General features: G+C 43.0%; 2 protein-coding genes across 16 annotated transcripts; one reads left to right on the forward strand and one right to left on the reverse strand.

Annotated features, from left to right (window-relative positions):
* Positions 1-25764: 25764 nt before the first annotated feature.
* c2cd5 (C2 calcium dependent domain containing 5) lies at positions 25765-152315 on the reverse strand. Of its 12 annotated transcripts, none has more exons than XM_072562278.1 (28): positions 152035-152315; positions 146905-147006; positions 138800-138886; positions 132427-132598; positions 123938-124033; positions 123194-123349; positions 121601-121802; positions 111588-111712; positions 104421-104506; positions 99743-99851; positions 94052-94117; positions 83934-84048; positions 74223-74318; positions 73186-73377; positions 72897-73083; positions 71541-71705; positions 68032-68172; positions 56762-56825; positions 53971-54032; positions 51134-51235; positions 50351-50440; positions 50162-50249; positions 42720-42821; positions 36440-36490; positions 36184-36285; positions 35372-35562; positions 32232-32378; positions 25765-26997 (listed from the first exon to the last, which is right to left on the reverse strand). In XM_072562278.1, the coding sequence occupies exons 2-28, from the start codon at positions 146992-146994 to the stop codon at positions 26866-26868; spliced, it is 3216 nt and encodes a 1071-aa protein (XP_072418379.1). In that variant the 5' UTR covers positions 146995-147006; positions 152035-152315; the 3' UTR covers positions 25765-26865. The 12 variants fall into 12 exon arrangements, 11 of the variants coding, with proteins under 11 accessions (XP_072418379.1, XP_072418377.1, XP_072418386.1 ...); XM_072562276.1 differs by lacking the exon at positions 111588-111712 and adding an exon at positions 110762-110913 and having other exon boundaries at positions 152035-152314; XM_072562285.1 differs by lacking the exons at positions 94052-94117; positions 111588-111712 and adding exons at positions 107357-107557; positions 110762-110913 and having other exon boundaries at positions 152035-152314.
* Positions 152316-161840: 9525 nt separating this feature from the next.
* etnk1 (ethanolamine kinase 1) lies at positions 161841-216844 on the forward strand. 4 transcript variants are annotated; one of them, XM_072562288.1, is made up of 10 exons: positions 161894-162051; positions 165831-165940; positions 167441-167700; positions 169292-169432; positions 176371-176513; positions 185600-185683; positions 185772-185932; positions 188974-189047; positions 189473-189566; positions 215103-216844. In XM_072562288.1, exons 2-9 carry the CDS (start codon positions 165842-165844, stop codon positions 189564-189566), a joined length of 1056 nt encoding a protein of 351 aa, XP_072418389.1. In that variant the 5' UTR covers positions 161894-162051; positions 165831-165841; the 3' UTR covers positions 215103-216844. The 4 variants fall into 4 exon arrangements, with proteins under 4 accessions (XP_072418387.1, XP_072418388.1, XP_072418389.1 ...); XM_072562289.1 differs by having other exon boundaries at positions 161902-162051; positions 165774-165940; XM_072562286.1 differs by lacking the exon at positions 165831-165940 and having other exon boundaries at positions 161841-162051.
* The last annotated feature ends 71514 nt before the right edge of the window (positions 216845-288358 follow it).

The raw sequence follows: 288358 nt of genomic DNA on the forward strand, positions 1-288358 counted from the left end.
AATATGAAGCTGCATCTGTCAGGGCTCTTCTGTCTGGAAAGATAATCGGATGAAGTTCTTTGAAACTGTGATAGGATTCAATAGGATACATAAGGAGGAACCTTTGCTGTTTGTCAAGGACTGTAAAATGGTGAGAGGATCAATACCAAATAAAAAAGGAGACTGAAGGCAGTACTCCTTATGTCAGGGAGTATCAGTGTAGAACGAAATATGATAAATGTTTCAGGTCAATGACTTTCATCAGCCTATAAATACCAAATTGCCACTTCTACACAGGGAATGTAGGAAAAGTGTTCTCAAACAGGGTGTATGGAGGTGGAACATGCTGATAGGATCAAAGGAGATAGCAGGGTACATGGATAGTAAGCTTGGGGCACAGTTAAGGAATAGCGGAGATATGGACACAGAGTGGAATAAGGTCATTAGAGTTGGGGGACAGCTTGCATGGAGAACGTACACTGACGTAACCCAACCTCCTGAAGAGTCTGGATCAGTGCTGCAGATTCTGCTGCGAGATGATAATATCTGCTGGCAGCTTGCCTTTTCTGAGGTCCTTGAGGGTCACCACCTCTGATCCAGAAGGTCTGGGTGCAAGTCCTGTTCCAGTGCGATTATCGAATCAGTCTGGTAGGGTTGCTTGATGCATGTGGAACTAGATGGGGAATAGATAGCTTGTGGTGTGGAGGCCGAAATAAACTCTGGCCTGAAAAGAATGCGCAAGCAGCATTTAACGGTTGGTCTTTAACATCGAGGATAGTCATGGAAGGAGCATTCATTAGACAGTTAAACTGCAAATCCTTCCAACAGGACTATGGCAGGTGCTGAGAGTAAGAGAGCTTCCTGGTCAGCCATAATTGATATAGGATTACCTCCCTCAGTCTATAGCCTCCAGTTTCACGCAGGCGAACAGTGCAAGGAAAAAGACACGAGCTGTAGAAAACAGACCTAAACATATGCTTCGACAACATCACCCAACAAGGGATATCTTCTAAAGGCTTGGCTTTACCATAGAAATGATGGTTAATATTGTACAAGGCACTTGTGAGACTGGCTCCTGCCAAGGGAACAAATTACAGACAGACAGGAGAACGTGAGTGGCTCTGGATTTGTTGAGGGTGTTAAAAGGAGCTCCCTGATCCATTGTAGGGCACCCAGTCTCCTTTTAACCTTGGAGAGCAATGGAATGACACTGCCCCACAGGAAAGAACTGAAAGACAATTGCTCTGTTGAACAATTAATGTGGTCTGTTTCTCAGAAGGTGCTAGTACTATGGTCAGTACACTCGCAAGGCATCAGGCATTTGATAATACTTGATATTAAGCCAGCTGGTAAGGTATTAGAGACAAACTATTTTCCCTTTAAGCAGGCAGCATGGTGGCATAATGGTTAGCACTGCTGCCTCACAGCGCCAAGGACCCATGTCTCTGTGATGTTTGCACTTTCTCCCCATGTCTGTGTGGGTTTCCTCTGGGTGCTCTGGCTTCCTCTCACAGTCCAAAGATGTGCGGGTTAGGGGGGATTGGCCAGGCTAAATTGTCCATAGAGTCCAGGGATGTACAGACTGGATGGTTTAGCCATGGAGAGATGCAAGGTTACAGGGATAGGGTAGGGGATTTGGGTCTGCTCTTCAGAGGGTCAGTGCAGATTCAATGGGCCAAATGCCCTCTCTCTGTACTGTAATGATTCTATGATCCTATGCAGCTATTCACAACATAATACATGGTGCTAGAGTACTGAGCACGGTTTTGGAATCCACATTATAGGAAGGATGTGGTAGCAGTGGAGAGGGTGCACAGGAGATTTAGCAGGATGATGCCTGAACTGGAGAGTTTCAGTTACAAACAGAGATTGGACAAATTGGGGTTTCCTTAGAACAGAGGGGACTGAGAGAGGACATGCTTGGGATGTATAACGTTACAAGGGGCATAGGTAGGGTGGACAGGAAGAAACCTTTCCCCTTGATGAGGGATCCATGACCGGGGACATAGATTGTAGGCAGAGATTTTAGAGGGGATGTGAGGTGAAACATTTTCACCCAGAGGGTGATGAGAATCTGGAACTCACCTCCTGTAAGGAAGGTAGAGGCAGAAATTCTCAAAACATTTAAGAAGTATTTTGATGTGTACTTGCAGAGCCAAGGCTGTGGGCCAAGTGCTGGAAGATGGGATTCGAATAGTTCGGTTGTTGTTTCTAACTGGCACAGACACAATGGGCCAAAGGACTCTTTGCGGTGCTGTAGATTTCAGTGACACTATCAGACAGGCTGCACAAACCAATGGAAGGTTAGTTGGAATATGCAGCTCAAATATACAAGCTACAAAGCACTGATTATCAACTCGATGCATGTTGAGTACAGGTCTACACCAAGCCCTCACACAGCCTTACTGTTCAGGTTTAGATTACTGTGTGTACTGCACCCGTCAGCCTGGGCACAATGACACCTCACTAAAGGCTGCAATTTGGGCACGGGCTGTGTCACTGATTGTTCTCCGGCACAGGAATTTCATCCCAGGAAACAATGACTGAAATGTTTGGAATGAACCCAGCTATTTCAGTCATGGCTGTCACTGAACAAGCACCAGTTTAGTCGCTAGAATCAACAACAGGTATTATGCTACAAAACAGCAAGGACATGTACCCTGATAACTTATGGATGGTCTTGGTGGCAGTCAGAGGCAAGGAAGCATCAGACTATAATATAGTATTCTGTCCAAAAAAATGAAAAAATAAACAGAACATTACAGTCTATTGCAAACTCTCAAACTCACTGGGTGCAGCTAGTCACAGCATAAGCTTGAAGTATCTCAGCTTTTATTTTAAAGTCAGCTTTCTCTGCAGAGTTTCCATCTGAAGATGCTAGTTAAGAAACAGCAGAGTGAAGAATGCCCACTTACTGAACTTGGTTTAGTGCAGAGAAGCAAGAGTGCTGAAGGTACATTCTGCAAACAGACAAAATGGACAATTGCTGCATCCTATTTAGCCCTTAGATACTCGAAACTAACTACCATGTGTGATAATATGGTCACTTCTAGGCCATTGAGCGAGCAGATTACCTTCCTAAAGGATAAGACACTTGGAGGTTTATGTAAAAATATAAGAATATATCAATTAGGATCAGGAGTAGGAAGCTCAGCCCCTCAAAGTAGTTCCACCATTTAATATGTCAGTAGTTGAACGCATCTTAGCTTCAACACCATTATCTTGTAAGCTTCTAACCCTTTAACGTGTTACCAATTTAAAAATCTGTTCATCTCCTCCTTATGTTTCCACAGATTCATGACTTTGAGAGAAGTAATGTCTCCTCTCCTTGCTTTTAAATCTGCTGCCCCTTATCTTAAAGCTATCTTATCCCATTCTAGATTGCCTCACATGAGGAAACATTTGAATTAGAATTAGCTTTGTTGTCAAATCAATACAGTGAAATGTTTACAGTTGCCACATTACAGCACTACCTTAGGTACAAAGATACCTCGGTACAGATCAAATTCTTAGGAAATAAAAGAAGAATTAGAAAAGTAAAGAAATAAGTAATCCAACGCTATAGGTCAGAGGAATAAATTAGAAAATAAGTAAGAAGTTCAGAATACAGGTCGTTCTGCAAGATGTTTTGTTAACTTGAATTCACTGTAATGTGATTGATGAATTGGGGACACTGTTTCTAAAGCACAAGCCTTTAAAACATGTTTTGGCTGTAACGTGATTACATCGCCAACACTTTAAATGCTGTTTCTAAAGTGCAATTTTTCTACAATGCAGGGTTGCACAAGAACGCAACCATCACATTATAGAAGAACTACCTGTATCAGTTTTCCTGACCCAGTCCATACCAGCACCTAGTCTCACGGGAGACGTCCGCTGCTTCATCGGTGTATTTGTCGGACCCACCAATGTAGGAGTTACCCCACTACCCAGCCATCTCTTCGCCACTGGGCCCACTTTCCTGGCACTGCTGTACCCACACTCGCTGCCCAGGCCAGGCCATCGCCAGACAATGAGTCCCACTTTGGCTGCAGATGTCACCTTGTTGGTGCTGCCATCTTGAAGGGTCCGCTGCTGCAGAGATTGCTGGCAGGGCAACCCTGTTGTTGCTGCTGCTACTGTCAGCCTCAGACACCAGGAGAACACACTCACTGTCACAGGCCCCGCAAGGTGGGAGAACAGCCTCACTACCTCCGATCGCCAGGGGAAGCCACCCCTGCTGCCACTCTGCATGTGGCCCTCCCTTGCTGCTGCCCCAGTGCTGCTGGAGAAGAGAAGAGAAGAAAGATAAAGACCAAAAGGAAAGGAAAATAAAATGAGAGAAAAGAAAAGATCTTGCTTTTTATGTCTACTTTGTCAATCCCCTTCAGCATCGCGTTTAATCTCCTCTCATTCTTCTAAACTCCAGAGAATATCAGCCTCAACTGCTTAATCTCTCTTCATAAAACAAACCCCACCAGCCCCCACCATCCTCCAACCATCTCTGGACTCAATCCAGACAACCTGGTCTGAACTGGCTCACTTGCAACGACCTCCATCTCAAATATATTTAGGCCAGTCCAGCAGCTTCTGTTGTCGTTTTCCAGTATCACCCTGACAGGTACTACATTGATGGAATTAAATTTACTGATTTATCACGGTAACAGATAACCTCACGACCTGCCAATTTCCTAGCCCAACTCTCACTCATGAAGCTCACAGAATGACGATGCAACTTGCTGTTTCCATTGTCATATTGCAGAGACTCCACACAACTGGCGGTGTCATAGAGTCACAGAGACGTACAGCACAGAAACAGACCCTTCGGTCCAACACATCCAAGCTGACCAGATATACTAAATAAATCTAGTCCCATTTACCAGCATTTGGCCCATTTCCTTCTTAACCCTTCCTATTCATATACCCATCCAGATGCCTTTTAAATGTTGCAATTGTACCAGCCTCCACCACTTCCTCTGGCAGCTCATTCCATTCACATACCACTCTCTGCATGAAAAGGTTGCCCCTTATATGCCTTTTAAACCTTTCCCTCTCATCTCAAACCTATGCCCTCTAGTCTTGATTTGCCCTGCCCTGGGGAAAAGGCCTTGGCTACTCACATTATCCATGCCCCCCCATGATTTTATAAAACTCTATAAGGTCACCCCTCAGCCTCCGACACTCCAGGGAAAACATCCCTAGCCTATTCAGCCTCTCCCTAGAGCTCAAATCCTCCAAACCTGGCAACATCCTTGTAAATCTTTTCTAAACCACTTCAAGTTTATGGCAGCACGGTGACTCAGTGGTTAGCACTGCAGCTTCACAGAACCAGGGACCCGGGTTCGATTCCAGCCTTGGGCGACTGTCTATGTGGAGTTTGCACATTCTATCCGTGTCTGCGTGAGTTTCGTCCCACAGTCCAAAGATGTGTAAGTCAAGTGGACTGGCCATACTAAATTGCCCATAGTGTTAGGTGCATTAATCAGAGGGAAATGGATTTGGGTGGGTTACTCTTCGGGTGGTCAGTGTGGACTTGTTGGACCGAAGGGCCGGCTTTCACACTGTAGGGAATTTAATCTAACCTTTCTGAAGCAGAGAGACCAGAATTGCACACAGTATTCCAAAAGTGGCCTAACCAACATCCTGCACAGCTGCAACATGACCTCCCAACTCCTGTCCTCAATACTCTGACCAATAAAGGAAAGAATACCAAACGCCTTCTTCTCTATCCTACCCACCTGGGGCTCCACTTTTAAGGAGCTATGAACCTGCACTCCAAGGTCTCTTTGTCCAGAGTTATGACAGTTACATGACATTACGTTACGTGATGTTCTAGTATTATAGGTTCCACCTCATATTCGGTATGCAATTGTACCATCGTTGTGATTGCAATTACTGTCGCTTTGCTGTCTGTAAGCAGACACTAAGCACTGAAACCAGACTATCTGTAAGTCCGAGATCATTTAACATTCTAAAACGTTAGCACTGTTAACAAGGTTCAAAACATCAGTCTCAACAAGAGTCAGGGCTTTTTGGTATATGGTCAATAGATCAGGAACGTTCAGAGCACATCATCCTTGCAGTGGTGTTCCACCCAAACTGTCTGACTTTGTCCATCCATTAGAGTGATTTATTTCAACTGAACTGAACTAGCTTTATTGTCACATGTACTCACATGAGTACAGTGAAAAGCTTACAAGCCACCACTTAGGTACAAAGGTATCCAGGTACAATCCTTAGTTACAGAATAAAGAAATGAAGAAGACCAAGTTACATTTTAGCTACACACAGAATGACCTGAGGTCACAAAAACAAGAAGCAAAGTTAAAAGGCAGCCATCCTAGTCTCTCTCCGAGGACCTTCCGCAGCAGACTATCAGAGGGGGTATCCACATGTGTCTGCTTGCTGGCTGCCCCCACGCACTGGCCTACTGTCACCATACTCCGCACTGGGCCACTGTCACCACACACCACACTGGGCCATTGACACCACACTTCGCACTGGGCCACTGTCACCATGTTCCACACTGGCCTACTGTCACCATGCTCCACACTGGGCCACTGTCACCACGCTCCACACTGGGCAACTATCGCCACACACCACACTGGGCCATTGACACCACACTCCACACTGGGCCACTGTCACCACACACCACACTGGGCCATTGACACCACACTCCACACTGGGCCACTGTCACCACACACCACACTGGGCAACTATCGCCACGCTCCGCATTGGGCCACTGTCACCACACACCACACTGGGCAACTATCGCCACGCTCCGCACTGGGCCACTGTCACCACGCTCCACATTGGGCAACTATCGCCACGCTCCGCATTGGGCCACTGTCACCACATTCCACTCTGGGCCACTGTCCCCACACTCCACACTGGACCACTGTCGCCACGCTCCCAACTGGGCCACTGTCCCTACCCTCCGCAATGGGCCGTTGCCCCCACGCTTAACACTGGGCCACTGTCGCCACTCTCCACACTGGGCCACTGCTCCCTCTCTCCGCACTGGGCCACTGTCGCCATGCTCCTCACCGGGCCACTGACCCACGCTCCGCACTGGGCCACTGTCACCACGCTCCCAACTGGCCCACTATCACCACACTCAACACTGGGCCACTGCCCCCATGCTCTGCACTGGGTACTGTTGCCACGCTCCACACTGGGCCACTGCCCCCATGCTCTGCACTGGGTACTGTTGCCACACTCCACACTGGGCCAGTGCCCCGATACTCTACACTGGGCCACTGCCCTCACTCTCTACACTGGGCCACTGTCACCACGCTCCGCACTGGGCCACTGCCCCCCACACTCCACACTGGGCCACTGACACCATGCTCCGCACTGGGCCACTGCCCCCACACTCCACACTGGGCCACTGTCACCATGCTGTGCACTGGGCCACTGCCCCCACACTCCACACTGGGCCACTGTCACCATGCTGTGCACTGGGCCACTGCCCCCACACCCCACACTGGGCCACTGTCACCATGCTGTGCACTGGGCCACTGCCCCCACACCCCACACTGGGCCGCTGTCGTCACGCTCCGCACTGGGCCACTCTCGCCATGCTCCGCACTGGACCACTGTCACCATGCTGTGCACTGGGCCACTGACCCCACACTCCACACTGCGCAACTATCGCCACGCTCTGCATTGGGCCACTGTTGCCACGCTCCACACTGGGCCACTGAATCCACGCTCCACACTGGGCCAGTGTCGCCATGCTCCACACTGGGCCACTGCCCTCACACTCCACACCGGGCCACTGTCGCCACACTCCACACTGGGCCACTGCCCTCACGCTCCACACTGGGCCACTGTCGCCATGCTCCGCACAGGGCCACTGTCACCATGCTCCTCCTAGGCCACTGTTGCCACACTCTGCACTGGGCCACAGCCCCCTCGCTCTGCACTGGGCCACTGTCGTCATGCTCCACACTGGACCACTGTTGCCACACTCTGCACTGGGCCACTGCCCTCATGCTCCACACTAGGCCACCATCGCCATGCTCCGCACTGGGCCACTGTTGCCACACTCCACTCTGTGCCACTGTCGCCACGCTCCACACTGGGCAACTGTCGCCATGCTCCGCACTGGGCCAGTGCACCCACGCTCCACACTGGGCCACTGTCCCTACGCTCTGCACTGGGCCACTGTCCCCATGCACCTCACTGGGTCACTGTCGCCACGCTCCACACTGTGCCACTGTCACCACGCTCCACACTGGGCCACTGTCACCATGCAGCACACTGGGCAAGTGCCCCCACGCTCCACACTGGGCCACTGCCACCATGCTCCACACTGGGCCACTGCCCCCTCGCTCCACACTGGGCCACTGCCACCATGCTCCACACTGGGCCACTGCCCCCTCGCTCCACACTGGGCCACTGCCACCATGCTCCACACTGGGCCACTGCCACCTCACTCCACACTGGGCCACTGCCACCATGCTCCACACTGGGCCACTGTCCACACGCACCTCACTGGGCCACTGCCACCTCACTCCACACTGGGCCACTGTCACCACACTCCTCCCTTGGCCACTGTCTCCATGCTCCGCACTGGGCCACTGTCCACACTCACATTACTGGGCCACTGTCACCACGCTCCACACTGGGCCACTGTCATCATGCTCCGCCATGGGCTATTGACCCTATGCTCCTCACTAGGCCACTGTCCCCACACTCGTCACTGGGGCCACTGTCCCCATGCTCCTCACTGGGCAGTGTCACCACGCTCTGTACTGGGCTACTGCCCCCATGCACCACACTGGGCCACTGCACCCACACTCAACACTGGGCCACTGTCCCCACGCTCCACACTGGGCCACTGTCATCACACTCAACACTGGGCCACTGTCACCAAGCTCCTCACTGGGCCACTGTCCCCACGCTCCACACTGGGCCACTGTCATCACACTCTACACTGGGCCTCTGTCACCACGCTTCACACTGGGCCACTGTCGCCACACTCCACACTGGACCACTGCCTCCACGCTCCACACCGGGCCACTGCCCCCATGCACTGCACTGGGCCACTATCCCCATGCTCCACACTGGGCCACTGCCCCCATGCACTGCACTGGGCCACTATCCCCATGCTCCACACTGGGCCACTGTCCCCACGCTCCACACTGGGCCACTGTCCCCACGCTCCACACTGCGTCACTATCCCCATGCTCTGCACTGGGCCGGTGTCACCATGCTCCACTCTGGGACATTAGTGCCACACTCCGCACTGGGCCACTGCCCCCATGCTCTGTACTGGGTCACTATCCCCATGCTCTGCACTGGGCACTGGCACCATGCTCTGCACTGGGCTACTGCCCTCATGCTTCGCACTGGGCCACTGTCCCCACACTCCAAACTGAGCCACTGTCACCACGCTCTGCACTGGGCCACTGCCCCCATGCTCTGCACTGGGCCACTGCCCCCATTCTCTGTACTGGGTCACTATCCCCATGCTCTGCACTGTCCCACAATCCCCACGCTCTGCACTGAGCCCCGGTTCCCATGGTCCTCACTGGGCCACTGCCCCCACACTCCACCCTGGGCCACAGTCACCATGCTCCACACTGCGTCACTGTCCCCATGCTCCACACTGCGTCACTGTCCCCATGCTCCACACTGGGCCACTGTCCCCATGCTCCACCCTGGGCCACAGTCACCATGCTCCACACTGGGCCACTGTCCCCATGCTCCACACTGCGTCACTGTCCCCATGCTCCACACTGGGCCACTGTCCCCATGCTCCACCCTGGGCCACAGTCACCATGCTCCACACTGGGCCACTGTCCCCATGCTCCACACTGGGCCACTGTCCCCATGCTCCACACTGCGTCACTGTCCCCATGCTCCACACTGCGTCACTGTCCCCATGCTCCACACTGCGTCACTGTCCCCATGCTCCACACTGCGTCACTGTCCCCATGCTCCACACTGCGTCACTGTCCCCATGCACCACACTGCGTCACTGCCATCACACTCGCCTCTGGGCCATTGGTTTCTGGTAACCCTGCTTTGGAGGTCAGGAGTCCGAGGCTGGGGCCAGGTGTCTGAGAATACAGAGGAGGAGAAGAAACCACAGAAGGGAGGAAGGAGGGGAAAAAAGAAGTCTGAATGTTTCAAATAGATGCTGTTAGTGAAGTAGAAGATCTCTGATACGCACTGAAGGTGAGTGAGGCCCCCCGCCCCCCCCCATAGTCAGAATTCTTAGATTTATATTTTAGAACTGAAATTCCCTTTTTCTGTGTCAGACTGTGTTGATTTATTTGTTCATTCATTCATTTCAACTCGGGTCACTCTGAGACTCATGTGAATGCATGCTTTTTGTGCTTCAGAGATTTTAGCTTCTATTTAAACAGCAACTTGTTTCGATTACTTGATCCGAGGCATATTGACAGATAATTGTTAGAATCCATGACTGTAGTAAGGATCTCGAACACAGAATTTACAGTTCCTTCTGGTAATGATGTATAAACGTTAACTCCTTTCTCTTACTATTCTCTGGATCAGTAGGAATTTGCATCCCAATTAAGGAAACTTCCATTTGAGGTGACCATGTTGTGTAACTTTCATTTAAAAACTTCACAAAATTATATGAAAAACATCAGCTGGTCTTTAATGTATTTAGAAGCGCTGAAAATTTGGAGATTCGAATCAGGCCCACCATCACAGAAAACATCTTGAACCAAAATATATATTGCAGCTCCTTCTGGACTCCTGTACCCAGCTGACCTGGTTGCCAAGACAACCGGCAAATGCGAAATGATAGATTGAAGCCAAGTTGGGTTTCAGATGGCCTTCAATCATAATCCCCGCATGTTCAATTATCATTGAGGTTGAGGAGAGATCATTAGTTTTCTGCGTTTAATGTTTTCAAAATATAGCGCATTAGCTTTAAGAGTATTTTTATACTTGAGCACATGAATTATGGATTTTTTTTCAGATAGATAGCCTACAATTAAATCTAATTAAAATCTACCATCTGAAGGTTGTTGGACACAGATGGGAGGCAGAGGAAATATCTAAGCTGTGATTTAATAACTTCTGTGTCTTTGGGAAGTATGATTACTAGTCTCGATCAGACTACTCAATGTAGAGAGAGAGAAAATTGCTCAGGAAGGAGTCCCTTCAGTTAATAAGTAATTCCCATAAAACTGTCAAAGACATTTTTGACGTAGATTATGACACACACTTATTAGAAGACAGAAAAGCCAGGAGAGAGGTGAAAATCATAAAGTTGGAATTGTGGTTTTAAAGTTCTGTTGTGTAAGCTTAACATAAACTAGCTAAGTCTTTTGAATTCATCAGATGTGTGTCGAAAATATGAATAGGATCTGTGGGAAAAGGGGTCGCCCCAAATCTTCAGCCAGAGGTGCAGAGGGGATGATCCATCACAGCCTCCTCCAATGGTCCTGAGCATCACGAGTACCATCTTCAGCCAATTCGATTCACTCCATGAGACCTGAAGTTACAGCAAAGACACTGATCACTGCCTAGGGAATGGGCCCTGACAATATACCGACAATAGCACTGCAGACTTGTACAGGTTAGCCACACCCCTCGCTCAGCTTTTCCCAGTTCCAATGTTGGTATCTACCTGACAAAGTGCAGAATTGTACAGCTCGGTCCTGTACAAATCCAACCCGGCCAATCAGCCCACACTCCCTCATCGGTGAGGTGATGGAAGGTGCCAATGGCAGTGCTATCAAGCAGCATCTCCTTAGCAGTAACCTGCTCCCTGATGTACTGTTTGAATTCTCAGCTCCTGACGTCAACACATCCCCAGTCCAAACTCAGATAAACAACATGAAATGAGGGGAAGGGAGAGGAACTTCCCTCGACACAAAAGTGGCATTTGACTGAGTGTGGCTAAACTGAGTCATAGAATCATCGAGCTACATAACACAGAAACAGACTCTCAAATCTAACTTGTCCACTTTGACCAGACATCCCAAGATGACCGAGTCTCATTTTCCAGCACTTGGCACAAATCCCTCTAAACCCTTCCTCTTCATGTCCCCATCCAGATGCCTTTTAAATATTGTCAATTGTACCAGCCTCCACCACTTCCTCTGGCAGCTCATTCCACACACTGACCACCCTCTGTGTGAAAAAGTAGCCCCTTCGGTCCTTTTTAAATTGCTGCCCTAAGGGGCAACTTTTTCACACAGAGGGTGGTGTGTGTATGGAATGAGCTGCCAGAGGAAGTGGTGGAGGCTGGTACAATTGACAATATTTAAAAGGCATCTGGTTGGGGACATGAAGAGGAAGGGTTTAGAGGGATATGGACCAAATGGTGGCAAATGGGACTAGACTAGGTTGGGATATCTGGTCAGCATGGACTGTTTACATGCTGTACCTCTCTATGACTCTGACTCCTTTTGAGCAGTTTGGTAAAACTGAATGGCTTGCTCATCCATTTCAGGGGACAGTTAAGAATTAACAGCATTGTTGTGAGCCCAAGTCACATGGACGCCAGACTGAGTAAGGTTGACAGATTTCCTTCTCTAAACCTGTTGGGTTTTAACAATAATCCCATCGAGGCTCAGTAGTGTGGCACAGTGGCTCAGTGGTTAGCACTGCTGCCTCACAGTGGCAGGGACCTGGGTTTGATTCCAGCCTTGGGTAACTGTCTGTGTGGAGTTTGCACATTCTCCCCTTGTCTGCGTGGGTTTCCTCCGGGTGCTCCGATTTCCTTCCACAGTCCAAAGATGTGCAGGTCAGGTGAATTGGCCATGCTAAATTGCCCCATAGCGTTCAGGGGTGTGTAGGTTAGGTGCATAAATTAGGGGAAATGCAGGGTAATGGGATGGGTTACTCTTCGGTGGGACGGTACGGAACTGTTTGGCCATATGACCTGTTGCCACACACTGTAGGGATTATAGGAATCATGGTCACCATAAACCTAGCTTATTATTCCAATTTTTGTTTGCAAAAATATACTTTGTTCATAAAAAATACATTAGTGCTAAAGCAACTCTGTACTGTCTTTACATATCAAGAAAAACAGCCATTGGATCTTACATTTCCTGCAGCTGCAAACGCAGAAGGCCTTTCATACTCATGTCGGACATATGTTTGAGGCAGTGAGAGGGTCTACCATCTGTATGGGCCCCCACTATATTTTGGCAGAAAGAGTTTAAATTCACATGCTGTCATAGTTGGATTTGGGGTTGTATCTTTTAGGCATTAATGCTGACCCCAGGGATTACTGGTGTCCTGGCTGTTACCACACCACATTGCTGTTCTGTGCAAGAAAGTTGCTTGATTCCAGACTTGCGGATTACACCTCATTATCCCCAGGGATGAATTGAGCAGGAAATTAAAATGCACTCGCAAGAGCCAAATGTTAAATAATGCAAATCGATTCTTTAAAAGTCTTCCAATCACAAGCTGAAGAAGGAAGCATGTTCGCGAATGTGTTTCCCAGCCTTCTGGCACCTTGATGTCAGTTTGTTGCCTATTTGCTGCTTTTTGTACTTTTCCTTTCGTTCAGACATGTTTTCTCAGCCTTTCTCCAGTAAATGACGCCATGTTGATACCCAATCCCAGCTTGCTTTGCCCTTGGCAGAAAAAGAGGGTGTGAGGTGGAAGCTCAGCGTCCGTTGCCTCACCTCCTGGATTTGCATAATCCAATTGACAAGAACTTCTGGCACTTTCCTCTACTCGAAACTGCTCCACATAAATTTGCATGTGAAACACCTCAATCAAGCAGTTTGTTTGCTCATTAATAAAAGGCTGGGATAGCTTATTTCACAAGTTCATTAGCTTTTCCGTTGTGCAATCCTTGGACCCCATTCTAATTTTGCTCTCATTCAGCAAAATACAGATGAATAAACTTGCCTGAATAAACTTGCCACATAGAGGCAATAGAACATAGAACATCACCGCGCAGTACAGGCCCTTCAGCCCTCGATGTTGCATCGCCCGGTGAAACTAATCTGAAGCCCATCTAGCCTACACTATTCCATTTTCATCCTTATGTCTATCCAATGACCATTGAAATGCCCTTAAAGTTGGTGAGTCTACAACTGGTGCAGGCAGTGCATTCCACGCCCCACTACTCCCTGAGTAGAACACCTTCCACAACTTCAAGTTGTTGCAAAGTGTTTTGAAGAAGAAGTATTTTTATAGCAGTAACTGCAAGGTAGGAAATGGAGCAGCCTTGTAGCACATAGAATCATAGAAGCTGGCCATTCGGTCCATCGAGTCCACACCGACTCTCTTTCCCCTCTACCAACCACTGTGGAACTGTCTGCTCTTTCAAATCTGACACACCATTGTTTGAGGAGAAAGTGAGGACTGCAGATGCTGGAGATCAGAGCTTAAAAATGTGTTGCTGGAAAAGCGCAGCAGGTCAGGCAGCATCCAAGGAGCAAGAGAATCGACGTTTCGGGCATGAGCCCTTCCTGAAGCAGGGCTCATGCCCGAAACGTCGATTGTCCTGCTCCTTAGATGCTGCCAGACCTGCTGCGCTTTTCCAGCAACACATTTTTAAGCTCACATTCCAATCTCTTAACCTGAACTATCGACATCTTTACCCCACCAGCACTCTACTCCCCACGAGCCCCACAAACCCATCCAACACTATCATCCATACTTCCCACCTCCACACTTCACACCAGCCCTGAATGAAGAGTCATCTGGGGTTAAGATGTTAGCTTGCTCTCTCTCCATGGATGCTGTCTGACCTGTTGTGATCTCCAGCATTTGTTGTTTTCAGTACCTGCTGTAAATCACTCCTAGATTATGAAACAGCTGCCTTGTGTGCTTTCCAACACCGGTCTATGAAGTGAGGAGTAACATGAACTCCCCTCTGGCATTTGCTGCCTCTTGACAGGAGTGGAATAAACAAGGCTAAAGTAAAAACAAAGACTGATGCAGGGTCATCGCTCTGATACAATTCCGGTTTCTCTCCGCAGATTTCGCACGACCTTTTTCTAGCACTTTCTGCTTTTCATCGGTCCTTTACTTCTGCAACCAAGGATGTGAGGGTGCCTTCAGCCAAAGGTGACAAGTGTAGGACCGTGTTTGTGAGGGAGTGGAGGGATGGGAAGGGGGGGGTACCGTGAGAATGAAAGCAGCGTTCTGCTGCTGTGGGGTACAATGGGGTCAGGCTGCTGACATGATCCAGAGCAAACATGTCAGCAGTGCTGCACAAACTCAGCTGGAGGTCAGGTGACAGTGTGTCACGTTGCAGCAGGGGGGGGGTTTGGGGGGGGGGGTTAGGGGAGCGGGGCGAGTGACCAAGCCACTTCATTTCAGTTGGTAATCACCACCCCCGCCCCCAATCCAATCAAGCATAATAGTGGGAAGTTGTGCATTGAGTTAGAGAAAGTAGGGGAAGTGCTAAATGATGACAGCAAGATCAAAAACTGAGGTACAGGCTAGATGGGATTGAGGTGCTTAAGGAGGAGGTGTTAGCAATTCTGGAAAGTGTGAAAATAGATAAATCCCCTGGTCTGGATGGGATTTATCCTAGGATTCTCTGGGAAGTCAGGGAGGAGATTGCAGAGCCTTTGACTTTGATCTTTATGTCGTCATTGTCTACAGGAATAGTGCCAGAAGACTGGAGGATAGCAAATGTTGTCCCCTTGTTCAAGGAGAGTAGAGACAACCCTCAAAATTATAGACTTTGGTTGTGGGTGAAGTGTTGGAAAGGGTTAAAAGAGATAGGATTTGTAATCATCTGGAAAGAATTAAGTTGATTAGGGATAGTCAACACGATTTTGTGAAAGGTAGGCCGTGCCTCATAAACCTTATTGAGTCCTTTGAGAAGGTGACCAAACAGGTGGATGAGGGTAAAGCGGTTGATGAGGTGTATATGGATTTCAGGAAGGTGTTTGATAATGTTCCACATGGTAGGCTATTGCACAAAATATGGAGGCATGGGATTGAGGGTGATTTAGCGGTCGGGATCAGAAGTTGGCTCGCTGAAAGAAGACAGAGGGTGGTGGTTGATGAGAAATATTCATCCTGGAGTTCAGTTACTAGTGGGATACCGCAAGGATCTATTTTGAGTCCATTGTTGTTTGTCATTTTTATAAATCAACTGGATGAGGGCACAGAAGGGTGGGTTAGTAAATTTGCGGATGACACTAAGGTCGGTGGAGTTGTGGATAGTGATGAAGGATGTTGCAGGTTACAGAGTGACATAGATAAGCTGCAGAGTTGGGCTGAGAGGTGGCAAATGGAGTTTAATGTGGATAAGTGTGAGGTGATTCACTTTGGAAGGAGCAACAGGAATAAAGAGTACTGGGCTAATGGTAAGATTCTTGGCTGTGTAGATGAGCAGAAATCTCGGTGTCCAGGTACATAAATCCCTGAAAGCTGCCACCCAGGTTGATAGGGTTGTTAAGAAGGCAACAGTGTGTTAGCTTTTATTGGTAGGGGGAATTGAGTTTCAGAGACATGAGATCATGCTGCAGTGCTACAAAACTGCAGTGTATTCACATTTAGAGTATTGCGTATAGTTCTGGTCACCACGTTATAGGAAGGATACGGAAGCTTTGGAAAAGGTGCAAAGGAGATTTACTAGGATGTTGCCTGGTATGGAGGGAAGGTCTTACAAGGAAATGCTGAGAGACTTGAGGCTATTTTCATTAGAGAGAAGAAAGTTGAGAGGTGACTTAATTGAGACATATAAGATAATCAGAGGGTTAGATAGGGTGGACAGTGACAGTCTTTTTCCATGGATGGTGATGGTTAGCACGAGGGGACACAGCTTTAAATTGAGGGGTGATAGATATAGGACAGATGTCAAAGGTAGTTTCTTTACTCAGAGAGTAGTAGGGGCGTAGAACGCACTGCCTGCAACAGTAGTAGACTCACCAACTTTAAGGACATTTAAATGGTCATTGGGTAAACATATGGATGAGGATGGAACAGATGGGCTTCAGATTGATTCCATAGGTCGACGCAACTTGGAGGGCCGAAGGGCCTGTACTATGTTCTAGCCCCCACCAAAGGGGAAGGTCTCTGATAAAGGATCTCGTGACTACAATTGAGACAGGGGAGGGGGAAGCTGGGCTGCCTTTGCAATTATACAATGGATTTGGGTTGTTTTCTCATCTTGGTCAGATGAGAGTGGAAGGTATGAGCACCAGGCTCAGGAAACAATTCAAGTGGGACAAGGGAAAAGGAATGTGGTGACCATAAGGGACAGTTTAGTGAGGCGCACTGACACAGTTCACTACTGCAAAGGCAAAGGATCCCAGAGTGGGTGCTCGGGGCTGGAGAAGAAGCTGCAGTGTTGACAGGGAGGATCCAGTTATTCTGGTCCACCTAGGTACCAATAATAAGGACATGCAAAGAGGTTTGGCAGAGTCAGAATGAGTAGCTTGGCACCAAATTAAAAGCAGACCTCAAGTGTAATCAGTCAGCTGCAAATTGGCAAAGAGCAAATTCGAGATACAAATTTATATCTCAATGCAAATTGATTCTGGTCCATGGGTCAATGGCACGAGTACTGGGAAACTGGGGGGCGCTGCACCATAGTGATGGTCTACCCCTGCACCAGGCTGGGGTCAGAGTTCAAATGAACTGCATAAATAGGAAAGTAGAGAGGGACTTAACCTAAATAGAGGGGGCAAAGGATCAAGTATGAGAGGTAGCAAATTAAAGAGCAGAGTCAGGGCATGATAGATGATAGGCAGCTCATGGTAGGAAGGCATAAAGAGTGCAAAGTCTAGATTAGAATGGTGCTGGAAAAGCACAGCAGGTCAGGCAGCATCTGAGGAGCATCTGCAGTCCTTGTTTTTACCATAAAGAGTACAAAGCCAAGAGTAAATCAGCAGAGATTTGAAAAACAATAAAAGGATTAACTATGCAACAATATCCGGTTAGAAACAGAGGTTCGGTTGAGAGGCAAGTATAACTAATCAGGTAGGACACTGACAGATATGAAAGATTTAAAGATTCATGTTAGAGTTAACCATCAAAGACACGAGAAGGAAGAGTTAGGGAGCTCCACTTTGAAACTATGATTTATCTAGAAGGGGACATCGAGACGACACACAAATGCTATTAATTAAATAAATTATTAGTACAAAAGATAATATAATCATTGAAAGAAAGTCCGAGAAAGAAACATGCAACATCACACCTAGACAATAAAGCAACTGTCCAAGTGACAAGATCCTTATCACATGAACACCATTAGAAATCACAATAAGACAACACTCATAAAGACAGAGGAATGAAACCCTTGTTTCCAATTGATTAATGGGCTTTGCAAGTACATTAAAGGCATGGTGAGGGAGAAGAGGGGACTTAATCAAAATGGACCGTTCACTTTTCTAAACTCCAATGGAAACAAGTCCAACCTTTATTGGAGGATTATTTTAAGAATAAAAGAATGACTGTGATATGAAAGGAATATCAATATGGAAGTAGAAAACATCACAAATAAATTAACAAGCTAAAAGCCCACAACTTCATAAAGAAGATCTTCACTGATGAATTAAGGAATAGAAGTTAAATGATACAGCATCACATGAAAACGGGAGAAACTGAAACAAAGGGTAAACCCCGACAATTGCAAAGCTGGAGACATCCAAATGTTATAAAAATAAGTTTCACTTCAAAACTATTTCCCTCTCTGGGGTACCTTACTCACTTGGAGCTTTAAGATTCAAGCTGGCTGTGGAGAGGTAGGCCCCTAAGCCTGGGGCTTGTCCACTCTGTCTGCTTTTCTTCTTGGTGGTTTTGTTTTTGGGTTTTCGCTTCTACTAACATTCTGAGGAGAGCTTGGTCATTAGGAAGGCAAACTCGCCTGGATATGGAGAGGGAGTGACTTTAGCAGCGGCAGCATTTTGGGCCCCGAGTCCTGGCGACAAAGTAGCTACAATGTGGGTCGGCTGGTGAACCAGGAGTGAGATTCTGGCAATTGTATGGTAGAGGCTGGTAAAGTCCAGAGTGGGATTCTGGAGGTGGCATTGATGAGGGGACTATCAACAGCAGTGGAACATTGGGCTGTCTTTAATTTATTTTGTTTTATTTTTAAGTTACTCAAAATTGGGCTGATTATTGGCGACAATTTAAATTTTTCACCATATTAAATACACGTGACAGTAAATGTTCCAATTTCAATGCGTGGAAGACTAATAAAGTTGGAAACGTTACAACTCTGAAAAAGTTTAGTGAGAAAATGTAAAAGCACAAATGTGAGCCTTAGTCCTGTAGTTTGGAGAATTAGTAATGGAACATAAAAGAAATGACATATGAATTGATCAGACTTCAATACAGACAATACAAGCAACATTCCAGAAACAGACGTCAACCGGGAAATGGAAGTGAGGGAGGAAGTTGAGAAAATTACAATCACTGGGCAAGTGGTTTTGAGCAAACAGGACCCCAGATCCTGATGGACATCATCCTAAGGTTTTAAAAGAATGGTTGATATGTTGCTTTTAACTTCTTTAAATTTCCTATATCAGGTGAGGTTCCATTTGATGAGGAATTGCACATAAAAGAAAGGAGATTATACTCCAGTTTGACGTAGCTGCGCAGAGACTGCTTTGAATACTGCGTGCTGTGTTTTTATTTGAAGGACGATATAGATTGGAGGTGCTTTAGAGGAAACTTCAAAGATCGATACCTGAAATAAGTAGGTTGTTGGACAACATTGGACCGGTTGGACTTGTTTCCATTGGAGTTTAGAAAAGTGAATGGCTCATTTTGATTAAGTTCTCTCCTTCTCCCTCACCCTGCCCTTAATTAATTTAAATGCAAAGCCCATTAATCAGTTGGAAACATGGGTGATTTACTGATGGTGGGTAGTAGGTGAAAATTCCCACAGGTGATTGGTAGTGGGAAAAGCTGTATGGTTGTGTGTGTTAACACTTCCGGATATATAGAAAGAAGGTGAGGATAACGCAAGTGAACTGTGTAAGATTCGCAATGATCTTGACAGGGAGGATGTGAAAACAATATTTCCTTTTGTGGGTCAGTCAAGAATAAGATATGTGCTACTGCACAGAACCAAACTGTGTTTGCGACTATATATATTATACTTTTATGAATAAAGCATATTTTGGAGTTTTAAAATGTCAGCACGTGGCGTCCTTGAGACCCTGCAGGGGAAGGTGAGGGTGGATCCTGTTGCGTGGTCCCCTGAGCAGACTATCAAAGTCATTTGGTTAGAGACAAGTAAAATTGCAGATGCTGGAATCCAAGGTAGACAGGCAGGAGGCTGGAAGAACACAGCCAGGCCAGGCAGCAGTAGGAGGTGGAGAAGTCAATGTTTGGGTGTAACCCTTGTTCAGGAGTGGGGGTGGGTGTAGGGAGAGTGACAGATAAAGGGGTGGTGGGGACAGGGTGCTGAAGTGGGGATAGATGAAGACAGGTAGAGGGTACAATCTGTTTGGCAGAATGCCTCATTGCAAGAACTTTCCAACAAACCCCAAAGGCAGCTTGGCTGGTTGTGAGAAGGGTGACTGTGAAATCCTTCATGTATGCCTGGTCGGTCTGCATCACCGCAAGCTGCCCTCGAAGCCATTGTGCTGACGAGGAGACTGTCACATATCTCCCTTGGGAATGTGCCTTTGCAAGGGAAGTCTGGAGGAAGAGGTTTCTGTTGAGGTTCGTCCTGAGCAGCTCCATAATGCAGGGCTCTGTTCTATGGCCAGTTCCCTGGGACACACACCGAGACAAACATCGGCTGTGCCTGGAGGACCATCAGGTCGGTAAAAGACAGTCTTTGGTCTGACCAAAATTTGGTTGGTCTTACAGAACAAGGGGTTGACCCTGACCGAGTTTTGCAGATTGGCACATTCCAAGGTCCAGGACTATGTGCTGAGGGACGCCCTAATGTTTGGGGCAGTGCCACCAAGGCGCAGTGGGGAAAGACCACTGTCTGAGGTCCGTCTGCCAAAGTTAAATGGGGGTCCGTCCAGGTATCAGGCTCTCCTTATGCCTTGAATGTACATAAATACAGTCTTGTACAAGTAAGAGATGTCTTTGGAGTTTGACTGTCCAAAAAACAAACCAAAGTTTGCTCGTTTCCTCATATGTTACTGTACTCGAACAGAATGGCATTTGTGATTATGTGTACATAGATCTTTTCATAAATAAAATATAGTTGCGAAATTAAAAATTGTTTAAAGTAAGAGGCCTCCCTTTCAGATCAGAAATAAGAAGAGATGCTTTCCCTCAAAGAGTTGCATGGCTTTGCAAGTCTCTACCTCAGGAGGCTGTACACACTGCCTCGTGAGTATTTTTAAGACAGAGGTTGGACAGATTCTTGTTAGGAAGGAATGTCAAAGGTTCCTAGAGGTCGAAGGAAACACGGACTTGAAAACACAGAGATCAGCCATGATCTTATTGAATGGTGGAGCAGGCTCGAGGGTAAAAAGGTCTACTACTTCTGCTATTTTATATGTCCACATCTGACCCTTATTGAGCTACCCCATACCTCTCAATTTTGACTGCCCAGTGTACAGCTTCTGAACCTCACAGTCGCAGCCTTCCTCCCACTTGCTACTGGATCTCTATCCTCTGGATTGTCTGTTTATACTAAGGGGAGATACCATATGACCAGCCAAATCACACTCTGTTGATCCCTGGCATTGAAAGGCATCAGACTGCACCCACTGTTACAAGGCTATGGCATTGAGAGGGAGGATCACCAATGGTTATACTAAATGGTGGAGTGAATGAGTCACATGGTCTACTCGTGCTCCCACTTTCTATGTTAGCTTCAGCCTTGATTTAGACACAGATGCAATAGCAGAATACCAGAGGTAGTAAGCGCAGCTGCCCTCAATATCGAAGCCATATCCAAAAGTACAGGACATGAATGAAATGGAGAAAGATGGACATCACTGGGGGCCATGAAGAAAACCCTCCAGTAAATGAAATGAACTTTACACATTGGCAGATAGACATGGTTGACAATATTCAAAAGCACCGATTATAGCCACATGGAGAAAAGAGATCGGAATCAAATATCTTCATCTGGTTCCTCAATGATCTCCAGTCCATCAACATACCAGAAGGGTGGCCATTAGCTGATGGTAAGTACTCAGCAACATTCACACCTCAATGTTCATACCTTTCTCAGAACAGGGTAATACTCAACACAAAAATACAGATAATTGCTACCTCAAATATGAGAGCATATACCCCAATCAGTAATGCCCTTGAAGATGGCACTATAAAGATAGCATATCACCTTAGATTAATGCCTACAGTACCAGAACACATGTCTGCTTCCCTAACTATTGAATCCTCTACCAATTTTTTTTTCTGTTGTCTTTGTGTCTTACTGCATAGATGAGTCACTTGTGGCAGCTTGGTTCTGGTTGCACACTCACTATTCAGGAAGGAATATGGTTTAGAGTCAGAGACAGAAATGTACAGTGGAGACTCTTGTGCTGACTGCCTCCTAGTGTCTGCTGATGGCTGACCAATCCTTCCCTCTATTATCAGCTTATGGAGTGACCACATTTATAAATGCAGCATCCACAAAATGCTCAACGTTGCAGAATATACAAGAGAGAAGCCACCTGCAGCTTAAGCTGTGGCACAGCACCCTGAGGGGGCAGTGGTACGGCTTCCTGGGTGCTATGAGGGAAGGCTTGGTCAAATTTGTAAGGAGATGTCAGTAATTGATAAGAATAAAAGGGTGGTTACGGTAGGAGATTTAAGTTTCCAGACATAGACTGAGACTGCCATAGTGTTAAAGGTTTAGATGGATTGGAATTTGTCAAGTGTGTACAGGAAAATTTTCTGATTCAGTAGGTGGATGTACCTACTAGAGAAGGTGCAAAACTTGACCTACTCTTGGGAAATAAAGCAGGGCAAGTGACTGAGGTGTCAGTGGGGGAGCACTTGGGGGCCAGCGACTGTAATTCTATTAGATTTAAAATAGTGATGGAAAAGGATAGACCAGATTCAAAAGATGACGTTTAAATTGGAGGAAGGCTAATTTTGATGGTATTGGGCAAGAACTTTCAAAAGCTGATTGGGAGCAGATGTTTGCAGGCAAAGGGACGGCTGGAAAATGGGAAGCCGTCAGAAAAGAGAAAACGAGGGTCCAGGGACAGTATATTCCTGTTAGGGTGAAAGGAAAGGCTGGTTAGGTATAGGAAATGCTGGAGGACTAAAGAAGTTGAGGGTTTTCATTAAGAAAAAGAAGGAAGCATATGTCAGGTGTACACAAGATAGATTGAGTGAATCCTTCGAAGAGTATAAAGGCAGTAGGAGTATACTGGAGAGAAATCAGCAGGGCAAAAATGGAGCAAGAGGTCACTTTAGCAAATAGGGTTAAGGAGAATCCAAAAGGTTTTTATAAATACATTAAGGACAAAAGGGTAACTATGGAGAGAATAGGACCCCTCAAAGATCAGCAACTTGTAAAGGTTTATAAAATCATGAGGGGCATGGATAGGATAAATAGACAAAGTCTCTTCCCTGGGATGGGGAAGTCCAGAACTAGAGGGCATAGGTTTAGGGTGAGAGGGGTAAGATATAAAAGGGACCCAAGGGGCACGTTTTTTCACACAGAGGGTGGTACGTGTGTGGAATGAGCTGCCAGAGGAAGTGGTGGAGGCTGGTACAATTGCAACATTTAAAAGGCATCGGGATGGGTATAGGAATAGGAAGGGTTTGGAGGGATATGGGCCGGGTGCTGGCAGGAGGGACGAGATTGGGTTGGGATATCTGGTCGGCATGGACAGGTTGGACCGAAGGGTCTGTTTCCATGCTGTACATCTCTATGAGTTCGTGCATGTGTGGTTAGCTGGAACACCGTCTACACCCTGGAGTTTGACCATGAGTCAGGATGTGCAGTCCAAAAGTCAGAGCTGCTCTTAAATAAAAATTACTGCTTAAGAAAATGACAACTATTCACCTTTAAAGTCATACAGCATGGAAACTGACCATTCAGTTCAACTAGTCTGCAGCAACCATTTCCCAAACTAAACTAGTCCTACCTGCCTGCGCTTGGCTCACATAACTCCAACCCTTTCCTATTCATGTACTTAAAAAAATGTCTTTTAAACGTTGCAACTACACATGCACCCACCATTTCCTCTGGAATATCATTCCACACACAAACCCACCCTCTGTGTGAAAGGTTGCCACTCATCTCTTTCGTTATTACTGAAATATAAGGAAGTGAATTTAAACAAAGACTTCAGTTATAACTCTTACAAAAAGATTAAAAATCTGCTCTTTAGACCAACTCCTTAACTTTGAGAAAAGGAAGCTGAAAATGTGTTGCTGGAAAAGCGCAGCAGGTCAGGCAGCATCCAAGGAACAGGAGAATCGACATTTCGGGCATAAGCCCTTCTTCAGGAAAGCTCTGATCTCCAGCATCTGCAGTCCTCAATTTCTGCTTTGAGAAAAGGAAACCAAGCTACATTATGCATCATCCAATAAACTCTGCCTTTCCCTTCTCTGTCCACTTCAGTGAACCTGAGCCTGCGGCCCAAAGACACCGGCCTGCCCACACTGCTCCCCAGGCCCCAGGCCCCAGGCACGCCCGCCTGCCCCACACCGCTCCCGGGCCCCAGGCACGCCGGCCTGCCCCACACCGCTCCCGGGCCCCAGGCACGCCAGCCCGCCCCACACCGTTCCCGGGCCCATCGACACCGGCCTACCCCACACCGCTCTTGGGCCTCAGGCAAGCCAGCCTATCCCATACCACTCCCGGGCCCAGTGACACCGGCCTGTCCCACACCACCCCCGGGCCCAGCCATACCGGCCTGCCCCACACCACTCCTGGGGAATAGCCACACCGGCCTGCCCCATACCGCTCCTGGGATATAGCAACGCCGGCCTGCCCCACACCGCTCCCGGGCCCCAGGCACACTAGCCTGCCCCACACCGCTCCCTCGGCCCTGGCCACGACGGCCTGCCCCACACCGCTCCCCGGGCCCTGGCCACGACGGCCTGCCCCACACTGCTCCCGGGCCCCAGGCACAGTGATCCTGAAATGCTTCAAATTCCTCCATGGTTGGGGAACAAGGGAAAGATGTTGGATTCCTTTATCAGAATTGTAAATGATTGAAATAAATTGGTCAGTACAGCTGTCGATAATTCAAAATAGTTGTCATTTAACTTCAGTATTTTAAATAGACTAAAGTTCCTGATCCTGATAGAATGATGGCATGAGTGTGCCTTGATGCTTCAAATCCCTGAATTCCTATGAATGGGATGAAATATTCTCCACTTTCCAGATGGGTACCTGCAACAGCAGTCACTATCCTGACATTAGCCCAAACAAATTGGTTAAGTTGACTGGTGCTGTGTCACTGGTGCCAATATCTATTCCATTCTACTTTAAAAAGGGTACTAAAGTTGAACATCAAACTTCAACAGATGCCTACACTGGGAAATTTAGAGAAATCCATACTCATTTATTGCCAATTATCGACAGCTTATTTTTCACTCCAATCAACAGTTACAACATTCTCCACTTGTGGTCAATGTCTGCTCATCACATCATTGGTCACACCGAATTCTGATCCAATAAGAAATAGTAAAACTTCTAACGGGGTGGTTATGACACAGCAGTTCATTTAAAAATCTGAATTTCTGAATGATGGTTGGCATTATATTCACATGCTGAATTGTTTTGGAACCTGACTTTGATTTAAAAACCATACATGCAGGAAATGACTCCATTTCAGGTTCACCTTATTGTCGTAAAGGGACGAGAATTTGGACATTGGATATTCTTTCCTAACCACACGTGATCAATATTTCTCCCAGCACAGTACCCATTCACTATCAGTTTGAAAAAAACAAACTGGACCACTTGTATTGGCAAAAAAGCAGCAATTTATAAATATTCATAAAATATTTATTTCCCCAGAGGAAGTAAGGGAACTATTTTCTTTCATGCTATTACATCTTTGTTACAATCTGCAAAACTACAGCAGAGAATTTAATTTTCATGCACTGAAGTGTGCAAAGCAAGTGAATTGTTGAAACCTTTAAAAATTAAGTGTTCTGTACATTCAAGTTTTCAGTTATGCACTAAATTTGCAAACAAAAACCCCACAATCAAATGCTCCTGTACGCACTCTGGTTCTGCAATATTGCAAGTCACACATTGAGAAGCTTTTTAACAGCTTTCATCCTCTTAAAGCTCCACCTTGAGAATTACAAAAATACCATTTTTCGATATGCAGAAATATACAGCGCCATTTGCTGGGTGTGGCAATTTCAAATTTGATTCCTAAACCTTCCAACATTTTCTAATTTTAACAATCTTTGTGAATCTGACTAGCCTATGTATTTTCTTAATAAAAGAAAACTTACATTTTTGTGGCTTATTACATTAGAACATCACAGAAAGATGTACATAGAGTTTCAGCGTTTCTCTCTCAGACTGGCACTGAAGTTCCAAGTTGATATAACATTTGGATAGTGGCACTTCCAGCTTTCATTTATCATTGCAAAGAGCAGGATTTACAGATAAACATCCAGTTTTACAGGTACAGCATTGGCTTAAAATACAGTTCAGTACCATTTAATACCCTTATATTTGGTCTTGGTGCCAAGTATTAACTCAAAGTTACTGAAAAAGTCTTCAACTATAGAAATGTTGCCAATTCTTAAGAGTATTTTACATATAATCTCCACATTTAGAGCAAACATTCACTTCTCATCTAAAGATCCAGATGATGCAAGGTCAAGAAATTTAAATTCCTGGATAACAGATAATGTGTCAAGATGGCCACTATTTGCTCAGGATAATCACATGTCTACAGATCTAGGACAATACAGGTCATCACATACTGTGTAACACAGCACAGCAGTTACACACAGATACCCATACAGAGAACAATGACCTATGAGGTGGGAAATGTTGATAAATGGTCTTCGATCTGTTCCAGAAACCCAGGCAGCGACAGCAGGAATTATTCTGTACCAGTTTCATGTGACTATGTCCCCACTGCCATTCCCTGTCTGTAAGCCACTTGTTTGAGGCTGAGTTGATGTCAACTCCACATCAGCATCTCTAAAGAAGTTCACAGCATCACCACTTACATTGATAAGGCACTGTGCCTAGAGAAAGAGACAATAGAGTACATAACCATTATGAGCAAAAGATGAAACATTCATGCAGCACAATCAACAAATCAACTCTACCATATGACAGAACTTCAACTTAATCATAGCTTTAAAACAAAATTAATGTAAAAGTTAATGACGGATATCACAAATTGACCAAAAAAGGAACAGTTCTGTGTTTTGTTGTCTTTGAAACTTTCACCTTAAGTCTTATTCTTTCGTCCTCTGATGCTCGTTAAGACCCATCTCTTTGGCCACATAATACCTTTCAGCCCTCGAGTACGTTCCTTAATTCAAACAGATCATGGTTAATCTGCATTTTAAGGCCATCTACTCACCTTGAGTAACCCTCAAAACTCTTGTCAAACAAAAATCTATCAACTCCAGATCTTCAATATTAAACTGACTACTCAACCTCAACAAATATTTGGGTGACAAGTGTTCGCAATGTCCTCTACAGTTTGTGTGAACAGGCTGGCTTGCAATTTTAAGACAATGGCTATTTGTTCTGGACTGACACACCAAAGGACATAGGGCAGACAGAAACTACTGAATCCTTCAACCATCTTACAATTAACCTTCAATTGCCTAAATTCCAGGAAATACAATCCTAGTCAGGCAACCTATCCTCATAACTTAACTGCCTACGCCCAGATATTACTCTGACAAGTCTGTGCTGAACTCCTTCCAAAACCAACATATTCTTTGTGATGTGCAGTGTTTAGTTTGGAATGCTATATAGTCCAGATGGTGTCAGAGATGTGTGCAGTTGTAACATAATTTAAGCCCCCTTCTATTTTCAGCTCTTATGATAAAGGCCCAGTTTCCATTCTCCCTATCCACTACCTTGGAGTGGTTTCTGTATTTGGATTCCCAAATTACTCTGCTCTTCCACAATTGCAAGTTTTAAACAATTTAGATAATACGCAGCTATCTTCCAATTTATCAGGGTGAACCTAAGTAATTGGTCGCCTTTCCTTATATCTCACATGGTACAGTGCCAAACTGATGTTGGACAATGTTCCTGGGAATATGTGCCTACAACAGAGTTATTATACAAGTGCAATTTGTTACTCCTGATAAATTACAGTGAAATGCTGCATAATAATATCTCATATACCATTATAAATCATCCGATCTATAACAACAGAGATGGTGGCAAATTGGTATCACTCCAGAGACCCAGACTAAGGGCCTGGGGATTAAAGGAAATTCTGAAGATGCTGGAAACCTGAAACAAATATAGAATTCTGGAGAAAATCAGTGGTGGCTATCCCTCTACTTTTCTTTCCAGCTGTGCAGCCTTGGATGGCTGTGCAGGACAGCGATTTCTGGAACTGGAACACAGAGAGGGAATGTTGCTCAGCTGTCCCGGCAGCAGCTATGGAGGGAGAAGCAGAGTCCAGTGCGACTTCAGATGGCGGCTCTGAAGAAGATCGTGTCAGACTTGAAACGTTAACTCCGTTTCTTTCCCCATAGATGGCGCCAGATACACTGAGTTTCTCCAGCACTTAGTGTGTTATTTTAGGGCTCTGGGGTCTGATGTTCAAAGCCCATTCTGTCGGCTGGTGGAATTTAAATGGCATTAAAACATGTGGAATATAAAGCTAGCTTTAGTAGTGGCTTAAATGGAATAGTGAGGGCAAGGGACCAAATTTGGGAAAATTTGACAAATATAGAGTACAGCCAAAGGCAAAGGCCAATGTATTAATACATGGTAAATAGACTGTAGGAAGAAGAGATAGCAAGTATGAATCCAAGGGCCAAACAGTAAATGGGATTAGAATTTACAAAGAGAGTGAAAAGACAAAATTAAAGCCTCTGTATCTGAATGGACAGATCATTTAAAACAAAACAGATGACCTGACAGTGAAAATAGGAATAAGTACAATCTGTAACCATTACAGAGACATGGCTTTGGGATTGGGTCTGGATTCTTGAAGGAAAAAGGTGGAGGTTGACTCTGCTAGCTAATGATGATATGAGCACAGCAAAGAGGGATGAGCTAAGTTTAGGAAAGCAAGATGCGGAACAGGTTAGGTAGAAATGAGAAAGGATAAAGCAAGAAGTCCCTTGTGGAAATGGCATACAGATCCACTAACAGTAACAGCACGTCAGAGTGGAGTATAAACAAATAAATAATAAGAGCTGGTCAGAAAAGTACATGATAACTGTGGAAGAATTTAATCTATTATTAATATCAGCTTTAAAGACTGGTGGGCAAAGGTAGCAGAGATATGGAGTTCAGAGCATGTTTACAGGGCTGTTTTCTACCTGGAGCCGGCCAGAAAGAAAGCCACACTAAGTTGGCATTGTACAAGGAGATAGGATTAATTAGCAATCTCAGAGCTAAGGTGCCCCATTATATGATTGAAGTTTACATTCAGTTACAGGGAGAGGTGAGTAGGAGCAAGGCTACTTTTCCAAATTTAAATTAATTATGAGGGCATGAAAGCAGAGTGAATTGGCAAATTATTTCAAATGAAGGGTCAATAGAGCTGCAGTAGCAAATTTATGGGGATATTTCAGAACATACAGAATAAAAATACTCCAATGAATAAGAAGAACTACCAAGTGTTGGACCCACCATTAGTGGTTAAGGTGAAAAGCTAATATCAAACTAAAACAAATTTTGCACTGATAGGTGGCAGGTTAGAAGGCTGGACGAATGAGTAAAACACATCCAGACAGTCAAAAACATTTAAATTAATTGGGAAAAATTAGGTTTTGAGAGAAAGTTGGTCAGAAATATAAAAATAGATAGTAAGAGTTGCTATAAATAATGAAATAATACAAAGTTAAAGTGAGTGTTGGCTCTACATAATGAGACTGGGGAATTAATAATGGTGGACAGAAAAGATTTGCCCCTGGCTGGAGATATCAATGACCAGATGTCATTGATTTAAGGTATGGCATGTGGTTTACACAGAATGTGAAGAACTGTTTTTTAATCAAAGGATGGGAATCTGGAATTCACTGCCTATGATGGCAGAAGCAGAAATCCTCATAATATTCAAGAAATATTCAAATGTACACTTGTAATGCCAAGGTATAGAAGGCAGTGGGCCAAATGCTGGAAAAGAGGATTAGAATAATAGGTGCTTGTTTGATTGGTGCAGACTTGATGGACTTTTTCTATGCTGCAGACCTCTCTGACTATGAGAATAAGACACGAGCTGAAAATGTATTGCTGGAAAAGCGCAGCAGGTCAGGCAGCATCCAAGCGTTTCGGACATAAGCCCTTCTTCAGGCCCGAAATGTCGATTCTCCTGCTCCTTGGATGCTACCTGCCCTGCTGCACTTTTCCAGCAACACATTTTCAGCTCTGATCTCCAGCATCTGCAGTCCTCACTTTCTCCATGAGAATAAGACAGGCTATTTCTACCTCAAAACATCACTTAAGTTGACAGTCTCAGCATATCTATTGCTGAAGTCCTCGTCCTCACCTTGTTGCTTCAAGACTTGATAATTACAGTACACTACTGCCTGGTGCCCTCTGCCTTTAAACTTGAGGCAATCCAAATTTCTACTGCTAATTTCTTGCCTCGCATTAAGGCCAATTCCTCTTTCCAGGTGGCTTGCTGAACCGTAATGACCCACTCTTGAACAAACAACATATAGATGTTAAAAGTCTCACCCTAAGTTTCAATCACTCCATGTTGTTAGCCCCCCCCCCCCCCCGGACTCTGTGTTGGTTGGAGTCATACCTAGCATGATGTGGAGAAACTCATTGATGATCGCACAATATTCACCATCATGCTCAACTTCTTAGTTACTGAAGTAATCAACGTCCAAATTCAGTTAGACTTGGATAGTACACAGCTTTGGTCTCACGTAACATTTGTGCCACACAAATGTCAGCTAATGACCATATCCACTGGCCCACGGCTTTCAATGACATTCTCACTGCTATCAACATCTTGTAAGTTACCACTGACCAGAAACTGAACTGGACAAGCCATTTAAACATTGAAGGTGCAAGATGAGACCAGAGGCTAAGAATTTGCCAGCATGCAACTCAGTGCCTGACTCCCCAAATTCACCCATCATTGAAAGGAATGGAACACAACACTGTTGTCTGATGAGTGTAGCTTCAAAAACACTTAAGCAGCTAGATACCTCCCAGCACAAAGCAGTAGATACATGGGAACATAGTTACCTGCAAGTTTCCCTCCAAGCCATTCTGATTTGAGAACATATCACTGTTTGTTTGGTGTCACTGGGTCAAATTCCTGGATTTGCCTGTCTAAGGGCACGGGTTTACGTACAGCACATAAACTGCAGCAATTGAAGAAGGCATCTCCCCACTCACTGTCTCAAGGATACCTGGGGGGTGGGAAATAAACGCTGCCCAAGCCAGCGAGACCCATTTCACATGACTGGGGAAATAAAAAGCTGCTCCACCTCCACAACTTTCAGAAATACATGAACTCCTTCAGTTGACTTCTTGCGCATCACTAATTTTAACTGCACTGCCATTGATAGCCATGCTTCAGTCGCTTAAGCCCAAACTCGAACAGCTGCCCCCTGCATGTCTGCCCTTCTCTACCTCACTCCCAATCTTTAAGATTCACCTTAAAATTGAAGTGTTTGAGAAAACCTTTGGTGACTGAGCATAATACCTCCTTATGCAATTTGGTGTTATATTCAATTTTATAATGCTCCTCTGAAACACCTTAGACAGTTTCATTACATTAAAAACTGTACATAAATCAGTTGTGCTTGTGGCAAACCAGAAGCCACTGGATTCGTCTATTGTACAGGGCTCTAATTGTATTAAAATAATTTAGCATCAATTCATGCTTTTTTAAAAAAACGTTGGTCGATTATTGCTATTCAAGCAAAACAGGTAGGCCACATTTGCTGATCATTACTTGTCCTCATTCTAAGATTGTTGAGTACAAAAGTTAAAAATGGAACTGGGTTAAAAACCTTTTAAGATAAATTGTTAAGAGGCATTTAAACTCCAGAGTTCAATAGAAATATTTATTAAGCATTTCAAGGACATTTGCTTGACCCCTTTGTTGCTTCACAGATTCTTCCACAGAAAAGGGTGAAGGATTCATCAGTGCTGGTGGGACTGTGGGCTGAGGTAAGCAATACTAGTTTAATCTGAACAAGGTTCACTTCAAACGTGGTTTAGTTTAATGCATTTTACAAGGTATTAGAAGATAACCTTAATACTTCTATAAAACTGATGAGCAATTTTTAAAACTGGAGTAACAGACCTGATTTTTGTTGGGATTTTCCATAAACACACACTGCTTCATGATATAAGACACGACTGCATTCCCTCCCAAGGCAGCGACATGGGCCCGCACCATAGCAAACACTTCAGCAATGAATGCATGAAGAAATCCACTTACTCCGCCTTCCTACACAAAAATAAAGCAGGTTCAAAATTCAAAATCACGTACCTTCCAACCATCTTTGATGGCCTTTTACTTGTTGAAATTTGGCAGTTGATCAGTAAAACTGCCCACTACTCATAAAAATTACCTTGCTCATTCTTCCTTTCCTAATAAGGGAATTGTATAAAAATGGAAGAGATTCTAAGTGAGATTCCAGGATTTAAAAGAAAGTTCAAAATTGCATTCTCAAACATGTTCATTCTTTTAAATGGTAAAACCTCTTCCACTGTTACAATAATGAAATTGCACACATTGGTCTCAATTTGTTTCAAATGTGTATTTTATTTTGGTATTTTTAACTTGAAGCAACAAACCTCCTTTTCTAGGCTTGGTGCAACCCACTTTGATGATCCTCAAATGGTCAGAATTTTCTCTCTCGATAATTTCATGTAATTTTATACACATCCAACTGAAATGTTCTTAGCTGAAGCAACTAGTGGTTTCTTCATTGCTGCTCCAAGATAATAGCTGTGACTGTGTAGAAGCACTGTTGAAGGAGTCAAGACAGGTCTTACTCCAGCCAACTGAGACAGAGATGTAGGCGGACATTTCAATGGATAGTGAAGAAGTGCTGCACTGACAGAGGTATTATCCTTTTGAATGGGACATTAGACACTTTGATTGCTATCTTGGGTGGACGTACAACAATAACTTGCCAATAACACAACACAACAACTCAAGCAACTTCACCCGAGTATTTTAAAAGAGATATTAGGGTAGAAGTCGTCAGTTTTTAAAACTCTTAAAGACTGAGAGAGATATAGATGGAGCTCCAGAATGTAGAATTTTGGAAACTAATGGTTTAGTGACCAATTTAGGTACAAATACAATTGGGGATATTCAAGAAACCAGAATTACAGGAGCACAAACATTTTAAAGGATAGTGGGCTGAAAGTTACTTAAAGAGGGAGAGGCAAGGCTATGGGGATAGTTGACAGCAAGGATGAGAAATTTAAAACTAAGGTAATGCTTAACTTGGAATCAGTAAGTTAAAGTCAGAGGAAATGCTGTGAAGGAAATACTTTTGTGAAGGAATTCTTTTAAAAACAAGGTCAGAGTGTCTTTCTAGAACAGTGACAGACTGCTAAATTGCAGGAGACTATAAACTCCTGCAAATTTAATGGAAAAATGTTTATACTGAAGGATTCACAAGATAAATATTTAAAACCATTTAATAAAAACTGAAATAAGAACAGATGCTGGAAATCAGAAAAAAAAATAGAAAAACCACTGGAAAAGCTCAGCGTGACCCTTCATCTTGAGGAAGGTTTTAAAGACAAAACAAAGACAGAAATTGCTGGAAAAGCTCAGCAGGTCTAGCAGCATCTGTGAAGAGAAATCAGAATTTCGGGTCCTTCCTCACTCATCAAATTGTCTCCCTAATTCAAGGCAAATATAGTGCAACGAGTCAGTTAAAGAAAATTAAACAGATAATCTGTCAAACCAGGTTTCATTCTGGGATCTGATTTGTCCAGTTGTAGCATCAGCTGGAATGACTGCAGACAGCTGTAGTCAATGAAAAATAATTCAAACTGCTTCTAACAGTAAGGGCCAAATGCAGAACAGGGGAATATCATGTATTTGGCATGCATTTGATTAATTACTGCATCTCTTTACAAAGGATGACAGCAATACCACATTTGCAATTGAAAACTATATTGATAAGGAAAACTACTGTGTCTGTATTTGACAACATCTAGCAAAGGTAAGTGCATACATTTAGTAGCTTATTGAGCTTTATACTACAAAAGTGGCACACCATTTCTAGATTACAAGATATCACTGGTTGTAGGCTGTAAGGCAAAAGCAATGCTATCATCTTCCAATAGGAAGATACTATGTATTTTCTTTGACATCAAATGACTGTAGAAAGTATAATATGAAGTTAAAAATCAACTATTTTTTCTTAAACTGCTATCAGCTAAGAATAATGTTCATAGCAGTCTGTAAATTTTTTTTCCTGGCAGCAGGGTTGGAGGGTTTGAGCTATAGGGAGAAGCTGAACAGGCTGGGGCTGTTTTCCCTGGAGCGTCGGAGGCTGAGGGGTGACCTTATATGGGTTTATAAAATCATGACTGGCATGGATAGGATAAATAGACAAAGTCTTTTCTTTGGGGTGGTGGAGTCCAGAACTAGAGGGCATAGGTTTAGGGTGAGAGGGGCAAGATATAAAAGAGACCTAAGAGGCAACTTTTTCACACAGAGGGTGGTACGTGTATGGAATGAGCTGCCAGAGTACGTGGTGGAGGCTGGTACAATTGCAACATTTAAGAGACATTTGGATGGGTATATGAATAGGAAGGGTTTGGAGGGATATGGGCCAGGTGCTGGCAGGTGGGACTAGATTGGGTTGGAATATCTGGTCGGCATGGACAGGTTGGACCGAAGGGTCTGTTTCCTTACTGTACATCTCTATGTCTCTAAAAGAATGAGTGAGAGGGTTTCGTTGGCTTTAAGTGCCTGTCTGGACAAGCAGATTTTAGATTTGCTAATCACTCTGTAGGTGAACAATTTAACTCAATTGGTGTGTACCATATCCAATCTACCTTTCCTGTAGTTCATCCCTACAATTTCAGCCCTTCGAATCCTAGAACCATGTGGGTAAATGGATTGGTTCTGAACCCATTGCATGTATAGAAATCGGTCACTTCACAAGAAGCGACTCTTCTCATAATGTTTTGGTACTACCGTAACATCTGAAAACAAAACAATACAAAAGTATTGCAAAGGATTGTTTTTGGAATTAATTAGATTATTTAGTGTTTAATTATAGTTATTAACTTGCAAGCCATACCCACCACACATCCATGAAATAACAGCAAAAGAAAATTGTCAACATCAACTTTATGGAAAACTGGACAGCACAATTGCAAAACACAGACTAAAGCACATTTTTCACTTATTATGCAATACCACTGAGAGACTAAAGCAGATGTCTTCCCACATTTGCCGCTCACCTCACGCAGAGATGTGGTTTCCCGAATGAAGAACATATTGATGATTCCGAGATATTTAGTTATTTTTGCACCAGGAATGAAGGAGAGGGGGGTCATTTCCACTACAGTGACTGTGGAGGTTGTGCATGATATTGGTGAGCGATGACGTGTATGAGCTTCAGCCAGTGGGCTCGCTTTGTCAAGTGAAGCAACTACAATGGGTGGAAGAGACAGAACAAAGTAGAATGCAATTAGTGGTGAAAGATCAATTTGTTTAGATGCACACGTGCTCTTTGTCATACCTTTTCAGAGCAGATGCAAAGTGATATATTCAGCACATGAAGCTCAGTAATGGAGCAGGCAATGGGCTACATTAAAGAGTGGATGATCATGCAGAACATGCAAATAAAAGGCATAAATAGCTAGAATGGAATCTTTTAAAAAAAAGTGGCATTCCTCCAAAAGGCTCAATTTTCCCCAAAAGGGAGCATTTTAATAGCGATGGCTGCATTGGCGGTATCTCAATACAAAAAGAAATCAAGGGAAACTTTTTTTTTGCTGAAGTGAAGTATTGATCAAGAGTGTGAAAGATGTTACTTTAGCAGAATGCACTATTTTGACATGTTCATCTCCAGGTTAATGCTGTCCAAATGAAAGTTAACGAATTTCTGTTAAACATTCTCTGGACAAAAGGTGCAGCTTTCACACTCAAAATTGCGTGTGCCATTGATTTGCAATGCCATTACTGGGTAGGACAGTCCATCCTTCACCACTGCGGATCATAGGCATGTCTCTGATTATTATCACCATGATAAACTGTAACGTCCGCCTACTTGTTTTAATTGATCCACGCCTTATGGTCTGAGCTTTCTGTTTAATGAACTCTATCCAGCTGCTGCATCTGTCTGCAAAGGAACTGTAATCAACTGAGGTAGCTAAAAACAACACACAGAAAAGAAAAAGAAAAATGGATGACGTCTATTGCCTACTGCAATGCCCCACTGATGAACCAAACATCACCGCATTAAGGGTCTGAAAAGGAGAACGAAGACCCTTTCCTTGGTTGAGTTAACAACCTGGTTTACTCACCTCTTTGTGCTGCTGGAGTGACTTGCTGCAAGTTGCCACTTTCTGTAATCCCTGAAAGAAAGATTTTATGAATATATATTGGAAAATCAATATACAAGAGCACCACAAGGCAACAGCATACCAAGGGATTTGTTCATCACATCTAGAATTATTCATCATTACCTCCGCAAGTCATATTATAATCTTAAATCACAATCTTACAGTTCTGAACTTTACAATGTGACCAAAGAATTACACTAGAGAAAGAAAAAGACTCTAAGGAAGTGCTTCAACAATGAGGCACAGGTAATCAAGAAGCAAATTGTACTCAAACTAATTAAATTATAATCAATCTGCATTTTAAATAAAACTTCTCAAACCAGAAAACAGAAGGGCCTTATTTTTATACTTAATGCAGCATCTTACTCAGTGGTGGTTTTATAACTTAACAAATACATAGCTTGAATCACAGATTCTAAAATGATTGGTTAACATTTGATTAAAATCAACTTATCAATGGATAAGTCACATCCAGTTGCTAATGATATGGAAAGGGAACAAAAGGCAGATATTAGTGATAAATGACACGTACTAATGCCTTCTAGTAAGAGGAGACAGTGGCGTAGTGTTGATGTCACTGGCTAATGCTCTAAGGACATGTGTTTGAATCTCACCATGGCAGGCAGTGAAATTGGAATTAAAATAATAAATCAAGAATCAAAAATGAGTTGAATGGTGACTGAGAATTAATTAGTGATTGGCCTAAAGTCAAACAGTTTTACTAACTTTCTTTAAGAAACGAATACCACAGCTGAGCAGATCAGTGCAAAAGTCAAAGGTGATAAATGTGTCAGTCCGCATGATATCAAGAAATGGCTGAAAGCATTGGATATTACAAAGGTTGTGAGACCAGATGACAATCAGACAACAGTACTGAAGACTTGCGCTCCAGGATAAACATACAAAATAGGAGGAATAGGCTGTTTGGCCTTTCAAACCTGCTCCACCATTCAATATGATCACGGCTGACCATTTCCACTTTCTCCCCATACCTCTGATCCCTTTAACCTTAATGATTACATCAAACTCCTTCTTGAAATCATTCAATGTTTTGGCCTCAACTGCTTTCTATGATTCACCACTGTCTAGATGAAAAATTTCTTATCTACACCCTAAATAGCCAATCCTGTATCCTTGGACAGGCAGCCCTGGTTCTGGATTCCCCAGTCAGTCTTGGGAACATTCTTTTTGGGTTTATCCTGTCTAGTCCTGTTAGAATTTTATAGGTTTCTAGATGATTCCCCCCATCCTATTCTTCTAAACAGTGGTGAATACAGTTCTAACCGATCCAATCTCTCTTCATAAGTCTATTCTGCCATCTCAGGAATCAGTCTGGTATACCTTCACTGCATTGTCTCCACAGCCATCTAAGGAGACCAAAATTGCACATGATATTTTAGGTGTGGTCTCATCAAGGCCCTGTACAAATGCAGCAAGACATTCCTGTTCCTATACCCAAATCCTTTCATTATGAAGGCCGAAAAGCCATTGGTCTTATTTACTGCCTCTTGTTCCTGCATGCTTACTTTCAGCGACTGGTCCACTTTCCCAACCTATTGCCATTCAGATAATTTGCCTGGGAGAAAGTGAGGACTGCAGATGCTGGAGATCAGAGCTGAAAAATATGTTGCTGGAAAAGCGCAGCAGGTCAGGCAGCATCCAAGAAGCAGGAGAATCGACGTTTCGGGATAAGCCCTTCTTCAGGAATTTGCCTTCCTGTTTTTGCTTCCAAAGTGGATAACGCCACATTCATCTGCCAAGTGTTTGCCCACTTACTCAATTTGTCCAAATCACACAGAGGCATTTCTGCATCTTCCTTACAGCTCATTTTCCCACCCAGCTTTGTGTGGTTTCCAAGCTTGGCGATGTTACATTTAGTTCTATCATCTTCATCATTAATATAAACTGTGAATAGCTGGGGATGGAGCACTGATCCATGCACTGCTTGCCACTGGGAAAAATACCAGCTTATTCCTGCTCTATGTATACTTTTCCTGTCCACACAGACATCTATTTCAAACCCATTGACTCCTATAGCTACCTGGACTACACCTCCTCCCACCACATCTCCTGTAAAAACACTAGCCCTTACCCTTATCCAGAGAGGGGTGATGGTGATAGGTCAGGATGGAGAGATGGGAAGGAAGATGGACAGGTAGGACAGTTCAAGAGGCCATTGCCAAGTTGGGGGTGTGTGCGTGTGTGCGTGTGCATGTGTGTGCGCATGCGTGGAAGTTAAGGAAACTGGTGAAATAGACATTCATCCCATGTGGTTGGATGGTCCCAAGGCTGAAGATGAGGTGTTCTTCCTCTAAGCGTTGGGAAGCTAGAATTTGGCAGTGGAGGTGGCCCAGGACTTGCATATCCTTGACAGGGTGGGAGGGGGGAGTTGAAGCATTTGGCCACAGGACAATGGGGATGTTTAGTGAGTGTGTCCCAGAGATGTTCTCCGAAACGTTCCACAGGTTGGCGTCCTGTCTCCCCCAATGTAGAGGAGACTACATAGAGAGCGATAAACACAGTAGATGAGGTGCAAGAAAATCTCTGCCAGATGTGGAAGTTTCCTTTTGTTGGGGCGGGGTGGGGGGGGGGGGGGGGGGGGGGGGGGGGGGGGAAGAAGGCACGGAAAGAGGGGAAAGAGAGGTGTGGACCCAGGTTTTACACCTCTTGCAGTGGCAACAGAAGGTGCCAGGAGTGGAGGGTGGGTTGGTGGGGGGGCATGGACCTAACAAAGGATTTTCAGAGGGAATTGTCTTGCGGAACAGAGATAGGACTGGGGAGGGAAATATCTCTCTGGTGGTGGGGTCTGATTGTAGGTGGCTGAAATAGCAGAGGATGATGCATTATCCAGAGGTTGGTGGAATGAAATGTGAGGACCAGGGATGTTCTGTCCTTGTTGTCATTGGAGGGGTGGGTTCAAAGGGGGAGGTGCAGGAAGTGGAGGAGATGCGCTGGAGGACATTGTTGCCCTCATGGGAGGGGAAATTGCAGTCCTTGAAGTAGGAGGCTATCTGGGATGTCCTGGAGTGGAATTGGTCCTCCTGCGGTGGAGGCGGAAGAGTTGGGAGCAAAGAATAGCATTTTTACAGAAGTGGGGGTGGGAGGTGTAGTCCAGGTAGCTGTGGGAATCGGTGGGTTTGAAGTAGATGTCAGTGTTGAGTTGGTTACCTGAAATGGAGATGGTCCAGGAAGGGGAGGGAAGGCACCAGAGATGGTCCAGGTGAACTTGAGGTCAGGATGGAGGGTGTTTGTGAAGTTGTGAACTATTCAACCTCCTCGTGGGAGCACAAGGTGGCGCCAATACAGTCAGTGATGTAGCAGAGGGAATGGTGCCAGTATAGCTGCAGAAGATGGACTGTTCCACGTCCATCAGTTTCCTCATCTCCCCTCCCCCCACCTTATCCCAGATCCAACCCTCCAATTTGGCACTGCCCTCTTGAACTGTCCTACCTGTCTATCTTCCTTCCCACCTTTCCACTCTGACGTATCACCATCACCCCCCCCACCCCCCACCTTCATCCACTTATCACATTCTCAGCTACCTTTCCCCCAGCCCCACTCCCCTCCTATTTATCTCAGCCCCTTGGCCAACCACGAACCACCCCCCTACCCCGCCCACCCATTCCTGATGAAGAGCTTATGCTCAAAATGTGGATTCCCCTACTCCTCGGATGCTGCCCGACTGGCTGGGCTTTACCAGCACCACGCTTTGAAACTAAACTACTCCCAAACCCTAGGTCAACTGTGTTTTTGACAAATTTGTACACCACTCCTTTGGATCTCATACTATTTCTAAATTTCCATTGATTAAGCTGTGACCATTTGTTCCAGTACAGTTATTTAGTGCTCATTACAATCTTGGTCCAAACATGGACAAAAGAGCTAAACTCCAGAAAGGAAGTGAAGTCGCTATGCTTGACATCAAGACAGAATTTGACTGAAAACAGCCAAGTTACTGGTTGGAGTCTATCTGGTTCCAAGTAAGATGGTTGTCATTGTCTGAGGTCAATCATCACAGCTACAGGACATCACTGCAGTAATTCCTCAGTGGAGTGACCTTGATCCAACCATCTTCAGCTGCTTAGTTATTGGTTTCCTCTCCATAATAAGGTCAGAAATTGAGATGTTCGCTCATTATTGCACAGGTTCAGCATCATTCATGATTTTTCAGATACTGAAACAGTCTGTACTCAAACGCAACAAGATCCGGGAAATGTTCAGGCCTGGCTACTAAGTGGCAAGTAATGACTGTCACCAGCAAGAATGTAATTATCACTCCTTGATCGCCAAAGTTGAATCCCTTACTGTCAATATTCTGAGGTTGCTATTGATGAAAACTGATCTGGATCCCTGTGTAAATACTACAGTTACAAAGTAGGGCTAAGGCTGGGAATTCTGTGGTGAATAACTTATCTACTTGACTCCTCAAAAGCTTGTCCACAATTTACAAGGTAGAAATCAGGAGCATGATGGAGTACCCTACACTTGCTTAGATGCCGACAACCATCAAGCTCGACTCCATCCAAAATAAAAGCAGCCCGGTTGCCTGGCAACTCATGCACCAACTTCACTTCCTCCATCATTGATGCATAGTGGCAGCAGTGTATAGCACCTACATGATGTCCTGCAAGAACTCACCAAGGCTTGTTTGACAGCACGTGCGAAACAAATGAACTCTGCCAGCTAGAATGACAAGGGCAGCAGGCTGCACCCCACCCTGATCAAAATCCTGGAACTCCCTCTAAGCCACATGGACTGGAGTGGCTCAAGAAGCAAGCTCATTACTATAATTTCAAGAATAATTAATAACAATAAATGTCTATCAATCCAGTAATGCCCACATCCCATGACTGAAAGAAGAAAATTAGGTACAACAATTATTCCAAAATCCATTCATTCACATTTTCAAACCACTGTATAGGAGTGCCACCTATTGGTAATCCCTACTGCTTGCTTTTGCATACTATAAGTATTTCCCAAATATTAATCTAAATGCTCCACCACAAGAACAATTCGTGGTATGGTGTGTGCATTTTCAGTGAGAATTAAGGGTCTCTCAAAGTCGCACATGGAGGACTAGGTCATGTAGATTTGGATTCTTATCTCACTTCAGAAGGCTTGGTATTTTCTATAGTGAGCAGACTGTCAAGGCATAACTATTTTCCAACATGCAGAATGGACAAATTAGCTTTTGCCACCAGGTTTCACATGGAACTACTTAATATTTAATGCAGGTGGTTATGCCTGATGAAGGAGCAGCACTCTGAAAGCTAGTGCTTCCAAATAAACCTGTTGGACTATAACCTGATGTTGTGTTGATTTTTAACTCTTTACAGAATAAAAGATTTTCCTCTTTGCCACCAGAACATATGCCTTCTAAAAGAGAAGGTAGGGATAATACAATCATATAGTTGATATCAATTCCATTATAGTGCATGTGAACAATGTGCATTTATCATCATGCAAATACTCTGAGGAAAACCATAGCAACTACAACATGCATCTTCTTTAACACAAAGATTTCTAGGAATTTTGTCAAGAGATTTGAGGATGGAATAAATATTAATACTGTTTTGTTATTTAGATATGTAGATAGCCCTCACTATTGCTATAACTTTCTCTAGTTCTACCAATTCTCCATGAACTCTGTTCCTTTAATTCTGGTCTTTTGAGCAGTCTCCTTCTCTTTGCCCATTCTTGGCTGTGGTGTCTTTAGCCAAAGTTCTGAAGTGGTCTTCCAAAATCTTTCCATCCTTGTTCCCTTGTAAATCCTTCTCTAAGTATTACTTCTTTGTCCATGCTTTTAACCATCCCTTCTTTGGCTTTACAGCCCTTACTTGTCCACCTCAGCAAAGCAGGTTGGGATCTCTATTCTAGATGCAGTCTAAATGCAAAACCTTGCATACAGTCTACAGGCATCCCATGGGTGATATTAATTCCACTGTAGTTCACTTGAACAACATATATTTAACATTATGTATTCAATTGTTCAAACACAACCTGTTTGAACCTTCCACACTGATCTGCAGCGCAAGATCGTGAGCAAATATTTGTGGAGACCTGGGCGCGAACTGAAGACTCTTAACTGGCTTTCACCAATATAGAAATCGGTCACATCGAAGGACATTTTCTAACATCGCTTTGAAGTGAAACGTTACAGGTCTTTAAAATGCATGTAGATAACTAAAAAGATTCAACTTCAATTTATATTAAATCTCCTTTGCCCAGTACACTGCCTTACCTGTAACTTTACTCGGGGAAAAGTGTATAGCAGACTGACTAGACTGCGATTCCATGCAGAGTTCCAAAGTAAACTGCAGTTGGTCTTCATTCTCCACAGAAGCTTTAAGCCAGGGATGAAACAGAAAAAATTAATTAGATTCGGAAAAAGCCATTCAGGAACATAAACCTGTAAGAATAATACGGTCAGCTGAGAGTACTTCCACAACGTTTAGATAAAAAAAATTGCTGAACAGTAAAACACAGAAAGGGGAAATTCAATCCAGATGTCAATGCCAATTTTATTGAAGGATCTATCTAATTACTCCCAGTTCCATGCTTTTTTCTCTGTAGCCCAGCAAGCTCTTTTTTTGACATCTGAAAATGCGTTCAACAGCTTTTCAAGCAGCACATTCCAGATCATAAAAACTGCCAACTTAAAAATGTTTCTCATCTTCTCTCTGGTCCAATTACCAAATGGCCTGCTCTGCATATTCGGTGTCACGGGTTCTAATCAGTGGAAACAATTCCTCTTTATTTACCCTGTCAAAACCTTTCATGATTCTGAAGTCGGAGAAAGTGAGGACTGCAGATGCTGGAGATCAGAGCTGAAAAATGTGTTACTGGAAAAGCGCAGCAGGTCAGGCAGCATCCAAGGAACAGGGGAAATTGACGTTTCGAGCATAAGCCCTTGTTCAGGAATGAGGAGGGACTTGGGGGAGGGGCATTGGGAATAACGATAGATGGAAGGAGGTTAAGGTGAGGGTGATAGGCCAGAGAGGGGGTGATGGCGGAGAGGTCGGGAAGTAGATTGCAGGTCAAGAAGGCGGTGCTGAGTACGAGGGTTGGGACTGAGATAAGGTGGGGGGAGGGGAAATGAGGAAGCTGGAGAAATTTGCATTCATCCCTTGTGGTTGGAGGGTTCCTAGGCGGAAGATGAGGCGCTCTTCCTCCATGCGTCGTGTTGCCATGGTGGTGTCATGGTCAAGGGGGCAGCAGGAGGTGTCTGCGAGCTGGCGTTTAGCCTCAGCAATGTAAAGATCGGTGCGCCAAACTACCACCGTGCCTCCCACCTCCCACCACCAAACCATCATCTCCCAGACCATCCATAATCTCATCACCTCAGGGGATCTCCCATCCACTGCCTCCAACCTCAGTCACAACCCCACACCGCCCGTTTCTACCTCCTGCCCAAAATCCACAAACCTGACTGCCCTGGCCGACCCATTGTCTCAGCCTGCTCCTACCCCACCGCACTCAGCTCTGCATACCGCGACACTGTCCTGTCCCCCTTAGTCCAAGAACTCCCCACCTACGCTCTCCACCTCCTCCATGATTTTTACTTCCTCCTCCCCAACGCCTTATGTTCACCATGGACATCCAGTCTCTGTACACCTCCACCCCCCATCACGAAGGCCTCAAAGCCCTCCGCTTCTTCCTTTCCCACCGTACCAACCAGTACCCTTCCACTGACACCCTCCTTCAACTGACTGAACTGGTCCTCACTCTGAACAACTTCTCTTTCCAATCCTCCCACTTCCTCCAAACCAAAGGAGTAGCCATGGGCAGCCGCATGGGCCCCAGCTACGCCTGCCTCTTCGTCAGATATGTGGAACAGTCCAACTTCCGCAGCTACACTGGCACCACCCCCACCTTTTCCTCCGCGACATCGATGACTGTATCGGCGCTACCTCGTGCTCCCATGAGGAGGGTGAACAGTTCATCCACTTGACCAACACCTTCGACCCCGACCTCAAATTTACCTGGACCGTCTCAGGCTCCTCCCTCCCCTTCCGAGACCTCTCCATTCCTATCTCGGGCGACCAACTCAACACAGACATTTACTATAAACCGACAGACTCCCACAGCTACCTAGATTACACCTGCCCCCTGTAAAAACGACATCCCATATTCCTAATTCCTTCGCCTCCGCCGCATCTGCTCCCAGGAGGACCAATTCCAATACCGAACAACCCAGATGGCCTCCTTCTTCAAAGACCGCAAATTCCCCTCAGACGTGGTTGACGATGCTCTCCACCGCATCTCCTCCACTTCCCGCTCCTCCGCCCTTGAACCCTACCCCTCCAATCGCCATCAGGACAGAACCCCACTGGTCCTCACCTACCACCCCACAAACCTCCAGATACGTCGTTTCATCCTTCGTCATTTCCGCCACCTCCAAACAGACCCCACCACCAAGGATTTATTCCCCTCCCCTCCCCTATCAGCACTCCGGAAAGACCATTCCATCCGCAACTCCCTCATCAGGTCCACAACCCCCACAAACCCAACCTCCACTCCCGGCACCTTCCCCTGCAACCGCAAGAAATGCAAACCTTGCGCCCACACCTCCCCCCTCACTTCCCTCCAAGGCCCCAAGAGATCCTTCCATATCCGTCACAAATTCACCTGCACCTCCACACACATCATTTACTGCATCCGCTGCACCCGATGTGGCCTCCTCTATATTGGGGAGACAGGCCGCCTACTTGCGGAACGTTTCAGAAAACACCTCTGGGACACCCGCACCAACCAACCCAACCGCCCCATGGCTGAACACTTTAACTCCCCCTCCCACTCCACCAAGGACATGCAGGTCCCTGGCCTCCTCCATCGCCAGACCATGGCAACACGACGCCTGGAGGAAGAGCTCCTCATCTTCCGCCTAAGAACCCTCCAACCACATGGGATGAATGCAGATTTCTCCAGCTTCCTCATTTCCCCTCCCCCCACCTTATCTCAGTCCCAACCCTCGGACTCAGCACCGCCTTCTTGACCTGCAATCTTCCTCCTGACCTCTCCGCCCCCACCCCCTCTCTGGCCTATCAGCCTCACTTTAACCTCCTTCCACCTATCGCATTCCCAATGCTCCTCCCTACCTTTTATCTTAGCCTGCTTGACACAGCCTCCTCATTCCTGAAGAAGGGCTTATGCCCGAAACGTCGATTCGCCTGGTCCTTGGATGCTGCCTGACCTGCTGCGCTTTTCCAGCAACACGAGATTCTGAAGTCCTTTATTAAAATTTCCTTGAAACATTCTGGCTTTGCTTCTTTAGTCACTCCAGCCACCTGGCATTTGCATCCTTGGTACCATCTTGTAAATCTCCTCTCAACTAACACACAGGCTCCAAAGAGCTTCTGCTCCCCAGAACTGGATGCAATATTCCAAGCTGAGGTTCCTGCACTTTTGTACCTTATTCCTCTATTTACAAAACCTTGCATTCCACATACATTTCTAACAGCTTTCCCAATTCATCCTGCTACTTTTAAAGATTTGCATATATACTTCCCAGATGTCTGATCTTGCTTTCTTATTTAAACTGTACCATATAGTCTTTATTAACTTTTTCCAAAATGCATCACTTCATGTTTCTCTGTATTAAACCACATCTGACAGGTGTCTGCCCACGTCCTCCTAAGACTGTCGTCAGCCTCATTATTTGCTGTAATTCCAAATTTCATGTCATCTGCAAAGATTTGAAATATAGGGTGACCCCTGTATCCACGGAATCATTTTCCGCGGCCTGAACATATGAAAGGGAGGGGTGCGCTACTGTAGTGCCTTGTATACTGATATCGAGGTCAAAAAGAACAGTGATCACAATAATGATCTGAGGACCAAAACCATGTACTTTGGAAGTTCTTGGAACAAGTCCCTTAATGTCTTCCAACATAAATGCATAAAGCTAATCTGTAGATAATAAATTTTATGTTGCACTCAGAACACAATGAAATGAAATCCTGAATATCACAATGTGAGTGAGTGTGTTACAGTATCTCAAGCAAGACATTACAGAAATTTTAATGAGACACAAAAGGGAAAGATTTTTCTTCCTGCAAAAAATTTGAGTTTTTGAAATAGTTTGTTATGAAAGTGGAAACAAATAGGTAAACTAAGCAAGCTATGATAATTTATAATATACTAACTTTGGAGTCTGAATACCCAGATATTTTAGAAATGGAAACGGATTTTGTCTCTAGTACAAAGTCAGGTTGGATATTTCTGAACCACTGTTCAATGTTTTGAAACACTCACAGGAGTGCCTTTTTCGAGTCTTTACATTGCTCATCGATGTTTTGGACTCTCTAGCATCACCACAGACCAAGGGCCAGGGTGGCACTGGTGATATAGGAGACTTGGGTGGTTTTTCATCAGTTGGGGTCTTCCTTCCTCCATCCTCCATCCATATGGTAGCTTTCCTACACTTTCTGACCTGCCGTGCTAGTGGTGGATTGGCACCCCCTTTTTATTTATTTTTATATCATTTTTTTGGTGGGGGTTAGCCGATCCTTGTCTCGGTGCTGTCACCGTCTTGCGGTTGTTTGCTCACTTGTCGCTGAAGAATTGTGATAATTCGGGTGTCAGCGACAGCATGAGTCTTGATGTCATTTGGGCGAAGGTATCAAATCTCTTGATGCAGAGGAATTTCACGAGGCAGTTATTCAGGCCAAGCCACTTGCCTCGTGCACCTATCATGAAGCCAAAGTGCTTGGGTTCTGACCTCCTGTCAGTTCTTTTATCTCGGCATTCAGGTGTTTGTACTTGTCACTTTTTTTCACGCCATGCCATTTCCAGTGTCTTATTGTCATTCGAGTACCGCGCTGTGACATCTACTACCGCGATCTTTTGATCTTTCCTAAATATAAGATCCGGTTTCCATAGGGAGCCATCTTTTGTGAACAATCTGGGCTCCATGTACGATATCCAGCCATACTTACTGACATGCTTTTGCAACTGGTCAGCGATCTTGCTGTGGCGTTTTATGTGAGTGTTCTTTACAAATGGGCAGCATCCCGAAGTGTGAGAGATTGTCTTGACTGCCGTCTCACATGTTCGGCACAGTTTGCTTCGATTTGGTCTTCCTCTTGATAGTGTAGCTTGTTGGGTATCGATTACACTGCAGGAGCAAGTGGCTTATAAACCCAGAGGATTTTTGCTGCTTTTAACCACGAGTTAGAGATCTTGTCATCTCTAAAGTACTAGATGCCTGCCCCTTGACATTCAAGGTTTTACCACTTTTCGAATGCCCATTCCCTCCAACTTGCATACCTGTTGGGTGGCTTCTGCCGCCCAGCGTATGCCGCCTGGAGTGCTCTACGTGCTGCTCATCGTTTGTCGGCTCCGGTATCGATACCAGTCCTTTTGTCTCTTTTGGCCTGGTCTTTTTGAGGCCTCTTGCGTTTTCTCTGTCCTTTCCTACTATTCATTAGCAGGTCAGTAATGCTTTCCACTAGTCCAACCCTGAGGTCAAGGGCATTTGGGTCATTCCTTGCACTCAAGAGCTCCTCAGCTTGTGTAAGCTGGTCATCTACGTCCCTGTGTTTAGGGATCAAAGCTGGTGTTCTTCTGCCCGCTCTTTGGCACGGGTTTTGATCATTGGGATTTTCCTGGACACACTCTGCCTCTGATTTGTGCTAGTCATTACCTGTCATTGACTCATTTGGGGTTTGGACCTCCGTCAGGGTGTTTGCCAGGAGTCTGCATTTGTCTGAGATTTGTTTCAGGGTTTTTGACTTAAGGATGCTGGCGATAGATTTATTTATGAACTTGCATCCTGCAAATCTCACTTCCAGTTTGCTCAGGAGTGCCACCTCCTCCTGTGACTATATGCGATCACTTCTCCCAGGTTTGCCCTTGACTCTGGGTGCAGGTTTGAGGAGTATTTCATTCCGTAGAATAGGGTGTCTGTGCCTCTTGTGTTGACCAAGGCCCAACTGAGTAGAAAATTGTTGGTCACAGGCACTGCATGCAATATCCCCTGTTGGGGGTTGTTTCTTGCCTTTGCATTTTGGATAGTGGTAGGAGATTGCATGATATTCTCCTGCTTTGTCACAGCGTGAACATTTTGTTCAAATGCTCTTTACTCTGTTCACTTTAGTCAAAAGAGTCTTGAACAGGCTTACCGTGGGGAAGAGGGTGTCACAGTCCTTGCAGAACAGCCCATCGACGGGGTAGTAGATAATTACCTCTGGGACAAATGTTCTGTTGTATACTGGTTCTATAACAACTCCTTCCATGAATGAGACAGCTTCGGTTGCAGTCTTCTTATACTCTGTGCCCTGTACTGAGTTTTGATAACTTCTGTTGTAGAAGGTCTGGAAGTCATACTTACCCCATCCGCAGGGTGGACCGACCTTAGGGACCCTTCTTCAACATTAACTGGGCCATCCGTTACTGGGCGAACTGACTCCCCGACAGGGGTGTCCGGTCTCAGCTCCATGTAAGGCAGGAGATATCGTCTCAAGGTCCTTGTCTCGGTTTGAATCGAAATGGACCTTGTTGTGGGTATTAAACATGTACAACTTAACGACTTATCACAGCTCGCAGACGAGACTATGGGGAGGTTGTTTTTCCGGGGATGCTTCCCAGCCGGACTGCTCCATTGACAATGTAAGACTCATAATAATTTTTTTGAGAACAGGTCTGTGTGGACCACAGCTGTCTCGCACTTTTTCTCAGTCCTTTGGTTGCAGAGCAGCCAGAGCTACTCAGCTTACCAGCGGGGCCAGTGGCGAGGCACGACACAAACTATGCGCCAAAAATATGTCAAAACGTCATAGCTACTCCCGGTTGTACTCCTAAATTTATCAACAAAATCAAAAGTTGACAAACCTAACAACTGGGAGAGAGCCAGCGTTCCCAAAGTTTTAACAGAACTTTAGCTTCATGGCTGTTTGCATGTGAATACCCTTTCAATGCTGATGTGATGTTACGACACTAAGTTTCTCATGACTCCAAGATGGCGTCAGATTAGCAGCGCAGCGTTCGGGCTCCTGAGTCTGGGGCTCGCCTGCTTCCAACTCCTTTTCATTTTCTACATTTGCTCTTCTTTACCTTTTCTTTGAAGCATTTTGTGGCTTGGAATAGTATTGGAGGATTGGAATAGTAGCAACGAGGCAGGGATTGAGTAACGAGTTCAGGAGGCTGGCAGTGGCAGCATCAGTGAGTTTCGGGAGCTGGTGTCGGCAGGATCAGATGAAGCTCCTATTACCGAAGAGCAACTTAGCAATGTCTCATGGCTTAGGAGATGGAGGCCCATTTCACCTTATGGAGATAAGATTTTAAGGTACAGATGTTTCCCTTTCTTCTTGGCTTTATTTCTTGTATTTCTGCCTTTGCTTTTTTAAAAATTATTTTATGTATCTAAAATGATCGTTTCAGTTTTGCATCAAAGATGGCTATTTCTGTTAATCATTTTTTTTTGTAGCTAACATGGTGCCAGAGAAAGATGACTTTGTACACTTTTCACTCTACTCTTGTATCCCTGTGCTTGAGTACAAGTGACGATAAAGCCTAATTCTAATTGGAAAAAGTCAGCTCTCCAAATCATTGTTATGGTGCAGAGAAGCAATATTCAAGTTGTAAGAGTTTCTGGATCATTTCTAGCCATTGTCAGCAATAAGTCTGGATTTTTAAACTGTTATTTACTAATCAATATTATTTCATGACCTTGAAATATCTCACCTTTCAGGAGGGTCCTGTCTGTGTAAGCCTTAGTGATGCACTGGGCTTGGTCCTTGTCATATGTTATTGCAACAGCTGTAACTGCAACCTACAAAAATTAAACAAATGTGAATGAAAACTACAATTTAAATTACATACATTGAATCATTAAGCAATGTAATAAATAATGACAGTATACTGTATACGTACCTGGATTAACTCATCTTCTGGCAATGCGACATTAAAATTCACATGACAAAGGCAGCAAGGTACCATGGAGCGGAGCTTAAAATACAGGGTCTGGAAAATTTCAAAAAATAACTATGGCATCACATACACATAACACCTCCTAGTACCTTAAAGCATTATTCTATTGTTCATAGTGCCACAATTGCACCCTGTAGAAACAGGACAACCCCAATGTTTTTCATTTACTCGTGGGACGTGAGCATTGCTAGCTAGCCAGCATTTATTTCCTGTCCCTACTTGTCCTTGAGGTGGTGATGGTTAGCTGCCTTCCACAGACAGTAGGTAGACGCACAATGCGTTAGGATTTTAACCCAGTGACAGAGAAGGAATGCAATAGATTTCCAAGTCAGGATGGTGAGTGGCTTGGAGGGGAAACATTAAATCCCTTGCTTTGGCCTTAAAAGCATGGGCAAAATGTAGATTTAATGAAGGTCTTTTGAGAGAACAAGGGAGTGAAATGAAGAGATTTTAGAAGAGCATTTCAGAATGTAGGCTGCAGCCACGATCACCACTAAAAGGAAAGGGGACTGTACAAGAGACCAGAATTGAACGAACATAGTTCAGGGGAGAATTGTAGAGTTGGCAGAAGTTAAAGATAGCAAGGGGTACTTACAGGGCTAAATATTAACAAAATAGCACATGTTTTTTTTCCCTCCCATCTATTGACAAATGTCAAAAAAAGTGCATTTTCTTTCAGATTGAAACAATGATGTGGCTTTCCTCACACAATTTCCAGCCTCTTACCTTCAGCAGATTTTCACAAAGATCACTAAAAGCTTTATTAAGTCCATGTGATGTGAGACTAGTAACATTGTTTAACCGGAACACTCTCACTGAAGTGAACATCTAAAAAGCAAAAGGTACATTCAGGTAACAGGTACATTCAGTTGAGAGTTATGAACAAAACACCATAAGTACTAATTGTTCATGGTATGGCTAGTAACATTCTAACGAATGCTGAGTTCATAAATACTGGGCCCTCAAACTTCAGTATTTTAAAATACACTTCCAAAATGGGGTGCATTCATTCTTTAAAGATGCTTGAAAGAAAAATAATCTGTAGAAGTATTTAGCAATTACTATAGTCTGCCACACTTTCCACAACAAGAACAAAAAAAAAGACCATATGAAAAAAAACAAAGTATTGGAACTGCACACGTGGGTTATAGCTGTTATGATAATGTTGCTATATTACAAGAGTTCCAGCACTGCACAGTTTGCAGTTAAATGGTCCAAGTGCTAGATGGTGGGATTAGGTGCTCAGATTGATTGTCAGCTGGCACAGAAAAAATACACCAGTTAGCTATAAACTTTGTCTGATTTTCTATGGCTTCCTTGTGTCTCTTCATAACTTAAATGCACAGCATCGTTTATTTCAAACAATAAGATGTTATTTAAATATAAAGGCAAGAGAAACCTCTTCCAGAGTAGTAGCATCAATACGCTGCATTGTACTTTCCAACAATTCATGACAACTTCAAACTATTACAATGTTAGGTTGAGTAACAATGTATTCACTGGTTTAAAAACATATTTTTATGTTCCTTTTTAAAGAACATAGAATCTAAGAAATTACAGAAAGCTGTAGTAGTAGAAGGGACTGAGGAAAACTACTCAGTCTTTCAAACTGGGATAAGGGCATTTGAATATTTAAAGGCAAGTTTTAAATAGGCAAGGTAAAAATTACTACAATTACAAATTAATTTCAGAAGCCAATCATGGAATGTCACAGATGTTTTGTTAAATTAAAAAAAGGTTTGCTCTAAAAATAAATCCGGTAAAAACAATGACTGCAGATGCTGGAACCCAGATTCTGGATTAGTGGTGCTGGAAGAGCACAGCAGTTCAGGCAGCATCCAAGTAGCTGTGCTCTTCCAGTACCACTAATCCAGAATCTAAAAAAAAATCCATCCACTGCATGGTGTGTGCTGACCATTTGGCTGGATCGAGCAGGTTATCCACCACTCTCACTGCATAAAAACACAAACAGTGTTTCAAGCTAATTTTCTAGCTATGTGTTTGCTTCTATTTACCCCGCTAATACCCTCCGTCAACAGAGCAGAAGACAGTTGGATGGCCAAACATTGTTCAAATGCAAAACCTTTACCGTTCATCTTTCACACCAAAGCAATAGTTTATATGAAAAGCCTTGAGGAACAGTGGCATTTTGGTTTAAGGATAGATAACTAATTGCTACCTTTGTGGTTCCTATAACAAGCTGAATTATCAATATATCTTACAAAGAAGCCATTTTGTCCCAAAACTTCCCTTTGTTTTTGTTTATGTACAGCATAACTGCAATCTCAACATTTAAGATATTCTTCCTATTCTGTATGCTAATACACACTTTGCTATATTTTGAATCTCCAGATGCATGCAAGAATTTTCTTAGATATCTTAACAGGGTCTGTCCTGTGCTCGATTCGTATGAGCAGTCTAATGAGCTTGTTTCCCTTGTGCTCAATGAACAATCTGCCCCCAGGTTCTCTCTTACTGTCTAAGATAGTAGCCTCTCTTTACTGGTCAATAGATACATTGAGATTCTACATGCGAGAAAGGTGGCGTGACTGACAACCTCAGAAAAAGGGCCCAAATCATTTGCTCACTCTCTAAACCTGATATTCAACAGGGTGCATCAAAGCCATGCTGTGAGATAATAGCTACCCTGATCAGAATATTTTTTGCCATTGAGGTCCTGAAAAATGCCCAGTTCACCTCAAAATAGCCTGGAAGGGAAAAGGATAGTGTGGAAAAAAAATGAATATTTACTATTAACCATCTAAATTAAACACCAGAGTCATAATGATTTGTGTCAGAACGTTAGATAGCTTGCAGTCTCAACGCATCTTATTTTCATGTGCATACGAGGACACATTCAACAAGAGAGAGAATTTGGCCCAAAGACTGAAATGCAGACAATAAAACAGAAACTTTTTCCAAGTTAAGAACAAAGAACAATACAGCATTGGAAAAGGCTCTTTGGCCCCAAGCCTGCACTGACACATTTTGCCCTTACTACCAAAACAGTCTTCACTTACAGGATCTGTATCCCTTAACTCCCTTCCTTTCATGTATTTGTCCAGGTATTTCTTGAATGCTGCTATTGCATCTACTTCCACCACCTCCTCTGGCAGTGTGTTCCAGGCACCTTTTGTTTGAAAACCCTGCCTTGCACATCTCTTTTAAACGCCAAACCCCTCCATCCCTCGAACCTGTGTCCTTGTAGTAATTGACCCCTCCCCCGTAACTTGTTGCAGATGCAGAGTTTGCAAGTGGAGGTTGACTTCGCGGAGACAGGTAATCTTTATTTTTGTGCACAACTCTTCTGCCTCCAAATACAAATTAATGGAGCTGAAGCTGCACAGAATATTGGGGTGCAATTTCTCAAGACTAAATGATGATTGCCTGTGTGAAACCCATTAGTAGCTGTTACAGCTAGACAGCAGTGGTTCAGCAAAACAAGCCTGTCACCGTTGACAGTGCAGGGCTGAAGCTATAACACCCATATTATGAGCAGAGTGAGATGGAACACATTTCAATTTCACCCTTTCTTCATTATTTCAAATGCTTTACAGATTTACCTGTAAATCAGATGTCCAATTGTTGATCCCAGGCATAATTTCTGTATTGCAACTGTAAAAGCCTGTCAACATGAAATAAATGACATAAAACACAAGTCAAGAATGTTAAGTACAAATCTAATTAACAGAGGGCTCAGCTGATCAGAGACAGGTAACTTCCATACATATATGTGAAACCTCAGTTGACCTTCAATTTCTGTCCACAATTGTATAAAAATAATTGTTTTTTGTACGGGACTTTAGTATTGCTTGAAAAGGACACATTTTGTCCAAGGTTTTTGTCTTATACACATCAGGACATTCACAACAATGTACAAAGAACAATGTTGTATTCTGAATGAGAAGCAAGCACTGACTGGTTGGCAAATGGATTGGTAGAGGCCCTGCACAACAATAATGTAGCATGGCAGCCCAGATACATAACAGGAATCTGTGTACATTGAACTTATTAATCAATCATCTTGTGCAGCGGAGTACAATTTTTTAACACTATGTACACCCAAATGAGATGGCGTTGCTTTGGAAAGCCTACAGGCCTAGCTCTTGCAATCATTTTTGTTGGGTTCCACAAGAAACATACCTTCAATGGAATTGCACCTGAACTCTTATCCATTGCTCTTTTCAGATAAGTGGATGATATGTTTGCTATATTTGAATCTGTAGCTGCCTGTAAGAATTTTCTTAGATAGCTTAATGGCTCCATCCTGTGCTCAAATTCAGCTTTGAAATTAACCAGTCAAATGAGTTCCTTCTCCTTGCTGTGTTGTCAAATACTCAACCTCAACTACCTAGGACTGTCCACCACAGTAGCCCACCTTTACTGATCAATATGCATTATGGCACTCCTTCAGCACCATGTGTTACAAGATATGGCCTTGTTGGCAACATCAGCAAAAGGACTCAAACCACTGGCCCACCTTGCATACCTGGTGCTCAAAGAGGGTGTACCAAAGCCAGCCTGTGAGATAATAGCTATCCTAGTTTGAATATTTGTTACTGTGTATTACAAAAAAACTCTCTAAACAAGACTAAGGCTGCCACATTAGGTCCTGAAAAATGCCCAGTCTTCCTCAGCTAATTTTATCACAAACAAGTGGTGAATTACAGTGCTGGTGTGATGTTAGTGCTAGAAATCTGGCTGATTTCTAAATGGACCATGAATTTTATGACTGTCCGGGTCATTGTTGTGGGTAATCATACTCATAGATGTATAGTCAGTCATACAAAATGGAAACAGACCTTTTGGTCCAAATGGAAAACGGTCTCATGGAATACAGGGAGAACTAGCCATTTGGATACAGAACTGGCTCAGAGGTAGAACACAGAGGGTGGTGGTGAAGGGTTGCTTTTCAGACTGGAGGCCTGTGACCAGTGGAGTGCCACAAGGATCGGTGCTGGGCCCTCTACTTTTTGTCATTTACATAAATGATTTGGATGCGAGCATAAGAGGTATAGTTAGTAAGTTTGCAGATGACACCAAAATTGGAGGTGTAGTAGACAGCGAAGAGGGTTACCTCAGATTACAACGGGATCTGGACCAGATGGGCCAATGGGCTGAGAAGTGGCAGATGGAGCTTAATTCAGATAAATGGGAGGTGCTGCATTTTGGGAAAGCAAATCTTAGCATGACTTATACACTTAACGGTAAGGTCCTAGGGAGTGTTGCTAAACAAAGGGACCTTGGAGTGCACAGCTCCTTGAGAGTGGAGTCGAACGTAGATAGGATAGTGAAGGCTACGTTTGGTATGCTTTCCTTTATTGGTAAGAGTATTGAGTACAGGAGTTGGGAGGTCATGTTGCAGCTGTTCAGGACATTGGTTAGGCCACTGTTGGAATATTGCGTGCAATTCTGGTCTCCTTCCTATCGGAAAGAGGTTGTGAAGCTTGAAAGGGTTCAGAAAAGATTTACAAGGATGTTGCCAGGGTTGGAGGATCTGAGTTATAGGGAGAGGCTGAACAGGCAGGGGCTGTTTTCCCTGGAGCGTCGGAGGCTGTGGGGTGACCTTATAGAGGTTTACAAAATTATGAGGGGCATGGATAGGATAAATAGACAAAGTCTTTTCCCTGGGGTCGGGGAGTCCAGAACTAGGGAGCATAGGTTTAGGGTGAGAGGGGAAAGATATAAGAGAGACCTAAGGGGCAACTTTTTCACGCAGATGTGGTGGAGGCTGGTACAATTGCAACATTTAAGAGGCATTTGGATGGGTATATGAATAGGAAGAGCTTGGAGGGATATGGGCCGGGTGCTGGCAGGTGGGACTAGATTGGGTTGGGATATCTGATCGGCATGGACAGGTTGGACCGAATGGTCTGTTTCCGTGCTGTACATCGCTACGACTCTAAATGGTACAGGCCGACATTATCCCTAAGCTAAATTAATAGAAGTTACTTATTTTATACACAGGGCCCTGCCCTTTGCAGACAGAAAGAACACACACACTGTCTATAGTTAACAAAATAGGTGTCAGCCATTCTGTTTCAATCCTCAGGGCAATGCTTTGGCCAATCAGTGTCAATCTTCATGGCTTAAATTTGAAGCAAGTTTGGCACACCATGCACCATCACAATACACTTGACTACCATCCAGCATATTCTTCTCTTGTTGTATTGTATAAATTTGTTTTGCCTTTAGACTGGAAATCTTACTTATTGTTCTGAAGAGTGCAAGATGAAAAATTTCAAAATTGCATAAGACTGTTAGGAAACAAAATTGCAGAGAAGTGGAAAATGATAAAGAGAAGCTTTTGTTATTAAAATAATTTGTTATGCTAATATTTTCTTCTTTGCTTACCAGCTGGTATGGGAGCATCTGTCAACAATGAGTGAATGTCTTCAACTGCATCAGCATCATCAATCTGAAATAGAGAGCTAATGATATTATAACCCTGACATGATTTAGTGAACTATAGTGCAATGTTGCTTAAAACTTCATCTAGGTCTTGGGAATATCAACACCACTTCTCTCGGCCCTTTATACTGTCTCCAAAATTATGATTTTGCTTGTTTCACATCTATGTTGGATGAGCATAATTTCCTCTAATTAAATACTAGGGCAACCACAGCCATTGCTTTTGATCCTGCTACAAACTTCACTCCTGAGTCTTGGAAAATATTTGATGCTCAACCAGTTAGTTCACAACCTTGGTGAACTTCTTATTCCCCCCTCTCTAACATTGGGCAACTCCACCTTTGCTTCACAGTTCATCTGCTATTGAATCTTCTTTGATAAACTTTAGAGATGATGATTCAATACAATCCTGGCCAGCATGTGACATTTTACCCTTCAATACCTGAACATATCTAAACCCATACTATGCCTTAATTTGTACCACATTCTGTTCACTTGTCACCCTCTGCTCACTGACTTGCACTGAGTCCTGTTTAAGTCATATCTTGAACTTAAAAATTCAAGTTATTTTCAAATCACTTCACGTTCTCACCCCTCCTTTGTAATCTCTTTCGATCCATCAATCCTTTTTGCTTTAATTTTAAACCAGGCAGATTATTTGTGATTTCTTGAGATTGTCTTGACCAATAAACAAGGTATGACAGTCAAATGTCAGCCATTAGCTGGCTCATTGGTAGAGGTACTGCAATTGTCAATCAGACTCCATTTGCCGACCAATCCGCACTCTCCTCTCTCACAATACACATGATACTCCCTTTAGTTTGATATTTGCCACAATTTGCACTCATCAGGACAAAACAAAAAGCTTTGACAAAATTAATCTATTTTCAGCAACACTCAAATTCTATTCTATGAAATGACAAGACTGCAACTTTATTAAAATAGGAGCTAATTAACAAATGAAATGAATCATTAAGTATAGGTAGATCTAACAAGGTAAGTGCATGCTATATTACTGACAGGTTTGGATTTGGATGAATGCCACAATCTTGTACAACCATGAGTAAAGAAAATGTCTGTAACTTTTGTAATTTCAGCTCAGAGTTTTTGAACTGGAGTCTGAGGCATTGGGAGACAGCAGGGGTAAAGTGCGCTACCTGGACACCGTTTCAAGTAGTAGTCACAGCTTCTATTAAGTAGAATTTTAGAATTGGTTAACACTCAGAGAGCTGGTTGCGTCTGTGAGTCAGACATATGGGGGACACCAAGCTGTTGTAGTGGGGAAGCTTCAGTTCTCAGACTTTAACCAATAGATATGAAATAATTGATACTTTTGTGAATGGGAGCAAGAATTTCAGGGTGGATAAGCAGACTTTCTATGAATGGCTTGCTGCACCAACGAAGTGAGGGGAATTTTTAAAAAAATGTAACAGTGGTAAGGGAAAGTAGAGGCAGCAGGTTAGATTTTGCTGTCTGGTCATTCCAGTCCAACATAATGTCTGTCCTCTTCCAGGGATTAAAAAAATCTCCTTGCGGTTGGATATAAGCTTGGAATAGATGGAGAAGTGTCTGATTAGTCAGATTCATGTATTAACTAGGAATCACATTTTCTTGACAGATTTTGAAGAGTTTGGGTCCAAATTAACACAAAGACGTCAAAGGCAATAATGTCTGGATTGTTACCCAAGTTAGCCTCCACCACTTGATGTAGGGTCAATCGGATCAGAGAATTAAGCAAGTCGAAAGACTGGTGTGGAAGGAAAGGGTGGTGATTCATGGGACAACAGTGTCAAGTGCTTCAGAAAGAGGGAGCTGTTCTGTTGGAATCTGTCCATTGAAACCAGACTGGGATCAGAGCCCTAACAAGTCATATAAAACTAGGCTTGTGGAAAGGGCTTTAAATTAAAGGTGTGGAGAGGTCATGTGAAAGATAAAAACAGAAAGATCAAGATAATAGATTATTGCAATTTGGGACAAAAAGGGATCGAAAATTTAATGGTAATACTGCATCAGTGAATAAAGTCCATGCAAAGAGCATTTTTAAAAAAAATTAAAGACTTTATCTAAATGCACTGAGAATTCAGGAGAAGACTATGAATTAGCAGGACAAATAGATAAGTGTTTCGATCTAATCACCTTGACAGATAAGTTTACAGGATGACCAAAATTGGAAATTAAACTGCTAGGTACACAATATTTCAAAAAGGTAGTCAGAATGGAAAAGCAGAGGTCATTGCGCTGATAATAATGGATGACATAAGGACATCAGTGAGAAAGGCTCTTGGCTCAAAAGATCAAGACACAGAATCAGTATAGGGGGAAATTAGAAATAGAAAGGGTCTGAAAACAATGTTGTGTGTAACTCATAGGGTTCTAACATTTATACTGTTGGAAAGAACATCAACCTAGAAGTTATTAGCACTTGCAACAAAGGTGATACAATTATTGTTTGGTACTTTACTTCGTAGAGTGGTTTCACGATCATTTCCTTGAACAATAGGTTATGGACCCAAATAGGAATAAATAAAACTACTTCAGAGCTAATATTCTGCAGTTAGACAGGGCTAATTCATAGTCACACAAAGTCTGCAGGGAAACAGTGATCATAATACAACTGATGTTTGGAACTGACATATTCCAACTACAAATAAGAACCTTAAACTTAGGGATGATGTAATTGGAGGAGTTGCCTTAAGTTGCCTGCTTATTTACCCAAAAAGGTAGGGTAATAGATAGAATGGGTAACATTAAAATAAAAATAAAAATGTTCAACAAAATACATTCCACTTCAAACAAAAACTCAACAAGCAATGTGCATCCGATTTACAAGAAAGGTAAAGATAGTATAAGTTTTGAAACTAGAGACTTATAATCTTGCAAAGAATAATGTTAAGTCTGAGGAATGCAAGGGTTCTAAAAACTAGCAAAAAGTCACCAAAAGCTTGATAACCAGAAAACTTAGCACACAAGAATAAACTAGTCAGTAACACATACAGAGGTATTGCAAGTAAATGGAAAGGAGAGTGGCAAAACTGCACATTGTGAGAGAATATCAAGTAATCTAAGAAATGAAGAAAGAAGAAATTGTCATGGGGGAATGAAAAATAGCACATATAGATTAGATTAGATTAGATTCTCTACAGTGTGGAAACAAGCCCTTTGGCCCAACAAGTCCACACTGATCCTCTGAAAAGTAACCCACCCAGACCCATTTTCCCTCTAACTAATGCACCTAACACTATGGGTAATTTAACATAGCCAATTCACCTAACCTGCACATCTTTGGATTCTGGGAGGAAACCGGAGCACCCGGAGGAAACCCACACAGACACGGGGAGAATGTGCAAACTCCACACAGTCACCTGAGGCTGGAATCAAACCTTGGTCCCTGTGCTGTGAGTCAGCAGTGCTAACCACTGTGCCACCCCAATGCACAAATATTCCGTGTTCAACTTCAGATAGAAGACACAAGCTATTTCCCTGAAAAAGATAATGAGTGAGATAATTAAAGTAATTGTTATTTACTGAATGAGAGTACCAGAGAAACATAAAGGACTAAAATCTGACAGATCCCCAGACCTGATGTCCTAAGCCGAAGATTTTATGAGAAATAACTGCAGAGATAATTGATACACTGGTTACGATAGTCCATTCCAGAATGACCATAATGAATTGGAAGTTAGCAAATATAACACCACTATTTAAGAAGAGTGAAGAGATAAAACAAACAACTATAAACTCATTAGTCTGACATCATCTGTCAGGAAGGTACTGCATTAAGGAAGTCTTTGTTACCAATACAAAAACAGTGAGGTGTTCGGAGACTGTTGCTTTTAACTGTAAAATGGAGAAATAATGACCTACTTAGAATTTTGCTCAACAATAAACTTGGATGCTGTACAGATAAGAGGGGTTGAAGTCAAAAACTTACAAAGACGATGTAAAATGTTCACACCTAAAGAAATGGCAAGTGTGTCTGTGCTGGCTGTGACTGTCTGTCTGTCCTCAAGTCTCACTGAAAGTTGTTAGGAATGTCAGGTTTTGTAAATGATTATTCTCAACAAGTATATTTAATACAAAAGAAATAAATGGCTGTTGGGTGGCTGGAAAGTAGTTAATTAGACCATGTGGCTACATGCCCCCTGTGATTCACATTGCCATGAGAAGGGAAAAAATTATGGAAAGTCCTTGTATTATCAAATTGTGGGGATTTCCAGATATCATTGAACATGACAGAAACAAGTCAGTGAGAGGGACAGTAGAAGAAAACAGAAACAGCAAGTCCTGGATCGGAGGCAGGGAAAATGCTAATCTTGTGGTTTACCAAGCAGAACATAGTGGAAGTCACATTCAGAATGAAGGGCTCATGTTCGTGACAAGTTTTAAAAAACAAAGACTGAGCGACATGATGAGCTTGAATAAAAGGAAAGAAATCTCCAGCATAATCTTCAGAGTTCTGGAATTATAAATTACTCAGCTAGCAAAGTAAAAGGAAGCAGGCCCATTGGCAATGAAGAAAGCTTTGGACTAGTTCCAAAAGAATGAAGTGTCCTCTTAAGAGACAACATAACTTGCAACTGTGGCAGAAGGTTTTCTGTTGTTTTAGAAGTTAACACAAAAAAAGTATTTCCCAGGTTAAGTACAGCTAGATTACTGTACATTGGTTACTTACATATCATGTTTAACCTGTTTATTACTATAAAAATCTCAAAACTTTAAAGCCTTGTTGTGTGATCCCTCCAGATAGTCACCAGATGTTCAAATGTGTTCTTCAAAGTTAGTGATCTCCATAGGGATAAGGAATCGCACAAAATGCTCATGAAGTTGGAGGTAACATCTTGGTATGGGATAAGAGGCAGAAGGAAGAAAAATGAGGCACTTTCAAGTTAACAAGCAGTAATGAGCAATGGTTCATGAAGATAGGCCCCTAGCCTTTTACAATCTATATTAACGACAAACAGACCAAGAATAATGTCTTTCCATTTGCTGATGATACAAAGCTAGGTGGGAACACAAGCTGAGATAGACACAGAGTGATTCCAAATAGTTACAGACTGGTTAGGAGAGTGGGTAACAAGTGGTAGTTTAGGTCTGGGTTGGACAAGGTCAAAAATCACACAACACCAGGTTACAGTCCAAACAAGCTTTTGCAGCCTTGCTCCTTCTTCAGGTGTTAGAGATGAGTTGGACCGAAGGGTCTGTTTCCATGCTGTACATCTCATAGAAATGTGGAGAAATGAGAGATTACTCACATTTGTTGTAAGAATAGAAATGGTAAGAGGCTAAGCTTTATTATAAGTAACACTTTTTCAATTTGCTGGCTATAAACTCCTCAGTGAACATTTAAAAAGACTAGAAACCATGCACCAGCAATTTGTGATTACATTCTTAGACGGCTCCTTACTTGTATCTAATGCCACTGAAATGAACAACCTGTCTGCAAATGAACACTATGAACAATATACTTGAGAGCATGCATAGGGAAAACTACCAATGCCATTAGCAAAGTAGCTGGGTGAGTCAGACCATTAGACGTAATATTTGAAAAATGGCACTATGGCTATGAAAGGAATGTTCTCAGATATAATTTAAACATTGGTGATAAGTCAAGCAACTGGAATACATCAGGCATGACCATATTTGAATGACTGGTCCGTCGGCAAGAGAAGGTTATACGACACGTCAACAAGCCCAATGTGCATTTAAGCAAATGGGTTCTTTGCAGATTAGGGACAAGCAACTGAGATGCTAAAGGTTGCCTCTCACTCTCCAGCCAACCTGCAAGTTTCAAAGCCTGTCAGCTGATCATGACCAACGAGGTACCAGAGACAGAAATTTTAAAAAGACTACAACTCAACAGGCACAGTACCCAGATCAGATAAAAATGCCGGGCAACATTTTTAAATTGCTTCACACCGCAGGCAACAGGTTTAGCATAAAAGCCAGCCAAGTCACTAACCTGTGCACCCCTTTCAGCTTAATGGACTTTAAATTGCTTAATATATGCAAAATGTTTTCAATGGAGGAAGAAATAAGTTTATTTTAAAAAGAGAAAAGTACTTAGACCTAATTATCCAAATTAAAAGTATCATTTTAAAAAAAGACTCAACAAAAGCTGTCTCTTTTGATCCACATGTAAACAGTTAAATAGCCATTGAATTGGCATGTGCATCTTTGAGGAGGAATGGGAAATGAGTGCAGCCTTGAGACAGTGCCTCATGTGACCTCCGCATCCACGAGATCAACCCAGTAGAAAATTAGATGATCCTTAGTAGTAATTTGCAGTTTCTATACAGGTTTTCTTGTAGTATGTAATGCTTGAGGACTTAAAAAAAGTGTCCATATTTGAAGTCATTAACTTTCTAAAAAGAGAAGGAAATAACTTGGTACAGTTTTAAACGCTTTATCAATGAATGGATTAAGGAATGTAGCTGGACATTTATAAGTATCCAGCTGTCCAAAAGCTAGCAAACCAAACAAAAATCATGAAATGCGTGACCATCCAATTTGCAACTGAATCTGAGGAAAAGGAGAGTGGCATGAAATCTGAAATGGTAGATTGGAATTGTAATTCCAAGCAAAAGAATAAAGGAAGGAGAGAAAGAGAGAGACAGACAGAAAAGGGAAGGAGAGTTCACTGTAAAAGAGAAAGACACATTGGGACAAGAGGAGGAGAAAGAATGAGTGTTCCAGAGGAAAAGCAAAACATGGATTTATGACAGCTTGAACTGATCAGGAATGGTCCATTGTGCTCAGTAAGGATGCTTCTAGTTAGAAAAGCAACCCCATTTAAGGACTACGTGTTGAATTTAGTTATCACAGCAGATACCAAAGTTTGATAAGGGGAACCTAGGGCATTTTGGTTCAATGGCCAAGCAGCCAAAGGAGACAACAGGAATTTGGACCTTTCCATGACAAAGCAGATTAACAGGAAAAGCCCATTAAGTTTATTCCTTATTGTCCATAACAAGTTTGTCAAATTTGGAGACGACTATAAAGGTTATCATGAATTCACACAAGCTGATCAGAGGCTTTCTACCAAAATTCTGAATTACCTGAAAGCTGCCTTAGACCTTATGAATGTGAATGAGTTACCAAAATTCCTTTTGAGTGGTGGATATGGGCATTTGAGAAATATCCCAGCAATGGGAACCTCAGAATGTGAATGTCCTTGAGGAGTTCAAAATCTCTTGATTTTTCCTGAAAATCCCACATGAAGAACAAAGAGTCTCCGAAGTCAGAGTGGCACTCCACCGTAGTAGATATCTATGAATTAGCCCACAGACATGCAACTTCAAAGCAAATTGGGATCTGCTCAATTTCACAGGCTTTTGACAATCAGGAGGTGGTTGAAGAAGTTCAGACAGACTTAAGAAAAAGGGGTGTAATACAGGAAAGACACATCAATCCCCAACTTTTCAAAGATATCAAAAGAGATGAATGAATAGGGGAATGCCCATTGTGTTTTCAGCACAGAAAATTTAGATACATGAGGGAGAGCTGTTGGCATGCCAAAGGATCCACAAGAAAGTTCTGAAGTCAAGATGGTGTTTCTGGTTATGAATGTCATGAGCTTGTACTTCAACATAGTCAAGGATCAGAGTATCTAACAGGATTTTGATTTATTCTCCTTTTAATCATAATTTTCCCCCAAAAAAAGGAAAGATCAGCAATCTTAAGAGATACTAGTTGTTTGCAACCATTGCTGAAAGCAGAATGAACCCTGGTTAAAAGACTCACTGTAGAATGTATAGAGTTTTTTTTAAACAAAGACATACCTGCAGGATGAGCGATGGAGTTCGTAATAATGGTAGGTGTGATTTCAAAGTTGCCTATATAATGGTGGACTGTAGTGTAGTGAATTACCATCCTCAATGGATCCAGAGCAGTCCTTGGACTCTAGAAAACCAAGCAAGCTTCTGCATAGGTCCAGAAGGTTGAGGGGGTCTTAAAACACCCAAAGAAGGCAATGAAGCCTGTGAAATTTGTGGAGAACAAAATTGAGCCAGTAAGTAGAACGTGTGGAAAGATGGGGCCAGGGAAAGCAAACATACTGAGATAACAGCAACTGGAAATGCACCTGAATAGCTGGCAAAAACAAATCTTCCAGAATTTAAATATAGATTATGCAAGTTCCCAAACAAATGAGCAGAGTGAGAGAGAGCAAAAGAGAGAGAGTGTGTGAGAGATACCTCGCTTAACTGATGTGCCATAAAAGAGTTGTGCACACTGCCATTTGTTGCAATAGTATTCCAGAAGAGATGACTCTGTTTGGGCGAAAGCCTATCTCAATGTAAAGGACCAAGGAAAGATGTGTCCCAGTGGTGAACAGTGCTTATCAACAGCATAAGGGAAACACAAGAGCAGTCAGTGTGGAACTGGCCACTTAACGTTCAAATCATTAGGTTCAAAATTTAATCCAACTAAAAGCAGTAATTCAGTTTCACAGTATACGGAAGACAAGCTGTAGGAATATAGTGCACTTGGGTTTATTACCAAGTTACAACCCAATGACCTCAGAATTAATATTTATTGATGTGCTGAAATCTGAACTTTTAAACCATGGGCTTTATACATAGTAATTAAAGAGCTAAAAAGTTTTTACAAGCAATGAAATCATACAGCAACAAAACTCTGCAGAGTAAACATTAGGGGTTTAATGAAAATTTCTATCCACAGTAGCCTATGAAATTCAAACTCCTTAGAAAGTTGAGTATTAAATGTGAATTCCCATTAAACCCAAAACTGAGAAAGAAAACCGTGAGTGTTCATATCAAAATATTCAGAGTGCCAACACGAGATGCTAATGACCAAACCTCCAAACAATACCCAACAGGGATTGAGAAGAAAAAAAAAATCAGAGGGCAGCAGGTTTCCAAAGTAATGTCTTCCTAACATGGATCACAATATCAAAAGAGGCTCAGTTACAACTGTGCCACACAAGAGATGAGAAATTTGAACTTCGAGCAGAGATATAGCAGTACGAGACTGATAAGTGATTGTTTTAATGTGAATGCATTTTTGTTTAAAAAAAACAAAAGTTGTGCAGTGTGGAGATATTAACATGATTCTGATGTTAATTGGCTTGAAACCCTCAATTGCAATTTTTAGTAAAACTGAAAGTCACATTCCAGTCACTTGGGATTACAAAAGGTGGCTGCACATTCACATCACTGTAAATTCCACATTTCAAGATGATATAAATGTAGGCAATATATGAAAAGCTGGACCGAGAACAAAGACCCTGAAGGATTATGAATCAGGACTAATTCCATGTCATTAGGGAAGCATCTGGACAATCACCTAAATACTTAACAGGTTGGATACAAATCATTCGGCTTAACACTTGGCCAGTGGGACTTTGGTTACCAAAGGAACATCATAGCTCTTGTGGTTGCAGGAGAACTCAATTCAGGTCCCATCTGCTCCAAAAGTGTGTTTTTACGTCCCTGAGTAGGTTGATGAGAAAACATTCACAAAAGCAACTCCTAACCCCACCATATAAACCAGGCAACTGGAATATACCAGCCACGTTACTTTTGGGTCATTGGTCAGTTGAAAAGATTTGGTCACGTAGGTAGAAGTGGGTACTGCAGATGCTGGACATTAGAGTCAAGATGAGAGTGGTGCTGGAAAAGCACAGCAGGTCAGGCAGCATCCGAGGAACAGGAAAAATCGACGTTTTGGGCAAAAGCCAAATACTGCTTGACCTGCTGTGCTTTTCCAGCACCATTCTAGATTTAGTCATGTGAGAAGCCAACTAGTTATTTGCTATGGTTTCTTCTGCTGAATGGGACAAGCAATTGAGGTATTGAGGAAGCAAGCCCTCGAGTGGATTCCCTTTCTCTCCTCAGCAAACATGTAAGTTTTGAATCCTGTCTAATGATTTTCATCAGTCAGATGCTACATAGATTGAATTCTTTTAAAAATCTATCTAGTAGCTACTGTCTCCAAAAGATAAATCATTTGAATATTTTAAAATCACCTCAGTGTTGAAAGCAGGTCTACCAAGTTCAATATGAAGTCAGACAAGCCACCAACCTTTGAGTACCATATACCTTTTACTTTTAACTGACTCTAAATTTCCTCATGTATCCTCCAACTACCTGTAATCTATTTGTGTGTGTGTGTGTGTGTGTGTGTGTGTGTGTGTGTGTGTGTGTGTGTGTGTGTGTGTGCACCCTCATGCAAAAGGGGGAGAGACAATCAGATCTACTCAAAAGTAAGTTAAATACAATAAAATTATCCTCTTTTCTAAAACGAAAAGAAAATCCAATTGTCTCTTTTATGATCATTGCCCATAAACAATTAACACTCACTGAATTAACGAGTATTTCCTTTATTGATACCTACTGCAGTCAATAAAGGAGTGGAATAGAAGGGAAGCCTTCATCACCTGATAGTAACAAAAAGTAGAAGACTTTTTAAAAGACGTGAAACTTTTAAACGTTGCTGCTAAGGGAATCACTTATATACTCACAAAAAAAGATTAGCAAACAATTAGGGAGACAAATGGCATTGTAATCAAAAGGGGATTGAAATGTAAGAACTAAAACACAGTCTACTGTGGGCTGTTGGGGAGACCTCACTTGGAAAACTATGTGCACTTTTAGTCTCCATATCTCTGGAAGGATATATCACCTTGGAAGTTGTGCAGGAAAGTTCACCAGGTTGGATCAGGGGAAAAGAGGGTGGTCCTGTGATTGGAGACTGAGCAAAATGAGCCGGTACTCTCTGGAATTTAGATGAATGAGAGATGATTTCAAGTGAAACATCTAAGATTATGAAGGGGCAGTCACAGAGGCACAGGATAAGATGATGACTATTTAGGAAGAGAAGAGGAGACATGTCTTAATTCAGAAGATTGAAAATCCTTTCAATTGTCCTGCCCAGATAGTTGTGGGCAGTCTGCTGGTGGGAATATTTAACATTGAGATAAATAGATTTTCAAACTCTCAGGTAATCAAGGGAAATGGAGGACATGCACAATTTTAGCATTAATGTGGAAGACCAGCCATGACCTTACTGAGTGGTAGAACAGGGTCAAGGGCCGTACAGTTGACCACAGTGTTCTTCTACTTCTGAACAATGGAATATACTGCTTTTAAATATTGATTTTGTTCAGTGGAATAGTTCAATTTTAAAATCTGCAGATGTTTAGCATTATAATCTGAAGGAAAGCCATTATATCTAGCTAATAAAGTTTTCCTTACCTCTAATACAAATGCATCCTTTTTTCCATGTGAAAGATCCAGTTCTGAAACATCATCTGAACTTTCTGACTGGGACCTAAAGAGCCTGGAACGCTGCCTTGATTCTGGGATTGGGGATCCAAGCAGCTCCTCTAGGATCTCCTATTGTCAAAAGTGTATCGGACAGGAAATAAAGGTTGCTATGAAAATATTTCACGAATAATTTCCTCCTCTGCTCCACCGACAGCTCTTATGTACTCCAAGGGTACAATTCCAAGGGCTTTAGTCACCCTCCAGTACCTCATGTGAAGCTAGACTATGAATGCAATAAATGGTATTGGAAGAATGGAGTGGTCATAACCTCTTGACCTGATCCTGCCTTCAAACAGCATCCAAATTCATGAACCTCCACCAGGATCACTAGAAATTAATCAGGAATGGGAACCTTAGCTGCTTTGCCCTCCCTTGGCAACAGGCACTGAGACAAACGTCAGCCCTCAGTCATGGTTGGAGCTCAGTAAACCTTACATGAGCCTCAGATCTTATATGGCTGTCTCGATCACTCAATTAAACAAGTTATTGGGGTCATTTTCCTACAATGCTTGAATATATTTACAATAGTTAAATTTTGGATAGCCACATCATATTTCTGCAGGGGTCACATTAATTTTGCTTACTTCAAAATCTTTACAAGGTTCCACAAACTTTACATGATGCCTTGCAGAAATATGTTTCATAGATACTTGGCACTGGCAATTTCATAGAAGTTGTGGCTGACATTAGGAAGGTGCCACGGATTGACCATGTCACAAAAGCATTTTCCAATAGGTTTTGGCAACCCGCGGTTCTTAGCATGTTTGGTAAGAAAGTAACGATGCTTTGGGCTGATATCCTTTGGGCATTTTGTATGTCTCGGTGTAATCTGCACATTATGTGCTCGAAATTGATCACTTTTATTACGATAAATCTAAAAGGGAGGGGCCAATTTTACATTTTGAAAGTGAGTGTGATGAAAGCCTGCCAGCTATAGGGAGCATTTGACTCATCAACAGTAAGTTGAAAAGTATAAAATTAGGGAAGTAATGTCAGTCACAATGTTAAACAAACAAACAAACCAAAGAACTGCTGATGCCGGAAATGAGAAGCAAACAGAAATTGCCGGAAAAACTCGGCAAATCTGGCAGCATCCGTGGCAAGAAAACAGACTTAATGTTTTGGGTCCAGATATCCTTCTTCAAAATTCTGCGCTCTTGCACAGATGCTGCCAGACTTGCTGAGTTTTTCCAGCAATGTCTTTTTATTTCAGACATAACTCCATTGTATTAAAAAAGGCATGAAACCAAAATGATTCAAGAAACAGATATTTGAACATAGTCCCAATAAAGTATTGGACACAAATGTAGTTATTCCGCATACTGTTAGTGTAATTTGAAAACTGCATCAAACCAAGGTAAAATCTACATTATGACTGACCAATGCTTAGGTGGTCTAATCTTCAAAAGATGTTGCCACTTAGAATAAGTGAGCTTGAGAAACAATTTTCAGGTACACTCAACAACCTCCTGTCACAGGTATTAGGCTTAATTCCCTTATTATACAGTGGATTCTACAAGTGATGTCAGTTGGGTAACCATCAATTTCAGTCCAATGTACACAACATTAATCTTTTGCAAATTAATAGAGATTTGTAGAGTGCAACCAGAAATCTGTCACATACAGAGATGCATCTCCTTGCAGAGACATCTCTGGCTGTGCGTGATCTACATAATGTAGAAATTTGACCGTATAAAAAGTTTTCTTTTTACAACTAAAATCAGTCGTCATCTTTCCATTCCACCATTTATTACTCCAATTTTTCTACTAGATAATTTTTACATTTAAAAACAATTTTTTGCCATCTTTTATGTGGCATTACCAAAATATAAATGTATCTAAAATAAGGATTTTTAAAACAATTCATTCAAGAGGTGTGTGAGTCACTAGTTGGGCATTTATTGTCCATGCCAAATCCCAATTACGAGTCAACCACATTGCTGTGGGTCTGGAGTTACCTGTACGTGAACCAAGCAAGGATGGCAGATTTTCTTCCTGAAAAGCCATCAGTAAGCCAGATGTGTTCTTACAATTGATGGTGGTAACATGCTCACCATTAGACTAAAAAATGTTTTCTTCCAGATTTTTTACTGAATTCAAATTTCACCATTGTCATCGTGGGATTCAAACCCATAACCCCAGAACACTAGCCTGGGGCTCTGGATTACTAGTCCAGTGACAGTCTCTGCCAACCTCCCCCCCCCCCACCACCGATAGGAATATTCGTGCTCACATTTTATTAATACTTCGGCATAAAGAATTTTTTAAAATTCTTTTTGGAAACACTTACTCTCATAATTACGAATGTAAAGTTTTTTTGTAGCACGCTTAAACATGGCTCGGCAGGCACAAGGAACAGGTGTCGACCAATCATCTCCTCACATTTATCTTGTTATTCAATTAAATTATAGCTGATCTACACTTCACCTTCATTTATCCATCTTTGCCTAGTATCACTAGATACTCACAAAAAATAAAAATCCAACAACTTCTGTCTTCGACTGACTTCCAACATTAACTGCCTTATGGTGGGAGAGGCGCATGATGACAATGCCCAGATTTCTATGACCCCTTGTGGGTTGCTTCATGCAAGTAGTGCATGCGAACTGCATACTATCTAGTTATGCAGTTATAACTAAAGAAACAGCAACAATCCAAAACAACATATTAATATTGTATTATATTTGCCTATTTCAAGTTATTTTTAATCTTGCTTTTTAAATTAGCATATAGCTTATACGATGTAACACTCGCTAACATTTTGACTGAAGTTTTAAATTGCGATGACTTCACTCCTTTCTACCAGTTGCCCTCTTAACTCCTCAGATGGCATTCTTTCTACATGAATCCCCCCACCAACTGTGTTTGGGCAGGGTGGTGTCGGGTAGGCGTGGTAGTAAAAGCTTCACACATTCTTCCATAATTGCTCCCAATGCAATTTTCTGACCATGAACAAACAACTGCTATACCAAGGTATAAGTTAAAAATCACAACACCAGGTTATAAACACCTGGTGTTGCGTGATTTAACTTTGCCCTCCCCAGTCCAAGACTGGCACCTCCACATCAACAAGGCATGACACAAACACCCACAACTTTCTCCTCTGGCTCACATGGTTCAAAGGTCAAATTGATGATTACCTACAACTGCAGGGCATGAACTTGGAACCTCTTGGGCAGGAAGTTGTGATTCTTACTGTAGCTTCAGTACTTAGTCATCAGCTTATTTCAGATTTTGAATATGTCAATGGTTTTCAATTTCAGTTGACAATGAAGCATCAAAGTATAGACTTGGAACCTTGGAGTTCCATTAAACGTTTATAATCATTTCACTTCACAATTAAAGATTTTCAATATTACAGACTTTCGAAACAAAGGTTCACCTTTAAATACGTGACTGTGAAAGTCACTCCCCTCACACAAATATGCTGTACTTACTGGAGGATTAATCTCATAGATTTCCCTGTTCTTGATGATCATATCATTAATCTTTTTCTGCATATTTGATATATGCTGTTCATAAGAAGTGTCACTGGGCGTCTTTCCTGCAATTTGTATACCACCTGGAGAGGGCAGCGCAGTCAAATATACACCAGTAGCAGACTAGAACAAAGAAACAAAAGGAAAATATTAAATCATAAAATAAAATAGTAGTTTCAATTATAAATATGGATAAGCCTTTTAAAAGAAAACATTGATGGGCAATAATGCACAGATTTTAGACTTACTGCAGAATGACTGTCTTTTTACACTAGAATTATAACACAAAAGCAGGAAGCTCAACTCAACTAATTTTTGATATTGGTAGAACTAACTCCATATGCTTTCTCTGTTCCATATTCTTTTTTGTTTCCTATCGTACTGACTTTTGAATAATGTTACAGTTTCTGCTGCAACAATTAATAACAATTAATTGTTTATTCCACCACCCTTCATGTAAAAACATTTCTCATACTCAACACCCCAAAACTCTTTCATTTCATCATGTTTTGGAGTCTTCACTTCACTCCAACTCAACTTCATTTTGTCATCATACTTTTAAGTCATTTCTTACCTACAATACTCTTTTGACATCTTCCACCATTTTCTAGCCCTCATCAACTTCTCTGTAGTGAGAACTTCCAACCCAGCTACACCTCTGTTTCCACTCGCAAAACCCTGTGACTTTTCCATTGTTTCCTTGAATCGAGGAAAAACCCACCCAACTCTTCTGGCTGGCTGAACTTTCTATTCCATCGAACAACGTCTCCTTGGTCTCCATTCACTTTCTCCAAATAAAAAGGTTTTGAAATAGGAATGTCCATAGCTCGTTGGTAGGTCCTCCTTTTTATGGGACGTGGAGCACCCTTTGCGCCAGTCCTACTGAGGTCCCCTCTTCCACTGCATCTCCCAGTGAACTGAAAATGTGCAGCTCAGAGAAATACCTTCCTTTACATAATAACTGCTGTGAAGCACCTTCAATGTGCTAACGGTGCTATATAAATGTAGGCTGCTGTTTTGTTCAATTGTCATATTTCCAGCATTTTGCCTTGATATTTACCCCACCTTTTTACATCCCTCAATCAACTGAGACTTTCTATTTCTGTTTGCTTTAGACTATGGGAACGAAAAGAAAAATCAATTTATGTGACATACAAATACTGAAAGGATTTTTACTACAGTTTCTGAAACTCCCTTCAAGTCCGACCATGGCTTAAACGCAGTAAACAAATGAATTGTGGGTAATATTTGAATGCGGATTTGAGTTGTGGGTTAACACAATATTCTGTTAGATTCAATGGAATATTTACTCACAGCAAGGCCCATCAACATATTTTCACCAACTGTAATCTGAATCCTTAGGCCAAACAGGGCATTCATTCCTCTTAGTTTAAGTTTGTTCATCAGCTGAGTGTGGAGCTCATACTCCATAAAAGGCAGCAGATTGCTTATTGCTGTGGCATTGGCCTCACCCTGAGTTTTCTTCTTTTGACGACACAGCCTAGGTCATGGAAATAAGCAGAGGTCAGCACACTTTATTCTGTGTGTCAAATGCGAAAATAGTAGTTAGAGCAAAATTATCTGAACTCTGACAGGACATTACCTAGCCTGTATTAAGCAACCCTTTCCAGTTACTGCTGCTTCTAAGGGAGGTTCAATTGTGGTGAAGAGAACATCAGGAACTTTCTGCTTCCGACAAACATAACAATACGTAAGGTGTGCAGGGAAAGGCATATTTAACTCATCATAAGGAATGTGACAGAAACTGCAGCCCTGGGATGATGTGTCATCCAACCTGCATAAAGGAGACACATTTGAGTGAAATCCTCAATCTTCAAATAAGTGAACATGATTATTTTTTGCAAGTATTTGGAAAATAGCATGCAGAGGCTCTTTAAAAGGTCTAAAAATTGTCAATAAAGCTAGTTTCTCATGTCTTTTAAATAAAAATACACCCTCATTTTGGTGCTAACTTCTTGCAGTTCAAAAGGAAAAGATTAATTGTTAATTTTATTCACCCATATACAAGGCAGTTTCACCTACAACAATCCATAATAATAATAAAACACATTTTGTGCAGTAGTATATACATCCAAAACAATTCTGGTCAAAGCAGTTTCAACAGGATTGGATTATGAATAAAATTAGAACCCCAATTGGCTTTATTATAAATTAGCTAAAAAGATAAATAGACTTGTTACTGTAGGACATTCAGAAATAAATGGGCTTAATCAAGCATTATATTGGTTGTTTACATAAGATACATGATCTTTGCTAATTCATCACTGAAAGCACAATTCAGTTTGACTTCCTTAGTCTTTGATCAGATCACAATAAACACAACACATGTTCACCGGTTATGAGTGGACAAATCAGCGAGCAATATTAAAATATTGTTAGTATTTTAGAGTTACCTTGATGCAAGCTGTTAGGTAACAACAACAGCATTTCAATTTCTTGCCAAATCGATGCCAAATTTCAAACTTTGTTAGTAGAACGAAATGAATTGTTTGGACCTGCCCCCTTCACTGTAATAGTTTAACCTACCCTAATATAGAAGCACTATCCTGGCACTGAAGAAAAAAATCAAACTCTCCCTTCTCTGACCCTGTGGAAAAGAAGCTAGGCTGCCTTGACAACCTGTGTTCACTGCAGCCTTCCACACTGCAGTCTTGAAGCATCTTTGGGTTCAGTACAGCCGCAGTGCCTGAAGCAGACAAGATACAGACTTCCTCACTGTGGAAAACAAATCAACAGAACATTACTAGGATGTTGTGTCAAACAAAGGAAAGTTCAGAAGTACTCATATTTAGATACAAAATACTGATAACACTGAATTATATGGTACAAGTTAGAAGGATAGCTAAGCATGTACAGTGTAATTATGGTGAAAAAAGTGTGCAAAAATACCAATAGGCTGTAGGATCACAACATTTAGGAGCAAAGTTAGGCCATTTATCCCATCTAGGAGAAAGTGAGGACTGCAGATGCTGGAGATCAGAGCTGAAAATGTGCTGCTGGAAAAGCGCAGCAGGTCAGGCAGCATCCAAGGAACAGGAGAATCGACCTTTCGGGCACGAGCTTCTAGCCTGCTCTGCAATTTGATCATGGGCGATAGGTTTCTCAACCCCATTCTTCTGCATTCTCTACGTAATCCTTAGTTGCCTTACTAATCAAGAACCTATCACTATCTTAAAGACACTTAATGACTTGGCTTCCACAAATTCATCACCCTCTGCCTGTCTAAATTCCTCCCCATCTCAATTCTAAAGGGTAGTTCCTTCACTCTAAGGCTGTGCCCTTGAACCCCCGTCTCTCCCACTACTGGAAACATCTTTTCCACATCCATTCTATCCAGACCTGTCAGTATTCTGTAAGTTTCAATGAGATCCTCCTTCATCTTTCTAAACTCAGTCCAGTGCCGATCCAGAGTCCTCAACCACTTCTCGCATAACGACTCCTTCTTTCCTCAGGATCATTCTTATGGACCTGCTGTGGATCCCCACCACCACCCCGAATCGCCCGGAGTTGTGACCTTGCTGCTGCCAATTCCATTGGCCGGGAGGTGTCACAAACTCATGCGGCTTCCACTTCCAGCTCAGACCATCAGGAGACGGCTGCTATTCTGCACACATCCGACTCTCACTGCTGTGCCAATGCTGACGATCCCGCCGCAAAAGGCTTCAAATAAAAGAAAACAAAAAAAAAGGAAAAAGAAAAAAAAGAGAATGAGCAAAAACAATAAGGACAAAAAAAAAAGCAAACGGGAGTGGATGAGCTCAGGGCTCTAAATGGAGCCCTGCTACTATCTTGGAGACACGGGGAGATGATAGCGTTGTGGTATTACCACTGGACTATCAATCCAGAAACACAGCGAATATTCCAGGGAGCTAGATTTGTTCTACCATAGCAGATAATGGAATCTGAATTCAATTTAAAACAAAACTGAAATTACAACTCTAATGCTACAGGAAAGTTGTTGTAAAACTTGAAAGGGTTCAGAAAAGATTTACAAGGATTTTGCCAGGGTTGGTGGGTTTGAGCTATAGGCAGGGGCTGAATATTTTCCCTGGAGCATTGGAGATTAATGGGTGACCTTATAGAGGTTTATAAAGTCATGAGGAGCATGGATAAGGTGAACAGCCAAGGTCTTTTCCCCAGTGTATGGGGAGTTCAAAACTAGAGGGCACAGGTTTAGGGTAAGGCAGGAAAGAACTGAAAGGGATCTAAGGGGCAACATTTTCATGCCGTGGGTGGTGCATGTATGGAATGAGCTGCCAGGTGGTGGTGGAAGCTGGTACAATTACAACATTTATAAAGGCATCGGGATTGGTACACGAATAGGAAGAGTAGAGAGGAATATGGTCCAAATGCTGGCAAACAAGGCTAGATTAATTTAGAAAATCTGGTGGTATGGATGAGTTGGACTGTTTTCGTGCTGTACATTGCTATGGCTCCAAGTGATGACCATGACTGTCAGAAAAATGCACATGTCTCACTAATGTCCTTCAGGGAAGAAAATTTACCAGCCTCGCCTCGTGGCCTATGTGCGACATCCAATCCCTCTGAATTGGCCTCTCATTTGTATCAATCATCACAAACTCTCAACAGTGAAATCTGACAGACTATCAGGCATCGATCTAGACACTGGCAAAGACAACAACAGAAACAGCCCTGTCAACCCTGGGAAATCCTTCATACCAACATCTGGGGGGTAGCATCACAATTAGGAGAACTGTCTCCTTGGCTACTGAAGTAACAGCCTGACAGTGTCATATTCATAGGATCATGCCTAACAGACAACGTCGCAGATACCACCATCACCATCCCTGGATATGTTGTCTCACTGGCAAGACAGACAAAGTTGGAGCACAGCAGTATGCAGTCAGGTGAGAGTTGCCTGTGGATCCCATAAAGTCTCTCAGGTTCATGTTAAATATAGGTAAGGAAACTTCCTGCTGGTTTCCACATACCATCGTACCTGATGAATAAGGACTCGTCCATGTTGAGCAACACTTGGAATCAGCACCAAGGGTTGCAAGAGTGCAAAATATACTCTGGATGGGGTTTTTCAATGACTACTGATCAAGCCGGAAGGGTGCTAATAAATATAGTTGCTAGACGGGGTCGGTAGAATGGGAAAAGCATACTTTACCTCATCCTTACCAATCTGTTAGCTGCAGGTGCCTCTGCACCTAACAGGACTGTTAAGAGTGATCACAGCACAGTCCTTTTGGTGACGAAGTGGTACCTTCACATTGAGAATACCCTCCATATTATGTGGTACTTTCATTGTGCTAAACAGGACAGACTTCAAATGTCTGTCACAACTCAAGACAGGGCACCCATGAGGCACTGGGGCCATCAACAGCAACAGCATTGTACTCCAGCACAATCTGCAACCTCAAGGCTCAGCATATTCCTCATTCAACCATTACCATCAAACCAAGAGAACGATCCAAGTTCAATGAAGAGTGCAGGAGGGCACATCAGGAGCAGAACCAGGAATTCCTAAAAATGAGGTGTCAAGCTGGTGAAGTTACCAAATAAGAGTACTCGCATGTCAAACAGTGTAAGAAGCACATGAATGACAGAGCTAAGCAAACTCACAACCAACAGCTCAGATCTAAGTTCTGACACATCCAATCATGAATGCTAGTGGACAATTAAACAACTCACTAGAGGAGGCATCTCCAATAAACTTCCCATCCTCAGAGATGGAAGAGCTCAAAACATCAGCCGAAAAAGAGAAGGGTGAAGCATTCGAAGCAATCTTAAGCCATAAGTAGCAAGCACATGATCCATCTCTGCCTCCTCCAGTGGCCCCAAGTATCAGAGATACTCGTCTTCAGCTAATTCAATTCACTCCATGGGATATCAAGAAACATTGGAGACAGTGGTTACTTCAAAGTCTATGGGCCCTGACAACATTCTGGCAATAGTGCTGAAAATTTGTGCTCCATAGCTCGCCACACCCTTTTCCAAATTTTTTTTATGTACAGTTACAACGCTGGCATTTACCCACGAAAATAGAAAATTGCCCAGATGTGTCCTCTACACAAAGTTAGAGGAATCTAACCCAGCCAATTACCCTCTCAATAGTCCACTCTTCACCATCAGTAAAGAGATAGGTGTCATCAACAGTGCTATCAAGCAGCATGTGCTCAGCATTAACCTGATTAGTGATCCCCAATTTAGGTTGTGCCAGGCCCACTCAGCTCCTAACCTCATTACTGCCTTAGTTCAAACACGGATAAAAAAGCTGAACTCCAGCTGTGAGGTGACAGTGACAGCCCTTGTCTTGAAGGCCATCTTCAATCTTCAGTGTAGCATCAAGTAGCCCTAGCAAAACTGGAATCAATGGGTATCAGGGGCCAACTCTCAGCTGGTTGGAGTCATACCTGACACATGGGAAGACATTACAGTTGTTGAAGGTCAGTCATCTCAGTTCCAGGACACCTCTGCAGAATTTCCTCAGGGCAGCACGGTGGCACAGTGGTTAGCACTGCTGCCTCACAGCGCCAGAGATCCGGGTTCAATTCCCACCTCAGGCAACTGTCTGTGTGGAGTTTGCACATTCTCCCAGTGTCTGCGTGGGTTTTCACCGGGTACTCCGGTTACCTATCACAGTCCATAAACTGTGCAGGTTAAGTGAATTGGCCATGCTAAACTGCCCATAGTGTTAGGTGAAGGGGTAAATGTAGGGGAAAGGGTCTGGGTGGGTTGCTCTTCGGAGGTCGAAGTGGACTTGTTGGGCCGAAGGGCCTGTTTCCACACCGCAGGTAATCTAATCTGATGTATTGTCTGATGCACAACCACCTTCAGCTGCTCCATGTTCAAATGCAACAAGATCGGAATAATATCTAGGTTTAAGCTGACAATTAACTTTTGCGCCAAGCAAATGCCAGGCAATGACCTTTCCCAATAACAGGCAATCTGACTACTGCCTTTTGACATTCAATGTTATTCCATCATTGAATCCCTCACTATCAACATTCTTGGGGGTACATTGACCAGAAATTCAACTGGCCTCAACACCCAACACACTGCCTACAAGAGCAGGTCAGAGGCTAGAAAGATTGCAGTGAGTAACTCACTATCTGATTCTCCAAAGCCTGTCCATTATCTCAAAGGCACAAATCAGGGGTGTGATGGAATACTTCCCAACTCCACAACACTCAAAAGATTTGACACCATCCAGGGCAAAAAGCCCATTTGACTGGCACCAGGTCCACAAACATCCAGTCCCTCCACCACTGATACTCAATACTATCTACAAGATGCACTGCAGAAGTTCTCCAAAGATCTTTAAACAGCACCTTCCAAACTAACAACCATTTCCATCTGGAAGGACAAGGGCAACAGATTGGTGGGAACACCACCACCTGCAAGTTCCCCTCCAAGTCACTCATCACCCAGACTTGGAAATATATTCCTTCACTGTCAAAATATTAGAATTCCCTCTTTAATGACTTTGTGAGTCAACTTATATCATGTGGACTGCAATGGTTCAATAAAGCAGCTCATCACCACCTTCTTAAGGGCAACAAAGGATGAGTAATAAATGCTGATCAGCCAGTGATACCCATTTAGAAAAATCAATAGGTCTTCTCCCTTTACAAACTGGTGCCCCATGTACAGCTTCCCTTTCCCTTCCAAAGTCCATGAACATCACCTTGCAAATCTGCGCCAACATTTCTGCAACTCCACGTGTGGTCCCCACCTACTGGGTTCCCTTCTTGCTACAATATTGAAATGACTCCTGCCCAGAGTCACAAACTACACCCGGTATGACTGTGATCATGATAAACTGACCCTTCATACTATTCTTTACTTGCAAGTAGCTTTTAATTCGACGAATCACACCATCTTCCTCTAGCATGTTTTCTCCATCTTACAGCTGGGGGTGGGTCTGCACTTCATTTATATCTATCTAGACCTTGCTAAAAGAATTAATTGTATTGGTTTCATTTTATGCTCCTGCACCATTACTTCTGAGGGCTCTCCTAAGGATCTAAGCCCTTGCTTTATCTTTTTTTTCCCATGAAGATGCTGCCTCTCAGTGACCTGAAACTAAAACCAAGTTAGGTTTCTCATGTCAACTGATGACATTCACTCTACCTCACCAGCACATCTCTCAATCCCTCCACTTTCGCTGCTTGTCCAACTTCTAATACTGGTTGAATAGAAACTAATTGTTTTCTTATTTTGTTCATGAGTCGTATGCATTATTACCTATCCCCCATTGCCTTTGAGAAGATAGTTGCCTTCCTGAGCAATTGCAGTCCAGATGCTACAAGGATGCCTACATTGCTATTGGGGAGGGAGTTAAATTTCAGGACATAGCAATAATGAAGGACCAGTGACATATTTCCAACAATAGACCGGTTGCTTCTGTCCTCAGAGGTAGTAGAGGTCAGAGGTTTGGAAAATGTAGCTCAACAAGTCTAGATGAACTACTTTAGCAGACCTTTAGATGGTATGTGGTGCTCTAATGTGTGCCACTATGGAGAGAGTGAATATTGAAGGTGGTGAATGAGGGGACAAATCTAGCAGGCTGCTTTGTCACAGATGACATTGAACAAGTTCCACTCACCCAATAAAATGAAGAGACAAATGTGACAATGCTGTCCATGGCATCATCCTTGTGCTCCCAGATTTACAATAGCTCCCATTGACAGTACTTCAAATATAACATTTGTATTCTTGTTTTCAAATCCCTCTATAGCTTCTCCCCACCCCATTTCTACAACCTTCAAAGGCCCTAGAATCCTCCAGAATTCTGTAAGCTTGTAATTCTTCATGTGCACTGATTGTTACCATTCCTCCATTAGCACTAAGTTGTCCAGATCTAAAATCTCTGGAATTCCTCTGGAAAGCTCTCTGCCCTCTCTACATTTCTCTCCTCCTTAAAGATCCTGCTTAAAAGCTACCTTGTTAATCAGGTTTTTGATCAGCTGTCTGAATATTTTAAGTGCCTTGGTTTCAAAACTTAGCCTGATAGCTCTCTTGCTTCATGCCCTGGGATATTTTACTATTGAAAGAGATATCGCAATGCAACCTGATGCTAGAATGGTACCTTGCACTATAGAATCCTTTTATCATGCACCTCCGTGGATGCCTGCAGTCTCCTATGGTCCAATTGTAATGATTCAGTTTCAGATCATTACAAATGAATGCCTGCTCAGATTTATCAACCTGTAACACTGGTTCCCTTTACCTATCCTGCTCGTTATCTTCTCAAAAGAATTCTAATATATTTGTTAGGCATGAAAGTCATCCCTTTCATGAAAGCATGTTGTCTCTGCTTGATGACATACGTACTTTGAAATGCTCCGCTATTACATCCTTTATAATAGATAGCAACATTTGCCAATCATAGATGTTAGGCTAACTGGCCTATAGTCACCTGATTTTTGTCTGCCTCCTCTTTCGAGTAGGGAAGTCAAGTTGGCACTTTTCTAACAGTCTGGGACATTTTCCAGAGTCTAGGGATTCTCAGAAGATAACTACCATCCACTAGCTCTGGAGTTACTTGTTTTAATATCCGACGATTAAACTCATCAGATCCAGGGGACTTGTCAGTCTTCAGCTCCATCAATTTCTCTAGTACTTTTTCTCTAATAATTATTTTTATTCTATCCCCCTTAGTCCTTGGATTTTTCTGTACTGTTAGTATGCTGTTATCCCCTGTGGTGAAGGATGATACAAAGAATTCATTGAATAGCTCCACTATTTCTGGTCCCCCATTATTTCTCTATAGGACCTTTGTTCCCATTGGCCTCTCTTTTTCTATTTATATATTTAAGGAAGCATTTAGTATCCTCTTTCCTATTACCTGCTAGTTTACCCTGCTTATTTTCTTCCTTTTTTGGGGCATCTTTTGCTGGCTTTTAAAACTTTCCCTAATCCCAATAGATTTTTCTTTCAATTTGATATTATCCTTAACCTCCAAGGTGAATTTATCATCATCTTCAAAAGTTTTCTTCATCACTGGGATATATCTTGGTTGAGTGATGAAATATATTCTTAAACATTTTGCATTTTCTTGATAAATTCCTTTCCCAGCCCACTCTGCCTTAATGGCTATTTAATTATCCTCATTTAAGTTTCGCACAATTGTTTCTGATCTAAGTTTCTAACTCTCAAACAGAATGCTAAATTCTACCATTATATGATCACTAAACCAACCTGTTACACATCACTGAATCCAAAACAGCCTGCTCACTGGTCACACTATCACGTTCTAGAAAACTGCCCTCAATACATATGAATTCTCCATGCGACTGAAGTCATAGAATCATAGAGATGTACAGCAAGGAAACAGACTCTTTCGTCCAACCCATCCATGTGGACCAGGTATCCCAACCCAATCTAGTCCCACCTGCCAGCACCCGGCCCATATCCCTCCAAACCCTTCCTATTCACATACCCATCCAAATGTTGCTTAAATGTTGCAATTGTATCAGCCTCCATTACTTCCTCTAGCAGCTCGTTCCATACACGTACCACCCTCTGTGTGAAAAAGATGCTCTTTAGGTCTCTTTTATACCTTTCCCCTCTCACCCTAAACCTATGCCCTCTAGCTCTGGACTCCTCCATCCCAGGGAAAAGACTTTGCCTATTTATCTTATCCATGCCCCTCAATTTTGTAAACCTCTAAGGTCACCCCTCAGCCTCCGATGCTCCAGGAAAAACAGCCTCAACCTGTTCAGCCTCTCCCTATAGCTCAAATCCTCCAACCCTGGCAACATCCTGGTAAATCTTTTCTAAACCCAAGTTTCACAACATCTTTCTGATAGGAAAGAGACCAGAATTGCACACAATATTCCAACGGTGGCCTAACCAATGTCCTGTACAGCTGCAACATGACCTTCCAACTCCTGTACTCAATACTCTGACCAATAAAAGAAAGCATACCAAACGCCTTCTTCACTATCTTACCTACCTGCGACTCTACTTTCAAGGAGCTATGAACCTACACTCCAAGGTCTCTTTGTTCAGGAACAGTCCCTAGGACCTTACCATTAAGTGTATATGTCCTTCTAAGATTTGCTTTCCCAAAATGCAGCACCTCACATTTATCTGAATTGAACTCCACCTGCCACTTCTCATCCCATTGGCCTATCTGATCAAGATTCTGTTGTAATCTGAGGTAACCTTCTTCACTGTCCACTACACCTCCAATTTTGGTGTCATCTGCAAACTTACTAACTGTACCTCTTATGGTCGCATCCAAACTATTCCACAAGTTTCACTTTTTCAATCTGCATCCAGTTACCGTAATTAACATATGCCTTTTTTAAAAAAAATCTTCATTACGACGATTTATTCCCTGTCCTACAGAATACCTGCTGTTAGGTGCCCAATGGATGGTTCCTACTATGTCATCTTCTGCTTGCTATTTCTTACCTTCACCCACATCCATTCAACATCATCCTTTCACAGAATTCCTACAGTGTGGAAGCAGGCCATCTGGCCCATCGAGTCCACACCAACCCTCAGAAGAGCATCCTACCCACCCCGGACCCTAGCCCTGTAACCCTGCATTTCCCATGGCTAATCCATCTAACGTGCACATTCCGAGACACTACACAGCAATTCAGCAAGGCCATTCTTGCAATTAAACATATTCCATCTCATACTAAGAAAGTTGTGCCACATTTTTTTGTCCTTGCCGATCCTTTCAAAAAGTCACATACCCCTGAGTATTTAGTTCTCCGCTTTGATCTCCTTGTAAGAATATCCGCTGTAATAGCTACAGGATAATGCCATTAATTCATTTATTTTGCTTCTAATATTACATGATTTAAGTAAAGAGCCATTACTTTTGCCTTTTCCCCCTTTGGCTAGGATTGCCAATTTTACAATCTTTTGTACTGTGCCCCACAGTGTACACAGAATGAAACCAGAAATGGATGCTCAAGGGATACACCAGTCAAAACATTTGTTTTAACAAAGGTAACAATTGTAAAATGGCTGACTATGTCATACCATATAGACTTTCTTCGACAGAGAATTGAATAATAAAAAAAAGAGCATTTTAAATAAAAGAATATTCTAACTCTCCTCCCAACCAAACCCGCCTTCTCTTTTAATCAACAACTAATGTTATTAAATGGTACAACATTGCAAACCTGCCATTACTTGCCTATTACATGCAGAATCATACATACTAAAACTATAAAATCCTGTTTTTTGACTATTTGAAATACTAAATTGCGAAAAAAAATAACTGGTGAGATGTCTCTAAATACATATAGCAAACTACGAGAAATATACTACGTTATTGTATTCACCTGCATCATGTGAAAATGTATAATGAAGACTTAATAGAAAAATTACACTCACCAGATGCTGGTTGATTCACTGTATCCAACCACTGCATGGCACCCAAGAGCTTTGCCATGTGACTTGATTTCTTGTCGGATTTCAGCCCACCAAGCATCACGAGTTTCAGGTTCATCTAAGAATGGGAAACAAAAAGAGACATCAATAGACCAGGAAAGTTTATTAATATAACATGAGATATAACTACAAAAAATCTCTGAACATGTACTTGTCATCCTTAAAGCAAGATCTTCAAATTGTTAAAAACTAAAAATGCACATACAGCAGTCTGTACTGCACTCCCCCAAAAAGAACACAATATTCTTCCAAAATAAACATAGTTTCATGGTGATGGACGCTAGAAGTAAGCTGGCATCACCAAATGTGGTTATAAAGGTGTTGAATTGTTATTAAAGTCCGAATGGTTCATCAGGGAAGGAAACCTGTTCCCATTTGTTAGTCTGGTACCCATGACACTCCAGTCCCATAGCCCTCTGGCTAACTTGGGAACTGATTTGTGGCTGAGCATACCAGTTGTACCAAATTGCTAATAGTTCAAAAAGGCTCATCACTAACTTTTGAGAGTAACCGACGATGGGCAATAAATCTGGCCAATTAATTAATCTTTTTGTTTTTAAAGAGAGTTGAAGCTTTCTCTTAGACTACAATTGTTTCCATGTTAAAAACCTGGAACTCTCTATACAGCTGTGGTAGCAGCCTTGCCACACAGACTGCAGTGGTTCAAGAAGTTGGCTCATCACCACCTTCCCAACAGCAATGAGGGAGAGGCAATAAATCCTGACATTTCTCGTGATAACTGCAACTCCTGAATGAATAAACAAGAATGCATTCAATTCTTAAACTATACTATTAATCAAAAAGGTATTCCAATGACCAATCATTATTGGGTCATCTATCTCCTAAAAATTATCTGCTAGAAAAGCATAATAGGCAAGTTCTAAAGAACTAAATTCTTAATGCATGTGGATTGCTGTCATGGGTAGAACGGAAAAGTGAGTATTGACAGTGCGATTAAACTTGGAACGTGTACATCTTGCTGCTCTACTCCATTTGGCTCATGGGGATTCTCTTTGTTTAAGGAAAAGCATACAATTGTCTTATGGAGTCACAGAATGTCAGGAAACTCCAACGATTCATATTACCCTCTTGAAACATAAAGCAGAGTACAAGTTCCAAAATCAAACTAACAGAAAGAAAATTAAGATGCAGCTCCTCAAGCAGTAAGTGAAACCCCAAAAGTGAAAATATAACGGTTGGAGAACTACTACAAAGTAGGCATTACTGCTAGACTCTACCTTGTCTACCTTTGTCAAAGCAGCATTGAACTTTGGCAATATTTATGAATGACTTCTTGATTTTCAATACACTTCAACAACTTAAAACATGATTAAACAACATACTTTCAGCTACTTGCACCGATAAATGTAAAGGCCATCAATATTTTACCACATATAAAATTTTTCACAAGGCATTTCAAAGCCATTTGGCCCACGATGCGAAGTGAATTTTTAAAAACTATTCAAATCATCCACTTCCCTGCTCCTTCCCAACAGGCGTCTTGTTTCTCTTGAAGAATAGATCCAATTTATTTTTTAAATTTTCTACTGAATTGGCTTCCACAACCATTTAATATATTGTATTCCAGAAGCTTAAAAAAAGCCTTTTTCTCTTTCTGTGAATTTTCTTAAGTTTATGATCTCTGGTCACTGACATTCCTGCTGGTGAAAACAAGTCTATCAAAACAATAGATCTATTTAAATCTCCCCTTCAATTCTAAGGAGTACAATCCCAATTTCTTTAGTCTCTACATGTTACTGGTACTAATTGTGCAAAGATTCTTGCGTTCTCTCCAAAGTTTTTGCATCATTGCTGAAATACAATTTCCGGAATCAGATTCGAAAATTTCATCTCAAGACTAACAAGTAATTTAATAAAGGTTTTGAATAAGTCCCTTACTTTTGTATTTTGCAGACCTGATTTTCTTATTCCTGATGAGAGAGGAAGAAAGTAGAAGAAGTGTCTGCTGAGGAATGAAGCTGGGAGTCCTGACTCAAACTATCCCCGCACCATTTTCCTGAGAGTGAGGGGGCGGAAATAAGCTTTGGAAACGGCCCGCTCTTATTGAGCATTCATTATGAGCCCATCACCATTATGCTCTGTAATCTTTAGCAAAGTAATGATTAAGAATCAGACCGTCAGCTCAATGGAAGTGGGGACAGGTTCGGCTGTTAAGTGACACATCAAAGTGATGCTAAAGACTATGCATGGCAGAGCAGTCTTTGAAAATTCACTGACTTGATAGAACAGGTCATCGGCCTGCCCTGTCCCAAGTTCCTGGCCTCTTGCTGCCCTCAGTAATGTGAGAAATTTTAACTATTCCAAACTGGGTCTCGAAATATAAATGTGCAACAGAAGTGAATGCAAGTCACAATGTGTTCCATTCAATGTGGTCCAAACTGCCAGCTCCATTCCTGTGGCCTTGCCAGATCAGTGGGCATCAGACAGCCCATCAACACTTCATCTATATTCCCAACTGATGCAGAACCCATCTGATCTTTAACATCAAGAAAGCAAATTATGGTAATTTAAGATTATTTAAAAGGGAAATATTTTTAAAAGTTATTTAATAAATACATTTTAGTAAGCTCATTAAAATCTATAAAATGACATCAGCTTTAATTCTCATCCCCTCATAGCCAAAGGACTCGAAATGTATTAATAATGATGTTCCTATAAGCATAACTAATCAAATCTGTACAGGTTTATGTTGTTAGATCTGCATGTGTATTTAGTCACAGTGCATTCAGAAACACTGTCTAGTTAGAACTTGGTTGAGCAACAATTACACTACAATTAATAATATTGCATCCAAATTGACAGCGTACATTTTTAAAAATGTAATCAGGAACAAATGACAAAATGGCTAATGAAAATTAATGAAAAATACTGAATTCCATTTAGATTATAATGAAATATCCCCAGAGATGAGTCTGCAAGCACATATATGGATACACAAATATGGCAACATAGACACTAACTGTTCAGTTCTCAATGTGTGCATAGATGTTCATCCTTTATATCTGCTGCATTCCTAATTTATCCTCAAATCAAGATTCAGTTGAGGAGTCCTAACCCCATGTTTCCACGTTGTTTCCTTACTCTTGTATACTCCTTGCTTTTAATTACTAATCTAACTTATACCAAATATTGTCCTGGTTTCTGTTTTAATCACTCATTTAGGTCATGGCTGATATCTTATGCCAAATATGTCACAAATCTCTTAAGCTCTTGTTTATATCGTCTTGTTCTAGGCCCCTCAACCACTGTTCCTACCAACTCTGTCTCTTATTGTCTTCACACGGAGCATCTATCAAATTGTTTTTAATTTTGCCAATTTGAATAAAACAAGTCAATAATCTTTTATTAAAGAAGACATACTCACGAATTGATGATTTTAATGAGCATTACCCTCAAATTCAGGATGAAATTTAACATTTAAACACTCTCTAATGAAACAATGCCTGTTAACACACACTTCCAAGAGCAATGTTCCGGTTTTTTTTTTTGACAATCTTAGGATTTAATAACTTGACTCAGTCCAAGTACATAAAGTGAAACAAGTGTGCAAATAAATAAAGTTCTTAAACCACAACTACATTGAATAGGTCATGTCAACATGCCAATCATTACCTAAATAACAGCATGAGAAATAAGCATTAAAATTATTTTGCTATCCAACAATTAAGCCTTCTAAAAAATGTTCACTTTTTATACCATATTACATCTTTATCTTCTTGTCCATCAACAAGTTAAAAGAAAGTTTCATATGAGTTTCACATGAAACAGAAGAACTTTTAAAATTAAATTGTAGATCTTAGAGAATTTGTATTCATTCTGCACCCTTCGCAACCTTGAATTCCCCCCCAAAATATTTCACATTGACCTCATTGTTTGTACAACTGCAATGATCAAATTCTTTATTCACGATGCTGATTAAGTGTACAAGGAAGGAGATCTACCCTTTTTTTCTTCAAATAGTACGAGATCTTTTAGGCCTACCTGATTAGACAGGCAGTTTAATATCTATCAAAAGACCTCCCTTCAACCATGTAACTCGACCAAAGCAAATGGTAAAATTTGAATTCAATTAAAAATTAGGGGGAAGCAATGGCCAAGTGGCATTTTCACTGAACTGTTAATCTGGAGATCCAAATCATGTTCTAGAGATCCAGGTTCAAATCTCACCACAGCAGATAGTGGAATTTCAATTAAGAGTGTCTAATGATGACCATGAATCCATTGTCAATTGTCACAGAAACCTATCTGGTTCACTAATGTCCTTTAGGGAAAGGAACTGCAATCCTTATCTGATCTGGCCTACATGTAACTCCAGACCCACAGCAATGTGGCTGACTCATAACTGCCATCTGGTCAATTAGGGATGGGCAATAAATGCTAGACTAGCCACCGACGCCCGCATGCCACGAATGAATAAAAAAATGTTCTCACAGCTAGTCTAATGGTGACCGTGTAATCCTTGTGGATTGTCATAAAAGTTAGCTTTTGGGGAAGGAAATCAATTGTCTTTATCTAATCTGATCTACGTATGACCCGATACCAAAGTTATGTGGTTACCTTTTAACCCTCTAGACATTTAGAGTGTATAGAAATGTTAGTAGAAAGTGAGGACTGCAGATGCTGAAGATCAAAATCAAGAGTGTGGTGCTGCTTCAGGAATGATGAAGGGCTTATGCCCAAAACATTGATTCTCCTGTTCCTTGGATACTGCCTGACCAGCTGTGCTTTCTACTCTGTATAAAAATATTAGTCTAGTCATCGACACCCATGAATGAATTTAAATAAACAATTCCCATTTACTGCTAGTTAGGATGTCATATATTAAATACAATTCAGTTATCATTTTTAAAAACTAATTCTTCCCAATGTGCTTTACAAGCAGGAAGTCAGCCTTTTTAATCTCCCAAGACAAGTACAGTGATAAGGAACAATATTACTGTACATCTTGGGGAAGTTTCATCTTGGGCCCACATTCCAAGTGAAGGCACTGCAGGTAATCAATAAAGGCCTACAACATAATTCAAGGAACCTTTGGCAATGTTATAACTGAACTTCACTCCAGCAAATCTAGTAGGAAGGCAAGAGAGGTTGGAGTAGTACTGATTTGCAGATACATTGCACTGAATGAAGGCAATTTGCAAGTGAATGACTGATAATAAAGTGACCTAAGAAATACATAGAAAAGTTGAAAAGTTGAGGCTAATTCCTCTTAATGTCAACAAAATTAAAAAGCTTATCAACTGATATAGTTATCCATTTACCCTTACGCTAAACAAGTATTCAAATATATTGAAAACATCAAGATTAGATGTTTAAAATACTTATACTCTTTAATCAAAACATGTACAGGGAAACATAGAAACTAGCTTCCTTCATATCAACATTATCATGCTTTCATATGTATTCACGCAATCCTGAGTGCAGTTTTTAATTAAGAAAAGCAAAAGGTTAAATTGTTCCCAATTGTAAGCTGGTTCTTGTAATTTCCCAATTGCATTCTTTAATAGTGTTAGTCTGTGTGGAGTAGCACTTCTGCAGACAAACATTTAATCACATTTTGCAAGTGATCAGATTTAAGTTACATAAACTGCTCCTTGCTTATTACTTATAGACAGCCACAGACTTTCTAAGCCATTAGGTTCCTTAAGGAGCAAAATTAAAGTTAAATTATGCAACCCTTTCAAAGCTTATTTCACATTTTTTCTTATTCAGCAGTCTGCAAGGCTGTGTAACACTGAAGAGCAAAGATTATAATGTTTGAGAATGTGAGAAAAGTCTTAGTTGATTCATTGCATGAGGAATTGAAATGCAAACTCTCGTCTTCAACAAAAACAGTTGCAGGAAAGATTACAATGCAATTAAACAAAATGCACCTGCGATGAAAAATGAAAAAGTACAATTTTAAAAGGAAATTTTCAGAAGCAGCAGCCTTTTCATAGTTCGAGCCATGAAGTTTCAAGTGGGCATGCAAATTCACATAAATTAAGCTTGAAGCTGAAGAGGTAATAATTTAGGATGCATGATGCAAAGCACCAAGCAAAGTTCAACAATACACATTGCTGGCAATACTACTATTTGCTGCAGCAAAAAAGGTAAAAATAAGAAAAATGGCAATACAACAGGAACTCTCTCAGTGAACAATAGTCAAAAAATACTATGCATGTTGAGGCATGCTTCACTGAACGGGACAAAACAGACAGAAAACCATGGCAGCTCACTGAAATGGTTAAAGTAATGATCTTGACATCCTTGTAAAAGCATGGCAAATGTATGCAACAAAGAATTTACTTCTTTAAAAACTTTTAACATGTTACTTTAAATACTCAAATCAGAATATCAGAAAATTACCTATGATATACTTTTTTTTAAAAAGTCATTTACAAGGCTAATATTAAAGTAATAAGAACATTAAAAAGAACTATTTCAATAATGGTAGAGATATTAGAATCTACACATATCTTCACTCAAGGTTCACACAGATGAATTATCATCTGAATAAATTTGAAGAAAAGCACGTCATTCAACACTTCTTAAAATAGTCATGCGCCAAAACAGCCTCTTAATTTAGTCTTCTGTAACCAAATCTCTTACTTCTCATTTGTTTATTTGTTCTTCTCTGCTCTTCCATTTCAATTTTGCTTCTCCAGTCCTACATGCCTTTCCTATCTTCTATTAGTTTTAGTTTCCTTTTTGTCACCAATCCAATGCTTTGTTGGAAATGGAGAACTATTCAAGAGATGTGCCTCAGTCTTACTGCAGCTGCTACTCTGCATTCTGATGGCGTGCGCATCGCACTCCCTGACAGTCACTGATTTCCTCTGGGCTGCTGTATTCTTATGCCATACTTTGAGATCTCAATCCCATCATCCTCCTTCTGCAAAATTCCTAATGATATCCCAGTCCTACCTCAGCCTTAACATTAAAATATAGATAACTGGGAACAGGCACATTTTGGTGGGAGAATAAGGAATCTGTGCCTTCAAAAAGTCAAGTCTAAGTGCAAAAGGATCCAACAGTACAGAGAACACAAGTGATTAAAGGAAGCAACACATGAGGCCATAAAAGAAACCACACACACACACACACACACACACACACACACACACACACACACAAAGTATCAGATGGTTTTCTGGAGGGATAAAACTGAAAAAACAGCACTAATTTTGAACTTGCCAAAATCCCATTATAGCACTGTGTACAGTTTTATTCTCCATGCTTTGTTTTAAAAAAATGGAATACAAGCACTGGAGAAGGTGGAAACATAATTTACAAGGATGGTATCAAGCTGAGAGGTTCAACCCATCAGGAAATTTTGAATAGGTTGGAATTCTTTTTTCCGGGAAAAAGAAAGCGGAGAGATAATCTTTTCTCCTACTCAGCAAACTTTGCACAATTTAATAGGAAATTTCTCCACTTTTGCAGGAGACTAAACAAAAGATACACACCAATAAGTCCAACAGGAATTCACTTCTTTACCTAGAATGTGGCAAGAATATACCACAGAGATTTGCAGCGTGAAATAACACATGTAGACTTAAGGGGAAGCTAGATAAAAACATAAGCATAAAGGAAAGGATATCATTTAATAGGGTTAAGTGAAAGAGACTAAAGCAAATCTGATGTGGAGATTTGAATGGCTTATGAACACTGTAAACCTCTTAGATACTCTGCTTTCTTTCTCTTTCTCAGTTCTTATTTTTCTACACCCAGCTCCATTCTTCTCTAATTTCTATCACTGCATTTTTTTTCTTATTCTCCTTTCAATCTTTGTAGCCCTTCCTTTTAGTATATTTTCTTTATACTTGTGGGAGAGCCCAATACTCAGGAACATAACCTCAAAACTGCAGTCATGATTTGGAGATGCCGGTGTTGGACTGGGGTGGACAAAGTTAAAAATCACACAACACAGTCCAACAGGTTTAACTGGAAGCACTAGCTTTGAGAGCACTACTCCTTTATCAGGTGAGCCACAACCACCTGATGAAGCAGCGCTCCAAAAGATAGTGCTTCCAATTAAACCTGTTGGACTGTAACCTGGTGTTGTGTGATTTTTATCTTAAAACTGCAGTTAATCATTGTGGGTGAAAGTAATTTGTAACATTGCATCTCAAAGGCTAGGCGGAAATCTGAAAGTTCCTCCTTCAGTAAGATGTTGGAACTAGATCAATTGAAAAATTCAAAACTGACACATGCTGTGTTTTGCAGAAGTTATGAAGCAAAGTCAGGTAAACAGAAATGAGACACAGATTACCCATGATCCAAATAAATAGGTGAACAAACTTAAAAGAATGAAGAGCCCTCTCCATTTTCTATAAAAGTAGGTCACTCAGCCATTCATGCTGGTTCTGCCAGCCAACCAGGTCATTGCTGCTCCATGTCTTAACTACACCTACATATCTTGGCATTTTCTACTCCCTTTTATAGTCATTGCTGTGCCACTTCAAAACATGCACAAGTCATCACCCTCCTTTCTATCTGATGTCCAATTTCTATGACATATTTTTGCCTGAACAAAGATGCATAAAGATGCTGCTGTTCAAAGCTAGCATTAAAAAGATAAGAAACTAGGAAAGCGCTAGGCATTTTCAGCTCACTGTGACCCCTATGCTAAACTGTCAGTCCCAGAAATCTGGTGGAACAGTAATACAATGGAAGTGTTGAGAATCAAAATTCCAGGTCAGTAATAACTGCTCATGGCAATTTCCAAAAAAAGTAACTAAATTTGATCTCTCCGAGCTGTTGCTAATCAAATAGAGAGATTTAGGCTGAAGAGAAAGGGGGAACATTGTTACATGGTCATCTTTAATGTTGGGATCTAGCTTAATTTTACCCAGAAGTTTGGGACATCCATCTACCTACTGGCTCTAAGGGGTCAAATGTTTGACCAACAATACAACTGCTCCTTATTCCAAAGAGCAATTGATTTGATTTATGAGGGAGGTAAATGCAATTGTTCCATCGGTCCTCAGGTTGAGGGATACAGTCGAGAGAGCTTTACTCTCTCAACATTGCTGCAGCAGAACTGATCAAATGCCTGATGCTGAAAACACAAGTGACATTTCTAGATACTAAAGATCTCATCTTAGTAAACACTATATTTAAAAAAAAACTAATTCGATCAGGACAGAAAGGTTGGCACCATTGTAATTGTTCCATCTAGTTATTAACCTTCACAATGACAGAGAAAAATAATCAAAGACTCACCTACGTTCATGAAAACTTAAATAGAACTAAAAATCCTTTAATTGTTCTTTACTATTTAAGATGATTAGCTAAATTCTTGAACTATTATTTCAAATTGTCATTTCATCAATAATAAAATGTCAGTGCTCTAACAAACTTTTGGCAATGTGTTACATAGGAAAGATGAACCGGCCAAATAAGTGACTATACTCCAAAAGTAAAATCCTTTAAGCACAAGCAACAAACCTGAAATAACAAAGTACATTTAAAATTTCACCTAATGGTACGATTAATCCTGAACCATTGACACAAGATTCTATTCTGCTAGTTAATCTCATATCTTTCAGTGCATTAGCTGAATTGAAGATGGGATAGTACATTAAATTGACTAATATTTCAGTACTTTAAAAACTGCCTCTTAGTGAAGTCATGCATCTCAGATTTATTAAATATGTTAAGTCAGATTATGCTTTGACATGCAGGTTAAAACGTGTGCGCAGTACTGCTCAAAATGAAGTACAGTTACTACACCCTTTAAAACTATGCCACATGTAGTGTGCAAGTCGTCCCTGGTTATTGTTAGACAACAGCTAAACTTTTGCTGTTTAAAGGAATTAAATAAGCTTTGCATTTTAAATAAAGTATTTATTTCCTAAGACTGATTTTGATCTACCAACCAAAGAACAGTTGATTTGATTAGCATTAGTTTCATAAATAGTCAGTGCTTTCAAGTGTTGTAAAATTATTTACTTTGGCTGATTATAAAATTATGGTGATAAAGCCATGGAAGGTTACTTCACTGAGCTGCCATAATTTCGGTCAGTATGTGTAACGTTGAAGAAGTTATAAAATACCTGCATTGAAACTATTCCAGTCTAGCAGTTTGTAAGATCTTGTGTTACCCATAATTCCGACAAAGGCTGAGTTCAAAACAGCAAGTTAGTAGATCAGTTATAGGAGCAGATCGAAGTAAGCAATACAGAGAGCACAACAAGGACAACACTACTCCACAGGAACTGGAAAGACACAGACAATAGAGTTAATAGAAGTTCATTCATCCAGACAGGCCAGAGAGTAAGGACCATGCTACTTCAATCTAGTACCAGCTTTTAGCCATTATACCTTAAAATAGAAAAGGCTGAAAACTAGTTGCAAATATTGTTAGCTGTTCATTGGGAGTGTACATCAACACACATTTTCATTAATTTTCAATAGAAATGTCTTTTCCAAAACAGTTACCCTACTAATTTGTCAACCAAACACAAAATTAGTAATATAACTTTCATCAAAGACAGGGACACTCAGAAGGTAAAACTCTTCGATATTATTTGGAGATTAAAAATAGATTTAAATAAATAAACTGATAAATGGGAAGGATACAAGACTGTACAAAGACTCGTCAATATTACCATCTCTATGGAATTATAATATTGCAGACTGATTCAAGATGATTTTATTAAATATTTTAAACTAAAAATATTGAACTTTATTTTTCTCCCAATAAAAGCATTATTGCACTAAAAAGATAAGCATTGCTCAAAAACCCCATTCCATATAAAAACAGTATAGAAATGTGAGAAGAAATTATGTGAAAAGTCACATAATATGCCATGACCTGTACACTTCAGCATGCAAATATACCCAATTAGCCACTACTAAAATACACAATTGAAGAAGTTAAAACTTAACATGGAAGAGGAAATCACCTCTTAACACACAAGCAACACATCAATATAGATAGATCACCAACCAAAATCAGCTGAGTTTGCACGTGTAACTATATGTGGGGTGAGGTTGTGGTGTTGTGGCAATGTCATTGGACGAGTAATCTAAAATGCTCAGACTAATGAACTGCGATCAAGAATTCAAATGTCACCACAGTAGCTATGACATTTACATTCATCAAAGACAGGGACACTCAGAAGGTAAAACTCTTAGAAATTATTTAGAGATTAAAAATAGATTTAAATAAATAAACTGATAAATGGGAAGGATATAAGACTGTACAAAGACTAGTCAATATGACCAACTCTACAGAATTAGGATATTGTAGATTGGTTCAAGATGATTTCATTAAATATTTTAATATATAGATCGTGTTCTAGATGAAATTATCACAGAGTGCAGCAAAAACTCAGCTGGCTCATGCAAGAAATCTATCATTTTTAACTGGTCTGGCCTACATGTGATCCCAGATCCACAGTAATGTGAACTGGCCTCGCAAGCCAGTTGGCAGATGGGCAACAAATGCTGGCATTGGTAACAACATTCTACAAAAGAATCAAAAGAAAATATATAGGTTTCATTAACCTGAACGTGGAATTTTAACACTGTCCCAGCCTAAAAATACAAGATTGACTGTCCATATTGTTATTCACAGTGAAATCAACAATACGTTGTTTTTGAATAGTCAAGATGAGCAATTCATCCCTCTTCATGAGGCTAGGATTTCAAAATAAAAATCAATAAATTAGTTGAATAAATCAACTTAAAATAAAAAAGTTAATACTAGGCATTAGCTCTTTCCTGTGATTATTTACTATTTTTTATGTATCTGAAGTACAGAATTTTTAATTTGCATAATATCAAATCCTCTTACACCAAACTCTCTTTCAGAGAAATTGAATCAAACATTCAACAACAAAAAAAAAGGAATCACTTATAAATCTGGTTGAAATTTATTTAGTTTTAATTTTATGGGTATAGATGCATATTGGTTGCATTAATGGTCAAGTAATCCAGAGACTTCAACTAATGATCTAGGGAATACATGTCCCACCAGTTTGTGAATTGAATTCATTTTATAAAGTGAACTGGAAATGGAAGACTGTGACCGGGATGTTGCCAGATGGTTTCAAACATCTGTCAGATTCACTAATGTCTGCTGGGAACAAACATTGCTGTCCTTATCTGGGGCAATCTATAGTGACCACAGCTGTACATCATCATGACTGACTCAGAACTGCCCTCTGAAGCTGTATCAGACCACTACAAATAAAATCCCCATATCAGCAGCATTGTGGGAGCTCCTTCCCAACATAGACTCCCAATGATATGATAAAAATTTTCACCAACACCTTTTCAAAAGCACCTTGTAATGGGCAATGAATGCCAGTCTTGTTGATAGCCAAATCACACAAATTAATTTTAAAAATTGCCACACAGATGTTTGAGATACATAGCTTTGAAGTTTAACCATATCCACGCTCAAAGAAAAAGTAAAATGAACCAAGTTTTGAATTTTTGCTCTTTAATGAGAAGAGCACTGTTTGCAACATGATGTTATTATTCTAATATTTGATACTTGGGCAAATGCATTAGCTTCAAATTTCTTAATTTTGAACGAAACCTGAAAAGATGAAAGAAACACTGTCAAATATTCAGTTTCAAAGCTCGATCAGCAGCTGGAGACACTGCACATTCACAAGGCTGAGATGTACGTGGATAGCCTGTTTAAACAGGCAGGGTGAGCAGGAATCCCCTGGGATCCCATTCACAAATTGGTTTTCCGTCCTGGAAGCTGAAAAGAGTGCTGGTCCATCAAGGGAATACAGTCAGAGCCAGAGTCTGGCACCACAAGCACCCTGACTGTACAGGAAGGGAGGAGGAAGAAGGCAGGCACATTAGTGACAAGAGACTCATTAGTTAGGGGAACAGACAGGCGTGTCTGCTGCTGCAGACGTGACTCTAGATGGTGTGTTGCCTCCCTGTTGCTGCTGAGCAGCTGCAGGGCATCCTGAAGGGAGAGGATAAGATAGAGATCATGGTCCACATTAGTTAGGTAAAGTCACCATACTCTTAGAAGACCAGAAAAGGAGAGTCCTTCATGGTAACCTCAAGCAATGTGGGAATTGAACTCATGCTGTTGGAGTCATTCTGCATCACAAACCAGCCATCCAACCAACTGAGCTAACTAGTTCCACATTGATATAAACAATAAAGGTAGAACAAAACACTACGAGTTCAGGGAGCTCGGTAAATGACTAAGAAGCAAGCTTTTGAATGTTGCAATCTCAGGATTATTTCCAATGCCACATGCTAGTCAGAACAGAAAAGGCAGAATAAAGCAAATGAACGTGTGGCTCAGACGTTGGTGCAGGAGTGGGGTTTTACATTTCTGTGGAAGACCAGACTTCCACACACCAGACAGTCTGCATCTGAACCAGAATGAGAAGATTTGCTAGTGCCACTGGGAGAAGTTTAAACTAGTTAAGCAGAGGCAGGGTACTGACTGCATTAATTTAATAGTGACCCAGCATAACAGGGGAAAAAAAAAAGAAACTGAGACAGATCCAAGTTTAGCCACATTGCACCTCAAGGAAGCAAGAGAAGAATGGACGACTTCTACTTTAATGTCAAGGGGATTACAAGTAAGATAGCTGAATTAAGATATGGACTTATACATGGAACTACAATTGCCACCACAGAGACATGGTTGAGGGAGAGACAAAACTGGCAACTTAACATCCTGGGTTATAGGATCTTCAGGCAGATGGGGAGGATGCTAAAAGTGGAGGTGGTGTTGCAGTATTATGGAGTCAAGTACTGCAATAAGGAGGGAATATACCACGGAAAGGTTGTCAAATGAGGCTTTGTGGATAGAATTCAGAAATTCAAAGGGGGCACTCACAATGTTATGAGCATATTATAGACCCTTAAACAGTCAGCAGGCAATTGAGAAGCAGGTATGTAGTCCATTCACGGAGGCATGTAAAATTCATAAGATAATTATATTTGGGGATTTCAGCCACTCCAATATTAATTTGGATAATCATTGTTTAAAGATAGCAAATTCCTTAAAAAGCTCTCCTGTAAACATTTCATGTCAACATGTACATGGTCCTGTAGGGAATGGTGCAGGGTTGGACCGAGTTCAGGGGTGAGGGGATGAGGCTGGACAGTTGTTCAAGGTGACATTAGGGGAATATATCTTAAAGATAGCGACCACAACATCGTAAGTTTTAGGTTTGTAATGGAAAAAGAGAAGGATGGTTTTGGGTTGGGGAAATACAGATTTTATGAAAATAAGGCTGGATCTGGCCAAAATAGACTTGATACAGCTACTTTAGGGTAAATCTTCAACAGCACAGTCAAGCTTTCAAAAAGGTACTGGGTGAAGTATATGCTTAACATGTCCTCTTCAGGGTGAGACAAGGAGCAACAAGGCCAGAAAACCGTGCATGTCTAGGAATATTCAAGACTGGATTAAAAAAAAGGAAAAGACAGATTATAAGAGCAGGGAGGTAGTGTTGGAGCTGTGCAGAACTGTACTTGGTCCACAGCTGAAACAATGTGTTTGGCTCTGGTCACCACACTATAGGAAGGATGTGAGTGCACTGGAGGGACTGCAAATGAGAGTCACTAGGTTGTTGCTGGAGATGGAGCATTTCAGCGATGGCGAGAGGCTGAACAAGCTCCTGGTTTTTCTTTGGAGCAGAGAAGGTTTGGTGGGGGGGGGGGGGGGAAAAGAGAACCTGAAAGAGGTGCGTGGACAGGCTGATTAGAAAGCACTATTCCCCTTGGTCGAAGGGTCAATACCGAGGGGACATAAGTTTCTAAATGAAAGGCAGGGAGTTTAAAGGGGATTTGAGGAAAGATTTTTCACCCAGAGGATGGAGGTGTGGGATCTGGAATGCACTGTCTGGGTGGGTGGTTGAGGTAGTAAACCTCACTACTTTTAAGAAAAGTACTTGCATGAGCACTTAAAGCATCGTAACATCAAGGGTATGAACTGAGTGTGGGAAAATGGAATACTGTAGGTAATAGTATATTTTTAGCTGTACAGACTCAATGGGCTGAAAGACCTCTTCTGTACTGTATAATTCTATGATACACTGTCACTTAAAAATGTACTGAGCTCAGGTGTCAGCAAACACTGACGACCCCTTCAAAATATAGCCATATAGCCAGAAGAGAGACATTTAGTAGAAATATCTAGTAAAAATATAATCCATTATTTTTTAAGAGGTGTTGAAACAATAACTTGTTATGTTTTAAAACACAGTCTCAGAGAATAAACCAAACCTAATTCCAGTAAACTGATCAAAGAATTTCATGGCAAGGTCAGTCATTCCTCCGAACTCATGAAAAGTCAAGAATGTGAAATGTTAATTCACTCCCTCTCTCTCGCTCTCTTCCACACACATACACCCACACCCCCACCACCACCACCCCCACCTCAATCCCAGCTGAAAATTTCCAATTTTTTCACTTTTCATTTCAAATGTCCAGTATCTGTAGTATTTTAATTTTGTATCACGATAAAGAATCTTGGGTATTGGTTATCAGCACCATTGTTAATAAAAACATCTTAAATAGTAAATCCCCCATGCAAAATTAGTAAGCTTGTTCAAAAATTCTGCGTGAATTTTGCCAATATAAAACTGCTAACTTTGCCTTCAATCTTCATTTACATCCTCTCATTTCCTGTGAACAATCTGCATAGGAAGCAACATTTTAAATGTTCAACCCATAAAACTGAACAAGTTGCAATTCTTTTTCTTCCCCGCAACAGACAGACAGACACACGTGACAAACACACTTACCAGGATTATGGATTCGGTCCAGTAACTTCACAGATCTCGCACTCACTACACCACCAACATGAACAAGAAACCCAGGTGGGAATGTTGTAAGGGTGAAGAAGGGAAATTCCTTTGCAGAGAAAAAGAAATGAAATGATAAATTTACTTGCAAAATGACATGAGAGCTAAGTCATCACACTTTCACCTAAAACCCAGCGCTCAAAACCAAGACAAAGGAGCTACAAACCCTAACGTAATGCTGGGAATTATTTCTCAGTGCAAAATTAAAAAGTATCAAATTTTTGTTGGACCTATATAGGACCCTGCTCAGGGTCAGAATAGGAGTGCTCTGTAGGAGTTTGCTTTCCATCCTCTACAAAGGACTTAGAAACAGTGGAGAAAACAGTGGGCGGCACGGTGGTTAGCACTGCTGCCTCGCAGCGCCGGAGACCCGGGTTCAATTCCCGCCTCAGGCGACTAACTGTGTGGAGTTTGCACGTTCTCCCCGTGTCTGCGTGGGTTTCCTCCGGGTGCTCCGGTTTCCTCCCACAGTCCAAAGATGTGCAGGTCAGGTGAATTGGCCATGCTAAATTGCCCGTAGTGTTAGGTAAGGGGTAGATGTAGATGTAGATGCAGATGTAGGGGTATGGGTGGGTTACGCTTCGGCGGGGCGGTGTGGACTTGTTGGGCCGAAGGGCCTGTTTCCACACTGTAAGTAATCTAATCTAATCTAATCTAATCTAATCTAAAAAAAAACGCAAAAACAATTTAGGAGAATGCGACAAAAAAAAAGGAGAGGCCAAAGTTATTATGCAAGATTGAACTGTTTCCTTCAAAATCTCAGTAGATGTAAACAAAAGGTCTCCAGTTGTGAGAAAATCCAAAATTTACGGACATAAATATGAGACAGTCACTCATACTTCCAACAGAGAAATACATAAGGAAAAATGGCTTCATTCAGACAATGGCCACGTGGAACTTGCTCTCACATAAAGTGGTTGAGGCAATAGCCTTAATCTCAAAAGGAAATTCGACCAGTACATGAAGCAAAACAAAATGGAAATATATATTGAAAGCTAAAATGCATTCGATAAAACAAGAGTCACTCATGTAGAGTCCCTTCCATAGGAGTATTACTATCAACATAGACTAGTTAGGTTGAATGGCTGTTACATTGAAAATAGGAGCAGGAGTAGACCGTTTGGCCCTTCAAGCCTACTCTGCCATTCGACATGATCATGGCTAATCCTCTACCTCAATGCCATAATCCCACTTTCTTCCTATACCCTCTAATAACTTTAAAATCTAAAAATGTATCTCTCACTTTCTTGAATATATTCAGTGACTTGGTCTTCTATGATATAGACTTCCATAGCTTCACTACCATTTGGGTGAAGGAATTACTGGCAGTCAAGCCAAGTAATATTTTGTAAATTCCTCTTTGGAAATAGAATCAGTCTGCCTGAAGATTGGGATACAGACAGACTCTGACCTCACACCTTTAATGCATTGTCTGAGCTGAGATATCACTTTTTGGTATAAAACCTTAAATTATTTGAGAAGGTGACTTGAAAGAAGTTCTAGGATTTACATATTAATGAACTGAAACCTGCTTTCTAAAAGATGAAAGACTTAACAATCTAGGTTTGTTCAATATATTGCTGTATGACACTGTAATCTTTTGCTATAAATTCATTGCCTTATGATCTTATAATCCACAACCACCTGGTGAAGGAGCAGCGTTCCAAAAGCAAGTGCTTCCAAATAAACCTGTTGGGATTGTTAATTGGTGTTGTGTGATCTTTAACTTTTTCCACCCCAGTCCAACTCTGGCTCCTCCACATCCTAAATAATTTATTTCTTATCCCGAATCTGCATACCCTATTAAATGGCCAAGTGGTATTATCGCTGGACTGTTAACCCAGAGACCAAGGTAATGTTCTGGGGACCCAGGTTCTAATCCCGCCACAGCAGGTGGTGGAATTTTAATTCAATATAAATCTGTCTTATAAGTCTAATGATGACCATGAATCCTTTGTTAATTGTCAGAAACAACTATCCAATTCACAAACATCCTTTAGGGGAAGAAACTGCCATCCTTGCTGTGGGTCTGGAGACCAGGTAATGTGGCTGACTCTTAACCACCCTCTGGGCATTTAAGGATGTGCAATAAATGCTGCCGTTTAACTCCCGTGAATGGATAAAGGAAAAGAAGGGGAGCAGGAATATTACATTTACGAACGGGCCAGCAAAAGCCTCAAAAGTCTGTATTTTTAAAGAGAGAGGTCTATGTTTGAAGAGTTAATTACATGTTCATTCTTGATGAGAAACAGCACTCCCAATATGTCAGGTTTCCTTTTTTCAAAGTGGTGTTTGCAATCAATGTGCAAAGACATTCAAATTGCAAAACAAAACAATTGTTAGCTCATAGCTGAGCTTGTTCCAAGCCTGTAGATCATTATCAAGTTCAACAGTTTAGGACAAAGTTAACTGTCACTTGGCAAATACATTTTAATTAAGAAAAGCCAGCACTGATTGGTTAAATCAAAGCCAGTGGTACTGGAAAAAGCACAGGATAGAGTCATAGAGATGTACAGCATGGAAACAGACTCTTTGGTCCAACCCCTCCATGCCGACCAGATGTCCCAACCCAATCTAGTCCCACTTGCTAGTACCAGGCCCATATCCCTCCAAACCCTTCCTATTCATATACCAATCCAGATGCCTTTTAAATGTTGCAATTGTACCAGCCTCCACCACTTCCTCTGGCAGCTCATTGCATACACGTACCACCCTCTGCGTGGTCTCTTTTATATCTTTCCCCTCTCACCCTAAACCTATGCCCTCTAGTTCTGGACTCCCCGACCTCAGAGAAGAGACTTTGCCTATTTACTCTATCCATGCCCCTCAAATTTGTCAACCTCTATAAGGTCACCCCTCAGCCTCCAATGCTCCAGGGAAACCAGCCCCTTCCTGTTCCGCCTCTCCCTTTAACTCAAATCCTCCAACCCTGGCAACATCCTTTTAAATCTTTTCTGAACCCTTTCAAGAACAGGTCAGGCAGCATCCGAGGAGCAGGAAAATCGACAATTTGGGCAAATGCCCTTCATCAGAATTGGTTAAGGTCAGACCATGTTTAATTAGTTTGCTTGAATTTTCTTGATAAGTTAACTGTGTTGATGAGTGTACATGGACTTCCAAACAGCATTTGATAAAGTGCCACACAAAAGCAAAATTGAAAGCAAAGTTATAGTTCATGGGAAAAAAAAATGGACTGCAACACGGATAGTAAATTGGCCAAAAGACAAGATACAAGGTATAGCAGTGACCAGTTGATGTTTGGGCTTATGAAAAGTTTGAAGTGCCATTCACAAGGGTTTTCTGTTAGGAACCATGCTCTTCCTGAAATGTATCTTTTTGCAGAATACAGGGCACAATTCCAAAGTTTGGAAGTGATTAAACTACTCTACGATTAAAACAAAAATGGCTAGTTAACTTTCTAAAGTGACTCCACCAGCCGACTGGTGCACTGAACTACATCAAAAGGCTCCACAGCCACAGAAACAGGCTGCTGCAATAAACTGGTCCAAGCCACAGTGTCTGTGCTTCAAAATACCTTTGCCACCTGGCTTCATCGTACCCCATCAGCATATATTACCATTTCTGTCTCCCTCATTTTTTTACTCAACTTTCTCTTGATTATACTTGTGTTACTCAGGAGTTCCACATTCTCACTGCTCTTTAGAAACTACAGAAATTTACAGTAGCGGATTTGGTCCATTGTGTTTGTAACGGCCAACAAAGAACTATCTAGCTGAATCCCACTTCTGGATTTTAGTCCATAGCCTCGCAATTTACAACAAGTGTTCATTTAAGCACTTTACAAATACAATGAGCCTTTCACTATAACCCCTCCAGGTAATGAATTCCAGATGCCCACCACAGTTTTGGTGTAAATATTGCGCCTTAAATCCCTTTTCAATCTCCTCCTCCTTACTCACCATCTCAATATCCCTGCAGAGTTGATCTTCCCAATTTACTCTGTCTAGACTTTTGTAATTTGATGTACTTGAATCAATCTTCCTTCAATCTCCTCTGCCTAAGAAAAACTGATTCTATAGAGGCGTCTTTTGGATTTCTCTTTGATGATTTTATATTCACGGCCTTTAGGTTTACTTGATCAAAGGCTTTCATAACTTTAAAAGACGTGCATTCAGTTAGTCCTAATAGATTACATTGAATAAACATCATTATTAACATTCATACCTTAGAGTGTTGTGGAGTAGCAAATAAACATCCAATTTTATTTCCCATAGTCCCAAGTTCTGTGGTCATCTATCTTATAGTTATGGCTCCTTGTCATGGCCTGACCTGCAAGTGGAACTGTCTTCTTTATATTTACTACATCAATCATATCCATAATCTTAAAGACCATCTTCAGGTTGTCACTCAGTCATCTTTTTTCTAACATTCTCCAGTTTGAGGAATCCATACCCATCAGTATTTTATATTTCAATTAAATTCCACAACTTAAGGCACAGAGGCATAGTATCTCCCAAAATTCAATGAGACAAATAAACAATAAAAGGACATCAAATCTTGTCAGAAAAGTGCATAAATTACAATATAATTCAGAAACAATATCTGTGGAGCAACCAAGCATAATGGGTCCACAGTAAAAGCCTTTCTAAATGCTTACCCTATGTTCAAAAGCAGACTGAGTTTGCTGTCGATAGAGTGTTTTCAGCGGAACTCCATCTTTACCACCACTCCCACTTCCCATACCTAAGAGATCATCAGGCAGGTGCATTATAAGCATATTATAACAACGATCAGGTATCAAAATGAATCAGCACAGAAATAATTTTAAATATTCAACAATAGAAGAAGTGATTATCAAGAAAATTGACCAGATATCTATTTTGCTTCAAAGGATAAGGGACTTTCACCCAAGACATCAACTCATGTATCAGACTTGTCTATTCATTAGGGGGCCCTGTTAGCTGGATGTCTATCCTGCAATGCAGCGTGAGTGGGATCAATTCCCACACTGGCTGTTACCAGGAAGGACTGTCCTTCTCAACCTCTGGACTCGCTGAGGTGTGGTGACCCTCAGGTTAAACCACCAGCATTTGTCTCTCTGTAATGAAGGAGCTGTCCAATAGTCTGGTAAGATTTAGTGAGCTTTACTCTTTGATTTTTTTAATTTCAGCTTACTAATCATTGGAGAGGAATGTTTCTTTCATCTGACTACTCCTTCATTAACCAATTTTATTACCTCTATGTACTGTTCTCTGAAACGTTAAAACATGTACTCCAAGTACATACCTATTACACTGAAACCCTTCTGGTCCAAAACTAGGAAATCCAGACAAACTGTTACCTAAAATTATTTCCATTTGATCCCACAACTTTCAGATTAGGTACTTGTGACACTGCAACAGATCACTGGAAAATATGTTCAGACTGAGAGAAAAACCATTCATGTTGCTGTGCTCTGATTGTGAGTGGTGACTTCAAACGTTTTTGCATTTCTGCTCCTATGTATCTGTAGCATAGGATCCATAACCTGGTAATAGCAGGTATGTCAAAAGTCAGCTAGAGCAACTGATTATGCTGTGTGCACATGCGTGAAGGAGCGACTTGTGTGTAGTGGGGTGAGGCCAGTGAAGATAATGGGGGGAGGGGGAAAGAGAGCGACAGCGAGTAAGGGTGAGACTCGTAACTGCACAAGTGGAGGGGTTTGCACACTTGGGAAGTCAATACAAGCTACAGGGGATGCAGGCGAGAGTTGAGATGCAAGAGGAACTAATTACTGTGTAAATATGTTAAAATGGGATCAGACTGGAAAATAGTTTAAGAAACATTGGTGTAGAGGATATCCATTGGGTAGGAACCGGAGATAACAATTAAGCATCTTCAAATACATTCTATGAATGCATCGGAATTTACAAGCCTAGTTTTGGCATCTTTTGTAACTCAGGTGTCTATTTACATCTATATATTAATATTAATAAATATATTTTATATATATGACATATTTATATCTGGTTTACACACCAGCAGTTAGATATTTGAATTGTATGGATAATCAAACAAATTCTGAACATCAGAAACTTTTTCATTCCAAACATTTTAAATTGAACATTTACAGTGCACTTAAACAGCTCTACCTTTACAATGTTAGCTTGTGGCTGTTTTATAAGGATTTACATTCAATACGCAAGTGAAGTTGAGAGGCATATTCACACAAGATGTTATTGAGAAACTTCAAATGGCTCATGTTCAAACAACAAACTTACAATGCAACCTGTTAACTACACACTGTTTCTACGTGAACCGTGACCGATCTGTAAAAAGATTTGCATCTACTGGGTTTTCCTGAACTTAAGACATTAATAAACGGGACTGCTTATACAACTTTACACACATATCTACATCCTCCCCTTTGCCAGTGTTTCAGTATCACTGGCAGGGAGGAGCAATTACACTGTGCTAAGTTCATATGGGCAGCTTCTATTATAACCATAGAGATGGGAACTTAAATATACAAGTATGGACATTATGCAACTCTTCAAAATGAGAATTTGAGATTCCTTTTTAATTATCTCCCCAATCCCAATTTACCTGAAACTCAACTTGGTCCTAACTCTGAAATTTAATGGGAAATCTCATATTTTTAAAAATACGTTTGCTTTCGACTGTTACAGCTAGAAAACTTTTTCCTACTGAAATCATTTTCTTTAATAATCACTTTCTTGTAATTTTTAAACACTTTTATACAAAATTACTTTTCAAATTGTAATGACAGGAAAATCATGAAAAAGCCTTATATAAAAGTTGGTGTTAAAAGTTTTAGCTGTGCCTTTGATAAGGAAACAGTGCAGACTTACCAACCCTTCTGTATAGGCCTTTGGTTCACATAAGCTAATTTTCTTTAGGAGTAAACAATACATAGCAAAAATGCACACAATTTTGTAAATTTCTTTTTACAAGAGAAAAATGAGCTCATGCGAGGTTGTACTGAAGAAAGGACAATACAGAATTAAACACACTACTTAAAAATTATGTAACAAAACATAGTTTTAAGCAAATCAGCCTTAATTTGATCAGCAGGTAAGCATATAATGAAATTAACAATATTAACAAATGAATAAAGTAAGCATTGGACTGCAAACAGCAACCAGGACATTCAACAAGACAAATATTTAATGAACTATGCAATGAATGAATGAAGTGATTCCCAATAACTAATAGCCATGATTCAGTCTATTCCTAATTCAATTCCCCCATTTCATCTCCATTGGCAATTTTTATGATAGAAAATATTTCTCTAGGACAAATTTGTAGGCAATTTCTGAACTTGTGGGATACTAGCAACTGTTTAAGTGCAGAGCAAAAAAAACTTTAAATTTGCCATTTACAGAAATGTACATTAGTTTGATTTGTTTTTCTTAAATATGTTTTTACTTGCCAATTAATATCAAAACAATTTCAATCTTAGCATGCTTTCTTCCCCAATTCAGGTGCATTTTTCTGATTGTTTGCTTTCATATAAAATAAACAAAAACACTTTAGGCACTGAGCAAACAGGACTTCTGAAAAGTAGTTTATCTTGATTTTAATCAATCCTACCAGAGGCAGTTAGAAGCAACTCTTCATTGAAAGACACAGTTTTCCTCAGACAGACTGGACTCACATAGCCAGAATGAGGAGGAGTAAGGCTGTGCAGAGCCTCCGAGCGAAGGAGATGTGCACTTTTATGAAGTGGGGAACCGGAAAAGAGAGGAGGGGAGCTGGGAAAGAGGAAAATCCTAGGCCCCTCAGGGGAAGGTGCTGCTGGAGAAAGGTTGCAGAAAAAAAAGATGAAAAAGAAGTTGGAGGTTCAGAAGATCACGCACAGAAGATGAAGAAAACACTGCATGGAAAGTCATACAAAAGCAAAACAAATTAAATATACATTTGTCAAAATGAACACGTATACACAAACTCCACAAAGAACCAATGAAAACCTTCAGAGGCTGATTCAATCAATTTAAAAAAAACAAACACCTTTTGCATATTGACATAAAATGAAACACTTATAAAGGGCATTATACATTTTCAGTATGATTGAAAAGGTTTAATCCTTTGGGATTTTAAGTTAATTTTTTGGAACTTAGGTCTTTTGAAGAAAACATTTGCAAAAAAGGCTTCCTCACATTTCAGCCAAAATATTTTAAGCAAACCAAAACAATTTGGAACCAGTCAATTAAATCCTTAGACATCTGACCCTGACACAGATGATATTGTCCCCAGTGGGTGCATAAAATGAAGAATCTTACTGGAGTACATCTTTCTTAGTTTTGCTTTACCTATAAAGCCTTCCCAAAAGTACTTAAGAAATAATTCCTCAACCCAGATGCAACACACCTTCTGAAAGGAGAATAATTGTAATACCAAATGATTTATGCATTTAAAATCAAAAACCCATGTTCAGTTATACTGTCTATAGCACTGGACAAGCTTTTCTTTTTGAAGATGCTTCCATAAACAAGTTTGCAACTTAGCTAAAAGGATGTGAATATTAAATTCACAAACTACCACAGCTTAGAGACATTCCATATACACTTAAATCAAAGCAGACTATTTTAAACTTCAGCACAAGAAGAAGAAAAAGGTACAGAGCAAATTTGGCTCATCCCATTTCCTGGCTTCCTTTAAAAAGTGTCTTTTATAAATGGGGGAAAAAATGGCTATTCCTAAAAACTGTCCATATTTTGCAGTTAAAGTAACAGCAAAACTGTCAGCATTTGCCCCCATTAAGTGCCAGAGATTCCCGGATTTTTTACAATGTGTATGTTAAACTTCCAACAAATGGAAATCTTTAGAGTGCACCAACTTGTATGATTTGCAGCTTAGCTTTGGTTGAAAGCTTAAAAAGGTCAGCTTGTTGAATTGGATGTAACTGGGCATATAACAGTTTTTCAAGTTTATAGTTGTTACTGAACAACCTTTCTACACCTACAAAAACCTAATTTTATATTTGTGGAATGCCAAAAGTCTCTTATTTTAAAAAAAATATTTTATTCAAGATATTTTATTATTTTAAAAACTAACTCATAGTTCTTCAAGTGAGGAGAGGTGAGAAAATCAGTTGATTGTACGCTCATTGACGCAGTAGATATTAACAATGCAGCATTCTTTAAAAAAGATTGTTCATCTGTGGCCTTGACATGCACATTCTGAGTCCAGTTTGCAAAGTCTAAAAAAATTACATCACAGGGTGTGGGGATCACTGACCAGGCAGCACTTGATACCCATCCCAAACTCCCTTGAGAAGGTGATAGTGAATTGCTGCAGTCTGTGGTGTTGGAACATCCACTATTAGGAAAGGAGCTTCTGGATTTTGACTAGCAGCTGGAAAACATTTCCACTCAACTAATGCTAAAAAAGCAACCTGAGAATTTAGAAAGAGTAAGACGATCACAAAAGGTGGAGGGTTAGAACTACATACATGTGGAAACCAATGCTATATTTATAGGGAGCCAAGATTAGATCCCTCGGGGATAAAGAGTTAACAACATTGTATCAGGAGCAGAGAGGCCATTGCAGTGACTATGGCTGGACATTTGTTACTACCTGATAGGAGATAAATGTTTAGGGCCTGGGGAAAGGCATAGGAGGAGGTAAATAGACAAGTGCTACACAGCAAAATGCTAGGTAAGGGTAACTGGAGGTTTGATTAATGAAATAATGGACAGGTCTTCCCCAAGAAGGGGATCAATTCCTCCAGAAAAACAAAAGGGCTCAGAAATATTAAAATGACTCAGCGATGCGAGTCTTGAAGACAATAATGGTGATCTAATATATATTAAAAGCTGGTCAGGGAATAACCGGTAACTGTGAAACAAGTAGGAGACGGACTTGTCCCTGTGCTTTACTGTTCTCGGTTTATGTTTGGTACAGGCTTCCAGAACTTGAATTTTCACATTAGACCTCCATTTTCAGGCTTCTGTACTCCTGCTTCAATGTCTAGCCTTTATAAGTCTTAGGTGGTGGCCTATTTCTTTTCAAGTGTTCTTCTGTTAGCCTTTAACAATGACCTGCTTTTCACCGGAGTAGGTTACAGTTCACAAAATTGGGTGGTCATTTTTTTTGGCAGATTGTATTTAATTCCTTGTTCCTTCTCAAAATGCTTTTGATTTTCAGTATATTAACCAAAACATGGGTCTGTCATTGCCCTTTACAGCAAAGTCTTGCCAACCATTTTTAAAAAAATTCTTCTGTTTCTAAACCTAGGAGTGTAACAAAGTAGTCTAGAGGAAGAGCTTTATACAAAAAAAAATGGATGAAACTACTGCCCAAGTTTCTCTAGTAAGACGAAGAATAAAAATTAGCATCTTCAAAAGCTAAAGAAAAATCCAACTGTTTCAGTTTTTGCTTTTGTCCTTAAGAAAATTATAATAATCTAACATGTTGTTTACAGTCAAATGTGTATTTTAGTAGATTCATGGTGTCCGTACCTGCATCCATGATCTTAGCTAAGTGCAATAATTCTAGCACTCCATCAGTCAAAACAATCTTGGGTATCTTTTGAACTGCCACCTGAACACTGTTGACCATGATGAAAACATTTTTACTCTTTAAAGCACATATATCTGGATAGAACAGGATGGACACACAACGAGAATCTATAATTCAAATATTTAGGTATCTGTAAGCCAAATTACTGTCAACTCAAGGTGAAAATTAAGGGGGCTGAAAAGTGATTTAAATCTAAACAGAGCATCCAATTCCATCATTATTTTCTCAAAGACCGACATTAGCTCAGCTTGTGTATCTTAAAAGTGTCCAGCTACAATAAATAAATTTCCACAGCATCTGAATTCATTCATTGTGATTCAAAAGACTTAACAAAAATAGTTCCTCATCCAATTCAGTTTGCTGCTCTCTAGTTCAATGAGAGGAATAAGGTTTAGACAAACAGAATGAGGTGCTTCAAGTGCAAAGAAACATAAATTTACAACAAAAAAAAGAAGCGGGGTGGAGGTGCCTTACCAGTTTTAGGTGTCAAACTCAAATCTGTGTCAGAAGAGGAGGACTGTCGACTGTAGGACTTGGAAGGTGAAAAGGAATAGGTTTGATTTTTCAGTGGGGTGGAGGGTCCAGATGAATGAGTAACAGGGTTGGGATCTTCACTGAAGGGAACCCTGCCAGAAGAAGCGGGAAACACATTCAGTAACCCTGTGCTAAGGATCTAAGCAATGATGGAATGATCCAAATACAGGGGAGACAGCAGTTGCTTCTATGTGTAAGCGGGGGACGACGCCAAAAGGCAAAGAACCGCCGTCCATACACTGGGGAAACATATGGCTACCCAGGTTTGTACATTACACACAAGAAACAGGTTAGAAATTCTGGAGCACAAATCAAACCATGTACTAGAAACCTGAGCGAGATGATTGTGTAAATAAAGCAGCATGAAATATGACTTTAAAAATACACAACGCATTTTAACTAGGTAACAAAAGAAAGCTCGAGAATGTGGAACTGAAACTCATGTTTCCTTATTCCGGAACACCAAAACAGTGCATCACAGCTAAAAATGAAAACAAAAAAAGATTCGTTAAGTAAAGCTTCTGCAGGTTATACTCAAGGTATTGGAAACCAGAACTTCCTCTGGTACTTTATTTTTAGAAATGCTACGCTAAAATCTACTTAAAAATTTGATCAATTCTTAGTTCCAGAAGCTGGACACCAGTTACACTAAGAAGGGGTTGAGGATTTAGGATACCTTCCTACACTACCTGCCTGACATTACTCACTGAACCTTTCTGCCTGTGGCCCGGCTATCCCCATCTCCTCAGCCTGTGCAGTCTCATACCAGTGTAGATGAGTGTAGGAACAGATACAGAGAAGTTCTGAGTTAGTCTCGAGCCCGTAGCAGTGTGAATTGGGCTGTTGTGAGTCGAACGGCATCCGTGGCTTGGCTGATGCACCAAAGGAGACCTGACAGAGAGAAGCAGGAGCCAGGAGAAAAAATACACACGGTAGAACTGTCAATGTTTTTTAAAAAAACAAATGTGAGGGAGTCAAGGTATAAAGCAAGCATCTTCACTTTTTGGTATAATATACAAGTAGGATTACCAGAAACCATGAAGTACTCAATAGGAAATATCTGCAGACACAACCAACATGCACGTATTAGAGCCGTTTAAAGGTGACATGAGAAGCTGGGGAGGTAGACAGTAAAACTCAAGGTTAACACACATTTAAATGAGTTTTAAGATGACAAATTGATTTTTAGTTTATTACACTCAAAAGCTTGAAGATTTCAAATGCTTTAAAGTATTTTACACGATAGAATTTTCCAGCTTTCTCAAATTAGCCATGCAAACATTAGCATTGCATGAAAATAAAGACACTGTCACAGTAAAAACAATTCAGAGTTTTAGAGGGATGGGATTTTAAGAACTGTATTCCATGGGAGCAAATTAACAAAGTTTATTCCCTTTTTTGATGACATTTTGTTAACATGCCTCTCCTCAAGTCTTTCACTTGATGAAAGAACGATGTGGGCAAGTAACTTATCTGTTTCCTTGGCCAATATTGCTGAGATAGCTGTTATGGCATATGCCAGAAAAAACATCACTGGCACATCCTCTCAGTCAAAGTACCAAATACCAATTAAAACACCTCCAATTTGTTGGCAGCATTCAAAAAGGTGAATTGATCTATAATTGCAAAAGACATTATTCAGAATAAATCAAAATGAAAGGGTGCTATTTCATCTTTTAAAATTAAGAACTTATAAAATGAGACACACACTGAAAATACTTGGAAAATAACTTGCTCTTTCCAATTTATTTTTAATAATTTTTTCTACTAGTTTGAACACTTTCACATTAATTTATATAACTGACATTCAGTGAATACTGATGAAAGCAGGGCTGCTCTGTACCTTAACTCTACATCCCTACTTTTGCTCAAGATCCTTAAACAACTGTGGATACCTATAAATCCTACAAAACTATAAATGTCAGATTTAAAATTTACAACTGATCTAGTATCAATTGTCATTTACCAAAGGGAATTCCAAGGCCCGGTTCTAATTTTTAAACTATATGTAACCTAGTTCTAGACTTCCCAGTCATCAGGAAAAGTATTTCTGTTGAAACTGTCCGTGTCCCCTAACGTCTTGAGTGAAACCCTGGGGTCTAGGTATCATTTTGGTAAAATTACCGCATACTCTCTCCAATTGTTTAATTAATTTGCATTTTAGGTTTCCTTTTGACTTATCAGATGATTATTTACGCAAACTTTATCACTGGAGGTTACTATCCCATTCACTATTCAACTAGTCAAGCATGGAAATGTAATATTTCAATGGATATTTGCATTCATGGTCTGATGCAAGTTCAGCAATGGATACTGTACCAGCTACAGTCTGCTGCTATTTATTATCTTCAACCAAGCTACATCCATTGGGATATTCTAAGGTCAGGAAAGCTGCATGACAAATGCAGACCATTATTTTTCTATGATTTACTTAGTGGGTATTGCATATGGGACTTTATTTCAGGAACATTCATAAACAGTGCATTTTGTTAAAATGGTTCAAGTATGGGCAATTGATGCACAAAGTTCAAGGCCATTGTCAATTCAGCTTTGGAACAGTGATTTGAACCATTCAAGATAATCTTTATTCCCTATCAGATGTAAACATATTTGTTCCATTAACCAAATGAGCGACTAAATTCAAAAGCTACCAATTTCTTTTTTTTTTAGAAACAATGAACCTCCTGATAGAAGTATTACTTTTGATAGTTGATTTCATGACAGTAACGTTTCAGGTTCTCTTTAGATATTTTCACAATAAACCAAGGTGCTGCTTAAGAAAAACGGAGTGCATAAATCTCGAGCCAGCTTTAATCCCTTGAGAACAATTAGAGGTAGGACAAAAAGCATAATAGGAGTTGGTGCTTCTTTCAGTTTGAAGAAAACCATTTCATACCCACCAAGGTCTGGTGCTTTTTTAAAGCTGGAAACAGGGGAACTATTATGCAATAAAGGAATAATAATGCTCCCAAATAATGAAATTTCTCAATTTAGCAATACACAGTAGCAGGCTTTCATAAAACCTTAGTGTGCAAATCACATCTTCACATGCACGTATACATTATTGCTACTTAAATACACAAGGTTTGTGCAAACAATTGAACGCATGAAGGCATAGCTTCTGATACTCGATACATGTCTACAATTTGCATCAAATTAAACAATATTCAAAGGTTTCAAGATCAGAGTTTAAAGATCAGACATATTTTTAGTTACTCTTTTTGAGTGCTGCTCAACAACCACATAAAATAGGAGGTGCTATTAACTCACATCAAGGAGCATGGAAATTAATAAAAGGCAATGTAGCAGTGCTTCCTGAAAAGAAAAGGAAAGCTCAAAAGGGAAAAAACACAACACTAAGTTTCCAACAGAGAAACAGGTCACTCAAGCCAATTGGTCGATTCCTATCTTCTGTCCTTTGCACTTAACTTCATCTCACTCTTGCAACATGTCCTTGAACTCTAGTATCAGGAATAAGGGTGACAAACTCAAAGCATTGATCAGTAGTTGGAACTATAATGTTGGTTGGGGCTAATACGGAGACTTGGATATCACATGGGCAGGAATTATTGTTGGATGTACCAGAATTTAGATGTTTCAATGCAGGGGATTGGGAGGAAGGGGGGGGGGGGGTGTTGGGAGTAAATGTGGTGGTTGAGTGGCATTGTCAATCAGGGATAGTATCACAGCTGCTGAAAGAGAGATCATCAAGGAGGGTTTGTCTACTGAGTCAATATGGGTGGAAGTCAGAAACGGAAAAGGAGCCGTAACTTTATTGGGGGTTTTCTACAGGGGTCCCAATAGCAACAGAAACAGGGGAGCAGATTGGGAGGCAGATTTTGGAAATGTGCAGAAGTAACAGGGTTGTTGCCATGGGTGACTTTAACTTCCTTAATATTGATTGGAACCTACCTGGTTAAAAGAGTTTGGATGGAGCAGTTTTTGTCAGGTGCGTCTGGGAAGAGTTCCTGACGCAATATGTCGATAAGCCAACTTGAGGAGAGGCCATATTGGATTTGGCACTTGGCAATGATCCAGGCCAGGTGTCAAATCTCTCAGTGGAGAGCATTTTGGTGACAGTGATCACAACTCAATGACCTTTACATGGAGGGGGATAGGAGCAGACGACATGGGAAATTATTTAACTGGGGGAAGGGATATTACAATGCTATTAGGCAGTAACTAGGGTACCTAGATTGGGAATAGATGTTCTCAGGGAAATGCACAACAGAAATGTGGAGGTTATTTAGGAAGCACCTGCTGATAATGCTGGACAGATTTGTCTCACTGAGGCAAGGAAAGGATGGTAGGGTGAAGGTACCTTGGGTGACAAGGGACGTGGAACATCTAGTCAAGAGGAAGAACGAAGCTTACTTAAGGTTGTGGAGGCAAGGATCAGACAGGGCTCTAGAGGATTACAAGGTAGCCAGGAAGGAACTGAAGAATGGACTTAGGAGAACCAGAAGGCAGCATGAAAAAGCTTTAGCAGGTAGGATTAAAGGAAAACCCTAAGGCACTCTACACCTATGTGAGGAACAAGATGATGGCCAGAATGAGAGTAGGGCCAATCAGGGATAGGGGAGGGAACTTGCGCCTGCAGTCAGATGAAGTAGGGGAGGTCCTTAATGAATACTTTACTTCAGTATTCACTACTAAAGGAGGCCTTTAGGTTTCTGAGGACAGTGTGAAACAGACTGATATGCTAGAACAGGTTGATGTTAGGAAGGAGGGTGTGCTGAAAATTTTGAAAGAAATAAGGATAGATAAATCCCCTGATCCAGGTTACTACAAGATGCGAGAGAATGCACCTGTGGGGGATGATCTTTGCATCCTCACTATCCACTGGAGTAGTGCTAAAGGACTGGAGGGTGGAAAATGTTCTTCCCTTGTTCAAGAAAGGGAATAGGGATAATCCTGCAAATAACAGACCAGTCTTACATCAGTGGTGGGCAAAGTACTGGAGAGGATTTTGAGAGACAGGATTTAATGATTATTTGGAGAATCATGGTTTGATTTAGAGATAGCATGGCTTTGAGGAGTGCAGGCTATACCTCACACACCTGACTGAACAGAGAATTGGTTGTTCCAGAGACATTCATATCGATTATATGGCAACACATTCAATGTGCTCATTTACTTCTGCGTAACAAATTTAAAATTCCTGCTGCATTTCCTGACAGAGAGATAGCTCACGAGAGCAACACACACACAAACACACACACGAGGAGAGAGACAGTCAGACGGACAAACAGGAGGGGGAAGCAAGCAAGGGAGTGCACGAGGGAGACACAGACAGATAAACTGGAGTGGTGGGGGTGGGTGGAGAAGGGAGACAGGGAGGGGGACAAACGAGACACACACACGCACACACACACATGCTAGGGGGTTGTGGCAGAGCGGTGGAGGGACAGGTCAGAGTGAGTGAGTGGGGAGTAGACAGACAGATAGGGGATGGAGCTGGGGCGGGAGAATTTCAGTGCTCCGGGCACAGGGTCAAATATCCAGTTTGTCCCCAGACCCTGATCAGGGATAGTGACGGAGCAAGATTGAAGCAAGCGGGAAAGTACCCCACATATTGAAAAATGTAGCCAAATTCTGGCCTCATGAGAAAGTGAATAGTGGTGGTGGAAACCAGTTGGAAAAACCAAACACGTTCAAATTTCGTAATGTGTCAGCTGTAGTCGCCGTCTTTTGAACACCCTGTGCCTCTGGATCAATCAAACTGCTATAAGGAAGGATATTATTAAATTGGAAAGGGTGCAGAAAGGTTTTACAAGGATATTGTCAGGAGAGACTGGAGGGTTTTAGTTATAAGGGAGAGGCTGGATAGGATCGAACATTTTTTTACCTGGAGCATAGAAAGTTGAGGGGTGACCTAATAGAGATTTATAAAATCACAAGAGACATAAATCAGGTGACTAGCAAAGGTCTTTTACCTCAGGTGGGAGTTCAAAACTAGAGGACATAATTTTAAGGTGAGGGGGAAAGGATTAAAAAAAGGGACACAAGGGGCAACTTTTTCCACAGAGGAATGTATGGAACGAACTGTCAGAGGAAATGGAGGATGCAGGTACATTTACAACATTTAAAAGATATTTGGACAGGTATATGAATAGGAAAGGTTTCATGAGTTGAAAATGTTTTGAGACAAATGGGGACCAGTCCAATTTAGGAAACGTGGTCGGCATGGAAGAGTTGGGCTGAAGGGTCTGTTTCCATGATGTATGACTCTATGACTACTCCTAATAGCAGATTTACCCTGTCTGTAGAATTAATAGGAAAACCCATTCTTATCCTGGCAACTCCTAACTTTTGAGAGAACTGGAATTTTATGCTTGCCAGAGGCATAACCCTAATCACAAGAAATCACTTCACTGTTCTTTATCTCAGGTAGTTTGAGATGAGCTGCTAAGCTGCTCAGAATGCACAAACTATACTAAAACAAACATAACCAACGTACAGGTAACTCCTTACTTTCAGCCACTGGCATCACTGGGGGCAGCTCTGAAGAGAAAGTAGCCTGGATCTGTCTGGCAGGTTGAAGGATGTGCATTTTTTTAAAAAACAGATTAAAGGAAATATGTCTGTGGGCACATGTGCACAGAAATTAGGAGCACACTTGGAAGTTACAATATTGATGTTCCTTCTCTTGAAAAAGAATCCTGGTCAAATAAGAACATATTCTGATCAAGATGATATCAAGAATTCATGAATTTCAGCAGGGTAATCAGATGCCTCGAGCAACTTTGTAGGTGCTCTAAAAGGCCTCAGTTCAGATAACACCAAATGAACCTGGCACTGACCTTGGCCTTGCACTGACATTGCAGTTCGACTCAAATCAACACTGAATTTTTACAAAGCTGCCAAAGGAGAATTTTGGAGAGTGGCTGAAAACATTTCAAATGAACGTATAAGAAAGTACATGACAGAAGAACCAACGGCAGATAGCTCACTTTTGAACTTCCTGAAGGATGTTTGTGGATCATTGTTGTTGTTGCCTCATCCAAGATATTGCAAATAGCATGCATTAACATCAGTTGTGAAGTTGAGATGCTAATTCAAGTAGTTTGAGGGTTCTAATTAGTCCTAAATTTATTACATTTTGATTAACTCTCATTTCTGATCAGCAGTAAGATTTCCAGATTTCCCTGACTGTTAAAAGTTGAAATTGTTCAGTTTAATCTTCCATTAATCCAGCTCTTTAAAAAGACCATTATCTTGACACAGCCTCCGCCTCTGGGAGATTTTTCCAGCATATTTCTCCTACTTTTTGGCATGAGAAAAAGGAACAACTCATTTTCTGATACTAATCCTTCATTCATCCCTAATATGCACAACCCTCACTCAAATTATCTTGTTCTCTTCCTTTTATCCAAAAGGATAACATTGTTCTGAGTTTCTCTGTAACCATCGTCCATTTTTCAGAGAAATTTGTGCAGCTACACACAAATGGGATATTCCAATGGCCAGGTCTTCCAAACACTCATTCAGACGTTTCCACTTACTAAATTAACAGGCCTTGAACAACAAGAAAAGGTTGTGGGCGTCTGTCACTCGGATGTATTTACAATAACTTTCACACATTTCCAAACCAAATGCCAGTACTTGCTGATTAGACACTGGGCTGAGACAGCTGTTTTTTTTTTGAAGTCGTTTCCAATAAGAACAACTTCATATTTTCTTTTCTCACCACACACACTCACACGCCAACTTTTTGTCCACTTACCTAATGTCACTGAACTGTTTTGTTTCCTCTCATAACTTGCCTTCCTCCCTATTTTTGAGAGTCTGCAAATTTAGCTATAGTACATCTGCTTCCTTCGTTCAAGTCATTGATTTCTGTTGCAATCCAGGACTGATTTCTGTGGAATTCCATTGGTTACTGGCTGCAAACTCCTTTTCTCCACTTGGCGTCTCCGACCCATTAGTCGATTTTCTATCCATGCTAATATACTACCTCCAGCACAGAGGGCTCTCTTGTCCTTTGACTTAATCTTTTGTGAGGTACTTTGTCAAACACCTCGAAATGCAACACACCTACTGGTTAGTCTCTCAAAAAGTAGTTGACTTTTAAAGTTTCAAATTAGTTAGCAATGCCAGATGTCATTTTATTTAAAATAGACAGAGACATATATCATTTCTTAGAACAAGAAAATCTCAAGCATCACTCTCCAATATAGTCATAGAACTTCAAAACATAGCACTTGATTTTGCAGAAAACCTATTTGACATATCTTAAATTTAAAATTACAAGTTTTACAAACAGCAGAATATACTGTACATTGTAGACCTAGAGAGCAAATACTAACTGTAACAAAAGCAACAGATAATAAATCTTCAAGTATAAGCAGATATAGCACTCATAGCTACCATCATCTACGATGAGGCATACCAGACTTTCACTGTGCAGACTGAAGGGATAGATGGATGGGACTACAATTCCTTGAGGTAGAGTGGCCTTGCCTAATGAGGACAATTTGGTCATAAAGCATGGTAGAAATTTGAAATTTTGTGGCATTTACTTACAGCTTTCTATTAAAGCAGGAAAACCACAGTCCTAGTCTGTGCTCACTTAGATGATTGTCAACAATTGCAAAATTGACTTCATAGCTTTGGGGCCAAGAAAGAGAAAATCAGATTGCCCATTCTTCATGGTCACCTAGTAACCAGTTATAGTCAAGTATGTGGATGTCAGGCAAGTGCATGATGAGATGTTGCAAACTCATACAACTGGTTTCAGCTTCCTCAACTATAAAAAGGGAGGGGTTAGCAGCAGGTGATTAATGCTGATAATGGACAGGACCTTGTGATACAAGGACCTTGTGATGACCCCACCACAAATAGTGACATAGGAACATAGAACTTCGGAGTAGGCCATGCAACCCACAAGCCAGCACTGCCACTGAGTATGACCCTAGCTGATTGAGCTCATTAGCCTCATTTCCCTCCACCCACCAGCCCAACCTAATCAAATATCCCTCGACCCCTTTAGTCACAAGAGTTGTATCTATCTCCTTCTTGAAAAGGCAATGTATTAACTCAACCACTCTGTGTTAGTCAATCCCACAGGCTGAACACTCTCTGGATGAAGAAATTTCTTCTCCTCTCAATCCTAAAAAGATTTAGCCCCTATCCTGAAACTATGAAATTGCTGTTACTGCTCACAGATGAACAGTGCCCCTTTGGGCCAGGAAGCAGTCAGTATCACAAAATGATACCCAAGCAAAGGTCAATGCCTTCTACAGGAACAGAGAAATTCAAAACAGGATAAAAAATACCAAGGACAGCAATATTCTGATCATTCTGGACAGCTGGATTAATTCTGTAGATTCTATAGAAAAAAAAATAAGTTACATCACCACTGCATCCCGAGTCAAGGTTAAATTTAAAACCCCAGAATGCCAGGCTACTTGGATCTGTGCTGCAAAAATCTGTAGTGAATGTTCATGAGTAGGTTGTCTCAAACAGCAACATTACACTAATATTCATCAACACCTGTGACTGGAATTCCTAGTGACTGTGGAATATACACTTAATGGTAAGGTTCTAGGGAGTGTTGCTGAATAAAGAGACCTTGGAGTGCAGGTTCATAGCTCCTTGAAAGTGGAGTCGCAGGTAGATAGGATAGTGAAGGCGGCGTTTGGTATGCTTTCCTTTATTGGTCAGTGTATGGAGTACAGGAGTTGGGAGGTCATGTTGCGGCTGTACAGGACATTGTTCCAACAGTGGTCTAACCATTGTGTGCAATTCTGGTCTCCTTCCTATCAGAAAGATGTTGTGAAACTTGAAAGGGTTCAGAAAAAATTTCCAAGGATGTTGCCAGGGTTGGAGGATCTGAGCTATAGGGAGAGGCTGAACAGGCTGGAGCTGTTTTCCCTGGAGCATCGGAGGCTAAGCAGTGACCTTATAGAGGTTTACAAAATTATGAGGGATATAGATAGGATAAATAGACACAGTCTTTTCCCTGGGGTGGGGGAAGTCCAGAACTAGAGAGCTTAGGTTTAGGGTGAGAGAGGAAAGAGATAAAAGAGACCTAAGGGGCAACTTTTTCACGCAGAGGGTGATTCATGTGTTGAATGGGCTGCCAGAGGAAGTGGTGGAGGCTGGTACAATTGCAACATTTAAAAGGCATTTGGATGGGTATATGAGTAGGAAGGGTTTGGAGGGATATGGGTCGGGTGGTGGCAGGTGGGACTAGATTGGTCAGCATGGACGGGTTGGGCTGAAGGGTCCGTTCCGTGCTGTACATCTCTACGACTCTATGTTATTACAACATTATGGCGGTATTTAACTCAAATTTAAGTAAACATACTAAATACATAGATATATAGATATAGGATTTAATGAAGGGTTGCACTTCTGGTTATGCAGCTAAAATAACATGTCCTGGATGTAATACGTAGCAAATCCTACTACTCAGTCACAAGACGAGAGATATGTAGGAAGGTCAGCACATGCAATTAGCCTATAGTGATTATTTTAGCTTTAAAATACCACGCATAACAAGGTTCAAATTCTGAGTCAGGTGTAGCATTGTAATCTCAAAGATTTCAGGGATTACTCATACTTTCTTTATCTCAATTTACATTTTAATGAATTGTGTCTAACTTCCACAACTATGTTCTCTGTCATGTACTTGACAGATTGTGCTTTTAGTGTACTTGCAATCCCAAGAAATCTTTCTGCACATTACTTAATAATTTGGCATATGAAACTGGTATGCATAATACTGAGTAATGCAGAGGAAGTGATTGCAGATAATTGTAACCTTATACTTACTCTTTCAGGTCTTTGGACGGGGAACTACATGGTGGGAGGAGCGATGTCACTGTATTACTCAGTTTATCAAGTGTACATGCAGTCCCAATTGCACGTACCACCAATCCAGATTCACCTTCCAAGTCAAAACACTGCAGGTAGCCCACTACCGCATTGCCTCCCATCTCAAGTACCTTTAGGCCAATTTTTCGTTGCAGTTCTCCTGTAAAAATCAAATACCCATTGGTACTCAACATGATTTGTATCAAATACAAAAACTTGATTGCGTGTTCAAGCAGAGTGGCAGAAATTAAATTGATTTTGCAGGCACAGCAACTTTTGAGAAATTGGCCTACAATCTACATATATTCCTAAAGGTTTAAACTTTCTGCAAGGCTATGTAGAATTAAATAAATGATTTTTGGCACCAAATTTCTCGAATTTCAGGTCAGAACAAACAGCTATAAGAAAATACATGGAATTTTGACAAAGGTGCAGAGCCAACCTTCCCAATATGAAGGTGCTTTCTCAGCAATATGAGGCATCCTGTTTCACACATTCAGTAATAAGCTATGATGCAAAAACATTTTCAGCTAAGCACATAGACTATTACATGAATTATAGTGCACATTAGAGAGTGTTTCAAAAGGAACATTACAGTAATGCGTTGTGTAATATATGCCATTGTCAAATCACTGTTAAAAGACTTATTTTGAGGAAATGGTAACCTACATTGGAAACTCGGTCACGGAGTAGAATTTTTGCTTTAGCACTAAGACATTGCGAATTGCTTTGCAAGAAATCCGCTTGTTTAACAAGTGGAGACAGGAATAAAATTGCGGTTTTATCATGTCAAACAAATCAATTTGGAATTTTGACAAAGATGTAGGACTAACTTTGCCTTACACAAGCGTGCGCTCTCAGCAGGATTAGATATCTTCTTCCACACATTTGCACTGTTGATTCTGAATACACAGATGGTGTTTTTTCACATATCAACAACGGTTAATCAAACATATATAAACAAGTCAGCCAAAATTAACAGGCATAATCTTACAAATTAAAAAGTAAACTTCAAATTCTAGAAACTTGAAATTAAAATAAGACATAAATGGGTGGAAATACACAGATCGAACAGCACGTGATAAGAATAAGGTGAGTACAATTTTAATATCTAAGACCATTTCAAAAATATTTTTGTCAGCTTCTTAAAAGGATATCTGAAATTCAGTTCTAGTCTATATGAAAATTCATAATCTTAAAATTGGAAATTTGCCAAATATTAATTCAACAAATTGTATTACTGATATTGTAGAGACCCTAAATTCATACCATCTTGTGATTGAAGTTATCAGCCTCTCAGCATATTACCAACCACCTCAGATTTGTGAAGTTCCCGGTTGCCGGTTCTTCCGATCTATACTTTCCCCAATTTTGGATTGTTGGTTCACTAACAATGACAATTTGTCCCCATAACAACATTTCTGAACATATTGCACATAGTACAATACATAATTTCTGACAATCACATTTTCACTACAACTGCAATTGCATCACCAAAAAGCCTTGTATCAATAAGTACGGTCTACAAAAAAAAAATCAGTTTTTTTTTACCTGACATTAGTGATATTAGCCTCTGCCTGGCTTCATTTGAAGCCCTGGGTGTGCGTATCCTATCAATCCACTGGTATTCTGGATCCTCGTTCACTACCAATTCTTCAACAAACCCATGGATTGTTACTGCTTTGTAGCATTTCGGAATGGATGTTGCTGTGGAGAAACATATACTTCAGAGCTTACTTTGCAAAGAAAGGTTGCTCTGAAAAAGCATTACGGTGAAAATATGATTTGAAATCTTCCATTTTCTGATCTGATTTCAACCCAGTCTAAGAAGATTAAAATTCCTGTCTTGGTTGGTTGTATTTGGATCTTACAGGAAATGTGTTTTGGCTATCGCAAACTAGATTATAGCAGCTACCTGCCTATTGAAAAGAGCTTGACACCTTGGCAGTAAATTGCTTCAGCAATAGCACTGGTATGAGAACTGGAAATATCAACAATATAAAATACACTCAGGAGTTCTACAATATTGATAGAAATAGATGGAACTTTAATCGGCTTTCTGAGCTGAAAAAGCTTGATGTTGAAAATGGGTGCAGAAAGTGTCTATTCTCCGACAATGACACATATCAGCTTTACTGAAATTAAATTCTTTGCAGATTTACTTTTAAAAAACAAAAGATATTCACTGACCATTCACGTTTTACTAACCTGACAATCAGTGCATTGCCAATACATATTATGTGTTTGGAATTCATTGAAACACAAACAATTTAGGATTTTGAAAAAAAAACTTACTACAGAAGAACTTGACCCCGCATGATGATTGTCTGAAGCGGTTCAAATCATTGAAAAGATCTACTTTCACCATAACATTAATTTCCCCTCTGATACCTGTTTCAAAACAAAAACACCCATTTTTGACAACAAAGTAACAGAGTCAAACATGGACTCATCTTTACAAATTGCCTCCTGGCTGCAAGTGCACAATTCTTTTGGATTTTTGAACACAATGAAAGTGAAAGAAACTCAAACACGCTCTAAACCTTAGCATAGTTCTTTCAAAATTTCAAAGTACTATGAGAGCCATTTTATTCATTTCAGTTCATTCCTTTCCCACTAACTTAAATTGTAAGAAAAAGAGAACCCAGCTGATGCAACACTGAAAGATTAACAATACCTCATTGTCATTTTATCAGTTAATGATAAATCAGCACATACTAATACATGCTCTAAATGCGACACACTACATATCGGATATTACTCACAGATAGGCCTTCTTTTGTAGAATGTAAGGGGTAAAGGTGCTAACTTACAGGGCAGGTTGCATAGAAAAGGTTTGTGTCAACTTGCGTACTTAACATAAAGGTGTGGAAGATGATTAAATGACTCAAGAGGACAGGCAGAGAAAAAATCTATTTCCTCTGGTAGAACAGTCCACAACAAGGGAACGTAACTTTGAACATAGAGATTGACCATTCAAGGATGATGTCAGCACATACTCCTTCATAGAAAGTTTCATAGAAATCTGGAACTTTCCGCCACTCCCCCAAAACAAAAAGCTGTTGACAAGACAGCAACTGAATGATTCAAGGCTGAGACTGACAGGACTTTTGTTTAACAATCTTGCTGAGTGCTATAGGTCACCATGCAAATAAAGAGTGTTAAAACACAGGTCAGCTATGACTTCAATGAACAATGGACCAAGTTCCATGGGCCTGAATGACCTTTGCCAATGGTTCTGTCCACCTTTTGTTAACAGACATACACTTGCTTTACCTGCTCAACAACACTCAGTCTGGGTTCCCTGAGGGCCACTCAACTTCTAACCTATTATATCCTTGATTTCAACAAACACTGACAAAAGTGCGGAATTTCAAGGTTAGGTGAGAGTGCCTGCCTATGCTCAACCATCTTCAGCTGCTTCATCCCTGACATTCCCTGCATCATAGTCAGAGATGGGGACATTCATGGATGGCTGCCCAATGTTCAGCACCATTCACAATGACTCAGATACTAAAACAGTTCATAGCCAAATGGAGCAAGACCGGAACAAATCAAGGTTTAGGCTGACAACTGGCAAGTCACACATGCCACGCAAATGACCGGCAATGACCATCTCAGACAACAGAGATGCCAACCATCACCCCATGCCATTCAATGACATTACCATTACTGAATTCTCAACTATCAATATTCTAGTGGGTTCACCATTGACTACAGACTAAACTGGATGAGCCATACTAATAGGTCAGGCCAGAGGCTAGGAATCCTGCAGCGAGTAACCCACTTCCCGACTCCCCAGAGCCAATCCACCATCCATAAAGCACAAATCAGGATTGTGATAAAATACTGCCCACTTTCCAGGACAACAGCAACACCGATAACGTGCAAGAAGCTTGACACCATTCAAGACAAAGCAGCCAGTCTGGCAGAATATCCATAAACATGCACTCCTTCCAGCAGTGACACTCTATTATTAAGATTTATGGCAGATATTCACCAAGGCTCTTTGGGAAGCAACTTCCAAAGTACCAACCATGATCATCAAGAAGGACAAAGGCAGCAAGTACATGGATGCAATACTAGGGGCGGCACGGTGGCACAGTGGTTAGCACTGCTGCCTCCCAGCACCAGAGACCTGGGTTCAATTCCTGCCTCAGGCAACTGACTGTGTGGAGTTTGCACATTCTCCCCGTGTCTGCGTGGGTTTCCTCCGGGTGCTCCGGTTTCCTCCCACAGTCACAAAGATGTGCAGGTCAGGTGAATTGGCCATGCTAAGTTGCCCGTAGTATTAGGTAAGGGGTAGATGTAGGGGTATGGGTGGGTTACGCTTCAGCGGGTCGGTGTGGACTTGTTGGGCCGAAGGGCTTGTTTCCACACTGTAAGTAAACTAAACTAACTACCCGCAAATTCTTCTCCATGTCACTCACCATTCTGACTTGGAAGCATTATACCATTTCTTTCATGTCACTGGGTCAAAATCTTGGATATCTCCGCCTAACAGCATTGTGGGTTTTCCTACATAAAACTGCAGCAGTTCAAGGCGGCAGCTCAGCACCACCTTCTCAAGGGCAACCTGGCTTGGAAAAAACTGCTGGTATAGCCAGCGATATATACATTCCATGGCAGAATGAAAAAAAAACTATTCAAAACTGCCAAACTGCCCTCTCTTTCATTACAACTTCAGCTCACCTTTAATGCAAAGGTAGTGAGTTACATGACTGGTCATTCTAAAACCATGTCAAAGCAGTAAGTTTGCATGAGCAAACTGCATACATTCTCAACGGACTGTCAATGCATTTCAGCATTTACCTATGAGGTGAGTGAGTGTAATGAAAGAGCCCTTAAAGTCATAAGCAGTAATTAAAAGTCTGAAACAAGCCACCATGAAACTCACAACAAATATATGATGACCAAAGGGTGTAAAAATCACTAAGAATTGAAGGGTTAAAAAAATACATGGGGTAATGACAGAAATTCAGAGTGTAAATCTACAAGCTGTATGTAAAATATGAACTTATCTCACACACACACGTTGTACATTATGGAAGAAACATCAAGCCACTTCCCAAATTTAAGAAAACACTCCACCCAAACACATTTTATATGCAGAAGTCAAATGTACTACGTCATTGTGATAAACATATTGAAATATTTGTGTTCAAATCTGGTTCCAAGTTTAGCTTTTATCATTTGGCTATTTTCCAGACCTTGCAAATTCCAAATGTCCACACAGTAGATACTTGCAGCATTATCAAAATGAAAACCACACATTATGCTAAGTCAGCAATATAGTGCAGCCTTTGCCAATCTTATCCTTCAACACTGCTTGAAGTCGTCAAACTTTCTCACTTTGAAAAATTAGCATTCTCCAAATCACTGTGGCTTGTAAACTTTGTTGCCCAGACAAAACAAACGCAGAATTTTCGAGTATTTAAAATCCTGAAATCTTTCTTCATATATTCCCTCAGATTTCACGAGGTGGAAATTTTTGGAGAGTCGTACTGGTGGGAATGAAAGCAGGGAACACCCCAGTTTGGCAACTAATAAGGCATAATGTACAAGTTACCAGCGGTAGCCAATAAACAAGCTGCTGTTACCTGGAGTTAAAAGATGCATGTCCTCAAAGAAACGTATGTGAAGTCTAATGCTGGGAAATAGCCTTCCTGTTTCCCAGTCCATCCCCACAGGCAGCAAACCATTCTAGCCACTGTACTTAAAATGGGAAATCAGGTTGCAACAAATAGACCACTCATCCCAATGTTTTTCAAAGAACAATAGTGTTACATGATCTGGTCTTACTGACGGAGCCGAATCTGTCATTTTCAGAGAAGCTTGAGTTAGAGAGCCTGTACTAAGTGGGAATGCTTCTGTACTAGTAACCCTCAGCCAAAGACAAAGTGCTGGAGAAACTCAGCAGGTTTGCCTGCATCTGTGGAGACAGAAAAGTTTACACTTCAAGTCCAGTGACTCTTCATCAGGTGTTAATTCTAAAACAATCTCATTCAACCGTACAAAATACATTCAGGAATCAACGGGTTAAATTGGATGGATGTTTTCCCAGATTGTGGAGTCTAAAACCAAGGGACATACTCTTAGAATAAGGGGCAGACTGTTTAACATCGAGATGAAGAGGAATTCCTTCATTCAATGGGTAAAGGTGGAATTCAATGTTTGTGAGAAGATTTGTAGCTCGGGTGCTCGTTGTTGTGGTTCTGTTCGCCGAGCTGGGAATTTGTCTTGCAAACGTTTCATCCCCTGTCTAGGTGACATCCTCAGTGCTTGGGAGCCTCCTGTGAAGCGCTTCTGTGATCTTTCCTCCGGCATTTATAGTGACCTGTCTCTGCCGCTTCCAGTTGTCAGTTCCAGCTGTCCGCTGCAGTGGTCAGTATATTGGGTCCAGGTCGATGTGCTTATTGATTGAATCTGTGGATGAATGCCATGCCTCTAGGAATTCCCTGGCCGTTCTCTGTTTGGCTTGTCCTATAATAGTAGTGTTGTCCCAGTCGAATTCATGTTGCTTGTCATCGGAGTGTGTGGCTACTTAAGGACAGCTGGTCGTGTCGTTTTGTGGCTAGTTGGTGTTCGTGTATACGGATCGTTAACTGTCTTCCTGTTTGTCCGATGTAGTGTTTTGTGCAGTCCTTGCATGGGATTTTGTACACTACTGCACAAAAACACTACATCGGACAAACAGGAAGACAGTTAACGATCCGTATACACGAACACCAACTAGCCACGAAACTGCATGACCAGCTATCCTTTAGTAGCCACACACACAGATGACAAGCAACGTGAGTTCGACTGGGACAACACTACTATTATAGAACAAGCCAAACAGAGAACAGCCAGGGAATTCCTAGAGGCATGGCACTCCTCCACAGATTCAATCAACAAGCACATCGACCTGAACCCAATATATTGGCCAATGTAGTGGACAGCTGGAACTGACAACTGGAAGCGGCAGATACAAATCACTATAAATGCCGGAGGAAACATCACAGAAGCACTTCACAGGAGGCTCCCAAGCACTGAGGATGTCACCTAGACAGGGGACGAAATGTCTGCAACAGAAATTCTGTTTTTGATACCAGACAGCAGCAAGGAAGAACTGACCTGAAAAAAGAATATAGGGAGTTAGACTGGAAACTAGAAGGCAGGATGAGCAGAGTTGCAATCTCAGGATTGCTACCATTGCCACATAGTAGTGAGGCGAGGAATAGAGAGGGAATGCAGATGAACACGTGGCTGCAGGGCTGGTGGAGGAGGGAGGGCTTCAGATACCTTCAGGAGCATTGGGATATCTTCTGGGCAAGGTGGGACCTGCACAAGAAGGATTGGTTGCACCTGAATTAGAGGGGCATCGATATCCTGGGCAGGAGATTTGCTAGAACTCTTCAGGAGGGTTTAAACTGGATTGAAAGGGGGACAGGAACCTGAGCGACAGATCAGATGGTGGAGTAGGTAGTGAACAGCCAGATATAGCATGCAGAAAGTCTGTGAGGAGATATAGGCACAGAAGTAGAATTCCTACAGTGTGGAAACTTGCCCTTCGGCCCAACAAGTCCACACCGACCTTCTGAACAGTAACCCAACCATTACCCATTCCCCTATCCTATATTTGCCCCTGACTAATGCACTTAACCTACACATCCCTTATGGGCAATTTAGCATGGCTAATTGACCCAACCTGAGCTCTTTGGTCTGTGGGAGGAAACCAGAGAAAACCCATGCAGACACTGGGAAAATGTGCAAACTCCACACAGACAGTCACCAGAGGCTGGAATTGAACCTGGGTCCCTGGTTCTGAGAGGCAGTCAGTGCTAACCAGGAAAAGGTGCAGTCAGTGTGATGGATTGAAATGTGTCTATTTTAATGAAAGAAGTGTCAGGAATAAGAGTGACAAACTCAGAGCATAGATCAGTTCTTGAAATTACGATGCAGTGGCCGTTACGGAGACTTGGATATTGGATGTTCCAGGGTTTAGGTGTTTCAAAAGGAATGGGAGGAAAGGTAAAAGAGGTGATGGAGTGGCATTGTTAATCAGGGACAGTATCACAGTTGCAGGAAGGGAGATCGTTGAGGAGGGTTAGTCTAAAGAGTCAGTATGGGTGGGAGTCAGAAACAGGAAAGGAGCAGTCACTTTATTGGGAGTTTTCTACAAAGCTCCCAATAGCAACAGAAACACAGAGGAGCAGATTGGAAGGCAGGTTTTGGAAAAGTGCAGAAGTAACAGGGTTATTGTCATGGGTGACTTTAACTTCCCTAATATCGATTGGAACCTACTTAGTTGAAATAGTTTGGATGAAAGAGTTTTTATCAGGGGTGTCCAGGAAGGGTTCCTGATGTAACATGTAGGCTAACTAGAGGGGAGGCCATATTGGATTGGATGCTTGGCAAGGAACCAGGCCAGGTGCCAGATCTCTCAGTGGGAGAGCACTTCGGTGGTAGTGATCACAACTCCATGACCTTTACTATTCTCATTGAGGGCAATAAGAGCAGTCAGTATGTGAAATTATTTAACTAGGGGAGGGGAAATACAATACTATTAGGCAGGAACTGGGCAGCGAGACTGGGAACAGATGTTCTCAGGGAAATACACAACTGAAATGTGGAGGTTGTTTAGGAAGCACCTGGTGATAGCGCTGGACAGGTTTGTCCCATTGAGGCAAGAAAGGGATGGTCGGGTGAAGGAACCTTGGGTGACAAGGGATGTGGAACATCGAGTCAAGAGGAAGAAGGGAGCTTACTTAAGGTTGAGGAGGCAAGGATTAGACAGGGCTCTACAGGATTACATGGTAGCCAGGAAGGAACTGTAGAATGGACTTAAAGCTAGAAGAGGGTATGAAAAATCTTTAGTGAGTAGGATTAAGGAAAATCCGAAAGCATTCGACAAAAAACAAGAAGAAGGGACAAGAGGATGGCCAGAGTGAGGGTAGGGCCAATCAGGGGCAGTGGAGGAAACTTGTGCCTTCAGTTGGAGGAAGTAGGGGAGGTCCTTAATGAATACTTTGCTTCAGTATTCACCACTGAGAGGGACATTGAGGTTTCTGAGGACAGACTGATATGCTCGAACAGGTTGATGTCTGGAAGGAGGATCTGCTCAAATTTTTGATAAACATAAGGATAGATAAATCCCCTGGGCCGGACAAGAGATACCCTAGGTACGACAGGAAGCAAGGGAAGAGATTGTTATGCTTTTCGTAATGATCTTTGCATCCTCATTTTCCACTGGAGTAGTGCCAGATAATTGGAGGGTGGCAAATGTTATTCCCTTGTTCAAAAATCCTGCGAATTACGGACCAGTCAGACTTATATCAGTGGTGGGCAAATTATTAGAGAGGTTTCTGAGAGACAGGATTTATGAGTACTTGGAAAACCATAGTTTGATTAGAAATTGTCAGCATGCTTTGTGAGGGGCAGGTCATGCCTCACAAATCTGGTTGAGGATGTGACAAAACACATTGATGAAGGTAGAGCAGTGGATGTGATGCACATAGATTTTAGCAACACATTTGATAAGGCTCCCCATGGTAGGCTCATTCAGAAAGTAAGGAGGCATGGGATACAAGGAAATCTGTCTGTCTGGTTACAGAATTGGCTGGCCCACAAAGACAGAGGGTGGTGGTATTCAGCCTGGAGTTTGGTGATCAGTGGTGTACTACAAGGCTGGGTTCTGGGATCTCTGCTCTTTGTGATTTTTTATAAATGACTTGGATGAGGAGGTCGAAGGGTGGATTAGTAAGCTTGCCAATAACACAAAGGTTGGTGGAGTTGTGCATAGTGTGAAGGGCTGTTGTAGGCTGCAACTGGACATTGACAGGATTAGGAAATGGGCTAATAAGTGGCAGATAGAGTTCAACTTGGAAAAGTGCAAAGTCATTCATTTTGGAAAATTGAATTTGAATTCATAATACAGGGTTAAAGGCAAGATTCTTCGCAGTGTGGAGGAACAGAAAGATCTTGCGGTCCATATCCATAGATCCCTTAAAGCTGCCAACCATGTTGATAGGGTTGTTAAGGCGGCGTATGGTATGTTGGCTTTCATTAGCAGGAGCAATCAGTTTAAGAGCCATGAGGTTATGCTGCAGCTCAACAGAGCCCTGGTTAGACCACACTTGGAATATTGTGTTATGTTCTGGGAAGGATGTGGAAGCTTTGGAGAGGATGCAAAGGAGATTGATCAGGATACTGCCTGGACCGGAGGGCATTTCTTTTGAAGAAAGGTTGAGGGACCTCATTGGAGAGAAGAAGGATGTTGACAGGCATAGAGAGTGGATAGCGAGAGGCTTTATCCCGTGGTGGAAATGTCTATCACAAGTGGGCATAATTTTAAGGTGATTGGAAGAAGGTTTAGGGGAGATAGGTTCTTTACACAAAGTGGTGGGTGCGTGGAATGCACTGCCAGCAATGGTAGTAGAGTCTGATACTTTAGGGACATTTGAGTGATTCTTGGATAGGCACATGGAAGTTAATACAATTAAGGGTATGTAGGTTAGTCTGATCTTAGAGTAGGATAGAAGGCCAGCACAACATCGAGAGCTGAAAGGCCTGTACTGTGCTGTACTGTTCGATGTTCTGTATTCTCTACGTAAGTAGGTTCCAGGAAGGTCTGTCCTGAGATCATGTTTATGATGCAGGCACTTAAGAAGTATAGTGTTACAGATCATTTATACTAATGCAAAATCAGGAAATTTAGCCTGCAATGGACAATATTAAAAGAGTGTCAGAAAAATATAACACCAATGAAACTCGGGTCATAATTCATGAAAAATCATACTCACCATGAATAGTGTCATAGATTGGAAACCAGCCAGATAAAATGGCTGCAGCTTCATTTGATAATAATGGGTCAATATCGATATATACTTTCCCAATAGCATCATTAGCACTGTAAGTATCATGGTCCAGAACGGTGATTTGTAGTGGTTCATCTTGCAAGTCTTCATCATCAACCTGTAAGCACATTTCAAGGTATTTATAATTGAATCACAGAAAGAGAGATTGAACCATGTCCTACGATCAGGTTTTATGGGCAGTAAATTCTGCTCTACGTGATATTCATAAACTGATGTGCTCTCAATTAAATTTATACGGTAGTTATAAAATCCGATTCATTCTCATACCCTCACCCTGCGTTGAGCATCTGTGGCATTGTTCATCAGAAGTCTGCTGTCAGGACAGAAGCATTATATCATGCAATGAATGAATTATACCATGAATGTAATGCTTTGCTGCTCTGTTGAAGTTGAGCATCTTCACAGCCACCAGGTAATTACAAATTATTAAATCCATTAAGCTCATTTTAGTCACTCCACTCAGAATGTCCTTGATTTTAACTCACTCATGATTCATGTGAAGTAATTAGGGAGGTGGCTGTAGATGGCTAAACTTTGAAAGACAGGGAATATATCCTCCAACCTGATTTCCATTTATAGAAATCACCAAAAGAAGTGTTTGCAGAGTCTTTGAGAGACAAGGCATCACTATGCAATTGGGTTTCAAATGGTTAGCTGATGGCTTGAACCATTCAGCAGCAGGAAATGAAACTGAAAGGAGAGCTTGCATAGTAGCGGGCAAAGTAAAATGGGAGCTAGGAGGGGAAGGGGTAAAAGGCACACTAATTCACAGGTAGAAATATCAGATGACAAGTATAATGCTAATGGGAAGCGTCATGAAAATCCATAACGAGCTCTTGAACAACACCATTGGGAAACGAGTTTTATTATCAAGAGCTGCTAGGTGAGATAGCATAGTAGAGCTAGAAAAGATTAATATTCCCTCTGCTCTGCTAAAAGAGTATAAAATTTGAGGAAACAAACGTGTGCATTTGGATAAGATGCCAAAATCTCTCAAACAACTGAAACTTCACAAACCACATCATAAAAGGAAGAAATGTGCCCTTATACCTAATATCAACTGATCTTGGACCTGCTTACATAGCAATTAGGACATTTTGGCTTCAAAGGGAAACAGTTTTAGTTAGCAGAATGACAGGTTCTATATTTGATTGGAGAATACAGTCCCTATAACACAGTCCCTCTCACACACTGGCTACGCCAGAGATACTAGTACCTGCTTTTGTTACATACTCATGCAATAAAACTCCTTGCAGACGATTAGTTTCAATCTATTTGCATCAGCGACCAGTCAGAACTGCATGAAGACTCAAGATTTTTTTTTTAAAACTTCTTTTAAAGATTCCGCCCAACAAGTCCACACTGACCCTCTGAAGAGTAACCCACCCGGACCCATTTCCATCTGGCTAATGCACCTAACACGATGGGCAAGTTAGTATGGCCAATTCACCTGACCTGCACATCTTTGGACTGTGGGAGGAAACCGGAGCACCCGGAGGAAACCCATGCAGACATTGTGCAAACTCCACACAGACAGTCGCCCAAGAATGGAACCGAACCTGGGACTCTGGTGCTGTGAGGCAGCAGTGCTAACCACTGAGCCACTGTGCCGCCCCTAAAATCCAATAATTCAAAACAGACACTGAACCAGAAATAAACTCATTGAATTAAATCCCTGAGAAGTTTTTGCAGAAATCTTTCATTGTTATTTTCTTCTATCCACAAACTCAAATGTGCAGGGCTTAAAAAGAAAGTGAACATCTGTACGTAGGTTTTCATTCCTACTTTCCCTGGACTGTTGGGTTTATTCCGAATATCAACAATGCAGTCCCAACACAGGCTCTACCCAAATTATTCTTCATTGAAACAAGGTGCACTACAAAAATACTGTAAGCATAGTAATGCATCATACGTCTACCTATACTTTAGAATCGTAAGTGATCTGGTTTATGAGGACTTGTCAGAGGATTAGACTGAAAATGCCAGCCTGCCCTGCCTCAACCTCCAGTTGTTGAACAGGTGATGCCTGTTCTGGACCTAACTACATCAGCCAGTGTAATCAAGCCTTGAAACTATCCGGTCTTCAATGGCTGCTCATTTTGACCATCTGCCATGGTTGATGATCTCCATTTATCCGAAGATTTGCTTTCCCTGGATTTTAACAACCCTTGACCTCAGGTGAGCTTGTTAAGAGCTGCTGCAGCTTATGTCAACTAACTAGCATAAGAGGTACAGTTAGTAAGTTTGCAGATTACACCAAAACTGGAGGTATAGTGAACAGCAAAGAGGGTTACCTCATATTACAACAGGATCTTGATTAGATGGGCCAATGGGCTAAGAAGTGGCAGATGGAGTTTAATTTAGATAAATGCGAGGTGCTGCATTTTGGGAAAGCAAATCTTAGCAGGACTTATACACTTAATGGTAAGGTCCTAGGGAGTGTTGCTGAACAAAGAGACCTTGGACTGCAGGTTCATAGCTCCTTGAAAGTGGAATCGCAGGTAGATAAAATAGTGAAGAAGGCGTTTGGAATGCTTTCTTTTATTGGTCAGAGTATTGAGTACAGGGGTTGGGAGGTGATGTTGCGGTTGTACAGGACACTGGTTAGGCCACTGTTGGAATATTGCGTGCAATTCTGGTCTCCTTCCTATTGGAAAGATATTGTGAAACTTGAAAGGGTTCAGAAAAGATTTACAAGGATGTTGGGAGAGGCTGAACAGGCTGGGGCTGTTTTCCCTTGAGCGTCGGAGGCTGAGGGGTGACCTTATAGAGGTTTATAAAATTATGAGGGACATGGATAGGGTAAATAGGCAAAGTCTTTTCCCTGGGGTCGAGGAGTCCAGAACTAGAGGAAAAAACAATGACTGCAGATGCTGGAAACCAGATTCTGGATTAGAGTGGTGCTGGAAAAGTACAGCAGTTCAGGCAACATCTGAGGAGCAGGAAATTTGACGTTTCGGGCAAAAGCCCCTCATCACGAATAGAGGCAGAGTGCCCAAAGGGTGGAGAGATAACTGAGAAGAGGGTGGGGGTGGGGGTGGGGGTGGGGAGAAATTAGCATAGAGTACAATAGGTGAGTGGGGGGTGGGGATGAAGGTGATAGGTCAGGGAGGAGGGTGGGGAAAGGTAGCAAAGAATACAATGGGTGAATGGGGGTGGGATGAAGGTGATTGGTCAGAGAGGAGGGTGGAGTGGATAGGTGGAAAGGAAGATAGGCAGATAGGACATGTCATGGGGACAGTGTTGAGTTGGAAGTTTGGAACTGGGGTGAGGTGGGGGAAGGGGAAATGAGGAAACTGGTAAAGTTCACATTGATGCCCCGGGGTTGAAGTGTTCCAAGGCGTAAGATGAGGCGTTCTTCCTCCAGGCATCAGGTGGTGAGGGAGCTGCAGGGAAGGAGGCCCAGGACCTCCATGTCCTCGGCAGAGTGGGAGGGGGAGTTGAAATGTTGGGCCACAGGGCGGTGTAATTGATTGGGGCGGGTGTCCCAGAGATGTTCGCTAAAGCGCTCTGCTAGGAGGTGTCCAGTCTTCCCCAATGTGGAGGAGACCGCATCGGGAGCAACGGATACAATAAATGTCATTGGTGGATGTGCAGGTAAAACTTTGATGGATGTGGCAGGCTCTGTAGGGCCTTGGATGGAGGTGAGGGAGGAGGTGTGGGCACAGGTTTTGCAATTCCTGCGGTGGCAGGGGAAGGTGCCAGGATGGGAGGGTGGGTTGTTGGGGGGGCGTGGACCTGACCAGGTAGTCACGGAGGGAACGGTCTTTGCGGAAGGCGGAAAGGGGTGGGGAGGGAAATATATCCCTGGTGGTGGGGTCCGTTTCGAAGTGGTGAAAATGTCGGCGGATGATTTGGTTTATGCGAACATTGGTAGGGTGAAAGGTGAGCACCAGGGGGGTTCTGTCCTTGTTACGGTTGGAGGGGTGAGGTCTGAGGACAGAGGTGCAGGATGTAGACGAGATGCGTTGGAGGGCATCTTTAACCACGTGGGAAAGGAAATTACGGTCTCTAAAGGAGGAGGCCATCTGGTGTGTTCTGTGGTGGAACTGGTCCTCCTGGGAGCAGAAACGGCGGAGGCGGCTCCTGGGAACAGATACATTGATGACTGCATTGGCGCCACCTCGTGCTCCCGCGAGGAGGCTGAGCAATTCATCAACTCCACCAAAACATTCCACCCTGACCTTAAATTTACCTGGACCATCTCTGACACCTCCCTCCCCTTCCTGGACCTCTCCATCTCTATTAATGACGACCGACTTGACACTGACATTTTTTTACAAACCCACTGACTCCCACAGCTACCTGGATTACACCTCCTCCCACCCTACCTCCTGCAAAAATGCCATCCCGTATTCCCAATTCCTCCGCCTCCGCTGTATCTGCTCCCAGGAGGACCAGTTCCACCACAGAACACACCAGATGGCCTCCTTCTTTAGAGAATGCAATTTCCCTTCCCACATGGTTAAAGATGCCCTCCACTGCATCTCGCCCACATCCCGCACCTCCGCTCTCAGACCCTACCCCTCCAACCGTAACAAGGACAGAACGCTCCTGGTGCTCACCTTCCACCCTACCATCCTTCGCATAAACCAAATCATCCGACGACATTTCCGCCACCTCCAAAAAGACCCCACCACCAGGGATATACTTCCCTCTCCACCCCTTTCCGCCTTCGGCAAAGAGCATTCCTTCCGTGACTACCTGGTCAGGTCCACGCCCCCCAACAACCCACCCTCCCATTCTGGCACCCTCCTCTGCCACCGCAGGAATTGAAACTATTGTACTCTATGCTACTTTCTCCCCACCCCCACTCTCCTTTCATTTATCTCTCCACCCTTCAAGTATTCTGCCTCTATTCCTAATGAAGGGCTTTTGATTAGATTAGATTACCTACAGTGTGGAAACAGGCCCTTAGGCCCAACAAGTCCACCGACCCAGACCCATTCCCCTACATTTACCCCTTCACATAACACTACAGGCAATTTAGCATGGCTAATTCACCTAACCTGCACATTTTTGGACTGTGGGAGGAAACCGAAGCATCTGGAGGAAACCCACACAGACACAGGAAGAATGTGCAAATTCCACACAGACACTTGCCTGAGGCGGGAATTGAACCCAGGTCTCTGGCGCTGTGAGGCAGCAGTGCTAACCACTGTGCCACCATTGCCCGAAAAGTCGATTTTCCTGCTCCTCAGATGCTGCCTGAACTGCTGTGCTTTTCCAGCACCACTCTAATCCAGAACTAGAGGTTTAGGGTGAGAGGGGAAAGACGTAAAAGAGACCTACGGGCAACTTTTTCACGCAGAGGGTGGTACATGTATGGAATGAGCTGCCAGAGGAAGTGGTGGAGGCTGGCACAATTGCAACATTCAAAAGGCACTTGGACGGTTATATGAATAGGGAGGGTGTGGAGGATATGGGCCGGGTGTTGCCAGGTGGGCCTAGATTGGGTTGGGATATCTGGTCGGCATGGACCGAAGGGTCTGTTTCCATGTTGTACATCTCTATGACTCTGTAATTAATGATGATATTTTCAAGGCTTGACCCTGTGGTCAATTGCACTTTAGTTTACTAGCAATTGGTATATTACACATCTGCTGGACTGCATCTGCATCTTCACTCAGACACACAAGTGTCATCAGTTCAGTTCATAAATACACATGCATCCCTTCAGAAAACAGAGTAAACATTAAAAAATGGCCCAGAGATTTTCTGATTATTCAGATTCAACAGATACATCTTTGAAATGAGCAGGCTTAGCATTTGTTTTTTCTCTCTCATTTTGGCCCACCCTGCAAATTTAGGGGCACTATCCACAGTGTTGAAAAATTGTGTGTAGGAAGATAAATAGAGTATATTGTGAAAAAAAAGGCAAGAAATATAAACTTAGTGCAACGCCCTGCAAAGTAAATTCAATAAACAGAACAACAAACACAGAATGCTGGAGAAACTCAGCCAGTCTGGCAGTACCTGTGCAGAGAGAAACAGAAACAAATCCTCAGGCCTGGCCACAACGCCTCCTCAGAATAAAACATAATATTCTTTGGGGGCTGAGAGACCTTTCTCCTTGTAAGATAATCTTTTAAATAGTAAGGGAATCAAAGGTTATGGTGAAAATACAGGGAAGTGGAGTGAAAGAGGAACAGATCACGCATGATCTAATTGAATGGAGGACCAGACTCGACAGGAGCAGAATTAGGCAATTTGGTCCAAGTTGTATGATTTTAACTTTTCCAGTCAAATTTTATATTGCTTTAACTTGTGGTATATCAGATGTTGCTAGAAATCTTACCTCAAACTTAAACCATTCTGAATTCCACTGGGGGTTGAGTGATTTCGGGAACACATCAGTCTTAAATGTTGTATTACCAAATTTTACCTGCAAAAAAAATAAAATGGTTACAGGGAGTATTACAATTCTTTTAACCCTTTTTGTCAAACATTTTCTTTAATCAGTGCAGGAGGAAGATTTGGAACACAGCTTTATCCTTAGGCACTAATGTTCCATCCACACTCTGACATAAACTGCTTACAATTGAACTCCTCATGCCTTCTTCAGAACTTTCCTCAAGCTCAAAATGACCTGAAAAATTTTACAATCAACAAAGTACATTAAAATTCTTGTGATGTAAAGAGTTGCAGAACAAATTTGCATACAGCTTGGTCTCTCAAACATTATAAATGACCATCAAAATTTGCTTTTCCTTATTTTGGTCAGGGACAATGGAAGAACACTGGCTTACTCCATATTTGCATCTAAAGGAAAAAAAAACAAACTTTCATTCATATCACACTTTCACAGACAAAAGTTATGATGTCGAGTCACATTTAGAGATATTAAGGCAAATGGACAAGAGTTCCATCAAAGATGTAGGTTTTAAGGAACATCTGAGGAAGAAAGGTTCAGAAAATCAAGAGTGGATTTCCAGAGTGCAGGATCTTGTCAAACTGAGGGGGTAGCCACCCACAGTGAAGTGATTCAGAGGAGATGTGCAAGTGGCTAAAATTGGAAGAGCATCGTGATTCCAGATGGTTGTAGAACTGGAGAATGTCACAGTTATAAAGGATAGGGAAGCAAAAGAGGCATTTGAAAACCAGGGATTTGAATGTTAACGTTGAGTTGCTGCCAGACTAGGTGCCAAAACTCATTGACAGCATAAGCAATGATTGAATGGGACTTAGGATTAGGGTTATAAAGCCTTTTATCTTGTCAAGTTTAAGGAGGTTAAAAGGTATAAAAAGTTAGTATGCAGAGTGAAGTAATAGTGTTATGGACTAGACCATACTACTCAAAACATTCTTAAGCAGGCAGCATTAGATCTAACTTTGCAATTTGTTTTGGTAAAGTGTCCAGTGAAAATTACCTGGAGTAAAATAGCTAGGTTGACTTTAAAACGACAAAAAATGTATTCACAAAATTACACGATGAAACACAAAGAACGGAATAAAGAACCCCTGTAGAACTCAGCCTATCTAGCTAGACTTAATTATGCTGTTCCAAATATGCACAACAATCCTAACAAGCAAACTTCCTTTAAAAACCTGTAGGCATAGAACACATGCTTACAGGTTGAAGTTGAAAGGCAGAAAGAGAGTGTGAGCACACAGCTCCCTGTTGAACTTCCCAGTTCAAAACCTGAACTAAAAACAGCTCAGCTAAAGAGCTGACCACTCCCCTTTCATTATACAGGTCACTTCTAAAACATGACCACTTTGACCTGAAGTCTCATCTGTTTACATATAAACAAAAGGCCTCTCAAAATCCTTTTCATCTCCGTACTAAACCAGACTGATTGCAGCCCAGCCCGTTTTATTGCCCCTCTGAAAATATCAAGGACAGAGTCTCCTTGAGCCAAGGAGCAGCTTCTAGAAATAGAAGGGACTAGCTTTGTGACAATAGTCAAGTCTAGGTTAAACAAAATAGATTTTCAGCAGCTGATTGAGTGGAGGCTGTGAATGTGCCTCAGATATATGCTAAGAAATTAGTCATGGAATCAAACATGACATCAAAGTTGTGAATGGTGTTCCTCAACATCAGACACTTACTAAGGAGTCAGCAACAAGAGCACATAGTTAGTGCTAGTACCAAAGAACATGAATTCCCTCTGGAAGAAATCTCAAAACAGGATGTCAGATAAACAATTTAGTATGTGGAGGAGTTATAGAGTCAAAGAGGTGTGCAGCATAGAAACAGACTCTTCAGTCCAACTCGACCATTACCAGATATCCTAAATAAATCCAGTCTCATTTGCCAGCATTTGGCCTATATCCCTCTAAATCCTTCCTAATAATATACCCATCCAAATGCCTTTTAAATATTGTAATCATACCAGCTTCCACCACTTCCTTTGGCAGCCCATTCCATCCACGCACCACCCTCTGTGTAAAACTTTGCCCCTTACATCCCTTTTAAATCTTTCCCCTCTCACCTTAAAGCTATGTCCTCTAGTTTTAGACTCCCCCACCCAGGGAAATTTACTCTATCCATGCCCCTCATGATTTTATTAACCTCTCAGCCTCTGACGCTCTAGGGAAACTAGCCCCAAGCTACTCAGCCTCTCCATACAGCTCACACCCTCCAACTCTGGCAACACCCTTGTAAATCTTTTCTGAACCCTTTCAAGTTTCACAACATCCTGCCTTTAGCAGGGAGGCCAGAATTGAACATAATATTCCAAATTTGGCCCAACCAATACCCAAAACAGCCGCAACAGGACTTCCCAACTCCTATACTCAATGCTCTGACCAATAAAGGGAAATTTACCAAATGCCTTCTTCACTACCCGACCTACCTGCGACTCCAATTTCAAGGAACTATGAACCTCCAAGGTCTCTTTGTTCAGCAACGCTCCTCAGGACCTTACTATTATAAGTTCTGCCTTGATTTGCCTTTCCAAAATGCAGCATATCACAATTATTGAAATTAAACTCCATCTGTCATTCCTCGGCCCATCGGCCCATCTGATCAAGGTCTAGTTGTACTCTGAGGCAACCGTCTTCACACCTCCAATTTTGGTGTCATCTGCAAACTTACGAACATTACCTCCTGTATTTACATCCAAATCATTTATATAAATGACCAAAAGCAGTGGACCCAGCACTGATCCTTGTGGCACACCGTTGGCCACAGACCTCCAGTCCGAAAAGCAACCCTCCACCACCACCCTCTGTCTCCTATCTTCAAGCCAGTTCTGTATGCAAATGGTTACTTCTCCCTGTATTCCACGAGATCTAACTTTGCTCACCAGCCTACCGTGAAGAACTTTGTCAAACACCTTACTGAAGTCCATATAGATCACATCCACTACTCTGCCCTTATCAATCCTCTCCATGACTTTTTCAAAAAACTTTATCAAGTCAGTGAGACACTATTTTCCCATGCATAATGCTACATTGACTATCCTCAATCAGTCCTGATCTTTCCAAATACATGTAAATCCTGACCCTCGGGCTTCCTTCCAACAATTTGCCCACCATCAATGTCAGGCTCATCGGTCTAAAGTTCCCTGGCTCTTCCTTACTGTCTTTTTTAAATAACGGCACCATGTTCTCCAACCTCCAGTCTTCCGGCACCGCACCTGTGACTATCGATGATACAAATATCTCAGCAAGGAGCCCAGCAATCACTTCCCTAGCTTGCCACAGAATTCTAGGATTCGGCTTACCAGATCCCACCTTTATATGTTTTAAGACATCCAGCACCACCTCTTCTGTAATGTGGGCATTTTTCAACATGTCGCTATTTACTTCTCCATGTTCTACATCGTCCATACCTTCTCCACAGTAAACACTGATGCAAAATACTTGATTAGTATATCCCCATTCTCCTGCAGCTCCACATTTAGATAGCTCTATTCTCTCCCTAGTTATCCTTTTGTCCTTAAAATATTTGTAGAATCACTTTGGATTCTCCTTTATAATATTTGCCAAAGTTATCTCCTATCCCTTTTTTGCCAAAGCTATCTCACACTCCTTTCTGCTCTCCTGATTTCCCTCTTAAGTATACTCCTACTGCCTTTCTCTTCTAAGAATTCACTCTATCTCTGCTCGATACCAGGCATATGTTTCCTTCTTTTTCTTGACCAAAACCTCAATTTCTTTAGTCATCCAGCATTCCCTACACCTAACAGCCTTGACTTTCATGCAGCATCCAACGAGCAGCGAAATCAACGTTTCGGGCAAAAGCCCTTCATCAGGAATAAAGGCAGTGAGCCTGAAGCATGGAGAGATAAGCTAGAGGAGGGTGGGGGTGGGGAGAAAGTAGCATAGAGTACAATGGGTGAGTGGGGGAGGGGATGAAGGTGATAGGTCAAGGAGGAGAGGGTGGAGTGGATAGGTAGAAAAGAAGATAGGCAGGTCGGACAAGTCAAGGAGACAGTAACTGAGCTGGAAGTTTGAAACTAGGATGAGGTGGGGGAAGGGGAAATGAGGAAGCTGTTGAAGTCCACATTGATGCCCTGGGGTTGAAGTGTTCCGAGGCGGAAGATGAGGCGTTCTTCCTCCAGGCGTCGGGTGGTGAGGGAGCGGCGGTGAAGGAGGCCCAGGAACTCCATGTCCTCGGCAGAGTGGGAGGGGGAGTTGAAATGTTGGGCCACGGGGCGGTTTGGTTGATTGGTGCGGGTGTCTTGGAGATGTTCCCTAAAGCGCTCTGCTAGGAGGCGCCCAGTCTCCCCAATGTAGAGGAGACCACATCGGGAGCAACGGATACAATAAATGATATTGGTGGATGTGCAGGTGAAACTTTGATGGATGTGGAAGGCTCCTTTAGGGCCTTGGATAGAGGTGAGGGAGGTGGTGTGGGCACAGGTTTTACAGTTCCTGCGGTGGCAGGGGAAAGTGCCAGAATGGGAGGGTGGGTCGTAGGGGGGTGTGGACCTGACCAGGTAGTCACGGAGGGAACGGTCTTTGCGGAAGGCGGAAAGGGGTGGGGAGGGAAATATATCCCTAGCTTCCTCATTTCCCCTTCCCCCACCTCATCCTAGTTTCAAACTTCCAGCTCAGTTACTGTCTCCTTGACTTGTCCGACCTGCCTATCTTCTTTTCTACCTATCCACTCCACCCTCTCCTCCCTGACCTATCACCTTCATCCCCTCCCCCACTCACCCATTGTACTCTATGCTACTCTCTCCCCACCCCCACCCTCCTCTAGCTTATCTCTCCACGCTTCAGGCTCACTGCCTTTATTCCTGAAGGGCTTTTGCCTGAAATGTTGATTTCGCTGCTCGTTGGATGCTGCCTGAACTGCTGTGCTCTTCCAGCACCACTAATCCAGTATTTGGTTTTCAGCATCTGCAGTCATTGTTTTTACCTTTCAGCCTTGACTTTCACCCTAACAGGAACATACTGTCTCTGGACTCTTATTATCTCATTTTTGAAGGTTTCCCAATTTCTCGCCATCCTTTAACCTGCGAACATCCACTCCCAATCAACTTTTGAGAGTTCTTGCCTAATATCGTCAAATTGGTCTTCCTCCAGTTTAGAACTTAACTTTTAGATTTGGTCTATCTTTTTCCATCACGATTTTAAAACTAATAGAATTATAGTTACAAATCCAAAGTGCTTCCCCCACTGACAACTCAGTCACCTGCCCTGTCTTATTTCCCAAAAGCAGATTAAGTTTTGCACCTTCTCTAATAGGTGCATCCACATACTCAATCAGATCATTTTCTTGTACACACTTAAATTCCTCTCCATTTAAACCCTTAACACTACAGCAGCCTCAGTCTATGTTTGGAAAATTAAAACCTGCTACCAATTGCAACATTTAAAAGGCATCTGGGTGGGTATATGAATAGGAAGGGTTTGGAGGGATATGGACCGGGTGCTGGCAAGTGGGATTAGATTAGGTTGGGATATGTGGTCAGCGTGGACGGAGTTGGACCGAAGGGTCTTTCCACACTGTATATCTCGATGACTTTATGATAACCATCCTATTATTCTTACAGATAACCGAGATCTCCTTACAAATTTGTGTGAGAGCATATCTGAGCAGGTTGATCTGGGTGGCATAAGTGTACATTTGTAAATAGATGGTGTCACCAAGATCAGCATGAAGACGGGAAACAGGTGGTCAGTACGGACAGATCCTGATGGAGTCCAGAGTTAATGGTGTGGGAATGGGTAGAGAAGTCTTTGCAAATGATTCTCAGATCACAATGGGAGAGACAAAAATTAGAATCAGTTGAGGCATTCCCCCACAATTGGATGACAGGTGAGATGCATTGGAGGGGGAACGTTGTGTCAACCATATCCAAGACCGAGTAAAACAAAGCATAGTCCAGCATAGTGACAGTCAGATAGGATTACCAGTATGCTTTTGAATATTGTGGCAGGATGGAAAAACGATTATGGAGATTTTCAGGAAAGAAAGGCGAGGATTTGGGAGGCTACAGTACATTTCTGGACTTTCGAAAGGAAAGCATAGTTAGAGATGGGCCTGTAGTTTGCAGGGTTAGAGGGATCAAGATTTTCTTTTGTTTAGGAGAACATAATCTGTCATATAGATTCAAATTACTTACACATGACACTTTATATATCTTTGAAGTCACACAATGGATTTACACTCATGTAATGTGGTGTAATCAGGCACATATATATTGCATTGCTTAAAAGTTCAAGGACGTTTTCTGGTATCATATCTCTATGATCTTCTAATTGCCATCCATCTATGAAATTTCCTGTCCAAAAGATTTCCCACAAAACTGGATCAGCTCAACTCTGAAAATACAAGCATCATCTAAATGTACTGACTCACAGGGTCTTGGTATATTGTTTGCAAATTAAATATGTGCAATAAAAGACAGTAACTATTCTAGTCTTTTACCATAATTTGAGTGTTTCTTCCTACTTCCTCCCACTAAGGATTGATTTATGTTTTCTTTGGACCCTGATTCTTTATGCTCACTTACACCTATTTTAATTTCAAGCAAACAAAAATATTGCCTGCATTGCAGAAAATAATAAACTGAATGGAGAACAGTTAAGGGATTTTGGGATACAGGTGTACCAGTGATTAGAAGCAGCATCATAGTTTCATTTGCTTTGCTGACCTAAGAAAGCATTGGCATTGATTTCTAGGTATAGAACTCAAAAAAAAGTACTGTAATTAAATGAAGCGATATTATGTTACTTATAATACCAATGTCAGGCCATTTTTAGAGTACAATGATGTCCCACCATTCTCAGGGGATTACCTCTCAGAGAATCTTGCAGTCAGTGATTTTCACAAATGCACACACAATACGGTACACATGCGCACATTTATGCCCAGAAGACCACAGGTGAGCAAAGGTTGGAGTACAGTGAGCAAAAAGGTATTCACAGTAAATATTGCATAGACAAGCAAATTCCTGAGACTTAGCATGACAGTGACAGGATTTCACTGTGCAGCACGAAAAGTGAGAGTTTGCAGATAGTGTGGAAGATTGTACCAGTTGGGGTTTCTGAGCTTTGAAAACAGAAAACATAAAAGCATCTTAACAGAGGTCTTTAAAATCATGAATGGTTTGGGAAAGGACAGATGCAAACAGAATGTCCTAATTTGAGGTACATCTAAATCTAAATGCAAGGTAGTTAAAAATAAACTCAAAAAACTTGAAATTTCTTTTCTCAACAGTTAGAATATAGCTCAACAACACAGGAAAAATTAAGGCAATAGAAAGAAACTTGATGAGTACACGAGAGAAAACTGAACAAAAAGGTATGTGGAAAGAGTGAGATGTGGTTAATGGAATGGGATGAAACCTGTGTGGAACATAAACATCGACACAAATTTGTTGAGCTGTGCAGCTTGATAATGTGCAGGAAATTCTACGTTAACATTCTAATGAAGTTGTGAAGATACTTGGGCAAAACTTGACACTGGCAATATTGGGCACAGTTCAGGTCAAACTCCTGGGAAATGTACAAGGAATAAACTCCAGGACCTTTTGCACTTTTACAGTAGTGCCATGAGAACTTTCACACCCAGAGGAGATGGCAAGGACTTTGATCCAACATCTCAATTTAAAATATAGCCTCTCCAACAGTGCAGCACTCTCTCAGCACTGCACTGGAATGTTGTCAAGACCTCCTGACTAGAGACGAACATAAGACCAACTGACCCATGGCCAACATCTTGCTGATGGGCTTCTTGCTCAGCTCACAGAAGACAATTCAATGCTCTACAGCCTGTTTGCTCTTTGAGCTGTCTGTGGGTTACGTTGTTTCCTTTCCCTTTCTCAGTGCTACACTCTCTATTTTGTGCAACTGATGTTCACCTATTAACAAGTGCTATGGTGGAAGACAACCAATTCACCACATTAACGACCACATCTCATCATATAACTCCTCACTTCGCAGCTTGGTGCACTGGTAAATTCTGATCACGATAAGAAATTTTATGTAATTTGTACAAACCTCGACAAATGCATCCGTTAGGTCACTGGCCCTGTCCATAACTGGCAGGTGACGGCCAGCCACAATTCTGACTTTCAGCTTCCCTGGCATTGTTGGTCTTTACTGCAAGAAAATAAAGACAGGTTATTTAACTGTATTAGTGGATCTACCCTCAAGTACAAGTTTTAACTTCAAAATCACCAAGAGAGGTACATAATCAGAGCATTAATTCAAAATCTTAATCTTGCTATCACTGGGTTAAGACCAACAAACTCTCTCAAACAGAAGCATTTGACAGAATGGGGTCAGTCACTGCAGTTCTCAATAACTGTTATTTCTGATCTTATTTTACTTCATTGGCTTATGGGGAATATATTTATTGTATGCCACTTTTAAAATCGGAAATACGAGTTGTACATAAAACATTATTTTATTTACTTCAAGACAAACTTTAATTTATTACGTACATCTTATTGTGTGCATTTCCTAACCTTCAATGAAAACAGCTAACACAAAAGTGAAGTTTGAGTGCATCATCCACAGAAGAAAAATAAAATTCAGATGTTTGGCACTAGTTAGGTGAAGTACTTGACAAAAATATTTTACCTTTCTATTTCATGATTTCCTGGATACTTGGCCTCCAAATGCCTGATTTAAATTCAAAGCCTCCAATATTTGCTGCATGCAAACCGGGCATTAATAATCCTTGTTAGTGCCTCATGGTTCATGCAAAACATTTCAATGTGCAATGCAAGAGAGGTGGGGAGGGGGGGGGGGGGGGGGGGGGGGAGAAGGGGGCGGCAGTGGTAGTAAGCAATTATATATGACAAAGAGAATTAGAGACTTGTAAAAGAAGCAGAATTGTACATGCAAAATGAAGTTAAAAAGCATAGAATTCTAGTCTGCAGGGATAGTGTAGTTGAAGACAATGTCACAGAAGGTGAAATTGAAAGGTGATGGAACATGCAGGCCAAATCAGGCCAACAGGATGAAGTAGGTTGCAAAGATAAGGTGGAGTGAGGCTTGAAAGGACTGGAATCTAGAACAGAGATTTTGAAACCAATTGACATTTGAAAACTAATCATCTGCAGCAGAACGAGACAGCAAAATAGTTTTGGGTTTCAGCATGAATATAGGGAAGGAGTTGGTGTAGGTGGTTGATATTAGCAAAGATGGATGTCAGCAATCTCTGCAATGATCTGGATATAAAGGCCACCAATGATGAACACTCCCTCAATCAGTTTTAAATGAGCAGTCAAATTTGGAAATGAAAGCAATGACCAAGGTGCAAAGTTTCAGTTAAGAGCAAATTGGTTTCTGTCTTGTCGATACTAAGCTAACCTGATGGTATAGTCAAGATCTTTTTATTAGACCGTGTGACATGAGGCTTGGATCAAGGGCGATAGCAGACGTTGGATGCCTTGAAAGCATTTTTAAAAACAGTCCAACCTATGTTGTGTGATTTTTAATTTTGTCCACCCCAGTCCAACACTGGCACATCTTCACCTTGAAAGCATTTGGCAAAGGATCCAATTCTTGCACTTGTTGCTAAAGGGTAGCACATAGATAAGAAAGATGAGGCAAGTACATCATGCTGTACAATCTTAAGATTTATAACAATGTTTACCACATTTAAAAATTGTTTATTAATAGCAAGAGAACAGGTCTGCTCTACACCGTCTTTATAACAGCTGGATTTTAAAATTAGTTAGGATATTATCAGTCTAGCACTAAATGTGGAACTTCATTAATACAAAATTAGGTGGTTACAAGTAAGTGACTGTTTTCAATGATATGCTAAGAGAGAGAGAGTGTGGATGATCCATGAAGTTACTGGCACAGAAACAGATAACAATCTGAAGTTATAATGGAGATGGGGTACAAGAGATAGTGTGAAAAATGACAGTTGCTGTGCCAGGTAGACAACAGTCTCTCGTGCTGTTCACTTACACGCTCCAGCTTAAGAATAAATAAGCAGGTTACTTTGCATTCATCATTAAACTGGTGACATGACAGTGTGTTGATTTGAGGTTAGTATTCAAAGTATTTGGCTCAATCATGAAAATTAACATACAAGACAAAAGCATTTTAAATCATTGATTTCTTACTGTATCATTGAGGTTTTTGAATACTGTTGATAAGGAATAGATCTGCAAACGAATGTGGAACCAGCAGGGGGAAAATAATTGTATAATTGCTTAAAAATGTCTTTTGCTTTGCTAAGATTTTTTTTCTACACAGCATAATATAATTGGATGATTTAGCTCACTCTACGGAACCATGTAATGGTTATAGTCTACGTTATTCACAAGAGGCATGTTGACATATCAATTTACCACGATAAATGGCAACAGAATACAAATCAAATGTGACACTTATGGAAAGATCTGATTTCTGATACACAATTATGGCACTTAGATTAGGACTATAACTGCATGGAAGATAGATCTCATGTCCCAAATGTTCAGGGAACAAACCAGGCACACAACTGACAGGTAGGTCAGCTGGAAAGGTGGCTTGTTTTCAGCACCTGTCTCAACTTGTATCGGTTCACAAAATTCCAAGTAAGTGTCTTCATTTTTGCTGTTTGATCCTGTTTTCTATTTTGATATGGGATCACATACATCTGCCAGATTTGAGGACTGCATGTGCTACATTAATAAATTGCAGAATCTTTAGAGGTTGCAAGTTGGAAGCATAAACTGGGATGGTTATATACATTTTTTAAAATTGTGGTGTGAAAATACTTTAAGGTACTGAAAAATCTATTCTAGTGCATTTGCAGCCTCTCTCTGCTGGCTTACCTGCTGTTTCTCTGCCATCCATCTGTGAAGTGCCTGATTTATCAAAGATGTCAGTTGATTCCGAATATTATTAATTGTTAAGAAACGTGAACCTATGACTGACTGAGTAGAAACAATTGCCAAGTTTTAATATTCTCCATTTTCAATTTCTTCACTGAATTATAATAATTTTTTCAGTGGAATGAACAAGTCCTGTTAACTAGGAACAAAAGAAATTCTTGCAACAAGTGTAAAATTACTGTTCATGCTTCCAATCCAACAGATTTTCAGTCAACTTGCCCTGCGCCTGCCTTTTTATTAATTAAAGCAGGTTAAGTACTTTACGTAAAATAGCTTTATCCTCAACAATCAGAAATGTTCTGTCCTGTAGATGTATCGATAACATTACAAATGTGAACACAGTTAATTTCCTTCAAAACTAGATTCCATCTACTTCAATGCACCCACATATATTTCAGCACCACTGTTGTTGCATAAAAACAAACAAGAACTCAAAGGCAACAATAAACATAAAAACAAGACTTTTACATCAACTCTGCAGAATGAAATGCACAACACAACAAGGCTGTGCATTTGAATTGAGCTCTTAAAACAAGCCATGGATACCAACGAAAATACTATGGATATGTCAAAATTTGCCAGGATTTGGTGCCATTGAGGAAATGAAAGACACAAGGGATCATCTCCTTCATTACCCTGGACTCTTCACATCCCTGGACATTCAAACGAGAGGCTAAACATTTTTTAAAACCTTGAAAAGCCACAGAGTTGAGATGTCTGGAGACAGCCAGCACCCATGAGATTATGATCACATTTTAATTATATTCCAATGCATAATGCGGAAAAAACCTAAGGAAACCAGTTCATTTTGTTTTGTGTATATCAAACCTAACCACTGATACTTCTTGCACTCAGTTTTGCTAAACACTGAAATAGTCAATTAATTTTGTCAAAGTGGGCATGCCTGAGAATGCAAGAACAAGAAGTAATTTTGAAATTAGATTCAGGAGTGAAATCATGAAGCATTCCTCCAACAGAGACAGCTGAAAACCAGAACTCATCTCCCCATAAAGACCAGGTGATATCAAGAAATGTTGTGCAAAGGTTGATAAATGGGTTAAGTGTGCACATCATCAATAATTTGACTGAATGCTGCAGTATGTGAGACAGACTGAGGGTCTCTTCTTGTGCCTTTCCAATATTATTGCCCAACTTGTTTTGCACTCAGTTTAGGCAATAGCTAGACATAAAGAATATTCCATCATATGAAGGATTTTTACAACCGTATGCTTCAAGTCACAATTGACTTTTAAAATGCCTTTGTTATTGCAGTGTAAGAAGCCTGGCAGCTAACTTGCTCACAAGAAAGTCTGACAAGGACTAAAGCAATAAACAACCAGGTGATTGCTTTTAATAGCGTTAGTGGAAGGTAATCCATTGGCCAAGGTCAGCAAGGACTGCCCTGATCTTCAAAACAGTGCCAAGGAACTGAACTGTAAACAAATGCATTGAAAATTAAGGAAAGGGATGAAGGTAAAGGAAATTTGGCCAGTATAGGAAAGGCCATGCTTTGCAACATGAAGAATCCATTAATCCCGTGGGGCGAGGGAGTGACAGGAAGATCTCAGAGTCTGTTTCTGAGAAACACACTGATCTCTTCTTTCAGCACAGAAAGCAGGATGGAAGATGTGGGCTGTACTAAACTTGATGGGAGAAGGTTAGGCATGTTGATAGCTCAGCACTGCTGTAAACACAAATGCAAAGTCACATTTTATAGTTCCAAGTGGCGATAGCTAACAGGTGATCCCTGATCACCGACAAGATTGTAGAATAGTGGTTTTCCAAAGAATAATGGTTAGATACTTGGAAGAGAAAAAGCAACATTACAATCATAGGAGGCCATGATATGGAGGTGCCAGTGCTGGACCAGGGTGCAAAGAGTTAAAAATCACACAACACCAGGTTACAGTCCAACAGGTTGATTTGAAAGTTCGTCGTTTCAATTGGATTCTAAGCTGGTGTTGTGTGATTCTTAACTTAATGACACGAGAGAGGAGCCTGGGGAGCAGAGATTAACTGGAAGAGATTGTGCATGTTCGAGGGGCCAGCTCTGTGCTGAGCAGTTGTGGTACACGGGGAGGCTGCAGCGGGGTTTATCATCCTGCAGCAGCTGGGGTCAGACAGTAACCGTCAGGATGAAGGGTGGTGAAGATACCACTCGCACAAGACGCTCAGGGAGACAAGACCCAGTGCCGCCCTCTCTGTATCTGTCTGTCTGTGTGTGTGTGTGTGTGTCCCTCTCTGTCCCTACACCCAATCCGCCGCGGGAAGGAGAAGGAGTACGAACCTCGAGGCCTCGGCATCTGGCCCAGCGGACCCAGCATCCCTCAAAGCCCCGCCATCCGCCTCTTGGCCCCATCACCCGGGGCCGGGCCGAGCCGAGCCCCTCCCCCGCTGGGCCTCACCGATCACCGACCGAACAACCGGGGGCCCTTCACACTCCCCGCTCTGCTACCGCGGCTCCTCGGGAGGGGAGGGTTCCTTCTGAAAACACAAGTAAATAAAGTCCGGAGAGCTACGACCCCCTCCCCCGCCTCTGCCTTCCAGCCGCCGCCCCCCTCCAACGATCTGCTTCCGGTGTCACCCGCAACTTCGCTTCCGGGTGAGGCCAGCTATGGTCAAGGACACTGGGGGAAGGAGGGCCACATGTCCCACTATGGGCAAAAACCAGCAAGGACCCCCCTCACAAACACCAGGACACATCTGGTGATGGTCTGAGGGTGGGCTGAAGCTTAGCCAGCCTTTCCTGCTGGCAATTTATCTTATATTCCTTTCTTGTAGCCACCTACAGACTGTATCATTGATCCCATGGGTACGGCATTCGGATTTGCAAAAACTCAAAGCCTGGGCATGCTGTAAAGGCACAGGAAGCTGGGGGATGCTCAATGGCTGACGTGTTGAGCAGGAAGCAGGTGGAAGAGCCGTTGAAGGTGTGAGAAACAAAGCCCACTCACTTCAATAATTTCAGTCCGAGACAAGATCTGAATCAGTACTGTCATTTATTTTACACTTGCAAGTGATGTCCAGTGTCTATAAGGCAGAGGACATACACACCAAATTCAATTCATACACAACATTTATATCATTTGATTTCTTTTGTTTTACACTGCTCCTCCCCTGTTTACATCTTCCACTTCCCTAAGACCGGCCCCCATCACCCCTGTTTATCTCTTGCCTTATCCGGCCTTGTCTGTGACAAAATGCTTATTTCTGGCCTCACAAGGCTGTTTGACCTCATCCTACTGTAGGTCATTGTTAGGCATATTCTTTCTTCATCATTATCTACCCCCTTCATCTGTGCCTTTCCCGAGGCCGTTCTGATCCCTATGACCCTTTTAATTGGGGTTTGTTCCTCTGTCTCTGTAAAAGTGGGAAACAGATGTTTATACCTACTGTTTGTACAGGCATATCTAGCTTAACTTCATCCCCTCACAACATCTTATCTACTTGCCCGTAATGTCTACCATTGTTTTGCAGTCACATTTCATTCTGACATACAGTTTTAGCTAAGACAAAAACAATTATATATTTCCTCCACATCGTTTCCATTCTTGTTGACTCAGCTCATGGCTAAAACAATTACACACTGGTGTGAGTTCATTTTACTTTGTAAAATGGAATTACAGAATTGCAGAAGTAACATTAATTTATCTATATCCCACAAAGGCAAGAGGTCACACAATGAATATTGCCTAGCCAGAGTTGACAATATGGCACCATCGATCACTCAGAAAGGTGTCATCAGCAAAGCCATTGCCACCAAAAAGGCCATAATGACTCCCTTAGAGATGTCAAAGGGGCACTGTTGGAATGGAAACAGCTCCACTGCATACAGTGCAACATGATGTGATAGGATTCGCATCCGCAAGTAGGCGACCTGTCTCCCCAATACAGAGGAGGCCACATCGGGTGCAGCGGATGCAATAAATGATGTGTGTGGAGGTGCAGGTGAATTTGTGGCAGATATGGAAGGATCCATTGGGGCCTTGGAGGGAAGTAAGGGGGGAGGTGTGGGCGCAAGTTTTGCATTTCTTGCGGTTGCAGGGTAAGGTGCCGGGAGTGGAGGTTAGGTTGGTGGGGGGTGTGGACCTGACGAGGGAGTCACGGAGGGAGTGGTCTTTTCAGAACGCTGAAGGGGGGGGGGATGGAAATATATCCCTGGTGGTGGGGTCTGTTTGGAGGTGGCGGAAATGACGGCGGATGATACGCTGTATATGGAGATTGGTGGGGTGGTATGTGAGGACCAGTCCTGGTGGCAGTTGGAGGGGTGGGGCTCAAGGGCGGAGTAGCGGGAAGTGGAGGAGATGCGGTGGAGGGCATCGTCGATCGTGTCTGGGGGGAAATAGCGGTCTTTGAAGAAGGAAGCCATCTGGGTTGTACGATATTGGAACTGGTCCTCCTGGTTCCCCTTCCTAGACCTTTCTATTTCTATCTCAGGCGACCGAATCAACACGGACATTTACTATAAACCGACCGACTCCCACAGCTACCTAGACTACACCTCCTCCCACCCTGCCCCCTGTAAAAACGCCATCCCATATTCCTAATTCCTTCGTCTCCGCCACATCTGGTCCCAGGAGGACTAGTTCCAACAACGTACAACCCAGATGGCCTCCTTCTTCACAGACCGCTATTTTCCCCCAGACGTGATTGACGATGCCCTCCACCGCATCTCCTCCACTTCCCGCTCCTCCGCCCTTAAGCCCCACCCCTCCAACCGCCACCAGGACAGAACCCCACTGGTCCTCACCTACCACCCCATCAACCTCCATATACAGCATATCATCCGTCGTCATTTCCGCCATCTCCAAACGGACCCCACCACCAGGGATATATTTCCTTCCCCCCCACCCCCATCAGCATTCCGAAAAGACCACTCCCTCCATGACTCCCTCATCAGGTCCACACCCCCCACCAACCCAACCTCCACTCCCGGCACCTTCCCCTACAACCACAAGAAATGCAAAACTTGTGCCCACACCTCCTCCCTTACTTCCCTCCAAGGCCCCAAGGGATCCTTCCATATCTGCCACAAATTCACCTGCACCTCCACACACATCATTTATTGCATCCGCTGCACCCAATGTGGCCTCCTCTATATTGGGGAGACAGGCCGCCTACTTGCGGAACGTTTCAGAGAACACCTCTGGGACACCCGGACCAACCAACCCAACCACCCCGTGGCTCAACACTTCAACTCCCCCTCCCACTCCACCAAGGACATGCAGGTCTTTGGACTCCTCCATCGCCAGACCATAACAACACGACGGCTGGAGGAAGAACGCCTCATCTTCTGCCTAGGAACCCTCCAACCACAAGGGATGAACTCAGATTTCTCCAGTTTCCTCATTTCCCCTCCCCCCACCTTGTCTCAGTCAAATCCCTCGAACTCAGCACCGCCTTCCTAACCTGCAATCTTCTTCCTGACCTCTCCGCCCCCACCCCCACTCCGGCCTATCACCCTCACCTTGACCTCCTTCCACCTATCGCATTTCCAACGCCCCTCCCCCAAGTCCCTCCTCCCTACCTTTTATCTTAGCCTGCTGGACACACTTTCCTCATTCCTGAAGAAGGGCTCATGCCCGAAACGTCGATTCTCCTGCTCCTTGGATGCTGCCTGACCTGCTGTGCTTTTCCAGCAACACTTTTTCGGTATTGACATTGCTAGCAAAGATTGTTCTGAGAAGGTAATGGTGAGTCACATTCATGAAATATTGCAATCCGTATGATGAAAATACTTCCACAGTTCTGTTAGATAGTGTGTTCCAAGGTGCATTTCCAAGTCATGCTGTATGCAACTTACAGGGGAATTTGCATGTGGTGGTGTTTCAATGCCGCTGCTTCCTAAGCACTTTTTGATAGCTTTGCAGATTTGGGAAACTGTCAAAAAAAATGTTGACAATTTGTGCAGTTCATGCTGCCAATGGTACACACCAAACCCACACTGTGCCAGTGGTAGAGAGGGTGAATGTTGAAGGTGGTGGATGGGGTAAGCAGTCTGCTTCTTAAGTGTTGGAGTTGCACTTATCCAAGTAAGTGGGGAGTGTTACAACACAATCCTGACTTGGGGTTAGTAGACAGTAGACAGGCTTTAGGAAGTCAGGAGGCCAATCATTCACCACAGAACACCCACTCTCTGAACTGCTCTTGTAGCCACAAAAACGTTTTGATCAATGTGATAATCCAGGATTTTGATGCAGACTGATTCAATTATTTTAATACAATTGAAGCTATATAGTTAAGTAGATCATTTAGACTGCAGAGGAATCCATTTGGCCCATCGTGTCTATGTCAGATCCCTACACAGCAATCCAGCCAATCGCACATCACTGCAGTCCCATTGACTCATTTTCTTCAAATACACATCCAATTTCCTTTTGAAACCAATGATTGTTTCTTCTTCCACTGTGCTTGTGGGCAGAAAGTTCTAAATCATTATAACTCACTGCCAAAGAAGGTTCTTCCTCACAATACCCTGCAAACTTGACAAAAATCTTCAATCTTTGTCCCATGAGCTTTGTACAATAAACTGATGAGAAGAGTTTTTCTTTTCCTATATTATCTAAGCCTATCATAATTTTGTACATCTTTGTAAAATCTTCCCACAATCTTGTATAAATAAAACAAAGAAGTGTGGATACTGGAAATCTGAAACTGAAATTGCTGGAGAAACTCAGCAGGTCTGGCAGCATCTGTGGAGGGAAAAGAAAGTTAATGTTTCAATTTCAGTAGCATTTCTTCAGAGGTTCCCATGAGCATTTTTGCTCAGAAAAGAATAACTCCAGCTATTCCAACTAACCTCAGCTTAATTCCCCATCCTTTATACCATTCCAGTAAACATGCTCTGTATTCTCTCCATGTCTTTCACATATTCATTAAAGTGATGTCCCAAGGAGTATTACTAAATAAGATTTGACATCCAGCAATTTAGTGAATTCTGATCCAAAATCTTGGTCAAAGAGATAGGTGTCAAAAGAACATCTTAAAGGAGAAGATAAAAAGATTGGCGGAGACATTTAGGAGAGAGATTTCAGAGCCCAGCTGAAGGTATCATCACCAATGTAGGAGTGATTAAAGCCAGGGATGCATGAGAAGGGAATTGGAGGAGCACAGAAATCTTGAAGCTTTGATTAACGCCAAGACGTTACAGACTGGGGAGACAATGTGACCATGGAAGATTTTGAAAACTAGATGTTTTGACAAAACAGTGGCCACGCTTCAAACATGAGTGATTCGTTATGAACGTATTTTCGAATACACTGATATAAATGCACCAAAATCTAAAAATGCTGCAGATTCAAAAAGGTCAACTAGCATCTGTCTGGAGCATTCAAATGAATGGTCTTGGACCTGAAACGTTAACTCTGTTCTACTTTCCAGAGAAACTGTCCAGAATTTTTCCACCATTTTTGACATAGTGTCACACAGCATTAAAAAAACAGGCCTTTTCACACTACGTCAATGCCAATCAACAAACACCAAACTACACTAACCTCAATTATCTGCACTTAGTCCATTTCTGGATTAGTGGTGCTGGAAGAGCACAGCGGTTCAGGCAGCATCCAAGGAGCTTTGAAATCGACGTTTCGGGCAAAAGCCCTTCATATATTCCTGATGATTTTGAAGCTCCTTGGATGCTGCCTGAACTGCTGTGCTCTTCCAGCACCACTAATCCAGAATCTGGTTTCCAGCATCTGCAGTCATTGTTTTTACCTCTGCACTTAGTCCATTGTCTACCATGCCCTGGCATTTTAAATGTTTATCCAGATGCTTCTGAAATCATGCAAGAGTACCAGCCTCCACTACCTTTGCCTAACCCTCTGGCCTCGAATGACTCTCTGATATAATGTTTATTGCCCATCTATATGTGCATAGAATCATAGGATCTTACAGCATGGAAGTTGGCCCTTTGAGTCCGCACCAATTCTCCGAAGACCATCCCACTCAGACACTCCTGTCCCCTATTCCCACACATGGAGTCCTACAGCAAGGAAGCAGACCCTTCATTCCAAGCAGTCCATGCCAAACATAATTCCACACTAACCTAGTTCCACTTGCCTGCCCCGGCCCATATCCCTCCAAACCTTTCCCATTCATGTAATTATACCCGCAAGCACCACTTACTCACAAAGTTCATTCCATGTGCGAACCACCCTCTGCATAAAAGAATTTGCTCTCATAACTTTAAATGCCTTTCCTCTTACCTAAAAAATACACCCCCTTGTCTTGAAATTCCCCATCTTAGGGAAAAGACAACTGATATCAACTCTATCTGTGCCTTTCATTACTTTATAAACTTCTGTCAGGTCACCTCTCAACCTCCTATGCTCCATGAAAAATGTTCCTGCCTATCCTGCCTTCCTTCATAACTTGCACCTTCCATACCTGGCAACATCCTGGTAAATCTCTTCTGGACCCTCTCCAGCTTTATAATATCCTTCCTAAAAACAGCCGTCCAAAACCATACATAGCATTCCAGAAGACGTCTCACCAATGTCCTGCAGAATCTCAACATAAAGCCCCAACTCCTATACTCAAAGGACTGAGCCATGAAGACAAGCATTACAAGTGCTTTTTTAACCACCCTGTCTATACGGGATGCAAACTTCCAAGAATTATGTTCCTGCACCCCTAAATCTTTATGTTCTACAACACTACCCAAGGCTCTACCATTAATTGTATAAGCCATACCCGTGTTTGCTGTACTAAAATGCAATACTCCACATTTATCTAGATTGAACTCCATCTGCCATTTTTCAGCCCATTAATCTATATAGAGTCATAGAGATGTACAGCATGGAAACAGACCCTTCGGTCCAAATCGTCCATGCTGACCAGAAATCCCAACCCAATCTAGTCCCACCTGTCAGCACCCGACCCATATCCCTCCAAACTTTTCCTATTCATATACCCATCCAGATGCCTTTTAAGTGTTGCAGTTGTACCAGCCTCCACCACTTCCTCTGGCAGCCCATTCCACACACGTACCACCCTCTGCGTGAAAAAGTTGCCACTTAGGTCTTTTTTTATATGTTTCCCCTCTCACCCTAAAGCTCTGCCCTCTTGTTCTGGACTCTCCCACACCAGGGAAAATATCTTGTCTATTTACCCTATCCATGCCCGTCATGAGTTTATAAACCTCTATGAGGTCCCCATTAGCCTCCAATGCTCCAGGGAAAACATCCTATTCAACTTCTCCCTATAGGTCAAATCCTCCAACCCTGGCGACATCCTTGTAAATTCTTTCTGAACCCTTTCAAGTTTTACAACATCCTTTCGATAGGAAGGAGACCAGAATTACACACAATATTCCAAAAGTGGCCTAACCAATGTACAGCTGCAACATGATCTCCCAACTCCTGTAGGAGAAAGTGAGGACTGCAGATGTTGGAGATCAGAGCTGAAAATGTGTTGCTGGAAAAGCGCAGCAGGTCAGGCAGCATCCAAGGAACAGGAGAATCGATGTTTCGGGCATAAGCCCTTCTTCAGGATTCCTGAAGAAACGTCGATTCTCCTGCTCCTTGGATGCTGCCTGACCTGCTGCGCTTTTCCAGCAACTCATTTTCAGCTCCCAAATCCTGTACTCAATACTCTGACCAATAAAGGAAAGCATACCAAACAGGCCGCTTTGTAATTTTAGAAAACATTCTTCACTGTCTACAATGCCACCACTTTTGGTGTCATCTGCAAACTTACTAACCATGCCTTCTATATTCTCATCCAAATCATTTATATAAATGGCAAACAAAAGAGACCCAGAACTGATCCCTGTGGAACACCGCTGGTCACAGGCCTCCAGTCTGAAAAGCAACCCTCCACCATTACTCTCTGTCTGCTGCTGTTAAGCCAGTTAAGAATCCAGTTGGCAAGCTCACCCTGAATCCCATTTACTAATTAAGTCTACCATACAGAACCTTGTCAAAGTCTTTACTAATAGAAAATCAACAATATCTACCGATCTGCCCTCGTCAATATTCTTGGTTACATCCTCAAAAAACTCAATCAAATTTGTGAAACACAATTTTCCTTGTTGTGTAAACACTTTTCTAAATCTACTAGCCATCTCACTCTGTACCTCGTATATGCCTTTAATAACATCAAGCCTAAAAAAGGGTGTTTGAATAACACCTTATAGATAAAGTAAATTAACTATCATTACCTCCAAAAAAAAATGTTAAAATGGAAAAAAAATATCAACCACAGGAGGAAACCGGAGCACCCAGAGGAAACCCACGCAGACACAGGGAGAATGTGCAAACTCCACACAGACAGTCCAGCGAGGTTGGAATCAAACTCAGGAACCTGGTACAGTGAGGCAGCAGTACTAACCACTGAAGCACCGTGTTGCCCCAATCTATGCATGTATTGTTGATGCTGTTTTTAGTTAACACTCCACTGAATTTTTTAACTTGCTTCTTTCTAAGCTCAAAATGTGCCATTTCTCGTTCTTTACTTTAAAATCTTCAATTCATTCTGTCCAATGTCTTAACTCCTTACTTTTCTTTGTCTGGCATTTCAAGAGTGCTGTTCAGTTTGAAAATCCCAAATGTCTTTCTAACTTGCTTGTGACCGACACTAGAGATTCTGATGCATCATTGACATCTGACCTCAGTAGGTGTCTCACTCTCACAATTAATTTTCTAATGTTCATATGAAGCAATATGAGATGTTACATTACTTTAATAACATGACATAAAGATAAGTTGTTGTTGTTCCTTTTCATTTTGAAAAAGAAAGAATTCGCCAAGTTGCTGAGGAACAGCATCATCTTACTTTATCATGGCTCATCTTGGTTTATCCATCTAGACATTTATCACAAGCCCCTTATTACAACATCTCAGTTTTGCTTTACAAGATTCCAGGGTTTTTGATCTATATTTGGAAATCTAGTCAATGGTGAGATGTGGCAGATGGAGTTTAATTTAGATAAATGTGACGTGCTGCATTTTGGAAAAGCAAATCTTAGCAGGACTTAAACACTTAATGGTAAGGTCTTAGGGAGTGTTACTGAACAAAGAGATCTTGGAATGCAGGTTCATCGCTCCTTAAAAGTGGAATCGCAGGTAGATAGGATAGTGAAGAAGGCATTTGGTATGCTTTCCTTTATTGGTCAGAGTACTGAGTACAGAAGTTGGGAGGTCATGTTGCAGCTGTTAGGCCACTATTGGAATATTGCGTGCAATTCTGGTCTCCTTCCTATTGGAAAGATGTTGTGAAACTTGAAAGGGTTTAGAAAAGATTTACAAGGATGTTGCCAGGGTTGGAGGACTTGAGCTATAGGGAGAGGCTGAATAGGCTCGGGCTGTTTTCCCTGGAGCGTCAGGAGCTGAGGGGTGACCTTTTGGAGGTTTATAAAATCATGAGGGGCATGGACAGGGTAAATAGACAAGGTATTTTTCCCTGGGGGAGTCCAGAACTAGAGAGCATAGGTTTAGGGTGAGAGGGCAAAGATATAAAAGAGACCTAAGGGGCAACTTTTCCACTCAGAGGGTGATAAATGTATGGAATGAGCTGCCAGAGGAAGTGGTGGAGGCTGGTACAAATGTAATATTTAAGAGGCATCGGGATGGGTATATGAATAGGTAGGGGTTGGAGGGGTATGGGCTGGGTGCCGGCAGTTGGGACTAGATTTGGTTGGGATATCTGGTCAGCATGGACGATTTGGACCGAAGGGTCTATTTCCGTGCTGTACATCTCTATGACTCTACTCAATCATTATTGGCCGTAGTTCAGATATCTTTTTGGATTTGGGTCCTGAGCACAGAAAAATTTTCTGTTGTTATTTCAGATGACCTGCACAGTATTTTGTCCACCCCTGTACCACAAGAGCCTCTTACAGAGTATATTTATTTCTCGAAGTGTGTTTCTTTCTAAGATCTGATTTGTAGCTACTGCCATCATTTACATTGCTCAGCAAAGTACCTAGGGACGTTTCTTACAGTGAAAGGTGTAGCTGAGAGAAGGGTGTATGAATGTGATTTGTTGTTGTACACATTCCTGAACACGTGATTCCCAGAGCCCCTTGCTGGTCTGACACCACTCTGTCACGTGGTTGGGGACGGACGCCGCGGATGATGTCATGACGTTGCGGGAACATGCCGGGCAGGCGCATGCGCGGCCCCCTGGAAGGTTCCAGTAGCGAGAAGCCAGCGACGCCATGGCCAGTTACATCCATGTCCCTCCCGCGGCGTCCGTTGTCCCCAGGTTGCACATCACCGTCGATCAACAGGACATGGCAGCTGGCTCCCTGCGGCTCATGAAAGAACTGAGGCCGCACTGGGACCCGGCTCAGGTCAGACTGAAGGTAAGGGGGAGGAGGGGGGGATGGGGGGGGTGGGGATGTGCGCCAGTCGCCAGTCGCCAGTCGCCAGTCGCCAGTATGTGCGCCGTTAGTGTCAGCGGCAGAGCCAGGCTGACGGCCACCTGTCACTTTGTTTGCCCCCCTCCCGCTCGCCTGTTCCTTCTAAAAGGTATTCAGGCCATAAGTAACACTGCTGCAGGGGTTAGGTCCTTATGAGTGGGGTATGGATGGCGTCGGTGGGGGATGGGGAGCAGGGTTTGTGACACGGGGGCAGAGGGAGTGGGGTACATGGAGAGGTGGAGGGGGCACGGGAGCGGTGACTGGGGGAGTGGGGCACGGAGTGGCGATGGCGGGTGCATGGGGTAGCAGTGGTGGGGGGGCAGATGGAGGGGGCACAGGGGCAGTGGGAGTGGGGCATGGAGTGGTGTTGGTGGGGGGCAGAGGGGGCATGGAGGTGTGGGGGGCAGAGGGAGGGGGTACGGTGGTTGGTCGCAGGGGAGCGGGGCATGGAGGTGGTGGGGGGCAGAGGGAGGGGGCACGGAGGGGGTGGGGGGGGAAGGATGGAGGCACAGACGTGGTGGTGGGGCATGGGGCGACGTGGTGGGGGCGGAGGGAGTGGGGCACGAGGGTCTCTAGGATTGGCATAGAGTTGCCATAATTTGGGAAAATTATTTCATAAGCAGCCTAACCAATGTCCAGTACAGCCAAAACATTCTATCCCAATACCTATACTCAGTGTACTGACTCTACTTTCAAGGAACTATGAACCTGCATTCCAGGGTCTCTTTTGTTCAGCAACACTCCTCAGAACCTTAAGTTCTGCTCTGATTTGCGTTTCCAAAATGCAGCATGTCACATTTATCTAAATTCAACTCTCATCTGCTACTGCTCCATCTGATCAAGGTCCCTTTGTACCCTGAGGTATCCTCCTTTTGGGTTGTCCACGACACCACCAATTTTGGTGTCATCTGCAAATTTACAAACTATACCGCCCATGTTCACATCCAAATCTGTTATATAAATTACCAAAAGCAGTGGACCCAGCACCGATCCTTGTGACACACTGCTGGTCGCAGGCCTACAGCCTGAAAAGCAACTCTCCATCACTACCTTCTGTCTCCTCCCTTCAATTTGGTTCTATATCCAATTAGCTAATTCTCCCTGTATTCCACGTGATCTAATCTTGCTAACCAGTCCACCATGCGGAACCTTGTCGAATGCTTTACTGAAGTCCATATAGATTGGGTCCACAGCTCTGCCTCCTTCAATCTCTTTGTTACTACTTCAAAAAACCCAAGCAAGTTCAAGTGGTACAATTTCCCCCACACGCAGCCATGTAATCCATAATCAGTTGTTGCCTTTCCAAATACATGTAAGTCTTGTCCCTCTGGGTCCCCTCCAATAACTTGCCCATCAGTGATGCCAGACTCACTGGTCTGTGGTTCCCTGGCTTTTCCTTACAACCTTTCTTAAACAGTGGCACTATGTTAGGCAACCTCTGTTGCATCTTCTGCTGTGCCTCCCTTTCCTCTCATGTCCTCTCATGCTTTCTGACACTCCTCTTACAATAGACAATAGATGCAGGAGTAGGCCATTCTGCCCTTCGAGCCTGCACCGCCATTCAATATGATCATGGCTGATCATTCCTAATCAGTATCCTGTTCCAGCCTTATCTCCAGGTGCCTAATAAGGTGTCCTAATAAAGGTCATTGACCTGAAATGGTAACTCTTTCCACAGGTGCTGCCTGACCTATGTATTTCCAATATTTTCCTTTCTGACCTGTTATAAAGTAAAAATGAAATTGCTGGAACTGTAAGGTTTCTGGCATTTTCAGTATTTTGCTTTTGAATCAAGTATCTGATCCTGGCAGTGGTATTAAATAGTCCTAATTCAAGTTATGGATGCCAGACCGGGGATTGATTGTCATGCATTTTCTCTCTCCGTTATCCATGTACTAGCTACAATCAGCCAGAATGTTGACAGTCTCTCTTGTCCCTGTTGAGTTCAGTTTTACACTGCCTTTGCTTGGTCCAATTCTTATTTGTCCAGTGTTCTATGGAAATTCAACCAATGGTTTATCTTCCCGTCTCTCAGTGGTTAACCCTGTTGTTAACCACTCCTTCTTTCTATCCTCTCTTCCTTTCAGATGCTCCTAAACCCAAGCTTTTGGGCTTTTGACATAGTGTACGTTTAAGTGGGATTTCATCGTCACATTTTTTCTAACTTTTTGTGAAGTGCTTCCACGTGGTTTCACTATTTTAACTAGGCTATATACAAGCTGTTTTCTCAATGCAGAAGATCCAACAGGACTAAGAAAAACCATTGTACGGTATCTTGCTTATATATTTATTTGTTGTATTGTCAGTCATGATACAGCAGAAGATATTTGCTGTTGATTTTCTGAACAATTAGATTTGTCAATGAAGAGCTATCTGAAAGAATCTTAACTAGGTTTGGATGGCCTGTCGGGAGGTCTGCTGAGTTGATTTGTTTAGGAGATGGTATGTAATAGCAAAATATTTGATTCACTGTCTTGCTATATTTAGTTACTTTATGCGGCAAACTATGAACAACTTGTGTTGACAGGAATAAATAGCAGTTGGTAAACAGATTATTAGACTTTGACTTCTCCTATATACTCATTACAAATAATTTAAATTCTCCTTCCTCGTCTTAATATTCATTCTAATGCCATTTTATGAAATGTATACGATGCCATCAGTTGCATACCAAATATACAATTTATATTTTGAGATTTCTTAACTTCGGTAAATGACAGGTTTCCAAATAATGATTTCATAATCGCAAACAGACATCCCTGTAAAAATTCAACAGGTCCGGCAGCATTTGTGTAGAGAAAGCAGTGTTAACATTTTGAGTCCAATAGCCCTTCTTCAGAACTTATTTTCAGGTCACTGGACCCAAAACATTCACCTCTACTTTCTCTCCACAGATGCTAACAAATTCTGGCTGTTTTTGATTTCCAGCATCTGCAATTCTTCGGTATTTTTATTAAGGATTTTGTAGTGCAGGTAGTTCTCCTATAACGCTGTTGTTGTGTTCCTGTGCAATGCTGTGTTTTAGAAAATCGTGCAATAGATATAATAGTGCCTATAGGAAAAACAGGTTTGGGGCAAACCACCAAAAATACCAGTAAAAATTAAAACAAAAATAGTAGTTAGCCTAACACAAACGATAGCACTGTTTAAGTAAATTTTGACCTGTTGTAATTGGCCTGTTGTATGGTACAGTATACAATTACTCTTGATCGGTATCTATACCTGCTGGCTGCACTACATTCTAGCCGGTCTTCAGATCCCATCCAATGGTAACTGCACAAGTGAGAACCCAGCATGAAATCTGCCTTGATAGATCAAGGGCTGAATCTTAATTTCTTTCATCAAGTGCTAGTTTTGTCAAGTTTTTCAGAGGGTTTCATGTCATGATGCTTGGGGACTAGCACTTTATTTTACAAAACCTGCCTGATTTATGACCTACTCCACCTTTTGGTGTCCCTGTCTCACATTCTAGCACCACCATACCATGTGCCATTTCCAAAATAACTCACCACTTCCTGAATATCTCAGGATTGATCAACATCCATTTAGCAGCACCATCTTGAAAAAGATATTGTGTATCTAGACAAGAGCAGTCAGTTCAGAGTTGCCCTGCATTGTTCCTGACATTTGACCCTGGGCATGGCAGACAATGGAAAATTGAGCAGGGAAATGGAGATGATGCTGATGGCGATGGGGTGATGCAAGACTTCCTTTTCTCCCAGGCTAACAGAGGATGCCATTCTACTGGAATAACGCCAACCTGGACCAGGGTTACCATCCAGACCAGTGTTGTCTCAACCATCTGAAGGAATGCACAGAATATAGGAAGAAGGTGAATGACCTTCTCCACTTTACCAGTGCAAATGCCACCATCTTCTTGTTGATACGTCACACTTACTCTCTGTTACTGTACCAAACATTTCTTGTAACATCTTCCCCACTCACTCTCATTCTCACTAACCTCTGACTCTGACTAACCCTGAATCTCTTCTGCACAGCCGACTCACCCCCTCAGGTCATCTCCACCAGAAGTATCAGTGTGCCATTCACTGATCTCTTCCTCACCCACTACATGCAGTTTCCTGACTTCTGACCACCTTGTGCAGTTGACTGACTATGTCCAAGCCTCTGTACTGGTATTATTTTTTGCAACTGGTTACTATAGTAATTAGTCACTGAAACAGATTCACATGAGTCTACATATATTCTTTAACATCTAAATATATTTTTTGAACAAAGAGAAAAACACATTTTAATATGAGCAAGAGCCAAATTTCAAACGATTCCTTCACACTGTCCTTTTACTGTTAGTCAATTCCAGTAAAATTTCACTCTTATCTTAACTCTTTTTAAATTAGCAGATTGCTCCCAGCTTCAGGCTGTAGAGACATTTTCACGATAAATTTCCAAGCCCACTAGCACAAACATGTAGTTCATCACGAGAAAGCAACTGATCACGTGATGCCAACGCAGAGTCCAGTCGTCTGCGCACCACAGCACCTAGTGGCGGGGATGAGAATCGTCTAGCAACTAATGGGCGTTTGCTTTATTTTAAAAATTGCTTTTCAGACCAATCGTGTTTAATAAACGTGTTACAGGAGAACTACCAGTGTTTGAAATCTGTCTACCTACCATTTAATACAGAGGTTTCCTGATTTACGAATGCCTCCTCTTGCGTGTGTTTGTAATTATGATTGTAATTCCATAAGGATATAATTTTTAAAAGTCTGACAAACAAACATTTCTTATATTTACGGACCACAACTTTATATTGTTCTGCATTGTGTTCGAACTGTGAGCAGACTTGAGAACAGAACCCATTCTCAACTATTGGCTGCCTGCATGAACATCAGTAAATGCTAGAGAACTTCCTGAAGCTTTGATAGTTTAGAATACTGCATGTTTGATTACTGAGCTAAAAATCACACAACACCAGGTTATAGTCCAACAGGTTTAATTGGAAGCACTAGCTTTCGGAGCACTGCTCCTTCATCAGGTGGTTGATGGTAGTTCTCCTATAACACGTTTATTATACACGATTGGTCTGAAGAGCGATTTTTCAGGAGCGGCGCTCTGAAAGCTAGTGTGCTTCCAATTAAACCTGTTGGACTATAACCTGGTGTTGTGATTTTTAACTTTGTACACTTCAGGCCAACACCGGTATCTCTCCAAATCGTGTTTGATTATGTTCGCCTCCCCCTTTGATCATATTCTAGGAGCATTGCTTAAGGTAAAATATTGGCAGAATAGTAACTTTCATTATACAATCATTTACCCAGTTGATAAGATTAAGGTGTTTTCTTGTTTCAAATTTTTCATTTTTATTCAACAGGTGTTCACAGATGGTATTACGAACAAACTTGTTGCTTGTTATGTTGATGATTCATTAGACGATGTTGTTTTGGTAAGGGTGTATGGCAACAAGACAGAGTTGTTTGTTGATCGTGAAAACGAGGTGAAGAGTTTTCAGGTCCTGCATGCTCATGGCTGTGCACCACAACTCTACTGCACCTTTCAGAATGGACTGTGTTATACGTTTATTGAAGGCAATGCATTGGATCCAGAACATGTCAGAAATCCATTCATTTTCAGGTACTTTTTTCCTAATTTGTATTAGATATATATTCCAAAAATAGAGTATCATTATTTTTGTGTTTTACTCTGTGGTTTAACTTGAGCAGATCATTGTGGAACCAACACAATTTGGTTTGAAGGGCAATTGTGGTTTTTAATAAGGGCCAAAATTAATGTTAGTGATATAATCTTTTGTGAACCTATTGCATGACTTTCCTAACTAGCAGTTGTCGTTTATTTTCTACTTTTGTTATTGTTAAGGAGTTCATGCATCTCTCATTTTGTCATTAAATGCTCAGTCAGTACTTTGTAATGCATTTTACAGGCTCAGTACTAAATTGTGTCTTGGTCTGGAAGTAAATAATAATTTAAATCTTGCAGGTTTAGTCCCAAATAATTTATATTTTGAGACTGTAATAATTAGCTAAACAAATGTTTCCTTAAATGGAAATTCCAGGTGCAGTACATTTTGCTCATGCTGTTTACCCTGGACCGTCGGAAGCTGATGGGTGACCTTATAGAAGTTTATAAAATCATGAGGGGCATGGATAGAGTAAATAGATAAAGTCTCTTCCCAGGGTGGGGAGTGCAGAACTAGAGGGCATAGGTATAGGGTGAAAGGGGAAAGATATAAAAGGGACCTTAAGGGCAACTTTTTCACACAAAGGATGATACGTGTATGGAAAAAGCTGCCAGCGGAAGCGGTGGAGGCTAGTACAATTGGGACGTTTAAAAGGCATCTGGATGGGTATATGAGCAGGAAAGGTTTGGAGGGATATGTCAGGTGCTGGCAGGTGGAACTAGATTAGGTTGGGATATCTGGTCGGCATGGACAAGTTGTACTGTTCAGCTGTATGGTTCTATATCCCTTTGCATCTTTGATCCTGCTGGAGGATTTTCAAATTGCAAATTGGGAACCTGCTGAAGACTTGCATATTGTTTAAATTGTGTAATCAGAAAAATAAATAACTAATGGCTAAAGAGTGTGTTGAAGTTTTCATATGAAGAATCATCACTGCCTACTTTTAATTCCCAGAAGAAAAATATACCACTTGAACAAAGTGGGCCCTACTCTAAGCAGAAGTGTAAAAACTCACTTTTTAAAGTACCTCTGAATATTGTTGTTGTTAATGGTCATTCTGCTATATAAACTGTTAAATGTCCCACAAGCACTTGAAAAATGAAAACTAAGTACTATAGTACTGGCTCTTCAATTTTCTTCTCGGGAATTGGTGATATAATATAAACTCATCAAGTCTGTCAATTTTGTTTTCAGAGAATGTAGTAGGATTTTGGCTACAGGCCCTTCCATAAAGACAGAGTTTGATGTATTTCAGTATTCTACTTCCTAAAATTACATGGTGAATTACCCCTTCAAATGGTAGCAGTTCATTCTGGTCCTCACAGTTCTTTTCTGTGCCTTTGCCAGTTAAATTAGAAGAGACTTGAATTTTTTTAAATCTGACTGAAGATAAGACTTTTATGTGATTTCTAAATGTTTCTAAATCCCAATGTTAAGTGAGTGAAATTTTTTTATTACATAGTGTAACATTACTGCTGATTTTAATTTGATTCCATTTAAAGTGTCACTTCATTTTCTGCCGCTCAGACTTATAACTAGGCAACTAGCAAAGATTCATTCGATTCATGCTCATAATGGCTGGACTCCCAAGCCAAATCTATGGTCAAAGCTGGAAAAGTACTTCGCTCTTGTGCCCACAGAATTTGCTGATGAGTGTTTACATGCAAGGTATGCTTTATTCACTGAAAATCTGTATTTTGACCTGGCAACACTATGGAGGTTTATCACTTTTATTATTTGCGGGAGGTGTCTTCCATGAGCAAATTGTAACTATGGATGTGGGAAATGAAATCTAATATGCATCAGTGTTGATAGCTTAAGATGATGGGTGGTCTTGGGTTGTGCCCATGGGTGTAGTCTTGGGACCACTGTAGTTTTAATTTTCATTAAATTACAACATATTCAAAAACACAGCACATAAAAAATGGGCAACTTTTCGTCGGTTATCAGCTGAGCTAAGTGGTTGAATTAGAGAAAGTTCAAATTACGATATGTGGGATGGTTGACAGCTGTAATTTATTTGCAATCATACAAAGTATTGTATTTGGAAAACAAAAATAGCCTGATTAGAGGGCAGAGTTTTTGCTACTTTATTTAATGAGCACATTACAGGTGAAATCAGATAGTTGAATTTGTTTTAAAATCAGGAATATTTAGATCATAAAGGGGAGCAGAGCTAGGCCCATGCAGCCCATGGAGTGTACATCAGCATTCAATGAACTCATTGCTGAGCTTAAATTCCTCAACTCCACTTTCCTGTCTTCCTTCATAATCTTTGATTCATTTCCTGAATAAACATCTGTCTAATTCAGCCTTGAATATACTTAAGAATCCTTTCTCTACAGTTCTGATAATAAAAAAGATTGATAATTTCACTATCTTGAGACAGAAACTTCCTCCTCATTTAAGACAGAAAAGGACAACCCCTTACTTTTAATTATCTCGTCTGGTCCTTGACTGTTCCAGGTGGAAACAACTTCACATCTACACTGTCAAGCCTGTAAGAATCTTATCTGTTTCAATGATGTCTTCTCTTCCAATGGCTAAATGGCTAAAAGCCCAAACTAATCAGCCTCTCCATACCCAGAATCAATGGATAAACTGTCTCTAGACTGCCTGTAGATAAGTTTACCAAAACCGCTCTCCGTATTCAAGATGTAATCTAATTAATACTGGTTTAGTAAAATCTGTCTTTTATATTCCATTTCCTTTTAAATAATAGGACTGCAGATGCTGGAGATCAGAGCTGAAAAATGTGTTGCTGGAAAAGCGCAGCAGGTCAGGCAGCATCCAAGGAGCAAGAGAATCGATGTTTCAGGCATAAGCCCTTCTTTAGGAGAGAGATTTTACTAAATTCCCAGCGCAGTGAACAGAACCACAACAACAAGCACCCGAGCTACAAATTTTTTCACAAACTTTGAGTTCATTGAATGCTGATGTACACTGCATGGGCTGAGTTCTGCTCCCCTTTATGATTCCTGAAGAAGGGCTTATGCCCGAAACGTCGATTCTCCTGCTCTTTGGATGCTGCCTGACCTGCTGCACTTTTCCAGCAACACATTTTTCACCTTTTAAATACTAGTCCATATATTTTCAGTATTACCTGTTTAATTTGGATATGCTAACTCTTTGTGATTCATGCATGGGGACCTTCAGATCCCAGTGTTGCTGTATTTTTCTTGCAGTCTTTCTGCATTTAAATAATATGCAGTTCTTCTAATCTTCCTATCAAAATGTATAATCTCTTTCCCTTGTTATACTCATGCTAAGTTTCTGCCGATTCACTTAACCTGTCTATATCTCTATGTAGACTTTTATCATCCTGACCACTTGCCTTCCACCTATTTTTGTGTTAACTGCAAACTTCGCGAAAGTACATTGAGTTTCTTTATCCAAGTCATTAACAAATATTATAAATAATTGAGGTCCAGCCTTGATTCCTGTGGTACTTCAGTAGTTACAGGTTGCAATCCTGTAAATGCCTTTTTATCCCAATTCCATTCTATTTGTTAATCAATTCTCTTTTCATGATACATACTTTTATCTTTTTAAGTACTTTATGTACACTATCTGATCAAATGCCTTTTGGAACTCCAAATATATTACAATTATTGGTTCTAATTTATCAGTTGTGCCTGTTACATCCTCAAAGAATCCCTATAAATTTGGTCGTGATTTACCTTTCACGAAGCTATGCTTGCAGTTAATCATATTATGTATTTCTAAGTGCTCCACTATTACGTCCTTTAAAATAGAGATGCTAATATTTTCTCAATGTTTGATATTAAGCTAACTCACCTATTGCTTTTTGTTGTCTGCCTGGATAAGGGTCCTTGGGGGAAGGTTACTGCAAGTACAACTACTACCTCTAGCTACTTTCTTTAAAATGTGAGAATGCAACTCATCCAAATAAGTAGGCTTATTGGCCTTTAATCCCATTGAAGAAAAAGTACAACTGAAACTAATAGTTATTTATTACCTGACTCCAAACTTTAGCCCCTTAAGCTTTTCGTATTTTTGTAATGCTATTTGTATCTTCTACCATGAAGACTTGTGAAAAGAATCTATTCAACTCCTCTGCTATTTTCTGGTTTCCCTTTTGTTTCCCTGCCTCATTCTGTAAGGGGACTTCCCCCCCCCTTTTGTATATATTTAACTTTTACTGACAGTTTTTATATTACACTCTAGTTACAGTTAGTTTTTTCCCTCTTATTATTTGGTCATCATCTTTTGTTGGTTTTTGAATGTTGCCCAATCCGTAATAAATTAATTTTGCCCTGTTGCATATTTTTCTTCCAATTTGATATTATCCTTAAACATTTGTGGTTACCAAGCCAATATTAATACAGTACTGGAGTTTTGAGTTCTTAGACACAGTTGCATTCAGGAAAAATGTGGATTTTTCAATTTAGTTGTATTGAACTGATTATGCTCTAGCTTCTTTTCAATGGGCCACTTCCACCCATCATCATCATTGGCTCCAGTACCCAGCTGTCTACTAATTCCTCGAATAACTTCCAGTTTTCATAGAATCCCTACAATGTGGAAGCAGGGCATTCGGCCCATTGAGAGCACACCAACCCTCTAAACCGCATCCTACCCAGACCAGACCCTACCCTATCCCCGTAACCCTGCATTTCCCACTCCTAACCCACCTCCCCTGCACATCCCTGGACACTATGGGAAATTTAGCATGGCCAATCCACCTTACCTGCACATCTTTGGATTGTGGGAGGAAACCAGAGCATCCGCACGAAACCCTGCAGATGCAGGGGGAATGTGCAAACTCCACACATACAGTCGCCCAAGGATGGAATCAAACCCAGGTCCTAATTTTTTTTTTAAAGTTTCATGATCAGTGTTCTTAATTAGAATGTATGGTTGCTGACAAACTGACATTTTAAATTTAACTTCCCAAAAGGTTTTGTGAACACTCTGCATCTAAATAAAAGCGAAGCTATTTTAACATAATACTCTCATCTGGCTAAAGCATGACCAGTGGCACAATTTTTTTGTAACAGGAATTGTAGAATTTCAAACAAATCAGGGGCTCATGGCCCTCAATCAATTTGTTTTAAGGTTACATGTTTGATAATTTTAAAAAAAGACCTAATGTTGTTTAATGATGTAAAAACAATCTGCCCTATTGCATAGCCCACAAAACACATTGAATTGAGATCCTGATTCAAATAAGGCAATACAGTTACTTAAAAGGATTTTTGGGTTTCACCCCCACAGTCCCAGCAAAATAAAACTAGTTCATTGTAATTACAAATATTCTACTAATTCACTCCTTAGGCCCTGAATGAAGGCAATGCTGTTGTGTCAAGTCATCATCCTTCTTGGGTAATAAAAATGCTGGAAGTCTTTAGTATGGCTTTCCCTTACACTTTTCAACAGGTTTAACCCTTGTAAGTTTGGCAGGTTCTATAAGCATCCTCAAACTTTGACCATACACCATGAACACAGGCAACTAAAATTTAAACCAGCAAAGAGGTATCGCTTAATATTTCAGTAACAGATCTGGGTGTTGTTGACCTATTGTGTCATAATCATCAACATTTTCCATGTGAATTTCGTGTCTCCTGTCAGATACCAGTAGTTTATTGTTAAGCCACAATGACAAAGTTCATCACGAGTTCTGACTAGACTTAGGCAAATAAAAGACTGTTGGGTTTAAAACCTGGAATAGGAATGCATGTCCCACTTTTAAAGTCTCAACTTCCTAATTTATTTCTATATGCTAGTCTAGTGTCTTTAGTCTCCACACCTACTTCAAGGTCTTGACCTTGACATGGGGGCTTTTCTCCTCTTAACAACTGGTCTAAGGCAGGGTGATCAAGACAGACACAGTAATTATCCTCTATTATTTTTAATGCTCCGGAGCCTCAAACCTTGTGTCTGTAGTCTCCACACCCCTTCAGGGTCCTGACCTTCGGTGGGGTATCTCCCCTCTTAACAACCGGTCTACGGCAGAGTAGTTGTGACAGACACAGTAATTATATTTTTTTTGCAATATACTCGGGAGCCTCAAACCTCACCACGAGAGGATTGCAACCTTATTTTCCCAGGGGGACTTTAATCTCTTTTCTCTATGGTGGGTGGGGGGCGGGGGTGGGGTGGAGAAGAGAGAGAAGAGTATAACTTCTGAATTCCAGGGGATTTTTAACCTCCCTTCCCAGTAATGTACAATTCTGAAAGTCAACTTGTTGTCATGCAAGTGTGTAGTTACCTCAGAGATTCTGTCACCACAGTGTGTTAGGGGATGAGGGATCGAATGAGTGGTAAGTTAAGGAGAGAAATCAAGGTAAATCTTACCTCATGGGCCCATCCATCTCTCACAACTGGCAATCAGACGATCTTTTATCCAGTCCACCTGGAAGCTCCGTGCATGTAGGAATCCCACCGCCGTCAAATGAAATGCTTTTTTTTCCTGCGATTATTCCACACTTGATACAACTGCAATACGCCAACTTCTATGAACAACCAAAATCTTATTAAGCAAATACAGTACAAGCTTTGGAGGATCACTTAACCCTCTTCACAGTGCATGCAGAGAATGTCAAGCAAGGCTGTCTCTGAACAAAGGAAACAGCTCTGCTTTATACAAAATCTTTACATCATAGTCAGTAATGCCTAAAAGACAACCCCCAGCCATTCTCCACAGTCACATGTCCCTCAAGATACAATGCAGTGACTGCATCATTTCCAGAAACAATATAATGTAAGTCATCCCTGAATGGCCAAATCTGTTGTGAATAATTTTTTCAAAAAAACTACAGGGAGAAGTCACAACTCCAACTGCAATGTTCTTATTGATTTTGAATGATGATACAAATGTAAATTATGTCTGAATAATAGAAGATGGACACGTAAATAGCTTTGAATGGCAAGGGATAGAAATGTAAATTCACTTACTTTCTCTCTGTAGAACAGAGACATCCCACTTGCCCCCAAGGCATTCATTTCTTGCAGGTCAGGAGAACAAATTAACTCTTTAATATTGCAAACATCCTAAATAAATCTCACCCCATTTGCTAGCATTTGGCCCGTATCCCTCTAAACTCTTCCTGTTTATATACCTATCCAAGTGCCTTTTAAATGTGTAATTATACTAGCCGCCACCTCTTACTGTGGCAACTCATTCCATATTCGCAACAACCTGTACGTGAAAATGTTGCTCCTTCTGTCACTTTTAAATCTTTCCCCTCTCATCTTAAACTTGTGCCCTCTAGTTTTGGACTTTTTCGCCCACCTCACCATCCCTGGGAAAAGACTGTCTTAGATTTAAAAAATCTCTAAGGTCAGCCCTCAGCCTCCAATACTTAAGGGAAAATAGCCCCAGCCTATTCAGCGTCTCCCCATAGCTCAGTCTTTCCAACCTTGGCAACATCCTTGTAAATCTTTTCTGAACAGTTTCCAGTTTCACAATATCCTTCCTATAGTACAGAGACCAGAATTGAAAGCAGTATTCCAGAAGTGGCCTAACCAATGTCTTTTACAGCCACAGCATGATCTCCCAACTCCTCTACTCAACTCACTGACCAACAAAGGCAGGCATACCAAACATCTTCCTCACACTCTGTCTACTTACGACTCTGCTTTCAAGGAACTATGAACCTGCACTCCAAAGTGCAGCAATATTCCCCAGGACCTTCCCATTAAGTGTACCAGTTCTACCCTGATTTGTCTTTCCAAAACACAGCACCTCTCATAAATTGGGGTGATTAGCGTAAATTCATTTAAAGAGAACATAAGAGCAGACGTAGGTCATTCAGCCCCTTCAGCCTATTGCACCAGTCTAGATCATAAGCTAATCATTCACTGCAAATTCATATTCTCATCCTATCTCCTTGATGTGATAGGGAGCAAGATAAATATGAGAATAGAACAGCATTATATCCTGATAGTGGGAGGAAGTTCATGGAGTATTAAAGGCATGCATCTGTTGAGCCGTATGCTTGTTTCTCTTTGGTTATGTGTTTAAAATGTAATTATCAGCATGGGATGAGCAGACTAAGATTCTTAAAATTGTGAAGGTCTTCACTTGTGATCAATGTGAAGAACTATTCTGCTTGTGGGTGAATCTGGAAATAGGGCATCTAAATAAAATAGAAAAAAGCCAGTCATTAAGAAATTTCTCAAAGATTTTATGCAGTGTTTGAGAATGCAGGACTGGCTGCCAGCTGTGTCTTGATGGATACAGAATTTGAAGTACTTGAGGAAAAATCTGATACAGGATTGAGGTTCCAAATTAGAAAGATGCATGGGCAGAGTGAGAAGATACAAATGGAATGAAGGAAATATGCAGTCTAAACACCAGCTTAGAATAGATAGGCAGAATGATTTATTTCTGTGCTTTAGATTCTGTATACTTTGTGAGAAGAAAATATTGTATTGCTTACATGGTACATATTTTTATCATTGGGATGAATGAAATATGTTGCAACAGCATGATCTAGACTATTACAATGTCTCAGTTAAATGTGAAATGTAAGCTATAAACTACTTTTGTTTTAGATCGCCAATATCCACAGTTCTTTGTGTTTTGTTCAAAAAGTGAGAATGTTCCTGACAATCTTCTAAATTGATGCCAATTCTTGCAGGTTCATGACAGAAATCCCTTGTCTTCACGAGCTTGAACAGGAATTGGTGTGGATGAAGGAACACCTGTCTAGTCTTGGCTCCCCAGTAGTGCTCTGCCACAATGATTTATTGTGCAAAAATATTATCTATAATGAAATAAAAGGTAAAGTTCCAACAAGTAATACAGGTGGTTTCAATTTGTTCGTAAATCAATTACGTCTTCTGAAAAATGAGTATGTTAGATTTATTAATTTAGCCCAATAACAATGAAATTACTCCATTGTGAGTTAGATTTTGCTATTATCTTGGCAATTCAGTGAGTTTTTGGAGTCTATGATTAGATTTGTATCTTATACCTAATTTGGTTGCATTAATTGCATTCCCAAACATGTAGCCTGGAGTGGTTGTGGAGAGAAGGCAGTCTAAATGGAGAATAATTTAAAAAAATTTTTTAAATACGCAAGACTCATACTTCTATACAGGCAGAGTTAGGTTGTTTTTAAAAAATACTTCTATAATTATTTTAAGCCAAAGCACTAGGCAGTGAGGAGGTCTGAGGTTTTGGCCGGCTTATTTTAAATACACTCATGGGCCGTGGATATTGCTGACTGGTCAGCATTTATTGTCCATTCTGAGCTGCCCTTGAAATGGTGGTAGTGAGCTGCCTTGAACTGCTGCAGTTCGTGTGCTGTATGTACACCCACAAAACCAGTAGGGAGAGAATTCTAGGATTTTGAACCCAACAGTGAAGCCTTGTGGCTGGTGGTCAGGAAACAAGTTAATCACTGCAGTATTCCTAGCCTCTGACTTGCTCATGTAACTACTGTGTTTATTTGACTGTCTGGTCAGTGTAACCCCTAGGGTATTGATCATGGACAAATCCCCAGGTCGAGGGTCCCCTGGTCCCCAGGTCGAGGGAGATGCCAGAGAACTGGAAGACAATTAATGTGATTTCACTTTACAAGAAGGGTGGCAAAGGTAGACCAGAGGAGATACAGCAGGGTTGTTGGTAGGGATGAGCATTTTAGAGAGGAGGGGGCTGTATTGGCCTGGGTTGTTTTCTTTAGAGCAGAAAAGGCTAAGGAGGGGGACATGACCTGAGATGTATAAGATTGAGGTACATGGACAAGGTAGATAGGAAGTAGCTGTTTCACTTAGTTTAAGGGTAATAACAAAAAGGTATAGTTTTAAGGCAAACGGTGGGAAGTCAAAAGGAAATTTAACAAACTTCTTTCACTCAGACGGTGATGTGAATCTGGAATACAGTGACTGGGAAGGGTATGGTGGATGACGCAGGACACCTGAAACCTTTTAAACGTGCATGGATTGCCACTTGAAATACCATAACATTCAAGGCTATGGGCCAAATGCTGGAAAATAAAATTAGTGCATATAGGTCAGTGCAGATGTGATTGGCCAAACAGCCTCGTCTCTGATTTCTGGTTACTGTGTTTCCTGTTTTCCTAACTCTTTGGAAGGAAAAGAACTGAAGGAATGGCAATCTGCACTTAGATGAGGAATGAGAGCATGGCGAGAGTGAGGGTAGGGCCAATCAGGAATAGTGGAGGATTCTTGCACCTGGAGTCAGAGGAGATAAGAGAAGTCTTCAATGAATATTTTGCTTCAATATTCACCACTGAGAGGGACCTTGATGTTTCTAAGGACAGCATGAAACAGACTGATATGCTCGAGCAGGTTGATATTAAAAAGGAGGATGTGCTGAAAATGTTGAAAAACCTAAGGATTGATAAATCCCCTGGGCCAGACAGGATATACTCTAGGTTACTGCAGGAAACGAGGGAAGAGGTTACTGCGCCTTTGGCGATGATTTTTGCATCCTCACTGTCCACTGGATTAGTGTCAGATGATTGTTGGGTGGCAAATGTTATTCCCTTGTTCAAGGAAGAGATTTAGGATAATCCTGGGAATTTCAGACAAGTCAGTTTTGCGTCGGTGATGGGCAAAGTATTGAAAAGGATTCTGAGTGACAGGATTTATGGTTACTTGGAAAACCATAGTTTGATTAGAGGTAGTCAGCGTGCTTTGAGAGGGGCAGGTCATGCCTCACAAACCTGATGGAATTCTTTGAGGATGTGACAAAATACATTGCAGGTAAAACAGTGGATGTGTTGTACATGGATTTTAGCAGGGTGTTTGATAAGTTTCCTCACAGTAGGCTCATTCAGAAAGTAAGGAGGCATGGGATACAGGGAAATTTGGCTCGATACAGAATTGACTATCCCATAGAAGATAGAGGGTGGTGGTAGATGGAAAGTATTCAGCTTGGAGCTTGGTGACCAGTGGTGTTCCACAGGGATCGGTTCTAGGACCTCTGCTGTGTGATTTTTAGAAAGGACTTGGAGGAGGAAGTGGAAGGGTGAGTTAGTAAGTTTGATGATGACACAAAGGTTGGTGGAGCTGTGGAGGGCTGTTGTAGGTTGCAACAATACATTAACAGAATGCAGAATTGGGCTGATAAGGGCAGATGGAGTTCAACCTGGAAAGGTGTGAAGTCATTCACTTTGGAAGGTTGAATTTGAACGCAGAATACAAGGTTAAAGGCAGGATTCTTGGCAGTGTGGAGAAAGAGGGATCTTGAAGTCCTTGTCCATGAATCACTCGAAGTCGCCATCTAAATTGATAGTTGTTAAGAAGGTGTATAGTGTGTTGGCTTTCATTAGCAGGAGGATTGAGTTTAAGAATCATGAAGTTGTGCTGCAGCTCTGTAAAGCCCCGGTTAGACCACAGTTGGATTTTGTGTTCAGTCCTGGTCATCTCATTAAAAGAAAGATGTGGAAACTTTAGAGAGGGTGCAGAGGAGATTTACCAGGATGCTACTTGGACTGGGGGACATGTCTTATGAAAAAGGTTTGAGAGAGCTAGGGCTTTTCTCATGGGAGCGAAGAAGGATGAGAGGTGACTAGATAGAGGTGTGCAAGATGATGAGAGACAGAGTGGATAGCCAGAGACTTTTTCCTAGGGCAGAAATGGCGATCACAAGGGGGCATCATTTTAAGGTGATTGGAGGATGGTTTAGAGGGGATGTCAGAGGTAGGTTTTTCACGAAGAGCGTGGTGGGTGCGTGGAATGCACTGCCAGCAGTGGTGGTAGAATCAGATACATTAGGGCCATTTGAGTGACTTTTGGATAGGCAATTGTACAATGAAGGGTATGTAGGTTAGTCTGATTTTAGAGAAGGATGAAAGGTCAGCACAACATCAAGGGCCAAACAGCCTGTACTGTGCTGTACTGTTCAGTTTTCTATGAAAGCTAAAGAATAAAACCAAATAAGTAATACGGTTGGTTCTAGTGTAGTGAGAAATCTTGTTCAGGTTGTGCGCTTTACATTATTTTTCAGTTGAAAGCATGGTTGTATCTTTACAATATTTTGTGTTTTTGATAAATTGTTTTGATTTTGTTGTGTGGAAGTAGGAGCATAGGATAATTGTCATATTTGCCTGTTGGTGTTTGCAGGGATGAAGTAGCAGTGTCTTTTTGAAGAACCTTCCCCTTGCAGGAAGGTATTATCCTGAGTTGATGATCATGGATATAAGAACGATTCACTATTTTAGTCATAAGCCACTGGATTTGACTGCAGAGGACTTAGTTTGTTGTTCTCACCTCTGAAAATATTCAAACTGCTAGACCTTTGGGAGAATACTTTGGGATCCAACTGCTGAGAGTGTGTGCCATCTATTGGTCAATATAGTATATTATTTGAAAGTGTAGCTTACCTTTCACTTGAAGGGAAATCATCACTCACTGAATAAAAATAATAGTGTACTGTTACCTTAGTGAGAAATGGAGATTGAATTTTACTTAGGCTGTTACTGATTTCAAATGGTCTTTTATGGGAGTTGCCAAGTAGCAATTCAGTATATTCCAGTTAGGGGAGTGGAAACTGAGCATTGTCCTCTTCATTGAGAATGTGCAAACGCCAAGTAATGGTCTGCCAATATCCAAAGGGGAAGAAAATTGAAAACTCAATACTTCTGCTAGCATTTCCAATAATAGTGATAAACTGACTATAACTTCTGTATTTATGTTTAAAGTGTGGGAGAGGAGGCAGGCCAGGTATATTTCTACATTTTATGCTGATAGCTAGTTTTTATAAAGTATTTCTGGGCTTTTGCTCACTAAGTTTGTAATTGCCTTGCTAAAAAATATTAAATGCCTGTTTTGGTTTGGTGAGTAATTGGCTTGTATGGATTATATGTGTTAACCTCCTGAATGATAAGGTGGTTGTCTCCCCTATTTTCTGAATGATTTCGTTTCTCATGAAGTTTACTCTTGCCAAATAATTATATTTGTCATTTGCACTAATGTAAATTTTTCAAAATCTGTTTTGCATATTTTTTTCCTTAAACTCCGATCCCGAAGTAAGTGATTTGTGATCACCCATTCCCATCTGAATGGAGAAGCACTTGGCAAACTCCACTAGCTGACAACTGAAATGAGAGATTTTAGACCATGGTCCAGCTAATGACACCATATTAATCTTGGCGGGCTTCAAATGTTCCTAGACTGCGTCCAATCTTTGGATTGGCAGTAAACTTTTGTTGACAACCCTGTTTTGATAAATAGATCAGTCCAGTTGGCCTGAGTGAACTTATTAAAAACATGCTGAAGCTCTGTGGTTTGTCAATTCTTCTTGTCCATTCTTCTTGTCAGTTCTTTGCCCAAATCCACTAATTACTTATGTTGCACAAAATTGACCTTCAGATCCCAATCTCTTGAGACCCCCATGTTCTTGCTAATTCTAGAAACTTGTAGTGATATATTCTAGCCCTCTCCCTCGACATGTAATTGAGAGTCAGTATCTCCATTACATTTCATCTATCTGTAAACTACAAATAAAGTGTTGTGAATAGAAGCTGAAAATTCGGAGAAGCCTACCCTTTTTAGTTTCAAACTTGGTTCTTCTTTTTTTTGCTTTTTGATATTTTGTCAATTAATCATCATGTTCATTGTCAGAGAGCCAGATTTACATAGACAACATTATTTCCAATGTACTTATCCATAGTTCTTTGTACCAAATATCCTAACTTATTTAAAAGATGTCTCCAGATTTGACTTTGTGCTAAATTTGGGAACCTAAAGCCACTCCAAAAAAGGCTAGTGCAGTAAATAGATGAATTGTAATACTAATACATTTTTATGTGTAGTTCCTCTACTGTCAAATTTCAGTGATCAAAACCCAGATACGTGCATGTCATGTTGAAATGATGATAACTGCAGATGCTGTAAATTTGTATATTTAAAAAGTTGTTGGAGAAATTCAGGTCTGGCAACATCTGAAGAGGAGTTATTGGACTGAAAACGTTAACTGTTTACTCTCCACAGATGCTGCTTGGCCTGAGTTTCTACAGCAATTTGTTCTTGTATAATGTAATGTTAGGATGATGGTAATGTGCCTGATTTTAATTGTTCCATTGTTGCATTTTAATACTTTTTTTTTGTTTTGGAATTAGTTCTGTTTATTGACTTTTCATTAGTGCAATAATAATAAGTAGCAAATTATTATTCACAAGGAAAACATTTAGCTGTTCCAGTCAGATTTTGACCTTGGATTTGCTGAACTTGTCTCATTTGTTGCATGTTGTGTGCTGCCAAGAGTTGGTGGCTTACGTCGTACTGTTGTAGTGCATTGGTCGGGGATTAATTGTACACTTGTGGGAGGTAATAGTTAATCAGTGTTGTACAGTCCAAGTTTTATATCCATATTTCAGACATCTCGTTGGTGCTTACCTGAAGATGTCTTTGTTGAGTGAAGGTTAGAATATTTTTCTGAAACATTTTATTTTTTTCCTATGGTTTATAAATTTGAGCAGTTTGTTTTTTTTACATTAGAAATTTGTATTCATTATGTAACTACTTATTAGTTTTAACAGTCAGTTGTCACAATTATAAATCTATAAAGTTTGCAAATAAGTATTTATTTCTGTAGGTCAGCTCACCGAATTAAATGCCAGGACCAGGTAATGTGTTTAAACTTTTTTCTCTTTTTTTTAATGTAAATTATATCCAATAAATAGCTTTGCTGACATCTTCTCATGCCAACTTAGGTATTATAAATGTAGTTTTTCTTCTAGCAAAGGAGATTTTTTTTTCAAAAGATGGATATATAAAAGTTCAATCATTAAAATTGAAATATTTGTTGATACCTGTCAGTTTTTTCCTACATCTAATTTTTAATTTAGGATACAACCTATCTGCAAATGCTCATAAATTTAACATTTAATAGATATGTTTATGGATAATTAGTTAGTCTTATCATACTTGTGAAAGGGAGGACCATAAGAGGCAGGAATGTAAGACCATAAGACATAGGAACAGAAGTAAGGCCATTTGGTCCATCGAGTCCACTCCGCCATTCAATCATGGCTGATGGGCATTTCAATTCCACTTACCCGCATTCTCCCGTAGCCCTTAATTCCCCGAGACAACAAGAATCTATCAATCTCTGCCTTGAAGACATCTAGTGTCCCGGCCTCCACTGCACTCAGCGGCAAGGAATTCCACAGGCCCACCACTCTCTGGCTGAAGAAATGTCTCCGCATTTATGTTCTGAATTGACCACCTCTAATTCTAAGGCTGTGTCCACGGGTCCTAGTCTCCTCACCTAATGGAAACAATTTCCTAGCATCCACCCTTTCCAAGCCATGTATTATCTTGTACGTCTCTATTAAGTCTCCCCTTAATCTTCTAAACTCCAATGAATACAATCCCAGGATCCTCAGCCGTTCCTCATATGTTAGACCTACCATTCCAGGGATCATCCGTGTGAATCTCCGCTGGACACGTTCCAGTGCCAGTATGTCCTTCCTTAGGTGTGGGGACCAAAACTGGCACAGTACTCCAAATGGGGCCTAACCAGAGCTTTATAAAGTCTCAGCACAATTCCAACCCTCTTGAGATATATTCTAACCCTCTTGAGATAAGTGACAACCTTGCATTTGCTTTCTTAATCACAGACTCAACCTGCATGTTGACCTTTAGAGAATCTTCGACTAGCACTCCCAGATCCCTTTGTACTTTGGCTTTACGAATTTTCTCACCGTTTAGAAAGTAGTCTGTGCTTTTATTCTTTTTTCCAAAGTGTAACTTGGATCATGTTTGTTTTAGCATTTTTAGAAAGTCTCAGTATGATGATTGAGCTTCTCGGACTGTTTGTGTACTTCATTACAGCAAATTTAGAATAAGCATCAGTAAAATGCAGTTATGCAATAAAAATATCCCTGAGAAAGGTGCGTGGTCATGAGCGCTTGCAACAGGTTTGTAGCACTTCCACAACTTTTTAAGTAGTTTGGGTACTTTTGTTTTTCAGTCTTTCGACTTTAATGAAACCAAGCTAAAGCCGAAACCTTTATGCATTGGGTAATATTTATTTAATTTATAGGTCTTTTGACATATTAACAAGCAACTTTAAAGTTGGAGGCATCACAAAACAAGAACCTGTGAAACACAGGTACAGTAATAATGTTCAACACATAGGGATGTTTGTGAATTTTTAAATGTTGAAATAGTCAACTTTTATAGCACTTAGTCTTTGATACAAAATGTTGCTATGGCTTCCTTTTTGAATAGCATAAAATATCAGAATACTTTAATAAACACTAATATTATTTTAAGTGTATTAAAACATTATTATTGAAAGTAGAATCTGCATGCACTTTCTATTTGTTTAATGTATTGGGGATTAGTTTCTCAGCAAGAATCATCTGATTTAATCGATGGGACCAGTAGATTGGTGTTTTGTTATTTCTTTCTAAAAACATTAAACTCATCCTGGATTTAATAAAGAGAACTTCGTCTGTAATTGCATTCATAATAGATCTGGGTGTATAGAGTGAAATTGAAGCCATGAGAATCAGAAGTGTGTTACACCCATATAAATTTGGGGGGGAAATGATTCATCAATGCCACCTTGGTGAACATAACTTAACAAAAATGTATTTTCATTCCATGTATTTTAGTTATTTTATTGATCACATAGTATGTTGAACAATTTCAAAGCATGCTTGGTTTCATTTTCTTCCCTGTTGTCTTTCACCCTTACCATATTAACCACTCGATTGATAAATACCCAGAACTATGACAATGGCAGTATTCAGCTGGTGCAGCACTGAATGTCTAACTGGTTTCCCTCTCATCACTTTTTTTACATTGGCAAGCATATTGCTTTTATTTTACATAGATTTAGGATGGCGCAGAGCACAAATCATTTCTGATCTTAAAAAGATTGTATATTTTGTGTCAATGCATTACAGTATTAATTGGTAAAAAGAACTACATAAGTGTAATTAATTTTGTGCCATCAAGTTTCTCCCTGATTGGTGACTGATTTCCTTCAGTCAGACAGTAGCACAGAAGCTTCCACAGAAGTATAGTTAGAGTGGAAGCTTTGGGAAGAAGTAGTGAGTGCTCGCAGGAAAGAATTTTACATTGAGGTAACTTCATGCTTGGGGGCTAAGACCTCAGAGGTGATTTAAGAACTGCAGAGGCAATGAGTGGACATTGCAGGAGTGAGTTAACGCACAGTCTAAGGATGAAAGGAAACCGTTTCATCACTTTGAACTTAAATCAAGTTAAGGCTCTGTCCCTGCTTTCTCTGCTTTTACTGCAGTTGGTTTCCAGTCTTGTCAATAGAACATAACTTATCATGATTATATGGTTACTGTTCACTAATAGCAAAGATTCATTGAAGATGATCATGGAATAATTATTAACCAGAAACTGATTCAGAACCCCTCAATGTGGATATTAAAATAGATTTAACTTTAAAGTCGTCTTCATGAAGTTACGTGAATTGAATGTGTTCATTAGCATTTAAAGGGCAATCAAAACAAGGGCTTTAATGATGAGATGGCCACTTACAAATCCAATAGGAAATCTAGCGGAAACTTTCTTAGCCAGAGGGGTTAAAATGTGAGATTTGACATGGAATGGTTGAGGTGAAGAGCAATGATTCATTGAAGGAGAAGCTAAGAGAATATGGGGGAGAAATGAATAGAAAATACAGTTGGATGAAATAGAGTTTGTATGGAACATTATAACTGGCATTGACCAAGTAAATCAAATGGCCTCTTTCTCGGTTGTGAGCTCTATGGAAACATTCATTGTGTTGCACAGTTCCCATTGAAACTAAAGGAAAGACAATTGATTATTTTATAAGAGATACCTAGGAATTGGCCTGTTCATCAAACTTTCATCTACGTGTTGATTTGATTGTTTTTCTACTCTGAATAGGTCACGTGCGATTCATTGATTACGAATATGCAGGCTATAACTACCAGGCATTTGACATTGGGAACCATTTCAATGAATTTGCAGGTAATAAATCCAGAAATGTGAAGTTTTTTTTAAATAGAGTCCATGGATTCAAAGTTGTGTAACACATTTTACTCTTTTTTAACCTTAGGTGTAAATGAAGTTGATTACAGTTTGTATCCAGCCAAAAATGTCCAATTGCAGTGGCTGAAATGCTATCTTGAGGCTTTAAAAGAGTATAAAGGAATTAGTACAGAAGTAACTGATGAGGAAATTGAAGTACTTTATTTACAAGTTAATGTATTTGCACTGGTAAGTTTATTGTTCAAGTATAGCCAGTAACATCCAAGTGCTGTTAATGGTGATAATGTGATCAAGTTTAATTATTTAACATAACTGCCTGAATACTTTACTGTTGTGTGAAACATGCAGTTAAACCTCAAATTTGTATAAACCAAAGCTAACTACCAGATTTCATACATCTATTGTATTTCCATTTGTTGGTTTTCTATTTTTAAAAAAGGTTAAGTAACAAGAATGTTCATTTCAAACTTAATAGAATTTCTCATAACTTAATCAGATCAGGGGTTTCTAAAATCTCAGCACATTGCTGTAAATATTCAAATAGCTTATTTTCAGGTGACCAAAAGTATGGTGAAAGTGGATATGTCATGAGGGAGGGCAGATGGAATGGCGAGGATAGTTAAGGAGAGGATTTCAGAGCACTGAACCTCTGTTGCTGAGGTACATATAGCAAGGGGAAGGCAGTACATAGAAGACCAATGTCAAGGAACATGTAGAACGACTATAAGATGAAACAGATGTAAGAATGAGATAATCAAGGGTGTGAAACAAAAGGATGACCATTTTAAATTCTCAAATATTGCAAGAATGAGATCCAAAAGAGGTCAGAAAGGGAACAAATGGAGAATACTGAAGAAACTGTGTAAATCTGGCAGCATCTGTAGTGAGAGGAAGTTCATGTTTTAAGCCTGATATGACACTTCAGCCATACCAGGGGGATGTTTCTCTTTCTCAGTTGCTGCCAGACATAGAATTTCTCCAGCATTCTGTTTTTGTTTGAGATTTCCAGCATCTGCAGTATTTTACTTTTAGGTAGAGAAGGCGATTCCAGGGAAGTGGAGATGTGTGTTATAGAGTCATACAGCATGGAAACAGACCCTTTGTTCTAACTGATCCACGCTGACCAGACATCCCAATCTGATCTAGTCTCATTTGCCAGCATTGGCCCATATCCCTCTAAATGCCTCTTATTTATATACATATCCAAATGCTTTTTAAATGTTGAAATTGCGCTGGCCTCCTGCACTTGCTCTGGCAGCTTGTTACGTTCGTGCACCACCCCTTGCGTGAAAACTTGCCCCTCTTGTCCTTTTCAAATCTTTCCCCTCTTACCTTAAAGCTATGACCTCTAGTTTTTGGACTTCCACACCCTAGGATGGAAAACTTGGCTATTCACCTACCCATGCCCCTCATGATTTTATTGACCTTTATAAAGTCACTCGTCAGTCCCCAAGGCTGCAGGGGAAAAATGCCCCAGTCTATTCAGTGCTCCCTCTAAAACCCTCCAGTCCCTGCAGCGTCCTTGTAAACCTTTTGTATACTTTCGCAAATTTAACAACATCCTTCCTATCGAAAGGTGACCAGAATTCTATGGCTCCACTTTCAAGGAACTATGCCCCTAGGTCTCTTTGTTCGGCAGCACTCTCCAGGCCCCACTGTTAACTGAATAAGCCTGCCCTGGTTTGGCATTGGCAAAATGCAACACTTCACATTTATCAAAATTTAACTCTATCTGCCACACTTTGGCCCATTGGTCCATTTGATCAAGGTCCCATTTAACTCTGAGATAATCTTCTTTGCTGTGCACTCTACTACTTATTTTGGTATCATCTGCAAATTTCCCAACCGTAACTCTTTATTCCTATCCAAATCATTGATATCAATAACAAAAAACAGTGGATAAAGTTAAAAATTACACATCAAGTTATAGTCCAACAGGTTTATTTGGAAGCACTAGCTTTCGGAGCGCTGCTCCTTCAGGTGGTTGTAGAGTATAAGATCATAAGATTCTGAATTTATAGCAAAAGATTACAGTGTCATGTTATAGCTGTCAGGTCATGACTCCCAGTTTGGGAAGCCCTGCCTTTAAATGGTGATAAGTCCTGAGATTTCCTGCTAGAGTGGCACAATGGTTTGCACTGCTGCTTGGCTGCACCGGGGACCTGGGTTCAATTTCACCCTTGAGTGTCTGTCTGTGTGGAGTTTGCGTGTTCTTCTATATCTGCGTGGGCCTGGTTTCCTTCTACAATCCAAGATGTACAGGTTAGGTGGTTTGGCTGTGGTAAATTGCCGAATAGTGTTAGAGATGTGCAAGCTATGTCAGTTAACCATGGTAAATGAGGGGCTGCTGGGATTGGGTGGAGTCCTGGGTCTGAGTGGATGCTGTTCAGAGGGTCTGTGTAGGTTTGATGGGCCGAATGGCCTCTTTTCACACTTTAGGGTTTCTATGATACTAAGTTTTTTTTCATGTTGAGAATGCCTTCCATAATTTTTTTTTTGTTGCTGATATTCTCTACCTTTTATGAAAGCATCGTATGTGAGATTCCTTTTCCGGGATGCCACAAATCTTTTATTAAATTTCACCTGAGTTACCACTATTAATTTGCCTTAACTTTAAGCACTCCCAAGCTATTCCGCCTCAGTTCATTGCATTGCATCAGCAACATTGTAAACATCAATAGTATTGGTATTAGTAGTTGGGATACTACAATTATCATTGAACAAAAACTTGAACACCATTTTAAAAATTTCAGGCTACATGAATACCAGAGAGATCAGAGACTGGAAATTCTGAGGTGAGTAACTTAGTGATTCCCCAACGACTGTCTGCCATCTGAATGGCACAGATCAGGGTTATGTGTGGAATACTGGCATGAATATGTGCAGCTCCAGTGACACTGAACAACCCCACTGCTTGATGTCATCCAGGACAAAACATTGCAGTCGGTTGGTAATATTCCCACCACCTTAAACATTCACTCCTTACACCTGTGGACGCAGTGGTAGCAATGTTTGCCATCTGCAAGATGCACTACATTAACCAACCAAGGTTCTTTTGACAGCAGTTTCAAAATCTATGACCTCTATCAGCTGCAAGGGCATGGGAACACTAGCTCCCCTTCCAGACCTTTGGAATTCTATTGCTATTCCTTCACAGTTGGTGATACAAACATCTTATGACTACACTGGTTCAAGAAAGCTGCTCATTATCACCTTTCTTATTCTAAGCCAATAAAACCAATTTTTAATTCTGTCTCCTATTTCTTCAGGCTTCCCATTTCTTCTGGGGTCTTTGGGCACTAATCCAGGCGAGGTATTCAACAATCGACTTTGATTTTTTGGGGTAAGGTTGAATGATTTTAACTTTAGCTTTTTTGTTGCTAGAGGATACCCAAAATGAACCAACTGTTTTGACAGCTGTAATGTTCTTTGTTCTCAATCCAGATTAGTTTAATGTACCAATCAAATCAGTAAAATCCAGTGTCTTAATGAATGTACAGATGATTTCAAAAGAAAATAGCTGAAAGATCAAAAATGTCTTGTTGAGTGCTTTACATTGTTTCACATTGGTTTTGTGAGAGGTTATGGAAAGTCAAATTGATGATTTTCTGCAGTGACCTGATCTCCTCACATTTGTCCATAATAAAATTTGAAGTTTTAAATATCATTGTGATTTTGTTGAAATAGTCAATTAATTAATTTTGTGTCCTTCTGTTCTTTTTTCCTTGCCCCACACTAATTTTTTATTTTGTTCATTGATGGAATGAGGGTGTCGGTGGTCAGGGCAGCATTTATTGCCCAGATGGCAGTTAAGAGTCAACCATATTGCTGTTGGTTTGGAGTCACATGTAGGCCAGACTAGGTAAGGATGGTGGTTTCCTCGGCTAAAGGACATCAGTGAACCAGATGGTTTTTTCCTGACAATGGATTCATGGTCATTAATTCCTTATCCTTAATTGAATACAATTGCCACCGTCTGCTGTAGTGGGATTCAAATCCGGGTCCCCAGAACATTACCTGGGTCTCTGGATGAACGGTCCAGTGATAATACCCCCAGGCCATCATCTTCCCCCATTTATAGATTTATAGATCTCCATCCATTCATGATCTGAAACAGCCTTTTAAGATTTGGCAGTATTAGGATTTTCTCAGATTCCAGTCATTGAAACAACATGCAGTCATGCTTTGTTTACGGTTGCATTGGGAAATAGGAATGCCAATACATTCTCTTGCATTTAATTTTGACCTTCAACTGACCAGTAAATACTGGCAGAATTGTAAAATTCTGTATAGTTAACTGGCTAATAATTATCCAGTCCCTTGTTGGAGTTTAAACCTTCAACATGTTTAAATGTTTTTACGTTTTGTTTTGCTTGATACAAAGCTCTCTTTCATTCCAGTAAAAATGTGACAGAAGTTTTTGGAGGCCATCCCTCTGCATTACAACCACGTACTCGTTCATAGGGTGTGAATGTTGTTGGTTGGATTAGCTTTGGTTGCCCATCTTTAATTAATCCTTGAGAAGGTGGCGGTGAGCTGCAGCTCCCCGTATTGGTTGTTGCTGGCTCTATAATGTCCTTTTTGCCTTTGATTTGCCTAGGGAACACCATGAATTCCCTGCAAATTAAAATCTACAACTGTCCACAGACTGACAACAAAGAGGGTGACAACATTAAAAAAATACTGACACCTTTTGGGAATCTTAACTTTTGACAGCACAAAATATATTGTAGCTTTTAACGTGTGCTGATAAATAAGGTTACTTATTGAAATCTGAGCAGGTCAAGGGGCTGAATGGCCTATTCCTGCACCTAATTTGTTTGTTTGAGACATTAATAATGAGGAGCAGGAGTAGACAAGTTAGCCTCAAGCCTACTGAATTATTTGATATGATCTTGGCTGGTCTCATTTCAGGCCTCAACTCCACTTTCCTGCTTGCTCCCTATAAACCTTTGACCCGTTACTAATTTAAAAACCTAGGTAAAAACAATGACTGCAGATGTTGGAAACCAGATTCTGGATTAGTGGTGCTGGAAGAGTACAGCAGTTCAGGCAGCATCCGAGGAGCAATAAAATTGACGTTTCGGGCAAAACCCCTCATCAGGAATGTCTATCTCCTCCTTAACTTTATTCAATGTTCCAGAGTTCACCATGGTCTAGGGTATTGAATTCCAGATTCACAGTCTGTTAGCCCTTACCTTAAAACTATGCCCTGTGGTTCTCGATTGATCCATAAGGAAATATCCTCACTGTGTAAACTTTGTAATCCCATTTAACATCTTACATTCTTCAGTTAGATCTCCTCTCATTCTTCTAAACTCTTTTAAGCTGCTCAATGTCTCAAGACAAATCCCTCATCTCTGGAATCAGTTAGGTGAACCTCCACTGAGCTGCTTCAAAATGCAACGATCAAGGGGAGCAAAATTGTATGCAGTACTCCAGGCGGGTCTCTAATGCCTTTTACAGTTGCAGCAGTACTTGGCTATTTTTGTACTGTCTTCCTTTTGCAATAAATGCCAAACTGCCATTTGCCTTCCTTCAGTACCTGCATATTACTTATGTGATTTCATGCATGAGGCACTAAAGCATTCTGAAGTATTCCTCCATTTAGATAAGTTGTTTTTGTATTCCTCCAACCAAAATGGATAACCTCACTCTTCTTCACATTAAACTTCATCTGCCACATTTTCAACCATTCATCTCACCCATCCATAACAATTTGTATATTTAATTTCTTCATTGCAGCTTTCCCACTGACTTTAGTATCATTTGCAAAATTGTCCATAGTACTTTCTATCCCCACATTCAAGTCATTAATATAGATTGTAAATAGTTGGGGCCCAAGGACTGAATCCTGAGACATGCCATTGGTTATATCTTCCCAACCAGAAAAAGACCCATGTATCCCGACTCTTAGCAAACCAACAGAAAGCAAAGCAAATCCTCTATCCAAGTTAATAAATTGCCCCAATCCTATGTTATCTTACCTTTTGTGCCGGATCTTGTCGAATACCTTCTGCACATCCAGATATATAGAATTCACATTATCAATATTGCTTGATATATCTTCAAAGAGCTATAGCAAATCCGTCAACATGATTTACCATTCATAAAGCCGTGCTGACTTTGATGCATTGTATTTTGAGTTTCCAAATGTCCTCTGTTACTTCCTTAAAATGGATTCTAATAATTTACCAATGCCACTTGATTGTAGTTAAATTTTTGTGACAACTGTTTACATTCCTTTACTCTGTTCTTGTCTTGAATTAAATTTCCCTCTTTCACAATATCTAGAGTAATATTCTCTATGTATAGGATAATATTACATATTTTTGCAAAAGGAACTGCAAGTGGGACATCTATTATTCTCACCTTTTTGAAATTGCCTGAATGGGATTTGTATGGTCGAATTTCTTTAACTTGGTTTCTGATTTTATTTAATAGTTTGAATGTTTGCTTTACCTTGCAGCCACAAGATGGCATTGTAAATTGCATGCAGTCTGTGAGCAGGATATATTCAATACCTATGTTATTTCTGAATGACATGAAAAATTACATTTTATCAACCAAATAATCATTACTGTTTCCTCCTCACTTCATTGAACTACATTCACATTCAAGCTAGTTTTTAAATAAAGGTTAACCTACCAGTATAAGATAAGAATGGTTTGTGAATAGTGGTGTTGTGGTGTTTCAAGATGAAAGATAATTTCTACTCTGCTGAGCTTCTCCATGATCAGAGAGGAATCATGAAAGCACATAAATATATCAGTTGTAGCCAAACTTATTCTTCTCATTCACTCATCCAGTTTGATTTTCTTCGACACAAACAACTTTAGTGCAGCCGCCATTTAAAGAATTTGTTTTGTAACCAGCATTTAAAAATTCTGATTTTCCTCCTTGTTCAGATGGCTAGAATGTGATGCAAAATGACACTGAAGTTGTGGGTTCAATGCTTGTACTAGATGTGGTACGTCCTTGGCTCGATGTGGAGTGACGCCCCCTGTATGTTCTCATCACCATAACACCTGTTCTGGCTCACGGACTATAGACAATTAAAAGTACAGAAAATATTAGTTTTCTTTAAAATCCAAAGTCCAAGCAATTAAGTCCACTTGCTGTTCATTAATATCAACAACTTGATGTACATGAATTAATAGAAATATACGTTTAGCCTTGTGTGAGACCCTTGAGGCCCGTTGAAAAGTAAGTTGGCAGCACATGAAAACAAAAGGCTTCTTTCAGCACCCCAGAAACTACTGCTGTTCCTCACAATTTTTGTTGCATTGTGGCTGACTTTGTCTCTGCTTATTCTATGCAAGGTGACATGGAACTAATTAGAAATGTAATATGCCAAAGATTGTTATTTAGATGTCCAGGATTTAATTTTGTGAAATCTTTTTACTGACCCTAGATTAATCATATTTAATATGGACATAGAAATGTATATTTGAACCTATTACTGAGAGAAAAATCAGCCCTACCAAAAAAAACTTGTGAAAACAGATGTACAGTTCTCTTTGCACCTTTCTTAGGAGGTGGAAGTTAGAACAAGGAGCTATTGCATCAGAAAGCTGACTTGTTCATTTTGGTTCGGTAATTTGTGCTGGTCTGATAAGCAATATTTTTAGGTTCAGAGACTTGAGGCCCAAAAGCTGGTTAGGAGTAGGCCATATTTAGTCAGGGTTTCTAATAGAATTTCTCTGGAAACTAATTATGAGGGCTATTAAATGTTACAAGCAGCATTGGAGGGAGAAAGGAAACCTCCCTGGCTCGGAAATATTTTTTGGGTGGAGGCAGATTTAAACTTAAAATGTTTCAATTTTCACTCTTTTCCCCCATACTTAACCCTGAATCAAAAAAATCTTGTACACTGCAGGTTCTGTTTAAATTTGCAGCTTTTGTTCTTTTTTAAGGAACGTATATGATGGGAGAACAAGCAATGGATGTGTCTTGGTGTAAATTTTATACAACACACAGGTTTTTAATATAGTTGGAAACCAGTGAAGAGGTGTGAACAATGTTTAACACTGCACTATCTTAATTACACAGAAAATTCAGCTTAAAGTTTTCTTTGGTGTTCAATGCTACAGGAATGAGTTAAGATATCACTGCGAGGAGTGACAAATTCCCAAAATTATGCATTGAAAAGTGCAGTTGCAGAAGGCAACCAAGTTAGTTGAGCATATTGACATGTATAGGAAGTGTGTGAAGTACAGAGAATGCTGCAGGGGAGCACTAATTTTATGCATATGCTAATAAGGTGTGACAAGGACAAATTTATATTCTTTTTTGAATAATGCCTGTTCTGTTCTGTTCCCATAATAGAACTAAATTTTATTAAAATACTTAATGATTTGGAATGATTTGCTAATAAGAGCTAGATGTATGAAACAATTATTTCTAGTTCATAAATCAGCAGTAAACATGACTGACGGTCATTTAAGTTTCCCACAGCTGATAATGGTGATTAATAATACAAGCCCATTTTGTTTTTAAAGTCTGCCTGCATACATGCATGTATGTGGATACATTTGTTTAGAAAGTGAACTCTGTTTTATGATCTATTCGTTGCCTATAATTGAGCTATAAAAGCAGTTTGTAACATGAAATGTATGCAGTTCTTTGTCTTCCTTGTAAATTGGCACAAGAGTTGATTAAAATCTAAGTGAAGGGTAAAGATATATCTTCTGATACTTTGGCATTTTATTTAATACGTTTATATACTTGATTATCCTGTTCACTTTTTTACTTCCATCTATATCCATTACATTAAAATTGTTCCTGCTAGTAAGAATGTTTTCTCCAGGGAAGATTATAGTGATATCGAGCTTGCTGCCTTGAATTACTTTTAAGCATGTGTGAATGTTAGGGAAAAATCTACTGTAATGTCGATATTTCAGCCCTAATCACAATCAGCAAATATTTGAATCGATTACAACCTTGTTCAAATTACATAGGTAAATCCACCCCCAGAGTCCCTAAGTTGCCCCAGAAAATTAATGACTAACCACTTGGAAAAATGTCAGCAATAAACATGGGAGAAAAACAATCTGTGATCAGTGCAGTGACCACCTGGGAAAATAAATGCTTGTATTGAGCTAGGTAGCAGCAGAGCAGGGAGCAGAGGTCCAGTAACAGACGATCAAAGGCCAGGAACAAGTTGTTTTTTTACCAATTGCAGCAAGGCCAGTGGGCAGGGATCACTTTGAAAAGGTAGTCAAAAGTCTGCTGGATGCACATGAGGGCAGGGGTTGGCAAGGGAACCAGAAAGATATACAGAGAGGCAGCATGTGTGACTAAGGGTGTAGGGAAGGAGAGAGAGAGAGATTGAGTGTGTGGAGAGGAAATTGCAGGCAACAGAGTAGCTCGGGTGGAGGATATGAGGCTGCAAAGGAGAGAGAAAAATTTCAAACCTATTCACAAGGAATATTCAACTAATTAGGTGCTTGGAAATTTTAATCGCTGAAGTGGTGATTTGTTTGCAAATGATTGAGATATTTCTAGCTTGAGGCTGCATATTCAGACTTCAGAAGTAACAAAGAGTGGTTGTTATTGTAATGACCATTGTCAGTTGTTGAGTTTGAATCTGAGTTGCAGGCGAAGGGGATCATAGAATTTCTACAGTGCAGAAAAAGGTTATTTTGCCCATCAAGTCTGCATCGACCCTCCGAGAGCATCCCATCCTACTCGCATAGTAACTGCTTTTTAAAATTTCTGGCTTTGTGGGCATATTTTACCTGGAACTTCAATCTTTCAGAAAGTATTTTTACAGTGGGCTTTTGTATGTGCAACAATGAATCAACTATCTTTTGAAAAACTTTCAACTTAGTTTATTGTCCAGTTCCAATGTAATACTAATTATCAAGGAAAGGACTCCATTCCTTGTGTTGTGGCTTTTAAATTTAATGAGGATTACAGCAACATTATTGTGAGACCATCTTCTTTCTGCATTTGATCATTTGCTAACCATATTCTTTTGCCCCATTTTCTACATAAAGCTTTGTAATCCTATGTAAGTTGAATATCATAAAGGATAAACTAAGGTTTCCCAAGTGGAGTTGTGAGCTCAGAGGTTGCAATGGCTGGCCTGAAGCTCTGGCCAAGTTATAGTAGCTCGATAGCTGTTCTGTTGCTCTAATAGTCCTTACTGTGGGGTTGCAACAATATTCAAGCCTCAAAATGGGGTCACTGAAGGAAATGTTTTTGGAAGCCTGGGATAAACCATATGGAATTGGGCCATTAAGCCTAACTAGTCCATGAGGTCAAAAACTCGTTCGTTGAGCTGATGTGTTCTTATGCAGCCATTTTGTCACTGGCTATGTGACATCATCACTGTGCCTCTAGTGAAGCGTTGTTGGTCTGTCCCACCTGATAATTATGTCTTTCTCTTTTTTTGTTATTTTCGGTTCTGTACTTGAGTGGTTTGTACATAGGGTCCGATTCAGGAATTCTCTAACGTGTCTCTGTTTTGCCTATGTTAGGATGGTTACATTGTCCCAGTTGAATTTGTGTCCTTCATTGTCTGTGTGGGTGGAAATGAGAAAATACTGGTTGTGTCTGGTGTTGGCGAGCTGATGTTTGTGTACTCGATGGTCAGTTTTCTTACTGTTTGTCCTATGTGGTGTTTTTCACAGTCCTTGCAGGGGATCTTGCAGATTACGTTTATTTTGTTGGTTGAGAGTGTTGGGTCTTTAACTTTTGTGAGGAGCTGGTGAAAGGTTTTTACTGATGTGTGAGCCTCTGAGTCCTAGGGGTCTGAGTAGTCAGGTAGTCATTTCTGATACATCCTTGATGTATGGTATGGTCACTATTGTGTCTGGTCATGTAGTGTTTTCTTCTTCAGATTTGTTGCATAAGTACCAGAGGGTAGTACTCATGAGGTACCCTTTCCTTTTAAATCCCTTGAATAAGTGTTCTGGTTCTGCCCTCTGGAGTTCTAGGTTGCTGCAGTTTAGAACGGACAGCCCTCCCCACCATCCAACCCAAACTCTGAATCCGGTATGTAGATACTATCTTTGACATCATCCTCTAAGCCAGGCACTCCAACCAGAATGCAATCAACAAACATATCAACTTGGACTCCATATACAAACCACCTCAGATACAGAACCAGAAATAACAAAAAAGAGAGGCATATAATTACCAGGTGGGGCAGACCACTAACGCTTCACAGTAGGGGCACAGACGATGCCACCAAGTGAGATGATGAAATGTCTGCAGAAAAACACACCAGCTTAACAAATGAGTTCTGGATGTAGGTTTGCTCACTGATCTGGAAGGTTCATTTCCAGATGTTTCATCATCCTACGAGGTAACATCTTCAGTGGACCTCAGGCAAAGCACTGCTGATGAGTCCTGCTTTCTATTTATATGTTTAGGTATCTTTGGGTTGGTGATGTCATTTCCTGTGGTCAAGTCACTTCCTGTTCTTTTCTTCAGGGGGTGGTAGATGGGGTCTGACTTGATATGTTTGTTGAGAGAGTTTCGGTTGGAAGCCATGCTTCTAGGAATTCTCATGCGTATCTTTGTTGGGCTTGTCCTAGGATGGATGTGTTGTCCCAGGCGAAGTGGTGTCCTCCCTCACCCGTATGTAAGAATATTAGTGAGAGAGGGTCATGTCTTTTTGTGGCTCGTGTGTTCATGTATCCTGGTGGCTAGTTTTCTGCCTGTTTGTCCAATGTAGTGTTTGTTACAGTCCTTGCACGGTATTTTGTAAATGACATTAGTTTTGCGTGTTGTTTGTATCGGGTCTTTCAAGTTCATTAGCTGCTGTTTTAGTGGGTTGGTGTGTTTGTGGGTTTGTCGGCTACCATGATGCCAAGGGGTCTGAGCAGTCTGGCAGTCATTTTCGAGATGATTTTCATGTAGGGGAGAGTGGCTGGGGTTTCTGGATGTGTTTTGTCTGCTTGTTCGGGTTTGTTGCTGAGAAATCGGTGGACTGTGTTTATTGGGTACCGATTCATTTTGAATACAGTGTATAGGTGATTTTCTTCTGCTCTGTGTAGTTCCTCTGTGCTACAGTGTGTGTTCGCTCGCTGAAGTAATATTCTGATGCAGCTCCGTTTGTGGATGTTGGGATGATTGCTTCTGTAGTTCAATATTTGTTCTGTATGTGTTGTTTTCCTATAGACTCTGGTTTGAAGTTCCCCATTGGTTGTTCGCTCTACTGTGACATCTAGGAATAGCAGTTTGTTGTTGTTTTCCTCCTCTGTAATGAATGATATACCAGTAATGGTATTATCAATGGTCTTGAAGGTTTCCTCTAATTTGGTTCGTTTAGTGCTGACAAAGGTGTCATCCATGTAGCGGACCCAAAGTTTGGGTTGGATGGTTGGTAGAGCTGTTTGTTCAAGTCTCTGCATTATTGCTCTGCTAAGAACTCTCTGATATCTGAGATCCCAGATTGGTTCTATTGGTTTGTCTTTAGGTTTGGTGGTTGAAGGTGAAGTGTGTGGTAAGGCATAGGTCCACTAGCTTGATGATACTTTCCTTGTTGATGAAGTTTAGTGGTGTTTGCTGTGCGTGTCTTTTGGTTCTTCTAATAGTGTAGTCAGTGTTTCCTTGGCCAGGTTAATGTTGATTGATGGAAATGACTGCCAGACTACTCTGGCCCCTTGGCATCATGGTAGCCCACAAACCCACCAACCCACTAAAACAGCAGCTAATGAACTTGAAAGACCCTATGCAAACAACAAGCAAAACGAATGTTATTTACAAAATACCATGCGAGCACTGTAACAAACACTACATTGGACAAACAGGCAGAAAACTAGCCACCAGGATACATGAACATCAACCAGCAATTTTAAAAAAAGACCCTCTCACTAATATCCTTACATACAGATGAGGAAGGACACACACGAGAATTCCTAGAAGCATGGCATTCCAACCTGAACTCTCTCAACAAACACATCAAGTTAGACCCCATCTACCACCCTCTGAGAAAAATACCAGGAAGTGACTTCACCACAGGAGATGACCTCATCAACCCAAAGGAACCCAAACATACAAATAGAAAGCAGGACTTATCAGCAGTGCTTCACCTGAGGCCCGCTGAAGATGTTATCTAGTAGGGTGACAAAATGTCTGGAAATTAACCTTCCAGCTCAGCGAGCAAACCTACATCCAGAACCTCAACCTGAGCTACAAATCTTCTCAAACCTCGCTCAACAAACAAGTCTACGCCTTCACCCACAATTGGCGCTACGGATCTTTCCAAAAACTCTCAACTAACTAGTCCATGTTGGTGTTTATCCTCCACGTGAGCCCCCTCTCATTCTTTCTCTTTTAAACCTACCATCATATCCCTCTGACATCCTTATTGTCTCCAACCAGACTGTGTGCAGTTTGGTCTAGCCAAAATTCAATGCGTTAATACAGTATCCTTTATGCTAGTCCTTGGTTTGCATTCTTTTAAAATAACCTTGCTACCCTATAGCACAAGCTAGTGATTTGTGTTATTGCTGCTAGATCCTTTTGTTCTTTACCCAAATTAGGCTTGCATCTTCCAAATAGTAAATGACGCCCCCCCCCCCCCCCCATCGTTCCTGTGAAAATGTACTAGATTACATTTGTGGTGAGCGCCACTTCTCAATTTTGTCCATTGTGCCAGTTTATTATAGAGTCATAGAGATGTATAGCATGGAAACAAATTCTTCGGTCCAACTCGTCCATACCGACCAGGTATCCCAACCCAATCTAGTCCCACCTATCAGCACCTGGCCCATATCCCTCCCAACCCTTCCTATTCATATACCCATCCAAATGCCTCTTAAATGTTTCAATTGTACCAGCCTCCCCCACGTCCTTTGGCAGCTCATTCCATACACGTACCACCCTCTGTGTGGAAAAAGTTGCCCCTTAGGTCTCTTTTATATCTGTCCCCTCTTCCCCCTAAACCTATGTCCTCGAGTTCTGGATTCCCCAACCCCAGGGAAAAGACTTTGTCTATTTATCCATCCATGCCCCTCATAATTTTGTAAACCTCTATAAGGTCACCCCTCAGTCTCCGACGCTCCAGGGAAAACAGCCCCAGTCTGTTCAGCCTCTCCCTGTAGCTCAGATCCTCCAACCCTGGCAACATCCTTGTAAATCTTTTCTGAACCCTTCCAAGTTTCACAACATCTTTCTGATAGAAAGGAGACTGGAATTGCACGCAATATTTCAACAGGGGCCTAACCAATGTCCTGTACAGCCACAACATGACCTCCCAACTCCTGTACTCAATACTCTGACCAATAAAGGAAAGCATACCAAACGCAGCCTTCACTATCCTATCTACCTGCAACTCCACTTTCAAGGATCTATGAATTAAACTCCACCTGCCACTTCTCAGCCCATTGTCCCATCTGATCCAGATCCTGTTGTAATCTGAGATAACCCTCTTCGCTGTCCACTACCCCTCCAATTTTGGTGTCATCTGCAAACTTACCAACTGTACCTCTTATGCTCGCGTCCAAATCATTTATTTAAATGACAAAAAGTAGAGGGCCCAGCACCGATCCTTGTGGCACTCCACTGGTCACAGGCCTCCAGTCTGAAAAACAACCCTCCACCACCACCCCCTTTCTTCTACCTTTGAGCCAGTTCTATATCCAAATGGCTAGTTCTCCCTGTAATCCATGAGATCTAACCTTGCTAATCAGTCTCCCATGGGGAACCTTGTCGAATGCCTTACTGAAGTCCATATAGATCACATCTGCTGCTCTGCCCTCATCAATCTTCTTTGTTACTTCATCAAAAAACTCAATCAAGTTTGTGAGACATGATTTCCCACGCACAAAGCCATGTTGACTATCCCTAATCAGTCCTTGCCTTTCCAAATACATGTACATCCTGTCCCTCTGGATTCCGTCCCAACAACTTGTCCACCACCGAGGTAAGGCTCACTGGTCTATAATTCCCTGGCTTGTCCTTACCACCCTTCTTAAACAGTGGCACCATGTTTGCCAACCTCCAGTCTTCCGGCACTTCACCTGTGACTATCGATGATACAAATATCTCAGAAAGAGGCCCAGCAATCACTTCTCTAGCTTCCCACAGAGTTCTCGGGTACACATGATCAGGTCCTGGGGATTTATCCACCTTTACCCATTTCAAGACATCCAGCACTTCCTCTGTAATCTGGGCATTTTGCAAGATGTCACCATCTATTTTCCTACAGTCTATATCTTCCATATCCCTTTCCACAGTAAATACTGATGCAAAATATTCCTTTAGTATCTCCCCCATTTTCTGTGGCTCCACACAAAGGCCGCCTTGCTGATCTTTGAGGGGCCCTATTCTCTCCCTAGTTACCCTTTTGTCCTTAATATATTTGTAAAGCCCCTTTGGATTCTCCTTAATTCTATTTGCCAAAACTATCTCATGTCCCCGTTCTGCCCTCCTGATTTCCCTCTTCAGTATACTCCTACTTTCTTTATACTCTTCTAAGGATTCACTCGGTCTATCCTGTCTGTACCTGACATATGCTTCCTCCTTTTTCTTAACCAAACCCTCAATTTCTTTAGTCATCCAGCATTCCCTATACCTACCAGACTTCCCTTTCACTCTGACACGAATATATTTTCTCTGGATTCTTGCTATCTCATTTCTGAAGGCTTCCCATTTCCCAAGTCCCTTTGGACTTCAACTTTTAGATCTGGTCTGTCCTTTTCCATCACTATTTTAAAATGAATAGAATTATGGTGTTCAAAGTTTGGGAGAAAATTTGTAGCTCGGGTGCTCATTGTTGTGGTTCTGTTCACCGAGCTGGGAATTTGTGTTGCAGATGTTTCGTCCCCTGTCTAGGTGACATCCTCAGTGCTTGGGAGCCTCCTGTGAAGCGCTTCTGTGATGTTTCCTTTGGCATTTATAGTGATTTGTATCTGCCGCTTCCAGTTGTCCGTTCCAGCTGTCCACTGCAGTGGCCGGTATATTGGATCCAGGTTGATGTGCTTGTTGATTGAATCAGTGGATGAGTGCCATGCCTCTAGGAATTCCCTGGCCGTTCTCTGTTTGGCTTGTTCTATAATAGTAGTGTTGTCCCAGTCGAACCCATGTTGCTTGTCATCTGAGTGTGTGGCTACTAAGGATAGCTGGTCATGCAGTTTTGTGGCGAGTTGGTGTTCATGGATGCGGATCGTTAGCTGTCTTCCTGTTTGTCCTATGTAGTGTTTTGTGCAGTCCTTGCATGTGATTTTATACACTATGTTGGTTTTGCTCATGCTGGGTATTGGGTCCTTTGTCCTGGTGAGTTGTTGTCTGAGAGTGGCTATTGGTTTGTGTGCTGTTATGAGTCCTAGTGGTCGCAGTAGTCTGGCTTTCCGTTCAGAAATGTTTTTGATGTATGGTAGTGTGGCTAGTCCTTTGGGTTGCGGCATGTCCTCATTCTGTTGTCTTTCCCTTAGGCATCTGTTGATGAAATTGCAGGGGTATCTGTTTTTGGCGAATACGTTGTATAGGTGTTCTTCTTCCTCTTTTTGCAGTTCTGGTCTCATCCGATGTAACAGCACTGTTCACCTCTATCGACAAAACCCTAGCCAGAGAAACAATAGCCAACCTGCTGGACATACAGAACAGACAACAAGACTGGGAACCTATCAACAAAGACAGCATACTCAAACTACTGGACCTGTGCCTCACAACACACTTCACATTCAACAACCAAATATATGAACAAATCAAACGCACACCCATGGGCTCAGCCATCTCTGGACTCATAGCAGAAGCGGTAATGCAAAGGTTAGAACAAACAGTCTTACTGCAAATTCAACCCAAACTCTGGGTCAGATATGTGGATGACACCTTTGTAATAATTAAAAACACAGAAATAGAGAACACACACCGGATCATCAACGCCACACTCACAGGAACCCGATTCACTAGAGAGGAAAAAAAGGACAACCAACTCCCATTCCTAGACGTGATGGTACAGAGAACACCGAACGGAGAATTCACCACAAAGGTATACAGGAAAGCCACACACACAGACCAAGTCCTAAATTACGAAAGCAACCACCCCAACACACACAAAAGAAGTTGCATCAAGACACTGTTCAGAAGGGCCACAACACACTGCAGTACACCAGAACTGCAAAAAGAGGAAGAAGAACACCTAATACAACGTATTCGCCAAAAACTATTATAGGACAAGCCAAACAGAGAACAGCCAGGGCAGTCCTAGAGGCATGGCACTCATCCACTGATTCAATCAATAAGCACATCAACCTGGACCCAATATACCGACCACTGCAGCGGACAGCTGGAACTGACAACCGGAAGTGGCAGATACAAATCGCTATAAATGCCGGAGGAAACATCACCGAAGCGCTTCACAGGAGGCTCCCAAGCACTGAGGATGTCACCTAGACAGGGGACGAAATGTGTGCAACACAAATTCCCAGCTCGGCAAACCGAACCACAACAATTATGGTCGCTTGTCCCAAAGTGCTCCCCCACTGACATCTCAGTCACCTTCCCCTGCCTTACTTCCCAAGAATAGGTCAAGTTTTGCACCTTTTCTAGTAGGTACATCCACATACTGAATCAGAAATTGTCTTGTACACACTGCAGAAATTCCTCTCCATCTAAACCTTTAACACTATGGCAGTCCCAGTCGATGTTTGGAAAGTTAAAATCCCCTACCATAACCACCATATTATTCTTAGATAGCTGAGATCTCCTTACAAGTTTGTTTCTCAATTTCCCTCTGACTATTGGGGGGTCTATAATACAATCCCAATAAGGTGATCATCCCTTTCTTATTTCTCAGTTCCACCCAAATAACTTCCCTGGATGTATTTCCAGGAATATCCTCCCTTAGCACAGCTGTAATGCTATCCCTTATCAAAAATGCCACTCCTCCCTCCTCTTTTGCCTCCCTTTCTATCCTTCCTGTAGCATTTGTATCCTGGAACATTCAGCTGCCAGTCCTGTCCATCCCTGAGCCATGTTTTCGTAATTGCTATGATATCCCAGTCCCATGTTCTGAGTTCATCTGCCTTCCCTGTTAGGCCCCTTGCATTGAAATAAATGCAATTTAATTTATTAGTCCTACCTTGTCCCTGCCTGCCTTGACTGTTTGACTCACGTCTGTTCTCAGCTGTACCTGTCTCAGATTGATCTCTTTCCTCACTATCTCCCTGGGTACCACACCTACCCCCCCCCCCCGGCCCACCTTACTAGTTTAAATCCTCTCAAGCAGTTCAACAAATTTCCCTGCCAGTATATTAGTCCCCTTCCAATTTAGGTGCAAGCCGTCCTTTTTGTACAGGTCACTTTTACCCCAAACGAGATTCCAATGATCCAAAAATGTGAATCCTTCTCCCATTCACCAGCTCCTCAGCCATGCATTCATCTGCTCTATCCTCCTACTCCTGCCCTCACGAGCTCGTAGCACTGGGAGTAATCCAGATATTACTACCCTTGAGGACCTCCTTTTTACATTTCTGCCTAACTCTCTGTAATCTCCCTTCAGAGTCTCAACCTTTTCCCTTCCAATGTCGTTGGTTCCAATGTGGACAATGACCTCCTGCTGGCCCCTCTACCCCATGAGAACATTATGCGCCCTCTCGGAGACATCCTTGATCCTGGCACCAGGGAAACAACACACCATTCTGCTTTTTCTCTGCTGGCCACAGAAACGTCTGTCTGTATCTCTGACTACAGAATCCACTAACACAATTGATCTCTTGGAAGCCGCGTACCCCTCATTGCATTAGAGCCAGTCTCGATACCAGAAACTTGGCTGTTTGTGCTACGTTCCCCTGAGAATCCATCACCCCCTACATTTTCCAAAACAGCATACCTGATTGAAATGGATATATCCACAAAAGACTCCTGCACTAGTTGCCTACCTCGCTTACCATTCCTGGAATTAACCAAGAGTTCCTGGAATTTCCCCTCTCACCCTAAACTTGTGCCTTCTAGTTCTGGACTCCCCCAATTCAGGGAAAAGACTTTGTCTACTATCCATGCTGCTCATGATTTTAAAAACCTCTATAAAGTCACCCCTCAGCCTCCGACGCTTCAGGGAAAACAGTCAAACCCTCCAACCCTGGCAACATCCTTGTAAATCTTTTCTGAACCCTTTCAAGTTTCACAACATCTTTCCGTTAGGAAGGAGACCAGAATTGCACGCAATATTCCAACAGTGGCCTAACCAATGTCCCGTACTGCCAAGCATGACCTCCCAATTCCTGTACTCAATACCCTGACCAATAAAGGAAAGCATACCAAATGCCGCCTTCACTATCCTATCTACCTGCGACTCCACTTTCAAGGAACTATGAACCTGCACTCCAAGGTCTCTTTGTTCAGCAACATTCCCGAGGATCTTACCATTAAGTGTATAAGTCCAGTTAAGATTTGCTTTCCCAAAATCCAGCACATTACATTTATCTAAATTATTCTCTATCTGACACTTCTCAGCCCATTGGCCCATCTGATCAAGATCCCATTGTAATCTGAGGTACCTTCGCTGTCCACTACACCTCCAATTTTGGTGTCATTAGCAAACTTACTATCTATACCTCTTATGCTCACATCCAAATCATTTATATAAATGATGAAAAATAGTGGACCCAGCACCGACGTGCAGCACTCCCTCAGTACTTACCCTTCGACAGTGCAACACTCCCATCCGAACTGATCCTCTGACAGTGCAGCAATCCTTCATTACTGACAATCTGACAATGTTGCACTCCCTCAGTACTGACCCTCTTTTTTTTTTTCCTCTCTACTTCTTAATGTCTTGTGAAAATTTGGAGGCATTGCGTTTGCAGATTCTGAGGAAGCATGAGACAGACACACAAACCAAGCCCTTTCTGAAACTCTTTGCAATAGTCTATTTAGAGTCATGGAAATGAACAGCATGGAAACAGACCCTTTCATCCAACTTGTCCATGCTGACCAGCTATCCGAACCTAATTTAGTTTCATTTTCCAGCATTTGGCCCATGTCCCCCTCAACCCTTCCTATTCATATACCCATCCAGATACCTTTTAAATGTCTCAATTGTACCAGCCTTCACTACTTCCTCTGGCAGCTACTTGCAAGCCCTTGAATAAGTGTTCAAACACTGATAACTCGATGCAATCTCAAATAAACAGCAACTTACAAAATGCTATCACTGTCATTTTCAACCCATCCTTTGATTCTCCGTTATACTGGTTTGAACAGAGGTAAAGAAACAGCCTTTGTGACCTTGTAATAAACGTTACTTGCAAATTTGGCTTGCATGTGATTACCATGCCCTCTAATAGTTGCCTGAAAGGTGGAGGTGAGCTGTATTCTCCTGCTGCAGTCCTTGGGTGTCTCACATTGATGTTAAGGAGGAAACCCAAGGATTTTGACGTGAACCATGGGAGAGCTCTCTCACTGGGGTGTCCCTTGAAAGTTGGAAAGTTACTATCGACCAGGAGTGGCCAAGAGCAGTGGGAAATCAGAAGATTGGGAAGGCTACAAAAACAAACAGAGGATAACAAAGAGAGTAATAAGAAAGGAGAGGATCAAATATGAAGGTAGGCTAGCCAGTAATATTAGAAATGATAGTAAAAGTTTCTTTCAATACATAAGAAACAAATGACAGGCAAAAGTAGACATTGGGCCACTTCAAACTGATGCGGGAAGCCTAGTGATGGGAGATAAGTAAATAGCAGGAGAACTTAATAAGTATTTTGCGTCAGTTTTCACAGTGGAAGACATGAGTAATATCCCAACAATTAAAGGGGGTCAGGGGGCTGAGTTGAGTATGGTTGCCATTACAAAAGAGATATTGCTAGAAAAGCTAAAAAGTCTTAAAATTGATAAATCTCCTGGCCCCAATGGGATACATCCTAGAGTTCTGAGAGAGGTGGCTGAGAAATAGCGGAGGCATTGGTTGAGATCTTTCAAGAGTCACTGGAGTCAGGGAAAGTCCTGGATGATTGGAAGAACAGACCATTTTGTTCCAAGGATTCTCTAAAGGTCAACATGCAGGTTGAGTCCGTGATTAAGAAAGCGAATGCAATGTTGTCACTTATCTCAAGAGGGTTGGAATATAAAAGCACCGTTGTGCTACTGAGACTTTATAAAGCTCTGGTTAGGCCCCATTTGGAGTACTGTGTCAAGTTTTGGTCCCCACACCTCAGGAAGGACATACTGGCACTGGAACATGTCCAGCGGAGATTCAAACGGATGATCCCTGGAATGGTTGGTCTAACATATGAGGAACGGCTGAGGATCCTGGGATTGTATTCATTGGAGTTTAGGAGATTAAGCTGAGACTTAATAGAGACGTACAAGATAATACATGGCTTGGAAAGGGTGGACGCTAGGAAATTGTTTCCATTAGGTAAGGAGACTAGAACCCGTGGACACAGCCTTAGAATTAGAGGGTCAATTCCGAACAGAAATGCGGAGACATTTCTTCAGCCAGAGAGTGGTGGGCCTGTGGAATTCATTGCCGCAGAGTGTAGTGGAGGCCGGGACGCTAAATGTCTTCAAGGCAGAGATTGATAGATTCTTGTTGTCTCGAGGAATTAAGGGCTACGGGGAGAATGCGGGTAAGTGGAGTTGAAATGCCCATCAGCCATGATTGAATGGCGGAGTGGACTCGATGGGCCGAATGGCCTTACTTCCACTCCTATGTCTTATGGTCTTAGGAGGACCCAAGAGCTGCTGTCTGGTCAGAGAGGGAGGGAGAGACAACTGGTGGGTCACACACCTCCGGTGAGGGGTGAGTTTGAGAAGCTGGGACCTTCATGGGAACTTCAGACATGATAGAAATTGAGCCAACAATGTTAGCATCACGAACCAGCTAGCTGAGGTAACTGAACCCCTTCGTCGCGTAGGAATTCTATCCCTTGAATAGAGCAAGCTTGAGAATTCAACACGAAAATAATCCTGTTCGTGCAGGAGTTCTGAACCATCAGTACACATTGCTAAAGAAGCTCAGCATGTTCATCAGCATCTGTGAAGAGAAAGAGACAGAGTTCACCTTTCAAATCCAGTGATTTCTGCAGGAAAGTTTCTTCAGAACAGACCATTTTGTGGAAGGGTCACTTGAAATGCAAATTTTCTCCCTCTTCACTGATGTAATGCCCTTCTGTAATTTGTTGTAGTCACCCTTAATGTTGACTAAACCAAACACCCATTGTGGTGATTTTTAAAACAAAATACTGAATTTTGTTTTGATGGTTCCTTCATGGTTCCTTCCTTGATGGTTTGAGTGATTTGCCTGTCGTCCAAAAAATAATGAAATGTTTCTCTCATTTTTGTGTGCAGTATTTGCTCAGTATATTTTTGCCACCCATTAAAATTGAGAAACATATTTCATACAACTACAAAAGTCAACATTAATTTGGTTGCATTACCATTCAGCCGACAAAGTCATGCCTTAACCTTGTTTGAATTGCCATACGTACTTTTTAACTTTTTTCAAAACTTATGTTAAGGACTGATATTTTATTTGGTTTCTCTTTCTATATGCAAAAAATCTTTTTAAACTGGAAATTAATGCTTTGATATTGGCTGATGTGTGAAGGAAAATGTACTTGTGATGTTTCCTTAAACTGCCTATTAAACTGGAAAAATAAATGTGCCAGGTTAGCTTTATATTATTCATAGGAACTCTCAGGTGAAAAATTGCACAATGCAAGATAAGATATCCTGTACCATTACAGGTTGCTCTGATGCACTGACACACAGAAATACGAGAGCCTAACGGTTTGTCCTGCTTCCTGGTCAAAACGTTGGGACTGTGATTAGCATTGCATAATAAATAATTATAATATATTCATATTTGTAAAAGGACATAAAAGAATATTTAAGAAAAATCCAAGTAGCCATCCGATAATTTTTCATTTTGTACTTAACAAGCATAGGTCGTGTTACAGCAGTGCAAATGTTTAGTCTTCAAGCAGTTGTATGATTATTGAAAAGTACATAGTGTGTGTGCGCACATGCATGTGTGTGTGCCATTGAAAAGTACATAGTGTGTGTGCGCACATGCATGTGTGTGTGCCATTGAAAAGTACATAGTGTGTGTGCGCACATGCATGTGTGTGTGCCATTGAAAAGTACATAGTGTGTGCGCGCACATGCGTGTGTGTGCCATTGAAAAGTACATAGTGTGTGCGCGCACATGCATGTGTGTGTGCCATTGAAAAGTACAGTGTGTGTGCGCACATGCATGTGTGTGCCATTGAAAAGTACATAGTGTGTGCGCGCACATGCATGTGTGTGTGCCATTGAAAAGTACATAGTGTGTGCGCGCACATGCATGTGTGTGTGCCATTGAAAAGTACATAGTGTGTGTGCGCACATGCATGTGTGTGTGCCATTGAAAAGTATAGTGTGTGCGCGCACATGCATGTGTGTGTGCCATTGAAAAGTATAGTGTGTGCGCGCACATGCATGTGTGTGTGCCATGCTCATGCCCATGCCTGATTAAGAGAAACGGGGTTGTGCAGTGATCCTACTGATCGTTCCTGTTGAGTTAAAGATTATTATTTTTGAGGCACTCGGATAATATTATGCCTTGCACCAGGAAGGAATAAATAATTTATTTTAGAGCACAGCAGGACAGATTTGCCTGGAAAAGGAGGGAGAATGTGTTAATTGATTGGATAATCCTTGTGTTCTGGGTATTCATGGCTCCTTAACTATTGTGAAGGTGTGGAAATATTCTTTTAACCCTATCTCACTTCTACCTGAGTTTACGTCTCCTTTGTCCCTAAATTACAAGAGTTACTGTCTGACATCTAGTCTGTTGGGAATAATGTACCTGTTGCTTTTGGTCACCACTCCAAACTCCTGTTCCCTGGCTAGTTACTGAAGTTATCTCTCAAATAAGTGTCTGCTACAAACCAGTCGTTTGTAACATTAGTGCTGTATTTGATCTGAAGGTGAGTTTCTGGTCATGTAATCACTAAAATTACCCAATTCTAGTTTCTGCAGCTCTGCCCCTACCTTAATTTTCTGAAACTCTTATTCATGGCATTGCTACTTCTAGATCTGATCATTCCAATGCACTGCTGACTGGTAGCCCACATTCTACTCACTGCAGACTTGTCATCCATCAGTCTGCATTTCCTATCCAACGTGTACAAAGTCCTGTTCATCTATCACCCCAGTGCTTGCTGATCTACACTGGCTCAAAGTTAGCCAGCATCTTGCTTTACAAATTGTCATCCTTGTCTTCAAATCCTTCCAGGCTATGCCATCTCTTTCCAGCTCTTACCTCTGTCATATCCAGTCACTGCAAATCTACAAAAAAATGACACTCAATTTAATTTTGCCCTTTTGAACATCCTTGACTTAAATTTTTCCATTATGCTAACTTGCCTAGGCCCTGAACTGGAATTTCCACTCTACACTACTTTGCCTCTGTGCCTTTTTTCTATTGTTTATGACAATTGGTAAAACCTCCCGTTTGACCAAGCTTTTGATCGTCATGCATGCTGGGACATTTTATTACCTTAGAGATATTTTGCAAGTTGGTGAACCAGCAAATGTAGGCTGAACTTTCAGTTCCTGGTGTAAACTGTGGATTCGTATAGTTTAAAATGAGGTCAAATGTTCCCTCTGAATTCTGAGCAAATATATTGATTAGTTAAAATCCACAAGCTCTGTAAATGGGAGTTTAGTTTTGATAAAATCAGAATTGCACTTGCTCAGCTGTTACATAGTGAAGACCCCTATCTTTTTTTTTTGTCTAGAATTATCGTGACTTCATATTTCCATTCAAGTTAGCACTTTGTATCATCTAAGGAAATGAGAAATATGAGCAGGATTGAGCCATTTTATCTGTCACCAAAACCATAGCTTCATAAAACTTAACCAAGTAATACATTGTGTGATTATCAGATTTGTCTACTCTTTTACTCCAATCCTTTGTAACCAAATTTAACATACCATTTGACTTTCTGATTGTTGCCTTCATGTTAACTTTGTGATTCATATTCAAGTTCCACTGAATGCAAGCATTTGCTTCCTTGTTCAGAGTTTTTCTTAAACTAAAGTAGATAATTTCACACCTCCACGTTATGAATTCTATTTTCATTCTTTCATTATTCTTATCTTCACTTGTGGGACATGGGTATCGTTGGCCTGGCCAACATTTATTACCCATCTCTTGGTTGCCCCTGAGAAGGTGGTGATGAGCTGCTGCCTTGAACTGCTGCAGTCCTTTGGGTGTTGGTAAACTCAGCGTTGTTAGGAAGGGAGTTTCTGGATTTTGACTGGGAACAGTGACACTAAAGGAAAGCCAATACATTTCCAAGTCAGGATGGTGAGTACCTTAGAGGAAAACTTGCAGATGGTGGTATTCCCATGTATCTGCTGCCCTGTCCTTTTAGGTGGTGTTAGTTAAAAATCACACAACACAAGTTTATTATCCAACAGTCATGATTTGGAAATGCCGGTGTTGGACTGGGGTGTACAAAGTTAAAAATCACACCAGATTATAGTCCAACAGGTTTCTGTGGAAGCTTTCAAAGCACTGCATCATTTGTTACAACCATCTGATGAAGGAGCAGCACTTCAAAAGCCAGTGCTTCCAATTAAACCTGTTGGACTATAATCTGGTGGTGTGTGATTTTTAACATAATCCAACAGGTTTATTTGGAATCACAAGCTTTCGTAGTGCTGCTGCTTCATTAGGTGGTTGTGGAACAGAATCATAAGACACAGACTCTATAGCAACAGGATTGGAGTGTCATGGAATGTAATATTAAAGAAAGTTAGCTTAAGTCTTTCATCTTTTAGAATGACCATGTTAGTTTTGGTTCCTTCATATATAAATTCCAGAATGTTTTTTAGTTACATTCTCAAGGAGCTTGAGAATAGGTGTCATCTCGGCTCAGATAATGCATTGAAGGTGTGAAGTTCATGTCTGACTGTGTCTCAATGTTAGGTCAGACTAATTCAATTTCTGAAGTGCGAATTGAAGGGTTTATGCCCGAAACTTTGATTCTTCTGCTTCTCAGATTCTGCCTGAACTGCTGTGCTTTTCCATCACCACGCACTCGAATGTGATCTCCAGCATCTGCAGTCCTCATTTTCTCCTAGTTACAGAATCTTACATGGATATATGCAAGTTTGAGTAAAATAAAATGTAATTTTGCAAGTACAATTTCCCCCCACAAACTTATTTATGCATGTGCAGGGGAGACCGAGTGAGTGTATGCACGTGGGGATGTTCGGGTTAGGGTTAGGAAGAAGGAGTGTTCCCTCAGTCAGGGAACATTTCAGTGGTTTGGGATATTCAGCCTTGGACCTTCATGTGACCATCCTCCAAGGTGGACTTCAGGACAGGCAACAGCACAAAGTGCTGAGCAGAGGCTGATAACCAAGTTCAGTATCCACGGGGATGGCCTCAACTTGGACCTTGGGTTCATGTCACACTACAAGTGACCCCGCTACACTATATACCCTCACGCGCGTGCGCACCGCTCTCTCACACATGCAGGCACACGCGCACTTATGCAGATCCTCTCTTACAGAAACACTCCCTCATGCTCAAACACACAGCCCCCACACATGCACCCCCTCACAGACTTATATGCCATTACATTCACGCTCAGACAGACACACCCCCATGCACACACTCAGTCTCCCCTGCACGCGCATGTATAACTTTGTGGGATGAATTTGTGCTTGCAGAATTACATTTTATTTCGCTCAAAAACTGCATAAATCTATGTAAGATTGTGTAACTCCCACTTTAGAAATAGTCAGTCTGACCTAACATTGAAACACTGTCAGAATTTAATGTATTTGAGCTGAGATGGCACCTATTGTAAAATAACTATCTTGAGAATGTAAGTTTTAAAAAAAGTTCTAGGATTTACATATGAAAGAACCAAAATTAACATGGTCATTCTATAAGATGAAAGACTTAAGGCAAATTTGTTTAGTATTGCATTCCATGATACTGCAATCCTGTTGTTAGAGTATGTGTCTTATGTTTCTGCTCCACAATCACCTAATGAAGAAGCAGCGCTTCGAAAGCTAGTGATTCTAAATAAACCTGTTGGACTATAACCTGATGTTGTGATTTTTAACTTTGTCCACCCCAATCTAACACCAGCTCATCGAAATCATGACTTTGAGATAGTAGTAGTCTTGGGTTTGAAAGGTGCTGTCTGAGAATCTTTCATGAATTTGCTGTTTGCTGTGTTCTTTCCACTCAACCCATTTCCTGTCCTGTGCAATGCTCCAAAATCCATATACATTATACAGTATCTATTATGTGTTTTAATTACATCCTGAAAAGGTCCTAACCAATTTGACAAATATGATTTTAGTTTAATGAACCCAAATTGGTTCTCCTTAATCGCCCTGTTACCACTTTGCTGCGAGCGGTGAGGCAAATTGGCTTAGTTCCTGTTTTCTTTTTTCTCTTTCCCCCTTCTTGTATAGTGATATTATGTTTTCCATTTTCTAAATTCTTGGTAACGGTTTTAAAATCCTAAATTCTGACAGACCAAAACCAAAATCGCTGTCTCTGTAGCTACTACTTAAGAACCCCGGAATAAAAGTTGCCAGCTTCAGAAGATTGCCACTTGGATCCATTAATTTCTCCAGTATAATTTACTTAAATTCTTTATTTTCTTTATACCCTGGGTTCCCCATTATGTCCAGAATGAGTTTAATGCCATCCTCATTTCTTATTGTCTGTGCTGACAACAAATTCCTGGTCACACTTGAGTTCTGAAATCTTCCCAATCCTCAGGCTTACTGCTGCTTTGTTTTTTTGGCAACATTGTAAGTCTCTTTTCTCAAATGCTACCTTTAATTGTTTTTGTTAATCACAATTGAGCTACTATTTGAAGATAGTACCTTAATGAAATAGATTTGCAAATTGTATTACTTAAATGCTTTTTTTCAGAGATGTACACAACATTGCATTTGTTTTTCCATAAAAACGTAAAAGGCCCATCGAGCCTGCTCTGACATTCAATAAAAGCATCTTTTGGTGAATTCAGTTCCACTTACTTGGCTGCTCACCATAACCCTTAATTCCTTTACTGTTCAAAAATCTATCTTTGTCTTAAAGATATTCACCAAGATAGCTCAGCTGCTTCACTGAGAAGAGAATTCCACAAAATCACAACCCTTTGGGTGAAGAAGTTCCTCCTCAAGTTGGTCCTAAATCTGTTCCCTTTTCTAAGCTATGCCCTCCTCTGGCCCCCCAGTTCTAGCTTCATCCACCAGTGGAAACCACCCCCCTGCTTCGATCATATCTATTCCCTTCATACTTACGTTTCCATAAGACTTCCCCCCCCCCCCCCCCCCCCCCCACCAATTCTAAATTCCAATGAGTATAGTCCCAGTGAAACTCCTTTGCCCTCTAGTACCAGTGCATCCTTTCTCAAGTAAGGAGACCAAAACTGTACACAGTACTCCAAGTGTGGCCTCACCAGCACTCTATACAGTACAGCATAACCTCCCTGTTTTTACACTCCATCCCTCTGGCAGTGAAGTTCTATTGAGTTCTGCCATATGTCACAAAGCTTGTTTATTTGTTTCTAAAAGCTGTTCCTTTTCTCAAGGATACTATGTCCATGGTTTATTTCAGAGTGGTTTTAAACTGCTCTCTGTGCTGATTAGACTGGTTTGGTGTAGAGATTAATGGGTATTCCGAGACCTTTTTGTTTATATGTAAACAGATGAGACTTTCGGCCGAAGTGACCTGTATAATGAAAGTGAATTGGTCAGCTCTCTAGCTGAGCAGTTTAGTTCAGACCAGAACTAGTTGGGTGTTAAACAGAGAGTTGTGTGTAAACAAACTCTCTCTCCTTCTGCTCTTCCAACTTCAACCTATAAACATCTGTTCCTTTTTTTTTACTGTGTTTCAAGAGGGTTTGCTTATTGGGACTGTTATTTATATTTGAACAGCATAACAAAGTCTAGTTTGGATAGATGTGAGTTCTGTAGGGCTTCTTTATTCTGTTCTTTGTGTTTCATTGTGTAATCTTGTGAATACATTTTTGTCTGTTTTTTTATTTGAAAACCTGGTAGTCAATTAGCTATCTCACTCCAGATAATTTTCACTGTGCACTTACCGAAACAAATCGCAAAGTTATGGTCTGGGCTACCTGCTTTAGAATGTTCTGAGTGGTCTGGCCTAGTCCATAACACACATTACACAAATCTGATGTATCATTTAGCAATTCACTTTAGACTGTTTCTGATCAGTCAATGCCAATTTAAATAGTAATCTTTTTTTTTTGTTTGATTATAGTTCATTCATTTTCTTCCAAGGCAGGCTAATTGGTTGGTGCTCAGCAATTTTTGTACCTCTTTTTAGACAGTATATGCTCCAAATCCCTAGCTGCTCCTCCTTCCTTGATCAATTTTAATAGTGTAGAACAAACGTGTATGCAGTAAATTTAAAATTAATCCTTGTAAAATCACTTTTCTCCCCCAGGTATGCAGCCGTGCGATTCTGCCAATATTTCAAAATGAAGCCTGAAGTTACAAACTTGAAACTTCCTGAGTGACAGCAATTTTCCTGTTACTGAAGAACAGAAAATGAGCTGAATGAATTGAGTATGTTGCAAAGTACAGTCAGTACTGGAATTCTAATGCTTTCTAAAATACCATGTCATTGTATTAAAACTACATAACATTGATCCAAAAGTTGTGGTTCAAGAAATGCTTTTAGTAATTTGACACTAAATTTATGCCACTTAATTATGCTAGAAAGCAAATTTGGTAACCGTACTTTACATTTCTAGTGGAAACTACCATTTCACTGCAACTAAAAATTTAACCGTTTGTTAAATTCAATATTTTTCATCTACAGTTCCACTGCTAATAAATGTGCTGAGGCAAAATCGTAATCTGTTGGAGCATGTAATTGCTTCACATGTTAATCTTCACCAGCCTTGCCTTGCACAAAAGCCCTGTTCGTGGCTGGGTGTAGTTTTTCCTTCCACCCAGTACCATAAGCATAGAGAGATCTAAAGTTTTGAGGAAAAATGTTTTCACAAAATAATATTGTCAGTGTTTCTGTTATTGGAAAATTGAATCTTCTGCGATGTTAGTTTGCACAAGAGCCTGATCTTTGGGATGGTGGTCTAATTTACACATGTGGTTGCTAGTCACTTGTGGATGATTCTTATGTTCTGGTGGCTGGTGAGGCAATATGTGGATCTTTGAAGAGTATTTGCATTTATATAAAAAATGTTGCAAATACTCAACAGGTCATGCAGCATCTGTGGAGAGAGAAAATGCTGATATTTCAGCTCAGTGACCTTTAATCAAAACTAATTAGATTACAAACACACATTCCATTTACTGTCCCCATTTCCCTCCTTGTTCTTTTTCAATTCAATATTATTTTTAAATTTTTTTTCCCAGCTTCACCTATTTTGTCAATCTCAGTTGATCCCTGGTTCCGAAACACTTCAACGTTAAAATGTTGAGGATTGTTTTTCTGCAAATTTGGCCTCTTCTGCATCCACCATTTCTTTCACCCTGCCATTGACAACTGTAGGTTCAAGCATCTAGACTGTTCAACAATTATAAAACTTCAAACTCAGTTGCACTTCATAGGAATAAAGAGTTGCAATTTATTTAGAGTTTTTTCAGTGAGACTGATGCCTCAACACAATCAATAAATTGCATATTTTGGGGGGCTTCAACACCATATGAGGGTAGGTACAGTCACTAATTAGCAGCTTCTGGATATCGGTGTTTAACTTTGAATGTGCAAACTTTAATTGCTGTTAGTTTCAGGATAACAACAACAGCACATTCCAACCACTTTCCTGTAATTTCTGCTGCAAAATAAAAATGCTAACCTTAAATCCCCATACAGCAGTAGATAAAGACAATACCTTGGCTCTGAAGAATTGCTGGTTATAAAGCAACATAGTATGTCATAAAAACTATCTTCTGTTCCTTTAAATGTAAGAATTGTATTTACAGATACCTTGTAAAAAAAAAATTGCAGCAGTTCTTGTACAAATCTCTTCATTTTATTTAGAGCAGACAGAACTTTTTGTAAATGGTACAGGGTATTGGGGTTAAGTTGTTAATTAAGCTTGGTTACATCACCTTGAAAAACTTTGTAATTTCTTTCCATTAAAATCTTTTCTTTCAAGTATATATTCAATTGTATAACTCTTGATTGTGAAGTAATGCTGAATAAATTATTTAACTTTACCATCCTTGGAAAAGGGGACTTCTTGATTTGACCAGAACAGTTGCTCATTGTTTGCACTTTAGCCAAAAAAACTCTCCTAAATTTGGTAAAGAGTTTTAAGTTATTTGTATGGATAATGAACTATTAGACATTAAGCTGCACAATCGATGCACCCAGCCAAACCTATACTGAGAATTAAATGGTAAGCAGAATGTTAAATTAATTCATGTATTTTAAAAGACTGTCACTTGTATCTCTGTTATATGGTGATTTGTAGCAGTTTTGATAAACTTAGATTGCTGAAGCAAAGCCAAATACAGTTTTGTGCTTGCAAACTTTGACTGTTTTCTTGCATGTCAGCAAATCTTGCTTAAAGTTTGTTACATACCTCTATTTGATGTCCTTCGTCTGAAATAGAAAAGGTAAAGGTTGACTCATGTTCCCAGTATTTCCTGCTTTTACTTTTAACAGTTTGGGCTTAAAATGAGCTCATGCAAATTAAAACAAGAGCCTGTATTTTTAAAAAAAGTCAATATTGCACCTAGTTCGTATAATACTTTCAATATTGGATTTTAAAGCACATTTATTACCTGCATTTTTATGCAGATACCTGTCTTTTATCAAATTCAGCAGTCCTCACTTTCTTAAATCTTTCTTAATTGCTTTTACAAATGTGTTTGTGTATGTATGCCCAATTATTTTTATTTAATGAGAATCCATCTGTTGGAGACGGTGTATAACACATCAGTGGAAGCTAACTTGAGTGATGATGAGAATATATTCCATCACATTAAAGTTGGAGGATCTGATTTTGTGGCCTACAGCACTGAAATTAACCATCAAAACTGAAGTTGTATGATGTTTCCTAAGATGGCCTCAAATAAATTAATATATTTTGTTGAAGTGATGCATAGATTTATGGTCCTGTAAGATACTTGGTACATCAATCTGCTGCATCTGAAAAATAGAATATAGTTAGGTTATGGCAGATGCACTGTCAAAGCTGTTTAAATCAGCATCTTCTTTCAAATGTCATGTAACAAAAAATTTTAAAAATCTCAGCTGATGCAGCACAGTTCAAGGCTATTGCATTAAACTATTCATTTGGTGCAAACAATGGATATTCTTTGACCAGCTATCCAACTAGTAATCCCAAGCTGCTTGTGATAGTGTCCCTATCTGAGTCCTGGAAGCCCACATTCTGCTTTAAAGGTGTGTTTATAGCATCTCTGAACAGGTTCATCAGTAAATATATCCAATTAATCCCAATCCTGTGCTGTTACCTGATAAGCTTACAAATATTTCTATTTAAATCCTGTACTGTATTCATGTCTTTTCCCCATCATCTCATTCTCTCCAACCCTCAAAATTACTATTGAATCTACACCCACTACTTTGTCGAATAGTGGTATTCCAGATAATCACAGTTTGCACATAAGAATACTTGTCTCCCTGTAGTTCTTCTATTGACTTGCATTATCACATAATGGGGAGGTTAAGGGTGTTGCTTTTCCAACGTCTGTATCTGTACATCCATTTAACGTGACTTTTTTTGAGGTAACATTCTCAAGAATATGATGCTTCTGTGCTGCCTTTACAATGTGATGTGAATGGATTACTAAACATGAGCCAGCTTTTAAATTATAAAGAAAATTTGTGCCGCATGAAAATGTGTAAATTTGTAAATAAAATTCTTACCCTGTTTGCTTTTCTATCGGTGGTCCAATTTCTGTCACTGTTTTCTGATGTCAACCAGGTATAATGCAGAAGTCAGCTTGTTACTGAAGTGCAAAGGTTTTGATTTCAGATTCCATTGTGCAACATTTCTCTCAACACATGTGAGCTACCTGGATGAAGACGTAAATCCATAAGCTTCCTGTTAAAATGTCAACTGATTTAATTTGTACTTCAAGGCATAGAATCAACTTTACATCTTTTTTTTTAAGTGAATCGATAGATATTTACACCATAGGTGGTTCAAGGTGCTCTCCTGCCTGTTCCCACCCACTAAATCTTGGCCTATAGCCTTACAGGTAATAGCACTTCAAGTGCATATCTAAAAGCTCTTGTAAATATAACGAGTACCTGAAAGGATGACAGGGCAGGCAGAGCTACAGATGCTTATTCCCATCCGGGTGGAATAATTGCATCTCCAATCTCTTAATCTTCCTACCTCTTACCTTGCTCCTGGATAATTGGGTCCTATTATTAGTCAATCTATCAAGACCTCACAATTTGAGCTTGAGATTTCCTCATCCTCCGCTTCAAAGAACCCTAACCAATTCAGTCTTCTAGCTAAAATTCTCCAGTCCTGGCAATATTCTCTCAAATCTCCTACATTACTATCATGCAATTCTATGGCTCAGCTAATGTGTATTCAGCTGTAGCTTCCTTTAACCATTTTATTTGTCTGTCCAGCTGCCTTCAGGAATATGAGTGCACACGGTGGCACAGTGGTTAGCACTGCTGCCTCACAGTGCCAGAGACCCGGGTTCAATTCCCGCCTCAGGCGACTGTCTGTGTGGAGTTTGCACATTCTCCCCGTGTCTGCGTGTTTCCTCTGGGTGCTCCGGTTTCCTCCCACAGTCCAAAGATGTGCAGGTCAGGTGAATTGGCCATGCTAAATTGCCCGTAGTGTTAGGTAAGGGGTAAATGTATGGGTGGGTTACGGGTTGGTGTGGACTTATTGGGCCGAAGGGCCTGTTTCCACACTGTAATGTAATCTAATCTAAAAAAGCCTGAAGCCTGTTCCTCTCTACTTGGCACTTGCCTACCATTCATTGCCACCTTAGCATTCCCTAACTCTGTTGTCTCTCACCTCTTGTTGAACTTTAATTACCACTGTTACACCATCTGGTTCATTAATTTTTTTAAATAGTCTGAAGCATTGACTCAAATTGTCCATATTAGTTACATCACAGAGTCATAGAGAAGTACAGTACGGAAACAGACCCTTCAGTCCAACTCGTCCATGCTGACCAGATATCCCAACCTAATCCAGTCCCATTTGCCAGCACTTGGCCCATTATCCCCCTCAACTCTTCCTATTCAAATATCTATCCAGGTGCCTTTTAAAGGTTGCAATTGTAACAACCTCCACCACTTCCTCTGGCAGCTCATTCCATGTTTGCACCACCCTCAGCATGAAAAAGTTGCCTCTTAGGTGTCTCTTTTTTAAAAAAATATCTTTCCCCCTCACCCTACACCTATGCCCTCATGCCCTGAACTCCCCCACCCCAGGGAAAAGACTTTGTCTCTGTTTATCCCATCCAAGCCCTTCATGATTTTATGAACCTCAAATACAAGTCACCCTTCAGCCTCCGCTGCTGCAGGGGAAAACAGCCCCAGCCTATTCAGCCTCTTCCTACAGCTCAAAACCTCCAACCCTGGTAACATCCTTGTAAATCTTTTCTGAACCCTTTTTCAAATTTCACAACCACCTCCTAATAGGAAGGAGACCAGAAGTGCATGCAGTTTTCCAAAAGTGGCCTAACTAACGTCCTGTACAGCCACAACATGACCTCCCAACTTCTATACTCAATACTCTGACCAATAAAGGAAAGCATACCAAATGCTGCCTTCACAATCCCATCTACCTGCGACTCTACTTTCAGGTAGCTATGAACCTGCACTTGAAGGTCTCTGTTCAGCAACAGCCCTTAGGACCTTAGCAGGACTTATACAGTTAATGGTAAGTTTTGCTTTCCCAAAATGCAGCATGTCATATTTGTCTAAATTAAACTCCACTTCTTGGCCCATTTGATCAAGATCCTGTTGTAATCTGAGGTAACCTTCGCTGTCCACTATACCTCCAATTTTGGTGTCATCTGCAAACTCACTAACTATACCTCCTATGCTCGCATGCAAATCATTTACATAAATGACAAAACGTAGTACACCTAGCACCAATCGTTGTGGCTCTTTACTGGTCAAAGGCCTCCAGTCTGAAAAACAACCCTCCACCACCTCTGTCTTCTACATCTTGCCATAATAAAGTTAGCGTTTCTCTTGATTTATTCTATCATTATTCCAAATTTAACTGAGTTATGATCACTGCTGCCAAAATACTCTCTAAATGTTCATCTTTCCAGTTTCATTTCCTAAAACCTAAATCCGGATCTGATCCCCCTCTCCGTCAGTAGCAAGGTGAGCCACTTTCTCTTTAACATGTTTTTGTGAATTTTCGCTATCTGCCTTTTGCACATTAGTTATCAAGTTTAATATTAGGGCAGTTGAATAATAACCCCTGCGTCCTCTGGTCTCCCTGTTATCGGAAGGATGTTGTGAAACTTGAAAAGGTTCAGAAAAGACTTACAAGGATGCTGCCAGGGTTAGAGGGTTTGAGCTATAGGGAGACGTTGAATAGGCTGGGGCTATTTTCCCTGGACCGTCAGAGGCTGAGGGGTGACCTTATAGAGGTTTATAAAATCATGAGGGGCATGAATAGGGTAAATAGACAAGGTTTTTTCCTTGGCTTGGGGGATGTCCAGAACTAGAGGGCATAGGTTTAGGGAGAGAGAAGGATTTAAAAGGGACCTAAGGGGCAACTTTTTCATACAGAGGGTGGTGTATTTATGGAATGAGCTGCCAGAGGGAGTGTGGAGGCTGGTACAATTATAACATTTAAAAGGCATCTGGATAGGTACATGAATAGGAAGGCAGGGATATGAGCTTAAAAATGTGTTGCTGACAAAACGCAGCATTTCGGGCAGCTTTCTTATGCCCCAAACGTCGATTCTCCTTCTCCTTTGCTGCCTGACCTGCTGTGCTTTTCCAGCAACACATTTTTAAGCTCTGATCCCCAGCATCTGCAGTCCTCACTTTCTCCTAGGGAGGGATATGGGCCAAGTGTTGGCAAATGGGACTAGATTAATTTAGGATATCTGGTCGGTATAGATGAGTTGGATTGAAGGGTCTGTTTCCGTGCTGCACATCTCTAATTCTACTGACCTGTTCAGATTTGCTAACATATCTGCTCTTTCTATCGTACTAGAGGCGTGTAGTACATAACCCTGATTAACCTGAAATTTGTTTTTGGTTCAACCCAAGTGGTTTCATTTAGTATTAATTCTGCCATATTTTCTATCCTTTAAGTATTGTGTCCATGACCTTTTTTTTTACATGTCTTTGCTTTCTAGAAAGCTTTCTAAGCTGGAAAATCGAGCTATTATGCTAGCCCTTCTTTCTGTTATATTTCCTATCTATAATTTCACACTTCTATATGTCAATCTATGCTGTTAGGTCATCTGCCTCATTTCTTAAGCTAGATGCATTTAAAACTTCTTTTCTGCTTGCCATATCCATATTCTCCCCCTTTTCAGAATCTATTCGAGTTTGTCTCTGCCTACCAAGCTAGTTTGGACCTGCCCTAAAACCAGTAACAATACGAGGCAAAATATCGGTTCAGATTTGCTTGATGGGAACCTAGCTAACTTGTAAAGTTTGCTTCTTCCATCAGAATGGGTCCCAATCCCTCAAGAATCTATCGCCCTGCCGCCTCCTCCATTTCTCCTGTCACATATTCAACAATTTTTATCTTCTATTTCTATATTCAGTGGCATCATGAGTAATTACAGTTGAAGTCCTGCCTTTCACTCCCTAAACTCTCTGTCTGCAGAACCTTGCCTCTGTTTATACCCTATGATGTTAGTGATGAAATGGATTTTAGCTGTTCACCCTACTTTTAGCTGCTCAGTCATGTCTTGACCTTGGCATTGGCGAGACAACCTACCATCTTATAATCATAACTGATGGTAAAAGTTCTTGTCTGTCCCTTGCCAGTATATCTTCAACCGATTTATTAATCTTCCAGTTTTCTTCCTCCCCCTAGTCTGCCTATCTCCAAGTGGATTGACTCTTACAACCCTCTGCAACAGTTGTGGAAAATTGCTCACCATCACCCCTAGTGGGAGTGAGGTTCTGTGGCAGGTTTCGCCCACCTTGCGACACTTTTATTTACTTTTTAAATCTGGTGACAGAAATGTCAAAATGTAGCCCTCACGTTCTGAAATTTTAAACTGACAGCTGTTTTAGCTTGTACAGACTTCATTGCATATTCGGGTAAGGTCATGCTATTTAGTATTGCTGTGTTTGTGCCGATAATGATGTTGTAAGGACCTATGCAGGAGGCAGTCACATCACTAGAACAAGTTGAAATCTAACTGATAGTTATTTATTTTCTATTAAAAATTATGTACACACACCACCTCTTTGATTATTCCAAAGCAGCTTGCTTACAGTTACTGTTTGTGGAGTCTTGCTGTATGCAAATCCATTGCCACAATCTCTCTCATAATTAATGACTTTGAAGTAGAATGGACTTGTATGGATGAATGTCAAAGAAAATAATTTGCATTTATGTTAAGAAATTGTCTTTAGGACATCCAGTTGTTTCACAGCTAATTGAGTACTTCTGAAGGGTAGTTGTAATGTAGGTTAATGTGAATGTGACAGTCAGTTTTTGTGCAGGAATTAATAATTGGTGAGTACTGGTTGACAAAAGTATCACGCATTGTTTCCAGATAGTTTTCTCAAGTTTTTCAAGCATGTGGCAGCAAGTGAACAGGAACAAAATACGTTGCTTATTTGTGCTCAAAGCCAATACCACAATGTGTAACATTGAAGTACGGAGTATCTCTGGTTTGCGGGTGACTGTATAGACATTGTCCATGAGACTGTTTGCTCCTTATCACCAACCAAGATCCTTCAATTCATTATGTTCTGTAAATGTTGCAGTTTAAGAAACTATAAGAAAATTGTTACAAGCTGTTAATTGCCTACATCAGGTGACCGTGATCACAAACCCTGCAAAACCAACAAGATCCACCTGTGGCTTTGGTAGTGAATGAGTGTAATTTGCTAAAATGTCAGGAGAAAGTAACTTTTTGATTCGTTCAAAAGCTGGAGTCCATTTTTAGCTCAAATCTACTGCCTGAGATTTTCAAAAATACTCATGGGTTGAATACAACTGTTTGAAGTTAGGGGTAACTTTTCCCTCTTGATTCATCATGTCTAAGAAGAGCCAGAGATTCACTGATTTGTTCTAGTCTTCCTTGAATCTGTTGTGATGCCTTGTTCTTGGATACTGTAACTTAAAAAAAAGGAGAACTGGAGAATTCTGGAGGCTCTGGACAGTCGGAATTCTCATTTACTGTAGGGCATATGTTCTGCAGAGCCTTCATTATTTCACCATAAAATAAAATGTCATCCAAAAGAAAAAAGATTCCCTGTTTATCTCCCAAGGTTCTGGATATTTCCCTTTGGAAGCTGTTTAGCTCAGGAGAGACCTGGAATGGCAGAAGGTTGAAGCAATACCTCCTGAATAGGGTGAAATATGCAGTCACCAATCCTGACTCTTGGCCGTTATTTTATTTACTTGTGGGACATGCGCATCACTGGCTGGCCAGTATTTATTGCCCATCCCTACTTGCTCTTGAGAAGGTGGTGGTGAGCTGCTGTCTTGAGATGCTGCTGTTCGTATGCTATACGTTGACCCACAATGCCCTTAGGGGGGGATTTCCAAGATTTGGACCCAGCGACAGAGAAGGAACAGTGATATGTTTCCAAGTCTGAATGATGAGTAGCTTGGAGGGAAATTTGCAGATGGTGATGTTCCCATGCATCCATGTGTTCGAAGTGGTTTAAGGGTATCTGCCACAGCACATGGTTTATACACAGTTCTATGGAAAAAAGAATGCCTGTTGCCAATTTTGCCCAATCATTGATGACAGATGAAAAAGATCTTTTTCCAGTTCTTACAATTTTGCCTAAACTGAATGAGATCCATGCAAGGTCTGAGTTTTCAATTTGTGTTGGTTCTGTCACTGGTAATATGAATCGACTTCTCTCACTGAGCTCGTACTTCTCCTGTTGAAGGGTGTGTGTGTGTGTTCAAGCAGATTGGTTTAATGTCTTGTGGATTAATGTGATACACCAAGTTTAATTTGCCTAAACCATTGACTAACTTTGGAAATTCTTGAAGTACTCTTCCGCCTTCATTCCGCCCAAGTATTGTATCCACACTCTGTAAGAGGCAAAAATGCACATGCGCATTTTTGCCTTTTGATGAAGTATTTTTGATTCCTCAGTATAGGTAGTGTTACACTGATATTTCTTCTTCTGTGACTAAGATTTATAGTGATTTGCCTATGTATGTGAAGATTTTCATCACCTGGTCTATTATTCTTGAAGTACAATATGTGCTGGCGTGTGTCTGTTGGACTTCAGCAATGGCAACCTATCTTCCCATATTGGAACAGCTGCTCCTCTGTCGGTTTTGTTTCAAGTCTTTAGTTGATAATACAGAATCTGTTTTGACTTTCTTTGACCTCAGCTAGAGATGTTCTGCATCTTTAACTTTTTAAACTTTTTCCATACATCAGGAAAATTTTCTTTTTGAGGGACCTTTTCTTTGTTTGAGAGGTGGTTAAGGTGCTGTGACCTTACATTATTTTCTAAAGTGCCTCAACTGGCCACTGTTCTAGCAGACAGGTCCTGCTGCTGGACATTCGTTGCACTTGTGATTGTGTTTGGAACCACACATTGCACAACCTTACACTGGTATATGGCATTGATTCCTGCTCTTGGTGATTTGGCAGGCTTTCTGAAGTGTGATGACATCATCTTAGGGGCTACTCATTTGGCCAGTTCAGAAGAATCCATAATACTAACTCTTTGAGATACTAATTTCCGCCAGTGTAGAGAATTGGATTACCTGTTCCAATGTTAAATCCTTGAACTGAAAGAAGTCTTATAATTTCTCATTCCTCACTTCAATTATTATATATGGTCACTAATTAAATCATCTTTCAAAACTTTGTACCCACAACCTCCTGCTAATCAATATAAATCAGTTACAAAGGTTTGCCTTAGTTTTCCCAAATACTTATATTAAGAACATAAGAACCAGGAGCAGGAGTAGGTAATACATCTCCTCAAGCCTGTTCTGCTGTTTGACATGACCATGGCAGATCGCATCCCAGCCTCAATTCCACTCCCCATAACCCTTTAGTACATTACTAATTAAAATGTCTGTCTCCTCATTGAATTTATTTAGTGTCTTTGCCATCCATCATGCTCTGGGATGGTGAATTCCACAGATTCATGACCCTACGAGAGAAGTAATTTCTCTTCACCTCTGTTTTAAATCTATCAGCCCTTAGACTAGAACTATGGCCACTCATTCTAGTTTTCCCCACAACAGGAAACATCCACTCTACCTCTACTTTGTCATACCCCTTTTGCATCTTTATGTACTCGATTAGATCTCCTTTCCCAAACTCTAGCAAGGATGGACCGAAACAACTCAATCACTCCTCATAAAACATGCCTTTCACTTCTGCAATTAATCTAGTGAACCTTCTGTGAGCTGCCTCTGTTGCTGACTGAATCTCACCCATTTGATCACTAAATTCCTTTGAGACTGAAGAACACATGAGTGCTTAAATTGATGCATCATACTTGGTGATACTTCCTTGCATGATCTTTCTCACCAGAACAACGTCAGCTGTTGGACCTACAGCATATAAGACATGCTGACGTGATGTTAAGAGATCCCTTGAGATAGCTTAGAACTGTACAGCACAGGAAAGGGCCCTTAAGTCCATGATATTGTGCTGAACATTACGCCAAATTAAACTAAATTTTCCTGCCTACCCTTGGTCGATACCCCTCCATTCATTGCATATGCTTATCTAAAAGTTTCATAAATGTCCCTAAGGTATCTACATCTACCACCACCCCCGGCAGCATGTGCCAGACGACACTTACTCTGTATTAAAAAAATGAATTTGCCCGTCGCATCACCTTTTGAACTTGCCCCCTCTCTCTTAATGCATAATTCCAGAATGAGACATTTCAACTCTGAGAAAAAGACTCTGACCATCAACCCTATCTATGCCTCATAATTTTATAGATTTCTATCAAGTCTCACTTCAGCCTTTACCGCTCCAGAGAAACAACCTGAGTTTTTTCTGGCCTCTCCTTACAATTTAAACCTTCTAATTCAGGCAGCATCCTGGTAAACCTCTCCTGCACTGTCTCCAAAGCCTCCACAAACTTCCTGTCATGTGGCAACCAGAATTGAACACAATTGCAGCCTAACCAACGTCTTATAAAGCTGCAACATGACATCCTGACAAATAAAGGCAAGCATGCCATATGCCTTCTCTGCCACTCTATCTACTTGCCTGGCCACTTTCAGGGTGCTATTGACTTGAACCCCAAGATCCCTCTGTACATCAATGCTGTTCAGGGTCCTGCCATTAACTCTTCTTTTCCTTGACATTTGATCTTCCAAAGTGCAGCACCTCACACTTACCTGGATTAAATTCCATCTGCCATTTCTCCGCCTATATCTGCAACTGATTTATATTCTGCTGTATCCTTTGACAACCTTCTACACTATCCACGACTCCACTGATCTTTGTATCGGGCGCAAATGTATGTGGCATCTTCCAGTGTGGGATTCCAGTGGCCTGGCTTGGTGTTCTGCCTCAGCGACGATGAAGTGGGTCCTTGAGGCCCTGTCTTTGGCGATATGTTGGTTCAGCCCAGAATTCCAACCGCCCATGATTTGGCAGCTTCAATGTCGGCTTTCTACAGCAGTGGAGAATGTGGTTCCCGTCTTTTCCTCGACCTTCGGAACCCATGAGCAGTAAATTGAACAAAGATGGACTTTGTCTTAATTTTTTTTAATATCCGTGTCTTTTATGAATATTGGCGCAGGAGTGTGATGACTTAAACACTTTTCACTGCATTCTTATAAAAATAGAGGTGACAATAAATTCCTATCCTATTGCTGCTGTTGCACATGTAAGCCTGATGCTGCTCTGTAGCAAAGAAACTGCAAGTTGCAGAGACCCCATTTCTGACCTCATTGTATGTCTTGCCCGTTTGAGGTAACAGCAAGATCTGTACCAGCGCTGTCATCATATGGACAATCACACTTGACCAACTTGAATGAGTACTTTTGTTTTTCCTTCTTAGTTTCAAGGTATTCTGGTTCTATGTTTTTCTTCTACAGAATATTGACAGTTTGTGGCTAGGCCTTGAAGTCTCTTTTCCCAGCTTTCGGAGTGTTGCCCCTCTGAGTCTCAAAGTCCTCTGAAATGTTTTCCTTTGTCTTCTGAGACTTTTCCTTTTCCACTTACTCTCAAATTCTTCCACTCTCTCAGCTTTTTACTCCTCTACACCATACGAGTGTCCTGAGATCCTGTCTTGCCTACAGTGTCTTTCCTTTTCAGCCTTGGCCGTTGGACTATTTTAACTTCAAATCCACATATATTTGTTTTCTCCAGGCTACCATCATCTAATGTTTAAAGTCAGTGCAGCTACCTGTGCATTGATATACTAGTCTGATCCATTTTGGTCTGTGATTCGCTGCACATACTGTAACTGCTTGCTCTTTATCACTAAGCGAGACTCTCCTTATGTACTGTAACACTCCTTTATTTACATCTGTATATAGTGAGATCTCAAGCAGTTCTCTAATGCAGTGTCGGAGATGTCTCTCCTTACTCATTCTAAACTGATGTGTTCTCTCTTGCTGATATCAGTCATATGATCAGTTATTATGAATTACATGAATATCATACCACAGTCATACTGTGGGGCAGTACAGTGGTTAGAACTGCTGCTTCTTGGCACCTGGGACCTGGGTTAGATTCCACCCTCAGGTGATTGTCAGTATGGAGTTGGCACATTCTCCAAGTGTCTATGTGAATTTTCTCCAGGTGCTCTGATTTCCTCCAATAGTCCAAAATGTGCAGGTTAGGTGGATTGGTTATGCTAAATTGTCCTGTAGTGTTCAGGGATTTGCAGGGTAGGTGGGTTAAGTATTGTCAATGTAGGGTCACAGGGATAAGATGGGATGCTGTTCAGAGGGTTATTGCAGACTCGACAGGCCAAATGATCTCTCTGCAAAAGAGAAAATGCTGGAAAGTCTCAGCAGGTCTGGCAGCATCTCTAAGGAGAGAAAAGAGCCGACGTTTCGAGTCTAACTGACCCTTTGTCAAAGCTGGATCTCTCTGAACTGTAGGGCTTCTGTAATTCTATACCGTTTTTATGTAAGGCTGGAAATCGTCAGCGACCACTTGTTTACTGGCAGCCAGGTTGGTTGCTGTTAGAAGAGAATGATGGGTCAAATGTTAGCCACCACGCAGATGATTTGCATGACGACCTACAGATGACTCTTTCTATTAAGACCTTCAGCTCCTTTGCCAAGACAGTGTCCTGTACCAAACCCAGATTAAGCCAGTGTTTAGGCTTAAGAACCCATTTTTGGAGGGTTCTTAGTGAAATAATTGGGGAGGCATACACGTAGGATGACCTGGCCTAACCTCATTGGATACTGTGATGACCACTTCACCTGACAAAGGAGCAGCACTCCAAAAGCTTGTGATTTCAAATAAACCTGGTGTTGTGTGACTTCTGACTTTGTCCACCCCAGTCCAACACATGTACCTCCACAGAGAGAGAGGCAGAGGTCAGCTCCAAGGGGATCCCATACCACAGCAGGTGCAATGCTACAATTATAGCTGAGCAGTTCACTGTTCCTGACACACGCTAACCCCTACACAAACACTGGAGGGACAGGTGCAACAACCCCCAATAGGCACAGTTCATCAAACTGAGAGCCCCTTCTCCCTGTCCTCATTAACAGCACCAATGGTAGCAACCAAGTTGTTAATGTACCCACCTCAACCACTTCCGCTGGCAGCTCATTCCATTTGCATACCACCTCTGTGTAAAAAAAAAGCCCCTCGGGTTCCCTTTTATTCTTTCCCCTTTAACCTTAAACTGATGCGGTCTAGTCCTGGGAAAAGGGGCAAATGCCAATGCATACGAGTGTGCTCCCAATTCTAAATTTTGGGGTCAACCCTCTGTTAGGGAGAGATTCTAAACAGGAATCTGAAGTCCTGTGTTCAGCAGCACAAATTAATTTTTATTCCCCACTGCAGTGTGGGAGAGGTCTCTGGTAGCTGTCTCTAAGACACTCTAACTGTCCCAATCAAGTCCAGCTTATTAATACATTCCATGTTACAATGATTACATGCAATACTAATGTCAGCACTTGCCACATCCCTCCTGACTGTTATGCTCCTCCCCAGACATTTGCCAGCTACGTTCTACTGACAGTGTTGTAATTTGTAAAACTGTGATTGTTTATTTTCTCAGTCATAACGACTGTGTAATGTTCTGCAATTGATTCTGTCCCGTTATGATGCTGTCTGCTTCGCAGTGCTCTTTTATGAAGTTATCTATTTATCCTTTGTGCCTTAGTAAGCATCTGATCTGATCAGGTTTTAATGAGTTACAAATCTTAAGTACAGCCAGTCGTTCCAATGTTTCGTCTTGTTATTCTTGATCTCGTGTAGCCTCATCTTGCACTATGTCTTTGGAAGTATCCTTCTCCTTGCTAACAAAATAGACGCAGAGTGCGCATTTAATTGCTCAGCTATGCTGTCTGCATCCATCGATGAATCTTTTCTGGTCCTTAACTGATTTTGCTCCTCCTTTTGCCACCCTATTACTGTTTGTGTGGTTATCGAAGGCTTTTGGATTCCCTTTTATGTTAGCTGCCAATCTTTACAGATCTTATTTTGTTTTCACCACTCCTATTTTCAGCTTCTTAGTTCCAAGTTAGCTTCTCAGTTAGCTTCTGCCTTTGTCCTCTCTCAGGCATGCTCATTCCTAAGTAATGTAATCCTTAGTCAATACTGCTATCCCAATGATCGTCTTCCTTTACTTTGCTGATCCTCATTAACTTTATGGATGCACCATTGAAAGCATACTCTCCAGGTACATAATGGCCTGGCACGGCAACTGCTCTGCCCAGGACATTAAGAAACGACAGAAGGTTGTGTGCACAACCCAGACCATCACTGAAGCCAACCTTCCCTCCATGGACTCCATTTACAAGTCTTGTTGCCATGGAAAGCCTATCAACATTATCAAAGAACCATTCCACTCCAGTAATGCTCTTCTATGACCTCTTTTGACAGCCGAAGGTACAGAAGCTTGAACACAAACACCAGCAGGTTCAAGAACAGCTTCTTCCCTGCTGTTATTAGACTGATGAATGGACTCTCCAACTTTGAACAATGTTGATCTTGTTAAAGTTTATCTTGTCTTGCATACATCCAGTGCGGTGTAACCTGTATGCCTTACTCTGTTCAAATTTTCTTCACCCTATGATCTGTATGTCTTTGCTCACTGTGATCTGCCTATACCGCTCTCAAGCAAAACTTTTCACTATACTTAGGTATATATGACAATAAATGCAGGAATAATTACTGCCCAGCCCTACATACCTTTTTGAGCTTGGTCTCAATTATAACAACAATATCATACTTTGAGGTGACCACCTCATCAGCCTTATTTACCAGCATTACACTTAAATACATTATCTCTTACTCTGACCCTCATACTTTACTGTTTCTTTCTGAGAGTTGCTTGTGTCTCCGTTCCTTGCTTTTCCTCTCTATAATGTTACTGCCTGGTCCCCATTTTCCTGCCAGGTTAGATTGAACCCAGCCCAATAACACCTGCAAACTGTCCTCCAGGACAATTGGTCCCAACATGCAAGGTCAAATCTCCTCAGAACCAGTCTCAATGTTCCAGGAATCTAAACCCCACTTTCCAGCCAGGCATTTTATTTTCTCTGAGGCGAAATCAGAGTTAACATTTTGGGTCTGGTGACCCTTCCTCAGAACTGCGGGTCTGAGAAGGGACACCGGATCTGAAATGCTAACTTTGATTTCTCTTCACAGATGCTGCCAGACCTGCTGAGCTTTTCCAACAACTTCTGTTTTTGTTTATGATTTACAGAATCCATAGTTCTTCCAGTTTTTATTTTTTCTTCATCTGCCTGAAGGACTTTATCCCCATATTTCCCTACGTTATTGGTTTTGATATAAACCATACCTGCTGAATGTTTACTCTCTACCTACGCTGCAGCTTTCAATGACTTCTTTGCCCTTGGCACCAGGAAGACAATGTATATCCCTCAATATAGAATTCCCCATCGTTCCCAATTTTCCTCTCCCTCCTCGCACCCCCCCACCACCCACCACCCACCACCCACTCATCCTGCTCTTCTGATTTAGCTATGGCAGCATGGACTTACCTCTAGCTGCACTCCCGAAAGGAATAATCATTCTCAGCCTCAGATGACAAGGAATTCCAGTGCTGTCTGCTCAGTTTCCCTGATTGACCAGCAGTTACACATTCCATGTCTGCATGAATAACCTGAAGCTACAGGACACCCACCTGCAGGAACAGGCCATTTGCATAGTTACCAGCCTGCACAGTAGCACCAGACAAGCTCTGAAATCCAGGGCTTGACCTGTTCCAACTGGTGAACATTTCCTTGCAAATGTACAATCTCTGGCAAACAGGATGGACTCAGGTCATGGCTCAGCTTCCAACGGGAACTGCAGGACTGCTCCACGTTCTGCTTCACAGAAATCTGGCTCAACCCTTCCCCTTCTGAATGTGCACTGTAGGCTGATGGTTTTTCTATCCATCATGTGGACTGCACAGCGTCCTCAGGTAAGACAAAGGGTGGAGAGGTTTTCTTTTTAATCAACAACTTATGGTGCACGCACTGGGCAGCCACTGCTCCCCAAACCTTGAATTTCTCACCATCAAATGTCATCCTTTCTATCTACCACGGGAATTTCCCGCTGCTATACTAACGGCTGTGTACATACCGCCACAAGTAAAGATTGAGGAAGCTCTGGATGTGCTGTACTCCACCACTAACACCCTGGAGATGGAACACCCCGAAGCCCTGTTTAATGTTACTGGCTACTTCAATCCAGCCAACCTAGGGAAGGTGTTGCTCAAGTACCACCAGAACATTACCTGCCCCACCAGGGGCCTGAACATTTTAGACCACTGCTATACCACCGTGAAGGATGCCTACCGCTCCATGCCCTGCCCTCATTTCAGGAACTCCGACCACAATGCCGTGTTTCTTCTCCTGGCTTACAGGCAAAAGCTAAAGCAGGAGACCCCCCTCACGGATACAGGTCTAGTGCTGGTTGGAGGAGGCAGAGGATCAACTCCGGTGCTGTCTGGAATTGGCTGATTGGGACATGTTCAAATAGGCCGCAGGTTACCTTGGACAAGTACACCACCACCGTCACAGACTTTATCTGCAAGTGTGTGGAGGACTGCGTACCAAGGAAGTCAATCCAGGTGTTCCCCAACAGGAAACCCTGGATGAATCAGGACATACAGAACCTGCTAAAAACCAGGTGTGAGGCCTTCGGATCAATGGACCCACTCAAATATAAGGAATCCAAGTGTGACCTTCGCAGAGTCATTAAGACAGACAAGGACCAATACTGATCCAAACTAGAGACACAGACAGACACCCCGGCGACTATAGCAAGGACTGAATGACATCACAGATTCTAAAAAGAGACACTGCACGATGGCAGATGATGACACATCACTCTCAGATAGTCTCAACACCTTCAATGTTCGCTTTGAGTAGAATTTCGGCAGAGAGGTAACACCTATTCCAACAAGTCCTGATGAACCTATCCCAACAGTCACTGCATCAGAGATCAGATCAGTTTTCTTTTGTGCGAATCCAAGAAAAGCAATGGGACCAGACCAAGTACCAGGCCATGAACTCAGAGCATGTGCAGGTCAACTGGCAGAGGTCTTCTTGAACATCTTCAACCTCTCCCTGCAGCAGGCCACTGTCCCTGCCTGTTTCAAGAGGGTCAACATCATCCCTGTGCCTAAGAAGGCTCATGCAGCATGTCTCAATGACTACCACCCAGTGGCCCTAACTTCAGTGGTCATGAAGTACTTTGAAAGGCTGGTCATGGTATTAATCAACTCCAGCCTCTCCACTACTCTTGACCCACTCCAATTTGCCTATCAGATCAACAGATCCACGTCAGATGCCATATCACTTGCCCTTCACTCCTCCCTAGAATATCTCGACACCAAGAACAGCTACGAAAGAATCCTATTCATTGACTACAGTTCAGCGTTCAACATTATTGTCCCCTCGAGACTGATTATTAAATTTAGTGATCTTGGACTAAGCCCCACTCTCTGCAACTGGTTCCTCAGTTTCCTGACCACAGGCCGCACTTAGTGAAGATTGGGGATACTATTTCATCCTCACTAACACTGGAGCCCCCCAAAGCTGCGTACTTAGCCCTCTACTATACTCGCTGTATATGCATGACTACATCACCAAATACCAGACTAATACCACTTACAAGTTTGCTGATGACACCACCATAGTCAGTCAACTCTCAGATGGCGACAAAACAGACTACAGATGGGAGGTGGAAGACCTGGAAAAATGGTGCACTGAGAACAACCTAGCTCTCAATGCCAACAAAACCAAGGAACTCATTATTGACTTTCGGTGAGATGTTACTCATGCCCCCCTACACATTAACAGCACTGAAGTGGAATGAGTGGAGCTCCTGGGAGTGGTCATCAACGACAAGCTTTCATGGACTCTTCATGTGGACGCACTGGTTAAAAAGGCCTAACAATGTCTCTTCAGGCAGCTGAGAAAATTTGGCATGCAGGCCAATACCCGTGCCAACGTTTATAGGTGCGCCATTGAGAGCATTCTGTCTGGATGTATCACTACCTGGTATGGCAACTGTACCATTCAAGATCGGAGACGGTTACAGCGAGTGGTGAACTCTGTCCGGACAATCACAATGGCCAACCTCCCATCTATAGAATCCATCAACCAGGCCCGCTGTCAAGGAAAGGCCGCCAGCATTCTCAAAGATCCATCCCGCCCTGGTAATGCTTTTCTACAACCTCTACCATCGGGGAGAAGGTACAGAAGCCTGAACACACACACCAGCCAGTTTCACAACTGTTTCTACCCTACTGTTGTTAGAATACTGAATGGACTGAAACTCAACATTCGCCTGTACCTGTGTTTTTGTTTTGCTGCTGTTTACCTGTTATTTACTTATCTCTGCTACTGAGCTGTGATCTGCCTGTGCCTCTGTACACATGACAATAAATTCAATTCAATTCAATTCAATCTCAGCAATGCTCTGGTGCAATACCCTTGTGCAATATATTTACAACAACTAGTCATATTTGGTTTTTTTAGGTTTACATCTACAATGTTTTAATCTACTGTATTTACACATCGACTTAGGCAAAGCTCTTCTCTTTGAAATTTATGGTATTGTAATATTCTTGAGGGTGATATTATGGTCTCTTTAAAAAAAAGTGTAGTCACGAAAGAACGATCATTTACAGGCCCCAGGTAAAATAGCGGCGGCCATGATGTACACCTAATCGGCTTATTGCTGCCAACAATTTAATAAACAACTCAGAAATTAGTTGAAGAGCATTAACTTAGTACTTAGGACATGTTTAAAATACACCAACCTATTAGGGCACACCTCTGAAGCTGGTGGGATCTGAACCAGCTGACACAACCACTGACTCTTCATGCAGGAACTTGAGAGCTGCTGTTATTTGATACAGTTTCTGATCTAGAGCCAAATGCAGTAACGTTGTGCCACAAGCCCACTGCCCAACAATGATCAACATTTACCACCACCAAGTGCAGCCACTCCCCGCCATCTAACAATGCAGCAGCTCCTCAGGTTCAGTTTCTGAACAATCTTCAGATGCTTCATCAATTGCCATCATAAGGTCAGAGTTGGGAATGACCACAGATAATTGCATCACGCTGAACACAGTTTGTAATTTCCCACATACTGAAGCAGTACATGCCTGCATGCAACAGGATCTGGACAACATCAAGTGTGATGCAACCAACATCTCCACTCCCTTGACTTTCAACAGCATTATTTTTGCTCCATGTTCTGTCATTAATCACTTGGGGTGAGGTTTGCCATTGACCAGAACCCAAACTGGACCATCTACTTAAATACAGTGATGACAGGAATCATCAGCTATTGGGAATCCTGCGGTGAGTAACTCACTCTTGTTTTCCTAAAGTTGCATTTCCTTAAAGGGGGAAAAAACCAGGAATACAATGGACTGGTCTTCACAGTTGGATGAGTGCAACTCCCAAGGGGTTTGGATAAATCCAAAACAAAGCAGCCCAAGTGATTGATACTCAATACACTGTCAGAAACACCTCACCCTCCACCACTGATGCATAGCGGCAGCAGCATGTGCCACCTTCAAAGCACCTCAGACAGCATCTCCTAAACCCACTTCACTACCATTTACAAAGCAAGGGTGATCGACAACAGCACTAACAAATTCCTTTCCGAGTCAAACACCACCCTATTTTGGAAGTATATCACAGATCCTTCATTATTCTTTTCTCTCTTCATCCCTAATGGAGTACAATGCAAATAAAACATGTGCTTACACTAGTTTCCATAGCTAGTTTCTCCTGAAACACACTGCCAGCCCGACACTACAGGCTGTAACTTGAGTGGTGCCACTCTGCACTAAGTATGATGGACCAGGAGTTTTCCCCAATCTTACCTCCTACCAAAGGCATGTCGGAAGGATGTAAAGATTGATAGTCAACCTGTTTGGCCTTGTTACAAATGTACCTTCTTTAGTCAGCAAGCCCTGACTCAAGTTTCAAATCTGGAACTTCTGGCTGAGAGACAGGGATGCTACACACTGTACCTCGTTGACCATCATCATAGAATCATTGAATTGCTACAATTCAGATAGAGTCCATTCAGCCCATTGAGTCAGCACCGACCCTTCGAAGCACCGACCCACGCAGACCCAGATTTTCATGTTGATTTGGAATTTTTTTAATGCTGAAGCAGAACTACCATCTTTTCTTTCTTGAATTAAAGTCCTTGCTGATTGAAATATAACGTTTCAACTACTAAAAGCAATTCATTTTGTGTAACCTAACAAAACACTCAGATTCTTTATAAATGGAATAAAAAAGTTCAAAAAAAAATCTCAGGCAACTGTTCAACGTGCAAAAAGAAATTCAGATGATAAAAGTATTGACTTCAGAGCCGCTTTTGTGTGACACTTTGTGTAACAAAGGAATGTAATCACACAGACAGCCCAATATTAGCCTCATCCTCAGAATGAAATCTTATTGTAGCTGAAATTATTAACTGCTCACATCCTCACTTTGAGAATGAAAGACTAGGGTGTTCATTCGTCTTGATGAGCTTTGCCAACCTAATTACTGCAGGAAACAATAATTAGCTATAGCCTCACCTCATTAATCATCACATGCTTGTTTCAGACTATTTTCATCTGATAAATGAACAAGGTGTATATTTTAATACAAAGTAATCCCTATCTAATTTTACACCGTTTGCAAACAGGAAACTTCACATCACTTGAGCATTGGGTTTCAAAACAAGTGCTGAAGATCTACTGCAGACTGCAATTCAGTTAGTGTGTTTTTGCCAGAAAATGCATTTCTGCTTCTATATTGAGGAAAACAAACTAAAATTAAATATGACCGTCTTAAAGTCAACATTTTTGTGATATTAACTCTGTGGAAATGAATTTTACAAGCATGTTCTTAACTAACTGCAAGATAGGTCATATTCAACCTTACAGTTCTTACCACTAGCCAGCAGGTGTCCCCAGTTACTGATGTTCTATTCCTTAATCGGAGCTCCCTATTTATCACTTGACAAGTTTGATCACAGTTACAGAAATTAATGTTCAAACGTTCCTCTGAGTTTCGACGTAGAATACAAATATATTTTAACACCGATGGAATAAAGAATGTTCCATTGATTATTTGTCATGGAGTTCATATCCACAACAGAGCCTTGCAGTCCTGACACATCCAGTCAGGAATGGTGGGTGACAATTAAACAACTAGGTAAAAACAATGACTGCAGATGCTGGAAACCAGAGTCTAGATCAGAGTGGTGCTGGAATAGCACAGCAGGTCAGGCAGCATCCGAGGAGCAGGAAAATCAATGTTTCGGGCAAAAGCCCTTCATCAGGAATACAGGCAGAGAGCCTGAAGGGTGGAGAGATAAGTGAGAGTTATCTCTCCACCCCTCAGGCTCTCTGCCTGTATTCCTGATGAAGGGCTTTTGCCCAAAATGTCAATTTTCCTGCTCCTCGGATGCTGCCTGAACTGCTGTGCTCTTCCAGCACCACTCTAATCTCAACAATTAAACAACTCACTGGTGGAGGTGGCTCCACATAGAGCCCCGTCCTGAATGGGAGAACCCATCACATCATTGCAAAAGATAGGGCTGAAGACATTTGCAACAGACTTTGGCCAGAATTGTTGAGTGGATGATCCATTTCCAATGACCTCCAGCATCATAAATGCCAATCTTCACTCAGCCAATTTGATTCACTCCAAGTGATATCAAAAAATGGCTGAAGGCACTGGACACTTAAAAATCAAAGGATCCTGAAAATATTCTGGTAACATTACTAAAGACTTGTGCTCCAGAACTTGCAGCTCCCCTAGTCAAGCCGGTTCACTACAGTTACAACATTGGCATATACTCAACAAAGTGGGAAATTGCCCAGGTATATCCTGTACATAAAAAGAACAAACTGACCCAGACAGTTGTTGGTCTATCAGTCCACCATCAGTTAACTATTGGTACCGGTCATGAATAGTGTTATAGAGGAGCACCACCTGAGCTGTAATCTGCTCACTGGCGTCCAGTTTGGGATTCACCAGGGCCACTTAGCTCCAGATCTCATTACCTTGGTTCAAACATGGGCAAAAGAGCTGAATTCTGGAGGTGAGGCGAGAGGGGCAGCCCTTGACATAATTTGACCAAGTGTGGCATCAAGGAACCCTAGCAAAACTGGAATCAATAGGTTCTGGGGCAATCTCTCCACTGGTTTAAGTCATACCTAGCATTAACGACGATGGTTGTTCGATATCTGACTAGGTGCCCCATCTGGTGGCAAGGTGTTGGATCCTTGGAGGGAAGGTATTGGGTCCCAGGTGAATGAGGCAGTGTTTGTCGGAATCACCCAGGCAGAGAGGGGAGGGATCTGTCAGATCCCAGGGAAATTGGTTGGTTGTGGGTTCCTGACAGAGATGGGGAGGTTTTAGATTCTGGGAGAGGTGGAGTGTTTTTGGTCCCTGGGGGTAGCCAGAAAGAGGAACGATGGTCTGGGGAGAGGAGCGTGTCAGGTCCTGGGGGAAACAGGGAGAGTGGAGCTGCAAAGGCAGTGAGAGGGAAGAGGAAAGTGTCAAACAAGAGTTGAGTGAATGCCCGTGACGGGCCTTATCTGAGCACTGCTGTTATTTACCCAGCTGGCATCTTGCTGCATGGGGACCCAGGTCAGCTCTTTTAATCAAAAGTGCCCAATGGGTGACGTAGGGACTTGACATTGGCAGGGAGGGTCCCTGAGAGTCAACCCTCCTTCTGTCGCTGTTGATAGCCCCTCATCCATTACCTCAACCCACCTAACCTCTCCTGTCATCACTCCCCTGTGGCCTGGGTTCCAATGACAAGACCAGGTCACCTGTGGATACCATATGGGAAGCAGCCCCACCACCTCCCCAATGGGCTGTTTAGCTCTGATTCCACCTCTGGCTCCTTGGGATCTATTTCAGGGTGCCTAATATAGCACCGAGTACAAGAGGAAATGGCCAACCTGCTCTCTCACTAACAGATGAGACACCGTTTGCCTCCATTAAATACTATCTACAGCTACTTTCCCGATTGAACTTGATCTTGTGGCACCCATTTGAGCAATTCCTCCGAGGAACCTAAATATCGCCTCCAGATGGTGTAACTAGGTCATGTGAGCTACCTTCAGACCTGGATGTTGCCTGTTTCATGCCACTTTTAACAATCGATTTCCCTTGGTACTGATCTCCTGGTGGTTGACCTATATCAGTTTCGGTCTGCGATGATCAGATGTATCTGCTAATGGCTATGTACTCAGTCTACAAAGTCCCTCCAGCCTTGGCATCCCACTTACATTTGGTGTCTGGGCCAAATGTGAGGGTCTGGGTCTTTAAAATATCAAGAAAACCGAGGGTCCCAATACTGTCCTCCGGGAACATCACTACAAATCTTCCTCCACCCAAAAATACATCCAGGAACCATTTCTGTGTTCCTTATCACTCAGCCAATGTTACTACTCTCCCGTAAGCGCACAAAGCCTTTTGTGCAATTCAGTACCAGTTATCTTTTGGAATCCCCTGTACACCATTTCACAGAATTGCTCTGAGACAAAAGACGACCATTCAGCCTGTCATGCTTGTTCCGTGCTGCTTGTCAATACCATTATCCTTGTCAACTCTCTCTACTACTCTTCAATGAACTCCTGCCAGTTATTTAAACTCAATTTTCCTTTCAGAAATCAGTGCTGGCTTTCCCGATTTAACCCTCATCCATCCACGCGACGATTAATTCTATCTCAGACTACTGTTTTTTTTTGGAAGATTCACCAGCACTAGAGTTAACTTGACTGCTCTGTAGTTAGTGAGCCTATTCCTACACCCGGTTTTGAATTGTTCGGCAGATTCATCGCAACATCCCTCATGACTCCAGGAAAATAAACACTTTTCAAAGGATATTTTTCCGACTCATTGCAAAAGATAGATTTTAGAGCTGGTGTGAGCAGCCACTGTAACATTTGTGTCAACAGTTTTAAACAAACTTCATTAAAAAAGATGTGTTTTCCCAACGGCAAGCAATTGAAAGGCAGGATTGTCAAAAGGCATCATTGTCATTCACCCAGATTTGTATGGTATATTTTGACTTTCACAGTCCCATTATACTCCTATTGTGCTCACAATTCAATTATTTCAGGGGCCAATTTGGTGAAAGATTTAACATGAAGAAATGTAAAGAATCATTTGTTTTGCTAGCAAATGACAGTTATGGGATGGGTCCTGGAATCTTCTTAAGTTCTTGTCTTGGGGGGAGGTGCAGTGAAAGGCATGTTGTGACACACTGTGGTGGGTGTGGCAGAAAGGGCCCTTAGTGTTTGATCAAATATTTCTAGGAGTGTCTCTCGCAGAACGATTACCACTGACTTTGTACTTCAAGGGAAATAGGTTACAAAGTTCAAAAGAGAAAAGGAGCCAATTGCCTTTGTGTAGAGCCTTTCACAACCTCAGGGTGTCTCTCAAAGCACTAAACTCAATAGTATCCATTATCGTATTTAAAATATCCTTCCCTGTCTGGTCTCCACGTTAAGTATCTGCATAATGATAACAAGGTGGGGTGGGGCTCCCTAAGGCCTGGAAGTAACAGGTCTAAAATTATTGGATGTGGATATATCATAATTAGTGCACAACTAGCCAACTCCATCCCTGTTCCTTACCTGCTGTTTAAGCCTATGTCTTGGTGATAGAATGTGAGGCCTCAGAGAGTTGCTTGATCCATCATAAAGGTTTAGATTTTGGCACCACATTACTGATGACACATCAATAATAGTAAACCTGAAATATCTTGCTCTATCATGCCCTTGTGTTAAAGTGCTCCATTTGTACCTTTTCTAGTGTCTCATTGGTGTAGTTTGTCACTGATTTCATCAACTGGATCATTGGCCTTTATTCCTTGGATCCCCCAGCTCTCTGGAAGTGCACAGAACTGCAGGATCAGAATAGATGAATAAGGCACAGCTACCCCCTGGATGCTTGGGGTACAACTTATGAATCTACAAAGTGGAGAAGAAGTAGACCACTCAGCACCTCAATCCTGTTCCCTCAATCAACGAGAACATGGCTTACCTGTCTGCGTTTTTGACATTTCCACCTCTCGCTGATAATCTTTGATTCCCTCACCTAACAAGGATCCATCCACAGAAATTATTGGAAGAGCCCAGCAGGTCTGACAGCATCTGTGGAGAGAAATCAGAATTAACGTTTCGGGTCCACTGACCCTTACTCAAAACTGAGAAAGTTCCAGTTCTGAGGTAGGGTCACTGGTCATAGAGTCATAGAGATGTACAGCATGGAAAAAGACAGTTCAGTCCAACCCGTCCATGCCGACCAGATATCCCAACCCAATCTAGTCCCACCTGCCAGCACCCAGCCCATAACCCTCCAAACCCTTCCTATTCATATACCTATCCAAATGCCTCTTAAATGTTGCAATTGTACCAGCCTCCACCACATCCTCTGGCAGCTCGTTCCATATACGTACCACCCTCTGCGTGAAAAAGTTGCCCCTTAGGTCTCTTTCATATCTTTCCCCTCTCACCCTAAACCTATGCACTCTAGTTCTGGACTCCCCGACCCCAGGGAAAAGACTCTGTCTATTTACCCTATCCATGCCCCTCATAATTTTGTAACCCTCTATACGATCACCCCTCAGCCTCCGACGCTCCAGGGAAAACAGCCCCAGCCTGTTCAGCCTCTCCCTGTAGCTCAGATCCTCCAACCCTGGCAACATCCTTGTAAATCTTTTCTGAACCCTTTCAAGTTTCACAACGATCCTGAGATGCTAACTCTGATTTCTCTCCAGAAATCAGGTGCTGCTGCACCTGCTGAGCTTTTCCAGCAATTTCTGTTTTTATTTTGTATTTCCAGCATCTGCAGTTCTTTCAGTTTTTATGAAGAATCTATCTACCCCTGCCTTTAAAACTATTAAATAGCCCTGACTCTGCTGCCTTCTGAGGTAGAGTCCCAAAGTCTCACAACCCTCTCAGAGAAAATAGATTGTCCTTCTCTCAGTTCTGGAAGGGTGCTCCCCAGCTCTAGAGGAAACATCCTTTCCACAACCACCTTGTCAAAACCATTCAGGATCTTATACACTTCAAATCAAGTCACACCTCACTCATCTAAACTCCAGTAGAAACAAGGAAAGTGTGTCCAACGTCTCCTTATAAGATGGTCTACTCATTCTAGCTATCAATCTCATAAACTGTCTCCCATGTTTTTACATTATTTCTTTAATAAGGAGACCAAAACTGCACACAGTATTCACCAGTGTCCTGTACAACTAAAGCATACTGTTCTTACTTTTATTTCCAATTCCTCTCCATAAAGGATAGTATCCCATTAGCCTTCTTGATTATGTCCTGTGTCTGCACATTAACCTTTAGCGACTCATACACCTCTGCACCTTGGAATTCATTCCCCATTCAGACAATACCTTTTCTTCCTGCCAAAGTGAACAACGTCTCATTTTCTCTCATTGAACTCCATCTCCCAGATTTTGTCTATGCACTTAGCACATCTACATCTGTCTACAAACTCTGTACATCTTCTTCACATCAAAACATAGTCATAGAAACATAGAATATAGGTGCAGGAGTACACTAGTTGTGCCTTCAAGACTACTCTGCCATTCAATATAATCATGGCTGATCACCTACCTCTGTCTCTTGTTCCCATTTTCACCCCATATCCTTTAATTCTTCTAATCCTACGAACTATATCTAAATCCTTGAAAACATTCAATGTTTTGGCTTAAACTGCTTTCTTTGGCAGAGAATTCCACAGGCTCACCACAGTGACCCCTGGTTTCAGAGTCTCTGATCATTGGGAACATCCTTCCTACATTTATTCTGTCTGATCCTGTGAGGGTTTTATAGGTTTCTATCAGGTTCCTCCCCTCAGAGCTCTAGACTCCAGTAAATGTAATCATAACCAATCTAGTCTCTCTCTATATACATCAGTCCTGTCATTCATTGAGAACATGCTACCTTACCTGTCTTACTAAATGACCCACCTTGGCATTGTCTACAAATGTAGCAAACATGCCTTTGCTACTGTCATCGAAATCATTGAAATAAATTGCAACAAGTTGAGTTTCCAGTACAATCCCTTGCAGAACTCCACTTGTTCGATCATCCTGATCAGTTAATGATCCTTTTGTTTTTGCATACACTCTGTTTTCTATCAGCCGGCCATTCCTCTATGTTATTAAGTAACACCCTACACCAGGAGCTTTCAGTTTCCACAATAATCTTTGATGTGTCGCCTTATCAAATTTGTATTATCTTCCTGTAATGGTCACATACCAGCTGCACGTTAAGGAGGTAAAAGACCTTCTGATTGATAAAGATTCCTCCCTTTTCATTGGTGCCTCTGTGGGGAGCCAAGCTTATGGCTCTTTAGATTTAACTAGAATTATTTATCTGAACGTTGCTATAGGTGAAGCCATTTCTGATCTGGCTAATAGAATTGGGAGCTGTAGATTGCCAAGTCCTACAGCTATTGGCTGTGATCACCTTGTCAGCACCCCCATGAGAGGGATGGTCACCAGCTCCCCTGAGCCAAGAGACTGTGGAGATGTGTACACACCCATTGTGAGGCAGTGACTCTTCACAAGCATCACCGCTCACAGAGACAGCACTTGGACAATGGATCCTGTGTTGAGGGTATTGTATACTTCAAAGTACAGCCTGATGTTGTTGGGTACAGAGCCTGTCTAGGAACCTGTGCTGGGGTAGGCTGTCTATGCTGGGGCAGGCAGTCTATGCTGGGAAATTCGGTCTGTTCTGGGGGTATAGATTCTTTCCTGGGGTTAAGAACATAGAGCATAGAACAGTACAGCACAATTCAGGCCCTTCTGCCCTTGATGTTGTGCCAACCTTTTATCCTACTCTAAGAACAAACTAACCTACATATCCTTGATTTCACTGTCATCCATGTGCCTATCCAAGAGTTGCTTAAATGTCCCTAATGTATCTGACTCTACTACCACCACTAGCAGTGCATTCCATGCACCTACCACTCTGTGTAAGGAACCTACCTCTGACATCTCCCCTAAACCTTCCTCCAATCACCTTAAAATTATTCCCCCTCGTGATATCCATTTCAGATCTGGGAAAAAGTCTCTGGCTATCCACTCTATGCCATTTGGATGGGTATATGAATAGGAAAGGTTTGGATGGCTATGGGGCAGGTGCTGTCAGATGGGACTAGATTGGGTTGGGATATCTGGTCGGCATGGACAGGTTGGACCGAAGGGTTTGTTTCCATGCTGTACATCTCTATGACTCTCTGACTCTCATCATCTTGTACACCTCTGTCAAGTGACTGCTCATCTTTCTTCGCTTCAATGAGAAAAGCCCTAGCTCCCTCCACCTTTCTTCATAAGACATGTCCTCCAATCCGAGCAGCATCCTGGTAAATCTCCTCTGCGCCCTCTCTAAACCTTCCACATCCTTCCTATAATGAGGCGACCAGAACTGAACACAATATTCTAAGTGTAGTCTAACCAGGGCTTTACAGAGCTGCAGCATAACCTTGCGGCTCTTAAACTCAATCCCCCTGTTAATGAAAGCCAACACACTATACACCTTCTTAACAACCCTATCAACAAACCCTATCAATCTATGAACATGGCCCCCAAGATCCCTCTGTTCCTCCACATTGCCAAGAATCCTACCTTTAACCCTATATTCTGCATTCAAACTTGATCTTCCAAAATGAATCACTTCACACTTTTCCAGTTTGAACTCCAGCTGCCACTTATCAGCCCAGTTCTGCATCCTGTCAATGTCCTGTTGGAACCTACAATAGCCTTTTGCACTATACACAACTCCACCAATCTTCGTATCATTGGCAAACTTACTAACCCACCCTTCCAATTCTTCATCCAAGTAATTTATTACAATCACAAAGAGCAGAGATCCGAGATCAGATCCCTGCAGAACACCACTGGTCACTGAGCTCCAGACAGAATACTTTCCATCAACTACCACCCTCAGTCCTCTATGGGCCAGCCAATTCTGTATCCAGACAGCCAGATTTCCTTGTATCCCATGGCATCTAACTTTCTGAATGAGCCTACCATGGGGAACCTTATCAAGTGCCTTGTTAAAATCCATATACACCACATCCACTGCTCTACCTTCATCAATCTGTTTTGTCACATCCTCAAAGAATTCAATAAGGCTTGTGAGATATGACCTGCCCCCTCACAAAGCCATGCTGACTAACTCTAAACAAACCATGGTTTTCCAAGTAATCATAAATCATGCCTTTCAGAATCTTCTCCAATAATTTGGCCACCACTGACGATAGACTGACTGGTCTGTAATTACAAGATTATCGTGATTCCCTTTCTTGCACAAGGGAATAACATTAGAGTTATTCGAAGCTCAAAGAAATGCTACATAATAAAAGAGATAACAAAAATAACAAAAAACAGCGGTGTGTTGATAAAAGGCTGCAGAGATTCCCAAATCTTCTTCATTTGTGGAGGGAGAGAGGCAAGTATATCGAGTTTGGGCTGGGGGCTACAGAATCTGGACTAGGGGGGGTTATAGAGTCTGGACTGGGGGGTTACAGAGTCTGTGCTGGGCGTTACAGATCTGTGCTGGTGATTAAAAAGTCTGTGGTGGGGGCTTACAGGGTCTGTGGTGGGGGTTACACAGAGTGTGTTGGGGGTTACAGGGTCTATGCTGGTGGTTACAAAGAATGTATTGAGGGTTAGAGAGTCTGTGCTGGGGATTACACAGTCTGTGGTGGGGGTTACAGAATCTGTGATGGGGGTTACAGAGTCTAGAGTGGGGGCTACAGGATCTGTGCTGGGGGTTACAGAGTCTGTGCTGGGGGTTACAGACATGTGCTGGGTGTTGGAGACTCTGTGCTGGGGGTTAGAGTCTATGGTGGGGAGTACAGGGTCTGGGCAGTTGTTTACTCAGTCTGTGGTGAGGGGTTTCAGAGTTTGTGCTCGGGGTAAGAGACTCTGTGCAGGGAGTTACGGAGTCGGGGCTGGGGATTGTAGAGTCTGTGCTGTGGGTTACAAAGTCTGTGCCGGGGGTTACACAGTCTATGGGGGTGGTTACAGAGTGTATGCTAGGGGTTACAGAGTCTGTGGTGCCGGTTACAGGCTGTGATTGTGGTTTAAAATGCTGTGCTGGGAGCTACAGGGTCTGTGCTGCGGGTTACAGGGTCTGTGCTGGGGTTATACAGTCTATTGTGGGGAATACAGGGTCTGTGCTGGGAGTTAGAGAGGCTGCAGGGGGTTACACAGTCCGTGCTGGGGGTTAGACAGTCTATGGTGGGGGCTACAGGGTCTGTGCGGTGTTTACTCAGTATGTGCTCCAGGTTACAGAGTCTGTACTGGGATTACAGAGTCTGTACTGGGGGTTTTAGAGTCTGTGCTGCGGGTTACACATTCTATGGTGGGGGTTACAGAGTCTGCAGGCAGTTACAGAGCCAGGGCTGTGAATTACAGAGTCTGAGCCTGTGTTTACTCAGTGTGTGCTGGGCATTACACAGTCTGTGCTGGGGGTTACAGAGTCTGTGCTGGGGGTTACAGAGTCTGGGTTCGGGCTTACAGACTCTGTGGTGGGGGTTACAAAGTCTGTGGTGGGATTACATAGTCTGTGCTGGGGGTTACAGAGTCTGGGCTGGGGGTTACAGAGTCTGTGCTGGGGTTTACATAGTCTATGGTGGGGGCTACAGGGTCTGTTCTTGTGGTTACTTAGGCTGTGGTGGGGGTTATAAAGTCTGTGGGGGGGGGGGTGGTTACAGAATCTAGGCTAGAGGTTACAGAGTCTTTGTTGGGGGTTAAAAGAGTCTGTGCTGGGTGTTACAGAGTCTGTGCTGGGGGTTACAGAGTCTGTGCTGGGGGTTACAGAGTCTGTGCTGGGGGTTACAGAGTCTGGGATGGGGTGTTCCGAATCTGTGGTGTTGGTTACACAGACTGTGGTGGGGGTTTAAAATTCTGTGCTGGGGGTTACACAGTCTGTGGTGGGGGTCACAGAATCTGTACTGGGGGTTTCAGAGTCTGTGCTGGGATTACAGTGTCTGTGCTGGGGGTTACAGGGTCCATGCTGGGGTTACACTGTCTGTGGTGGGGGTTGCAGAGTCTGTGATGTGGGTTACGACATCTATACTGGGGTTACAGTCTGTGCTGGGGGTTAGACCATCTATGGTGGGGGCTACAGGGTCTGTGTGGTGTTTACTCAGTATGTGCTCCAGATTACAGAGTCTGTACTGGGATTACACAGTCTGTACTAGGATTACAGAGTCTGTACTGGTGGTTTTAGAGTCTGTGGTGCAGGCTACACAGTCTGTGCTGGGGGTTACAAATTCTGTGGTGGGGTCTACAGGGTCTGTGCTGGGGGCTACAGGTTCTGTATTGTGGTTACTCAGTCTGTGCTGGGGGTTTCAGAGTCTGTGCTGGGGGTTTCAGAGTCTGTGCTGGGGGTTTCAGAGTCTGTGCTGGGGGTTACAAAGTCTGTGCTGGGGGTTACAGGGTCTGTGCTGGGGGTTACACGGTCTTTGGTGGGGCGACAGGGTCTGTCCTTGTGGTTACTCAGTTTGAACTGGGGTTACAGAGTCTGTGCTAGAGGTTAGAGAGTCTGAAGGTGGTGACACAGTCTGTGCTGTTGGTTACTCAGTCTGTGGTGGGGGTTACAGAGTCTGGACTGGGGGCTTCAGAGTCTGTGGTGCTGGTTACACAGTCTGTGGTAGGGGTTTCAAATTCTGTGCTGGAGGCTACAGGGTCTGTGCTGGGGGTGACAGAGTCTGTACTGGGTGCTACACAGTCTATGGTGGGGGCTACAGGGTCCGTGCAGGTGTTTACTCAGTCTGTGGTGAGATTTACAGAGTCTGTGCTGGGGGTTAGAGAGTCTGTGGTGCTGGCTACTCAGTCTGTAGTGGGTGTTTCAAATTCTGTGCTGAGGGTTATATAGTCTGTGGTGGGGACAACAAACTCTGTACTGGACGTTACAGAATCTGTGCTGGGGGTTTCAGAGTCTGGTGCGGGTTACACTGTCTGCGGTGGGGGTTACAAATTCTGTGCTGAGGGCTACAGGGTCTGTGCTACGGGTTACAGGGTCTGTGCTACGGGTTACAGGGTCTGTGCTACGGGTTACAGGGTCTGTGCTACGGGTTACAGGGTCTGTGCTACGGGTTACAGGGTCTGTGCTACGGGTTACAGAGTCTGTGCTGGGGGTTACAGAGTCTGTGCTGGGGGTTACAGAGTCTGTGCTGGGGGTTACAGAGTCTGTGCTGGGGGTTACAGAGTCTGTGCTGGGGGTTACACAGTCTATCGTGGGATACAGGGTCTGTGCTTGTGGTGCTGGAAAAGCACAGCAGGTCAGGCAGCATCGGAAGAGCAGGAAAATCAATGTTTCTGGCAAAAGCCCTTCATCAGGAATAGAGGCAGAGTGCCTACAGGGTGGAGAGATAAATGAGAGCAGAGTGGGGGTGGGGAGAAAGTAGCATAGAGTACAATAGGTGAGTGGGGGAGGGGATGGAGATGATAGGTCATAGGGGAGGGTGGAGTGGATAGGTGGGAAGGAAGATAGGCAGGTAGGACGGGTCATGGGGACAGTGCTGAGCTGGAAGTTTAGAACTAGGGTGAGGTGGGGGAAGGGGAAATGAGGAAACTGTTGAAGTCCACATTGATGCCCTGGGGTTGAAGTGTTCTGAGGTGGAACATGAGGCGTTCTTCCACCAGGCATCGGGTGGTGAAGGAGGCCCAGGACCCTCGCATAAGCCAAATCATCCGCTGACATTTCCGCCACCTCCAAACAGACTCCACCACCAGGGATATATTTCCCTCCCCACCCCTTTCCGCCCTCCACAAAGACCGTTCCCTCTGTGACTACCTGGTCAGGTCCACGCCCCCCCTACAACCCACCCTCCAATCCTGGCACTTTCCCCTGCCACCGCAGGAACTGCAAAACCTGCGCCCACACCTCCTCCCACACCTCCATCCAAGGTCCTAAAGGAGCCTTCCACATCCATCAAAGTTTTACCTGCACATCCACTAATATCATTTATTGTATCCGTTGCTCCCGATGCGGTCTCCTCTACATTGGGGAGACTGGATGCCTCCTAGCAGAGCGCTTTAGGGAACATCTCCGGGACACCCGGACCAATCAACCACACCGCCCTGTGGCCCAGCATTTCAACTCCCCCTCCCACTCTGCCGAGGACATGGAGGTCCTGGGCCTCCTTCACCACCGCTCCCTCACCACCAGACGCCTGGAGGAAGAACGCCTCATCTTCTGCCTCAGAACACTTCAACCCCAGGGCACCAAATCTTTGCCTGTGCTGGGGGCTACAGATTCTGTGCTGGGGGTTAGAGTGTGCGCTGGGTACTCCAAAGTCTATGTTGGGGGTTACAGAGTTTGTGCTGGGGATTACAGAGTCTGTACAGGGCGTTCCAAAGTCTGTGCTGGGGGTTACAGAGCCTGCGTTGGGGCTTACAGAGACTGTGCCTGGGGTTACAGAGACTGTGCTGGAGATCACAGAGTCTATGCCAGGGGTTACACAGTCTGTGATCGAAGTTCCAGACTGTGGTGGGGGTTACACAGTCTGTGCTGGGGGCTACAGAGTCTGTGCTGAGTGTTACAGAGTCTGTTCTGGGGGTTTCAGTGTCTGTGCTGGGGGTTCCAAAGTCTGTGCTGAGGGTTACAGTCTGTGCTGGGTATTACAGTGTCCGTGCTGGGGGTTACAGAGTCTGTGCTGGGGGTACAACGTCATTGCTGGGGGTTACAGAGTCGGTGCTGGGGGTTACAGAGTCGGTGCTGGGGGTTACAGAGTCGGTGCTGGGGGCTACAGAGTCGGTGCTGGGGGCTACAGAGTCGGTGCTGGGGGCTACAGAGTCGGTGCTGGGGGCTACAGAGTCGGTGCTGGGGGCTACAGAGTCTGTGCTGGGGGCTACAGTGTCTGTGCTGGGGGCTACAGTGTCTGTGCTGGGGGCTACAGAGTCTCTACTGGGGGTTACAGAGTCTGTGATTGAGGTTCCAGACTGTTGTGTGGGTTACAGAGTCTGTGCTGTGGGTTACTACGTCTGTGGTGGTGGTTACACAGTCTGTGCTGGGGGCTACAGTGTCTGTGCTGTGGGTTACAGAGTCTGTGCTTGGGGCTACAGAGTCTGTGGTGGGGATTACAGAGTCTGTGCTGGGGGTTACAGAGTCTCTACTGGGGGTTACAGAGTCTATGCCAGGGGCTATACAGTCTGTGATCGGGGATCCAGACCCTGTGGTGTGGGTTTCAGAGTCTGTGCTGTGGGTTACTAAGTCTGTGGTGGGAGCTACAAAATCTGTGCTGGGGGTTACAAAGTCTGTGCTGACGGTTACAGAGTCTGTGCTTTGGGTTACTAAGTCTGTGCTCGGGGTAACAGAGTCTGTGCTGGGGGTAACAGAGTCTGTGCTGGGGATTACAGAGTCTGTGCTGGGGATTACAGAGTCTGTGCTGGGGATTACAGAGTCTGTGCTGGGGATTACAGAGTCTGTGCTGGGGATTACAGAGTCTGTGCTGGGGATTACAGAGTCTGTGCTGGGGGTTACAGAGTCGGTGCTGGGAGTTACAGAGTCAATGCTGGGGTATACAGAATTTGTGGTGGGGGTTACAGTCTGTGCTGGGGGTTACAGAGTGTGTTCGGGAGTTTCAGTGTCTCTGCTGGGGGTTACAGAGTCTGTGCTGGGGTTTATACAGTCTGTGCTGGGGGCTACAGTGTCTGTGCTGGGGGCTACAGTGTCTGTGCTGGGGGTTGCAGTGTCTGTGCTGGGGGTTGCAGAGTCTGTGCTGGGGGTTGCAGAGTCTGTGCTGGGGGTTGCAGAGTCTGTGCTGGGGGTTGCAGAGTCTGTGCTGGGCGTTACACCGTCTGTGCTGGGGGTTACAAAGTCTGGGCTGGGGGTTACAAAGTCTGGGCTGGGGGTTACAGAGTCTATGGTGGGGGCTACAGGGTCCATGCAGGTGGTTCCTCAGTCTTTCGTGGGGTGTTACAGAGTCTGTGTTGGGGGTTTCAGTGTCTGTGCTGAGGCTTACAGTGTCTGTGCTGGGCCCCCAAAATCTGTGCTGAGGGTTACAGTCGGTGCTGGGTATGACAGTGTCCGTGCTGGGGGCTAAAGAGTCTGTGCTGGGGGCTACAGAGTCGGTGCTGGGGGCTACAGAGTCGGTGCTGGGGGCTACAGAGTCTCTACTGGGGGTTACAGAGTCTGTGATCGAGGTTCCAGACTGTTGTGTGGGTTACAGAGTCTGTGCTGTGGGTTACTACGTCTGTGGTGGTGGTTACACAGTCTGTGCTGGGGGCTACAGTGTCTGTGCTGTGGGTTACAGAGTCTGTGCTCGGGGCTACAGAGTCTGTGGTGGGGATTACAGAGTCTGTGCTGGGGGTTACAGAGTCTCTACTGGGGGTTACAGAGTCTGTACTGTGGGTTACAGAGTCTGTACTGTGGGTTACAGAGTCTATGCCAGGGGCTATACAGTCTGTGATCGGGGATCCAGACCCTGTGGTGTGGGTTTCAGAGTCTGTGCTGTGGGTTTCAGAGTCTGTGCTGTGGGTTACTAAGTCTGTGGTGGGAGCTACAAAATCTGTGCTGGGGGTAACAGAGTCTGTGCTGGGGGTAACAGAGTCTGTGCTGGGGGTAACAGAGTCTGTGCTGGGGATTACAGAGTCTGTGCTGGGGATTACAGAGTCTGAGCTGGGGATTACAGAGTCTGAGCTGGGGATTACAGAGTCTGAGCTGGGGATTACAGAGTCTGAGCTGGGAATTAGAGAGTCTGTGCTGGGGGTTACAGAGTCTGTATTTGGGGGAGCAGAGTCTGTGCTTGGGGTTACAGAGTCGATGCTGGGGTATACAGAATTTGTGGTGGGGGTTACAGTCTGTGCTGGGGGTTACAGAGTCAGTGCTGGGGGTTACAGAGTCAATGCTGGGGTATACAGAATTTGTGGTGGGGGTTACAGTCTGTGCTGGGGGTTACAGAGTGTGTTCGGGAGTTTCAGTGTCTCTGCTGGGGGTTACAGAGTCTGTGATGGTGGCTACAGTGTCCGTGCTGGGGGCTACAGAGTCGGTGCTGGGGGCTACAGAGTCGGTGCTGGGGGCTACAGAGTCGGTGCTGGGGGCTACAGAGTCGGTGCTGGGAGCTACAGAGTCGGTGCTGGGAGCTACAGAGTCGGTGCTGGGGGCTACAGAGTCTCTACTGGGGGTTACAGAGTCTCTACTGGGGGTTACAGAGTCTGTGATCGAGGTTCCAGACTGTTGTGTGGGTTACAGAGTCTGTGCTGTGGGTTACTATGTCTGTGGTGGTGGTTACACAGTCTGTGCTGGGGGCTACAGTGTCTGTGCTGTGGGTTACAGAGTCTGTGCTCGGGGCTACAGAGTCTGTGCTGGGGGTTACAGAGTCTATGCCAGGGGCTATACAGTCTGTGATCGGGGATCCAGACCCTGTGGTGTGGGTTTCAGAGTCTGTGCTGTGGGTTACTAAGTCTGTGGTGGGAGCTACAAAATCTATGCTGGGGGTTACAAAGTCTGTGCTGACGGTTACAGAGTCTGTGCTGACGGTTACAGAGTCGGTGCTGGGGGTAACAGAGTCGGTGCTGGGGGTAACAGAGTCGGTGCTGGGGGTAACAGAGTCGGTGCTGGGGGTAACAGAGTCGGTGCTGGGGGTAACAGAGTCTGTGCTGGGGGTTACAGAGTCGGTGCTGGGGGTTACAGAGTCGGTGCTGGGGGTTACAGAGTCGGTGCTGGGGGTTACAGAATTTGTGGTGGGGGTTACAGTCTGTGCTGGGGGTTACAGAGTGTGTTCGGGAGTTTCAGTGTCTCTGCTGGGGGCTACAGAGTCGGTGCTGGGGGCTACAGAGTCGGTGCTGGGGGCTACAGAGTCGGTGCTGGGGGCTACAGAGTCTGTACTGGGGGCTACAGAGTCTATGCCAGGGGCATAGACTGTGATCGGGGATCCAGACCCTGTGGTGTGGGTTTCAGACCCTGTGGTGTGGGTTTCAGAGTCTGTGCTGTGGGTTACTAAGTCGGTGGTGGGAGCTACAAAATCTATGCTGGGGGTTACAAAGTCTGTGCTGACGGTTACAGAGTCTGTGCTGACGGTTACAGAGTCTGTGCTGGGGGTAACAGAGTCTGTGCTGGGGGTAACAGAGTCTGTGCTGGGGGTAACAGAGTCTGTGCTGGGGGTAACAGAGTCTGTGCTGCGGGTAACAGAGTCTGTGCTGGGGGTAACAGAGTCTGTGCTGGGGGTTACAGAGTCTGTGCTGGGGGTTACAGAGTCGGTGCTGGGGGTTACAGAGTCGGTGCTGGGGGTTACAGAGTCGGTGCTGGGGGTTACAGAGTCGGTGCTGGGGGTTACAGAATTTGTGGTGGGGGTTACAGTCTGTGCTGGGGGTTACAGAGTGTGTTCGGGAGTTTCAGTGTCTCTGCTGGGGGCTACAGAGTCGGTGCTGGGGGCTACAGAGTCGGTGCTGGGGGCTACAGAGTCTATGCCAGGGGCATAGACTGTGATCGGGGATCCAGACCCTGTGGTGTGGGTTTCAGAGTCTGTGCTGTGGGTTTCAGAGTCTGTGCTGTGGGTTACTAAGTCGGTGGTGGGAGCTACAAAATCTGTGCTGGGGGTTACAGAGTCTGTGCTTTGGGTAACAGAGTCTGTGCTGGGGATTACAGAGTCTGAGCTGGGGATTACAGAGTCTGAGCTGGGGATTACAGAGTCTGTGCTGGGGATTACAGAGTCTGTGCTGGGGATTACAGAGTCTGTGCTGGGGATTACAGAGTCTGTGCTGGGGATTACAGAGTCTGTATTTGGGGGAGCAGAGTCTGTGCTTGGGGGAGCAGAGTCTGTGCTTGGGGTTACAGAGTCGATGCTGGGGTATACAGAATTTGTCGTGGGGGTTACAGTCTGTGCTGGGGGTTACAGAGTGTGTTCGGGAGTTTCAGTGTCTCTACTGGGGGTTTCAGAGTCTGTGCTGTGGGTTTCAGAGTCTGTGCTGTGGGTTACTAAGTCTGTGGCGGGAGCTACAAAATCTGTGCTGGGGGTAACAGAGTCTGTGCTGGGGGTAACAGAGTCTGAGCTGGGGATTACAGAGTCTGAGCTGGGGATTACAGAGTCTGAGCTGGGGATTACAGAGTCTGAGCTGGGGATTACAGAGTCTGAGCTGGGGATTACAGAGTCTGAGCTGGGGATTACAGAGTCTGAGCTGGGGATTACAGAGTCTGAGCTGGGGGTTACAGAGTCTGAGCTGGGGGTTACAGAGTCTGAGCTGGGGGTTACAGAGTCTGAGCTGGGGGTTACAGAGTCTGAGCTGGGGGTTACAGAGTCTGAGCTGGGGGTTACAGAGTCTGAGCTGGGGGCTACAGAGTCGGTGCTGGGGGCTACAGAGTCGGTGCTGGGAGCTACAGAGTCGGTGCTGGGGGCTACAGAGTCGGTGCTGGGGGCTACAGAGTCTCTACTGGGGGTTACAGAGTCTCTACTGGGGGTTACAGAGTCTGTGATCGAGGTTCCAGACTGTTGTGTGGGTTACAGAGTCTGTGCTGTGGGTTACTATGTCTGTGGTGGTGGTTACACAGTCTGTGCTGGGGGCTACAGTGTCTGTGCTGTGGGTTACAGAGTCTGTGCTCGGGGCTACAGAGTCTGTGCTGGGGGTTACAGAGTCTGTGCTGGGGGTTACAGAGTCTGTGCTGGGGGTTACAGAGTCTATGCCAGGGGCTATACAGTCTGTGATCGGGGATCCAGACCCTGTGGTGTGGGTTTCAGACCCTGTGGTGTGGGTTTCAGAGTCTGTGCTGTGGGTTACTAAGTCTGTGGTGGGAGCTACAAAATCTATGCTGGGGGTTACAAAGTCTGTGCTGACGGTTACAGAGTCTGTGCTGACGGTTACAGAGTCGGTGCTGGGGGTAACAGAGTCGGTGCTGGGGGTAACAGAGTCGGTGCTGGGGGTTACAGAGTCGGTGCTGGGGGTTACAGAGTCGGTGCTGGGGGTTACAGAGTCGGTGCTGGGGGTTACAGAATTTGTGGTGGGGGTTACAGTCTGTGCTGGGGGTTACAGAGTGTGTTCGGGAGTTTCAGTGTCTCTGCTGGGGGCTACAGAGTCGGTGCTGGGGGCTACAGAGTCGGTGCTGGGGGCTACAGAGTCGGTGCTGGGGGCGACAGAGTCTGTACTGGGGGCTACAGAGTCTGTGCTGGGGATTACAGAGTCTGTATTTGGGGGAGCAGAGTCTGTGCTTGGGGTATACAGAATTTGTCGTGGGGGTTACAGTCTGTGCTGGGGGTTACAGAGTCGGTGCTGGGGGTTACAGAGTCAATGCTGGGGTATACAGAATTTGTGGTGGGGGTTACAGTCTGTGCTGGGGGTTACAGAGTGTGTTCGGGAGTTTCAGTGTCTCTGCTGGGGGTTACAGAGTCTGTGCTGGGGTTTATACAGTCTGTGCTTGGGGTTACAGAGTCGATGCTGGGGTATACAGAATTTGTGGTGGGGGTTACAGTCTGTGCTGGGGGTTACAGAGTCTGTGCTGGGGGCTACAGTGTCCGTGCTGGGGGCTACAGAGTCGGTGCTGGGGGCTACAGAGTCGGTGCTGGGGGCTACAGAGTCGGTGCTGGGGGCTACAGAGTCTGAGCTGGGGATTACAGAGTCTGTGCTGGGGATTACAGAGTCTGTGCTGGGGACTACAGAGTCTGTGCTGGGGATTACAGAGTCTGTATTTGGGGGAGCAGAGTCTGTGCTTGGGGTATACAGAATTTGTCGTGGGGGTTACAGTCTGTGCTGGGGGTTACAGAGTCGGTGCTGGGGGTTACAGAGTCAATGCTGGGGTATACAGAATTTGTGGTGGGGGTTACAGTCTGTGCTGGGGGTTACAGAGTGTGTTCGGGAGTTTCAGTGTCTCTGCTGGGGGTTACAGAGTCTGTGCTGGGGTTTATACAGTCTGTGCTGGGGGCTACAGTGTCCGTGCTGGGGGCTACAGAGTCAGTGCTGGGGGCTACAGAGTCAGTGCTGGGGGCTACAGAGTCTGAGCTGGGAATTACAGAGTCTGAGCTGGGAATTACAGAGTCTGAGCTGGGGGTTACAGAGTCTGAGCTGGGGGTTACAGAGTCTGAGCTGGGGGTTACAGAGTCTGAGCTGGGGGTTACAGAGTCTGAGCTGGGGGTTACAGAGTCTGAGCTGGGGGTTACAGAGTCTGTGCTGGGGGCTACAGAGTCTGTGCTGGGGGCTACAGAGTCTGTGCTGGGGGTTACAGAGTCTGTGCTGTGGGTTACTGAGTCTGAGCTGGGGGTAACAGAGTCTGAGCTGGGGATGACAGAGTCTGAGCTGGGGATGACAGAGTCTGAGCTGGGGATGACAGAGTCTGAGCTGGGGATGACAGAGTCTGAGCTGGGGATGACAGAGTCTGAGCTGGGGATGACAGAGTCTGAGCTGGGGATTACAGAGTCGGTTTTTGGGGGAGCAGAGTCTGTGCTTGGGGTTACAGAGTCGATGCTGGGGTATACAGAATTTGTGGTGGGGGTTACAGTCTGTGCTGGGGGTTACAGAGTCTGTGCTGGGGGCTACAGTGTCCGTGCTGGGGGCTACAGAGTCGGTGCTGGGGGCTACAGAGTCGGTGCTGGGGGCTACAGAGTCGGTGCTGGGGGCTACAGAGTCGGTGCTGGGGGCTACAGAGTCGGTGCTGGGGGCTACAGAGTCGGTGCTGGGGGCTACAGAGTCGGTGCTGGGGGCTACAGAGTCGGTGCTGGGGGCTACAGAGTCGGTGCTGGGGGTTACAGAGTCGGTGCTGGGGGTTACAGAGTCGGTGCTGGGGTTACAGAGTCTGTGCTGTGGGTTACTAAGTCTGTGGTGGGGGCTACAAAATCTGTGCTTTGGGTTACTAAGTCTGTGCGGGGGGCTAGAGAGTCGGTGCTGGAGGTTACAGAGTCGGTGCTGGGGGTTACAGAGTCGGTGCTGGGGGTTACAGAATTTGTGGTGGGGGTTACAGTCTGTGCTGGGGGTTACAGAGTGTGTTCGGGAGTTTCAGTGTCTCTGCTGGGGGCTACAGAGTCGGTGCTGGGGGCTACAGAGTCGGTGCTGGGGGCTACAGAGTCGGTGCTGGGGGCTACAGAGTCGGTGCTGGGGGCTACAGAGTCTATGCCAGGGGCATAGACTGTGATCGGGGATCCAGACCCTGTGGTGTGGGTTTCAGAGTCTGTGCTGTGGGTTTCAGAGTCTGTGCTGTGGGTTACTAAGTCGGTGGTGGGAGCTACAAAATCTGTGCTGGGGGTTACAGAGTCTGTGCTTTGGGTAACAGAGTCTGAGCTGGGGATTACAGAGTCTGAGCTGGGGATTACAGAGTCTGTGCTGGGGATTACAGAGTCTGTGCTGGGGATTACAGAGTCTGTGCTGGGGATTACAGAGTCTGTGCTGGGGATTACAGAGTCTGTATTTGGGGGAGCAGAGTCTGTGCTTGGGGTTACAGAGTCGATGCTGGGGTATACAGAATTTGTCGTGGGGGTTACAGTCTGTGCTGGGGGTTACAGAGTGTGTTCGGGAGTTTCAGTGTCTCTACTGGGGGTTTCAGAGTCTGTGCTGTGGGTTTCAGAGTCTGTGCTGTGGGTTACTAAGTCTGTGGCGGGAGCTACAAAATCTGTGCTGGGGGTAACAGAGTCTGTGCTGGGGGTAACAGAGTCTGAGCTGGGGATTACAGAGTCTGAGCTGGGGATTACAGAGTCTGAGCTGGGGATTACAGAGTCTGAGCTGGGGATTACAGAGTCTGAGCTGGGGATTACAGAGTCTGAGCTGGGGTATACAGAATTTGTCGTGGGGGTTACAGTCTGTGCTGGGGGTTACAGAGTCTGTGCTGGGGGTTACAGAGTCGGTGCTGGGGGTTACAGAGTCAATGCTGGGGTATACAGAATTTGTGGTGGGGGTTACAGTCTGTGCTGGGGGTTACAGAGTGTGTTCGGGAGTTTCAGTGTCTCTGCTGGGGGTTACAGAGTCTGTGCTGGGGTTTATACAGGCTGTGCTGGGGGCTACAGTGTTCGTGCTGGGGGTTACAGAGTCAGTGCTGGGGGCTACAGAGTCAGTGCTGGGGGCTACAGAGTCAGTGCTGGGGGCTACAGAGTCTGAGCTGGGAGTTACAGAGTCTGAGCTGGGAGTTACAGAGTCTGAGCTGGGAGTTACAGAGTCTGAGCTGGGAGTTACAGAGTCTGAGCTGGGGGTTACAGAGTCTGAGCTGGGGGTTACAGAGTCTGAGCTGGGGGTTACAGAGTCTGTGCTGGGGGCTACACAGTCTGTGCTGGGGGCTACACAGTCTGTGCTGGGGGCTACACAGTCTGTGCTGGGGGCTACACAGTCTGTGCTGGGGGCTACACAGTCTGTGCTGGGGGCTACACAGTCTGTGCTGGGGGCAACACAGTCTGTGCTGGGGGCAACAGAGTCTGTGCTGGGAATTACAGAGTCTGAGCTGGGAATTACAGAGTCTGAGCTGGGAATTACAGAGTCTGAGCTGGGGGTTACAGAGTCTGAGCTGGGGGTTACAGAGTCGGTGCTTGGGGTTACAGAGTCTGTGCTTGGGGGCTACAGAGTCTGTGCTTGGGGGCTACAGAGTCTGTGCTGGGGGCTACAGAGTCTGTGCTGGGGGCTACACAGTCTGTACTGGGGGTTACAGAGTCTATGCAGGTGCATAGACTGTGATCGGGGATCCAGACCCTGTGGTGTGGGTTTCAGAGTCTGTGCTGTGGGTTTCAGAGTCTGTGCTGTGGGTTACTAAGTCTGTGGTGGGAGCTACAGAGTCTGTGCTGGGGGTAACAGAGTCTGAGCTGGGGGTAACAGAGTCTGAGCTGGGGGTAACAGAGTCTGAGCTGGGGATTACAGAGTCTGTATTTGGGGGAGCAGAGTCTGTGCTTGGGGTTACAGAGTCGATGCTGGGGTATACAGAATTTGTGGTGGGGGTTACAGTCTGTGCTGGGGGTTACAGAGTCTGTGCTGGGGGCTACAGAGTCCGTGCTGGGGGCTACAGAGTCGGTGCTGGGGGCTACAGAGTCGGTGCTGGGGGCTACAGAGTCGGTGCTGGGGGCTACAGAGTCGGTGCTGGGGGCTACAGAGTCGGTGCTGGGGGCTACAGAGTCGGTGCTGGGGGCTACAGAGTCGGTGCTGGGGGCTACAGAGTCTGAGCTGGGGATTACAGAGTCTGTGCTGGGGACTACAGAGTCTGTGCTGGGGACTACAGAGTCTGTGCTGGGGATTACAGAGTCTGTGCTGGGGATTACAGAGTCTGTATTTGGGGGAGCAGAGTCTGTGCTTGGGGTATACAGAATTTGTCGTGGGGGTTACAGTCTGTGCTGGGGGTTACAGAGTCGGTGCTGGGGGTTACAGAGTCAATGCTGGGGTATACAGAATTTGTGGTGGGGGTTACAGTCTGTGCTGGGGGTTACAGAGTGTGTTCGGGAGTTTCAGTGTCTCTGCTGGGGGTTACAGAGTCTGTGCTGGGGTTTATACAGTCTGTGCTGGGGGCTACAGTGTCCGTGCTGGGGGCTACAGAGTCAGTGCTGGGGGCTACAGAGTCAGTGCTGGGGGCTACAGAGTCAGTGCTGGGGGCTACAGAGTCAGTGCTGGGAATTACAGAGTCTGAGCTGGGAATTACAGAGTCTGAGCTGGGAATTACAGAGTCTGAGCTGGGAATTACAGAGTCTGAGCTGGGAATTACAGAGTCTGAGCTGGGGGTTACAGAGTCTGAGCTGGGGGTTACAGAGTCTGAGCTGGGGGTTACAGAGTCTGAGCTGGGGGTTACAGAGTCGGTGCTGGGGGTTACAGAGTCTGTGCTGGGGGCTACAGAGTCTGTGCTGGGGGCTACAGAGTCTGTGCTGGGGGTTACAGAGTCTATGCCAGGGGCGTAGACTGTGATCGGGGATCCAGACCCTGTGGTGTGGGTTTCAGAGTCTGTGCTGTGGGTTTCAGAGTCTGTGCTGTGGGTTACTGAGTCTGAGCTGGGGGTAACAGAGTCTGAGCTGGGGATGACAGAGTCTGAGCTGGGGATGACAGAGTCTGAGCTGGGGATGACAGAGTCTGAGCTGGGGATTACAGAGTCTGTATTTGGGGGAGCAGAGTCTGTGCTTGGGGTTACAGAGTCGATGCTGGGGTATACAGAATTTGTGGTGGGGGTTACAGTCTGTGCTGGGGGTTACAGAGTCTGTGCTGGGGGCTACAGTGTCCGTGCTGGGGGCTACAGAGTCGGTGCTGGGGGCTACAGAGTCGGTGCTGGGGGCTACAGAGTCGGTGCTGGGGGCTACAGAGTCGGTGCTGGGGGCTACAGAGTCGGTGCTGGGGGCTACAGAGTCGGTGCTGGGGGCTACAGAGTCGGTGCTGGGGGTTACAGAGTCGGTGCTGGGGGTTACAGAGTCGGTGCTGGGGTTACAGAGTCGGTGCTGTGGGTTACTAAGTCTGTGGTGGGGGCTACAAAATCTGTGCTTTGGGTTACTAAGTCTGTGCGGGGGGCTAGAGAGTCGGTGCTGGAGGTTACAGAGTCGGTGCTGGGGGTTACAGAGTCGGTGCTGGGGGTTACAGAGTCGGTGCTGGGGGTTACAGAGTCGGTGCTGGGGGCTACAGAGTCGGTGCTGGGGGCTACAGAGTCGGTGCTGGGGGCTACAGATTCAGTGCTGGGGCCTACAGATTCAGTGCTGGGGCCTACAGATTCAGTGCTGGGGCCTACAGATTCAGTGCTGGGGCCTACAGTGTCTGTGCTGGGGCCTACAGTGTCTGTGCTGGGGGCTACAGAGTCGGTGCTGGGGGCTACAGAGTCGGTGCTGGGGGCTACAGAGTCGGTGCTGGGGGCTACAGTGTCGGTGCTGGGGGCTACAGTGTCGGTGCTGGGGGCTACAGTGTCGGTGCTGTGGGTTACAGAGTCTGTGCTCGGGGTTACAGAGTCTCTACTGGGGGTTACAGAGTCTGTGATCGAGGTTCCAGACTGTTGTGTTGGTTACAGTGTCTGTGCTGTGGGTTACTACGTCTTTGGTGGTGGCTACAGTGTCCGTGCTGGGGATTACTGGGTCTGAGCTGGGGGTTACAGAGTTTGTGTTCTGGGGGCGACTGGGTCAGGGCTGGGGGCGACTGGGTCAGGGCTGGGGGCGACTGGGTCTGGGCTGGGGGCGACTGGGTCTGGGCTGGGGGCGACTGGGTCTGGGCTGGGGGCGACTGGGTCTGGGCTGGGGGCGACTGGGTCTGGGCTGGGGGCGACTGGGTCTGTAACCCTCAGTATAGGCTATAAACCCCAGCACCGAGTCTGTTGCGGGGATTGCAGTGTCTGTGCTGGGGATTACTGGGTCTGAGCTGGGGGCTACAGAGTTTGTGCTCTGGGGATTACAGATTGTGTTCTGGGGGTGACTGAGTCTGGGCTGTGGGTGACTGAGACTGTGTTGGGGCTTACAGAGTTGTGCTGGGCATTCCTAAGTGTGCTGATAGTTACAGTCTGTGCTGGGTATTACATTGTTTGTGCTGGGGGCTACAGGGTCTGGGCTGGGGGCGACAGGGTCTGGGCTGGAGGTTACAGAGTCTGGGCTGGGGGTTACAGAGTCTGAGCTGGGGGCTACAGAGTCGGTGCTGGGGGCTACAGAGTCGGTGCTGGGGGCTACAGAGTCGGTGCTGGGGGCTACAGTGTCTGTGCTGTGGGTTACAGTGTCTGTGCTCGGGGTTACAGAGTCTCTACTGGGGGTTACAGAGTCTGTGATCGAGGTTCCAGACTGTTGTGTTGGTTACAGTGTCTGTGCTGTGGGTTACTACGTCTTTGGTGGTGGTTACACTGTCCGTGCTGGGGGCTACAGTGTCCGTGCTGGGGGCTACAGTGTCCGTGCTGGGGATTACTGGGTCTGAGCTGGGGGTTACAGAGTTTGTGTTCTGGGGGCGACTGGGTCAGGGCTGGGGGCGACTGGGTCAGGGCTGGGGGCGACTGGGTCAGGGCTGGGGGCGACTGGGTCTGTAACCCTCAGTATAGGCTGTAAACCCCAGCACCGAGTCTGTTGCGGGGATTGCAGTGTCTGTGCTGGGGATTACTGGGTCTGAGCTGGGGGCTACAGAGTTTGTGCTCTGGGGATTACAGATTGTGTTCTGGGGGTGACTGAGTCTGGGCTGGGGGTGACTGAGTCTGAGCTGGGGGTGACTGAGACTGTGTTGGGGCTTACAGAGTTGTGCTGGGCATTCCTAAGTGTGCTGATAGTTACAGTCTGTGCTGGGTATTACATTGTTTGTGCTGGGGGCTACAGGGTCTGGGCTGGGGGCGACAGGGTCTGGGCTGGGGGTTACAGAGTCTGGGCTGGGGGTTACAGAGTCTGGGCTGGGGGTTACAGAGTCTGAGCTGGGGGTTACAGAGTCGGTGCTGGGGGTTACAGAGTCAATGCTGGGGTATACAGAATTTGTGGTGGGGGTTACAGTCTGTGCTGGGGGTTACAGAGTGTGTTTGGGAGTTTCAGTGTCTCTGCTGGGGGTTACAGAGTCTGTGCTGGGGGTTATACAGTCTGTGCTGGAGGCTACAGAGTCCGTGCTGGGGGCTACAGAGTCTCTACTGGGGGCTACAGAGTCTCTACTGGGGGCTACAGAGTCTATGCCAGGGGCTAAACAGTCTGTGATCGGGGATCCAGACCCTGTGGTGTGGGTTTCAGAGTCTGTGGTGGGGGCTACAAAGTCTGTGCTGGGGGAAACAGAGTCTGTGCTGGGGGAAACAGAGTCTGTGCCGGGGGCTACAGTGTCTGTGCCGGGGGCTACAGTGTCTGTGCCGGGGGCTACAGAGTCGGTGCCGGGGGCTACAGAGTCGGTGCCGGGGGCTACAGAGTCGGTGCCGGGGGCTACAGAGTCGGTGCCGGGGGCTACAGAGTCGGTGCCGGGGGCTACAGAGTCGGTGCCGGGGGCTACAGAGTCTCTACTGGGGGTTACAGAGTCTCTACTGGGGGTTACAGAGTCTGTGATCGAGGTTACAGTGTCTGTGCTGTGGGTTACTACGTCTTTGGTGGTGGTTACACAGTCTGTGCTCGGGGCTACAGAGTCGGTGCTGGGGATTACTGGGTCTGAGCTGGGGGTTACAGAGTTTGTGGGCTGGGGGCGACGGGGTCAGGGCTGGGGGCGACTGGGTCAGGGCTGGGGGCGACTGGGTCAGGGCTGGGGGCGACTGGGTCAGGGCTGGGGGTGACTGGGTCAGGGCTGGGGGCGACTGGGTCTGTAACCCTCAGTATAGGCTGTAAACCCCAGCACCGAGTCTGTTGCGGGGATTGCAGTGTCTGTGCTGGGGATTACTGGGTCTGAGCTGGGGGCTACAGAGTTTGTGCTCTGGGGATTACAGATTGTGTTCTGGGGGTGACTGAGTCTGGGCTGGGGGTTACAGAGTTGTGCTGGGCATTCCTAAGTGTGCTGATAGTTACAGTCTGTGCTGGGTATTACATTGTCTGGGCTGGGGGCTACAGGGTCTGGGCTGGGGGCTACAGGGTCTGGGCTGGGGGCTACAGGGTCTGGGCTGGGGGCTACAGGGTCTGGGCTGGGGGCTACAGGGTCTGGGCTGGGGGCTACAGGGTCTGGGCTGGGGGCTACAGGGTCTGGGCTGGGGGCTACAGGGTCTGGGCTGGGGGCTACAGGGTCTGGGCTGGGGGCTACAGGGTCTGGGCTGAGGGCTACAGGGTCTGGGCTGAGGGCTACAGGGTCTGGGCTGGGGGCTACAGGGTCTGGGCTGGGAGTTACAGGGTCTGGGCTGGGAGTTACAGGGTCTGGGCTGGGGGCTACACGGTCTGTGCTGGGGGTACAGAATCTGTGCTGAGGGCTACGGAGTCAGTGCTGGGAATTACAGTGTCTGTGCTGGGGGTTACAGGGTCTGTACTGGGGGTTAGAGAGTCTGTACTGGGGGTTAGAGAGTCTGTGCTGGGGGCTACAGGGTCTGTGCTGGGGGCTACAGGGTCTGTGCTGGGGGCTACAGGGTCTGTGCTGGGGGCTACAGGGTCTGTGCTGGGGGCTACAGGGTCTGTAACCCTCAGCACAGACTGTAACCCCCAGCACCGAGTCTGTTGCGGGGATTTCAGTGTCGGTGCTGGGGTCTACAGAATCGGTGCTGGGAATTACTGGGTCTGAGCTGGGGGCTACAGAGTCTGTGGTGTGGCTTACAGAGTTTGTGCAGGTGATTACAGAGTTTGTGTTCTGGGGATTACAGATTGTGTTCTGGGGATTACACAGTCTGGGCTGGGGTTTACAGGGTCTGGGCTGGGGGTTACAGAGTATGTGCTAAGGGTTACAGGTTCTATGCTGGGGGTTACAGGGTCTGTGCTGGGGGCTACAGGGTCTGTGCTGGGGGCTACAGGGTCTGTGCTGGGGGCTACAGGGTCTGTGCTGGGGGCTACAGGGTCTGTGCTGGGGGCTACAGAGTCTATAACCCTCAGCACAGACTGTAACCCCCAGCACCGAGTCTGTTGCGGGGATTTCAGTGTCTGTGCTGGGGGTTACAGAATCGGTGCTGGGGATTACTGGGTCTGAGCTGGGGGTTACAGAGTCTGTGGTGTGGCTTACAAAGTTTGTGCTGGTGATTACAGAGTTTGTGTTCTGGGGATTACAGATTGTGTTCCGGGGGTTACAGGTTCTGTGCTGGGGGGTTACAGTGTCTGGTCTGGGGGTTACAGAGACTGTTCCAAGGTTTTCAGTGTCAGTACTGGGGGCTACAGGGCCTATGCTGGGGGCTACAGGGCCTGTGCTGGGGGCTACAGGGCCTGTAACCCTCAGCACAGACTGTAACCCACAGCACAGACCCTGTAACCCCCAGCACAGACCCTGTAACCCCCAGCACAGACCCTGTGCGGGGATTTCAGTGTCTGGACTGGGGGTTACAGCGTCTGGGCTGGGGGTTACAGCGTCTGGGCTGGGGGTTACAGAGTCTGTGCTGGGGGCCACAGAGTCTGTGCTGGGGGCCACAGAGTCTGTGCTGGGGGCCACAGAGTCTGTGCTGGGGGCCACAGAGTCTGTGCTGGGGGCCACAGAGTCTGTTCCAAGGTTTTCATTGTCGGTGCTGGGGGCCACAGAGTCTGTGCTGGGGCTTTCAGTGTCTGTGCTGGGGCTTTCAGTGTCTGTGCTGGGGGCTACAGAGTCTGTTCCAAGGTTTTCATTGTCGGTGCTGGGGGCCACAGAGTCTGTGCTGGGGCTTTCAGTGTCTGTGCTGGGGCTTTCAGTGTCTGTGCTGGGGCTTTCAGTGTCTGTGCTGGGGGCTACAGAGTCTGTTCCAAGGTTTTCATTGTCGGTGCTGGGGGCTACAGAGTCTGTGCTGGGGGCTACAGAGTCTGTGCTGGGCGTTTCAGTGTCTGTGCTGGGTGTTACAGAGTCTGTGGTGGGGGCTACAGAGTCTGTGCTGGGGGCTACAGAGTCTGTGCTGGGGGCTACAGAGTCTGTGCTGGGGGCTACAGAGTCTATCCCAGGGGTTACACAGTCTGTGATCGGGGTTCCAGACTCTGTGCTGGGGGTTACAGAGTTTGTGCTGGGGGTTACAGAGTCCGTGCTGGGGGTTACAGAGTCTATGCCGGGGGTTACAGAGTCTGTGATCGTGGTTCCAGACTCTGTGGTGGGGGTTACACAGTCTGAGCTGGGTGCTACTGAGTCTCTGCTGCGGGTTACTAAGTCTGTGCTGGGGGTTTCAGATTCTGGGCTGGAGGTTCCAGAGTTTGGGCTGGAGGTTACAGTGTCTGTGCTGGTCGTTACACAGACTGTGCTGGGGATTAAAGAGTCTGTGCTGGGGGCTACACCATCAGTGGTGGGGGTGACGAAGTCTTATTACAGAGTCTGGGCTGGCTCTTGCACAATGTGGGCTGGACGTTACAGAGTCTGGGCTGGTGTTGTCAGAATTGTTTTGGGGCCACAGGCGATTGCTTTGACCTTCCCTTTGTCATGCTGTGGGAAGCCATGGTAATTCTGTGTTGGCTACTCTGAGGGCCGTACATCCTGACAGACGAGCTCAAGAGAGCTGTTTGTCGCCAGTTTACACCTGATTGGTGACCTACTCTCTCTGACCCATATCTCCATTGACCAGATTCTGCTGAAAAGGTCCAGACAGATGCAATCAATAGCCTTACCTTTCTCCCTCCGCAAATGAGGAAGATTCGAGAACCTCTGCAGCCTTTCATCAACACACCACTGACAGCCAAGTTGTTTTTGTTCTCTCTTTTATTATGTAGCATTTCTTTGTGCTTAGAAGTGACAAGTTCACAGTAAAGTGTGCTTAACATCCTTTGTGGAAGAGGAAACATTGCTCTTGGTTAATAGTCCTCATCACCTTTTGTACCTTTCAGACTTTGCAATGGCTACAGCCTTTGTTATTTGAACATGAAGCAGATGGGAACAAATTATCTCAGCTTCAGACACAGACACAATTATCGTATGCAATGATTTTGCAACTTGCACCCAGAGTCAGTTTGTGTATAATTTGTTTCTGATATGGATGAATTCAACATTCCACACTGTATCTAATCTAAATCTAAATCTAAATCTAAACATTAGATTGTCTATATATTTGTGGCACTCACACTAAAGTGAGCATTGTAATGGCAGAAAGTGCATGGGAACACCATGGAGCCTCCCACCTCCAAATGCCCCTCTCAATGACACACATCCAAGTTTGGAAATATGTCACCAGTCTTTTATTATCATAGGATCAGAACTGGCCAGCTCCTGACCTAACTGCGCTGCTGGTGTACCTTTGGCACATAGGCCTCACTGAAGAAGCAGCACCACATTAAGGGCAGCTAAGGCTGGGTGATAAATGCCTGCATTGTAGCTCAATCTATATCACACACACACATGAGTAAGAGGGCAATAGACTGGAAACTTTCTCACTACTGGGAAACATCGAAGGAATCTGAAGCAAAATACGCAGTGATAATTTAGTTCCCATTTTAAAGCCATGCTCTTTGACGCTTCCCCCATACAGTAAATGCTTGGGTCCACATTTAGTACATGTAAGTTTGCCAGGTTGTAATTACATCCTCCAGCCCAAGTTATGGCCCAACTGTCTCTATAGGTGTGCAAGGTGAAGTACTACTGACATGATGGACAGACTCCACAATGAAAATGTGGATGCAGGGTCAGTTAACAGGAATTGAATCCCAATATACAATGACAGAATCTATCCAAAGCCAAAGTCATATCATTCACTGCCTATGGTAGTCTAAGAAGATCACTCAGTTGCTCAATGACTGTGTGACCATTAGCTGTATACTAATACATAGATGTAACCTGAGAACAAATAGGCTTTTTATTCACTTGCAAAATATTGGTTTTGTTGGCTGGGCCAGCATTTATTGTTCATCCCTAGCCCTTGAGAAGGTGATGAGCTGCCTTCCTGAACCTCTGCAGTCTGTGTGCTGCACTGACATTTCACCTCTAGCCTGAACTCCAAATCTGTTCAGTATTTACATGCATTAGGTGTCAACAGATTAGATTTAAACTCTGCAGTCCTGCCATGTCCAGTCATGAATGGTGGCAGACAATTAATTAAACTACTGGGGGAGGAAGAGGCTCCATAAATACCTCCATCCTCAAAGATGGAGCAGACCAGCACATCAGTGCAAAAGGTAAGGTTGAAGAGTTTGCAACAACCTTTGGCTAAATATGCCAAGTGGATGATCCATCTCAGCTACCCCACCCCCCCACCCCCCCAGTAGTTTCCAGCATCACAGATACCAGTCTCCAGCCAATTCAATTCCCTCCTGGTGATTTCAAGAAAGAGTTGGAGGCACTGGGTACTGCAAAGCTCAGAGTCCTGATACCAGCAATAGCACCAAAGCACCATAGGCTGCTCTCCTCGCCAACCTATTCCAGTGCGATTACTACACTAGCATCTACCCAACAATGTGGAAAATTGCCAGGGAGGTCCTTGTTTTGAACTCATCTATTAATTAAAACCAAACGCCCAGAAAATCTCACCGTGCTTTGTAATCTGTGAAAATATGAGTGACAGAGAACTCATAAATTCCACTATTTTAAAGAAAAATAACAATTTATTTTCTTAACTCCAATAGTGAACACTAAACAACAACTATTCACAAATCCAAGCCCACCTTTTCTTAACTACTTACTATCTGACCAATTGGTTTAGCTCAGTTGGCTGGATTATTTACCTCGTGGATTATTGGTTTGCAGAGCAGTGCACTGCAGTATGGGTTCAATTCCCATTGCTGGCTTGAGATTACCATTTCTTTCTCAACCTCTTCCCTTGCCTGAGGTCCAGTGGCTGTCAGGTTAAATCACCACCAATTGCTTCTCTCTAATAGGGGAGTAGCCCCTAAGGTCGGGTAAGACTATGGTGACAACACAACAACTATCTGACTCCAACTCTATAAAAATATACTGTTCCAGTAACACACTTATTAAACACTACATTAACTTAATCTCAAGACCACACAGTCTGCATCTTCTTCAGTGTCTTCACTCTTCCTGCTGCTGATCTCCCTTCTGTTTTAATGCAAGCAGGTTTCACATGAAAAGGTACCTTTGATAGAGAGTGTTTTCTAATTTCTTTGAGAGTAAAATGTTAGTTGGGCAGTTAGCTGTCCTAACTTTCAAAATACTGGGTTTATATGCTCCCCATGACATTAAATTCTTGTCATTTGATTGGTTTCCAGGTGTCAACATAATAAAATTCAAATTCCATTGGCTTCTGGTATACTGGGCATAAATCAAACGAATTGTTAAATACGAATTGTTGTCAAAACAACAACCAAAACTCAGGGATCCATTAAAAGCTGATTGTTACATTTGGAACAGCCTGACCTTGTGGCTGACTTGAAATTCAGAAAAGCACTTTAAATCTTAAAGTGACCACATGTGCTTTAGACGTAACAGTCCCGTACATAAAAAACAGGACATATCCAACTCAGACAATTATCATCCCAACAGTCTACTCTCGATCATCTGTAAAGTGATGGAAGGTGTCATCAACTAATTTTGATTTATTGTCACGTGTGTATAAAAATACAGTGAAAAGTGTTTTATCGAGCATTGTGCGCAAAGCGTCGCCACACTCCGGCACCATCTTGAAATACTATATACAGCAAGACTTTACTGCTATAGAGTCAATCTTTCCCTCTTCTTGTTCCTCCTCTGCTGCTCCTCTAGTCACTGCTTGGCGTCGACTCGAATCTCTGAAATGGGCTCTGGGGTCTCTGTGATGGGCTCCAGAATCTTGGTCACCGGCCTTCTGTGACTGCCATATCAGAGCTGGAGCCTGCCGATGTGTGTTCCATCCCTCCTGTTCCCTATCTAACGCTCATCCAGGTGCTGTCACTGGTCTGCCATCTATCCTTTTCATAGAATCCCTACTGTGTGGAGACAGGCCATTTGGCCCAACAAGTCCACACCGACCCTCCGAACAGTATCCCACCCAAACCCATTCCCCTACCCTACATTGCTCTGACTAATGCACCTAACCTGTACATCCCTGAACACTATGGACAATTTAGCATGGCCAATTCACATAACCTGCATATCTTTGGACTATAGGAAGAAACTGGAGCACCCGGAGGAAATCCACACAGACATGGGACAATGTGCAAACTCCACACAGTCAGTCGCCCAAGGCTGGAGTGGAACCTGGGTCCTTGGCGCTATGAGGCAGCAGTGCTAACCACTGAGCCACCATGCTGCCCATCAGGCGCCCGGGCCTAGCTGCAGAACTGGAGCCTCAGCCTAGCCTGTGAGCCGGGCTGTGGGAGTCAACCCAGGATATCCTCCTTGTTGCCAGGAGATCCTGGGCTGAGCTGGAAGCATATCCGGCTTGTCCTGGCATTACTGCCACTGCTGCTGGATGCCTCCTCCCTTACCTGCCACTTTCCAGGCTTTGGAGAAAATGAAGAGAAAAAGAGAAAAAAAAGAAAAAAGGAGCAATAATAAAAGGAAAAGGAAAAAAAAGAGAAAAAGCAGGCGGCAGTGGACGAATGCTGGGCTCAGCCCTGTAATTCTGCTGCCATCTTGGTGACCAATGCTATTGGCAATAACCTGCTCAATGACGCCTAGTTTGGGTTCCACCATTGCCATTCAGCTCCTGACCTCATTACAGCCTTGGGTTAAATATGGATAAAAAAGCTGAATTCCAGTCTGAGGTGAGATGGACAGACCTTGACAACAAGGTCACATTTGACTGAGTTTAGGATCATGGACCACTAGCAAAAATATAGTCAATGGGAATGTCAAGAGCAGGTCAGAAGCCAGGAATCCCATAGTGAATAACTCACCTTCTCACTTACCAAAGTCTGCCCACCATCTTATTTTTATTTACTCATAAGCATCACCAACTGGGCCAGAATTATGCTTGAGAAGGTGCACTGTTTGTAGTGAATTTCAAATGTCTTGATTCAGACATAAGAACACAATCCTAAGGTAGGGTACTCACTGTCCAGACCGGAGGAACCAATTGCCAGCTGACTGGTGGTTTCAACATCATGGGGTGAATCTTCGAGCCAGTGGGGATCAGTGTTTGATGGGGCCTGTGCAAGGGCAGCTAGTCTACCAGCTTCCTGAACCTATTCCCCAGTTGACCAATGTGGATTCGGGCCCTGATAAAGCCATCATTTCCCTTGAGGGGGAAGAGTGGGGGAAAGGGCAATTGTCGTGTCAAGAACCATATTAAAGGCAGGCCATGGAGGGAGATTGGGATATTCCAGCTGGTATCACAGGAAGCACCTGGATGTGGGCACTGCGGGGCAGGTTGAAGGGTCATCACTTTGGGCCCATGCAGGTCTTTAGGTCTGTCCAGCCTCCTTCTGGGTTGGGCGCAGCCAAAGGCTACTCTGTGGTTGTTCACTGTCCTCCCACCAAATGGTGACAGGGTAGTGTTAGCAATTGCACCTTTGCTCCGCGTCATAGAGTCTCATCCCTGAGGCAGTGTTGCCACCTTCCTCTATCCTTAGCTAATGTTTCCCAGGTATGGGAACTGGCATTTAAGGCTTTGCTGTCCCACTCCTAAGCATCCTTAAAGTGGGTGTCCTCCTGCCGGCCTGGCTAAAACTACCTCACCATGTAGATGACTCTGGGCTGTTGACCATCCTACAAACACGCCCCACCTAGCAAAGCCACCTCTACCTGATGAGTGTCAAAATACTTGGAAGATTTGCTTTTGAGAGATAGCCGCACTCACCATTTTGTCCTTCCAAGAGATGCACCACAAACAATGACATTGACTTGTTAAATCTCTCTTCATGGGAGGTGGAAGTCAGCTGAGTTTCACAGCCAGTCCATGGAACTGGTGTGCAATAACATGGGGAAAAGGCAGGAGACTGGCAACAGGTAATAGAACCAGTGTAGGCACAATGGGCCAAATAACCTCCTGCTGCTGTGAACACAGGGCCCGTAATCTGCATTTGATCCTAAGAGTCAGCTTGATGTTACCCTTTACATAGCTCCTCCAGATTCTCTGTTCCTGGACACAAGAAAGCAGAATTTATTCCTAATTTTGCATGTTATTTAGTGTGATCAGGGCTGAAATATTACACCCTTTCCTTTAATGTATTTTTTAAAACTGTAGTGAAGGAATCTCTCCCACTTTTACCATATGCCATTGGCCCGTGTTGAAAGGATTTACAAGTTGGCACTGACCCTGTTTGGTTGCATTACCTTGGCCATCATGTCAGAGAGCAGCACTCAAACCCAAGGCTTCTAGCTCAGAGGCAGGAACACTACCCACTACTCCACAAGACATCCCAACAGACTAAACATAAGCTAAAATGTAACTTGACAAATCGAACAGCCGTGGTTAATATTACATTTTAGTCCATCTCTGTTGACAGCCAAACAATTGTAGGTATTTATTTTGCTTTTTCTTTATTGACTAATACACTTTTTTGATGGTTGAGTGTAAACATGAAAGGTGATAATAGCAGGACTTTGTGACAAATCACTGTCGAAATGAAATTGTACTCTCGGTGTTAAGGATAATTTTAACAGAGTGTACATCTTCACATGTCTGCTCATGAAGCTTGACAGTGATAAATGTTTACTGCAAACTCTGAAATCTACCCGATTGTTAATGACCTTGAGGATTTGAGTGTTGGAACAAGGATGGTAAAAACAATGACTGCAGACGCTGGAAACCAGATTCTGGATTAGAGTGGTGCTGGAAAAGCACAGCAGTTCAGGCAGCATCCGAGGAGCGTGCTGCCTGAACTGCTGTGCTTTTCCAGCACCACTAATCCAGATATTGGAACAAGGATGTCTTGCGGCAGTTATACAGGGGCTTGGTGAGGCCACGCCTTCGGTATTCTGTGCGGTTTTGGTTTCCTAGCCTGAGGAAGAACATTCTTGGTGTTGAGGGAGTCCAGCGAACCTTCGCCAGACTGATTCCCCGGATGGCAGGACTGACATATGAAAAGAGACTGGATTGACCGGGCTCGTATTCACTGGAATTTAGAAGAATGAGGCAGGGGGTGTCTCATAGAAACATATCAAATCCTGACGGGACTGGACAGGCTAGATGCAGGAAGAATGTTCCCGATATTGGCGACATCCAGAACTAGGGGGTCACAGTCTAAGAATAAGGGGTAAACCATTCAGGACTGAGATGAGGAAGGATGTCTTCACTCACAGAGTTGTGAACCTTTAGAATTCTCTCCCATAGGAAACTGTTGGGGCCAGTTCATTAGATATATCCAGAAGGGAGCTGGACATGGCCCTTGCAGCTAAAGGGATCAAGGGGTATGGGGAGAAGGTGGGAACGGAATACTGAGATTGCATGACCAGCCATGAGCATATTGAATGATGGAGCAAGCTCGAAGGGCCGAATGGCCTACTCCTGTACCTTTTTTCTATGTTTGTGTGTTAATGGCAGAATTTAGTAATCTTGCACTTTTTAATTTGATAAAGAATGTTAATCTGAAGAAGAGTCATTTTGAATTAACTCTGTTTTCCTCTTGCCACAGACGTTGCCAGGCCTATTAGGGCTCTCCAGCAATTTTTATTTTTGCTTTGATTTTTTCCAAATTTTGGCATTCTTTTGTTTTATTACACTTATGCTGACATGTTCATGTCAGGGTGATGTATGACAGTTTGAGACCTTGAAGGTTAGCCTGGAAATTCAGCAGTGAGTAACTCACCTCTTGGCTCCACAAAGTCTGCCCATCACCCACAAGGCACAGGTCAGAGGTGTGATGGAATACAGGATGCGAGCAGCCCCAGCATAACTCAAGAAACTTGCCCCCATCCAGGACCAAGCCGCCTGATTGATTGGCACCCTACCCACCTCCTTAAACACTCTGTCCACCACCAACACTCATTATCAGTGTGGTATATCATCTACAAGATACATTGCAGCAACACACCAAGGCTCCTTGGACAGCACCTTCCAATCCATTGACCATTAACACCTAGAGGGACATCACCTGTAAGTTTCCCCTCCAAGCCACTCACCATCCCGACTTGGAAATATATCACCATTCCTTCACTGTTGCTGGGTCATTATCCTGGAATTCCTTCCCTAAGGCCATTACGGGTCGACCTCCAGTGCATAGGCTGCAGCAGTTCAAGACAACAGCTCGCCACCACCTTCTCAAGGACAGCTAGGGGTGGGCAATAAATGCTCACAACCAGTATTTCATCACACACCTGACCTGTTACTCCAACATCCCACAAGTGAATGAAGAGAAGGAACCCCAACAGAACACACATCTGAATTGGAAATATGCCATTGTTACTTAACTGGCACTGTTACAAGCTCCTGGAACTCACCCCCAAACGGTACTGTTGGTGTTCTTATATATTCCACTGCCACATTCACTCCAGTTTTGCTTGAGCTCTTTCATGCCATACTTAGCCAAATGTTGTCCTAGTCAAAGGCATTCACCTCACTTCATGTCTGGAGTTCTGCTCTTTTGACTATGCTTGCATCAAGGCTGTCACCATGTCAAGAACCAAGTGGCCCTAATGGAAACAAAACTGAGCAGCAGTGGACATCAGTGAAAAATTCCTGATGAAGGGCTTATGCCTGAAGCGTTGACCCTCCTGCTCCTCAGATGCTGCCTGACCACACTCTTGACTCTGATCTCAAGCATCTGCAGTCCTCACTTTCTCCCATCAGTGAACATATGGACAGATGTCCATATGAACACACTAATGAGGAAGAGAGGCAGTCTGTTCAGCTGTTGGAATGTACTCCACCACTGAATAAGATCATGGCTGATCTGATTCTAACCTCAAACCTATTCCTGGAAACATTCACCACCCCAATCCCAACCACGCTGTTTAACTAGAATCTATCCACCCCTGCCTTAAAAATATTCAAGGATTCCTCTTCCTGTCTTTTCAGGAAGACAGTTCCAAAGATTGAGAGTGAGAGAAAAAAATGTTGCCTCATCTGTGTTAAATGGGTGACCCCTGATTTCTAAACAGTGACACCAAATCGGAAATTGTTCCAAAGCAGTAAATGTCCTCTTCATGTTTATGCTGTCAAGACCTCTTAGGATCTTATATGTTTTCATCAAATTATTTCTTTAATCTTTGAAACCTCAACAGATATAAGCCCAGACTGTCTAACCCTTCCAACAGGTACAAGCCCAGACTGTCTAACCCTTCCAGCAGGTACAAGCCCAGACTGTCCAACCCTTCCAGCAGATACAAGCCCAGACTGTCTAACCCTTCCAGCAGGTACAAGCCCAGACTGTCTAACCCTTCCAGCAGGTACAAGCCCAGACTGTCTAACCCTTCCAGCAGGTACAAGCCCAGACTGTCTAACCCTTCCAACTGATACAAGCCCAGACTGTCTAACCCTTCCAGCAGGTACAAGCCCAGACTGTCTAACCCTTCCAGCAGATACAAGCCCAGACTGTCTAACCCTTCCAGCAGGTACAAGCCCAGACTGTCTAACCCTTCCAGCAGATACAAGCCCAGACTGTCTAACCCCTCCAGCAGGTACAAGCCCAGACTGTCTAACCCTTCCAACTGATACAAGCCCAGACTGTCTAACCCTTCCAACTGATACAAGCCCAGACTGTCTAACCCTTCCAACTGATACAAGCCCAGACTGTCTAACCCCTCCAGCAGGTACAAGCCCAGACTGTCTAACCCTTCCAGCAGGTACAAGCCCAGACTGTCTAACCCTTCCAGCAGGTACAAGCCCAGACTGTCTAACCCCTCCAGCAGGTACAAGCCCAGACTGTCTAACCCCTCCAGCAGGTACAAGCCCAGACTGTCTAACCCTTCCAACTGATACAAACCCAGACTGTCTAACCCCTCCAGCAGGTACAAGCCCAGACTGTCTAACCCTTCCAACTTTCTCCTTCAAGATCCTCCGCTCCACGCTTGCAGCAATTCGCCGGCACCTAACCTCTCTCCAGTCAGCCCTGCCTCAGCTGAGGGCCACACTCTCTCAGAATTGCAAAGGAGCCACTCTGTACTACATCCTCAGGAGAATTCATACTCTCAACAAACAGTATTTCAACTCCATCTCAAACATCAAAAACTGTAAGTACAACAAACTTTTATCTACCCACCTCCATAACCGGCATTCCTCAAACATTCCAAAAGGTTTCCCCCGGCCTCTGGAACTATTTGGACTCCATTAGCCATGTGGCTGGTGCAGCTGCCACCCCCACGCTGATTGATGATGTCACTTCCGCCCCCATTATGGCCACTCCCACAACCACTTCCGCCCCTCACAATTCCTCATGCATCACACATGACATTGCTACCACCCCTCACATCATTGCTGATGCCACACGCTCAGTGACTTCTGCCACCCCTACTGCCGTGTCTGCCACCACTTCCACCCCCATCAACGTCACTCACCTGCATTCTGCTGACATGCCCCCCCACATATCCCACTGTCACCATTCCCGGCCCCCAGAACCCTGAGGGGAACACCACCCCTGCTCATGACTCCACCCCCATTCCCCCCACTATCACACCCACTCCAGTTACTTGCTCCGCCCCCACTCCCAGCTCCACACCCACACCAGATCCCAGCTCCCGGCCCTGCCGAGTTTTCACCATCCCCCCAGACCTCCCCCTCACTGAGGACGAACGATCAGTCTTCAGCAAAGGACTCACCTTCATCCCCCTCCATCCACGTATCAATGAATTTAATACACGACGTGACGTTGAACACTTCTTCCGCCGCCTCCGCCTCCGAGCTTACTTTCACAATCAGGACTCCCGCCCACCTTCCGAGGACCCCTTCGCCCACCTCCAACACACTGCATCCACCTGGACACCCCGCGCTGGCCTATTACCTGCCCTCGACCTCTTCATTTCCAACTGCCGCGGGGACATTAATCACCTCAACCTGTCTACCCCCCTTCCCCACTCCAACCTCTCACCCTCACAACGCGCAGCCCTCCAATTCCTCTGCTTCAATCCCAACCTCACCATCAAGCCAGCGGATAAAGGGGGCGCAGTGGTAGTTTGCTGCACTGTCCTCTACACCGCTGAAGCTAAATGCCAACTTGAGGACACCTCTTCCTACCGCCCCCTCGACCATGACCCCATCCCCCATCACCAAACCATCATCTCCCAGACCAGACAGAACTTCACCTCAGGAGATCTCCCACCCTCAGCTTCCAACCTCAGAGTCCAGGAACCCCGCACTGCCCGGTTCTACCTCCTTCCCAAGATCCACAAGCCTGACCACCCTGGCCGACCCATTGTCTCAGCATGCTCCTGCCCCACTGAACTCATCTCTACCTACCTCGACACTGTCCTATCCCCCCAGTCCAGGAATTCCCCACGCCACCCACGCCTCCACCTCCTCCAAGACTTCCGTTTCCCCGGTCCCTAATGCCTCATCTTCACCATGGATATCCAATCCCTCTACACCTCCATCCGCCATGACCAGGGCCTCCAAGCCCTCTGTTTTTTTCCTCTCCCGATGTCCCCAACAGTACCCTTCCACCGATACTCTCATTCGTTTGAACTGGTCCTCACCCTTAACAATTTCTCCCTCGAATCCTCCCACTTCCTCCAGACCAAAGGGGTAGCCATGGGCACACGTATGGGCCCCAGCTATGCCTGTCTCTTTGTTGGCTACATAGAACAGTCCATCTTCCGTAATTACACCGGCACCACTCCCCACCTCTTCCTCCGCTACATTGATGACTGTATTGGCGCCACCTTGTGCTCCCGCGAGGAGGTTGAGCAATTCATCAACTTTACCAACACATTCCACCCTGACCTTAAATTTACCTGGACCATCTCTGACACCTCCCTCCCCTACATAGACCTCTCCATCTCCATTAATGACGACCAACTTGACACTGACATATTTTACAAACCCACCGACTCCCACAGCTACCTGGATTACACCTCTTCCCACCCTACCTCTTGCAATAATGCCATCCCGTATTCCCAATTCTTCCACCTCCGCCGTATCTGCTCCCAGGAGGACCAGTTCCACCACAGAACACACCAGATGTCCTCCTTCTTTAGAGACCGCAATTTCCCTTCCCATATGGTTAAAGATGCCCTCCAATGCATCTCGTCCACATCCCACACCTCCGCCTTCAGACCCCATCCCTCCAACCGTAACAAGGACAGAACGCCCCTGGTGCTCACCTTCCATCCTACCAACCTTCACATAAACCGTATCATCTGCTGACATTTCTGCCACCTCCAAAAAGACCCCACCACCAGGGATATATTTCCCTCCCCACCCCTTTCCACCTTCCGCAAAGACCGTTCCCTCCATGACTACCTGGTCAGGTCCACGCCCCCCTACAACCCACCCTCCCATCCTGGCACCTTCCCCTGCCACCGCAGGAACTGCAAAACCTGTGCCCACACCTCCTCCCACACCTCCATCCAAGGCCCTAAAGGAGCCTTCCACATCCATCAACGTTTTACCTGCACACCCACTAATATCATTTATTGTATCCGTTGCTCCCGATGCGGTCTCTTCTACATTAGGGAGACTGGGCGCCTCCTAGCAGAGCGCTTTAGGGAACATCTCCGGGACACCCGCACCAATCAACCATACCACCCCGTGGCTCAACATTTCAACTCCCCCTCCCACTCTGCCGAGGACATGGAGGTCCTGGGCCTCCTTCACCGCCGCTCCCTCACCACCAGACGCCTGGAGGAAGAATGCCTCATCTTCCGCCTCGGGACACTTCAACCCCAGGGCATCAATGTGGACTTCAACAGTTTCCTCATTTCCCCTTCCCCCACCTCACCCTAGTTCCAAACTTCCAGCTCAACACTGTCCCCATGACTTGTCCTACCTGTCGATCTTCTTTTCCACCTATCCACTCCACCCTCCTCCCTGACCTATCACCTTCATCCCCTCCCCCACTCACCCATTGTACTCTATGCTACTTTCTCCCCACCCCCACCCTCCTCTAGCTTATCTCTCCACGCTTCAGGCTCTCTGCCTTTATTCCTCATGAAGGGCTTTTGCCTGAAACGGCACTTTTGCTGCTCCTCGGATGCTGCCTGAACTGCTGTGCTTTTCCAGCATCACTAATCCAGAATCTGGTTTTCAGCATCTGCAGTCATTGTTTTTAACAAGCCCAGACTGTCTAGCCCTTCCAACAGGTACAAGCCCAGACTGTCTAACCCTTCAAACAGGTACAAGCCCAGACTGTCTAACCCTTCCAACAGGTACAAGCCCAGACTGTCTAGCCCTTCCAACAGGTACAAGCCCAGACTGTCTAACCCTTCAAACAGGTACAAGCCCAGACTGTCTAACCCTTCCAACTGATACAAGCCCAGACTCTCTAACCCTTCCAACTGATACAAGCCCAGACTGTCTAACCTTTCCAGCAGATACAAGCCCAGACTGTCTAATCCTTCCAACTGATACAAGCCCAGACTGTCTAACCCTTCCAACTGATACAAGCCCAGACTGTCTAACCCTTCCAACTGATACAAGCCCAGACTCTCTAACCCTTCCAACTGATACAAGCCCAGACTGTCTAACCCCTCCAGCAGATACAAGCCCAGACTGTCTAATCCTTCCAACTGATACAAGCCCAGACTGTCTAACCCTTCCAACTGATACCATCCCAGACTGTCTAATCCTTCCAGCAGATACAAACCCAGACTGTCTAACCCTTCCAACAGATACAAGCCCAGACTGTCTAACCCTTCCAACTGATACAAGCCCAGACTGTCTAACCCTTCCAACTGATACAAGCCCAGACTGTCTAACCCTTCCAACTGATACAAGCCCAGACTGTCTAACCCTTCCAACTGATACAAGCCCAGACTGTCTAACCCCTCCAGCAGATACAAGCCCAGACTGTCTAATCCTTCCAACTGATACAAGCCCAGACTGTCTAACCCTTCCAACTGATACAAGCCCAGACTGTCTAACCCTTCCAACTGATACAAGCCCAGACTGTCTAATCCTTCCAACTGATACAAGCCCAGACTGTCTAATCCTTCCAACAGATACAAGCCCAGACTGTCTAACCCTTCCAACAGATACAAGCCCAGACTGTCTAATCCTTCCAACAGATACAAGCCCAGACTGTTTAATCCTTCCAACAGATACAAGCCCAGACTGTCTAATCCTTCCAACAGATACAAGCTCAGACTGTCTAACCCTTCCAACTGATACAAGCCCAGACTGTTTGACTCAGTGCCACGTCTCTGGTGATTGTGATTTCCCTGAGGTTCTCCCTCCCTCCCATTTCCTGATTTATTATTGTGTCTGGGTTGTTACTTGTATCATGTATACAGAAGACAGATGCAAAGTACCTGTTCAGTTCATTTACCATTCCTTTATTTTCTATCATTAATTCTCCAGACTCACTTTCTATAGAATGAAAGTTCACTTTGTTACATTTTGTTTCTTCTTTAAATATTTACAGAAACGCTTACCTTTTTACTATAAATATTTCTGGCTAACTTTCTCATATTCTAATTTTCCCCTCTTGTTATTTGGTCATTCTTTGCTTTTTTTTAATAGTCTGTCTAATCTTCAGATCTGCCATTGCCTTTGCATAATTATGTTATTTTTCTTTTAGTCTGATGCTACCTTTTCTAAATTTTTAGTGAATCATGAATGATGGGGTCTTGCTTGTTGAAATGTGTCTATTATGTATTTTCTGAAATTTCCTCGAAATATCTATCACTGCAGCTCTCCTTAAACCTAATTGGCAAATTCGTTTTAACCATTTCTGTTTACATGCCCTCACAATTCCTTTTATATGACTTATTTAGAAAAATGTAGGGTCCATTCCTCTGCCCCAACTAGAAAGCAGAATTCAATGATATTATGATCGCTATTACCTAGGGGTGCCTTATTACAAAATAGCTCTCTTGTCCTGGCCCCTTGCAAAATATCAGGTTGAGTATAGCTTGCTGTCTGTTCAAATCCAGAACATGCTGTTCTAAGAAACTATGCTGAAAATATTCTATGAACTCCTCATCAAGGCTACCTTTCCCCATAAGATGACCATGATTCAGAGGAACAGAAGAAGGCCAATTGACCCATTTATTCTGCCATTCATTTCCTCAACTCCACTTTCCTGCCTTTTTGCCATAACTCTTGATTTCCTCTCAGATTAACAACCACTGATTTCAGCCTTGAATACGTTCAATGATATAACCTAGGCAGCCCTTTGTAGTAAAAGAAAAGAAAGCTTGTCTCCACCTTCTCAAGGACTCCTAGGGACGGGCAATAAATGCTGGTCAGCCAGTGACACCCACGTCCCACAAAGAATTAAAAAGTTTCCTCGGATTCATTAACCTCTGAGAGAAAAGAAATTCTCTTCTTCTCTGTCTTAAAAGGGTGATTCTTTTCTTTGAGATTATATCCTCCATTCCTAAACTCTCCCCAACATCTACCCTGCTAAGTCCCTTAAGAATCTTATAAGATCTACGAGATGCTGCATTTTGGAAAAACAAATCAGAGCAGGACTTATACACTTAATGGGAAGGTCCTAGGGAGTGTTGCTGATCAAAGCGACCTTGGAGCGTAGGTTCATAGCTCCTTGAATGTGGAGTCACAGGTAGATTGGATAGTGAAGAAGGTGTTTGGTATGCTTTCCTTTATTTGTTCAGAGTATTGAGTACAGGAGTTGGGAGGTCATGTTATTGCTGTACAGGATATTGGTTAGGCCACTTTTGGGATATTGTGTGCAATTCTGGTCTCCTTCCTATTGGAAAGATGTTGTGAAACTTGAAAGGGTTCAGAAAAGATTTACAAGGATGTTGCCAGGGTTGGAGGACTGGAGCTATAGGGAGAGGCTGAACAGGCTGGGGCTGTTTTCCCTGGAGTGTCAGAGGCTGAGGGGTGACCTTATAGAGGTTTATAAAATCATGAGGGGCATGGATAGGGTAAATAGGCAAAGTCTTTTCCCTGGGGTGGGGGAGTCCGGAACTAGAGGGCATAGGTTTAGAGTGAGAGGGGAAAGATATAAAAGGGACCGAAGGGGCAACTTTTTCATGCATGGAATGAGCTGCCAGAGGAAGTGGTGGAGGCGGTACAATTGCAACATTTAAGAGGCATCTGTAAGACTATATGAATAGGAAGGGTTTGGAGGGATATGGGCCAAGTGCTGGCAAATGGAACTAGATTAGGTTAGGATATTTGGTCAGCAGGGATGAGTTGGACTGAAGGGTCTGTTTCCATGCTGTACATTTCTACGATTCTTCAAAACTCCGAAGAATACATGCTCAACCTGTTCAACCTTTCCTCATAAGAAATTCCCTTCAAACCCTTATCAACCTCCTGAACTGCCTCCAAAGCCCATATACCTTCCCGTAGGTAAAAGTAGAAGATGCGCACAGCATTCCAGGTGTGATCTGACTCGTGCCTTGTATAGTTTTCACAAGGCTGTTCTATTTTTATGCTCCATTCTCTTTGAAATAAAGGTCTATATTCCATTTGCCTTCCTTATTACCTGCTGAGCTTGGATGCTAGCCATTTTGTGATTGATGCATAAGGACATCCCCAAATCTCACTCCCGTCGAGAACCTCAAACCTGTTAGACAATTGCAATGGTTGACAGCTCTTGTACCCCTTACCCTCTGAATCCCCTTCTCCACCTCACTCACAGCGACACTCCCTTATCCCTAAACACCGACCAAATCAAATAACCCAATCCTAAGAGATGTGACTGCCTTCTGGCATGAAGGATCCAGGTAACTCTCCCCCTCCCTGATGTATCACAGTTCAGCCGCAGCTCATAAACTTTGAGCTGACGCTGCCCGAACTGGAAGCATTGCTGCAGACATGTTTACTGTAGACCGACCGGCATTCAGAAACACCCAACAGTGATGTATCATCCATCGTGCCACCCTTCATGTGTTTAAATTCATTCTATTGTTCACTTAGTTCTCTTGCATTTTATATAATTGTTAACATTAACTCCAATTTGTATTCTATGTTGAAACTTAAGGCAGAAACAACCTTAACCACTTACCAATGCCTGTCTATGCATTGAAGCAAGGAACGATTTCAATTCATTCCAACAATCCCGCCTCAAGATCTCTGATTGCCTTTTTTTAATTTCAAAAATACACTTTATTCATAAAAAACCACTAGAGACATATATAGTCACTGGAGCAGTTTGATTCTGTACACAGTCTTTACATAGGTTGAACATAGGCTTTCGTACCCTTGAGGAGCGTGAAGCTCTCAGAGATTATTTTATCCGGTACAGCACAGGCTTGGTCGTGGTGAATCACTGATCCCAGAGCACACCTGACCCAGTTGACGAAGACCTTAGATAGGATCTTGCAGTCTGCATTCAGCAGTGAGATTGGTCAGCAATTTCTAATTTCCTCTCTCTCCCCCTTCTGCTTGTAGATGAGGTGATGGTAGCGTTCCTCATGGACATGCTCCCTGCCAGAATCACACTGTTGTACACCTGCAGCAGCTGCTGACCAATCACGTCCCACAGAGCTGAATACAACTCGGCCAGTAAGCCATCGCTTCCGGGAATTTTTGATTCTTTTCTAAGAACTCGCGGGCCTTGATCAGCTTGTCCATAGCTAGTGGCTCATCTGGTCTCTCCCCGTGTGCTGCTGTCTAAGATCTCCATGATGGGGGACAGGGATGACCAGGAGGCTGCACTGTCTGTGGGCTTCATGTCATACAGTCTGACATAAAAGGATTTTCTGATCCAACTGAGATGACGCTGAGCACGGAGCTCCCCCTATGCACCTTCTGGAAGAAGAAACGTGAGCACGTCTCATCCTGCTCCACAGAGTGGACCCTGGATCAGGAGAGTATCTTGGGGAGGCCTCCAGGGCAAAGAGCAAGGCTTGCTGGCTCTACACCTCCTGGAGATCCTCTGTGACCACATCGATCCCCACCGTCTGCAGCAGCAGCAGGTTCTATGTGCTTTTCTGGATTTTGTGTGGTTTCTTTCCCTCCCTCTCTCACCTTCTGCACACCTTTGAGGATAAAGAACTTCTTGATGTTACCTTTGACTGTTTCCCATCAGCCCGCTGGTGACTCAAAGAGGGGCTTCACAGTTCTTCAATCTGAGTAATCCCTTTTGAGCTCCACAATATTTTCTGGGGTCAACAGTTTCACATTCAGCTTCCACGCTCCCTTGCTGGCTCGCTGGTCATCCTGTAGGTGACAGTTGGCCAGCAGGAGACAGTGTTCAGAGAAGAACACTAGTTTGACAGGACACAAACAGGAAATCTCTCCTTGAGCCGATAGACCCATCTGGTCATGACCAGCTGTACTTTCACTGTGCTCTGACTGCAGGGATGCTGAAACATTCCCATCAGGAATCAGGACGTGGAGTCTGGTCTGCTGTCAGCCTCTCCTGATTGTCCATCCTGCTGCAGGATGGCCAGCTGCTCACTCTTTACCACAAAGGCGTGCATGTTAATTAGTCTCAGGGGACTGTTTCTGCACATAACCTCCACTACAATGAGATGCCCACCCACCACCTTCTTAACCTCAGAGATGATGAAGTCACCTCATCGCAGCAGAACATCCAGGACAGAGAAACTGCCATCGTTACTGCTCCCCACCAACAATCAAATCAAGGACCCATGGGTCCATCAGCTTGAACATTCCCTGGTATCCCACTATCCTGCAGAAACAGGAGGTCGGCTTGAACATTGGCCAGGTAAGCCAATGTGGAAACACATCATGTAGTGGATTTAATGCTACGCACACTAATACTGGCAATTCTAAAAGCCATTTTGAGAATTAATAGAACCACAGACCCAATGTAGTCTTGTCACAGGGAGAATTCCTGCATCCCCAGGGGGTGGGCGAACTGTTGGATACCGTCTGCACAGAGATAAACATCATGTTCCTCCCTTGGAGGCGGAGGATGGGTTTGGCCTGATCTGGTATCGTTTGGGTGGAAATGAAGCCAGGAAGGTCCTGTCCGCTGTCGTGCTCTGCTCCTTACCCGGACCGTTGCTGGTCCCTGTTGCCTGGAGGTGTGTGCTGCGGTGGGTATCTCTTGGTTCCTGATGGCTGGAAGTTGGGTTTCACCTGACCCCTCAAGGACGTCCGGTGTCGCCAGGTCAGGGCGGTTGGGGAGGTGGGGGTGCTTCTCCCCTTCTCCCCCGTGTGCCGTGCCTCTTCTTTTGTTGGTGGCCATCCCTCTGCATGTCTTCACTGTCAGAAGAGTTGTTGGTGAGCCCACCATGCAACTGCCTCTTTCTGTTTCGCTGAGGTCTGTGGGGGCCCGGCGTGTTTTCCTTTTCTAGTTGTTTCTCACTGGTATCCACTCCCCCACCTCTTTCATTTCCTCCTCCTCCATTGACACTGTGTGTTCAGGTGGAGGAGGCTGGGTCAGTGCTGGCTAACTTTACCTCCTCTCCAGCCTGTCCCTCCCTCTGGGTGCTCCCCGTTTCAGTTTTCATGCTGGGTAGTGGCACCTCACTGACCTTTGGGGGACCACAGTCCACATTGCCAACATGTAACCCTTATCCCCCCCACCCCTCCTTCCATGCCCTGGTTTCGCACTGACCTGGTAGATGTGGCCTGCTTTCCCACACAGGTTGTAGCTCTTGGACTCATTGCAGTCCATAGTCAGGCAGCCCACCTGTTTGAACTCCTGCAGAGATTCACTTTGCAGTCCATAGCCGTGCATCCAGACCGCTGGGCTGCCCCTCGTGCGTTAAAGTCGCCTCAGCTGCCTCCGAGGGTGGTGGAGGATGTTCCCACTGGCGTCCATCTTGACCGGCCACTTGCCAGTCCACATCCCGAAGCTGTCCACTATATTGGTGCTGCCTCCTTCTAGCTGTATGTACCTTCCCAGGAAGGTCAGGGCGCCTGCTGTAGGGATGTGGGGATTGTACATAAGGAGTGAATAACCCACTCCTCTGAACAGGGAGAACAAACAATGGAGCCACAGACAGGATGGAGAGGGAACCCTCACCTCCCTTCTCCTCGAATCCCTTCAGGAGACACTCACATTGCTTCACGCTCCTGAAGGTCACCAGGAAGTAGCCTCCGCTGGGGAAATCCTGCAGAAGGAAAATATCTGCTGCTTGGAACCTGCAGCAATCCAGGACAATTCCCTTCACAAAGCCTATCCAGTTGACTTCCAATCCTTCCTCCAGTTTCTTCACAGTCACCTTGGCTGTATTGCAGACCCCCAGCTGAGGGCGTGGGCACTAGCAGAGGCCATCCCTCTGGTTGGCTGGTCAGTGAACTGGCATCAGGCCAAAGCCCAGCTTCGCAATACACCAACTGCAGCTCAGCTCAGCCTACGATCCTCCAAGTTCTGCTCACAGCCACAATCCAGCGATGACCTCGAGATCTTCTGATGATGATGATGATGAAGGTTCTCAGGTCAGATCCCCCTTCCTGGGAGAACCACCTTACCAATCCTGGGATCTGACTCAAGATTCTCAGCCATTTCTCAAGGTGATGCTGACTGCGTGTCCTAGGGTCTTAACCTCACCCCCTCCTCTCGTCAGGAGAAAGTGAGGACTGCAGATGCTGGAGATCAGAGTGTCAGGAAGAAGGGCTTGTGCCCAAAACCTCGATTCTCCTGCTCCTTGGATGCTGCTTTTCCAGCACCACATTCTTGACGCTCCTCGAGTTACCACTGACCACATTATTGAGTAGATGCCCGTATTGTAGATTTACTGGAACAGTTTGGCCAGGGGTGCAGCAAGTCCTGAAACCCAAGTCTTCAGGAATATTGACGGAATGGCATTCAAACCAATAGCCTTTACAGTATCCAAAGTCTTCGTATCATGTGGAATGCATTGAAAGGGATTCCAGTAGCTCAAGAAGGAGGCTGGCCCCCAGTTTTACAAGAGGCAGCTAGGGATGAGCAATGAATACTGGATGAGTCAGTGTTGACCAGGAAAGAGTGAGAATAGCTTGTTGGTCTCACAACATCTTGCCCTTTTTAATGATAGAGGTCAGAAGAGAGGGAGGATTCTAATTTTTGCAATCTCTCACATCTTTAATCAATTCCAGATCAATCTTATTCCCACCAACAGACTGAAGCTGATATGTCGAAGAGATAAGAGGTCTGTATTATGAACTGAGCATTCAGACTTGGTGGTAGTTTATGATGGATTTTGAAGGAATGCAAATACCTTTTGAACACTGCAGTTTGATTCAATAAATACAACAAACCAATTTCCATAGCCTCACACAATATTGATATAGTTTCATGCAGGCCATAATATTAAATGCTATGCTTTAACAGAGACAAGTGACACCTTTATATACGAACATTTGTGAAGTCTGGGTCTGAGGCTAAAAGAGTGTTCATTGTTATAAAACAAAACCCAGAGGCTACACTAAAAGCCATGGAAAAGATAACAGGATTCAGGCTGCTTTCCTCATCTGAAGCTGGGAGAAAGGGCAGAGGTCAGAACAAAACTCAGCAGAGCAATAACTGATTAAAAAGCACCATTCAGCAAAACAATGGGCAATGTAAGTCAATAGCTATCTTTTAATTTGTGCCTGATAGATTTCTTTTAATCAAAGCTATTCAGCTATATAGGCCCAATGGATAGTTAATGGAATTAATCACCAGTCAGCCATGATCCCATTGAACCAATGGGTGGAATATGATCCCAGCTGATGCTAAGTCAGATTCCAGAGAGGAATCTGGTTTGAAAGACCATAAGTTTTATTTTTGCAATTTGGTTTACCATTACGGTCAATCACTAAACATATTTACAGGAGGTTACCTGCGTGCCTTTAATAAAAGGGCGTAAGTTATTGCACAAAAACTTTAATATTAGTAAGATTTTATCATAAGCAGTGCAAATAAAGATTCAACTGTTTTTCCCCAACATTAGCTTTTATGGATACTCTACTCCACCGAATTACTGCCCTTCCTTTAATTTAATGTTTCTTACTGAACTAGCAAGGTCCTTTCAATAACTTCCACTTCAGTTGACCTAGAAACTACAAAACCAAACAGCCCTTCTACTGCACTGGCTCCTTTTCTTCTGAACTGATTGTCTCTGCAGCCTTTGCTATCTCTTTCTGTTTGTTGTAAAAGCTTAACTTAATAAACACTTCAGCAATTATTGCTCTTGGTAGATTATCTGTACATCTAACTTAAGTCACATGCTCTCTTGGAAATACTGTTGTGAACCTGATGTTAAGAATAACTTTCAGGCCTTCTAAGAAAAACTTGCACAAAACAAAATCCAAAACCCTTTGACCTTTGGGTAGCAGTCTAGAGTGTGGTGCTGGAAAAGCACAGCAGGTTAGGCAGTATCCAAGGAGCAGGAGAACCAGGAATTCCTGATGAGGGGCTTCTGCCTGAAACCTCGAATCTCCTGCCCCTTGGATGCTGCCTGACCTGCTGTATTTTCCCAGCACCACACTCTTGACTCTGTTCTGTAGCATCTGCAGTCCACACTTTCTCCCACCTTTGGGTAGAACCAAAGTTTCCAAATAATAATAACATTGCTGAAAAGAGGCTGTCTTTTTTCAATGCTTTTTGTCATGTACACATCAGTACATGAGATGAGCACACAGTCTCAACACTGGATTCCCCTTGAATTGGCATTTTTGTGAATTGTCCTGAAGATCGCAAGATAAAAAAAATTGACAAAATGGGTCTTCTTTCAGCAAATAAACTTCTTTATTTA

Source organism: Chiloscyllium punctatum, chromosome 44 (genome assembly GCF_047496795.1).
Source record: "Chiloscyllium punctatum isolate Juve2018m chromosome 44, sChiPun1.3, whole genome shotgun sequence".
In the NCBI taxonomy this organism is placed as follows: Eukaryota; Metazoa; Chordata; class Chondrichthyes; order Orectolobiformes; family Hemiscylliidae; genus Chiloscyllium; species Chiloscyllium punctatum.

Bases quoted from the DNA above. Each gene is read 5' to 3' on its own strand.
- c2cd5 (XM_072562285.1), bottom strand. From the start codon at position 146,994: ATGCCAGGGAAGCTGAAAGTCAGAATTGTGGCTGGCCGTCACCTGCCA. The intron at 132,599-138,799 runs GTAAGATTTCTA...ATGTGCTTACAG, and splicing joins CAGAATGGTTTAAGTTTGAG to GTTGATGATGAAGACTTGCA. The intron at 50,441-51,133 runs GTAAGAGGCTGG...GAAATTTTCCAG, and splicing joins TTTGTGAAAATCTGCTGAAG to ACCCTGTATTTTAAGCTCCG.
- etnk1 (XM_072562286.1), top strand. From the start codon at position 161,905: ATGGCCAGTTACATCCATGTCCCTCCCGCGGCGTCCGTTGTCCCCAGG. The intron at 167,701-169,291 runs GTACTTTTTTCC...TCTGCCGCTCAG, and splicing joins AGAAATCCATTCATTTTCAG to ACTTATAACTAGGCAACTAG. The intron at 176,514-185,599 runs GTAAAGTTCCAA...TACTCTGAATAG, and splicing joins TATCTATAATGAAATAAAAG to GTCACGTGCGATTCATTGAT.